This window comes from Hypomesus transpacificus, unplaced genomic scaffold, assembly GCF_021917145.1.
Source record: "Hypomesus transpacificus isolate Combined female unplaced genomic scaffold, fHypTra1 scaffold_52, whole genome shotgun sequence".
Taxonomy (NCBI): Eukaryota; Metazoa; Chordata; class Actinopteri; order Osmeriformes; family Osmeridae; genus Hypomesus; species Hypomesus transpacificus.
Window position 1 is genome coordinate 51571 of NW_025814031.1, and position 248209 is coordinate 299779.

The following is a 248209-nucleotide window of genomic DNA, read 5'->3' on the forward strand; positions in this document are numbered from 1 at the left end:
ATTTTATTTCCTCACAAACACCAAGGGGACTGCCAGATAAATAAAAGGTAGGGAAGGTTAATTTCCTGTCCTGATTACTTCTGACTATCATAATGTGGCTTTTCTTTGCATTATATTTTATATCATGATCTAAGCCATACTGAGAGCACACCCATAGCATCTGTTGCAACAGGCTGAGTGGAACCAGATCATTTGCGTACATCAGATGATTGACAATAGATTCACCAACAAGACAGCCTGTATTTGTCTTATTCAGCTGGCTTGACAAGTCGTCCATATCCATATTCAACAAAAAGGGAAATCCAATTCCTCCTTGTCGAACTCCGTTACCAACATGGAAAGGAGCTGATACAACATTGTCCCATTTAACATGAAAAGTTTGATTGGCATACCAGAACACCAAAATCCTCACAAGAGGTTTAGGGACACCTCTCGCTATTAGCTTCATAAACAGTTTTTCATGACAAATTCGATCGAAAGCTTTGTAAGCATCAATAAAGCATAAAAATACAGATGAATTAAGACTTGTGTACCTGAGACAATCTCCTTCAGAGCATAGATACAGAGATCAGTACCATGTTTTCTTTTAAAACCAAACTGATTGTCTGCAGTCAGAATATACATTTCCAATTTCAATCAAATAATTCTCTCAAACACTTTAGACAAGATACTGGCCAATGCAATGGGTCGATAGCTGTCTATGCTTTTCAGTTTACCAGCCTTATCTTTAACAACAGGCACTAACAGTACTGACATAATAGAGTTCGGTAGAACACCATGAACCATAATTCCAGTGAGACACATGGCTAGAAATGGACTGAGTCTATAACTGGCATTTTTTAGATGCTCTGCAGAAATGCAATCCATACCACAAGCTTTGTTGTTGTCTAGCATGTGGATGGCATCATAAATATCTACTGATCTAACTATCAAGTCTGCAGAGATACCTTTATATTCATTATCAATTCTCACTGTGTTACTTTTAACACAATTAAATAGTTTACTGTAGTGCTCATGCCATAGATCAGCAATCTTCTTTGGACAACTAACCCCTTTGATATCAGAAGGGAGGGGAGTTCTGTTATTATTTATGATCTTCTGGCCAGCGAGTCTGCTATCATTGTGTTTTCATTTCTCTTAATGAAACAAGTGCATATTTAAATCTAGCATTTGTGAGGTTTTTGTTATCAAGCAGCACTCCCTGTCTGGGTCTGCCTGCCTCTGACCAGACTCTAAAGGCTTCTTTAGCAGCGGCATGTTGCTCAGACACAAACTCATTCCAGACAGGCCGTGCGTTAGGGACCTTACTCTTGTGATTAATAAAAGGTTCACTGGAAGCATAAAGACATTTGACAATATCATCATACATGGCACAGAGCTTTTCAGCATGATGTTTATCCTTGCAGTTCATATCCGTGCACATTAGGGCATCCCTAGAAAATGCAACATCACTATGTAAGCTGTCAGTTAATAGAGAATATCTGTGCATAACCTCTTTGGTCAATTTTGACCAGTCCAGTTTTCTTGGGGGGCCAGCTACAAGGGTACACTCTCAACATTTAGCAGCCTAGCAACTGGTATGTGATCAGTGGTGGCCAGCCCATAACACATCTCTATACTTTCCAGTGAGTCATGAGCATCGGCTGTGGTTACAATATGGTCTAGCCAGGAAGTTGTGTGCCACGTTTTACTTATATAGGTAAAACTTGTATCAGGCAATAACGCTTGATATAATTAATTTAGTTTCATTACAGAACTGCTGCAGATGTTGTGCGAATAAACGCTTATCTGACATGTCAGCATTAAAATCACCCATGACATAGACACAACATGAACTATTGTCCTCTATGAAGGACTGAATAAAAGCTAACCTGTTCTGAAATTCATCCTCATGGTCATAGGATTCATATGGTGTGTACACATTTACAATAGTACATTTATTTTCATTGTGATTAAACTCCAACCCAATAGCCCAGTCAACGTTAAGCCACACCACCTTTACCGTTGGGTCATATTTTATGTTCCACAGTATAGCTACACCACCAGCTATCCTCCCACAAACCATTCTCATGCTGAGATCGGTAGTGGACTCTCCAGCACCATGAAAGTTCTTGTGTAGGGAGTTCAATTTGTCCAGATCTTGCTTGGTCATCCAGGTTTCTTGAAGGCAGACAATGTCACTCTCGTCCAGCAATGTGTCCACCACCAAACGTCTTGATCTATCAGCAGCAGTATGTCCTACTCGGAGGCCACGAGCGTTGTAGGATACAACCCGCATTAATGATCTACCACGGACCCATCAGGGCAGCTGGCCGGTGTGTCTGTCTCCCTGGTCTCTACATATAGGCCTACATTCATCCCAGCATCATGACTGAGCTGAAGCTCGGTACCCTGAGAGCGGGGGGTATTCTCTGGTCGAGCTTTTTTGAAAGTATAGACCAAGGGTAATTACCAAACCACAACTGTCCCACCATTACCCATATGTGGCGCTACATTCCACGCCCTAAAGCACAAAGGCTTTCTGGAATGGATAGGCTAACCAAGCCCCCTCCCTTCACTCCTTGGGTTGAAATAAAGGCCCTTGTGGATCTTGATGGTATTATATTTCAGATTTGGTATCCCATTGGTAATTCTGCAGCATAGATTTTTCTATACAATTCCAATTTGTCAAGAATATACATTTTTCAATGGTTCGCAATGTTTGGAGGAATCCGCCATTACTGCTTGCAGTTATATTTAGGATTCCTCCGTCAGGAGGAAACCTATTGTTATTGTTAGTTTTATTATTATTATTATTCTTGTTCCATGGAAGTCAATGGCAGCCCCTAGAACACTTCGACAACTTTTTGTGAAATTTGGCACACTCATTAAGGACAGTTGATTCTATACCTACACCAAGTTTCATGTCTCCCATTAGACCACTCCAGCGCCACCAATGGGTCAAAGTTGGACTTGTGTTTACACACGCAACTTTTGAACCGTATGACCCATTTTCAAAAATGAGGTACCATTGGATTCCCTGGTTCAAGCCGAGTTCAACGCACCCCATGGCGTCAATTTCCGGTTATATAGATTTTCCGCTACTTCCGGTTTTATCAAAAACCTTTGAAAGCCTACTCCTCCTACAATTTTTGTCATATCTTCTTCAAAGTTACCAGAGATGATCTTCAGACCAAGCGTCACAAAAGTTATCGAAAAGAATTTTGATCCTCACAACCGTTTGTCCGGTACAGCCAATCAAATTCATCAGAAAAGCCGCCAAACAGGATGTGAAGTCCTGTCTCAGCAAATCTTTGAGATATCAACACGAAACTTGGTATATCGATGGAAGACACTACAACATGTTACCGTGTGCAAAGGCAACTTCATATCTCCAAAAATGATTGATATAAAGCAAATTGAACTTATCGCTAACGCTAAAATAATGCTTTACACATCAGCCAGTCAAAAACTGATACTCTGATTCAATCACAAGTTCATATGAAGACTCTTGAGAATGTTTATAACACAAATCTGTGAAAAAGTTGACTGTAAGATCAAAGGTCGATTTTTGGTGAATATTTGAAACATGCTTGCTTGGCTAATTTCTAGCCAAATTTCCAATGAATGTCTCCCCTCCTCCTGCCCGCGCGTGCTCCACATCCTCACACACTCAGCCTTAACTTACACACGCGCGGGCTTGGCAAGACGCACACGCAACATTTCAGGAGAGTGTGGGCTGACCAAGCCCCCACTCATTCCTTGGTTTCTAGCCAAGGCCTTGTGGATCTTGTAATCTTGGATCTCTTAACAAAAGCTGATCTTTTTAGTATTGCATTTCCGATTTTGTATGCAATGGTAAAAAGTTATACAAATCCTGAAACATTGATATATATATGTATTTATATATATATAAATCTTTATTTCAGACGCCAAGTTCCACATAAAATAACAGACATAGAGCTATAAAAAAGAGAGTAAAACGAAAACATAAAACATAGATAATACAGTGCATAAAAAGTATGAAGACTTTTGTGCCAATGTAGTCTTAAGTTCCAAGTAATCGATAGCAGCTCTTTAGAGGGTTGACCAGGGCCTCTACTATTCAGTTCTCAGACTTGTCCAGTCGACACATGAAACCATACATCAGTTGTCTCAGGAGTGCCTTACAGGTTGGTACGTGCTTAGACAGAAACAACTGACCAGCACTATGCCACCTAGGCACATTAAGTAGCAATCTAAAAGCATCATTGAAACCATACATCAGTTGTCTCAGGATTGCCTTACAGGTTGGTACGTGCTTAGACACAAACAACTGACTAGCACTATGCCACCTTGGCACATTAAGTAGCAATCTAAAAGCATCATTGTAGGCTACTTTCAGTATCTGTATACTCCTTTACCTGTACATAGACCACAAATGAGCAGTGTACAATGGTGTTATGTAGGTTCTAAACAGGGAACATTTAACTGAATCTGAGCACATAGAAAACGTCCTTAATAACATACTGGCCTGAGAATATATTTGACAGCGCTGTTGATACATATCGTTGTCATCTGTCCAATCATCAGAAATGACATGGCAGATATTTTATTTCCTCACAAACACCAAGGGGACTGCCAGATAAATAAAAGGTAGGGAAGGTTAATTTCCTGTCCTGATTACTTCTGACTATCATTATGTGGCTTTTCTTTGCATTATATTTTATATCATGATCTAAGCCATACTGAGAGCACACCCATAGCATCTGTTGCAACAGGCTGAGTGGAACCAGATAATCTGCGTACATCAGATGATTGACAATAGATTCACCAACAAGACAGCCTGTATTTGTCTTATTCAGCTGGCTTGATAAGTCGTCCATATCCATATTAAACAAAAAGGGAAATCAAATTCCTCCTTGTCGAACTCCGTTACCAACATGGAAAGCAGCTGATACAACATTGTCCCATTTAACATGAAAAGTTTGATTTGCATACCAGAACACCAAAATCCTCACAAGAGGTTTAGGGAAACCTCTCGCTATTAGCTTCATAAACAGTTTTTCATGACAAATTCGATCGAAAGCTTTGTAAGCATCAATAAAGCATAAAAATACAGATGAATTAAGACTTGTGTACCTGAGACAATCTCCTTCAGAGCATAGATACAGAGATCAGTACCATGTTTTCTTTTAAAACCAAACTGATTTTCTGCAGTCAGAATATACATTTCCAATTTCAATCAAATAATTCTCTCAAACACTTTAGACAAGATACTGGCCAATGCAATGGGTCGATAGTTGTGTAGCCCGGGTGGTAAACATTTCTGTTGAAACAATCCTATTACATAAATATAAAAGTTTGAATACATAATACTTAAGTTCATAGTTTAATAAATAGACTTTAAGGTTTGAGAGTATGATTTTGATTTGATGAGAAATGCATATTGTTCATGTTTTACTGAATACAGCATTTGGAAATGTATATCTGTTGTTTAAAAAACGCATGTTAAAATGTACCGGTTACAAATATGAAGAGAGTAAGATGAATGTTTTGTGAATCTATGTTGTTGCTTTAATTTTGATTATGATGTTAAGCCAATCCGGTTTGAGGTCAAAGGGCAGGGTAACACGGGAAGTTGGGGTAGATGAGGTTGGAGTAGAAAAAGACAGAGCGAGCGGAGGAGTTGGAGGGAGAAGAAAATTGTAGCGTACGGTAAAATACCAAGAGTGAAGATTTTATATTATCATTAGTGGTGTTATGTTTATATTGTTGGGTGAATATCTCAACCAACAACAATAACCCAGAAAGAGGAGTTTGGCTGTTGGCGGTTTTGGATTAAGCACGGGCTTTGCCGCCAGACTAGCGACAGCGAGTGCCAGGTTGGAGCCGGTGGAGGTCGGGATTGTCGTCGTCCTCAGTCTTCTTCCTGAGTTGGTTCGTCTCGTAAATCCACGAGAGTATTTGGTCGGTCTCTCCTTCACCTGCTGCCGCCCTTCTGCCGCAGTGCGTGTGCTACCGCACTGCTGATCCGAGGTACCAGCTCCTTGTTATTTTGTGCCATCCTGGCGAAACAGCCATTTTGTTTACGGCTACAACGCACACGAGCTACACTCAGGCCTGCACCGTAGAACTGTACTGAATTAAGGTATTCGTGTAGTTAGCATTGCCGGCTAGTTTGTATTGTGTGTCCATGTGCATTACGATGTCATGTAAATGTTGAACCAATAACTGAAGAACTGATTTTTTGTCTGAAGTAAATCTTTCCTGTTTTTGTTTAACAGTTGGTTGTATTGTTTTTTTCATATGTTAAATTGGTTTAAGTTAGTAACAATTACTAACGAACTCAGGTTAGCCACCTCTCATTACAAATCCACCAAACTAGAGAGGCGCTACAGTTGTCTATGCTGTTCAGTTTACCAGCCTTATCTTTAACAACAGGCACTAACAGTACTGACATAATAGAGTTCGGTAGAACACCATGAACCATAATTCCAGTGAGACACATGGCTAGAAATGGACTGAGTCTATAACTGGCATTTTTTAGATGCTCTGCAGAAATGGAATCCATACCACAAGCTTTGTTGTTGTCTAGCATGTGGATGGCATCATAAATATCTACTGATCTAACTATCAAGTCTGCAGAGATACCTTTATATTGATTATCAATTCTCACTGTGTTACTTTGAACACAATTAAATAGTTTACTGTAGTGCTCATGCCATAGATCAGCAATCTTCTCTGGACAACTAACCCCTTTGATATCAGAAGGGAGGGGAGTTCTGTTATTATTTATGATCTTGACCTCCTTCCAGAAGTCAGTAAGATTGTTATTCTGCATCTTTCTGGCCAGCGAGTCTACTCTCATTGTGTTTTCATTTCTCTTAATGAAACGAGTGCATATTTAAATCTAGCATTTGTGAGGTTTTTGTTATCAAGCAGCACTCCCTGTCTGGGTCTGCCTGCCTCTGACCAGACTCTAAAGGCTTCTCTAGCAGCAGCATGTTGCTCAGACACAAACTCATTCCAGACAGGCCGTGCGTTAGGGACCTTACTCTTGTGATTAATAAAAGGTTCACTGGAAGCATAAAGACATTTGACAATATCATCATACATGGCACAGAGCTTTTCAGCATGATGTTTATCCTTGCAGTTCATATCCGTGCACATTAGGGCATCCCTAGAAAATGCAACATCACTATGTAAGCTGTCAGTTAATAGAGAATATCTGTGCCGAACCTCTTTGGTCAATTTTGACCAGTCCAGTTTTCTTGGGGGGCCAGCAACAAGGGTACAATCTCAACATTTAGCAGCATAGCAACTGGTATGTGATCAGTGGTGGCCAGCCCATAACACATCTCTATACTTTCCAGTGAGTCATGAGCATCGGCTGTGGTTACAATATGGTCTAGCCAGGAAGTTGTGTGCCACGTTTCACTTATATAGGTAAAACTTGTATCAGGCAATAACGCTTGATATAATTAATTTAGTTTCATTACAGAACTGCTGCAGATGTTGTGCGAATAAACGCTTATCTGACATTTCAGCATTAAAATCACCCATGACATAGACACAACATGAACTATTGTCCTCTATGAAGGACTGAATAAAAGCTAACCTGTTCTGAAATTCATCCTCATGGTCATAGGATTCATATGGTGTGTACACATTTACAATAGTAAATTTATTTTCATTGTGATTAAACTCCAACCCAATAGCCCAGTCAACGTTAAGCCACACCACCTTTACCGTTGGGTCATATTTTATGTTCCACAGTATAGCTACACCACCAGCTATCCTCCCACAAACCATTCTCATGCTGAGATTGGTAGTGGACTCTCCAGCACTATGAAACATCTTGTGTAGGGAGTTCAATTTGTCCAGATCTTGCTTGGCCATCCAGGTTTCTTGAAGGCAGACAATGTCACTCTCGTCCAGCAATGTGTCCACCACCAAACGTCTTGATCTATCAGCAGCAGTATGTCCTACTCGGAGGCCACGAGCGTTGTAGGATACAACCCGCATTAATGATCTACCACGGACCCATCAGGGCAGCTGGCCGGTGTGTCTGTCTCCCTGGTCTCTACATATAGGCCTACATTCATCCCAGCATCATGACTGAGCTGAAGCTCGGTACCCTGAGAGTGGGGGGTATGCTCTGGTCGAGCTTTTTTGAAAGTATAGACCAAGGGTAATTACCACACCACAACTGTCCCACCATTACCCATAGGTGGCGCTACATTCCACGCCCTAAAGCACAAAGGCTTTCTGGAATGGATAGGCTAACCAAGCCCCCTCCCTTCACTCCTTGGGTTGAAATAAAGGCCCTTGTGGATCTTGATGGTATTATATTTCAGATTTGGTATCCCATTGGTAATTCTGCAGCATAGATTTTTCTATACAGTTCCAATTTGTCAAGAATATACATTTTTCAATGGTTCGCAATGTTTGGAGGAATCCGCCATTACTGCTTGCAGTTATATTTAGGATTCCTCCGTCAGGAGGAAACCTATTGTTATTGTTAGTTTTATTATTATTATTATTCTTGTTCCATGGAAGTCAATGGCAGCCCCTAGAACACTTCGACAACTTTTTGTGAAATTTGGCACACTCATTAAGGACAGTTGATTCTATACCTACACCAAGTTTCATGTCTCCCATTAGACCACTCCAGCGCCACCAATGGGTCAAAGTTGGACTTGTGTTTACACACGCAACTTTTGAACCGTATGACCCATTTTCAAAAATGAGGTACCATTGGATTCCCTGGTTCAAGCCGAGTTCAACGCACCCCATGGCGTCAATTTCCGGTTATATAGATTTTCCGCTACTTCCGGTTTTATCAAAAACCTTTGAAAGCCTACTCCTCCTACAATTTTTGTCATATCTTCTTCAAAGTTACCAGAGATGATCTTCAGACCAAGCGTCACAAAAGTTATCGAAAAGAATTTTGATCCTCACAACCGTTTGTCCGGTACAGCCAATCAAATTCATCAGAAAAGCCGCCAAACAGGATGTGAAGTCCTGTCTCAGCAAATCTTTGAGATATCAACACGAAACTTGGTATATCGATGGAAGACACTACAACATGTTACCGTGTGCAAAGGCAACTTCATATCTCCAAAAATGATTGATATAAAGCAAATTGAACTTATCGCTAACGCTAAAATAATGCTTTACACATCAGCCAGTCAAAAACTGATACTCTGATTCAATCACAAGTTCATATGAAGACTCTTGAGAATGTTTATAACACAAATCTGTGAAAAAGTTGACTGTAAGATCAAAGGTCGATTTTTGGTGAATATTTGAAACATGCTTGCTTGGCTAATTTCTAGCCAAATTTCCAATGAATGTCTCCCCTCCTCCTGCCCGCGCGTGCTCCACATCCTCACACACTCAGCCTTAACTTACACACGCGCGGGCTTGGCAAGACGCACACGCAACATTTCAGGAGAGTGTGGGCTGACCAAGCCCCCACTCATTCCTTGGTTTCTAGCCAAGGCCTTGTGGATCTTGTAATCTTGGATCTCTTAACAAAAGCTGATCTTTTTAGTATTGCATTTCCGATTTTGTATGCAATGGTAAAAAGTTATACAAATCCTGAAACATTGATATATATATATGTATTTATATATATATAAATCTTTATTTCAGACGCCAAGTTCCACATAAAATAACAGACATAGAGCTATAAAAAAGAGAGTAAAACGAAAACATAAAACATAGATAATACAGTGCATAAAAAGTATGAAGACTTTTGTGCCAATGTAGTCTTAAGTTCCAAGTAATCGATAGCAGCTCTTTAGAGGGTTGACCAGGGCCTCTACTATTCAGTTCTCAGACTTGTCCAGTCGACACATGAAACCATACATCAGTTGTCTCAGGAGTGCCTTACAGGTTGGTACGTGCTTAGACAGAAACAACTGACCAGCACTATGCCACCTAGGCACATTAAGTAGCAATCTAAAAGCATCATTGAAACCATACATCAGTTGTCTCAGGATTGCCTTACAGGTTGGTACGTGCTTAGACACAAACAACTGACTAGCACTATGCCACCTTGGCACATTAAGTAGCAATCTAAAAGCATCATTGTAGGCTACTTTCAGTATCTGTATACTCCTTTACCTGTACATAGACCACAAATGAGCAGTGTACAATGGTGTTATGTAGGTTCTAAACAGGGAACATTTAACTGAATCTGAGCACATAGAAAACGTCCTTAATAACATACTGGCCTGAGAATATATTTGACAGCGCTGTTGATACATATCGTTGTCATCTGTCCAATCATCAGAAATGACATGGCAGATATTTTATTTCCTCACAAACACCAAGGGGACTGCCAGATAAATAAAAGGTAGGGAAGGTTAATTTCCTGTCCTGATTACTTCTGACTATCATTATGTGGCTTTTCTTTGCATTATATTTTATATCATGATCTAAGCCATACTGAGAGCACACCCATAGCATCTGTTGCAACAGGCTGAGTGGAACCAGATAATCTGCGTACATCAGATGATTGACAATAGATTCACCAACAAGACAGCCTGTATTTGTCTTATTCAGCTGGCTTGATAAGTCGTCCATATCCATATTAAACAAAAAGGGAAATCAAATTCCTCCTTGTCGAACTCCGTTACCAACATGGAAAGCAGCTGATACAACATTGTCCCATTTAACATGAAAAGTTTGATTGGCATACCAGAACACCAAAATCCTCACAAGAGGTTTAGGGACACCTCTCGCTATTAGCTTCATAAACAGTTTTTCATGACAAATTCGATCGAAAGCTTTGTAAGCATCAATAAAGCATAAAAATACAGATGAATTAAGACTTGTGTACCTGAGACAATCTCCTTCAGAGCATAGATACAGAGATCAGTACCATGTTTTCTTTTAAAACCAAACTGATTTTCTGCAGTCAGAATATACATTTCCAATTTCAATCAAATAATTCTCTCAAACACTTTAGACAAGATACTGGCCAATGCCATGGGTCGATAGTTGTCTATGCTGTTCAGTTTACCAGCCTTATCTTTAACAACAGGCACTAACAGTACTGACATAATAGAGTTCGGTAGAACACCATGAACCATAATTCCAGTGAGACACATGGCTAGAAATGGACTGAGTCTATAACTGGCATTTTTTAGATGCTCTGCAGAAATGGAATCCATACCACAAGCTTTGTTGTTGTCTAGCATGTGGATGGCATCATAAATATCTACTGATCTAACTATCAAGTCTGCAGAGATACCTTTATATTGATTATCAATTCTCACTGTGTTACTTTGAACACAATTAAATAGTTTACTGTAGTGCTCATGCCATAGATCAGCAATCTTCTCTGGACAACTAACCCCTTTGATATCAGAAGGGAGGGGAGTTCTGTTATTATTTATGATCTTGACCTCCTTCCAGAAGTCAGTAAGATTGTTATTCTGCATCTTTCTGGCCAGCGAGTCTGCTCTCATTGTGTTTTCATTTCTCTTAATGAAACGAGTGCATATTTAAATCTAGCATTTGTGAGGTTTTTGTTATCAAGCAGCACTCTCTGTCTGGGTCTGCCTGCCTCTGACCAGACTCTAAAGGCTTCTCTAGCAGCAGCATGTTGCTCAGACACAAACTCATTCCAGACAGGCCGTGCGTTAGGGACCTTACTCTTGTGATTAATAAAACCTTCACTGAAAGCATAAAGACATTTGACAATATCATCATACATGGCACAGAGCTTTTCAGCATGATGTTTATCCTTGCAGTTCATATCCGTGCACATTAGGGCATCCCTAGAAAATGCAACATCACTATGTAAGCTGTCAGTTAATAGAGAATATCTGTGCATAACCTCTTTGGTCAATTTTGACCAGTCCAGTTTTCTTGGGGGGCCAGCAACAAGGGTACACTCTCAACATTTAGCAGCATAGCAACTGGTATGTGATCAGTGGTGGCCAGCCCATAACACATCTCTATACTTTCCAGTGAGTCATGAGCATCGGCTGTGGTTACAATATGGTCTAGCCAGGAGGTTGTGTGCCACGTTTCACTTATATAGGTAAAACTTGTATCAGGCAATAACGCTTGATATAATTAATTTAGTTTCATTACAGAACTGCTGCAGATGTTGTGCGAATAAACACTTATCTGACATGTCAGCATTAAAATCACCCATGACATAGACACAACATGAACTATTGTCCTCTTTGAAGGACTGAATAAAAGCTAACTTGTTCTGAAATTCATCCTCATGGTCATAGGATTCATATGGTGTGTACACATTTACAATAGTACATTTATTTTCATTGTGATTAAACTCCAACCCAATAGCCCAGTCAACGTTAAGCCACACCACCTTTACCGTTGGGTCATATTTTATGTTCCACAGTATAGCTACACCACCAGCTATCCTCCCACAAACCATTCTCATGCTGAGATCGGTAGTGGACTCTCCAGCACCATGAAAGTTCTTGTGTAGGGAGTTCAATTTGTCCAGATCTTGCTTGGCCATCCAGGTTTCTTGAAGGCAGACAATGTCACTCTCGTCCAGCAATGTGTCCACCACCAAACGTCTTGATCTATCAGCAGCAGTATGTCCTACTCGGAGGCCACGAGCGTTGTAGGATACAACCCGCATTAATGATCTACCACGGACCCATCAGGGCAGCTGGCCGGTGTGTCTGTCTCCCTGGTCTCTACATATAGGCCTACATTCATCCCAGCATCATGACTGAGCTGAAGCTCGGTACCCTGAGAGGGGGGGGTATGCTCTGGTCGAGCTTTTTTGAAAGTATAGACCAAGGGTAATTACCACACCACAACTGTCCCACCATTACCCATAGGTGGCGCTACATTCCACGCCCTAAAGCACAAAGGCTTTCTGGAATGGATAGGCTAACCAAGCCCCCTCCCTTCACTCCTTGGGTTGAAATAAAGGCCCTTGTGGATCTTGATGGTATTATTTCAGATTTGGTATCCCATTGGTAATTCTGCAGCTTAGATTTTTCTATACAGTTCCAATTTGTCAAGAATATACATTTTTCAATGATTCGCAATGTTTGGAGGAATCCGCCATTACTGCTTGCAGTTATATTTATTATTATTCTTGTTCCATGGAAGTCAAAGGCAGCCCCTAGAACCCTTCGACAACTTTTTGTGAAATTTGGCACACTCATTAAGGACAGTTGATTCTATGCCTACACCAAGTTTCATGTCTCCCATTAGATCACTCCAGCGCCACCAACGGGTCAAAGTTGGACTTGTGTTTACACACGCAACTTTTGAACCGTATGACCCATTTTCAAAAATGAGGTACCATTGGATTCCCTGGATCAAGCCGAGTTCAACGCACCCCATGGCGTCAATTTCCGGTTATATAGATTTTCCGCTATTTCCGGTTTTATCAAAAACCTTTGAAAGCCTACTCCTCCTACAATTTTTGTCATATCTTCTTCAAAGTTACCAGAGATGATCTTCAGACCAAGCGTCACAAAAGTTATCGAAAAGAATTTTGATCCTCGCAACCGTTTGTCCGGTACAGCCAATCAAATTCATCAGAAAAGCCGCCAAACAGGATGTGAAGTCATGTCTCAGCAAATCTTTGAGATATCAACACGAAACTTGGTATATCGATGGAAGACACTACAACATGTTACCGTGTGCAAAGGCAACTTCATATCTCCAAAAATGATTGATATAAAGCAAATTGAACTTATCGCTAACGCTAAAATAATGCTTTACACATCAGCCAGTCAAAAACTGATACTCTGATTCAATCACAAGTTCATATGAAGACTCTTGAGAATGTTTATAACACAAATCTGTGAAAAATTTGACTGTAAGATCAAAGGTCGATTTTTGGTGAATATTTGAAACCTGCTTGCTTGGCTAATTTCTAGCCAAATTTCCAATGAATGTCTCCCCTCCTCCTGCCCGCGCGTGCTCCACATCCTCACAAACTCAGCCTTAACTTACACACGCGCGGGCTTGGCAAGACGCACACGCAACATTTCAGGAGAGTGTGGGCTGACCAAGCCCCCACTCATTCCTTGGTTTCTAGCAAAGGCCTTGTGGATCTTGTAATCTTGGATCTCTTAACAAAAGCTGATCTTTTTAGTATTGCATTTCCGATTTTGTATGCAATGGTAAAAAGTTATACAAATCCTGAAACATTGATATATATATATATGTATTTATATATATATAAATCTTTATTTCAGACGCCAAGTTCCACATAAAATAACAGACATAGAGCTATAAAAAAGAGAGTAAAACGAAAACATAAAACATAGATAATACAGTGCATAAAAAGTATGAAGACTTTTGTGCCAATGTAGTCTTAAGTTCCAAGTAATCGATAGTAGCTCTTTAGAGGGTTGACCAGAGCCTCTACTATTCAGTTCTCAGACTTGTCCAGTCGACACATGAAACCATACATCAGTTGTCTCAGGAGTGCCTTACAGGTTGGTACGTGCTTAGACAGAAACAACTGACTAGCACTATGCCACCTAGGCACATTAAGTAGCAATCTAAAAGCATCATTGAAACCATACATCAGTTGTCTCAGGATTGCCTTACAGGTTGGTACGTGCTTAGACACAAACAACTGACTAGCACTATGCCACCTTGGCACATTAAGTAGCAATCTAAAAGCATCATTGTAGGCTACTTTCAGTATCTGTATACTCCTTTACCTGTACATAGACCACAAATGAGCAGTGTACAATGGTGTTATGTAGGTTCTAAACAGGGAACATTTAACTGAATCTGAGCACATAGAAAACGTCCTTAATAACATACTGGCCTGAGAATATATTTGACAGCGCTGTTGATACATATCGTTGTCATCTGTGCAATCATCAGAAATGACATGGCAGATATTTTATTTCCTCACAAACACCAAGGGGACTGCCAGATAAATAAAAGGTAGGGAAGGTTAATTTCCTGTCCTGATTACTTCTGACTATCATTATGTGGCTTTTCTTTGCATTATATTTTATATCATGATCTAAGCCATACTGAGAGCACACCCATAGCATCTGTTGCAACAGGCTGAGTGGAACCAGATAATCTGCGTACATCAGATGATTGACAATAGATTCACCAACAAGACAGCCTGTATTTGTCTTATTCAGCTGGCTTGATAAGTCGTCCATATCCATATTAAACAAAAAGGGAAATCAAATTCCTCCTTGTCGAACTCCGTTACCAACATGGAAAGCAGCTGATACAACATTGTCCCATTTAACATGAAAAGTTTGATTGGCATACCAGAACACCAAAATCCTCACAAGAGGTTTAGGGACACCTCTCGCTATTAGCTTCATAAACAGTTTTTCATGACAAATTCGATCGAAAGCTTTGTAAGCATCAATAAAGCATAAAAATACAGATGAATTAAGACTTGTGTACCTGAGACAATCTCCTTCAGAGCATAGATACAGAGATCAGTACCATGTTTTCTTTTAAAACCAAACTGATTTTCTGCAGTCAGAATATACATTTCCAATTTCAATCAAATAATTCTCTCAAACACTTTAGACAAGATACTGGCCAATGCAATGGGTCGATAGTTGTGTAGCCCGGGTGGTAAACATTTCTGTTGAAACAATCCTATTACATAAATATAAAAGTTTGAATACATAATACTTAAGTTCATAGTTTAATAAATAGACTTTAAGGTTTGAGAGTATGATTTTGATTTGATGAGAAATGCATATTGTTCATGTTTTACTGAATACAGCATTTGGAAATGTATATCTGTTGTTTAAAAAACGCATGTTAAAATGTACCGGTTACAAATATGAAGAGAGTAAGATGAATGTTTTGTGAATCTATGTTGTTGCTTTAATTTTGATTATGATGTTAAGCCAATCCGGTTTGAGGTCAAAGGGCAGGGTAACACGGGAAGTTGGGGTAGATGAGGTTGGAGTAGAAAAAGACAGAGCGAGCGGAGGAGTTGGAGGGAGAAGAAAATTGTAGCGTACGGTAAAATACCAAGAGTGAAGATTTTATATTATCATTAGTGGTGTTATGTTTATATTGTTGGGTGAATATCTCAACCAACAACAATAACCCAGAAAGAGGAGTTTGGCTGTTGGCGGTTTTGGATTAAGCACGGGCTTTGCCGCCAGACTAGCGACAGCGAGTGCCAGGTTGGAGCCGGTGGAGGTCGGGATTGTCGTCGTCCTCAGTCTTCTTCCTGAGTTGGTTCGTCTCGTAAATCCACGAGAGTATTTGGTCGGTCTCTCCTTCACCTGCTGCCGCCCTTCTGCCGCAGTGCGTGTGCTACCGCACTGCTGATCCGAGGTACCAGCTCCTTGTTATTTTGTGCCATCCTGGCGAAACAGCCATTTTGTTTACGGCTACAACGCACACGAGCTACACTCAGGCCTGCACCGTAGAACTGTACTGAATTAAGGTATTCGTGTAGTTAGCATTGCCGGCTAGTTTGTATTGTGTGTCCATGTGCATTACGATGTCATGTAAATGTTGAACCAATAACTGAAGAACTGATTTTTTGTCTGAAGTAAATCTTTCCTGTTTTTGTTTAACAGTTGGTTGTATTGTTTTTTTCATATGTTAAATTGGTTTAAGTTAGTAACAATTACTAACGAACTCAGGTTAGCCACCTCTCATTACAAATCCACCAAACTAGAGAGGCGCTACAGTTGTCTATGCTGTTCAGTTTACCAGCCTTATCTTTAACAACAGGCACTAACAGTACTGACATAATAGAGTTCGGTAGAACACCATGAACCATAATTCCAGTGAGACACATGGCTAGAAATGGACTGAGTCTATAACTGGCATTTTTTAGATGCTCTGCAGAAATGGAATCCATACCACAAGCTTTGTTGTTGTCTAGCATGTGGATGGCATCATAAATATCTACTGATCTAACTATCAAGTCTGCAGAGATACCTTTATATTGATTATCAATTCTCACTGTGTTACTTTGAACACAATTAAATAGTTTACTGTAGTGCTCATGCCATAGATCAGCAATCTTCTCTGGACAACTAACCCCTTTGATATCAGAAGGGAGGGGAGTTCTGTTATTATTTATGATCTTGACCTCCTTCCAGAAGTCAGTAAGATTGTTATTCTGCATCTTTCTGGCCAGCGAGTCTGCTCTCATTGTGTTTTCATTTCTCTTAATGAAACGAGTGCATATTTAAATCTAGCATTTGTGAGGTTTTTGTTATCAAGCAGCACTCTCTGTCTGGGTCTGCCTGCCTCTGACCAGACTCTAAAGGCTTCTCTAGCAGCAGCATGTTGCTCAGACACAAACTCATTCCAGACAGGCCGTGCGTTAGGGACCTTACTCTTGTGATTAATAAAAGGTTCACTGGAAGCATAAAGACATTTGACAATATCATCATACATGGCACAGAGCTTTTCAGCATTATGTTTATCCTTGCAGTTCATATCCGAGAATTAGTTAATAGAGAATATCTGTGCCGAACCTCTTTAGTCAATTTTGACCAGTCCAGTTTTCTTGGGGGGCCAGCAACAAGGGTACACTCTCAACATTTAGCAGCATAGCAACTGGTATGTGATCAGTGGTGGCCAGCCCATAACACATCTCTATACTTTCCAGTGAGTCATGAGAATCGGCTGTGGTTACAATATGGTCTAGCCAGGAAGTTGTGTGCCACGTTTCACTTATATAGGTAAAACTTGTATCAGGCAATAACGCTTGATATAATTAATTTAGTTTCATTACAGAACTGCTGCAGATGTTGTGCGAATAAACACTTATCTGACATGTCAGCATTAAAATCACCCATGACATAGACACAACATGAACTATTGTCCTCTATGAAGGACTGAATAAAAGCTAACCTGTTCTGAAATTCATCCTCATGGTCATAGGATTCATATGGTGTGTACACATTTACAATAGTACATTTATTTTCATTGTGATTAAACTCCAACCCAATAGCCCAGTCAACGTTAAGCCACACCACCTTTACCGTTGGGTCATATTTTATGTTCCACAGTATAGCTACACCACCAGCTATCCTCCCACAAACCATTCTCATGCTGAGATCGGTAGTGGACTCTCCAGCACCATGAAAGTTCTTGTGTAGGGAGTTCAATTTGTCCAGATCTTGCTTGGTCATCCAGGTTTCTTGAAGGCAGACAATGTCACTCTCGTCCAGCAATGTGTCCACCACCAAACGTCTTGATCTATCAGCAGCAGTATGTCCTACTCGGAGGCCACGAGCGTTGTAGGATACAACCCGCATTAATGATCTACCACGGACCCATCAGGGCAGCTGGCCGGTGTGTCTGTCTCCCTGGTCTCTACATATAGGCCTACATTCATCCCAGCATCATGACTGAGCTGAAGCTCGGTACCCTGAGAGCGGGGGGTATGCTCTGGTCGAGCTTTTTTGAAAGTATAGACCAAGGGTAATTACCAAACCACAACTGTCCCACCATTACCCATATGTGGCGCTACATTCCACGCCCTAAAGCACAAAGGCTTTCTGGAATGGATAGGCTAACCAAGCCCCCTCCCTTCACTCCTTGAGTTGAAATAAAGGCCCTTGTGGATCCTGGTGGTATTATATTTCAGATTTGGTATCCCATTGGTAATTCTGCAGCATAGATTTTTCTATACAGTTCCAATTTGTCAAGAATATACATTTTTCAATGGTTCGCAATGTTTGGAGGAATCCGCCATTACTGCTTGCAGTTATATTTAGGATTCCTCCGTCAGGAGGAAACCTATTGTTATTGTTAGTTTTATTATTATTATTATTATTATTCTTGTTCCATGGAAGTCAATGGCAGCCCCTAGAACACTTCGACAACTTTTTGTGAAATTTGGCACACTCATTAAGGACAGTTGATTCTATACCTACACCAAGTTTCATGTCTCCCATTAGACCACTCCAGCGCCACCAATGGGTCAAAGTTGGACTTGTGTTTACACACGCAACTTTTGAACCGTATGACCCATTTTCAAAAATGAGGTACCATTGGATTCCCTGGTTCAAGCCGAGTTCAACGCACCCCATGGCGTCAATTTCCGGTTATATAGATTTTCCGCTACTTCCGGTTTTATCAAAAACCTTTGAAAGCCTACTCCTCCTACAATTTTTGTCATATCTTCTTCAAAGTTACCAGAGATGATCTTCAGACCAAGCGTCACAAAAGTTATCGAAAATAATTTTGATCCTCACAACCGTTTGTCCGGTACAGCCAATCAAATTCATCAGAAAAGCCGCCAAACAGGATGTGAAGTCCTGTCTCAGCAAATCTTTGAGATATCAACACGAAACTTGGTATATCGATGGAAGACACTACAACATGTTACCGTGTGCAAAGGCAACTTCATATCTCCAAAAATGATTGATATAAAGCAAATTGAACTTATCGCTAACGCTAAAATAATGCTTTACACATCAGCCAGTCAAAAACTGATACTCTGATTCAATCACAAGTTCATATGAAGACTCTTGAGAATGTTTATAACACAAATCTGTGAAAAAGTTGACTGTAAGATCAAAGGTCGATTTTTGGTGAATATTTGAAACATGCTTGCTTGGCTAATTTCTAGCCAAATTTCCAATGAATGTCTCCCCTCCTCCTGCCCGCGCGTGCTCCACATCCTCACACACTCAGCCTTAACTTACACACGCGCGGGCTTGGCAAGACGCACACGCAACATTTTAGGAGAGTGTGGGCTGACCAAGCCCCCACTCATTCCTTGGTTTCTAGCCAAGGCCTTGTGGATCTTGTAATCTTGGATCTCTTAACAAAAGCTGATCTTTTTAGTATTGCATTTCCGATTTTGTATGCAATGGTAAAAAGTTATACAAATCCTGAAACATTGATATATATATATATGTATTTATATATATATAAATCTTTATTTCAGACGCCAAGTTCCACATAAAATAACAGACATAGAGCTATAAAAAAGAGAGTAAAACGAAAACATAAAACATAGATAATACAGTGCATAAAAAGTATGAAGACTTTTGTGCCAATGTAGTCTTAAGTTCCAAGTAATCGATAGCAGCTCTTTAGAGGGTTGACCAGGGCCTCTACTATTCAGTTCTCAGACTTGTCCAGTCGACACATGAAACCATACATCAGTTGTCTCAGGAGTGCCTTACAGGTTGGTACGTGCTTAGACAGAAACAACTGACCAGCACTATGCCACCTAGGCACATTAAGTAGCAATCTAAAAGCATCATTGAAACCATACATCAGTTGTCTCAGGATTGCCTTACAGGTTGGTACGTGCTTAGACACAAACAACTGACTAGCACTATGCCACCTTGGCACATTAAGTAGCAATCTAAAAGCATCATTGTAGGCTACTTTCAGTATCTGTATACTCCTTTACCTGTACATAGACCACAAATGAGCAGTGTACAATGGTGTTATGTAGGTTCTAAACAGGGAACATTTAACTGAATCTGAGCACATAGAAAACGTCCTTAATAACATACTGGCCTGAGAATATATTTGACAGCGCTGTTGATACATATCGTTGTCATCTGTCCAATCATCAGAAATGACATGGCAGATATTTTATTTCCTCACAAACACCAAGGGGACTGCCAGATAAATAAAAGGTAGGGAAGGTTAATTTCCTGTCCTGATTACTTCTGACTATCATTATGTGGCTTTTCTTTGCATTATATTTTATATCATGATCTAAGCCATACTGAGAGCACACCCATAGCATCTGTTGCAACAGGCTGAGTGGAACCAGATAATCTGCGTACATCAGATGATTGACAATAGATTCACCAACAAGACAGCCTGTATTTGTCTTATTCAGCTGGCTTGATAAGTCGTCCATATCCATATTAAACAAAAAGGGAAATCAAATTCCTCCTTGTCGAACTCCGTTACCAACATGGAAAGCAGCTGATACAACATTGTCCCATTTAACATGAAAAGTTTGATTGGCATACCAGAACACCAAAATCCTCACAAGAGGTTTAGGGAAACCTCTCGCTATTAGCTTCATAAACAGTTTTTCATGACAAATTCGATCGAAAGCTTTGTAAGCATCAATAAAGCATAAAAATACAGATGAATTAAGACTTGTGTACCTGAGACAATCTCCTTCAGAGCATAGATACAGAGATCAGTACCATGTTTTCTTTTAAAACCAAACTGATTTTCTGCAGTCAGAATATACATTTCCAATTTCAATCAAATAATTCTCTCAAACACTTTAGACAAGATACTGGCCAATGCAATGGGTCGATAGTTGTGTAGCCCGGGTGGTAAACATTTCTGTTGAAACAATCCTATTACATAAATATAAAAGTTTGAATACATAATACTTAAGTTCATAGTTTAATAAATAGACTTTAAGGTTTGAGAGTATGATTTTGATTTGATGAGAAATGCATATTGTTCATGTTTTACTGAATACAGCATTTGGAAATGTATATCTGTTGTTTAAAAAACGCATGTTAAAATGTACCGGTTACAAATATGAAGAGAGTAAGATGAATGTTTTGTGAATCTATGTTGTTGCTTTAATTTTGATTATGATGTTAAGCCAATCCGGTTTGAGGTCAAAGGGCAGGGTAACACGGGAAGTTGGGGTAGATGAGGTTGGAGTAGAAAAAGACAGAGCGAGCGGAGGAGTTGGAGGGAGAAGAAAATTGTAGCGTACGGTAAAATACCAAGAGTGAAGATTTTATATTATCATTAGTGGTGTTATGTTTATATTGTTGGGTGAATATCTCAACCAACAACAATAACCCAGAAAGAGGAGTTTGGCTGTTGGCGGTTTTGGATTAAGCACGGGCTTTGCCGCCAGACTAGCGACAGCGAGTGCCAGGTTGGAGCCGGTGGAGGTCGGGATTGTCGTCGTCCTCAGTCTTCTTCCTGAGTTGGTTCGTCTCGTAAATCCACGAGAGTATTTGGTCGGTCTCTCCTTCACCTGCTGCCGCCCTTCTGCCGCAGTGCGTGTGCTACCGCACTGCTGATCCGAGGTACCAGCTCCTTGTTATTTTGTGCCATCCTGGCGAAACAGCCATTTTGTTTACGGCTACAACGCACACGAGCTACACTCAGGCCTGCACCGTAGAACTGTACTGAATTAAGGTATTCGTATAGTTAGCATTGCCGGCTAGTTTGTATTGTGTGTCCATGTGCATTACGATGTCATGTAAATGTTGAACCAATAACTGAAGAACTGATTTTTTGTCTGAAGTAAATCTTTCCTGTTTTTGTTTAACAGTTGGTTGTATTGTTTTTTTCATATGTTAAATTGGTTTAAGTTAGTAACAATTACTAACGAACTCAGGTTAGCCACCTCTCATTACAAATCCACCAAACTAGAGAGGCGCTACAGTTGTCTATGCTGTTCAGTTTACCAGCCTTATCTTTAACAACAGGCACTAACAGTACTGACATAATAGAGTTCGGTAGAACACCATGAACCATAATTCCAGTGAGACACATGGCTAGAAATGGACTGAGTCTATAACTGGCATTTTTTAGATGCTCTGCAGAAATGGAATCCATACCACAAGCTTTGTTGTTGTCTAGCATGTGGATGGCATCATAAATATCTACTGATCTAACTATCAAGTCTGCAGAGATACCTTTATATTGATTATCAATTCTCACTGTGTTACTTTGAACACAATTAAATAGTTGACTGTAGTGCTCATGCCATAGATCAGCAATCTTCTCTGGACAACTAACCCCTTTGATATCAGAAGGGAGGGGAGTTCTGTTATTATTTATGATCTTGACCTCCTTCCAGAAGTCAGTAAGATTGTTATTCTGCATCTTTCTGGCCAGCGAGTCTGCTCTCATTGTGTTTTCATTTCTCTTAATGAAACGAGTGCATATTTAAATCTAGCATTTGTGAGGTTTTTGTTATCAAGCAGCACTCTCTGTCTGGGTCTGCCTGCCTCTGACCAGACTCTAAAGGCTTCTCTAGCAGCAGCATGTTGCTCAGACACAAACTCATTCCAGACAGGCCGTGCGTTAGGGACCTTACTCTTGTGATTAATAAAAGGTTCACTGGAAGCATAAAGACATTTGACAATTTCATCATACATGGCACAGAGCTTTTCAGCATTATGTTTATCCTTGCAGTTCATATCCGAGAATTAGTTAATAGAGAATATCTGTGCCGAACCTCTTTGGTCAATTTTGACCAGTCCAGTTTTCTTGGGGGGCCAGCAACAAGGGTACACTCTCAACATTTAGCAGCATAGCAACTGGTATGTGATCAGTGGTGGCCAGCCCATAACACATCTCTATACTTTCCAGTGAGTCATGAGAATCGGCTGTGGTTACAATATGGTCTAGCCAGGAAGTTGTGTGCCACGTTTCACTTATATAGGTAAAACTTGTATCAGGCAATAACGCTTGATATAATTAATTTAGTTTCATTACAGAACTGCTGCAGATGTTGTGCGAATAAACACTTATCTGACATGTCAGCATTAAAATCACCCATGACATAGACACAACATGAACTATTGTCCTCTATGAAGGACTGAATAAAAGCTAACCTGTTCTGAAATTCATCCTCATGGTCATAGGATTCATATGGTGTGTACACATTTACAATAGTACATTTATTTTCATTGTGATTAAACTCCAACCCAATAGCCCAGTCAACGTTAAGCCACACCACCTTTACCGTTGGGTCATATTTTATGTTCCACAGTATAGCTACACCACCAGCTATCCTCCCACAAACCATTCTCATGCTGAGATCGGTAGTGGACTCTCCAGCACCATGAAAGTTCTTGTGTAGGGAGTTCAATTTGTCCAGATCTTGCTTGGTCATCCAGGTTTCTTGAAGGCAGACAATGTCACTCTCGTCCAGCAATGTGTCCACCACCAAACGTCTTGATCTATCAGCAGCAGTATGTCCTACTCGGAGGCCACGAGCGTTGTAGGATACAACCCGCATTAATGATCTACCACGGACCCATCAGGGCAGCTGGCCGGTGTGTCTGTCTCCCTGGTCTCTACATATAGGCCTACATTCATCCCAGCATCATGACTGAGCTGAAGCTCGGTACCCTGAGAGCGGGGGGTATTCTCTGGTCGAGCTTTTTTGAAAGTATAGACCAAGGGTAATTACCAAACCACAACTGTCCCACCATTACCCATATGTGGCGCTACATTCCACGCCCTAAAGCACAAAGGCTTTCTGGAATGGATAGGCTAACCAAGCCCCCTCCCTTCACTCCTTGAGTTGAAATAAAGGCCCTTGTGGATCCTGGTGGTATTATATTTCAGATTTGGTATCCCATTGGTAATTCTGCAGCATAGATTTTTCTATACAGTTCCAATTTGTCAAGAATATACATTTTTCAATGGTTCGCAATGTTTGGAGGAATCCGCCATTACTGCTTGCAGTTATATTTATTATTATTCTTGTTCCATGGAAGTCAATGGCAGCCCCTAGAACCCTTCGACAACTTTTTGTGAAATTTGGCACACTCATTAAGGACAGTTGAGTCTATACCTACACCAAGTTTCATGTCTCCCATTAGACCACTCCAGCGCCATCAACGGGTCAAAGTTGGACTTGTGTTTACACACGCAACTTTTGAACCGTATGACCCATTTTCAAAAATGAGGTACCATTGGATTCCCTGGATCAAGCCGAGTTCAACGCACCCCATGGCGTCAATTTCCGGTTATATAGATTTTCCGCTATTTCCGGTTTTATCAAAAACCTTTGAAAGCCTACTCCTCCTACAATTTTTGTCATATCTTCTTCAAAGTTACCAGAGATGATCTTCAGACCAAGCCTCACAAAAGTTATCGAAAATAATTTTGATCCTCGCAACCGTTTGTCCGGTACAGCCAATCAAATTCATCAGAAAAGCCGCCAAACAGGATGTGAAGTCATGTCTCAGCAAATCTTTGAGATATCAACACGAAACTTGGTATATCGATGGAAGACACTACAACATGTTACCGTGTGCAAAGGCAACTTCATATCTCCAAAAATGATTGATATAAAGCAAATTGAACTTATCGCTAACGCTAAAATAATGCTTTACACATCAGCCAGTCAAAAACTGATACTCTGATTCAATCACAAGTTCATATGAAGACTCTTGAGAATGTTTATAACACAAATCTGTGAAAAATTTGACTGTAAGATCAAAGGTCGATTTTTGGTGAATATTTGAAACCTGCTTGCTTGGCTAATTTCTAGCCAAATTTCCAATGAATGTCTCCCCTCCTCCTGCCCGCGCGTGCTCCACATCCTCACACACTCAGCCTTAACTTACACACTCGCGGGCTTGGCAAGACGCACACGCAACATTTCAGGAGAGTGTGGGCTGACCAAGCCCCCACTCATTCCTTGGTTTCTAGCAAAGGCCTTGTGGATCTTGTAATCTTGGATCTCTTAACAAAAGCTGATCTTTTTAGTATTGCATTTCCGATTTTGTATGCAATGGTAAAAAGTTATACAAATCCTGAAACATTGATATATATATATATGTATTTATATATATATAAATCTTTATTTCAGACGCCAAGTTCCACATAAAATAACAGACATAGAGCTATAAAAAAGAGAGTAAAACGAAAACATAAAACATAGATAATACAGTGCATAAAAAGTATGAAGACTTTTGTGCCAATGTAGTCTTAAGTTCCAAGTAATCGATAGCAGCTCTTTAGAGGGTTGACCAGAGCCTCTACTATTCAGTTCTCAGACTTGTCCAGTCGACACATGAAACCATACATCAGTTGTCTCAGGAGTGCCTTACAGGTTGGTACGTGCTTAGACAGAAACAACTGACCAGCACTATGCCACCTAGGCACATTAAGTAGCAATCTAAAAGCATCATTGAAACCATACATCAGTTGTCTCAGGATTGCCTTACAGGTTGGTACGTGCTTAGACACAAACAACTGACTAGCACTATGCCACCTTGGCACATTAAGTAGCAATCTAAAAGCACCATTGTAGGCTACTTTCAGTATCTGTATACTCCTTTACCTCTACATAGACCACAAATGAGCAGTGTACAATGGTGTTATGTAGGTTCTAAACAGGGAACATTAAACTGAATCTGAGCACATAGAAAACGTCCTTAATAACATACTGGCCTGAGAATATATTTTACAGCGCTGTTGATACATATCGTTGTCATCTGTCCAATCATCAGAAATGACATGGCAGATATTTTATTTCCTCACAAACACCAAGGGGACTGCCAGATAAATAAAAGGTAGGGAAGGTTAATTTCCTGTCCTGATTACTTCTGACTATCATTATGTGGCTTTTCTTTGCATTATATTTTATATCATGATCTAAGCCATACTGAGAGCACACCCATAGCATCTGTTGCAACAGGCTGAGTGGAACCAGATAATCTGCGTACATCAGATGATTGACAATAGATCCACCAACAAGACAGCCTGTATTTGTCTTATTCAGCTGGCTTGATAAGTCGTCCATATCCATATTAAACAAAAAGGGAAATCAAATTCCTCCTTGTCGAACTCCGTTACCAACATGGAAAGGAGCTGATACAACATTGTCCCATTTAACATGAAAAGTTTGATTGGCATACCAGAACACCAAAATCCTCACAAGAGGTTTAGGGACACCTCTCGCTATTAGCTTCATAAACAGTTTTTCATGACAAATTCGATCGAAAGCTTTGTAAGCATCAATAAAGCATAAAAATACAGATAAATTAAGACTTGTGTACCTGAGACAATCTCCTTCAGAGCATAGATACAGAGATCAGTACCATGTTTTCTTTTAAAACCAAACTGATTTTCTGCCGTCAGAATATACATTTCCAATTTCAAACAAATAATTCTCTCAAACACTTTAGACAAGATACTGGCCAATGCAATGGGTCGATAGTTGTCTTAGATGTTCAGTTTACCAGCCTTATCTTTAACAACAGGCACTAACAGTACTGACATAATAGAGTTCGGTAGAACACCATGAACCATAATTCCAGTGAGACACATGGCTAGAAATGGACTGAGTCTATAACTGGCATTTTTTAGATGCTCTGCAGAAATGCAATCCATACCACAAGCTTTGTTGTTGTCTAGCATGTGAATGGCATCATAAATATCCACTGATCTAACTATCAAGTCTGCAGAGATACCTTTATATTCATTATCAATTCTCACTGTGTTACTTTTAACACAATTAAATAGTTTACTGTAGTGCTCATGCCATAGATCAGCAATCTTCTCTGGACAACTAACCCCTTTGATATCAGAAGGGAGGGGAGTTCTGTTATTATTTATGATCTTGGACCTCCTTCCAGAAGTCAGTAAGATTGTTACTCTGCATCTTTCTGGCCAGCGAGTCTGCTCTCATTGTGTTTTCATTTCTCTTAATGAAACAAGTGCATATTTACATCTAGCATTTGTGAGGTTTTTGTTATCAAGCAGCACTCCCTGTCTGGGTCTGCCTGCCTCTGACCAGACTCTAAAGGCTTCTCTAGCAGCAGCATGTTGCTCAGACACAAACTCATTCCAGACAGGCCGTGCGTTAGGGACCTTACTCTTGTGATTAATAAAAGGTTCACTGGAAGCATAAAGACATTTGACAATATCATCATACATGGCACAGAGCTTTTCAGCATGATGTTTATCCTTGCAGTTCATATCCATGCACATTAGGGCATCCCTAGAAAATGCAACATCACTATGTAAGCTGTCAGTTAATAGAGAATATCTGTGCATAACCTCTTTGATCAATTTTGACCAGTCCAGTTTTCTTGGGGGGCCAGCAACAAGGGTACACTCTCAACATTTAGCAGCATAGCAACTGGTATGTGATCAGTGGTGGCCAGCCCATAACACATCTCTATACTTTCCAGTGAGTCATGAGCATCGGCTGTGGTTACAATATGGTCTAGCCAGGAAGTTGTGTGCCACGTTTCACTTACATAGGTAAAACTTGTATCAGGCAATAACGCTTGATATCATTAATTTAGTTTCATTACAGAACTGCTGCAGATGTTGTGCGAAAAAAAACGCTTATCTGACATGTCAGCATTAAAATCACCCATGACATAGACACAACATGAACTATTGTCCTCTATGAAGGACTGAATAAAAGCTAACCTGTTCTGAAATTCATCCTCATGGTCATAGGATTCATATGGTGTGTACACATTTACAATAGTACATTTATTTTCATTGTGATTAAACTCCAACCCAATAGCCCAGTCAACGTTAAGCCACACCACCTTTACCGTTGGGTCATATTTTATGTTCCACAGTATAGCTACACCACCAGCTATCCTCCCACAAACCATTCTCATGCTGAGATCGGTAGTGGACTCTCCAGCACCATGAAAGTTCTTGTGTAGGGAGTTCAATTTGTCCAGATCTTGCTTGGCCATCCAGGTTTCTTGAAGAGAGACAATGTCACTCTCGCCCAGCAATGTGTCCACCACCAAACGTCTTGATCTATCAGCAGCAGTATGTCCTACTCGGAGGCCACGAGCGTTGTAGGATACAACCCGCATTAATGATCTACCACGGACCCATCAGGGCAGCTGGCCGGTGTGTCTGTCTCCCTGGTCTCTACATATAGGCCTACATTCATCCCAGCATCATGACTGAGCTGAAGCTCGGTACCCTGAGAGCGGGGGGTATGCTCTGGTCGAGCTTTTTTGAAAGTATAGACCAAGGGTAATTACCACACCACAACTGTCCCACCATTACCCATAGGTGGCGCTACATTCCACGCCCTAAAGCACAAAGGCTTTCTGGAATGGATAGGCTAACCAAGCCCCCTCCCTTCACTCCTTGGGTTGAAATAAAGGCCCTTGTGGATCTTGATGGTATTATATTTCAGATTTGGTATCCCATTGGTAATTCTGCAGCATAGATTTTTCTATACAGTTCCAATTTGTCAAGAATATACATTTTTCAATGGTTCGCAATGTTTGGAGGAATCCGCCATTACTGCTTGCAGTTATATTTATTATTATTCTTGTTCCATGGAAGTCAATGGCAGCCCCTAGAACACTTCGACAACTTTTTGTGAAATTTGGCACACTCATTAAGGACAGTTGATTCTATACCTACACCAAGTTTCATGTCTCCCATTAGACCACTCCAGCGCCACCAACGGGTCAAAGTTGGACTTGTGTTTACACACGCAACTTTTGAACCGTATGACCCATTTTCCAAAATGAGGTACCATTGGATTCCCTGGTTCAAGCCGAGTTCAACGCACCCCATGGCGTCAATTTCCGGTTATATAGATTTTCCGCTACTTCCGGTTTTATCAAAAACCTTTGAAAGCCTACTCCTCCTACAATTTTTGTCATATCTTCTTCAAAGTTACCAGAGATGATCTTCAGACCAAGCGTCACAAAAGTTATCGAAAAGAATTTTGATCCTCACAACCGTTTGTCCGGTACAGCCAATCAAATTCATCAGGAAAGCCGCCAAACAGGATGTGAAGTCATGTCTCAGCAAATCTTTGAGATATCAACACGAAACTTGGTATATCGATGGAAGACACTACAACATGTTACCGTGTGCAAAGGCAACTTCATATCTCCAAAAATGATTGATATAAAGCAAATTGAACTTATCGCTAACGCTAAAATAATGCTTTACACATCAGCCAGTCAAAAACTGATACTCTGATTCAATCACAAGTTCATATGAAGACTCTTGAGAATGTTTATAACACAAATCTGTGAAAAAGTTGACTGTAAGATCAAAGGTCGATTTTTGGTGAATATTTGAAACATGCTTGCTTGGCTAATTTCTAGCCAAATTTCCAATGAATGTCTCCCCTCCTCCTTGGCTTGGCAAGACGCACACGCAAAATTTCAGGAGAGTGTGGGCTGACCAAGCCCCCACTCATTCCTTGGTTTCTAGCCAAGGCCTTGTGGATCTTGTAATCTTGGATCTCTTAACAAAAGCTGATCTTTTTAGTATTGCATTTCCGATTTTGTATGCAATGGTAAAAAGTTATACAAATCCTGAAACATTGATATATATATATGTATTTATATATATATAAATCTTTATTTCAGACGCCAAGTTCCACATAAAATAACAGACATAGAGCTATAAAAAAGAGAGTAAAACGAAAACATAAAACATAGATAATACAGTGCATAAAAAGTATGAAGACTTTTGTGCCAATGTAGTCTTAAGTTCCAAGTAATCGATAGCAGCTCTTTAGAGGGTTGACCAGGGCCTCTACTATTCAGTTCTCAGACTTGTCCAGTCGACACATGAAACCATACATCAGTTGTCTCAGGAGTGCCTTACAAGTTGGTACGTGCTTAGACAGAAACAACTGACCAGCACTATGCCACCTAGGCACATTAAGTAGCAATCTAAAAGCATCATTGAAACCATACATCAGTTGTCTCAGGATTGCCTTACAGGTTGGTACGTGCTTAGACACAAACAACTGACTAGCACTATGCCACCTTGGCATATTAAGTAGCAATCTAAAAGCATCATTGTAGGCTACTTTCAGTATCTGTATACTCCTTTACCTGTACATAGACCACAAATGAGCAGTGTACAATGGTGTTATGTAGGTTCTAAACAGGGAACATTTAACTGAATCTGAGCACATAGAAAACGTCCTTAATAACATACTGGCCTGAGAATATATTTGACAGCGCTGTTGATACATATCGTTGTCATCTGTCCAATCATCAGAAATGACATGGCAGATATTTTATTTCCTCACAAACACCAAGGGGACTGCCAGATAAATAAAAGGTAGGGAAGGTTAATTTCCTGTCCTGATTACTTCTGACTATCATTATGTGGCTTTTCTTTGCATTATATTTTATATCATGATCTAAGCCATACTGAGAGCACACCCATAGCATCTGTTGCAACAGGCTGAGTGGAACCAGATAATCTGCGTACATCAGATGATTGACAATAGATTCACCAACAAGACAGCCTGTATTTGTCTTATTCAGCTGGCTTGATAAGTCGTCCATATCCATATTAAACAAAAAGGGAAATCAAATTCCTCCTTGTCGAACTCCGTTACCAACATGGAAAGCAGCTGATACAACATTGTCCCATTTAACATGAAAAGTTTGATTGGCAATTTCAATCAAATAATTCTCTCAAACACTTTAGACAAGATACTGGCCAATGCAATGGGTCGATAGTTGTCTATGCTGTTCAGTTTACCAGCCTTATCTTTAACAACAGGCACTAACAGTACTGACATAATAGAGTTCGGTAGAACACCATGAACCATAATTCCAGTGAGACACATGGCTAGAAATGGACTGAGTCTATAACTGGCATTTTTTAGATGCTCTGCAGAAATGGAATCCATACCACAAGCTTTGTTGTTGTCTAGCATGTGGATGGCATCATAAATATCTACTGATCTAACTATCAAGTCTGCAGAGATACCTTTATATTGATTATCAATTCTCACTGTGTTACTTTGAACACAATTAAATAGTTTACTGTAGTGCTCATGCCATAGATCAGCAATCTTCTCTGGACAACTAACCCCTTTGATATCAGAAGGGAGGGGAGTTCTGTTATTATTTATGATCTTGACCTCCTTCCAGAAGTCAGTAAGATTGTTATTCTGCATCTTTCTGGCCAGCGAGTCTGCTCTCATTGTGTTTTCATTTCTCTTAATGAAACGAGTGCATATTTAAATCTAGCATTTGTGAGGTTTTTGTTATCAAGCAGCACTCTCTGTCTGGGTCTGCCTGCCTCTGACCAGACTCTAAAGGCTTCTCTAGCAGCAGCATGTTGCTCAGACACAAACTCATTCCAGACAGGCCGTGCGTTAGGGACCTTACTCTTGTGATTAATAAAACCTTCACTGAAAGCATAAAGACATTTGACAATATCATCATACATGGCACAGAGCTTTTCAGCATGATGTTTATCCTTGCAGTTCATATCCGTGCACATTAGGGCATCCCTAGAAAATGCAACATCATTATGTAAGCCATTCTCATGCTGAGATCGGTAGTGGACTCTCCAGCACCATGAAAGTTCTTGTGTAGGGAGTTCAATTTGTCCAGATCTTGCTTGGTCATCCAGGTTTCTTGAAGGCAGACAATGTCACTCTCGTCCAGCAATGTGTCCACCACCAAACGTCTTGATCTATCAGCAGCAGTATGTCCTACTCGGAGGCCACGAGCGTTGTAGGATACAACCCGCATTAATGATCTACCACGGACCCATCAGGGCAGCTGGCCGGTGTGTCTGTCTCCCTGGTCTCTACATATAGGCCTACATTCATCCCAGCATCATGACTGAGCTGAAGCTCGGTACCCTGAGAGCGGGGGGTATTCTCTGGTCGAGCTTTTTTGAAAGTATAGACCAAGGGTAATTACCAAACCACAACTGTCCCACCATTACCCATATGTGGCGCTACATTCCACGCCCTAAAGCACAAAGGCTTTCTGGAATGGATAGGCTAACCAAGCCCCCTCCCTTCACTCCTTGAGTTGAAATAAAGGCCCTTGTGGATCCTGGTGGTATTATATTTCAGATTTGGTATCCCATTGGTAATTCTGCAGCATAGATTTTTCTATACAGTTCCAATTTGTCAAGAATATACATTTTTCAATGGTTCGCAATGTTTGGAGGAATCCGCCATTACTGCTTGCAGTTATATTTATTATTATTATTACGTTTCTTCTGTCATTGGAGTCTATGGCAGCCCCTAGAACCGTATGGTAAAAAGTTGTGAAATTTGGCACACTCATTAAGCACAGTCCCTTCTTTATATTCACCAAGTTTCATGTCTCCCATTGGAGTACTCTAGCGCCACCAACTGGTCAAAGTTGGACTTGTGTTTACACACGTAACTTTTGAACCGTATGACCGATATTCAAAAATGAGGTACCGTTGGATTCCCTGGATCGAGACGAGTTCAACGCACACCATGGCGTCAATTTCCGGTTATACAGATTTTCTGCCATTTTGAATTTTGTGAAAAAAACGTTTTTTTGCTTCTCTTCCCTCAATTTTTGTCAAATCTTCCCCAAAATTGGCAAACATCATCATCAGACCAACCCTCACAGAAGTTATCAAAGGATATTTGATTTTCAAAACCGTTTGTCCGGTACAGCCAATCAAAATCGGCAACAAAGCAACCAAACAGGAAGTTGAATTATATCTCAGCTAATCTTTGAGAAATCAACACCAAACTTGGTATGATGACTCGGAACCCTCTTCTGATGCTGTCCAATGAATTTGTTGTCATTTCATTACTGGGCGTGGCCGCAGGAAGCAGAAATGTGTTTAGGCCAATAACTGTTGATTTGTTTGCCTTTATTAAGTGATTCCTTTGTCTCATGGTATCTTGGGACGTCCCGTGTGTGACCCATCATCATTTGTGATAATAGCCGAATTAATGCGGCCGCCATTTTGAATTAATTGAAAAACGTTTTTTCTTTACTCCTCCTACACATGTTGTCCAATCTTCACCAAATTTGGCAGATATTATTTTCAGACCAAGCCTCACAAAGGCCTTCACATGATTTTTAGATTTTCAGAACCGTTTGCCCGATACAGACAATCAAAATGTGCCATAAAGCCAGCAAACAGGAAGTTGGGTCGTATCTCAGCAAATCTTTGATGGATTCACACCAAACTTGCTGCATGCACTCGGAACCCTGTTCTGAGGATTTCTAAAGTGTTTTATGGGTCATTTGACTGCTTGGCCACCTCATTGCTGCTTGCAGCTATATTTATTATTATTATTCTTCTTCTTAGGACTGGGTGTCTATGGCAGCCCCCATAAACGCTTGGTCGAAAGTTGTGAAATTTGGCACACTCATTGGGGACAGTCCCCTGGTCCAATTCACAAAGTTTCATGTCCCATACTATGGCACTCTAGCGCCACCAATGGGTCAAAGTTGGAGTTGTGTTTACACACGCAACTTTTGAACCGTATGTCCTATTTTCAAAAATGAAGTACCATTGGATTCCCTGGATCAAGCCGAGTTCAATGCACACCATGGCGTCAATTTCCGGTTATATAGATTTTCCGCTATTTCCGGTTTTATCAAAAACCTCTGAAAGCCTACTCCTCCTACAATTTTTGTCAAATCTTCTTCAAAATTACCAGATATGCTCTTCAGACCAAGCCGCACAAAAGTTATGGTAGAGCATTTTGATCCCCACAACCGTTTGTCTGTGAGAGCCAATCAAAATCAGCAGAATAGACACCAAACAGGAAATGAAGTCTTATCAGCAGTTCTTTGAGGCAGTGACACCAAATTTGGTACGTCTACTCGGAACCTTGTTCTGAGTATGTCTGTCAAAAATGGTGTCATGTGAGTAAAAGGGGGCGTGGCCGGAAGCATAAACTTGTTTTGGCTAATAACTGTTGAAGTGTTTACCTTAATAAAGTAATTTCTTTGTCTGTTGATGTCTTGTGAGATATCAAGCTTGACCATCGATAATATTTCATATCAACCGAATTGACGCAGCCGCCATTTTGGATTTAATGGAAAAGTGTAAAAACCTTTTGCGCGCCCCAAATTTTGTCCAATGTTTACTAAATTTGGCACAGATGATCTTCAGACCAAGCTTCACAAAGGTGTCAGATGGATTTTCCATTTTCAAAACCGTTTGTTCGGTAGAGCCGATCAAAGGCGGCGCGAAGCCGCAAAAGACACATGAGAGCGTAACTCAGCAACCATTTGCACGATTGTCACCAAACTTGGGTTCCATCGTTCCCACGAGGAGCAGAGGAGGCCTGTGGTGTTATACCAGAAAAAAACACTTTGAACACTCAGTACTTTGAAACGCAAACAGATATTTCAACCAAACTTGGTGTGTTGCATGAGTGCAAAAGGTTATTGAGACTTAATTGTTGCGCAAGTGCGATGGAGGCCATGTCCTGCTCTGGACTGCTTGGCCCCTCCATTGCTGCTTGCAGCTATATTTATTATTATTACACTTCTTCTCCCATTGGAGTCTATGGAAGCCCCTAGAACCATCTGGTAAAAAGTTGTGAAATTTGGCACACTCATTAAGCACAGTCCCCTCTTTATATTCACTAAGTTTCATGTCTCTCATTGGAGCACTCTAGCGCCACCAACTGGTCAAAGTTGGACTTGTGTTTAAACACGTAACCTTTGAACCATATGACCGATTTTCAAAAATGAAGTACCGTTGGATTCCCTGGATCGAGTCGAGTTCAACGCACACCATGGCGTCAATTTCCGGTTATACAGATTTTCCGCTATTTCCGGTTTTATCAAAAACCTTTGAAAGCCTACTCCTCCTACAATGTTATTCCAATCTTCCCCAGATTTGGCACACATCATCGTCAGACCATGCCTCACAGAAGTTATCAAAAGATTTTTGATTTTCAAAACCGTTTGTCCGGTAGAGCCAATCGAAATTGGCAAAAAAAGCAACCAAACAGGAAGTTGGGTCATATCTCAGCAAATCTTTGACAAATCAATACCAAACTTGGTATGTTGACTCGAAACCATCGTATGAAGATGTCCAATTAATTTGGTGTCATGTGATCAATGGGCGTGGCCGCAGGAAGCAGAAATGTGTTTTGGCCAATAACTGTTGATTTTTTTGCTTTTATTAAGTGGTTCCTTTGTCTCATGATATGCTGGGACATCCCGTGTGTGATACATAATAACTTGTGATAATAGCCGAATTGATCCGGCCGCCATTTTTACTTCATTGGAAAAGATTTTTCTTTACTCCTCCTACACATGTTGTCCAATCTTCACCAAATTTGGCAGAAAGTATCTTCAGACAAAGCCTCACAAAGGCCTTCACATGATTTTTTGATTTTCAGAACCGTTTGCCCGGTACAGGCAGTCAAAATGTGCCATTAAGCCAGCAAACAGGAAGTTGGGTCTCAACAAATCTTTGATGGATTCACACCAAACTTGCTGCATGCACTCGGAACCCTGTTCTGAGGATTTCTAAAGTGTTTTGAGGGTCAATTGACTGCTTGGCCACCACATTGCTGCTTGCAGCTATATTTATTATTATTATTATTACGCTTCTTCTGTCATTGGAGTCTATGGCAGCCCCTAGAACCGTATGGTAAAAAGTTGTGAAATTTGGCACACTCATTAAGCACAGTCCCTTCTTTATATTCACCAAGTTTCATGTCTCCCATTGGAGTAATCTAGCGCCACCAACTGGTCAAAGTTGGACTTGTGTTTACACACGTAACTTTTGAACCGTATGACCGATTTTCAAAAATGAGGTACCGTTGGATTCCCTGGATTGAGACGAGTTCAACGCACACCATGGCGTCAATTTCCGGTTATATAGATTTTCTGCCATTTTGAATTTTGTGAAAAAACGTTTTTTTGCTTCTCCTCCCTCAATTTTTGTCAAATCTTCCCCAGAATTGGCATACATCATCATCAGACCAACCCTCACAGAAGTTATCAAAGGATATTTGATTTTCAAAACCGTTTGTCCGGTACAGCCAATCAAAATCGGCAACAAAGCAACCCAACAGGAAGTTGAATTATATCTCAGCTAATCTTTGAGAAATCAACACCAAACTTGGTATGATGACTCGGAACCCTCTTCTGATGCTGTCCAATGAATTTGGTGTCATTTCATTACTGGGCGTGGCCGCAGGAAGCAGAAATGTGTTTAGGCCAATAACTGTTGATTTGTTTGCCTTTATTAAGTGATTCCTTTGTCTCATGGTATCTTGGGACGTCCCGTGTGTGACCCATCATCATTTGTGATAATAGCCGAATTAATGGGGCCGCCATTTTGAATTAATTGAAAAACGTTTTTTCTTTACTCCTCCTACACATGTTGTCCAATCTTCACCAAATTTGGCAGATATTATCTTCAGACCAAGCCTCATAAAGGCCTTCACATGATTTTTAGATTTTCAGAACCGTTTGCCCGGTACAGACAATCAAAATGTGCCATAAAGCCAGCAAACAGGAAGTTGGGTCGTATCTCAGCAAATCTTTGATGGATTCACACCAAACTTGCTGCATGCACTCTGAACCCTGTTCTGAGGATTTCTAAAGTGTTTTATGGGTCATTTGACTGCTTGGCCACCTCATTGCTGCTTGCAGCTATATTTATTATTACGTTTCTTCTGTCATTGGAGTCTATGGCAGCCCCTAGAACCGTATGGTAAAAAGTTGTGAAATTTGGCACACTCATTAAGCACAGTCCCTTCTTTATATTCACCAAGTTTCATGTCTCCCATTGGAGTACTCTAGCGCCACCAACTGGTCAAAGCTGGACTTGTGTTTACACACGTAACCTTTGAACCGTATGACCGATTTTCAAAAATGAGGTACCGTTGGATTCCCTGGATCGAGACGAGTTCAACGCACACCATGGCGTCAATTTCCGGTTATACAGATTTTCTGCCATTTTGAATTTTGTGAAAAAACGTTTTTTTGCTTCTCTTCCCTCAATTTTTTGTCAAATCTTCCCCAAAATTGGCAAACATCATCATCAGACCAACCCTCACAGAAGTTATCAAAAGATATTTGATTTTCAAAACCATTTGTCCGGTACAGCCAATCAAAATCGGCAACAAAGCAACCAAACAGGAAGTTGAATTATATCTCAGCTAATCTTTGAGAAATCAACACCAAACTTGGTATGATGACTCGGAACCCTCTTCTGATGCTGTCCAATGAATTTGGTGTCATTTCATTACTGGGCGTGGCCGCAGGAAGCAGAAATGTGTTTAGGCCAATAACTGTTGATTTGTTTGCCTTTATTAAGTGATTCCTTTGTTTCATGATATCTTGGGAGGTCCCGTGTGTGACCCATCATCATTTGTGATAATAGCCGAATTGATGCGGCCGCCATTTTGAATTCATTGAAAAATGTTTTTTCTCTACTCCTCCTACACATGTTGTCCAATCTTAACCAAATTTCACAGAGATTATCTTCAGACCAAGCCTCACAAAGGCCATCACATGATTGTTTGATTTTCACAACCGTTTGCCCGGTACAGGCAATCAAAATGTGCAATTAAGCCATCAAACAGGAAGTTGGGTCGTATCTCAGCCAATCTTTGATGGATTCACACCAAACTTGCTGCATGCACTCGGAACCCTGTTCTGAGGATTTCTAAAGTGTTTTATGGGTCATTTGACTGCTTGGCCACCACATTGCTGCTTGCAGCTATATTTATTATTATTACACTTCATCTGTCATTGGAGTTAATGGCAGCCCCTAGAACCGTATGGTAAAAAGTTGTGAAATTTGGCACACTCATTAAGCACAATCCCTTCTTTATATTCACCAAGTTTCATGTCTCCCATTGGAGCACTCTAGCGCCACCAACTGGTCAAAGTTGGACTTGTGTTTACACACGTAACCTTTGAACCGTATGACCGATTTTCAAAAATGAGGTACCGTTGGATTCCCTGGATCGAGACGAGTTCAACGCACACCATGGCGTCAATTTCCGGTTATATCGATTTTCTGCCATTTTGAATTTTGTTAAAAATCGTTTTTTTGCTTCTCCTCCCTCAATTTTTGTCAAATCTTCCCCAGAATTGGCACACATCATCATCAGACCAACCCTCACAGAAGTTATCAAAGGATATTTGATTTTCAAAACCGTTTGTCCGGTACAGCCAATCAAAATTGGCAACAAAGCAACCAAACAGGAAGTTGGATCATATCTCAGCTAATCTTTAAGAAATCAACCCCAAACCTGGTGTGATGACTCGGATCCCTCTTCTGAGGCTGTCCAATGAATTTGGTGTCATGTCATTACTGGGCGTGGCCGCAGGAAGCAAAAATGTGTTTTGGCCAATAACTGTTGATTTGTTTGCCTTTATTAAGTGATTCCTTTGTTTCATGATATCTTGGGAGGTCCCGTGTGTGACCCATCATCATTTGTGATAATAGCCGAATTGATGCGGCCGCCATTTTGAATTCATTGAAAAATGTTTTTTCTCTACTCCTCCTACACATGTTGTCCAATCTTAACCAAATTTCGCAGAGATTATCTTCAGACCAAGCCTCACAAAGGCCACCACATTGCTGCTTGCAGCTATATTTATTATTATGTTTTACCCATGGGAGTCAATGGCAGCCCCTAGAGCACAACGGTAAAAAGTTGTGAAATTTGGCATGTTGAAACTGCAGACCATTAGTAACTACCATACCAAACATGGGCCCTGTGAGACAATAGGTGGCGCTACAGGCCACGCCCCAATATGTCAATTTTCAAAGTGATGCCATTTGCAGACCATGAGTCCCAAAACTCTGAAATTCATTACATTTGCCTTATTTCTGATGAGGAACAAAAAAGGCTCTAGAACCTATAACGGCCGCCATATTGGATTTTTCTGTACAATAAAGATTAAGGAAACACGTTTTTTCGCTACTCCTCCTACATTTTTGGTCAAATATTCTTCAAAGTTGCCTGGGAGGATGTCCAGACTGAGCCTCACAAAAGTTATTAATAGGATTTTTGATTTTCAAAACCGTTTGTCCGGTACAGCCAATCAAAATCATCAACAAGGAAAACCAAACAGGAAGTTGGATAAAATCTCAGCAAATTTTTGAAATATCAACACCAAACTTGGTATATTGGTGGAAGACACTACGACATGTTCCCATGTGAAAAATTGACTTAATATCTTAAAAAATGACTGATATAAAGCAAATCGAATTTGTCGCTAACGCTAAAATAATGCTTTATACATCCACCGGTCTAAAACGGATACTCTGATACTATCACTAGTTCATATGAAGACTCTTGAGAATGTTTAGTATTCAAATCTGAAAAAAAGTTGAATGTAAGATGAAAAGTAGATTTTTGGTGAATATTTTAAATATACATGCTTGGCTAATTTCAGAGGTTTTTGGCTAAGTCCTCTCTCCCCTCCTCCTGCCCGCGCGTGCTCCAAATCCTCACACACTCAGCCTTAACTTACACACGCGCGGGCTTGGCAAGACGCACACGCAACATTTCAGGAGAGTGTGGGCTGACCAAGCCCCCACTCATTCCTTAGTCTCTAGCAAAGGCCTTGTGGATCTTGATGGTATTGCATTTCCGATTTTGTATGCAATGGTAAAAAGTTCTCCAAATCCTGAAATATTGATAATATAGGCCATGAGTAACTACCACACCACAAATGACCCACCATTATCCTATGGCCACCCACCAATTGTCCATTTTCAAACGGATGCCATTTGCATCCCATTTGTCCCAAAATTCTGAAATTCATTACATATGCCCTATTTCTCATGAGGAACAAAAAAGCCTCTAGAACCTATAATGGCACCCCCACAAATCTGAAAAATAGTTCAATGTAAGATGAAAAGTAGATTAATTGTGAATATTAAAAATATGTATATTTGGCTAATTTCTAGAGCTTTTTCCCCAAATCCTGTCTGTAATTTGTTTAACAAACGTAGCCTTTTAAACCTCTAGGTTTAATTCTCTCTTTTATACATTTAAAGTTGGATTTGACATTTAACAGACATTTAATCATTTAGCAAGTTGTTTGACTCTAAAACCATAACAGTACATGGCCCCAACAGTACCAAGCTCCCACTTTCACTCCTTAGTCTAGTAGCCATTTTAGACTAGTAGGGCATTCTCTGATTAGTTTGGCCACAGCTAATTCTACTGTAAAAAGAAACAGAAGGTCTTCTTCTTCAGAACTATATAGTTGAATCAACCAAACACAGCTTGGTCATGTTATCATCTTCTTTGGCACATCTAAACTAAGGACTAGACTTTTAAGAAAGCATGACCAAAGCAATTTGGTGAGGGAGGGTTCCTCCATAAACAGTTGCCGACAAAGAATTTCAGTCAATAACTTAAACATAGTCTTGCATTAAGAGTAGAGTCAACACATTGAATAACTGTGCTAATGGTTGTTGAAACTCATTGCTCTGAATTGGTGCATGTCAATTTAGGCAGAAGTCCATGTCTGGTGATATTTGACAACCTCAAACAGCATGAGTCTGCCACTGGGCCTAATGAAAAGGCTCTTGTTTTGAGTTGCAATGCAACTATGGGAGGTTCTAGACCATTGGGGTGCCAAGCTGGGCCCAGTTGTACTGTTAGAAAGGCCAGTTACTTTAAACATTATTGTTGTCATATAGTTTTCTTCCCATTATTGCAGGCACTTACAAAAGCAGTGGTGCCCAGAAATGTTTCGTAGGAGTGGCGAAAAAGAGAAGCAGAACAGTGGAACACCATCCCACTACCATTATCTCTTATTCACTCTCATCTGTGTTGTATATCTGTAACTGGTATAGTATGGGACTACATGAAAGTTTCAAAGTCAAAGTGTAGTAGTGCAGAATAGAGGAACTGGGTGTACAAGCTTCTGCTTGCGGAATGAATGCTCTGTGACATGTTTTATAAAACTTGAGAAGTCTCCCTTTATTTGTGGTGTGTGTCCAGTATATAACGTCTCGCCCTGCTTTATCCTACCGCCCTGCTCCCCGGCCCCTTGTAGTAGCCTCATCTCCATGCCCATAACATAACGCCATCAACTAGATCCAGTTACATGACACTGGGAAATGGGTGCTGATGTGGAAAGTCCCCAAAAACAGTAGAAAACAAGGAAAATATTAATCCACCAGTCATTTTTACATTTTACATATGGAGGCATCTATTGGATAAATGTGGTAACTGTATTGTACACCCAACAAATATTGGGCTACTTTACAGGCATTTTGGGTTGGTTTGAAGTAGATTTATTGTGAATATTAGAAATATGCATGCTTGGCTAATTGCTAGGTATTCTTCCAAATGCGCCTGCATCAAATTCTCACACACACATTCGCGCAACCTTAGGGATACGCACACACATTCAAGAAGTGTTGCTTTAGCTCACTGTCATTGTTAATGCCATCATTGTGGTCTTCACTGATATAACGTTGCATAACCATAACAATATTGTGGTTATCAGACATGATTTATTTATCTTTGTTGACATGTTCTTCTGGAGCAAAGACAATCTATAATGACGCCTTAACATGCCATGATATCACTAAATATATTAGGCTATAATTACGTTTGTCATGCTATGAACATATTATTCACTACAAAATTTAAATCTGCTTTAAAAAAACGGAAATAAAGAACTATTTAAACAACCGTCATGTATGTGTGCAACCATTTGTAAAACTGTCTACAGCAAGGCAGGCGCACTGTAGATTATTAGACATTTTTAGGCAACTTTTCTTCGGATTGGTTTCAAATTTAGCAAAAATCAGATTTTTTTTTTGGGGGGGGGAACTAGGTATAGTAGTGTGAGTCAGGTTCTAGAATTGAACCAAATTTATTGCGGGAGATAGGATTGGATAGTTGACTGGAGTTAATAGAATAAAGTCGACATGTCGGGTACCAAATCGGAAATGCAATACCAACACACCGGTGCTGTTACCTCAAACCGTGGGGCCAGGGTCTGAGGTGAACACAAGATAAATACCACCTTCATTACCAAGAGAAGAACAATCTTTCATTTGACAGGTTTTTCGATTTTTGTTTACATTTGACTGCACAGTAAGTAAGGAAGGCAGAACTATAACAGCGACACACAAAATGTGTTATAGCGTTTTAATTCGTATGATAACTTGAACACGATTTTATAGCCTACTGTTTTTACGCTTCTTTTAGCTGAGCCAAGAATTCGTGTTTGCTAGTAGAAAGTAGGCTATGTATGTATTGCAGCGTAGCAAGCTATAACCCTTAACATATAGGCTAGTTTTTGCTTCTGTGGACGGCATTTTGAATTAATGTACAGTACGTATGGAGGATTATAGGGGCCAAAACTAAATAAATAAATACTTGGATAAATAAATAATTATATAACACAAAGCTTAAATAAATGACACGAAATATATGAATGTTACATGTATTTGTGTGTATATATATATATGTTTACGTTTTCATGTGTTTACATTTATTCATTTATACTTACATTTATTCATTTATACTTACATTTATACTTACATTTATGTATTTATACTTACATTTATCCACGGTGAAACTTCCTGCAGCAAAATAAATCTGTCATCCCCCCGTCACCAAGTCAGGGGGCGGGTCAAAGCCTCTGATTGGTGAATGAACAGTATTACACACCAGGCAGGCTCAACCAGTCGATCAAGCTCTCTTCAAGCTAGAGGGATCCTCTATCGCCTCACTCTACAGCTGCTAGGGGTGTGCGACACTGCACGATGTGGTATAGATCCGATACCAAGGAGTAAATACAGGGCCAGTATTGCCAATACCGATACTTTGGGCTTAGAAAAGCAGTGGAGGGGCAAAGTGAGTTTGAGCGAAGTTAGACGGTGTTTGCACAACCACTATAGTGGTTGTCATATATGATGTAAAGGGAGTTGTGTACTCAGTGTGGAATGAAACTTAAGTATCGATCTTATCACGCTATTAATCAGGCTATTGATACCAACGTTGGTATCGATAGTTGCCGGGTTTCCCAACCCGGACACTGTCGGTCTTAAGATCGATATGCCCACCCCTATGCTGTATCATCTCGCTGAGGATCGTGAACACATTTTCATAGATGTCTGTGTCAGTTAGGGCCAATATCATTCCTATTATTTCAGCGAAGCTCTCAATATGATGTAAAAAAAAAAGTGAACTGGCAGGTGCCTCCATCTCTTCAGCTTCCGCCAACATTTCGACCACTGTAGCATTCAATATTTCATTCATTGAATCCGCACAAGGTGCTGCCACTTTGGAATAGGCAAAAGCAGTCGATTCAAGTTGAACCACCAATCAGAGGCTTTGACCCGCCCCCTGACTTGGTGACGGGGGGACGGCAGATTTATTTTGCTGCAGGAAGTTTCACCGTGGATAAATGTAAGTATAAATACATACATTTAAGTATAAATAAATAAATGTAAGTATAAATAAATAAATGTAAGTATAAATGAATAAATGTAAGTATAAATTAATAAATGTAAACACATGAAAACGTAAACATATATATATATATATATACACACAAATACATTTATATATTTTGTGTAATTTATTTAAGCTTTGTGTTATATAATTATTTATTTATCCAAGTATTTATTTATTTAGTTTTGGCCCCTATAATCCTCCATAAGTACGTAGCTACGCTTGTGTTATTCTATTTTTAGCTACATGTTATTGTTGATGTAATTTTGTTTGTGCGTTCAAAGTTTTTTACCGTCTTCACATCGTGAGTTATTCTTTTCGAAACTGTAGCTCGGTAGCCTAGTTTGCTGCATATTTAGAGCAACCTGGCATTAAACAAGTAGCAATGATACCATGGTTGTTTTACTTGCTAGCTTTGTTTGGGTTCATGGTTTGATCGTTTAGGAATATCAGCATTTTGTACTATGCTGCACAATTTCCTATCTCTTGATAACATTTTATATTTGTATCTATTTTGTACACTAAATTGCCAAAGTATTCACTCGGTTGCCTTTACATGCTCATGAACGTGAGTGACATCCCATTCTTAAACCATAGGATTTAATATGATGTCGGCCCACCCTTTGCAGCTATAATAGCTTCAACTCGTCTAGGAAGGCTTTCCACAAGGTTTAAGAGTTTTATGGAAATGTTTACCATTATTCCAGAAGTGCATTTGTGAGTTTAAACACTGATGTCGAACAAGCGCCTGGCTCGCAGCCTGTAATTGTAATTACAGACTGCTGTAATTCATCCCAAAGGTGTTGTATTGGGTTGAGGTCAGGCCACTCAAGTTCATCCACACCAAACTCGCTCATCCATGTGTTTATGGACCCTGCTTTGTGCACTGGTGCACAGTCATGTTAGAACAGGAAGGGGCCATCTCCAAACTGTTCCCACAAAGTTAAGAGCATGAAATTGTTCAAAATGTTGGTGAATTATTATCGCTATATTGTATACAACATATATATATATAACTATACCTATAGGCCTTAAAGGAATGAACAATTCCAATCTGTTGTGAACAAGTGCCCAGCGGTTTGGAGGTTTGCACGTGTTGTTTTGAGAATGTCATTTCTGTTTCGTGAAATTAGCCAAACCAATTGAGAAAAACTGTAACACTGTAGGCTTGAATAATAACAGAAGGCGTGAAGCTAGAGAGGATGCAATGGAAGATTTCCTACATAAGCTAAATGTACAATTTCAAATTGAAAACGGAGAAGATATTTAGAGTAAAGACAAGTTACTTCACATCTGTGTTCCATATCGTCAATTAAAAGTAAAAGCTTTCCAGTTACGAAGCGTTTGTTCGTAGGATCAACGCCAGCTGCAGCAAACACTTAGCGTTACCCGGGCCCAGCCCTGGTTTGGCTGTTTGTGACGGTCAGCTAAGACAGTCCAGCCTCGATGTTTGCATATTTCTGTAAAACTTGCTAAAATAAAAACGATCTAGCTAGATTATATACACTTTAAGCTCAATGTATATACCTTGTTTGGCCAATTTGGTCGATTGTAGAAGAAAAGTCGAACCGTTATTAGTTATGGAGAGCCATCACGCTAGCTCAATTATGAGAAATGTAGCTAGAATCCACACCTCAAACAAGTCAACCTAGACGCAAAACTGTACGTCCAATCCAAAAAATAAGGATATTTTCCGAGACCCAAGACTCTGCCGAAACCATTGATATCCTTTATGTGTCTGTGCGGTCAGAAATACAACTCTTTTGGCAGTATCCAAAACGTCACCCAATTCTGCTTTCATGGTGCGTGTCTGTTTGGTTGCCACGGTGATGGCGCAGCTGTGCTCGCTAACGAGCTGGGCAGAGAGAAAAAACAAATTTAGCTGGAATCCACACCTCAAACAAGTTAACCTAGACGCAAAACTTTACGTCCAATCCAAAAAACGAGGATATTTTCCGAGACCCAAGACTCTGCCGAAACCAGAGATGTCCTTTATATGTCTCTGCGGTCAGAAATACGACTCTACCGGCAGTTTAAAAACACGTCTGTGACACGACGTGTGATGGGCCGTCAGAGTGCCCCTACGCTGTGGCTAGTATAGGCTAGCGGGTCGATGGGTACTGTTGCACCATCGCATGAAGGTACGTCTATCTGCATACATCATAGAGTTAATATAACTACAGTAAGCTACTTTTGTCTTCCAAGATGGCGTTCCCATTCATTTCTATGAAAAGTGCTCAGTGGCGCAGTGAGGCAAGCGAAATCGCGAGACTGGACGCGGCCATCTTTCCACTTCCGTGTCTTCCTGTCTAGCTTTAAACAGTGGCTCTTTTTTTCCCTAGCTCCGAGAGCTCATGTAAATCGGCTATCGGCCAATGTGAACTTTTGTGCTCGTGCCCGGTTAGTATCCGCCAGCACATTTGCAGGCAACTTTCATTGACTAAGCAAATAAATGGGTTACTAGTTTACCCATTTCGGATTGGTTTCAAACTTAGCAAAAATCGGGAAAAATTCTTCTATGAAAAAGCTAGTAGTATGAGCCAGGTTCGAGAATCAAAAAAAAATATTGGGGGAGATAGTTTTGTAAATGTTGAATGGAGTTAATAGAATAAAAACGACCGGAAGAGTCGGAAACCTAACCGCACATGCAATACCACCTACATCCACCGGGGCCGTTGCTTCAAGCCGAGGGGCGAGGGGTGGGGGCTTGGCATACATGCTTCGAAACTGTCAATACAGACATTCCACGTCTCCCGGGAGTTCCGGGTGGGAGAAGCCAATATTTAGATTCACCGTGTGTACAAATGCACTACTATATTGAATTGTATTTGATATAAAAAACTGATTGAGATTAACCCTACCTTTCTGAGGTAGTTTGGGAAGAACCCTTGGACCAAGTGTTGATTTAGTGTTACAAGGTTAGTAGTACATAGGTTATCAGTTACGAGAAACCAAACGATTGCAATGGTCCCTCTTGTCGTCTGTTCTGAGGGACTGGATTTAACTCTGGCATTCACATCTCAAGTAGACAGCTATTTCTCAGGCTGCCTGCAGGTCAACGACCGGTGGTCCGCGCATTTGCTGCATCCCTCCCAGTGGCACCTAATTGGCATCGGTGGGCGGCAGCTGTAGCCTACTCTCGGTGGTATCGGCCGCTGCAGCGGCCCGCACACATCGACACGCTGTCGGTGGCTCCATGTTGGATCTTGGTAATGAGCACCAGTCGGCATCGTGCACCTGCAGGACGATTTGTCAAGATGTTCCGTGATCTCCACCCGCGCTGCCTCTAGGTGTCTCGGCATTTCCTGATAGCGTTCATGCGGGCGTCGTTACCCTCGGAGCGTGTCCTCTGCGTCGTGGTGGCCGCTCGGGCACCGCTTCTATGCATGCATCGTGCCCCAGAGTTCGTGTCCCCTTTGTTGGACTTCTCAACCCGTGCTCGTTTTCGTGATGGTGTACATGACTGGTGCGGTCGGATATACGTTCTGGGTGGGCTGTGCGGCCTCTGGCGCGGCGTCAGTTCTTTATCACGATTCCGAGGAGTCGTCCTCCGCCTCGATTTTCGTATCGACGCGGCTGCCTCTTTAGGTTGGGGGTTATCGAGCTCTCCGGACAAGGCCTTGTGGCCACGGGGTTACTTCCTTATTTTTTCAGGCTATAGAGACGGTGTGGCGCACTATCTTGTTCATTTCAGGAGTTTCGATAGGCAAGCATGCCGCCATTTCTCGGACGGTGCTAGACCTTAGGCCCGGGTGCGTGCGCGGTGCACATGTAGGCACATGTTTGTCTGCCGGCGAATACATGAGGAAGTTTTTCAATCCACACTGGTGGATGAAGGATGCAACTTTGTGGTCTAAGCAGGGGCAATGAGCGCACAGCGCAGACGTGTTACACACTGGTATCGGGGTGTTCAATTAAGGTGTTTGGAGCCCTCAGCAAGCTGCTGAACGGGCCAAGAGAGCAGAATTCGGATCAAGATTACGTCTACTATCATCTACCCATCTTGCACATAGGCCACTGAGGGTTAGGTTGGTCGAGGGCCACTTATGTGAGGCCTCTGTGACATTGCTTGTCATAGGGCTATGCTCTTCAAATTACTGGTGTCCGACTGAACAAGGGTACTAGGGCCCTATACGGTGATAATACTCGAGTCAGTGTTTTCACAACCTTTTAATGTTTCACGGTTTGGGGAATTCACCACTATTGTGCAGTGAACGTTTAGTGTCCTGAACATTCCAACCTGATACTTTGCAAGGTGCCTCTATTGTGATTTACATTTACATTTAGTCATTTAGCAGACGCTCTTATCCAGAGCGACTTACAGTAAGTACAGGGACATTCTCCCCGAGGCAAGTAGGGTGAAGTGCCTTGCCCAAGGACACAACATCATTTGACCCGGCGGGAAATCGATCAGGTAACCTTCTGATTACTAGCCCGACTCCCTCACCGCTCAGCCATCTGACTCCCTGATCTCATCTGATTTCTCGATCTAACTGCGTTTTGTCCACTCTCCTATGTCACGCCGTGTCGCCCGGGGTGACGCCTTCCGAGTCCCGCCTTCCGAGTCCCTGTTGTCACCGATGCCGGCAAGGCCATGACGAAATCCTGGTTTGCTCAACGATTCGCTGTGGGCTGTCCCAGGATTGGTATACATCGCAAAGCTTCCGGATTGGGGCTGCCACCTGGGCATCTTCAAGTGCCTAGCCACGCTGGAATGATGGGGACTGGTCATCCTCGGCTTACGAGCGCCATGTACGCCCCAATGCCCTGGACATCGTAGGAGTCCAGAGATCTATGAGCTTGACGTGAACGAGCTTGCGGCCATGTGGTCAAAGGACTAATCGCAGTGTGTCAATACACGAGCCTGCATTACAGATGGTGACTGGGTCGGCTTGTTAACCCATAACAGTAGAATATCTCTTTAGATCTCGGTTTAGGCGTGGTGATCCGCAGACGTGCTCTGATCTGGTAGCTATCAATCAGAATCCATAGTGTCTGAATCGAGATATCTCTAGAGATGCCCTGGACTCCAGGGAACGACGGGTGCTCTGCCGACACATTTGTTTATCTCATTCTCACATAGGGACACTGATGGTACAACATGCGCCTCGCGTACATCTTTGGGGTTGCCGACGGGCGCTAGAGGAATGGGTCTCTAGAGACAGCTGTAACTCTGCCCTGTATGGATGAGAGGTTACCGGATCACAAGCATTGTAGAATGTCTCCGTAGATCTTGGCTCAGCACTGGTGATCCGCAGACGTGCTCTGATTCGGTAGCAATCGATCAGAATCCAGCGTCCGAGTTAAGATATCTGCGGAGACACCCTGGATACCGGCCAGGGAACAGCAGGTGCTCTGCTGACAATAGTCATTCTCATTAGATAAGCAGATCTTCGTGTTCCGGCGTACATGCTGCCTTTGTGTACATCCTGATGGGTTCGCTGACAGGCGCAAAGAGGGGCAGCTCTCTGGAGCTAGCTATCTGCCCGATGTCGGATGAGAAGGGTACCGGGGAGATGGTCGGTGTATTTGGCTTGTCGCTGGTTCACCTTCCGTCCAGCACCGGGTCTGGACGGGATGTGCGCGTGGGACGGCTCGGTAAACCGCACATCAGATGGTATGTAACACGATGGATATGCACACATAGTCTTAGTCATCGTTAATGTTAGCATGACCCCCGCATCCAGAAAACGCTTGTTTTTGCCACTAGTACGTACGTAGTGGGATGTCAGGGGGTCCTCCTGTGGCTCAGGAGCAGCGGTGCTCCGCTCTACACATAGTCTGCATGGCGGAGTGGTGACATGTGTTTGGGGGATTATATCTCTATTGCTCCCTGCCTCATGTCATGTATGTATGTGTTGCATCGAGGAGGCAGGGAGTGCTTCCCTTAGATCATCCACTCCGCCAAAGTAAATCTACATGTCCATGTCATGTAACAATAAATGCTCAAAGCTAATACGTGATTGTCTTGACTGAACTCAAGTTCAAGTTCAAGTCTTTTATTTGTCAAGTACACGGAACAACACAAGGTTAGACTGGGCACTGAAATTCTTAAGACAAGACAACGCAAGCACCTGGCATAACATAACATATAAGTACACGGAACATAATTTACATCTATGCTATGCTTAATTATGCTAAATATACAGATAGCAATAAATAATCGACTATACTAACCCTAATACTTAAACTTCCTAAATTACAGATAACAGTAAATAGTACACTATACTAACCCTAAATGCACATAAAACCTGTTCAACCCTATAACCTATTCTAACCTAAGTGGAGTACAGTACAATAGTGCAAATTTGCAGATCAGTGACTAAGTCAATGACCATACAGGAGCTTGGTGGCGAGGTACATTGAGGTACAGTAGTGCAATGTTACTGAGAGTGCAACCAGTAGCTGAAAGTGACAGAGTATAAGTGACTAGTGTGCAGTAAATCAATGTCCATATCAGTGTCCATTCAGAAGCCTGATGGCCCTTGGGTAGAAACTGTTGTCCAGTCTGCGTGTGCGCGACCGGATGCTGCGGTAACGCCTGCCAGAAGGAAACGGGGTAAAGAGACTGAAGGATGGGTGGGAACAGTCTCTTAGAATCCTGCCGGCTTTCCTTAGGCAACGTGTGTGGTAGGTGTCCTGTAGCCGGGAGCTTCCTGCCGATGATGAACTCAGCAGAACGGACCACACTTCGTAGGGCCTTTGCGGTCCCTGTCTGTGCAGCTCCCATACCACACTGTAATACAACCAGTCAGAATGCTCTCGATAGTGCATCTGTAAAAGTTAGGGAGGATGACTGAGTCCATACCAAACTTCTTCAGTCTCCTCAGGAAGAAGAGGCGCTTACGGGCCGCTTTGACCACCTTGTCCGTGTGAACAGACCAGGTGAGGTCATTGCTGATGTTCACCCCGGGGAACTTGAAGCAGCTGACCTTCTCCACTTCCGATCCATTGATGAGCAGGGGTGCATGCTCCTCTTCCTGCCGCCTCCTATAGTCCACAATCATCTCCTTGGTGTTGCTGATGTTAAGAGAGAGGTTATTGTCCTGACACCATGATGTCAGGGTGTCAACCTCCTCTCTGTAGGCTGACTCGTCACTGTCAGAGATGAGGCCCACGATGGTTGTGTCATCAGCAAACTTAACAAGGAGGTTGGAGCTGTGCGTTGCCACACAGTCGTGAGTGAACAAGGATAACAGGAGAGTGCTGAGCACACAGCCCTGTGGGGTCCCTGTGTTGGTGATCAGTACGGATGAGGTGCGGTCACCGATTCTCACCACCTGTGGCCTCCCCGTCAGGAAGTGGAAGATCCACTTGCAGAGGGAGGTGCTTCGTCCCAGGTCCACAAGCTTGGAGACCAGTCTGGAGGGGATGATGGTGTTGAATGCAGAGCTGTAGTCAATGAACAGCATCCTCACATATGTATTCCCCTTGTCCAGGTGGGAGAGAGCGGTGTGCATAGTCAGAGCGATGGCATCGTCTGTAGACCTGTTGGACCGGTATGCAAACTGCATAGGGTCCAGCGTGGGGGGCAGCGAGGAGCAGATAAATGATTTGACTAGCCCCTTGAAGCACTTCATGATGACAGAGGTCAGTGCTATCGGGCGATAGTCGTTCAGACATGTGACCTTGGTGTTCTTGGGTACAGGGATAATGGTGGTCCTCTTGAAGCAGGTGGGGAGTACAGACAGGTTAAGGGAGAGGTTGAAGATGTCACTGAAGACCCCTGCCAGCTGGTCAGCGCAGCCCCTGAGGGCCCTACCTGATATGCCGTCTGGGCCAGGTGCCTTGCGAGGGTTGATCTTCTTCTTGCGAAGGTTGATCTTCACCTCTATGAATCTTATCGTCCAAACTGTAGATAACTCTCTTCTAATGTCTATAACATCAGTATTTGAATTTAAAACTGTATATATTCAGTATATGGCTAAAGCTCAATATACAGTAACTTTTTGTAATTCTAAAAGTATATATCTAACTATACAGGTGTGTATCTGTCCACATCTCTCTCTCTCTATCTCTGTACACAATAACTTTCTGTATTGAACCATAGTGTGGGCTTCAACTGTCATATCTAACTCTACAGTTGTATATCTGTCTACTCCTTTCTCTATAACTAGCTCTGGCCCACGTGTTTCCTAGGTGAGGAGACAGGACGATGCTTCACCATAGAGTACATCATGCCTATGAATGTGCAACTGACCTCAGAATCCACTGTCAACGTACTTAGTAAGTCCCTGTGTAACCCAGGGTTACAGGGCACAAATTAATTAAATGTAAAATAAAATTATTTATAAAGAGTTACAAATAAATAACTATTATATTCACAAAAGTAATATACAAGAACTATTATTTATTTGTTGATTAAGAAAAGTGATGCCGGTGTGGTTTTGTCCCAGGTTGATGCTGTGGATCCATGTACATATTTGTTTCATGTTTTTATGTTGGGATAACTTGCTGTGAATGTGCATCTTTCGGGGTGCAGGCGGGAAAGTTTGGGGTCTCGCGCGTAGAGAACCTACCTGGAGAAAGCCCTGCTCGAGAGAACTCATCTGACCTTGAACCTGAGAGAGGGAACCTACCTGTAGACAACTCTGCTCTAGAGAACTCAACTGACCTTAAACCTGGAGGAGGGGACGGACCTGGAACAGCATCAGATCAGAGATCTGTAATTGAACTTCCAGAACTACCAGAAGACACTCCAAACAACCAGGAAACTAGGAATGATCGGCATAATGAGATGAATGGCATTTCCAGACGTTCCCTCAGGCAGAACCCTGTTCAGACAGATAGACTAAACTATCACAAGTTAGGGAACCCCCTCACTGTAGTTATCCAGACACTGTTACAAAGCCTTAGTGTAGCATTTACTGCCTCATTAAATGGGCCTGATCCTGCTAGCAATCAGCCCTTCGACCTTGGCCCACCTATCCCGCCCACAGTAACCAGTCAGCCACTTAGATGCAACGGGACGTGCATAACTTCAGGAGGGGAGGATGTAACCCAGGGTTACAGGGCACAAATTAATTAAATGTAAAATAAAATTATTTATAAAGAGTTACAAATAAATAACTATTATATTCACAAAAGTAATATACAAGAACTATTATTTATTTGTTGATTAAGAAAAGTGATGCCGGTGTGGTTTTGTCCCAGGTTGATGCTGTGGATCCATGTACATATTTGTTTCATGTTTTTATGTTGGGATAACTTGCTGTGAATGTGCATCTTTCGGGGTGCAGGCGGGAAAGTTTGGGGTCTCGCGCGCTCTCGCACGGAGAAAGGAAGGCTAACCGAACTAGAGGGAGACGAGAGACGAGGGACCAGAAAGAAAGAAAAACAAATAGCATTTTACTGAGAAGAAAGAAAGAGACGAAGATATTGATTTGGTTAGCTAGTAATATATGTTATTGTTTTGTGAATGAGTATCGATTGAGAGAATATTTGTTATTTTTCTTGTTTTCTTGTTTTCCTGAAGTGGTTTGTTTTTACGGTGGGCTAGCCGAAGAAGCTCTGCTACAGTACGGTTGGAGAACTGTTAGCTGCCTCAGCTGTGTCCTTTTTTTCTTTTCTTCTACATTTTTCTACATTCCTTGGGGAGAATCCAGCGAACTGACTTGGATTTCGCCTGCTACACCCGATCGGTTCTTTGAGTACCAGTGTTGGAGTGGTGTGAACTGGAGAGCCTTACCGAGTCATCTACGGGTTGCTAGCTACTGTGGCCAACTATCTGCTGGCTGCCTGAGAGATCAAGCAGAAAGAGCCTTGCTACGACTGGTAGGACAAGAGCCTGATTCTATTTGATTTGTTTTGTGACTACCCTGGAGCCAGACACTTGGACCCGGACTGATCATTTTTGTGTTGTTTGTTGTTTTGAAAGACTTGTACAAAATCTCTGTGAGTGCGCGTGAGTTCACGCCGCAGCACTGTGTTTTGTATATGCTGTGATTTAGAGATGAGGTTGGAGTGAGGGATTTTTATAGAATTAGTTGTTCTACTACTTGACTTGTGTATTCATATATTTGTTGTTTTTTATACTTGTACTTTCAATCAAAATCAATAATCCTCTCATTTAATTAGAGTAAAATAATATCCAAAAAGTCAAGCCCGTTTTCCAAAATAAGAGTCCCACAACCAAATCAATATAATATAGTGATAATCCCATAGATATTTTAAAAGCAAAAATAAGCCACACGCTAATAAGAATAAATAGATTAAACTTAAAGGGGCAATTGACTGCAAAACCGATTTTACCTTGTCATTGTTGAAAAACGACAGTTCGGAGGGTAAACTGAACATACCGTGAATATCAAAGTCCATTGACACCTCTTTCCTATTCAAATCTCAAAAAGAAAAAATTTGGCTGTAAAACACTAGCTTTTCAACAAAGCCACCGGTCCTACGTAGGACCGGTGATCGCCCTCTTATTGGCTCTGGTCTGTATCTTTGTCACGCCCCAGAATTTACATCCAGACCAGCCCGAGGTAGCGTCTATCTCTGATACTAGTTTAGCTGCGCGCTGCTCTGTGTAGGCTACTTATAAGGAATTACAAAGAAGAACGTTTTGAATTATAACAAGGATATTGAAAATGGACCACGGTCGTAAATGCTGTGTTCCAGGCTGTACAGGGAAGGCTAACACTCACAGTCTTCCCAAGGAGCCAAACATTCAACAGGCATGGCTGCTGTTGTCTATGAGAAGATCCCGGCGAAGTTCGACACTCAATCATTCATTTGCTCTGAACATTTCACCCAAGACAGTTTTGACAACCTTGGACAATTTCAAGCAGGATATGCTAGGAAGCTGAACCTGGAAAGAGGTGCTGTTCCAACCGTATGCTCATTGCAACCGCAAGCTATAAGGACAGTATGATGTTGTGCTAACAGTTATTAGCAATGCTAACGTTTCCTGTATATAGCATACCAGGTAGAATGCTAAATACGTTTCTACACACATCAAATGACTCTAGCTAGACTAGCTGTAGTCGGCATTAGAAGGGAAGCTTCCGAAAAATAGCCAGAAAACGAACTGCAGTCTGGCTTATTGCTAACGCCTGTCTAGATAATCTATTTGAAAGAACTGGAGAAAGGCAGGTTCTAGATACAGGATACGTTAGCATTGCTAGTAACTGTTACTAGTAACACCTAGACTGTAGGCATGATGTAAACAAGTTTAGCTTGCTAGTTAACGCAAGAGCATAGGTAGAATGTGTGATAATTTAGCCTAGTTTATTGGCAATGGGGCTAACGTTGATTCATGTTCCTGACTGTGTTTCATTCAAATAAATAACCTGTGTAATGAAAATCTACAATTCACGATGCATGTTTGTCCAGATCTTTGTCATGTTATTTTACAGCAAGATATCTAGAGCTAGCCTAGCTAGCTAACTGACGCCGAGTAGAATCACGATATGGTTTGGTTGCTAAGCTGTAGCCTAACGTTCTACCCACCTAAGTCAATCCAGTTTGATTCAACAACAGAAGTGGAAACAAGTAATGTTATCATTTCAAATGATATATAGTCAATCTGTTGAAAACAGTGTAGACACAATAGATTTATTTGCTCGTTTTTATTTCAAGTCTCCAACTCCGGTGTTTCAGCGAGTGCTGCTGTTGGCCGTGTTGCGTTTTTGCTCCCAGCTTCACTCGTTGATAACCAACCAATCAGCGCGCAGCTTATCTAAATATTAATGAGCATACCATAAAAGGAGAAAAGCTAGTGTTTTTTCCCGGGAACATTTCAGAGGATCTGTCAGAGGGCATAGAACAGCACCCGGGCCATTTTCAACCCAACCAATGTTACATACCCTATTCGGAGACCTTAAGGAACAGTGTGAAATACCCAAAAAACCCAGTCAATTGCCCCTTTAAGGGAATCAGGGAGAACAATTTATTGACACTTTCATATTGATTTGGGGAATTACAATTTTTTGTGTTATTGTCATTAAGTCAATTGCAATTGTTGTTTGGTTGGTAAATGTGTTTGTTTTTTTTCCATGAGAAGGGAAAAAATAAAACAGAGGTAATAGAGAAACAAAATATCAAAAACAATAACAAAAACAATTCTATTACCTCTGAAATATAGCCAACGTGTTCTGTGTGTTTCATTCTGTAGTGCAAACAGTACCATCTTTCCGAAGAACCAGATATTCTGATACATCTCCCATTGATCATCATTATTATTCTCTGTAGCGGTGTTAAAGTTAGACACTCGTTACAGAAAATTGGCGAGCCAGCCAGGAGAGAGATCGTGTTTGCACTAAGAGTGATCACACTATAAAACTGAGTTGATAAAAACCTATCGAAAAAAACTTACAATGGACATAGTGAAAACTGAAAATGTAGATGTCCCAAACTCTGTCATTGTTAATGGTCTTACACAAACTAACTTAGACAAAGAGCTTGAGGAAAGTTTAGAGACTCATGGCCCTATTAATCGCCACTTGCTTATTGATAATCCAAACTCTGAATTTCACCGTCATTTAATAGTTGAGTTTGCTGAAAGCTCAGCCATGCATACATTAAGGCCATTACTGCCCTTAGTTTACAAGACTTCCCATGATACAGAAGACACACTCAATGTGCAAGCTCTAGATAGCATCTACACACTAAAGGCCAGCAGTAGCGCCACCAAGGGGTATCTTGAGACATTGCAAACCATTGCAAGAGCAAGTGGGAAATCCTTTGAAGAGATGCTCCAAGAGGAGTTAATGAAGATGGTCACACTGAGAGGAACAAGCCCCCCTGGGCAAGAAACGCTAATGTCACAACTGGAGACAGTGTCTCAGAGGCAAGAACTTGTTGCAGGGATTACTACCACACCTTCACCGCATACTTCTCCCTTGTGGGACTCTGGGAATCTAGAAGCCCACACCCCAACGAAGAGAACTGAACCAACCGCTACACACCACAGCTTCGCAAGAGGAGATGGTGTTGATTCTCCTGTGATGATCCACCCAGGTCTCCCTATGAGTGCTGTTAACCCCCCTAGTGTACAAAGGGTGGTAGTTGAACACATTGTGAAGACTGATGCTGCCACATCACATCAGAAAATCTCGTTCCGCCTTCGAGTCTTCTCTGGGAAGAGTCCACGGCCCAACCATGAGCCAGACTATGATACCTGGCGTGCAAGTGTTGAGTTCCTGATGACTGATCCCTCCATTTCCGACTTGCATCGAACACAGAAAATCCTAGACAGTCTACTACCTCCAGCCACAGATGTTATCAAGCAGGTCAACCCTCGAGCATTACCTTCAGTGTATCTTGAGCTCCTTGATTCAGTCCATGGCTCAGTGGAAGATGGCGATGACTTGGCTGCTAAATTCATGAGCACCTTGCAGGATGCTGGTGAGAAGCCCTCAAGCTATTTACATAGACTGCAAGTCATCTTGAGTACAGCCATCAGAAGAGGTGGGATTGGGGAGGAGGAGCAAAGTCGTTTTCTTCTGAAGCAATTCTGTAGAGGCTGTTGGAACCATGAGTTGATCACAGACCTTCAGCTAGAGCGGAAAAAAATGCATCCACCTTCCTATTCTGATCTGGTGTTCCTTGTGGGCGCCTTTGATGGCTGCCTAGGTAGGCTCTCCTGCCAAATCAAATTCCGTGTCTGTGCAAACTTTCATGGCCAATAAACATCAATTCAATTCAGGACAGAAGAAGAAAGGCATGCTTCTAAAGAAGAACGCATGATGAAGCATCTTGGCCTAAACAAGCAAGTCTCTGCTTCTTCTAAGTTTCGAACAGCAGCACACCGCCAAACAGTAAATCCCTCTGATGTTGAAGCTGCTAAGACTGACTCATTGAAGAGACAAGTTGCAGAGCTTCAAGCCCAAGTAGCTGTCAGACAGACACCGCCTCCCCCAAAGCCCAAGACCAACCACTCTGAAGCTGCTGAGATTCATGCACTGAAAAAACAACTGGCTGACCTCCAAGCTCAGATGACTTCACTTCGAGTGCAGAATCACCAGATGGAGAGGAACACACACTCAAAGAAGACTGGAACCCAATCTGAACACCGACCAACCGATCAGAGAACAGCTGAGCAGCCAAGGTTTGGTGAACCGACATCTAACAGACCTCGTCCTTGGTACTGTTTCCGCTGTGGAGAAGATGGTCATATAGCGCCCAGTTGTGAAAGTGAACCAAACCCTCTCTTGGTCGAACAAAAGAGACGTCGGTGTAGAGAGCGGCAGCTCCAATGGGATCAGTTAAACTACTGACAGTCTCTGTTGAAGGGCAAACAGGGACTAGAAGGAGAGAAATGCGCCCTAGACTAATTGAACGAGCAATCAACCAGCGTGCCCAAACCCAAACGTCATCCATTGAACTACCAAAAGGCTTAGTGGGAATGAAGTGCACAGCTCAGATCATTATAGGAAGAAGAGTCAGTTGCCTTTTAGACACCGGATCTCAAGTCACCACAGTTCCCCTGTCGGTGTATAAGAGTCATTTATCAAGCCATCCCATTAAGTCACTGAATGACCTGCTGGAAGTTGAAGGAGCGAATGGGCAGACAGTGCCTTACCTTGGATATGTGGAGATGAGCCTAACATTTCCCAAAGAGTTTCTTGGAACTGAAGCTGAAGTACCCACATTAGCGCTAGTAGTCCCAGACATGACTAATGTGCCCCAAATCCTCATTGGCACAAATTGTTTAGATGTCCTCTATTCCAGCCACATTCAGAAGAATACAAACCGTCCTCAGTCAGCACTATATGGCTACCAAGCCATTCTTAAGACTCTTGAAGTTAGACAGAGACAAGCATGCACTGGTGCCCTGGGTTGGGTGAAAGTGAAGGGAAACACACCCAAGGTGGTGCCAGCAGGCTGCACAGTTGCTCTTGATGGGCTGATCCATGTGAACGGTGCCAGCGCAGAACGATGGGTCACCATAGAGCCACCATCAATGTCCTCCCTGCCTGGTGGGTTGCTGGTGGCTAGCTGCTTACACACTCTCCCTGCTAGACACCCCCGCCACATACCAGTCCTGCTCAAGAACGAGACCAAGAACGACATTGTGATCCCCCCTCATACTGTGTTAGCCGAGATGCATGCTATCCAGCGGGTGATGGAGAGGGAGGGTCTCACTAACTCAAGTGTCTCTCGTGACAGAACAACGGAACCTTACAAATCCCAGATTGAGTTTGATTTTGGCGATTCTCCGGTGCCATCTGAGTGGAAAGACAGAATAACAGAACAGCTAAACTCCATGCCTGAAGTGTTTGCTCTAAATGACCTTGACTATGGACATACCAACAAAGTGAAGCATCGCATCAACCTCAGTGATGAGACGCCTTTCAAGCATAGAGCCAGACCTATTCACCCTCAAGATGTGGATGCAGTGCGGAAGCACCTCCAAGAGCTGCTGACAGCTGGCATCATCCGTGAGTCAGAATCTCCCTTCGCATCGCCTATCGTGGTAGTTAAGAAAAAAGACAACTCTGTATGCCTCTGTATCGATTTCAGGAAACTCAACTCACAGACCATAAAAGATGCATATGCCTTGCCAAATCTGGAAGAAGTTTTCTCAGTCTTGACTGGCTCAAAGTGGTTCTCCGTCCTTGACCTGAAGTCGGGCTACTACCAGATTGAGATGGAAGAAGCTGATAAGAAAAAAACTGCATTTGTGTGCCCTCTCGGGTTCTGGGAGTTTAACAGGATGCCCCAAGGAATAACAAATGCACCCAGCTCGTTCCAGAGGCTAATGGAGAGGTGTATGGGAGATCTCAACAGGAAAGAAGTACTTGTCTTCATCGATGACCTTATAGTCTTCTCCAACACCCTTGAAGAACATGAATCCAGACTGCTGCAAGTCCTTCAACGGTTGAGGGAGTATGGACTGAAACTGTCTCCGCAAAAGTGCAAGTTTTTCCAAACATCTGCAAAATACTTGGGCCACATTGTGTCTCAGCATGGAGTTGAAACAGATCCAGCAAAAATTGAAGCCCTGAAAACCTGGCCACGACCCAAGAACCTCAAAGAATTAAGATCCTTTCTTGGATTCTCCGGATACTACCGAAGATTTGTTAAAGATTTCTCAAAGATCACTAAACCTCTAAATTATCTCACAACAGGATACCCCCCTCTCCGGAAAGGCAGCAGCAAAGGGAAAGAGAAGAGCGGACAGTACTTTGACCCCAGAGAGGCTTTTGGTGAGAGGTGGACACTGTCTTGCCAACAAGCATTCAAGTATCTTATTGAAAGGCTCACATCTGCTCCGGTCTTGGGATTTGCAGACCCCAAATGTCCGTACATACTGCACACAGATGCCAGCACCACTGGACTGGGCGCAGCGTTGTACCAGGAACAGGATGGGAAGAAGAGAGCCATAGCCTTTGCAAGCAGAGGACTGACGAAGAGTGAAGCCAAATATCCTGCCCACAAGCTTACATTTCTGGCCCTCAAATGGGCAGTCACTGCAAAATTCAGTGACTATCTTTATGGGACGGAGTTTACGGTCATAACTGACAGCAACCCCCTTACCTATATCCTGACATCAGCCAGGCTAGACGCCACCAGTTACAGATGGCTGTCAAGTCTGTCAACATACTCTTTCAAACTCCAGTACAGAGCAGGAAAGCAGAATCAGGATGCAGATGGACTCTCTCGACGCCCCCATGGTGAGCTCACGGATGACCCAGTGTCACAGAAGGAAAGAGAGAGGATCAAACAATTCACCCTTCACCATCTGTCAGACGCAGAACATACTGACATTCTTCCAAAGGCAGTGATCGCCATCTGTGATAGACATCATGCCCACCAATCCAGTGTATACTTTGGATCCTCACCCCTCACCTTAGTGGAATCCCTTGCTCTCCACTCTGACGTTCTACCCAGTGGTTTCCAACAGGAAGATGACCACGGCCTCCCTGTGGTTCCTCATCTGTCTGAGGAAGACTTGATGGGAAAACAAAGGGCAGATCCGGATCTTAGGGCTGTCATAGAACACCTGCAAGCTAAAGAAAAGCCTTCTCCTAGTCTAAGACAAGAACTCCCTGACATAGGCCTATGGATGCGAGAATGGAACCGGTTAGAGATGAGAAATGGTGTCCTGTACAGAAGAAGACAAGACCAAGGGGACCTAATTTATCAACTGGCACTCCCCTTAGATCTAAGAGCTGCAGTGTTGAGAAGTCTACATGATGACTTGGGCCACTTGGGTGTGGAAAGAACTCTCGACCTCGCAAGATCTAGATTCTACTGGCCCAAAATGTCCATGGATGTAGAAGAAAAGATAAAGACGTGTGAACGCTGTGTCCGCAGGAAAACTCCTCAGGAGAGAGCGGCTCCCCTTGTGAGCATCAAGACAAGCAGACCCTTGGAGTTGGTCTGCATGGATTTCCTCTCCTTGGAACCAGACCAGAGTAACACCAAAGACATACTGGTGATCACAGACCATTTCACCAAGTACGCTGTTGCGATCCCTACTCGAAATCAGAAAGCACAGACAGTAGCAAAGTGCTTATGGGACAACTTCCTGGTGCATTATGGGTTTCCTGAAAGGCTACATAGTGACCAAGGGCCAGATTTTGAATCCAAGACCATCAAAGAACTGTGCTGCATTGCTGGTATCCATAAGACGAGGACAACACCATACCATCCAAGGGGAAACCCAGTGGAACGTTTTAATAGAACACTCCTCCAGATGTTGGGAACTCTCGAAAACAAGAACAAGTCACACTGGAAGGATTTTGTCAAGCCGCTGGTACATGCGTACAACTGTACAAAAAACAAGGTGACTGGGTTTTCACCATACGAACTGATGTTTGGAAGACAACCTCGACTGCCCGTTGATCTAGCTTTTGGTCTACCTGCCAATAAGCCACCTAAGTCACATTCCCAGTATGTTCACGATCTAAGAAATCGGTTAGAAGAAAGCTACAGAGTTGCAAATCGGAATGCACTGAAGACAGCTGAACGCAATAAACGTAGATTTGACAAACGTGTTGCTGACTCAACCATTGAAGCTGGTGATCGTGTCCTTGTGAGAAATGTCCGGATAAGAGGGAAACACAAATTAGCCGACAAATGGGAGTCTGATGTACATGTGGTAGTCCAACGTGCTGGTGACCTCCCTGTGTACACGGTCCGGCCAGAGAGCAAAGATGGTCCCCTCCGAACCCTGCACCGTGACTTATTGTTACCCTGTGGATTTCTACCTGTAGCCGAACCTGATGAACCAGTTGTGCCAAAAGTTGTACACAGGCCTCGAACACGCAGAAACCCTGGCAGTAAGAACACTGAAGAACCGGATGACACAAGGGAACTCTTAGATTCGGAGGAAGATGATGTTTATCACGACGCACACAGAGAGACAGTGGAGGTTGACACTAGGATCCTATCAAGCATTGGACCGGTACAGTCAGTGAGGAATCAACCAACACATGAAACACAGCTCACTAGAGTTGTTCCAGACGAGCTGCACCCTGCTCTCATTGAACCTGGAAGAAAGAACCTATTTGAAATTGAACTTGGAAGAGAGAACCTACCTGAAGAAAACCCTGAAAGAGAGAACCTACCTGGAGAAAGCCCTGCTCGAGAGAACTCATCTGACCTTGAACCTGAGAGAGGGAACCTACCTGTAGACAACTCTGCTCTAGAGAACTCAACTGACCTTAAACCTGGAGGAGGGGACGGACCTGGAACAGCATCAGATCAGAGATCTGTAATTGAACTTCCAGAACTACCAGAAGACACTCCAAACAACCAGGAAACTAGGAATGATCGGCATGATGAGATGAATGGCATTTCCAGACGTTCCCTCAGGCAGAACCCTGTTCAGACAGATAGACTAAACTATCACAAGTTAGGGAACCCCCTCACTGTAGTTATCCAGACACTGTTACAAAGCCTTAGTGTAGCATTTACTGCCTCATTAAATGGGCCTGATCCTGCTAGCAATCAGCCCTTCGACCTTGGCCCACCTATCCCGCCCACAGTAACCAGTCAGCCACTTAGATGCAACGGGACGTGCATAACTTCAGGAGGGGAGGATGTAACCCAGGGTTACAGGGCACAAATTAATTAAATGTAAAATAAAATTATTTATAAAGAGTTACAAATAAATAACTATTATATTCACAAAAGTAATATACAAGAACTATTATTTATTTGTTGATTAAGAAAAGTGATGCCGGTGTGGTTTTGTCCCAGGTTGATGCTGTGGATCCATGTACATATTTGTTTCATGTTTTTATGTTGGGATAACTTGCTGTGAATGTGCATCTTTCGGGGTGCAGGCGGGAAAGTTTGGGGTCTTGCGCGCTCTCGCGCGGAGAAAGGAAGGCTAACCGAACTAGAGGGAGACGAGAGACGAGGGACCAGAAAGAAAGAAAAACAAATAGCATTTTACTGAGAAGAAAGAAAGAGACGAAGATATTGATTTGGTTAGCTAGTAATATATGTTATTGTTTTGTGAATGAGTATCGATTGAGAGAATATTTGTTATTTTTCTTGTTTTCTTGTTTTCCTGAAGTGGTTTGTTTTTACGGTGGGCTAGCCGAAGAAGCTCTGCTACAGTACGGTTGGAGAACTGTTAGCTGCCTCAGCTGTGTCCTTTTTTTCTTTTCTTCTACATTTTTCTACATTCCTTGGGGAGAATCCAGCGAACTGACTTGGATTTTGCCTGCTACACCCGATCGGTTCTTTGAGTACCAGTGTTGGAGTGGTGTGAACTGGAGAGCCTTACCGAGTCATCTACGGGTTGCTAGCTACTGTGGCCAACTATCTGCTGGCTGCCTGAGAGATCAAGCAGAAAGAGCCTTGCTACGACTGGTAGGACAAGAGCCTGATTCTATTTGATTTGTTTTGTGACTACCCTGGAGCCAGACACTTGGACCCGGACTGATCATTTTTGTGTTGTTTGTTGTTTTGAAAGACTTGTACAAAATCTTTGTGAGTGCGCGTGAGTTCACGACGCAGCACTGTGTTTTGTATATGCTGTGATTTAGAGATGAGGTTGGAGTGAGGGATTTTTTTAGAATTAGTTGTTCTACTACTTGACTTGTGTATTCATATATTTGTTGTTTTTTATACTTGTACTTTCAATCAAAATCAATAATCCTCTCATTTAATTAGAGTAAAATAATATCCAAAAAGTCAAGCCCGTTTTCCAAAATAAGAGTCCCACAACCAAATCAATATAATATAGTGATAATCCCATAGATATTTTAAAAGCAAAAATAAGCCACAAGCTAATAAGAATAAATAGATAAAACTTAAGGGAATCAGGGAGAACAATTTATTGACACTTTCATATTGATTTGGGGAATTACTATTTTTTGTGTTATTGTCATTAAGTCAATTGCAATTGTTGTTTGGTTGGTAAATGTGTTTGTTTTTTTTCCATGAGAAGGGAAAAAATAAAACAGAGGTAATAGAGAAACAAAATATCAAAAACAATAACAAAAACAATCCTATTACCTCTGAAATATAGCCAACGTGTTCTGTGTGTTTCATTCTGTAGTGCAAACAGTACCATCTTTCCGAAGAACCAGATATTCTGATACATCTCCCATTGATCATCATTATTATTCTCTGTAGCGGTGTTAAAGTTAGACACTCGTTACACCTGTCTCTCTCTCTTTCTTTCCCTTTCTTTTCCTTTCATATCTGTCTTACCAGCTCTCTCTCTCTCTCTCTCTCTCTCTTTGTCTGACTTTTTCTCACTCTCTTCCTCCTGTCCCTGTCTCTATCTTTTACGCACACTCTCAAACACGCACACACAATTAATTCCGTAACCATATTGCACCCCCTTGTGGTTTGTTAACTGCACAACATGTCTGTTGACAAGTTTGAAAGGAGAAAATGAAAAGGGATTCTGAAACACGTAATTCAGTAATAAAGAGATACATCAAGTAGCTCTCCAACTGCTCCATAAGAGTGACTTAATATGTCCTCCATTTTCATCTGTGGATTCGTCCCTGCATGTTCCGTGTCTAAGCCCAGCCACCTTAAAATGACTAATCTCTGTCAGTCAGCACAGAGTTTAACAGGAGCTTACTGCTTCAGTCAATAATGGGTTTCTCCCCTGCTGACACCCAGCCCAAAAACAAGCTGAAGATTGTCCATCTGTTTATTGTTCTCTGTCTCTCCCTTTCTCTCTCTTTTTCAAGAGATGATTCATACAGCCACTCCCTTCCCCCTGGTCAGTTTGTTCTTCATGTTCATTGGCTTTGTGCTCAACAACATCGGACATGTACGGCCACACCGGACCATACTGGCCTTCGTCTCCGGAATATTTTTCATCCTCTCAGGTATTCTTTTTCTTGCTCCCCTTCTTCCACCTCCTTTTCCGCCTCCCCTTCTTATACCTACTTTTTATAATCTATTGCTCCAGGTGCAGGAATCTTTCATGTCAGGTTTGTCTTAGTTTTACAGCCATGTTTTTCAACTCTTTGTTTCTCTTTCTCTGTCTTTTTTTTCTTACTCTTTCGTCCCTCTCCCTCAGGTCTGGCTCTTGTGGTTGGTTTTGTGCTGTACATCTCCAGTGTCAATGATGAGATGTTGAACAGAACCAAGAGCAGTGAGGCCTACTTCAGTTATAAGTATAGCTGGTCCTTTGCCTTTGCTGCCATCTCCTTCCTTCTCACTGAGGTCAACACCTTTCCACCCAGTTTCCAACAGGTCAAGTGTACGACTGCAAGTGATATAAGTTAGGTAACCGAAGTCTGTCTAGTGTGAACTTAGTGTGTCCCTTCCTTCTTCCTCTCCTCCTACCCACCCTCCTTCTCTCCCCCCTCCCCCCCTCCTCTCCTGAGCGCAGGTGTCATGTCCGTCTACTTGTTCATGAAACGCTACACGGCCGAGGAGCTCTACCAGCCTCGTCATCCCAGCTTCTACCGTCCGCGCCTCAGCAACTGCTCCGACCACTCGGGCCAATTCCTTCACCCGGAGACGTGGGCACGTGGTCGCAGCCCCTCCGACATCTCCTCAGAGGCCTCGCTCCAGATGAGTGCCAGCTACCCCGCCCTGCTCAAATGCCCTGACTATGACCAGGTGTCCTCCTCACCCTGCTAAGAAATCAACCTGGGGTCAGGGGTTTGTTTACGGGGGTCAGTCTTGGGTTAAATACACAGATATTGCTTGAAAGCTTTGCTGTAATATTTGACCCAACCCTGTAAAAGGGATCAGGAAATCACAATGAGGAAGATATTGATCTATCCTCAAATCTTTTAATCAGAGAGATAAAGACAAGATTGTGATGTCTAAAAGTAGTTAATTGTTATGGTTGGATTACATTTTGTACAGTATCTGAGACATTCCAAACTATCTGAAAGGGTTTTAGGCATTTGGATGAATGCAATGGGGGAGAGTTATTCCTTATTATACTGCTGACTTGAGAGCATGAGACTATGGGTTCCCTGATAAACTAGCTCAATACTGTAGATTGATCTCATTATCAATGGTGAGGAAGTGGAGAGGACCTCCTGCTTAAGTTCCTGGGGGTTATGCTCTCAGAGGTCCTGGAATGGAAGATGAATACAACCGCCACAGTCAAAAAAGCACAGCAGCGGCTCTACTTCTTGCGAATACTGAAGAGAAAGAACCTATTTCCCGAGCTGCTTAAGTCATTTTACCACTGTTGCATTGAAAGTGTCATCACATACTGTATCACTGCATGGTAAGTCAACTGCACAGACAAGGACAGGAAATCCCTCAGTTGGGTCATAAGGTCTGCTGGGAAAATAATCGGACTTCCACTGCCTCCCCTGGACGACATCTTTAGGACACGCTGCCTCCGTCGAGCAGGTGGCATTTTGAAGGATAAGGCTCACCCCGCAAACCATCTCTTCTCCCTGCTGCCCTCTTGCAGACGCTACCGGGCTACCACAGACCGCACCTCCAGACTGCAGAACAGTTTCGTCCCCAGGGCCATCACAGAACTAAATACTCACACAACCCTCCTACCCCCACCCAGCAAAACTATTTATGTTTTTAATATATTCATGTGTGAGTGCGTGCAAGCATTGTGGTTGAAGGGTGTATGTGGATCAAAGCATTATTTTGTGGTCGCACAAGCAAATTTCATTGAGTATCTAATGCACAATGACAAATAATAATAATAATTTTCTGTTCTACATTTGAAATGTGACTTGCTATACCACCCATCACCTGCAGGTGGCAGAAACGTATTGTAACTTTTCAGCGGGATTCAAGTTGTCTTTGCAGCCAAGACACAATTCATTTTTGAGCAACAAAGTAATTAGGTGGGGTAACGTCCGCTTGATTACAATTAAAGAGAAGACTGTCTTATTCTCATGATGTAGAAATATTTGAACAAGAGCAATGTCTGTACTGTATATTCTATATTTTAGCTCAAAGTGCTTCATGTTGGAGTTTCTCAGTAGTGTTTTTGTTAATTCATTTACAATGAATATAATGTACCAATGTTGTTTTGTTATAATGGAAAATTACAAAACTTGTGTTTATCGATCGTGGATTATGGAGTGTCGGAGAGTTAATGTTTATCTATTTGTATTGACTCAAAAACACAGACATTTTGTATGCAGCTTAGCTATATTGGCATTGCTACTTTTCTGTAAAAAACATATTGTATATTGTATCTCTGCAAAATTATTTATTGATTTGAAAAATAAATAACATGGCTTGAGAAGTGAAGTGCAGTAGTGTCCAATACCTTTATGTTTATAATGTCTGAAATTACTATACATTTTCAAATTGTGAACAAAGATGTAAACAGTTGTTTAGACCTAAAAGTAATGAAATAATGATAAGGTTTAATAGAATATACTTTATTTTATTTCAGGTAGAGGTTACTGGTGTCAAACTGATGCTGTGCTTTATCCAAATTCATACTTAGTTTTACTGTATAATTGTTGCACTCACCATATAACATTGTCAGTGTTACTGCAATGACAGAGAAGCTTGAAGTCAGTCAACTAGAGGTACCTAACATTAAACATGCTATATACATTTTTTTTTTATGAATGGTAAATTATTAATATTATGAATTCAGTCATTCATTCCTTTTAAATGTTAATACATAGAAATGTCTAGTTCAGAGGTTTCAGTTATAGGAGTTCCATACAAATGCAAAAATGTTGGTCAAGTACAATGAATAATTCATTAGACCAGTGTGGGCTTCATGTATACTTTATAGTAGTTACAAGTAATGTACAACATGACTGATAGCTCTTACAGATATATAAAAGCTAATGTAGCTATAGCCTTCCACAAGGTAGCAGTACAGTATGTCATATACTGCCTTTGTGTCAGGACAGGTATTTTACAATCACTTATGATCCCAATGTTCATCTTAGTTGTCGTCAAACACTGATTCACCAACCAGATCAGTGGTTCTTATCTGACTATAATTAAATATCATCATAATAATTATTAGTATCATTGTCATCATTACATCATAATTGATTTTCTGACATCTCACAGTTTTTGCTTATGATTATGTTTAAGGCTTTTGTATTGCCCACCCCAAACTTAACTGATGCAAGTACTGCCAGAAGTTTCACAGAGTGTGCATCCAACAACAACAAAAAGATAAAAACCTATACAGTATATATACATACATAACTTTAGTCTACAGTTTTCAAATGTTACGGATAGAATTAAACCATTTCACAAAGGAAATAAATACAAACAGGTAGTTGATTATAGTTTTTTTAAAGGGGAACATAAAAGCAAGCAAGGATCTTCAGATTACAAATCAAATTCCTACGGGAACACAACAAAACATCAAACCCTCACATCTCATAATCAACACAGTCCAGTAGCTTTGGACCTTGAGAGATTAAAAAAAGAAAAGCTTAAACTGACTGGTGTCCGTAGATGGTTTCTGCATGCCCATAAAAAGCTTAAAGGCAAGTTACTCTGTTAAAAAGGGCTTCTGATATCACAAGTTGGGTTCATCTGGGCATTGTACAACTGCAATTTTAATTCACAACCAAAATCATAAGTATGCACTTTTCATTATCATGTGGTCCACACATAATATGAAATCAGTCCAGCTGACTTATAACTTCAACACTGGGTCTACATTTGACCTAAATTGAACCTAGCTCTGGATAGGTTCTCATACTGAACTCTTGCAAATGGCACTATTGAGATGTATTCAGCACCAGTAATATGATGACCGTTAATGTTAGGGTACTGCAATATTAAGGTTCAACCCTTCCCACAAACTCAATAACCCCCTCCACTTCTGATCTCTCCCTCCCCCCCCCTCTCTCTCCTTCTCTTTACCGCTCACACATTGTCACACTAAGAGGAGCTGGTTTGATATCTCCCTTATGAATTATTCCCAACCAACTGTATAAAACACACAAATCTCTGTATGTTCGCTAGCAGAGACACCACTCTGTCATTTTGTTTACCTCTCAGTCCAAGGACCTTCCAGATGGCCTTAACTTGCCTCTGTTGGCACACTTTAGATACATACACTGTAGCTGCAAACATTATGCACACACATACAAACACACAGGCACACTGTACATAAAACACTGAACATACAAACACCATTTTCCAAAAGAGTACCGTGCAGACCTGCAAACTCACATGCATGCATGTGCATCGGGATAAAATGGCTGCTGTGCTTTCACAATCATCCACAGAAAAAGGATACCCAGACACACAGAAAAATCTGCAACACTTTTAGATCCAGGTGCTTGAAGGAGAGTTGTTTATTAGGCAATAAGGCGTTACTAAGTCAGTAAATCTTATTAACACATAGAAATGTTAACAAGCATCTTATACGGTCATTTTTACCTATTAACTACAGTTTATTACAAGTACCTGAATCAAAAGTGTTACAAAAAAATGTAAACCAGTAGTGCGGTGGGGGGGGGGGGGGGGGGGGGGGCAGCTTACAGAAAGACAGAGGGAGGCGGAGGGGTAGAAAACAGAAAGCCTGCATCACACTGCCAGCCTCTGGTGTTAAGGACCTGATGATCATAAACTAATGGTGTCCATCAGTGGATCCATGATACGTGACAGTGATAGTCTTCTCCTGTGTTGCCTGCCCCAGGGTTCTCCAGCTGTATGGCAGCCATGGAGATTGTTCAGGGGGGACGGACAAAGGGTTTGCCTTCAAAACCGGAGTCTGTCCTCAGATGGTGTGGGTCTTCCCAGGGTCTGCTGACCATCTTTAGTTTTGTGACGGAGTTTCAGAAGGTTCCAGGAGGAGTGTGTGTGGCTGTGAGAGTGAGTGAGACGGACAGAAAGAGAAAGAGGGGAGAATGAAGGTGTGGGGAATGTAGACTGGAGATTGTTCATAAGAGAAAGAAAAAGGAGGAACATTGGGGAGTCAGATGGCTGAGCGGTGTGGGAGTCGGGCTAGTAATCAGAAGGTCGCCGGATCGATTCCCCGCCGTGCCAAATGACGTTGTGTCCTTGGGCAAGGCACTTCACCCTACTTGCCTCGGGGGAATGTCCCTGTACTTACTGTCGCTCTGGATAAGAGCGTCTGCTAAATGACTAAATGTAAATGTAACATTAGTCAAGAGAGATGGAGAGATGGAGAGATGGAGGGATAGAGGGATCGAAGGAGTAGAGCAGAGGAGGGATGGAATTGTAACAGGTGTAGTTGCACTACTCGTCAGTGATGCTTCCTTCTGATCTTCCCCACACCAGGATTCGAACTCTTACAAGCTCCGCTTTAACCAGGTACGCAAACCGAAAAGCTAGCTCTTCGATAGCGTGGATGGGGTATTCATACTGAGGAGTGAGTTTAACCAGTTCAACTCTGTTACAGAAGGATAGAATGGAAGGAGGAGTGATGGAGGAGGGGAATGTTGGAGGAGTGCTGATAGTTCCCTCTTCATTTCTTGTTGGCTATCCTCCTCTTCCTTGTGGCCAGCATGTCGTAGAAAGGATCTCTGCTGATGCTTTCCCTGGAGAAACCAATCGGAGCAGAGCACCATGAAATAAATAAGACACAGGGGTAGACTGGAACATCTTTGATATGGAAATGCAGGCAGATTTACACAAACCCCAGATCAAACTAGATCAGAAAAAAGAGAGAAAAAAGTTTGTGCAATGACCTAGTTTGGTTTCCATGGTTTCTGAAGAGAACCCACCCCCTTGTCCTATCTCGTCTCTTTTTCCCCCGGTTCTCTAGCTCCATCTCTGTGAGTTTCCCTGGAACGTTCTCCATGATTCCTCCTGATCTAGAACCCTGCCACGCACACACACACCCTCCTGCAGTTTTAAAGATTTTTAGGCCTCCCTCCCTCCGTCCCACAGGGCTCCGTCCTTGGCCCCCTGCTCTTCTCTCTGTACAGCACCTCACTTGGACCAATCATCACTTCCCATGGCTTCTCCTACCACTGCTACGCTGACGACACGCAGCTGTACCTGTCGTTCCCCCCGACTGATCCGGGGATCTCAGCTAGGATCGAGGCCTGCCTCACAGACATCTCCGCCTGGATGACCGAGCACCACCTCCAGCTGAACCTCGCCAAAACAGAACTTCTCATCATCCCGGCTAAACCCTCCATCTCCCACGATCTGTCAATCACCCTGGGATCTGCGACGGTGACCCCTTCATCCTCTGCCAGGAACCTTGGGGTTACCATGGATGACGAGCTCTCCCTCACGGCCAACATTGCCGCAGTCTCCCGGTCTTGTAGATTCACCCTCTACAACATCCGGAAGATCAGGAGATACCTGTCTGAGCACTCCACCCAGCTGCTAGTCCAAGCACTGGTCCTCTCCAAGTTGGACTACTGCAACTCGCTGCTCGCTGGTTTCCCAGCATGTGCAACCCGCCCTCTTCAGAGGATTCAGAACGCAGTGGCCCGCCTGGTCTACAATCTACCCAGACGCTCCCATGTTACCCCGCTCCTCATCTCTCTCCACTGGCTACCCATCAAAGCCCGTATCAGATTCAAGACCCTGGTACTGACCTTCCGAGCAGTGAACAGGACTGCACCCGACTACATCAAGTCTCTCCTGCAACCTTACACCCCCGCCCGTCACCTACGGTCTTCTTCAGACAACCGCCTGGTGGTCCCACCACTCAAGACTGCCCGGTCCCAACACAAGCTCTTCTCCTGCCTGGCCCCCCAATGGTGGAACCAGCTCCCCACCTCCATCAGGGACACTGACTCTCCCCACCTTCAAGAAAGGCTCAAGACGCACTTGTTCCGGGAGTACAATGGCACTTAGGAATGCTTGGCTGGACCTGATGTTTCCTCCAGGATCACAATGACTCTTATTGAGTGACTTGTTGCTCTTGTAGGTTAGTTATAACGAAGTTAAGTCTTGTACTTGCTGTGAAATATTTTACTGTTGATTGTTCTTCTACAGGTACAGTCCTGCACTTTTTGTGGTTCATGTTGTTTTAATTTGTAACTTGTATAACTGCATGCTCTTCTGGGTCTTCCCTTTTGGCACTGTGTAAGAAGTTTTGGGCCTATATGTACAATGAATGTGTTTCAGGAAGAAGCTTGATACAATGTATGTTAATTCAACTCCATTTGGTAGAGATGCCACCTGTAGTTTTATAACACCTAACTAGGAGACATGAAGTCTAAGAGACATGAAGTCTGGGTGACCTGATAGGGTTCTTGTCACCTGGGGGGAAGAGACAGTTGGTCTGAAGAAAATGTGGATTCAACTGTATTGTTCTAAGGATTTAACCAATGACAGAAGAGAATTGGTATAGCTTCAGGTGTGTAGGATGGACCAATGGCTTTTGAGAACTGTTGTATCTATAAAATGGTCTGTTGAAGAATGTTCTGGGGGGTGTCTTATGTTTGTGTGCTGATGATGTTATGTTGGTAACGTTATTATGCTTAAACCTACGTCAAATAAACATTAACTCTATACTTCACCCAACTTCAGCTTGAACAATTGATTGTCTGCAAAAACTACCACGACAGTTTTGGAGGGGGCATCCGGATGTCCATTGAAGTGCGACTTGGACTCGTGAGTGGCAAGAACGGGATTCTTCCTCAGGGTCAGGTGGTTCAATGCGGCATTTTGAACAGGGGAAAAGTGGTGAGTTACTGAGATCGATTACTTTGAGTGAAGTTGTGGTGAGGTTGAAGTTGTTGTTGAATTTGATGGGGTTTTGTTTGAATGGTACAATTTTAGTCGGATAAATAGATGTGCAATTCCATCTTAATTCGGGTCCAAATTGTGATATTGCTACATTCCTACTGTAAATCCTCTGTGTTTAGTCTTTGAGTAGTTCAAAGATGCAGTTGTGGTCTGTGTTAAGTCTTTGATGTTGTTCAGAGCTCCAGACGTGGCCAGTTTATGTTGCTGCGCCAGTTGCCATATGCATTGTGCATATGGTTGTCCATCCATGGGTGTGTGGATGAGTGTTTGGGTAATGTGGAATGTTCTTGAAATTCACAGTGGATGATCTGTGAATGGATTGGTTGAAATTGTCATATCTAGTTACCAAATTTTTTTATTTTCTCACAAATACATGTTATTGCGATATTTTAGGGAATTGTATGAGCTATCTAGGTCTATTGAAGTCATGTAATTACTAAAGTATATTAATACATGTTCAAGGCCCGTTGCGTTGAAGTCGTACAAAGGATCTTGAGTCCCATTAGGGGTTACGAGTTCTGCATGAGTTTATTGCTACTGAGATGTGTGTGTTATGATTAATTCTTAGTTTGGTGGTGGACCAATGCGTGGCAAACATTGGTTAATAAATCCTAACCAAATTGACAAGTTGCAGATTGTCGACCAGAACTGAGATGGATGTGTAAACGGCTAATCTGATGTGGTGGTTTCCATGTTGAATTTGAATCCCGACTTCTCTTTTATGTGAGGAAGGAGAAGTTAAAGAAAAAGTGAGGAAATTGTCTAAGTTTGTCTTTTGTGTTAAATGTTTGTTTGAAACAACGAGGAGTATAAGAAAATAACTAATCCATAAAATACACATAATTTTTTCTTCCGAATGTGCTAGTCCGCCGTCTGTTGAACAATGTCTGCTAAAAATTGCCAGAAAGACAGCGCTTGGATCGGAAAGATCAAGGCTGTGGTTTCGTGAGTGTCCAGAGAGACAGGGAAAAATGGCAAAGGGATTTGTCACAGTTTACAGACAGAATCAACAGCGATGGTGGCAAAGGAAGGAATTGCAGTTTCAAAATTGATACTACGGAAGGGTAATTGCCTAACACATGCGCACACAAAACGAGAGATGACAACTACACAATGACATTTTGTATCCTGATTAGGAATTGTATTGAAGCTGGATTTTTGTTTTGTTTTTGAAAAACTGTTTACTGTTGGATGACATTAATTGTACAAAAAGAAAAACTGTGGAAATGTGAAAGAAGTTTTGGGCCTATTTGTACAATGAATGTGTTTCAGGAAGAAGCTTGATACAATGTATGTTAATTCAACTCCATTTGGTAGAGATGCCACCTGTAGTTTTATAACACCTAACTAGGAGACATGAAGTCTAAGAGACATGAAGTCTGGGTGACCTGATAGGGTTCTTGTCACCTGGGGGGAAGAGACAGTTGGTCTGAAGAAAATGTGGATTCAACTGTATTGTTCTAAGGATTTAACCAATGACAGAAGAGAATTGGTATAGCTTCAGGTCTGTAGGATGGACCAATGGCTTTTGAGAACTGTTGTATCTATAAAATGGTCTGTTGAAGAATGTTCTGGGGGGTTCAGGGCCATCAGCTGAGTAGTGCTGGTGGGCTGGATTCTCCCGGTTCCATTCTAGAATGCTAGATGGAGCTGTATGGAATTGTCTTTGTGTTATTGTCTTATGTTTGTGTGCTGATGATGTTATGTTGGTAACGTTATTATGCTTAAACCTACGTCAAATAAACATTAACTCTATACTTCACCCAACTTCAGCTTGAACAATTGATTGTCTGCAAAAACTACCACGACAGCACTTGTTATTTTTTTTTTCAAAATGTATGCTTCATGTTTTGGCTGCTTGCAATGTTTGGGACTAACTTGTTGTTATGATCAGTTACCTATGCTCTTTTGTAAAGCTCTCTCTTGGAAGTCGCTTTGGATAAAAGCGTCTGCTAAATGCATAAATGTAAATGCTTCCTGACATCATCAAATCCCTGTCCTAGTCTGACATCATGGGTGACAAATGAAGTACCTTCCTGTTAGGGGTCTCAGTAAGCAGTGAGAGTCTTACTTGATTGACTTGATCCAGTCTTCCTTCTCCTCGGGTGTGGGCGCCGATATCCTATACACTACGTGGTTGCCCTCGACAACACGTCCATCTGCCTCTGTCTTGCAGGCTTTGATCACCTGACCCTTGTGGTTAGGGTTGAAGAGCTCAAAACAGTTCTGGAAGAATTGATAGGTACTGTTATGCTAACTATAACATAGTTAGGAGCACCTTCAATATTTGTTGACTCCAGGACTATGAGCGTAGATTTAGGGTTATGACTATAGTCTGTTATTGTTGGTTGAAGGTTGGAATGTGTATATTGAGGTATGTAAAGGGACTATTGAGGTATATTGAGATAAATACTGTGTATGTTGAGATGTATTGAGGAATATAGTGTGTATTTTTAAGTATTGAGGTATATAATGAGGTGTATATTGAGATATACTGTATAATGCGTACGTTGAGGTGTATTGAGGTATATAATATATATCATTAGGTATATTGAGGTAGGGCTGGACAGTATGACGGTATATACCGTGCAACGGTAGAAATGTGTCTACCGGGAGAGATTTGGCTATACCGTTTCAACCGCGGTATACTTTATACTTTATTTTTGTATTACACGTGTCAATTAAATGTCTGGTTGTTGTATTGTATATAAGCTATCATATAAATCGCATTCTTGCGATATTCAGAATTGTAGTTTAACTTCTATTTGATTTGCTATTTTCGTTTGACCTGAAGCACATTTGCGTTGGTCTGACGGAAATTTCAATGTGGAGTGTATTTTGTCTAAGCGGACCACATTCATGCCGATGCTAATTACTTATATATTTGATGTCCCATTCTGCAGGTAACCAATTCGATTTGTTGTTCAAGTTTTATGTCTCGCGCTGTAAAATTATTGTTGTAAAATTACACTGGTTGCGTTGCTAGCATTCTTGATCTAGGACAGGGGTCGGCAACCCAAAATGTTGAAAGAGCCATATTGGACCAAAAAAAACAAAAACAATTCGGTCTGGAGCCGCAAACAGATTAAAAGTCTAATATAAGCCTTATAATGAAGGAAACACATGCTCTAAGTGTCTATATTAGCTATATTAGCCTATTATAAAAATTATAAGTAGGCTACAAATACCTAATAAGCATTCATTAAAAAAGCTAGCTAGCTTCCGTTACCTAACAACCTAGCATAACACTCGTAGCAATGCTACTTCCTGCTAGTGTTACTTGTTAGCCTCCTCATTATAAAATTTGAAGCCATATGATAAAGATTCCATAGTCGATAATATAGATAGGTACTTTATTAACCCCCGAACGCAAATTATTGTGTCCAGGTAGACAGATAGCTAGAAAGCTCACGCAGTCCAGAAAATCTTTAATCGATAAGTTGGATATTGTAGCTACAGTACAGTTTGAGTCTTTTGTTTTTAACTCAAGTGTTGTCTCATGTGAGGCAGTTGTTTTTGTTTGTAATAAATAATTGAGTGTGATGATGTACGGTATGGTTATTTTGTACCATTTCTTAATTGAATTTACAGAACAATTACTATACCGTGATATATACCCTAACCGTGATATAAAATTACTCATACCGTGATAGAAGATTTTGGCTATATCGCCCACCCCTATATTGAGGTATACAGGACTGTCTCAGAGAATTAGAATATTGTGATAAAGTTCTTTATTTTCTGTAATGCAATTAAAAAAACAAAAATGTCATGCATTTTGGATTCATTACAAATCAACTGAAATATTGCAAGCTTTTTATTCTTTGAATATTGCTGATTATGGCTTACAGCTTAAGAAAACTTAAATATACTATTTAACTCTAAATATTAGAATATTTCCTCAGACCAAGTAAAAAAAAAGATTTATAACAACAAAACAAAATCAAACATTTGAAAATGTCCATTAATGCACTCAGTACTTGGTTGGGAATCCTTTTGCACGGATTACTGCATCAATGCGGCGTGGCATGGAGGCAAACAGCCTGTGGCATTGCTGAGGTGTTATGGATGCCCAGGATGCTTCAATAGCGGCCTTTAGCTCATTTGCATTGTTGGGTCTGGTGTCTTTCAGCTTCCTCTTCACAATACCCCACAAATTCTCTATGGGGTTCAGGTCAGGGGAATTGGCAGGCCAATCGAGGACAGTAATGCCATGTTCAGTACACCAGTTACTGGTGGTTCTGGCACTGTGGGCAGGTGCCAGATCATGCTCAGTGATGGTTTGGGGAGCCATGTCAGCTGCTGGTGTTGATCCACTGTGTTTCATCAAGTCCAGAGTAAATGCAGCTGTGTACCAAAAGATTTTAGAGCATTACATGCTTCCGTCTGCTGAAAAGCTCTATGGAGATGAGGATTTCATTTTCCAGCATGATCTGGCACCTGCCCACAGTGCCAGAACTTGGATTCCCAACCAAGTACTGAGTGCATTAATGGACATTTTCAAATGTTTGATTTTGTTTTGCTGTTATAAATATTTTTTTTTACTTGGTCTGAGGAAATATTCTAATATTTAGAGATAGGATATTTGAGTTTTCTTAAGCTGTAAGCCATAATCAGCAATATTAAAATAATAAAAGGCTTGCAATATTTCAGTTGATTTGTAATGAATCCAGAATGCATGACATTTTTGTTTTTTTAATTGCATTACAGAAAATAAAGAACTTTATCACAATATTCTAATTTTCTGAGACAGTCCTGTATAATGTGTATATTGAGGTCAGGGTTAAGGCGTTGACCAATGAGGACAAACACTCACTGGTTTCCTGGGTTCCTCCACCTCTCTGATGCTGAGGTTTTCGAGAGGAATGATGCCTCGAGGCTCCTTATCCTGGTGAAGAGAGGAAGAGAGAGAGAGACGCAAGCACCAAGGCCAGGTCAGAGAAAGGGAGATGAAGAGAGAAGGAGAGGGAGAGGAGATATGAAGCAAGGCAGAGAGAGAGAATGAGAGAGAGGGAGAGAAGATGAGGGAGAGATAGACATAGAGAGGTGGATGAAGAGAGAATGAGAGGGAGAGAGGGAGGGAAGGAAGGAGATATGAAGAGAGGCAGAGAAGGGGAGAGGGGACAAAATGTGCTGTGACATGTTTTCCTAGTCTGGAAAACAACCTTCACTACCCTGTGGTCTGTTCTCTGTAATGTAGGAAATAATGCATGTGTCAAGCGTGCCAGTGTCTAGGGGACAGGACATCATGATAGCATCCACAAGGATAATACCAGGGCAGAGGAGACCAAAGTGCTGATGATGCTTTTATCTAGGACAGACAGACAGATGAAGTCTTAAGGCCGAAATATGCTTCTGCGTCTCCGTTTACGGATGGGCGGGCGCACGGATACGCACGGATACGGACGGATAGACTGCGTTTATGGTTCTCCGTAGGCTGTGGGTGCTGAAAACAATTCACCGCCAGAAGAGTAGGTGGCGCAACGGTTTTTTGTTTATACGTCGCTGAGTGTTTATTTACCTAGGTTACCGAAAAGTCGGAGCAAATTTACAAATTAGCCATTCCATCAATAAAATATGCACATTTTCAGCAACTACACTGCCCATTTCTCATCACATTTTAATTCAGATTCTGATTTACCGTTTAGCTGAAATATGAATTGTAAAAACTTTACAAGCAATGGCAGTCAAAGGATTCTGTTCGTCCTGCTATCACGGCAACCCCGCCCCTACCCCTGACGCAAGCGGTACTTAATACTGACCAATCACAGCCAAGGGGGTCTCCGTAGCTCTCCGTAGCTCTCCGTAGCTACGACGGATAGTTACAAAATTAAGGATGTGCACGTCAAGCTGTCCGAGGCTCTACGAGGGCTGACGGAGAGCTTTTAGAGGGCGTTCCACGGAGACGACGGCGTTCCCATGTGTCCGTTTTTCGAAAAACGCAGAAGCATATATCGGCCTTAACACACACAACAAACACAAACACACACGCACACACACACACACAGAGGAAGATACATGCAGCCATAAGCACACAGGTCATTTGTTTTCACACACAATGCAACCACACATAAACACTCATACACACACTAATGTGATTGTTGTGATTATGATAACTATGATTGGTTGTACTGTGCCATATATTATCTCCACCCTGGTAGACTTACTGTGGTGTACTCAAAGTAGTAGAGGCAGTTATCAGTTAGGATGAACCACCTTCTCTTCCAAGTCTTTACCCGCCCTCCTGACAGGAAGTAAAAGAGGAAACAGGAAATGACGCAATGGCATTAGTGACAGACTGGTAGCCTTCATAGGAAAACTTTATATATATATAAAAAAAAAAACACTACCAGATAGTGGTAACAGTATTAAACTAGAGAGGGTACAATTTCTGGGGAAATTGTAGGGTGTGCTTGCTTGCATCGGTTGCAGGTGGGTCCGTTTTCCCATCTAGTGATATTTTCAAGCATTTAGCCAACTCATATTGCATAATTCATTAAGAACACCCTTTGAAACAAAAAAAACTCTTGAAACAAACTACTGTAACAACGTTGTCACTGGCAGTATTTCAGATGGAATTGCGATTCAAATAGTACCGTCTGCTAACTGAAAATAAGCCCCCCAAAATGTAAATAAGTTTGATATTAATTTAGGGGGACATGGCTAATTCAAAAGCAGTTTGCTAGAGGCAAGCTAACTGCTGTTGCTATCCACACTTTACTGATTGTTTGAAAGCGCTGGAAATTAGAACGTTTATTTTGTAAGGGTTAATTACGGTGGCCGACATGTGCAAACACGCTACAAATAGACAAAGTACAAGCAAATTTACAATACACAAGCAAATTAAGAAAACATGTATTTGACCACACATGCACAGCATTCAGCAAACGCGCTGCAAATATAGAAACGCGCTGCAAATACACACAACACAACCAAATACATAAACACGCTGCAAATATAGAAACGCACTGCAAAAAGGAAAACACGCAAACCCCAAAAACAAATGCAAACAGAAATATAGCTGCAAGCAGCAATGTGGTGGCCAAGCAGGTCAGATGACCCAGAAGAAACTTTCGACATCTAGTGACTGCGGTTTACCTGGCTTTCTTTGCAGTGGCTTATAGTCTCGCTAAACAGAGAATCAGAGACATGACAAGCTTGTCAGCTTTGGCTGGATTTGAACCTCTGACGTTGCCAGGACACCAATTTATCCTAGTGAGCTATTCTCAGTGCTGGAAATCAGATTTCAGTGACTGCGTAAAAATATAAAGAATTTTTCCTGTGGCAAGCGGTTGTCAGATTTGTCCCAAGTTTAAACAGCTGTAATTCAGTCCTATTTTGATATGTCAATGTGATTGTGGTCTGAAGATAATCTGTGTAAAAGTTGGTGAATATTTGATACATTTTGAGTAGGACAAAAATGTTTTATTAATTAATGAAAATGGCGGCATCAATTTGGCTGGTATCACAAGTTAACATGTGTCAGACATGGGATCGCCCCCCTAGAGGTTAGAGGACACATATCTGTAAAGCACAATAAATCTGACTCTTCTTGAGTATAGATCCCCTGAGATTGAAACATTATCATTACCATTATGATTATACTGTTAGACAGCTACTGTGGCATACCTGGCTTCACTAAACAGATAAACAAGTATCATGACATGCGTGATGACTTTGGCTGGATTCGAACCTATGACCTTACACTTCAGAGGAACCCATCTTATCCCAGTGAGCTATTCTCAGTGCAAGGAATTACTGTGTTCAGTTACTATTTAAAAAAAAGTAAGCCGTTTTTCCTGTGGGAAGCGTTGTCAGATTTGAACCAAGTATAAAAAGTTGTAATTCAGTCATATTTTGACAAATCGAGGTGATTGTAGTCTGAAAATGATTTGATTACATGTCCATGAAAATAGGAGCAACGGCAAACGAGGAGTTCAAAAAAGTATGTTTTTATGAAAATTCCAAATGGCCGACGCCCAAAATGGTGGACACGGGACAATGTGATATATTTCGACTTGGTATGCCACGTAGAATCAGAAGAGACCAATCTTGTGATTTATGACAAATCTGTTCAGAAGTTATGATGCAAGAAATCCGATGCACTGGCTAGATGTAGATTCACTATATCTACAAAGCACAATAAATCGGATTCTTCATGAGTATAAATCCCCTGAGAATGAAACATTATCGTGGCCATTATGATTATACTGCTCGACAGCTACTGTCACATACCTGGCTTCACTAAACAGATAAACCAGTATCATGACATGCCTGAGACTTTGCCTGGATTCGAACCTATGACCTTGCACTTCAACGGAGCCAGTCTATCCCAGTGAGCCATTATCAGCACTGGGAATTGCTGTGTACAGTTACTGAATACAAAAAGGAAGCCGTTCCTCTTGTGGCACGCATGGTCAGATTTGGCCCGAGTTTAAACAGCTGTAATTCAGGCATATTTTTACATGGCAAGGTGATTGTGGTCTGAAGATAATCTGTGCCAAATCTGGTGAATATTGGATACATTGTGTAGGAGTAAGGAAAAAAGTTTTATTCATTCATTCAAAATGGCGGCATCATCAATTCGTCTGGTATCACGCGTTAACATGCATCAGACGCGGGATCTCCTAAGATATCACGAGACATAGGAATTGCTTAAATACGCCAAACAAATCAACAGTTATTGGTCAAAACACAATCCTACCTATTGTAATGCCCCCTAGAGGTCAAATGACACTACCTGTCTCAAACCTCTTAATAAGAGGGCCTTGAGTCCATACACCAAGTTTGGAGTCAATGCATCAAAGCTTGGCTAAGATATTACCTCACTTCCTTTTTCCGGATCAGTTGCTCAATTTGATTGGCTGTAACTAACAAACGGTTGCAGAAATCAAAACGCCATGTGATGTCTTTTGTGAGGCTTGGTCTGAAAATGTTTGCCTATTGCAGCGCCACCTAGAGGTGAAATGGCATGACCTATTTTGGACTTCTTTAGAACAGGGTCCCTCGTCCCTATACCAAATTTGTTGTCAATGCAGTAAAGAGGTGCTGAGATATGACCTCACTTCTTTTATGGTGGCTTGGTTGACGATTTTGATTGGCTGATGACTTTGATTGGCTGTTCCAGTCGAGTGTAGAAAGTCTAAAAAACATGTGATTTCTTTTGTGTGGCTTGGTCTGAAGATGATCTGTGCCAAATTTGGTGAAGATTGGACAAACCTTATAGGAGAGGTAGCGAAAAAACGTTATATTCAAAATGGCGGCCACATCAATTCAGCCACATCAATTTGATGTGGCTGTATATAACAAACGGTTGCGAAAATCAAAGCTCCAGGGGATAATTTTTGTGAGGCTTGGTCTGAAGATCATCTGTGGCAATTTTGAAGAAGATTCGACAAGAATTGTAGGAGGAGTAGCGAAAAAACGCTTTTCCTTTACATTCAAAATGGCGGAGAATCTATAGAACTGGGTATGATGTCATAGAGTGCGTTGAACTCGTCTTGATCCAGGGAATCCAACGATACCTCATTTTGGACAATGGGGCATATGGTTCAAAAGTAACATGTGTAAACACACCTTCAACTTTGACCCATTGGTGGCGCTAGATGGTTGGAATGGGAGACATGAAACTTGGTGAAATTGATGAGGGGACTGGTCCCAAATAGTGTGCCAAAATTCACAACTTCTGACCATACGGTTCTAGGGGCTGCCATAGACTCCAATGACAGAAGAAGATGTATAATAATAATAATAAATATAGCTGCAAGCAGCGATGTGGTGGCCAAGCAGTCAAATGACCCATAAAACACTTTAGAAGTCCTCAGAACAGGGTTCCGAGTGCATGCAGCAAGTTTGGTGTGAATCCATCAAAGATTTGCTGAGATACAACCCAACTTCCTGTTTGATGGCTTAATTGCACATTTTGATTGCCTGTACCGGGCAAAACGGTTGTGAAAATCAAACAATCATGTGATGGCCTTTGTGAGGCTTGGTCTGAAGATAATCACTGGGAAATTTGGTGAAGATTGGACAACATGTGTAGGAGGAGTAGAGAAAATTTTTTTTTCAATGAATTCAAAATGGCGGCCGCTTCAATTCGGCTATTATCACAAATGATGATGGGTCACACACGGGACGTCCCAAGATATCATGAAACAAAGGAATCCCTTAATAAAGGCAAACAAATCAACAGTTATTGGCCAAAACACATTTTTGCTTCCCGCGGCCACGCCCAGTAATGACATGACACCAAATTCATTGGACAGCCTCAGAAGAGGGTTCCGAGTCATCACACCAGGTTTGGGGTTGATTTCTTAAAGATTAGCCGAGATATGATCCAACTTCCTGTTTGGTTGCTTTGTTGCCAATTTTGATTGGCTGTACTGGACAAACGGTTTTGAAAATCAAATATCCTTTGATAACTTCTGTGAGGGTTGGTCTGATGATGATGTGTGCCAATTCTGGGGAAGATTTGACAAAAATTGAGGGAGGAGAAGCAAAAAAACGTTTTTTCACAAAATTCAAAATGGCAGAAAATCTATATAACCGGAAATTGACGCCATGGTGTGCGTTGAACTCGTCTCGATCCAGGGAATCCAACGGTACCTCATTTTTGAAAATCGGTCATACGGTTCAAAAGTTACGTGTGTAAACACAAGTCCAACTTTGACCAGTTGGTGGCGCTAGAGTGCTCCAATGGAAGACATGAAACTTGGTGAATATAAAGAAGGGATTGTGCTTAATGAGTGTGCCAAATTTCACAACTTTTTACCATACGGTTCTAGGGGCTGCCATAGACTCCAATGACAGAAGAAGTGTAATAATAATAATAATAAGAAAAGGTAGAATCACTTATGTGGCTTCGCCGCTTCGCGGCTTGGCCACCAATAATAAGAAAAGGTAGAATCACTTATGTGGCTTCGCCGCTTCGCGGCTTGGCCACCAAATATAGCTGCAAGCAGCAATGAGGTGGCCAAGCAGTCAAATGACCCATAAAACACTTTAGAAATCCTCAGAACAGGGTTCCGAGTGCATGCAGCAAGTTTGGTGTGAATCCATCAAAGATTTGCTGAGATACGACCCAACTTCCTGTTTGATGGCTTAATTGCATATTTTGATTGCCTGTACCGGGCAAACGGTTGTGAAAATCAAACAATCATGTGATGGCCTTTGTGAGGCTTGGTCTGAAGATAATCTCTGCCAAATTTGGTGAAGATTGGACAACATGTGTAGGAGGAGTAAAGAAAAAACGTTTTTCAATGAATTCAAAATGGCGGCCGGATCAATTCTGCTATTATCACAAGTTATCATGTATCACACACGGGATGTCCCAGCATATCATGAGACAAAGGAACCACTTAATAAAAGCAAAAAAATCAACAGTTATTGGCCAAAACACATTTTTGCTTCCTGCGGCCACGCCCAGTAATGACATGACACCAAATTCATTGGACAGCCTCAGAAGAGGGTTCCGAGTCATCACACAAGGTTTGGGGTTGATTTCTTAAAGATTAGCTGAGATATGATCCAACTTCCTGTTGGGTTGCTTTGTTGCCGATTTTGATTGGCTGTACCGGACAATCGGTTTTTAAAATCAAATATCTTTTGATAACTTCTGTGAGGGTTGGTCTGATGATGATGTGTGCCAATTCTGGGGAAGATTTGACAAAAATTGAGGGAGGAGAAGCAAAAAAACGTTTTTTCACAAAATTCAAAATGACAGAAAATCTATATAACCGGAAATTGACGCCATGGTGTGCGTTGAACTCGTCTCGATCCAGGGAATCCAACGGTACCTCATTTTTGAAAATCGGTCATACGGTTCAAAAGTTACGTATGTAAACACAAGTCCAACTTTGACCAGTTGGTGGCGCTAGAGTGCTCCAATGGAAGACATGAAACTTGGTGAATATAAAGAAGGGATTGTGCTTAATGAGTGTGCCAAATTTCACAACTTTTTACCATACGGTTCTAGGGGCTGCCATAGACTCCAATGACAGAAGAAGTGTAATAATAATAATAATAAGAAAAGGTAGAATCACTTATGTGGCTTCGCCGCTTCGCGGCTTGGCCACCAAATATAGCTGCAAGCAGCAATGGAGGGGCCAAGCAGTCCAGAGCAGGACAAGGCCTCCATAGCACTTGCGCAACAATTAAGTCACAACAACCTGTTGCACTCATGCAACACGCCAAGTTTGGTTGAAATATCTGTTTGCGTTCCAAAGTAGTGATTGTTTACAGTGTTTTTTTCTGGTATAACACCGCAGGCCTCCTCTGCTCCTCGTGGGAACAATGGAACCCAAGTTTGGTGACAATCGCACAAATGGTTGCTGAGTTACGCTCTCACGTGTCTTTTGCGGCTTCGCCGCCGCCTTTGATCGTCTCTACCGAACAAACGGTTTTGAAAATGTAAAATCCATCCCGACACCTTTGTGAAGCTTGGTCTGAAGATCATCTGTGCCAAATTTTGTAAACATTGGACAACATTTGGGGCGTGTAAAAGGTTTTTACACTTTTCCATGAAATCCAAAATGGCGGCCGCATCAATTCGGTTATTATGAAAAGTTATCAATGGCCAGGCTTGATATCTCACAAGACATCAACAGACAAAGAAATTACTTTATTAAGTTAAACACTTCAACGGTTATTAGCCAAAACACGTTTATGCTTCCGGCCACGCCCCCTTTTAGTCACATGACACCATTTTTGGAGGACATCCTTAGAATAAGGTTCCGAGTAGGCGTACCAATTTTGGTGTCACTGCTTCAAAGAACTGCTGAGATATGGCTTCACTTCCTGTTTGGCGGCTTTTCTGCAGAATTTGATTGGCTGTACCGGACAAACGGTTTTGAAAATCAAATATCCTTCGATAACTTTTGTGAGGCTTGGTCTGAAGATCATATCTGGTAATTGTGAAGAACATTTGACAAAATTTGTAGGAGGAGTAGGCTTTTAAAGGTTTTTGATAAAACCGGAAATAGCGAAAAATCTATATAACCGGAAATTGACGCCATGGTGTGCATTGCACTCGGCTTGATCCAGGGAGTCCAATGGTACCTCACTTTTGAAAATGGGACATACGGTTCAAAAGTTGCGTGTGTAAACACAACTCCAACTTTGACCCGTTGGTGGCGCTAGAGTGCCAAAGTATGGGACATAAAACTTTGTGACTTGAACCAGGGGACTGTCCCTAATGAGTGTACCAAGTTTCACAACTTTCGACCAAGCGCTTCTAGGGGCTGCCATAGACACCCAGTCTTAAGAATAATAATAATAATAATAATACCAATTACAATAGGTGCCTCGCAGCTTCGCTGCTTGGCCCCTAATAATAATAATAAGAAGAAAAGGTAGAATCACTTATGTGGCTTCGCCGCTTCGCGGCTTGGCCACCAATAAGAATACGTAGAAACACTTAAGGTGGCTTCGCCGCTTCGCGGCTTGGCCACCAAAAATGCTGCATCCAGATAACACAACGGAAGTGCTCCAGGCCAGTGGGAGCGCTAAGTAGAAGAGCGTGATTTTAGAACCAGAGAGGGCAGATGAGAAGTTTGTTTTGAATAGGACCAAAATCGAAGTAAAGAGGCGACATAAAAAGATTAGTATTCATTTTTACATGTGCCCCTCCTCTTTCCAGTACAGTTTTTCAAAAGACTTCGATGTTGGTCCAAACTTTTCATATGCTCTCTCTTTTTCTCTTGCTCCATGGGGCCGAAAATCAAGATGTTCCACTTGGCTCTCCCCCTAGAGGCCTGGAAAACCTCCGTTGTGATAACTGGATGCGTTTTCGGTTTGCGTGCTTTCGTTTTTGCAACGCGTATTTATGTATTTGGTTGTGTTGTGTGTATTTGCAGCGTGTTTGCTGAATGCTGCACGTGTGGTCAAATTAATGAAGATGTTTTCTTAATGTGCTTGTGTTTTGTCTATGCATGTGTTTTCTTAGTTTGCAGCGCGTTTGCACATGTCGGCCACCGTAGATAATTTATAGAACGCCGGTCATTATCGGGAAAATAAGCCCCGACAGGGCGAACAGCACCCCGACGCGAAGCGAGGGGTTTTGTTTCGCCCTGAAGGGGCTTATTTTCCCAATAATGACCAGCGTTCTATACATTATCCCGCTTATCACACGGCTACTTGCCAACAAAAATAACTTAACACAGTGTGTCTTTTTACAATGTATTTGTTACCATTCATATTGTTGATCAGCAGAGAAATAGTTCGCCAAAGACATTGAACTTCATAGACTTTGAACATTTTTTAGGCTTTAAATCAGCTGACGTCGCTAAGCAACAGAGTACGCTGGGGTTGAAAAGTTACCGGACTACTTGCGGTGTGCTACGAAAGACGTGAGTCCGAGGCAAAAAGGCCACTTCCCTTGACAGCGGTCAAATGTGCATAGCAACGGTCAAATATGAGAAAATTGTTCACCGCAGAACGTTGGGAGGCCCCATTCAACTGAATGGAGCATTCTACAGCATTAAAGAACAGCTGTGTAATAAGATATAATAAAGTTTAGCCATAGCTGTGGCATTGAAGACCGTACTGTAGCCATGGGCGTCAGCAGCATTTTGAGAGTGGGGGGGACACATTATGCGGGGGGTCTGGGGGTTTCTACCCTAGAATTTGTAGATGCAATTTCCCGCATTCTGGTGCATTTTTCACAACTATTTACCATAGTTGTTATACATATACTGAGGGGCTGGACATTAAAATATTTTGAAAACGAAACTTCCCAATAAGCAATGGGACATCTTCAACTACCTGTCACCTTTCAGCACTCACCTCAGCAACAGAGCTGTCTCCACTGCCCCTGCATGCTGCCTCTGACTCACTCTCAATCTCTACCACCTATATCAGGAGACATGGAGATGCATTGAGCATTCTTTCATATTGATAATAATGAGCTTAATGTAGATTTTGTTCAAACCTGTAGTCTTTTCCACAGATCACATCCTTAGGATGTAATCTTTCAGAAAATACATGGTTTAGGTGGTTGAATCAGTTTCCCTAAATGGCACAGCCCAAAAAAGTATCAGCCATATAGCCTACTCCATTTACCAATACCGAATTTATTATGCATGGGCAGCATACTAATATGGAGAGATGGACGTGTCTCTTGTCTCATTAGATAACATCCTGAGGGTATAAGCTTTCAGAGGATGTATGGTTTTAATGGTTGAATCCATTTTGCCTTCATGTTACAGACTAACATGTAGCAATACAATTCTGCGAATTGCCAAAATTACAAGTTGAGCAACCATATTTAAATTGGAAGACAATTCTGAAATAAAGGTTTTTTTCTTCTTTTTTTCAGTCGTTAGAAAAACTAGCATGTTAGCAAGGTTAACTCCAGATTAGCTCACGGTTGTTATGGCAATAAAAAAAACACCAGCCATTTCTTTTGTAGCTACTTGGAAAAAACATCCTCTTTCTGCCTGAAACAGACTTCTAGGTCTGAACACGGCCAAAAGCACAACATATTTCACACCCAGATTAAGAAATCAACAAATGCTGTTCCACTTGTAATGGGTAAATAAAGTATGGTATTGCCAAGTGCTAGATGCAGGTAAGAAGCTTGCTTATCTAGCTAGCAATAATCATAATGTTTGCAGAAGGATCTTTGCGACTTAACTAATGCTATTATAGTCAGAGAATGTCTTATAAGGGTGCTTTGGCCACTGAAGGGAAAACTGGGGAAATTTGACTTACTTTCCTCTTCCTCGAAAAAACCCTTCTTATGTCCATCTCATCTGTGGAACAGTCATGTCTGAAGTGCTACTTGCTACAAGCGCTATGCGTCGATCAAAGAGTATGGGAGTTGAATCTGCGTGCTTGATGCTGTTTTTCTACAAAACGTGGAGTGGAATTATATTGCTATGGGTATTCTCCCTACTTATAAAGTGGAACGGATTTGATTGTGAAGCAATGGAAAGATCGCTGGACTAGTAGACCAGTCATGCACTAATATTTTGATCGCAAATGTGGGTGGGTCCAAACGACTTTTTTGGGGGGACCCCCCCAAGTTACATTGCGGCGACGCCCATGACTGTAGCCTACTACTACACACTGCCAGTGGGCGAGCAGAGTCTGTGACTCTGAGGCTAACGTCAAAACAAGACGCGGTCTCACTCAAATTCCAAGTTTTACACAAATCACATAAATATGGCTGTCTTCACAATCGCCATATCTTTAAAACACTGCTCTCCATTTGGATGTAGAATTGACCCTGGTACGAAATTAAGAAAATACTCATTAGACGCAGATCGACAACACTGTTGTCGACAAGTGTCAACATTCATTGACAACACTGTTGTTGCTGACGTAATCGTCAATGGAGGCTGACGGGGCTTTCACGTAGCAAACAAATCAAAGTTTTTACAGCAACCTACATTAAAATCTCACCACGTGGATGTGTTCACAATAGTCATATTGTCATAAAATGTCCCTCTTTGTTTTTTAGTGTAAATTTGAACTATAAAATTAGCTATGAAAATACTACTATGACGCTTTCTAGCATGGCTGCCGCCTAAAAGACTAGGCGGTCTCACGGGCGACCCGCACTCGCTCATTTACAAAGACTTTCACGACCTAAATCAAACATCCGAGATTGCAGTTCCACTCGAAATCGCTTTCTCAACACAGCAAAATGGTTGGGATTTTTTGGGGGTGGTATTTATCACTGGTAATCCAAGCTCCAATTTGGTGCTAGAACGTCTCTATCACGTTGTATCCATGCGTCGTTGCTAACGTGTGTTGACGTGGTGACGTAGCTAGCACAGATTACCCTTCGTCGACTAAAGGCACTTTGACGCCATAAAAACGTTGTAACCTCCTAAACTGTACAACGGAACGTAAATCCCAATACAAGCAACTCAATCGCTAGCAAGACGAAACTTTTGACGCCTAGGTTGTCTATGTACTCCAAATATTGACTGAGTTTTAGGGGTGTGAAGAGAAACAATAATAATAACTAGAAAAGGCTGTTGCTGCGAAACAGCAGTGAGAATGCTGAAAACCTGAATGGGGATAGCTGACCATGCTAAAAAGCTCAAAATTGAAAGTTATAAGCTGAAGCTTCAAAGCGCCCGAAAGGTATTTTTGATAGGGGCTGGAGCTGGACGAAGGCATACAACTACAGAAAAGAGAAGAAGAAAAATGCTAAACAAAATGAAAACAATCAGAAAGAAGAGAAACAATGCATAAACATTTGCAAATTTTGCAGAACATTATTTGCTGGAGTTTTAAAAGGCATGACATGTATGTTAGAAAGGACCTGCAGCAAGATGAAGGCAGAAAAGCACAGAAAATAGAAAAAAAATGCAAAGGTACTGGCAGTTGGAAGATAGTGCTGTGAAAGGTATTTTTGAAAGGACCTGGAGCAAGATGAAGGCAGAAAACAGAAGAAAAGAAGAAGAAAAATGCAAAACAAAAAGGGGAACATTTCAGAAAGATGAGCTGCAAAAAATGAGAAAATTGAGCAGAAAACCAGTTGCTGAAGTCTGGGTTGAACGAATTTGAAGGTAAAAGGACAACACTGGAATGACTTGAACTTGCTGGATAAACGTAGCAACCGTTGGTCATTGGCAACAGACAGGCAACATTTCTAATCTACAATCTAGGTATCAGGTTCAAGACGGAGGACAAAAACTAATCATAAGCGCCTGCACACCCAGTCCTGTTCAGACACTTAATTTAAGATGACATCAAAATAATAATTCATAGTGCAGGGTTGCCGATGTTGTCGTTGTCCCTGGTGAGTTTTTTATACGTAATTAACAAGATCATGCTACGTCTAACCAGCGGATCATTTCTTGCAAATGTGTCAAAGTGGTATGTATTAACACCGTAGGCTTGAATAATAACCGAAGGCGTGAAGCTAGAGAGGATGAATGGAAGATTTTCTACATAAGCTAGATGACAACTTCAAATTGAAAAAGGAGAAGATATTTAGAGTAAAGACAAGTTACTTTACATCTGTGTTCAATATCGTCAATTAAAAGTAAAAGCTTTCCAGTTACGAAGCGTTTGTTCGTAGGATTAACGCCAGCTGCAGCAAACACTTAGCGTTACCCCAGCACTGGTTTGGCTGTTCGTGACAGTCAGCTAAGACAGTCCAGCCTCGATGTTTGCATATTTCTGTAAAACTTGCTAAAATAAAAAGATCTAGCTAGATTGTGTACACTTTAAGCTCAATGTACATACCTTGTTTGGCCAATTTGGTCGATTGTGGAAAAAAAGTTGAATCGTTATTAGTTATGGAGAGCCATCACGCTAGCTCGATTATGAGAAATGTACCTAGAATCCACACCTCAAACAAGTTAACCTAGACGCAAAACTGTACGTCCAATCCAAAAAATAAGGATATTTTCCGAGACCCAAGAATCTGCCGAAACCATTGATATCCTTTATGTGTCTGTGCGGTCAGAAATACAACTCTTTTGGCAGTTTCCAAAACGTCACCCAATTCTGCTTTCATGGTGCGTGTCTGTTTGGTTGCCACGGCAATGGAGCAGCTGTGCTTGCTAATGAGCTGGGCAGAGAGATAAACCAACATTTACCTAGCATCCACACCTCAAACAAGTTAACCTAGACGCAAAACTATACGTCCAATCAAACAAATTAGGATATTTTCCGAGACCCAAGACTCTCCCGAAACCAGACATGTCCTTTATATGTCTGTGCGGTCAGAAATACGACTCTACCGGCAGTTTCAAAACACGTCTACTTTCGAAATTCTCTGACGAATTTTACCCACCTCTCCATTGAAGTTAGTGAGAGAATTTCAAAGGCTGCTCTCGCTTCAAGGCTCAAAGCTGAAAATCTGTAAATGTGAGCTCTTTAGTAGTTAACTTGGCTGAAAGAGGACAAGTTTTCCTACATTTTAAGGTAAAATTTGTTTCTGTAAGTTAAACTATATGAACGTCAGAGGAATTTGTTTGACAATTTAGTTGAATATCAGAAAAGAGCCAGTGTGCCACTCTGCTGGCTGCTCAATCATAGAAATCAAGAAGGAGCTAAGTTTTTCATGTATTTCAAACTGTCACGATTCAAAATTGGCTCAATATTTGAAAAAGCTGAATCATTTGGGTATAGCTGAATGTCTTGTGAACATTTTAAAGGTTGAATGGTGTCTCTAGCTGAAAGTATGCTGAAGCAGTTAAGTTTGAAAGAGGAGGAAGCTTTTTAATGATTTGAAAGGATTTACCATTACTTTTAATGGGAGAATAATTTGCACAAAAACCTTAATTCTTTAAAAAGTATAAAAGTGAGAAATACCAGAAGTCATAGCCATCATCTCCTAAAGGAGCTGAACGTTTTGATACCAAAATTGTAGGAATCTGTGAAAGTATGCAGGACTAGTTAAAGGCCAAAAAACGGCGGAAGAACTAAGAAGTTGGAATAATAATAAAGAGAAACAGAAAAACATTAATAGAAACAATAATAATAATATATATGTGAGATTGCAAAGGTTGTGCTCTTGCCAAAGGCAAAGCACACCCAATAATATATATGTGAGATGGCAAAGGTTGCACTCTTTCCAAAGGCAAAGCACACCCAATAATCTGTCCATAGGCAGCAACAGTGACAATCATTATTAGTCTAGTTGAGAACTAACATACGTCCTTGTATTCCTTCAGCAGTGTTAGAAACATTCCTTCATTAAAAACACCAACTCTACAGTAGCTGGCTCCACACTTCCTGCCAAGTGTATATGGGAAGGATGATGACTCACCACATGTTGTTAAATAATTGCCAACTTTGCTTATTTATTTTTAAAGCCAACAGATGAAAGGCTCATGGAGCTCAGGTGGAAGAGACTAACGGCAGTGTAGATGAACCCAATGTGACACCTACTACACCCCTGATGCAATAATCCAGTCTGAACTCCAAAACACATACACACATGCACCAAATAGACACACACCAAATACCCTGCAGCAAAAACATCTCATCTCACGTGTTAGCATGAGTATTTTGCATTTGGGGATAAAAACGGCACAAAACTCGAACCCTTTGAATTTTGGTCCCTGCCAAACTGCTGCTGCAGTGGACCTGAAATACTCAATGCAAGTTAGAGGGCATCTCAGTGCATCTCTCTGTCTCTCTCTCAGACACACACAAACCCTTGCTTGTCACACCAAGTGTTGGACAACAATAAAGAGCACTGGGGTCACTCTACAAAAAAAAGAATACTTGACATACTCAAAGTGATCTTTGTCCTAAGTTGACAGACTAGTTCCTCCCACAATATTCCTACTTAGGTGTCTACAAATGCCCAAATACTGTTTTTTTCAACTGATTACACACACAATCCTTACTTGTCACACAATTTCTGAAACCTGACACTCAAACACCAGAACCACACATCAAATCTGCAAAATCATACGCACATCTTTGGCCTTTGACTCAGTTTTCAATTTCATGAAAACACTTTTTTCAAAACACAACACACAATTCTCCACGTAACACACAACATTTTAACAGGAAGCATCTTGATTTCCTTTATCAAACACAACCAATCAAAATGCCACACTAATTCATCATTGCCTCACACCAACTCCTCACATGTGCAAACACTCATTGCTTTACTCAACACCAACCAATCATGGCTTTAGAATAGGCCTATAAAGAGCCTAATTGGAGGATGATTGGTGGGTATAATTTGTGGGTATAATTTGAACCTTTACTGTAGAAATGATAACAGGTATGTAACAATCTACTATAATGTACAAGTTCCAATGTACACATAATAGCTGTTTCAGCACAACACACAGTATACTATACATATATTTCAGCACCCATGCATCCATTGACTGCAGTGCACTGCATGATTGGTCACAGTCTGGTGGATAACTGTATCATACTGTGGAACAGTTCAGTGACTAAGAAGTATGGGGCCATTATTGTAGCAAAACTATTCACAAATGCACAGCACGATCCACAAATGCACAGCACGATCTACAAATGCACAGCACGATCTACAAATGCACTTGCCTGGCTGCCAGCCCAACCTTGCCCCGCCCACAAAAACAATTGGTTGGGAAGAAGGCTAGTTTTGGGAAAAAGTATGTCCGAACAGGAGCTGTTCGGATCAATCAAATTGTCAAGGCGGGCTTTATACGATGATGGACAGATGATCAACAGTAAAGTAATCAACCACCTCACTAAAGCGTGCTTGGGTTGAATTTGTTTTCAACAAACAACATACTACGTTGCTCTGATTGGTTGTAGTTATAACCAATTGAGCGAAGAGGCATTTTTTTACGAGTTCGGTTGAAACACGCCCCATACTCACAGCCCAAAGGAGAGGTATCAGACTCATATTCTGACTAGAATTATGAGTATGACAACGTCAGGCTACAAATGCACAGCACGATCCACAAATGCACAGCCAGATTCACAAATGTGTATGATACACAAATGTGTACGATCCACAAATGCGTAACGCGATCCACAAATGCGCACTGAGATTTGTGTATGTGTAAAACATTGTCCAAATATGTACTCACATAGGCTGGCCTCTCACTTGGCTGTGTTTTTACACGTGACTTTTGCTACACTTCTGTCGTGGTACAAATTCACAACCTATGTGCGTGTGCGACAATATGGAGAAGGGTGAACCTGCAGAGCCGGAGACCCCGGAGAGCCGGAGAGCTGCAGTTTCAGGACCGCAGTTTCAGGACCGCAGTTCTAGGACCGCAGTTCTAGGACCCTAATTTTATCTGACAGCGCCACGTAACAAACTGGATTAACACGGACCGGAACAAGATAATATTTTCCTGCAGTAGTCAATAGTATGAACCTGCAAAGCCGGAGACCCCGGAGGCCCTGGAGAGCCGGAGAGCTGCAGTTTCAGGACCACAGTTCTAGGACCCTGACAGCGCCACCTAGCGAATAGAAAGGCAGTGTCACTAGATCGCAACAATATATTTGAATGGTTTGCGAGGCAAGAAACAAGGAAATCTCCGGCATATGTGATGATGTTTGATGACACAATTATATAGAAAGGTATAATATTTGAAAACATGTTCAAATAATCTATTGGATTATTAAAGAAATTAAAATAACATAAAATTTGAAACAAATGTACATATTTCATAGACGTCAAGATCCAGTGTAATTTGATCAAATTAAGGAAGCAAATTAAGGAAGCTAAAATAGCCTAAAGAAAAGGTGGAAAATATATCAATGTGAACAGATGTGTGATACCTGGAGTGGCCTTAAAAGTTTTCTGGGACTACAGAGAACCAATGTACACCCTGCAACATGAGCCTTAAAGGGGTGATTGATTGCAAAACCGATTTTACCCTGTCATAGTTGAATAAGTTCGGTGGGTAAAATGAACATACAGTGAATATCAAAGTCCATTGACACCTCTTTCCTATGCAAAACTCAAAATGAAAATATTTGTCTGTAAAACGCTAGCTTTTCAACAGGCCACCGGAGTGACGTAGGACGGGGGACCGCCCTTTTTGGCTGTGGTCTGTATCTTTGTCACGCCCCGAAATTTACAGTTCCTGCCCAGTCCGAGGTAGCGTAGATCTCCGATGCTAGTTTAGCAGCGCGCTGCTCTGTAGGATACTTCTAAGCAATAACAAGGATATTGAAAACGGACCACGGTCGTAAATACCGTTGTGTTCCAGGCTGTACAGGGAAGGCTAACACTTATAGTCTTCCCAAGGACCAAAACATTCGACAGGCATGGCTGCTGTTTGTCTATGAGAAGATCCCAGCGAAGTTCGACACGCAATTATACATTTGCTCTGAACATTTCACCCAAGACAGGTTTGTCAACCTTGGACAATTTCAAGCAGGATTTGCTAAGAAGCTGAACCTGAAAAGATGCGCTGTTCCGACTGTACGCTTATCTCAACTGCAAGCTGTAAGTAGGCTACAGTACGATTTTGTTGCTAACAGTTATTAGCAATGCTAACGTCTCCTGTATCTGGCATAGGTACAATGCTAAACACATCAACATACTTTACTTAGCAAATGACTCTAGCTAGACTAGCTGTAGTCGGCATTAGAAGGGAAGCTTTACCAAAAAATTGCCAGAAAACGAATAGTAGTCTGGAATAATTGCTAACGCCTGTCTAGATGATCTATTTGAAAGAACTGGAGAAAGGCAGGTGCTAGATGCAGGATACGTTAGCATAGCTAATAACTGTTACCGACAAAAATCACACTACAGCTTGCGGTTGTGAAAAACTTAAGGTCGTAATGCACCTCTTTTCAGCAACAGCTTCATAGCAAATCCTGCTTTACATTGTCCCAGGTTTTTAAAACTGTCCTTTGTGAAATGGTTCGCGCAAACTTGTCGAAGATCGAACTAAACACAGGGATCTTCTCTGCTACGGTATAGACCAATTATCCCCCTACGTCACACAACTGTCAGCAGTCTCAAGTGCGCATGTCAGTTGCAAAAGACGAACTTCTCCCCTGGTCTATTACACTTGGAGTGTCGATAAGTTGACCCCGATACCCTTAAATAGCCTGACCAAGTGATCGGACAAAACTAGCCTGGCTAACGGAGGTCGCTTTCTCAGGCAAATGATGAATTAAACAGGCTTGGTTAAAGAAATCCGAGAAGCTGGCTATCTTCATCAGGCTTGTATCTACATTAGGCAGACCTCCCTGACGTTTCTGGTGTAGAATGGAGTGAAATACAACATTGTGCACACTGCCAGAATCCCTGTTGACGGCTGGCTGGGACTAACGTATAGCAAAGATAACGTATAACTTCCGCTACTCACCGGAAGTTTCACCCATAATCCTTTCTACAGTAGACCCCCTGAGAATAAGGTGGATAGACAAACATCAGCCATGCGGCATGCCCGTCTAGTCAATGTTAAATGATTCTAGCTAATCTACTTTTTATTAACGCTGATTTGCAAAGAATGCAAGAACAGCTAGATAGCAAAAAATCTACTAGTAGGCAGGGCCGGATTAAGACATTTTGAGGCCTTGGGCTAATTACCAGGATGAGGCCCCTATATCGCCCCGACGCACATCATGACACGCACACAAACCCACGCCAGGTGCACTGACACATCAGTGCTTTAAAGTCCACAGAACCACTCTATAAATATGATCAGTTTAAATATGTGACTCACCATCATCACATCAGTGATATTAAAAGGTCCGTTTTCTGCTCTTTCTCAATGCAAACTCATCAATGAGCTCTTCAAAGTAAAGAAGAAGTTGAAAGAAAAGAAAGAAGTTAGCGCAGTATGTCATGCTCTATTGCAGGGGTCGGCAAGTAACTTGGGCCACGGGCCAGTATTTTTCCTCGCCACTAGACGGCGGGCCAGAGTCTGGGTTACTGCCTATTTAGACGCTGCGATAGGTGCCCTTGCGATACGTGCACTCGCAACAACTAGGCCTATATGGAGAATGGGTAGGTCTACTACAAATAGCTAACGATAATAAACCATGTGCATGAGCCCATTGGTGGTCTGTTAACGAACTGTATCAACATGGTCGTCACTGTCATCCCAACGTGGTGGGTCGTCATCGTTGGTGCACATAAATACTGTCATCAAGTGAGAATAGGATTACTAGGACCTAGTCAAGGTTTTAATGTGAGGTGAAATCGGAACTTCACATTAATGCGAGCAAAAATTTAATTTTTTACCTGGCTTTTTCAGTTCCTCCTGGGATCTTATCCCTTCCATTTTATTTTTTTCGCTTCAGCTTAATCTAGCTAACTCCCTCCACAACAATAAATTATGGTTTGTGTTTGAGAAACATGCGCGACAACTGAACTGCACTTTTTAATGCACGGTCTGATCATGCGCTTAATTAGATTAAAACATAATGTAGCCTATTAGCTTACTTTTCAGTCACACAGTAACTTAACAAACTTAAGGCATATCCTGTTATTCGGTGTGTGAAAAAAACAAAGAGAAAGCAGGCGATCTTCTGGCCCAATTTATAAGCGGGCAAAGCGGCCCACCGTGAATTCTCCCTATTCTCCCGATGGCCATTCCGGGCCTGAAACTATAAATTAATAAGCAATGTCGTGGGGGGTGCTATCGGGGTGCTTTGGTCTTTCTTGGGGGTGCTGAAGCACCTGCTAGCCCCTTCCTAGCGCTGCCATAGAGAGCGCTGCCCATGATTACTAACCATAACTGTGCTTTCACCTCAGGCGATCTGTCAGCCGTGAGGTGTAGCGATCATATGGTAGCGATGACATGGCGAAAAAATACTTCAGAAAAGTCAATAAGTGTATTCGACTTCATGCAGCGACGGCAGCGCCGACAGCCGGCTGCCTTGAAGCTGAGAATGCCATTGGTTACTTCAAGTCAACCGGGCTGCAGGCGACGCCGGCGCTGCATGAAGTCGACAACATCTAATGACACCATACCCAGTTTCCGGTTTCAAAATAAAAGTCGACGGGGAAAAAAACGTTATAAAAAATATATCATTGGAAATATTTTGACGGGCCAAATAAAATCGCTGGCGGGCCACAATTGGCCCGCGGGCCGCCTGTTGCCGACCCCTGCTCTATTGGCTATAGGGATGCACCGAATCCAGGATTCGGATTCGGTCAAATATTGGGCTTTTGGACAGGATTCGGTTTCGGCCGAATCTTAAATTTTTTCCCACCGAACCCGAACCCTACGCTTGCACTACGCCGGTTACGCTGATCGAAATAATGACGCCGCCGTTGAATACGGGAATGTGTTTACGTAGCTAGGTGGTCCGTTCAAGGTAGTATGCTGAGAGAAAGTGAAAATGGAACTCGTAAGCAGAAAAAGTGTTGTGTGCAGTGGCGATTTCTTTGAGACTGCAAGGGAAGCTCAGCTTCCCCTAAAATCTAAAAAAACTGAATTACATTTGGTGCTTACCCGTTACCCGAACCAAATAGCCTACCTAGTCAAGGTTTTGATGTGAGGTGAAATCGGAACTTCACATTAATGCGAGCGCGCATGGCGCGCGAGCGAAAATCTTTACATAAATTTCAGTGCAAAATAGTTTTTTTTTTAGCTTTATGTAGCCTAGCCTAATATGAACATTACGTTGGAGTCATATTCTTAACTATATTTTCCGGAAAATACAACCCAAATGTTTACCTGAAAGATGCAGGGCTTTTGAGAAAACATAGTGTTCCCACCCTTGCAGGAACCTAGATTTATGAAGTGACAGATCTTTCTTTTTTTACCTGGCTTTTTCAGTTCCTTCTGGCATCTTTTTCCCTTTCATTTTATTCTTCTCTGTACGCTCAGCGTCTCTGGGAGTGAATGGAGGAGTGGGCTGGCCTGAACGCTGGGCTTCTGCTTGATGATTGGAGGGTGTTTCGAAAGACTGCATCTCCTTTTGATTGACAACGATTTTGTACTATAAAAAGTTGCCGAAGCTATTCGAGTTTAGTCCCATCGCGGATTTTGGTCACACTCTCTGCTTTCCTTGACCGGACATTTTCGCACATTATTTTTGTTTTCACTCTGAATTTTTCTAATGTTATGCGCAGTGCCGTTGACTCATTCGACATCGGGCAACCTGAGGCCCCCCTGGTGGGGAGGCCCGGGGCTGCAGCCCCTAAAGCCCATTGTCTTAATCCGGCTCTGCTAGTAGGCATGTACACTAGTTTAGCTTGCTAACGTAAGAGCATAGGTACAATGTGTGATGATTTTGCCTAGTTTATTGGCAATGGGGCTAATGTTGTTTCATGTTCCTGACTGTGTTTCATTCAAATAAATAACCTGTTATGTAAATCTACAATTCACGATGCATGTTTGTCCAGATCTTTATCAGGTCATTTTTTTTGCAAGATATCTACTTAGTAGAGCTACAACAGCTAGCTAACTGAAGCTGAGTAGCTAGTAGTTTGGTTGTTAAACTGTAGCCTAACTTTCTACCCACCTAAATCAATCCAGTTTGCTTCGACAACAGAAGTAGAAACAATTAACGTTATCATTTCAAACTAGAACATGCATTTCCTGCTGAAAATGCGTTGGAATGCTGAAATCAGATTTTTTTTTTTCAAATGGCTGAAAATACAGAAATGAGAAAATACCCTCAAGCTGAAATTAATTTAACAAATGTATGACTTACACAAAAAAGGGAGTGTGGAAGCTGAACTGCATTATCTAACGAAGCTCAGTGCTTAAAAACTATGCGGGAGAATACGTTTGAACGTTGTGAAGCAATCGAAGAAATAGTTTAATTTCAAGAGGCAGTGTGGAAGCTGAACTGCATCAACAAAGCTAAGAGTTTAAATTGCCTACAATGCGGGAGAAGCTGAAAGTTGAACTGTTAAACAGAAGAAGTAGGCTATAGTTGTAACAAGAATATTATAGTTTTAACAGCTTAAATTATAGTTGGGATAGTAACATCAGTAGCAGATGTAGCCTATCATTGAGTGCGTTTACTCGTCTTTCTTTGTAGGATTCAATGTTTTGATTGAATGAAATATACAGCAGTAGTAGGGCTGATACAGGAAGACACGGCGACACTTTGTTGCAGAACGATGATGGTGCACGTTTTGTCCGTGGACCATACAAGGATTAATAAAAAGAATCATGTAGACGTGTTTGAGTAATCGCATTACTAATTACACATGTAAACGGAGTAATCGTATTATTGGCATAAACTGACAATTGCTCTCGGGTTTCTCATGGTCAAGTGAACGCACTCAGTGGCGTAGTAGAACAAAACAGTAGTAGTTGTAGTGTGGCTTAAGATATAGCAGTGGTAGTAGTTGTGTTGTGGTGCTCTTAGTCTTTTAATGAGACAAGTTGACTGAATCGCTTGTCTTGTGTCTCCACTAATCAGCTAATACCAATCACCTGTGTAAAAGACTGGCGCTTGTTTGTGTGGTTGCCACGGTAATGGTGCAGCTATGGCTGCTAATGCGCTGAGGGCAGAGAATAGCAGAAATTTAGCAAGAATCCACACCTCAAACAAGTTAACGTAGACGCAAAACTATACGTCCCATCTAAAAAATAAAGATATTTTCCGAGACCCAAGACTCTGCCGAAACCAGAAATGTCCTTTATATGTCTGTGCGGTCAGAAATACGACTCTACCGGCAGTTTCTAAATCTGGTTGTTTTTGCCTTTTCTGACGAATTTGTCACCAGATTTGCATTGGACTATGGGGCGAGAGTTGGACTTTGTCTGCAGAAAAGTGGGGCTCTGAATAAATGTTTAAGTCTGTTGGATTCCACAGACAACTGTCTACGATCAGCACAAAATTAGCTATCTATTGATCCAAAAACGAAGCATGAAGAGCAAAAATTGTGGCAATGGTGACAAACTAAAAATATGTTTTCAACCACATCCGAAGCTCCCCTCCGCTCTAAGCGATTCAGTCTGAACTCTGGGCTTTCTCGTAAACACCCATGTAAATTTTCAGAAACGGTTTGAAAAAGTCACGAAACATAATCAGTGATATAAAAAAAAAGTTGAATAGATATCAAAAAGCTGAATTATGTAAAAATAGTTTAGGGTTTTGTCAACGTTTTAAAGTTTAAATGGTGGCTCTAGCTGAAAGATTGAGGAAGAAGGAGGAAGTTGAAGAAGTTTTAAGAAGTTTGAAGGGATTTGAAAGAAAACTCAATTGGAAACCCATGTAAAAAATATTATGAATATTGATTTATATTAATTCAACCATAAGAGGTACAAAGCTGAAAAGTCATAGCGCCCATGGCCTGAAACTGCTGAATTTTTTGATAGCTGAATGGTTTTAATAGCTGAAGATTTGAAGGCGCTGAAAGGTTGCGCGGAAGAAATAGAAGAAGTTGAATAAAGATTCAAAGAACAATACTTGGAATGCTGAAGCAGCATTCCAACAATGATATGTAGTGTTCTCCTGCCTGGCCCCCCAGTGGTGGAATCACCTCCCCACCTCCATCAGAGACACAGGCTGGGTTGCACCAACAAGGATTAACTCTTAAACTAGGTTTAAACCAGGTTTGTCTTTTAATCCAGTTGCACCAAACTTTAAACCTAGTTTAACCTTAGTTCACAATTAATCCTGGGTAAATCTAACCCTTTGGCAATCTCTGTTTAATTTCCATTTAAATCTAGATTAAATTTAAATCTGTTGCACCAGTCATTTTAAACCTAGTTTAAACCTGGATTAGCAGTTATATTTAAACCACCCCTGGAGGAGGTTTATCTCAGTTTTATTGACAATATGGCTGCATATCTTTGCTGGATGGGGTTAGAGGAAAGAGTTCCTCGCAGGAAAATTAGAAATAGGCTAAACCCAATTGAATTCTATGACAACAGCGAGTTTTCACAGCGGTACAGATTTACAAGAGTCTGTCATATACCTAAATGGGAAGGTTGGACCAGCAAACAAGCATGGAAGTGAGAGGATTTTTTTTCAGGTGGTGTGAATGGGGAACTGCATCGAAAGGGCTACTGCTCAATTAATGTCCAAGTTGTGTGTGATGACCAGGCCCAGATCACACACATTGTTGCAAGATGGCCAGGATCCACACATGACAGCCGAATCTTTGACAACAGTCAACTTTGTGCACTGCTGGAGAGAGGGGAGATCCGTGGACACCTAGTGGGGGACAATGGCTAAGCATGTCGCCCATACCTGATGACTCCACTTTTGAACCCTGAGACCCAGGCAAAAAAGCTTCAAGAGAAGGCTCAAGACGCACTTGTTCCGGGAGTACAACGGTACTTAGGAATGGTACACTTGCACTTAGAGATTCATGTTGTGTAATTGTAATTTGCTTAACTACATGCTCTTATGGTTTCTTCCCTTTAGCACTTATTTTTGGTTGATCACAATGTGTACTTCTGTTTTTTTTTGGCTACCTGCAATGCTTTGGGGCTATCTTGTTGTTATTATTAGTGACCTATGCACTTTGTAAAGCTCTCTCTTGGAAGTCGCTTTTTAGCGTCTGCTAAATGAATAAATGTAAATGTAGTCAATCTGTTGAAAACAGTGTTGTGTAGACACAATAGATTTATTTGCAAATTTTTATTTCAAGTCTACAACTTTGGTGTTTCAGCGAGTGCTGCTGTTAGCCGTGTTGCGTTTTTGCTCCCCAGCTTCACTCGTTGAAAACCAATCAATCACCCTGCAGCTCATCTAAATATTAATGAGAATACCATAAAAGGAGAAAAGCTAGTGTTTTTTCCCGGGAACATTTCAGAGGATCTATCAGGTGGCATAGAACAGCACCCGGGCCATTTTCAACCCAACCAATTTTACATACCTTATTCGGAGACCTTAAGGAACAGTGTGAAAAAACCCAGTCAATCGCCCCTTTAAAGAATGTGGCACCTTTGCAGATACTCTGAACTCGTTCTAGAGTTGCTTTGATGGGCTTAACTTCACCAAAGAGCCAAAGTCAACAAAGCATTATGTCCTGATAATCAGTAATAACAAGCTCCTGGAGACCTGCTACAAACAACTGGCCCTGTCCTCTGTGAACTGTTCAACTGGTCCTTGGAGGAACACACAGTTCCAGCTCTTTAGAAGACCTCTGCCATCTGCCTTGATCCAAAGAAGAGCAGACCCAGACTTCCCAATGACTTCCAACATGTAGCTCTTACATCAGTGGTGATGAAGAGTTTTGAATGTCTGATACTTTTGTAACTACAAGAGACAATCCAGAACCTGGCAGAACAACTCCAGTTTGCCTACATGAAGTGTAGAAGTCTCGATGATGCTGCTCTTACATTCCTACATCGTGCACTCCCATCTGGAAAAACTAAAAGCACATGCTAGGTTTGTGTTTGTGGAATATCTCTAGTGCCTTTAACAGAATATAACCACATCTGATGGGAATACAATTACTAAACATGAGTAAATACTTGATTCATACTGCAGATAATTAAATTCCACACACACACAGGGTTCTGTCAAAATACTTGCAATGTACATGCAATGTACATATTCTGTGATTCGTTTCATTATTTTATTCTATGCTTTATTATGCATAAATATCAAAGTTATCTGAGGAAATACAAGTTTAACTCTAATCTGTTATACTTTAATTTATTTAATATCATCATCACCAAAAAAACATTTTCTTTGAGTGATGTGGGATGGTTGTGCTGCGGAGGATCCACCGCTTCCTTCTCTGCTGCTGGTGGTGAACCTCTATGGTGGATGGGCTGCATGAGGATGCTTCCTTTGGTGTTGATGGGCATGCTAGGATGAACTGTTTTGTATTGGACATCACTCAAAACATTGACCACATGTCAGTGGATCAGATCATCTTTCATATACCTTCATATACCTTTCATATACCCAGCTGCTAGTCCAAGCACTGGTCCTCTCCAGGTTGGACTACTGCAACTTGCTGCTCGCTGGTCTCCCAGCATGTGCAACCCGCCCTCTTCAGAGGATTCAGAACGCAGCGGCCCGCCTGGTCTACAATCTACCCAGACGCTCCCATGTTACCCCGCTCCCCATCTCTCTCCACTGGCTACCCATCAACGTCCGTATTAGATTCAAGACCCTGGTACTGACCTTCCGAGCAGTGAACGGGACTGCACCCGTCTACATCAAGTCTCTCCTGCAACCTTACACCCCCACCCGTCACCTACGGTCTTCTTCAGACAACCGCCTGGTGGTCCCACCGCTCAAGACTGCCCGGTCCCAACACAAGCTCTACTCCTGCCTGGCCCCCCAATGGTGGAACCAGCTCCCCACCACCATCAGGGACACTGACTGTCTCCCCACCTTCAAGAAAAGGCTCAAGACGCATTTGTTCCGGGAGTACAACGGCACTTAAGAATGCTTGCCTGGACTTGTTAGTTAGTTTCCTCCAGGATCACAATGACTCTTATTGAGTGACTTGTTGCTCGTTTTAGGTTAGATATAATTAAGTTAAGTCTTGTACTCGCTGTGAAATATTTTACTGTTGATTGTTCTTCTACAGGTACAGTCCTGCACTTTTGTGGTTCGTTCTGTTTAATTTGTAACTTGTATAACTGCATGCTCTTATGGGTCTTCCCTTTGGCACTTGTTTAGCTTTTCACAATGTATGCTTCATGTTTTGGCTACTTGCAATGTTTGGGACTATCCCGTTGTTATGATCAGTGACCTATGCTCTTTTGTAAGCTCTCTCTCTTGGAAGTCGCTTTGGATAAAAGCGTCTGCTAAATGAATAAATGTATATGTAAATACCTGTAAATACTGCACATGCCTGTGTGCATACTACATTTTGTATGTGTCTGACACCACAAAGTTCTGGAAAAGTGAAGTTATATTCTATTATATTTGCTATGGCTTTTGCAATCACTCAACCTCAACCACAAATGTGTAATGTTAGAGAGGCAGGACACAAAGACGGCTCTCAGGGCAGATTCAAGATATACATTGTTTATGTTTAACAATTAGTAAACAAACAATGACAATCACCCTTCCATATCACTCCATCAACCCATCTTGTTATGAAACAAGCTATATTCACTTCTTCTCGTTATAATTTAATGTCGAGCCGTAACCTACATTCACTGCTGCAGGAAAATATTGATTATCTTGTTCTGGTCCATGGTTATCCAATTCAATAGGTGGCAATCACAGAAATCTAGCTTGTACCAGATCCTGTTCTAAGCCTGGACGGTCTGTCTGGCCTCAGCATTTAGTAATGCATCACTTGTTGCTGGAAGCGTGGAGAAACACAAGGCAGCTGTAACCATCAAGGCCACCATGGATGACTATCCTCAACCTGAAATCACAACAAACATAACATTGGATTTTGTCAATATAAGCATCTATATTTCAAGGTGCTACTACTGTATCAATAACCGAAGTAGCAACAACATCATGAAACTATTCTTATCCACATATCCATGTCAGTTTTTGCTCTAGTTAATAAACAAGTGAGCTACCTGATAGCGTTTGAGATGTTACAACCTACAGTTTCAATAACCAAGTTAATGAGTGAGTGAGCAAGCATCTACCTTCAGTCTGTAATTTCCATCGATGTGTCATCAAGAATTCAGAGCAGCTACACTGTAACTTCTGTGCAGCCTCTGCGACATTGATGGGAAGGCAGCTGCCCTCAGGTTAATGCAAAGTGTCTGACAAGACACAAAGAGTGACAATGGCCAGATGAGGCAATTAGGGTTGCAACTAACGATAATTTTAATTATCGATTTATCTGTCAATTCTTTTTTAGATTTATCGATGAATCGGATAAAAAAATAAAAACGCATTAATTTCCAACCCTTTATTCAAAAACAGAACTGACACAGCAATTCACAGTGCACAAAATGTTTTCAGAATGTGCACCAACAGGCACACAATTTTGAAAAAGTTATTAATATTAGCGTGGATTTAATGCTATTTTCCAAGATGAGCAATTTATTTGAGTTATGTTCAAAACTTTATTGAAAATGTAAAGGTTGTGGAAGTAGGCCAGACTTTATTAGAATAATCTGGTGTATATGTAAGATATTATTTGACACAATTTTGAAAAAAGTAAAGATTTGCGAGGATTTAACCTATTTTCAAAGATTAGTGATTTTCTATCATTTTATTTGAAAAAGTAAAGGCTGTGGAAGTATACCATACATTGTTAAGATAGTTTGGTGTCTGTTTGAGGTTGAATATTCCCAAAAATATTATAAAAGTCATTTTTCAAAATGGTATGGGTTGTTTTCACCTGGTCCCTACGCGATGCTGCAAAGTAGCGTTTCCGAATGTGAGACAAATGTTGAATATGAAACTAACTTCACCTCGGTCAATTAACACACTGTTTCAATGTATTTAGTGTGAAATGCTCCCATACCTTGGAAGACTTGGGTCGTACTGATTTCTCTATGGAGTCAAATTAGTGACAATAATAATTTGCAAGAGCAGAAAACGATTATCAGGAGCAGAAAACGATTAGCAGGAGCAGAAAACGATTTGCAGGAGCAGAAATAGTTTTGCATCCGTAAAAAAAAAGCGTTGTATTATTTTTTCTACAAATGCAAGTAAAAGATCGAGTTATCTCGGGGTGTCGATTGGATCATAATCGGACCGCAATTATTAGAACAAAGGTGTTTACAAGAAACGGATAATTCTATTTCAGTCCAAATAAATGTATTAGTAAACGCACTGACTGTATCACTAGAGTAGGCTACTTGATTATTGACAATCCATTCATGCCAAAATTGTGGAAACCATGCATTTAAAAGCTTTGCATTTCATAGCATTCAACCCCAAGCACAACTGACCTTAGATGTGGTTTGAGTGAAGAATGGAACACGTGGAGAATATCTTCCATCCATCATCAGACCTTTCGGCTGCTCTCGGGTGGTGGCATAACGAGGAGCACCTCTAGCTCCACTCCAAGGAAATGGAGCCTGGTAACCGGAACTGGCTACAACAATAATACAATGATGTGCTTAGAACATTTAAGAGACTATAACTTGCACACACTCCAGGCATACACTGTTAAACACCACTGGAATTTAACACCAATGGCAGTGTTTCCGCTACGTTGATTTGGCCGTGGCAGTCCCGCAGAGTCCATTATCGTAAGAGTGCACTATCAGCAGAGTGCATGTCAAAGAATAGCACGGACACAGGCTTCACACCGCGAGCGGGCATGTGCGCCACTCGGCGTTAAAGGGAGAGAAAGAAATAGAGACTGCCGCTGTTCGGAGGATAACTAGCCAGTTGAGATCGCGTGTGGGCGTCCTTGGCTGTGTTCGAAATCTTAGATAGCTGTCTTAATCCTTGATCTCTTACTAGACAGGTGTCTAACTAGACAGGTCCTTTCGAGGGAAGGTATCTCCAGAGCCTGTTTAAGGAGAGCCTGCCCACTCCCTATTAAGCCCCATTGTACCGAATTCTGTTGCAGTTCCACCAGAGTTCCACCGGGAGTGATCACGGTCGAGTGCAAAATGAATGGGAGTCTATGGAGCTAAACGGCTAAATTTGTCTCTTTCGTCCGATTGTCGTTGATAAATCTCAGATTTGATTATAGTTTTTGCATGTTTTGCATATCATTTCTGCATTATGCATGTAGCAACGCTAGTGCTAAACAACTATTTAACTGGTCGGCTCCATGACGCCGAGTAAGTAGCTAGCTCTTGAGACTTCTCACCAAAAGAACGAATGGGAAACTTCGAGTACTGTAAGTCGCTCTGGATAAGAGCGTCTGCTAAATGACTAAATGTAAATGTGAGTAAGGTACCTAGCGAAAAGTAGCCTCAACTTTCCTCGACTTTTAGCTACGGCACTAATACTGAAGGCTCGCTGGTATAGCTGTCGGTCTTACTAGAACGGCATATGTATGCATTGTTGCTAACGTGTGCCAACGTTGTGACTGTGTGCATATGTGGGAAAGACGCATGAGTGACAGAGAGACGGAGGGAGAGCAGGGGAAAGGAAATGCAGCTGAACAAATACGCTGCGTGTTTTAACCTATATACCGATAAAAAAAAAAAGTTTTACGAAACGCAATGTGTGGCGGCCGGTGTTGATTCTGTGGCGTACCGCCACAAATTAGTCTATGTGTGGGAAACACTGACATGGATTACAGGTCAAAAGTTGAATGAACGAGTACTTATGTCTTTCGATTTCTTACGGGGTAAGTCGTTGTTGCCCATAACACACTAGCATTCTGCTAACAAATGTTGATTGGTTAGTGAAGGACTGACTACGACCAGAGATCCCGCTTGATGGCATCCGAAGCAGAACCAGAATGTCAGAGCATTAGCAACATTAACAACAACATTAGCAAGCCAAAACTCTTTCTAGCATTTGTATTGACAGGGAGAGCCTAACCTGTCAGCTGTTTTGTCGATGCCTCGAGAGTAAAGTGGAAGTAACCAGAGCTTGCCGTCAAGCGGTAGCTCTGGTCGTACGATGTGTATGACGTCAATGCCATTTTCAAAGGCTTTTTAGAACAGAAAGGCGACTTAAAAAAAAATCTAACACCCAGTGGTGTGTGTTTTTTTGGCCTCCCCTTTCGATTTCAGAATTCAAATTACTAGACAAAAAATGATATCCTGAGAAAAGTGGATTTTGAGGGGTATAGCTCCATAGACCTCCATTCATTCTGCACTCGACCGTTAGCGCCCTCATATGGAACTTGAGTGGAACTGCAACCAGTTCAGAACCCGGAAGTTTCCCGAGAGTGGGAGTTCTCTCTTTATTAGACATTCTCTGGTATCTCCAAAACCGTTGATTTCGAACAGTCTATTAAGACAGGATGTACGTCATCGCGCTGCGTGTACTTATGTGCTCGCACCATAGAGTTAATATAACTAGAGACAGCTACTTCTGTCTTCCAAGATGGCGTCCCCATTCATTTCTATGAAAAGTGCTCAGTGGCGCAGTGAGGCAAGCGAAGGCGCTAAACGGACTGCGCCATCTTTCCAGACCGACTCGTCCGGTCTTGCGCAGAAGCTTATTCCTAGTTCCGAAACTCGTGCATGCTTGCAACTAGCTGTATACGTCATACTTTGCGACAACCACTCGCGAGCTTGTGAGCTGTAGCTAAGGCATAGCAGAAAACTGTCAGAATGTGGTACAAGCCCGATCAAGAAGCAGATGCATGTAAACGTTACGAAGATCAATACCATTAGTACTGTAGTATTATACGTGCAGGGCCTATACGTTGTTCTTTTTGCTTCGTGTTTATAGTTTGACTGCTGTATTGTGTTGGATAAATAAACTTATATATCTGGCTCTGTCGTTGTTCTAGCTTTGCAAAGCAAGCTAAATTAAGCCTGTATAGACCAATTATCACCCTACGTCACACAACTGTCAAGCAGGCTCAACTGCGCATGTGGGTTGCAAAAGACGAACTTCTCCCCGTTCTATTACTCTTGGAGTGTCGTTTAGGTCATCATATATCTCTGGTCACTGGATTGCAGGGCTTGATATTAACTTTTTGAGGCTCTTGGCCTTTGGACAAATACATTTACATTCACTTGTCTATGCTCAAAAGTCACTTGACCCCGATACCCTTAAATAAATAGCCTGTCCAAGTGATCGGGCAAAACTAGCCTGGCTAACGGAGGTCGCTTTCTCAGGCAAATGACGAATTGAACAGACAGGTTAAAGAAATCCGAGATTCTGGCTATCTTCACCAGACTCGTATCTACATTAGGCAGTCCTCCCTGACGTTTCTGGTGTAGAATGGAGTGAAATACAACATTGTGCACACTGCCAGTGAGCGAGTCTGACTGAGGCTAACGTCAAAACAGTGTAACTGGGATGTAGTCTCACTCAGATTGCCAGTTTAAACAAATCAGAAAAATAATCGGACCAGCTGACTATAAGCAGAATTCCCATATCTCTTGAAAGCTGCCCTGCTCGACTTTTTAAATGTAGAATTGACTGTAAAAGTGTAAAATTATGAACTTTGTGACATGACGTGAAGACATGGTTGCCGCTCGACTATGCGGTCTGTACCGGGAGACATTCTCACTCAAATTTCAAGACTTTCGTGACCCAAATCAAAATTCTGATGCGACAGATCATTGGGTAATCGCTTTCTCTCCTATAGGCATGTCCTCCTCGACGCTTTTGGTCTTTTTAAATCTAACTATTTGTATTATCCGTGTGGTCCTTTTTCCATTTAAAATACTATCCTTTCCCAGTTTTCTGCAGCCACAGTGCGCGCGCATCCCGATTGTTTACAAACAAATAATTGGTCTATAGCCTACCTATGTTACTATTATAATGAAGATGAGTGTTGTTTACTATTACTAGCTTATTGTTAATGCCATCGTTGTAGTGTTGACAAAGTTAACAATGTAACAACCATATTGTGGCTATCAGACATATTATTCATGTTCGTCTTTGCTCCAGAATAACATGTCAACAATCAATAATGACGCCGTAACATGCCACGATATTACAACTAATTATATGATGCTATAATTACGTTTGTCATGCCGTGAGCATAATAATTTGTTCATTACGAAATGGTTAAATCTGCTTTAAAATAACGGACATAAACTCTACAAACAACCGTCATGTATGTGTGCAACCATTTGTAAAACGTGCTACAATAAAGGCAGGCAACTGTAGATTATCAAGCCCTTTCTCCTTGTTCTCATTCAGCTCAGGTAAATCAGCGATTTGCTGATGTTCCCTTTTGTGCGAGTGTAACAGGTCAAGGAATGATTAATATTTCCTGTATGTATATTTTATTTCACCAAAATTGTGGTTTCTTTTATGGTAGCTGTTGAGAGCATTGTTTGTGTGAGTGCCCCCTGTTGGATGGTGATACCTATATATGCTGCATTTTCGCGCGCCTTGCTCTATCTGTGTTCTTGGCTGAGCAAGGTACGTGTTCACACTGTAGTGAAATGCAAATTTTAAATGAATAGGTCCGAACTTAAGTTTTTTGGTGCACACTTGTATTTATGTATGTGTTCTGTATGAATGTACACAGAATTGGGCAAGTTGTTTGGGAACTTTACTGTTGTGGGAGCTTGGGGGATGTCCGACATAGCTAACTTCACGTACTGTTTTGCTGTATGCTAGCAATCGCCATTCTGTAGCCCACGTTTCAATTGTCCTTTTCTTTTTCTGCTCTGTCTGTGTTCTTGGCTGAGCAAGATCGGTGTTCTTGGCTGAGCAAGGTCTGTGTCATAGACTGAGCAAGAGACGAGAAATAAAGTGCCGAAAAGAAATTCAGCGTCCTGTAATATATGCACCGGAACACAACGCAGTAGTCGGCGAAGAGGCAGACCAAGCCGGCTACATTGGTGCCGTGACCCGGATAACATCGCTTCAGATCATCGCCAGGGTGATCGCCGGTGGTTTCTGTAACGAGAGAGAACCTTTTCGGGACATTGACAAGTAAACGGGCTAATGTTAATGTGTAATTTGTAACTCTTAATTGCCTCTATCTCAGTTAGTATCATTTTACATTGTGACTTTTTTTTTTTTTTCTCTTCATATTTGCATTGACTAGTAATTCACATATTATTGCTATAGCCTAATACATCACAACTTTTGCAAAAATGGCTGATGGTAAGGATGTGGAGACACCAATTAGTTGGGGGGATGTTGGTTTGGTAAGCCGAGGCAGGGGCCAGTTTATGAGGGATGGGTGCACGCCAGTTAGAGGTGCTGGAGCACTAGGCAAACCTGTGCTCTCGTCCACGCGTGTAAATACTGATGCACATTCCCCCACACTGCCCACGCATGGGTTAGGGTATGCCTCAGACATTGAGAGTGGTGTTAGTCCAGTGGGTCGCCCTGTATTCTCATACACCCACGCGCACACAGATGAGCATTCTCCCTGTCAGCCAGTGTCTAGTCAAGATGTGAGCTCCTCAGACCTAGGGAATCTCATGACACAATTAGCTCACGAAATCGGAGAGAACATTGCTAGCCAGCTAAAGAGATCTGTTAGTAGTGCAGATAGCCCAACCACTCCTACACCTAGTCTGAATTTAGGACATGGACAGTCTGACTTGAACATGACTGGAGTAAAGTTAGTTATGAAGACAGATGTCAAAGAGCCACCGTACTTCAGGGGTGATGGAACGGACAAACACACAGTGCACGAGTGGGAAGAAATTATGAGCGTCTACTTGAAGAAGAGGGGTGTGTCCTCACGAGAACAGTCCCAGGAGATAATGTCAAGACTAATGGGAAAGGCTAGAGACATTGTTAAAGTTACACTGCGCAGCATGCCATCGCTGCAGCCAGCTGAAGACTCCAAGCTTGTCTTTGATATCCTGAAACAACATTTCAGTGAGGTAACCTACTCCTCGATGCCTCTAGCAGATTTTTATAACACTCTTCCTCTGGCCGGAGAAAGTCCCATGGACTACTGGATACGCTTGAATAAGGCTGTGGATGTCGCAGATGAGTGTCTGAGGAGGCAGGGGCGAAACATCGACGACCTCTCTCACGAGGTCACAATGATGCTGGTGAAACACTGTCCTGACCCTGCTCTTGCAAGTGTCCTGAAGTGCAAAACGGCAGAGAAGTGGACAGCAAATGAGATTCAGTAACATCTCATTGAACATCAGAGAGAGGCTAGAACAATGTCTCAAGCCAAGTCTTACCGGTCAAAGAACATTGGTGCACATGCTCAGACATCAGCAATAGAGACAGTCCCTATGAATAACACCACAGACCTCACCTGCTACTCAAAAGCAATGGAGCCCCCATCCTCTACTCAGACCGAGAGCGTCTGTATCCAATCTCTCATTGGCTTGCTGAACCGTGTGCTTGAGCAGAAGGCCCAGACAGCAGTAGCCGCGCCGCCGAACAGAAGTCCAGTTGCCATTGTTCAGAGTAGATGTAGAGTCTGTCAGTCTGCTGAACACTCAACTACTGCACACTGTAGACAAGCAAACCTCTGTATGGGCTGTTACAAGCCTGGGCACTGGAAGAGAGAGTGCCAACAGCGCCGGCAAACAATGAACACCCAGCCACAGTTAGTGCGAGCACAGCCTGAACATGAGCAAGGTGGAGCAGGTTTAAACTAGATGGCTCACATACGGAGAGGGGATGTGTGAGTATCGAAGCATCAACCCTCGAAGAAGGTGAAGAATTACAGGAGATGTATGTCAATGTTTGTAAAGCAATGTCGGATAATTGTACAGTAATCGTTCAGAATTTTCACAAAGTTGAGACGTTCAGTGAGTTATTTCACGCACCAGTCACAGTTAATGGCTGTGCCCAGTTACAAGGGCTCCTTGATACAGGATCAATGGCTTGCACGATAAGTGAAGAGGCGGAGCAGCGATTGCTATCAGATAGCGTCCTGAACCAACAGCAAGAACTCCCGCAGCGCATCATCCTTGTCGGCTGTGGAGGAGTACAGGTGAGCCCCAAGTGCATGTACGACATGGAACTGAGTCTGTATGGGGTGAAGTGCGTGGTCCCAGTCCTCGTGGTCACTGGTCAGAAAGATGATGTTATAGTGGGACCAACATGCTGAAATACGTGTTACATCAGCTGAAAAATGACAACAATTATTGGACACTTATTTCACGCAACACACAGGGGTCTTCAGACGGCGAACAGTTTTTGGAGATGATGGCAAGCCTCACAAGATGGAGGGGTGGAGATGTGCCGGAAAAAGTCGGGACAGTGAAGCTAACTCGGGCCGTGACTCTCCTCCCCAAACAAGAGTACCTACTGTGGGGTAGACTGCCGAGTAACGTGCCCAAGTCCCCTGGGAGCACGGTTATTGTGGAGCCTACCACTTCCAGGTGTGTGCCTCGGGGCATCATGGGGGGGAGAGTGGTTACGCCGCTGTGGGGAGATGGCTGGACCCCTATGAAAATCACCAACATCTCCGACAAACCACTCACCCTTAAAAAGAACAGCAAGCTGGCAGATGTCTCTCCTTGTGTCGCAGCTGAAGACTTCACATTGTTCCAGGGTTCCTCTCAGAGTGATGATGGCTTTGTTAAAGTGACTCATGTGAAACAGGACAACAACACTAATCTAAAAGACAGACTGCAGAAGTCTGGTCTGGGAGACGTTGACATTGATCATTGTGAAGCGAGCCCCTCCACCAAGCTCCAACTCGTGACATTGTTGGAGAAGCATCAGGACATATTTTCAAAGCACCATCTAGACTGTGGAAAAGCCAGGGGCTTTGTGCTTTGAGTTCGCCTCACTGACGACCGTCCTTTCCGCCTTCCGTATCGTAGAGTGCCGCCAGCCCACTATCAAAAGCTACGTCAAACAATCACTGAGATGGAAGAGCAGGGAATCATACAGAAATCAATGAGCGAATATGCTTCCCCACTCGTGATGGTTTGGAAGAAAAATGGCGATCTTCGTAAATGCACAGACTTCCGATGGCTGAATGCGAGAACCATCAAGGATGCTCATCCTTTGCCCCATCAATCTGACTGTTTGGCTGCCCTTGGTGGTAACACTGTCTTCAGTACCATGGACCTCACATCTGGTTTTTATAACCTGCCCATGCATGAGGAGGACAAAAAATACACCGCCTTCACATCACCACTAGGCCTGCACGAGTATAACAGAATGCCGCAGGGGCTTTGCAACAGCCCGGCGTCCTTCATGAGGATGATGTTAAGCATCTTTGGCGATCTAAACTTCAGCAGTCTTCTGTGCTACCTAGATGATCTCTTGGTCTTTGCCCCCTCTGAACAGCAGGCCCTCAGCAGGTTGGAGGTGGTCTTTCAGAGCAGAGGTTATGCGGGAGCATAACCTGAAGTTGAGTCCGAAAACGTGCCATCTCTTGCGGAGGTCTGTGAAGTTCCTCGGACACATTGTGGACGGTGACGGTGTAGCTGTTGACCCGGAAAAAGTTGAGGTCATTGTCAAAATGTCGAAGAGGGACTTGATGGAAAACGATAGCTGCACTCCTTCTGTCCGAAGAGTGAAGTCGTTCCTGGGGATGGTATTTTATTACCAGCACTTCATACCAAATTGCTCTTCCATTGCAAAACCCGTTTGCTCTCACAGCTGGCCAGAAACGGAGAGGAAAGGCTGAAAAGTACAGCCAGAATCCAGGAGTTTACAGAAAGCTCAAACCTGCAGACTGGACCCTTGACTGCGACTCTGCCTTCGCCAGCCTCAAGGAGAAGCTCCTGAACTGTGCGGTCCTCACCCATCCAGACTTCTCTAAGCCACTGGTTCTGTCCATTGACGCTTCTCTTGACGGCCTTGGAGCAGTTCTGTCCCAGATACCAGAGGGGGAAATTAAGGCACGCCCGATCGCCTTTGCGAGCAAGACTCTCACTGGCTCACAAAAGAGGTATCCTGCCCACCGCTTAGAATTCTTGGCACTCAAATGGAGTGTTTGTGAAAAATTCAGCCACTGGTTGAAGGGCCACACGTTTACAGTTTGGACTGACAATAATCCTTTAACTTATATAATGACAAAACCAAAACTTGACGCTTACGAACAAAGGTGGGTAGCAAAGCTTTCTCCATACACATTCAGTATCAGACATATCCCTGGGATAAAGAACATCGTGGCGGATGCCCTAAGTAGAGATCCTTTTGCAAAGTCAGTGAGCCAACGGTTGATCAGCGAGCCGTATGAAGGTCTGTTGGCCGAAGCAGAGGGAACAAAGGAGGAGAAAGTCCAGGATCTCTTCCGCTGCAAAGTCCAGTGTCTCTGGACAGAAAATGCAGGCTGCTGCGCGACCATGGACTCCACTCGAGACATGCTGGCTGGTAGTCAAGAGTCCTCACATGTGAGATCTGTTTGTGAAGCTCACGTAGAGTGGGAAAAAGGAGCAGAGATAAGAGCAACTCAGTTTCTCAAGGCTCTTCCTCAGGCGGTACCCTCAGAACAAGACACAACTCCTGCCCTGTCCATTGGCGAGCTAAGGCACAGCCAGGAAACGGATCCAGTTATCAGGGAGGTCCTGCCACTCATTCTGAGGGGTGGGCCACCACCTAGGCGAGGGAGAAGTAAGTTAACAGCTACGGCTCAGACACTGTGCAAGCAGTGACATCACCTGAAAGTCCAGGACGGAGTCCTATACAGGGTAACCAAAGACCCATTAAGCAAAGAGAAGAGGTATCAGTTTGTGCTGCCTGTTAGCTTGAAGACCAAGGCTCTTGCTGGTGTGCATGATCTCGCTGGGCATCAAGGGCAAGCTAGAACAGCACACCTTGCTCGACAGCGTTTTTTCTGGCCGCAAATGGGGAGAGACATCAAGGAATATGTGAAGTGCTGCCAACGCTGTATCCTTGCAAAGACCCCTGAACCAGCTGCCCGAGCCCCCTTGGAGAGCATTCGCACTTCAGCACCCATGGAACTGGTGTGCATTGATTTTTGGAGTGCTGAGGACAGTAAGCAAAGATCTGTTGATGTGTTGGTCATAACAGACCACTTCACAAAATTGGCTCATGCGTTCCCCTGTATCAACCAAACTGCAAAGCAAATAGCGAAGAAGTTATGGGATAACGTGTTTTGCATTTATGGTTTCCCAGAGCGAATACATTCCGATCAGGGAGCCAATTTTGAAAGTAAACTCATTGCCGAACTCCTCAGCCTCACAGGAATTACAAAAACACACACAACAGCATACCATCCCATGGGGAATGGACAAACCGAACGGTTCAATAGGACGCTTGGCAGTATGTTGCGTGCTCTACCACTAGCAGCCAAACAACACTGGGCCCAACAGATACAGACTTTGACCTTTGCTTATAATGCCACCAAACATGAGACGACTGGATATCCTCCATTCTACTTGATGTACGGTCGAGTCCCCAGACTCCCGGTAGATATGATCTTTAAACAAGTCCTGAAGGATCCAGTCGTGGTGAACTACAAGACCTATGCTGAGAAGTTGATGGCGAACCTCCATGTGGCTGTCAGCATATCTCAGCAGCATACGAGAAAAGAACAGCAACATCAAGCTGATGGCTACAACAAGAGAGTCCGTGGAACCCACCTAAACGTTGGCGACCGAGTTTTGCTGGCCAATAAAGCGGAGAGGGGGAAAAGAAAGCTAGCGGACAAGTGGGAGCCCACGATGTATACCATCATAGACCGGAACCCCCGGACTCACGTTTACAAAGTCAGGGATGACAGTGGAAAAAACAAAGTCGTCCATCGGAACCTGATGTTGGACGTGAGCTTCTTACCTGTTCCAGAACAAAGCAGTGAGGAGCTGAATGAAGATGCCTCAGATGTGGCCAGTGAGTTTCAGCCTCCCTCCGTTGATGCCTTGAGTGGCCTGGCAGTAGACGCTTCTGAGGACCGTACTTACTCGTGGTTAAGCACGTCATCAGATGCTGTGTGTGAGTCTATGGGAGATGCTGATGAGTGCGAAGTGGAGGATGAGCTGCCCCGTTCTCTGTCCAGGGATTCTGTTCAACTGACACCCACGAGAAACCAGTCTGATGAGGTCAGAGGTCAAGGGGAAGACGAATCGTCACCTGTGAGAGACTTAACTGGTTCCAGTGTGCCTCCCGACTCAAACTTGACTGACTCTGACTCCCTACATGACGCTATTGATTTAGGCGAGACAGTGTCCCCCAATGTCAACTCACCTGTTACAATAACTGATAGTCAGATACCCACACAAGCACTGGGGCCTGTGGAACAGGTAGCTAGGACACGTACTGGCAGGGTTGTTAAGGCAGTCAATCGTCTGATAGAGAACATGGTGCACAAACCATTCGCCAAGGGTTTTGTTGAAGGGGTCAATAGAAGGTCACAGTCTTTACTTAACTTGTTTTAGAGAGTTAAATTATAGAGACTTAGGCGCTGTGGTGTATTTTGTTTTAATGCGTACAGTATGACTTGTGTCATGAGATGTGTTCCAGGGTTTTATATGGTGTAAAAGGCATCGTACACACTGGAAGAGGCAGTAGCCTGATCAACTGCTGTTTTATTTTAACTTACATTGTAAGTAGCTTTAAATGCTGTGTATGGGAATTGGAGTTCCCAGGGTTATCTTGGACAATGTGAACAGGAGCTTTGTTTTGTCTATATTTAGTTTTTTTTCTACATTCTATGTTTTAAGGATTTTGGCGAAATTAAAGAGGGGTGAATGTAACAGGTCAAGGAATGATTAATATTTCCTGTATGTATATTTTATTTCACCAAAATTGTGGTTTCTTTTATGGTATCTGTTTAGAGCATTGTTTGTGTGAGTGCCCCCTGTTGGATGGTGATACCTATATATGCTGCATTTTCGCGCGCCTTGCTCTGTCTGTGTTCTTGGCTGAGCAAGGTACGTGTTCACACTGTAGTGAAATGCAAATTTTAAATGAATAGGTCCGAACTTAAGTTTTTTGGTGCACACTTGTATTTATGTATGTGTTCTGTATGAATGTACACAGAATTGGGCAAGTTGTTTGGGAACTTTACTGTTGTGGGAGCTTGGGGGATGTCCGACATAGCTAACTTCACGTACTGTTTTGCTGTATGCTAGCAATCGCCATTCTGTAGCCCACGTTTCAATTGTCCTTTTCTTTTTCTGCTCTGTCTGTGTTCTTGGCTGGGCAAGATCGGTGTTCTTGGCTGAGCAAGGTCTGTGTCATAGACTGAGCAAGAGACGAGAAATAAAGTGCCAAAAAGAAATTCAGCGTCCTGTAATATATGCACCGGAACACAACGCAGTAGTCGGCGAAGAGGCAGACCAAGCCGGCTACACGAGTCCCCTGTTCCTATCCGCGAACACGTTTCCAAGCAACCTTTCTTGACGTAAGCAAATAAATGGGCTACTAGTTTACCCATTTCGGATTGGTTTCAAACTTAGCAAAAATCAGGAAAAATTATTCTATGAAAAAGCTAGTAGTATGAGCCAGGTTCGAGAATCGAACAAAAATTATTGGGGGAGATAGTTTTAGATATGTTGACTGGAGTTAATAGAATAAAAACGACCGGACGAGTCGGGTAGAAAATCGGAAATGCAATACCACCTACATCCACCGGGGCTGTTGCCTCAAGCCGAGAGGCGAGGGGTGGGGGCTTGGCTCGCACTAGCGCGGTCTGTCAGACGGCAGTCTATAGAGGGTTTTCACGGACGTCACATTCTGGGCAGTAACCCGGATGCGCGGCCATCTTGGAGGCACTCGATGTAAACAACTCAACGGAGTACAACGAAAATAACGTAAATTCTACACTCTTTGGTACAACTGTAGCCATGTCTAAACGACCGAAAAGGTCACCAAAACGTGTCCAAGATCCAAAGGCATACAGGGAAGGCCTTGGACCGCAAGAAAACCGTCGATATGTTGAGAAAATTGGATTTATTGGCGGTGCAGATCCCTACCAGTTAGCTCCATCTACTTGAATCCGTGACGACCCGGTGATTCTGCCTTCAGTTGGATATCTCGATATTGTCAACTACCTGGTTTTCTCGCCGAACCCATACACATGCAGTAGTTTGATATGAATTATATTATGTCAACGTCAGCTTTACAGTAAAATAAGCGCACAGTGAAAACAGTAAAAGCAGTAGGCCTAATTGTTTTTACTATTTACTATAAAAAATATTATCAGTACAATAGAAAATTAGTTTTGAGCCGCTGAAATAAACATTTCACAATACCTGACAAGAAATGTGCCGAACAAATCCGTTTGTTGTCCAGATTTTTCCCTCGTAGATCTTGGTTGAGCTTTGCCAACCACAAGCGCCTCCTTTCCTCTGACAATCTCTGGCATTCCTTTCCCTGGTTTTTAATAACTTTTGGATGTCGATAATATACCAAATGTTTTTCACGATCTGTCCTATTTGTACAACCTGAAACACGGCAATAATTCACTATTTTCCTTGACGACGTTCGGGATATACTTCAGTGCCAGTGCTTTGTTGTGATGCGGAGTGCCTCCAAGATGGCGACTTCCGGTCTGATGACGCGTCGGTGAAAACCCTCTATTGCATTGAGTTTATTGTCACGCAAGTTTATAGTCACACTAAGTCAAGTTAAACTGTATTTAAACTTGTGTTTAATATAGGCTCAATAGCTCATAACATTTGCGTTTGAGTTTCACTCATTTGATAGGATTATGATAAAACGCAGCAACTAGTTAGTGTCTGCACTGCGATGCTAGCTACGTTATCGAAAAGTTGGAGCAAATGTACAAATTAGGAGTTTCATCAATAAAATAAGTACATTTTCAGCAACTACACTGCCCACTTCTCGTTACATTTGAGTATGCTTTCAGATGCTGATTTACAAGTACAGTTTAGCTGAAATATGAATTGTAAAAACTTAGAGCAATGGCGGTCAAAGGATTCTGTTTAAATTGTTGCTCACGGTAACCCCGCGCACAGAGTTCTGGGTAATACCTGCTGCCATTGAGACAGCAAGGCAGCTCATATGCCAGAGAATGGCCGTTTATCAATCCACGTTTTTTTCCGTTCTTGTGTTCTTGCGAACTGGTTGGTTGTCATCTTTCGTTGCCCAAGTACGGTTCCATTCCAAAGAACACAAGTCACCAAGAACACCAAAAATACCCGGAAATGTTCCTGATCCGCCCCTTTTATCGCATAGAGTTAATATAACTAGAGTAAGCTACTTTTGTCTTCCAAGATGGCGTCCCCATTCATTTCTATGAAAAGTGCTCAGTGGCGCAGTGAGGCAAGCTAGATTGCGAGACTGGACGCGGCCATCTTTCCACTTCCGTGTCTTCCTGTCTAACTTTAAACAGTGGCTCTTTTTTTCCCTGGCTCCGAGAGCTCATGTAAATCGGCCATCGGCCAATGTGAACATTTGTGCTCGTGCACTGTTAGTATCCACCAGCACATTTGCAGGCAACTTTCATTGACTAAGCAAATAAATGGGTTGCTAGTTTACCCATTTCGGATTGGTTTCAAACTTAGCAAAAATCGGGAACAATTATTCTAGGAAAAGGTAGTAGTATGAGCCAGGTTCGAGAATCAAACAAAAATTATTGGGGGAGATAGTTTTGTAAATGTTGAATGGAGTTAATAGAATAAAAACGACCGGAAGAGTCGGAAACCTAACCATACATGCAATACCACCTACATCCACCGGGGCCGTTGCTTCAAGCCGAAGGGCGAGGGGTGGGGGCTTGTTTTATCGAGGATGCATCGGATGGTGACTTGGCCAGCGAGAACGCTTCTGATTTCCCAGAAATCCTTGCGGACTTGCAGGACCATTCTCGCAAGGACGCTTGCAAGAACGTTCTTCAAAATATTGTACTTGCATTCTCAGCGTTCTTCGGATTGATAAACAGCCAATGTGTAATATGGGGAGAACTCCCACTCTCTGGAAACTTCCGGGTTCTGAACTGGTTGCAGTTCCAGTGTAGTTCCATATGAAGGCGCTAACGGTCGAGTGCAGAATGAATGGAGGTCTATGGAGCTATACCCCTCAAAATCCACTTATCTCAGGATATAATTTTTTGTCTAGTAATTTAAATTCTGCTAGCTAAATTGCACTTGGCTGTTGATTCGATAGCAATTGCTGAACGCCCTTGCCCTCGCTCACATTTGTATTTTAGGTGCCTTATTATGCTGAAGTAGTTACACTACATTAAGTTAATGTAATTAATAGTGGGTTTATTGTTATTATTTGCTACAGAATGTTTACCCACTCAATATAGCAGACAGTTCCGTTTCATACGTAAAAAAAACCTTTGTGGGGGGAGGGGGGTGTTCGGACAGCCCTGCCCCCACTGCTAAAAAAAATCCTAGCGGAAACACTGAATGGACACAAAAATACTGAACAATGGCAACTGCAAGAGAACGATGTGTGAAAAGACTCGAAGGACTAGCTGAGCTGTGAGCACCCAACCCCACTGAAATGGTTCTCACCTTGTTGTGCATGCCGGCCATAGGTGCGAATCTCCTGAAAGAACTCGGATAGGCTACTTCAGATATCAGCCCGTCTGCTGGAGCAACATTTAAGAGCGTACCCCCCTGCCAACGCCAGGCTTCACTGCATTGTTTCCATCCTGAAAGAAGACAATGGTGTTGTTGTTGAATCTAAACCAATAATAATGTATTTTCCATATGTATCTGAAATAAGAACGTGAACAAATAGTCTACCGAATAAATCGCTTAACAACTGAAAATAACCTAAAGGGAGAAATACCAGTAATATTAGAAGCTAAAAGTTGTGGTAGCATATGGTAGCATAGCCTGTAGTGGCCCGGTAACAACACAGGCTTGAATTAAATAGGAAAAGTTTTGTTTTAAGATAAAAGAAAAAGCTAACACCAGCCAGGTTGAAGGTTGAGCTTGCTTGCCTTCAGCAGTGGTTTTGCCTCAATATACCAGCTATCTAGACTAATCGACTTTGGGTAACAATAAAAAACGAATCTCAGGAGTTTGCAGCACTGGAGCCTACTGTACTGAGGATAGCAGAAGGTTGGGGGTTGAGGCTAACTCGTTTAGCTAGGTACATATCTAGGGGACAGATAGATATGGATGGACTGTCCAGCCTTAACAGGGTTTTTCCTGCATAGAGAACATTTTGGCGCGCGCCAAAGCCATTTTCCCGAGCGCCAATGACAAATCCCAGGCGCCAAAGGCAAATAAAAGAGATGAAGAAATGAAAAAAGATGTGTTCATCACGCGTGCAATGCATGTCATGTCAGCGAATATGTTCTCAATAGTATGTTTCAAGTAGGCTACAGCCGAACCTTCGTTCCGTTTTGATCAATAGTAATCGAGTTTAGCGTGTCTTCTTGTCTGATCAATACGCAACTGTGAGGTGCGCAAAACTGTCGTTCCGCTGCGAGGGCCAGCCCAACGCGCACAAATAAAAATGAAATTTCCACTCAAAGGGCTGACAAAAGTTTGATTTACGATTTCCAACGCAGCCTCCATTGGTATTATTAACCTGGAATGATAATATATAGTTTAGTGTTAACTCTATGGCAGTGTTTCTCAAACTTTTTCAGACCAAGGACCACTTCGCCAATAAATAAAAACTTGCGGACCATCCAACTAAATAGTATATCCCCGGAACAACAAGGCCTCCTACCCAGACCTGGCGCCATACAATTGTTAGCGGCAAATGATTTTCTAAGGGATATTGTATTTTGCTAATTATGGTTTCCGCTAAGAAAAAAATTAAAGTTGTGAGAATGTTTAACGATCCGAATTTAATCAGGCCAGACGTTGTGAACATTCGAGCCCAAACCTAGGACGTATGGGTTTGATGTGATGCAAGATAGGGATTTCCACACTTGTTTTTAATTGTTAAAACCTTGTCTAGTGATGCCATCACTCCGGCCCTGCTCCCATCCATCCTCCCTGAAGCGTATCGTTACGGTAGGGCCGCCCGGCCCAGCTATCGGTAGCCTATCTGAGAAAAGGTTTTGGAAAAGATGGGTTATGGACCCAACCAACTCTATTTGGGAGGGGAGAACTCCCTCACACTGCACACTAGTCACTTATACACTGTCACTTTCAGCTACTGGTTGCTCTTTCAGTAACATTGCACTACTGTACCTCACTGTACCTCGCCACCAGGCTCCTGTTTGGTCATTGACATAGTCACTGATCTGCAAATTTGCACTATTGCACTGTACTCCACTTAGGTTAGAATAGGTTATAGGGTTGAAACAGGTTTTCTGTGCATTAGGATTAGTATAGCGTACCATTTATTGTTATCTGTAATTTAGTAAGTTTTAGTGTTAGGGTTAGTATAGTCGTTTATTTATTGCTATCTGCATATTTAGGAAGTTTCACTTATTTAAGCTCAGCATAGATGTAAATTTGTTCCGTGTACTTATATGTTATGTTATGCCAGGTGCTTGCGTTGTCTTGTCTTAAGAATTTCAGTGCCCAGTCTAACCTTGTGTTGTTCTGTGTACCTGACACATAAAAGACTTGAACTTGAACTTTGAACTGGTACAACCCGTGCAGAGGCTGCGGTGTCAGAATGCGGAACATGTTTAGCCTACTTTAATAGATTAGGCCACTACTGACTGTGTTCTCTTCGTTCTGAGTTGTGTGTTCGAAATGTCGCAATGACACAATTTACTTGTGGCCGTCGCTGTACAAAATGTTTGGCCGACTATCAGCAGTGATTGTAGCAGTGATTGTTAGCGTGCATGTCGGAGAATTGCACGGACACGCGCTTCACACCGCAGTTGAGACTGCGTGTGTGAGTCGTATAACTTAAATTGTCAGTTCATTTGAGCCTGTTATTGTATACGTCTAGAGTTCTTGCATATTTAAATCAAGTTATCTAGGGATTTTCGTTGTTTGTATTTTTCCCCTGCTAGCTAAATTGAACATGTCTGTTGATTCGATCGCGATTGCTGCCCTTGCTCAGGTTTGTATTTTAGGTGCATTATTATGCCGAAATAGTTTTAATTAATAAAAAGTGGGTTTATTGTTATTATTTGCTACAGAAGGCTTAGCCCATCAAGATCAAATGAAGCAGGCAGTGTGTGTGTGTGGGGGGGAATGCAAAACACCTGGGAATAAATACATTGATTATGTGCATTCTATGTGCATTTAAGGTTAGTGTAGTGTATTGTTTATTGTTATCTGTATATTTAGAACGTTTTAGTATTAGGGTTAGTATAGTGGATTATTTATTGCTATCTGTATATTTAGGAAGTTTCACTTATTTAAGCTCAGCATAGATGTTAATTATGTTCTATGTACATTATGCCAGGTGCTTGCGTTGTCTTGTCTTAAAACCCTTGTGTTATCTTTGGGTCATTGTGACCCATCAGCCATTGTGACCCACCATCATATTGTGACAACTTTACCGGATACTAAAACAAAGTGAAGCATTTTCTTTTAACCGCTGGGCTGTCTCAGAACCCCCATATTGCGAAGGTTAAAAGAAAAGTATTTTAATTTGTTTTTGTATTGGGTAAATTTGGGTAAACACAACAATGGTTCGTTATGAACCTTTGGGTCATGTGACCGGAAGGCAGCACAAGGGGAATTTCAGTAACCAGTCTGACCTTGTGTTTTTCTGTGTACCCGACAAATAAAAGACTTGAGACTTGAGATTAGAAAAAAAAGAATATATATGTATATACATATTTTTTTTTTGAGCACCGAAGACCCATTTTGACCCAGGAAAAACCGTGCTTAGCATGGCAGCTTTCACAGATAAAAACGAAACACAAATATCTAGTCTTTATCCAGGAGTCTAGACTAGTCAGTTACTGGCTAGCTAGCAAGGCAGAAGTAGGCTATACCCAGAGCCTGTTTAAGGAGAGCCTGCCTACTCCCTATTAAGCCCCATTGTACCAAATGTTGTTGCAGTTCCACCAGAGTTACACTGGGAGTGATCGCGGTCGAGTGCAAAATGAGTGGGAGTCTATGGAGCTAAACGGCTAAATTTGTCTCTTTCGCCTGATTGTCGTTGATAAATCTCAGATTTTATTATAGTTTTTGCATGTTCAACATGGATTACAGGTCAAAAGTTGAATGAACGTGTACTTATGTCCTTTCGATTTCTTACAGGGTAAGTCGTTGTTGCCCATAACACGCTAGCATCCTGCTAACGAATGTTGATTGGTTAGTGAAGGATTGACTACGACCAGAGATCCCGCTTGATGGCATCCGAAGCAGAACCAGAATGTCAGAGCAATCAGGATTCAGCAGTCAGGATTTTGAGGGGTATAGCTCCATAGACCTCCATTCATTCTGCACTCGACCATTAGTGCCCTCATATGGAACTTGAGTGGAACTGCAACCAGTTCAGAACCCGGAAGTTTCCAGAGAGTGGGAGTTCTCTCTTTATTAGACACTCTCTGCAATCACAGTAGCAATCCATTGCTAAAAACAAACATACAAAAGCTATCCGCACAGCCAGTGACCAAGTTAAACTCCTGTTAGCCTAGCTAGCCGTTGAAGATTACGATAATGGAATAATGGAAAAAAAACTTTACCTTGTCAACGTAGACTGAAAGTCGTCGTGTCCAGGGTTATTCGACAGCAAAAGCTGAGTGCAGTCATTTAGTCTGCTTACACTGTCTTAGGAAGTTCCTTCTTGCCATCTTCTCTTCTTTCTGACTGTGCTTGGTTAAACTTGTTTTGAATTGGCCGCTTGGCGTGAAATTTGTGCCAGGAGAGCGAGCTCTGTAAAAACGATTTGTAACATGCAAAAAAGATGTGTCTCTGTAGAAAATTATTTGTGTACTTGCCAAAAAAAGTTGTGTCTCCGTAGAAGAAAAAGATTTGTGTCCTTGTAAAAAAAAGTTATGTGTCTCCGTAGAAGAAAAAGATTTCTGTACTTGTAAAAAAAAGTTTTGTGTCTCCGTAGAATAAAAAGATTTGTGTAGGCCTACTTGTAAAAAAAAGTTTTGTGTCTCCGTAGAAGAAGGCGGGAACACTGCTCCCAAAACCATCTAAGCCAATCAAATATAGCCATTTCTGTGTCTAGTATCATTGGACATTTTCGTCTGTCTATCACACAAAGAAAGTCAGCGAATAAGAACAAAACTAGAATGCTGATGATTTCAATGGCCCTCCACTATATGTTAACCGATTTTAAGGGTGATCCGATTAAATGAGCGAAAACAAGGCACATCTGTCCATATTTTGTTAGTGAAGTAGGGAGAGGAATGCTTGTGGCAAGCTAACTAGCTGGGGCTTATTTTCCCAATAATGACTGGCGTTCTATACCAGACCCCCACCCCTCGCCCCTCGGCTTAAAGCAACGGCCCCGGTGGATGTAGGTGGTATTGCATTTACGGTTAGGTTCCCGACTCTTCCGGTCGTTTTTATTCTATTATCTCCAGTCAACATTTACAAAACTATCTCCCCCAATATTTTTTTTTCGATTCTCGAACCTGGCTCATACTAATAGCTATTTTGTAGAATAATCTTTCCCGATTTTTGCTAAATTTGAAACCAATCCGAAATGGGTAAACTAGCACCCCATTTATTTGCTTACGTCAATAAAAGTTGCCTGCAAATGTGCTCGCGGAAACTAACAGGGCACGAGCACAAAAGTTCACATTGGCCGATAGCCGATTTACATTGAGCTGAATGAGCCATAGACTTATTAAATGAGCACAGGGAGAAATTGCTTTAGTTGCCTGCCCTGTTGTAGCTAGTTTATCAAATGGTTGTCACACATACATGAAATGTTGTTAATATTGTTTACTCACGTTATTTTAAAACAGATTCGATTTTTCGTAAAAACATTCACGACATGATGATGGCAAATATATTAGGGTGATTTCAGGTAATGTGGCACACTTTTTGGTAGAGGCTCCAATAGACTTACAAAATAACTGTTAACTCGCCCCAGTGGTGTTTTTGTAAATCGTTTTAAGGCTTAGGAACATTTTCATGTTGGAATGAAATGGGAATACACAATATTATAGAAGCTACACAATATCAAACATAACATGACCCCCTCTCTCTCTCAGGGAGCATTTTCAGGTAATGTGGGACAGCTTGTCTGGTAAAGTGGGACAGTTGTGGTCTGTCAGCCTATAGTCTGCTAAATGCTAATATAATAATAATTTGTTTAACTATATACAACAATGCTAGGTGCAAGGGTGTGGCAAGATCATTTAGTTGTGGGGTTTGACTTATACAATAGGCATAAAGTGTAACTGATGTAAACCTTAGTGATCTGCAGTCTATGTGCTAGCTACCTAGTCCCGCTGCGTTAGCATTTTGTTGGACTAGTGTTAGCGGTCACGCTTACAAGTCTGAGAGCGCTGGTTCGATGACAGTGTAAGTTGTTATTTAGTTGGGAACTTAAGTGCAGTATGATGCATTGGTATTAAACATTTGATAAATGTCAAATTAAATTACTTTTATAGCATAAACACAGCATTACTAGATGTCCCACTTTACCTGAAAAATGCTGTCCCACATTACCTGACATGATCAGGTAATGTGGGACAGTCACATAAAACGTTTTTTTTCTTCTAACAAAGCATTATTTTACACATTTTTGAGTGTGTTTCCATCAGTGGTTAAAACCCTTCATTAAGCTACAATAGTACTCATTGTAACTTAATTTAAATTCCTTTGCCAGCCTTATCATTGAGAAATAGAATGTCATATGCCGCTGAACTTTCGATGCGTTTTTTCTGTACAGACCTCCTGTCAAGCCAGATCACGCACACTCAGATGATGTCAGACAAATAAAAACCACTGCATAATGACTAGAAGTGTTGTATTTATGAGTCAAGATCAGCTCTGGTGATTGGATGTCGGTTTTGCACATATTAAATCATCAAAATGCATAACTGTCCCACTTTACCTGATGTCCCACATTACCTGAACTCACCCTATGTTAAGCGTAAGTATAGATTGTTGACATGTCTATCTGGAGCAAAGACGAAGAATAATACTTTAACTGTTTAGAAGCTTTTGTTAAACACACCCTATTATTCTTTTTTTGATCATGTCATCAAGCCAGACTGCTTTTGTGGGACAATTAAGGTCCTCAGTGACTATGTTTCACCCCCACTTACATCTGATGGAAACGTCTTATAGCCTATATGGTTCTGTGAATATGCCCCTTTCAAAGGCAAGTTTTCAATAAAGTGTATTTTACACAGTTCTCAAGCTTTTATTTATTACATTATTACCAAGTGTTGTTAGATCACGTTATATCCATTAATAGGCGTTTTGTTTTGTAGGATGAACATATAAAACACAGACCACATATCTACACTGATGTTAAATTGAAGGCAGTGTGATTTTCGTGGCATTTCGTTTGAATAAAAAGTTGACAGTAAGCTATGGTAAGTCTGCATTGTGGAAGATTTCGGTTATCAAAATAACTATTAAGCTTTCTTAGCCTGGCGAGAACAACGACGGAGCTGTTCATGTTAACAGTTTATTTCATCCAATACAATGCGTTGAAAATCATACTCATATCACAAGGAAAAAAGCAACATATGTGATGAGTTCGATTTAGAATAGCCCTATATTTAGCCCTATAGCCTATTTAAAAAACCAAGTGAAAGGAATACTATTATACGACGGCGTATTAGGAACAGTAGAGAAAAAAAAAAAACACGGAGCCGGAGCAGGGGGGGGGGGGGGGGGGGGGGGGGGGTGGTGGATTAAAGTCGTACATTTGTGAGAAAACAACTCGGAGATTCTCCGAGTTTTTAAAATTGCAAATTTGCGAGATAAAAACTAGTACATTTACGATTAAAAAAACTCGGAGAATCTCCGACTTTATAAAGTTGCAAATTTGCGAGAAAAAAACTAGTAGCCTACATTTACGAGAAAACAACTCAGAGATTCTCCGAGTTTATAAAGTTGCAAATTTGCGAGATACAAACTTGATTTGCGAATAATTGCGGAGGAGGTTTTTTTGTCAAGTTACCTCACACAGACTGCACGGAATGTCACAGACATGAGCAAGGAGGTGCAACAGGCTATTGAATATGGTTGCATCCGGTAAGTGTACCTACAAAGTGAAATTAATGAAGTAGGTGGGTTATGAATGATTAATTTAATGAGTGATACGTGCCAAGGTAATCTGTTTGCGGGTCGTATTGTGCCTAGATAAGCTTTTTTTGCCTAGTCGCAAGCATGTATAAAGAGTCAAGCAGCTAGCGTTAATATTTGACAGTTGTTTTGTGATAATGCTAGCTCTAACGCTAGCTAATTAGCTAATTTCTCTCAGCTAAATGAATACACGGTTGCTGCTCTTGAACAGTGCAAAGAGTAGCCGTAGGCCTATATACAGCCGGTGCAGGTACCAGATGTGTGCTAGGTTCAAGGGTACTGTAAAGCTAATTGTTGTGGGAGGATCATAATGAAGAAGGGGGACCATCTGTTAGGGGAGGTGTGAGGTAGTGAAATCACTGTCCCCAATTGTTTTAGGCAGTGTGCGAATTATACAATCAGTGGCGACTGGTCATTAGGGGCAGGTGGGGCAGTGCCGTTCTGTTATCAACAGAAAGAACTGCAACAAAATTATGTTATTTTATTTTTTTCAAACATTTTTATTTTCGTTTACTTCGAATAATTTACTATCTATGAATATAGCGTTTTCCTAAATTGTTTCGTTTCTTTCGTTTGTGTTAAGATTTTATTTCATGTTCATTGGTCCCTGCCTTGTTGCTTCAGACTGCGTTCTGCCTGTTCGAGTTAGCATAGGCTAATCGTGAAAGTGGGGCTCTGGTGGGGCTAGCCCCTCTCTCACAATGCAATGTACATTGGACTTGGGAAAGTTTTAATACGCATGCTCAGAATGTAATGTAATGTAAAGTAGATCACACAAATTTGATGCCAAGTGGGGCTGAGAGCCAGTTGCCCCACCACAGCGTCATTTCGTATTTCAAACCTGATTTGCTATCTGTCTTTCTGGCGCCAACATTAGTCGGCAAAAAGGAGAGCGTGGTGGGGCTAGCCCCTCTCTCACAATGCAATGTACATTGGACGTGGGAAAGTATTAATACGCATGCTCAGAATGTAATGTAATGTGGATCACACACATTTTATGCCAAGTGGGGCAGAGAGCCGGTTGCCCCAATACAGTGTCATTTTGTATTTCAGCCCTGCTTGTCGCCAACATTATTCGGCAAGAAGAGCGAGGAGATATAGCTAGATTGTCTTAGCTAGCTTGTTAGCTAAACAAACGCCAGATAACTTGAGAAAATGAATAAAGTGGATTTCATACTTGAGCACCGGTTATATACCCTATAAACCCTTAATTTGGAGGAGCAAGTTGAAGTAAAGCAGCTTAAGTGGTGCCCATCAGCCACAATATTGTCATCGCTCAAACTGCTGGTAAAAATACAGTAACTGCAGGTTTAACGTGGAGTGTTTTTTGAAAAAAAAGTGGCTACCAGTTAGTCTAGTTAGCATACAAAAGAAGGCACCTTTCTCTTCAAGTGAGCTCTCAACCTTGGTGAGTGAAAGCATATTTTATCATCCTGCCTTTGTGGTGCTGGTCCGTGTATTGGTCATATTTTGGGGCTGGATTGATAGATAAAGATGGTGACGTGACATGCTTATCTGGTTGTTGTCATAGAATGGATCTGTATCCCTAAAAAGTTGTATAAAGTTGTATTTTCTGCTTTGTTGTGGCCTTCCGTTGTGTTGAGTTCATTGCTGTTTCCGCATGGCCCTGTAGGCACATTGGTTCTGAGCTTGGTTGTATTCCTAATTTAGGTTTGTAAATATGACAGTGGTAATTTTACATGTGTGTGAGAGAGACAAGGAGAGCAATTACACAAGAAGGTCTCTCCAGTTTGTGTACTACAACACCTGGTAGAAGCAAGCCGCTCTGTCGTTAAAAGTGTTGTGTGGAGCCACGCTGTTTGTTGACGTGTTAAATAAACACATCAGTAGCAAGAGGGACTTTTGTAGCTTACTGGTATCCTATATTTTGATTTTTTTTTAAAATAAAAACGCCACTGTATACAATGACAATCGGGGGGTCAAGTCAGGGCCCCCCCCCCGCGACGAAGTTCATCCCTGCCGTCCCCAACCAAGTAAACCGCACGACAATGGGTGTAAAGACACACAAACGCACTACTAAAACTATAAACAATACTTTTTCTCTGAAATAAAAATCTGTTGATCTGTACAAAATTACCAGAAGAACATATTTGACTGTTCATCAGCTCTTTCCAGATTCAAGAAATGAGACAGATTTAAAGAAGCTACAGTACAGAGCTAGCGATAGCTAACTTTTGGTTGGTGGTTAACCATGTTTCTGCAAACAGTCTCTGCGGTGACGGTCAATAGTTCCTTAAACAAATCCCCATCTGTAAAAGGTCTCTTGTGTTTAGCCAAAATGTGGCAAATACGAAATGACGCCTCAGTTGCAGCCTTACTTTGAGACGTAGGTTGTGAGAAAAGCGACTGTTGAGCCTTCAACTCCACTTTCAGCTCCTGAACTTTTTTGGCGCGGATTGCGCTCTTTGGTGGATAGCAGTCTTTGAATTTCGGATGGTTAGTGTTGTGGTGCCGCTCCAAATTCCCTCGCTTAGACAGTGCCTGTGGCTGGTGGCACAACATACACACACTCTTGTCTTTTACCAAGGTAAAGATGAATTCCTCCTCCCATTCATGATGGAAACTGTAGTTTTTCGCCCTCTTTCGTGGTGCCTCTGCCATGCTTGCTAACACTATGTGGACAACACGGCCGGGTAAATAAACAAACCAACGGCAACCACGCCCACAGGTATCCTGGGATAGCAGGTCTCTGTCGGTGAATTGCTTTGCAACACGCACAGGCCAATATGCAAATCCAGGTACAAGAGAACGCGCGTTCAGTTTAAGAATCCTCCGCGTTCATGAATTAGTCGGAGATCAGTATTTCTGAAATTATTTTGGAGATCGACAGGGAAAGTCTCCGAGATCGACACGTCGATCGCGATCGACAGGTTGGCGACCTCTGATTTAAAGGAAGACAAAACATGTATTAAACTTCTTGCACTCATTCAACAGATTCCTCTAATTATTCAATCCCTCTAATGGAAGACGGGGATCTGGCCAAATACATTTCCTCATATGGGGGTAGACTGGCATTGATGAACTTCTGCAAAAATCAAACACCCCTTCAGAAACAAAAGTTGGGCCTTTTCGAAAAACATAACCCAGTCTGTGAGGATGTAACGGTCGGTTTGATCTATGCTACTATCTGCATGGCAAGGTTACACTTCTATATTGCTACTAGTCCCAAGAAGGACTTACAAAACGATAGAGCCACAGATGATACAGAAGCAGAAGGTGTTGGTAACGTAGGAGAGATAAGTGATTATGATGAAGATAGTGATTTAGATCAACTGCATCTGGATGCTTCTGGTATAGTTCAAGAGAAGGAGAATGACGTTGGTCAAGTGAGTGCCAATTATTTTCAGGAACAGGATCCTTTCCTGCTGCACGAGCAAGATTATGAATCCTTAAACAATGGCATAGAAGGTGGCTCACTGGACAACCCTTTATTATCAGTCATTGGCTCCAATGATATCACAGGTGCTCAGTTCATCACTGATCACTACTGTATTGTAGCAGATATAGTGCTGCAAAATACACCAAACATTGACTTCACAACGGATGTATCTGACTATGAAGTTACATTTGGTCCAGGCGGCAGTACACATTCAAGTGACGAAAATGACACAGAGCCATATGATTTTGAGGGCATGCTCCAACAACAGTCACCCTCTACTTCACTTTTGTCCAGAGATGGGTCCCCCACAACAGCCACCCTCTACTTCACTTTTGTCCAGAGATGGGTCCCCACAACAGCCACCCTCTACTTCACTTTTGTCCAGAGATGGGTCCCCACAACAGCCACCCTCTACATCAAGACCGCCAAAGATTGTAACCATACACCATGGTAACTGCCTGAATGAAAGGATCAATGAATTCTTGGATCCTGCAGTGCTGACACAATCCTTGATTATAAAACGACTACTTCCTAATAATACAGAAGAAAATGGCACTGGCTCAGGAGTTGTGAGAGATGTTTATAGTTCTTTCTGGCAAGAATTCTATGATCGTTGTGCAGTTGGAACAGCAGTGAAAGTGCCTTTTATCAGACACAACTTTAGCAGTGACACTTGGAAGCAGGGATGGATTAACGAACGGGCCTACCGGGCCCAGGGGCCCATGAGCTCAGGGGGCCCCTAAGCCAGAGCCTCCGCGCGTGACGTCGCTGTTATTAACATTGTATTGATATGAATATGATGATATGACACAATGCGCCGTAGCCGGTATATGCTAGACTTAATTCATTCATGTCAGTAACAGGGCCCCAATAGTCCTACTGAGGGATGGATTACCGAACGAGCCTACCGGCACCAGGGGCCCATGAGCTCAGGGGGCCCCTAATCCAGATCCTTTGCGTGAAGTCTCTGTTATTAACTTTGTATTGATATGATACGATGCGCCGTAGCCGGTATATGCTATGCTTAATTAATTAATGTCAGTAACAGGGCCCCAATAGACCAATTATCACCCTACGTCACACAACTGTTAAGCAGGCTCAACTGCGCATGTGGGTTGCAAAAGACAAACTTCTCCCCGTTCTATTACTCTTGGAGTGTCGTTCAGGTCATCATATATCTCTGGCCACTGGATTGCAGGGCTTGATATTAACTTTTTGAGGCTCTTGGCCTTTGGACAAATACATTTACGTTCACTTGTCTACTCACAAAAGTCACTTGACCCCGATACCCTTAAATAGCCTGTCCAAGTGATCGGGCAAAACTAGCCTGGCTAACGGGCCAAAAATGACGCGTTCTATTGTCCTCCCTACTAACGGAGGTCGCTTTCTCAGGCAAATGACGAATGAAACAGACAGGTTAAAGAAATCCGAGATTCTGGCTATCTTCACCAGACTCGTATCTACATTAGGCAGTCCTCCCTGACGTTTCTGGTGTGGAATGGAGTGAAATACAACATTGTGCACACTGCCAGTGAGCGAGTCTGACTGAGGCTAACGTCAAAACAGTGTAACTGGGATGTAGTCTCACTCAGATTGCCAGTTTAAACAAATCAGAAAAATAGTCGAACCAGCTGACTAAAAGCAGAATTCCCATATCTCTTGAAAGCTGCCCTGCTCGACTTTTTAAATGTAGAATTGACTGTTAAAGTGTAAAATTATGAACTTTGTGTCATGACGTGAAGACATGGTTGCCGCTCGACTATGCGGTCTGTACCGGGCGACATTCTCACTCAAATTTCAAGACTTTCGTGACCCAAATCAAAATTCTGATGCGACAGATCATTGGGTAATCGCTTTCTCTCCTAGAGGCATGTCCTCCTCAACACTTTTGGTCTTTTTAAATCTAACTATTTGTATTATCCTTGTGGTCCTTTTGCCATTTAAAATGCTATCCTTTCCCGGTTTTCTGCAGCCACAGTGCGCGCGCATCCCGATTGTTTACAAACAATTGGTCTATAGTCCTACTCAGGGATGGATTACCGAATGAGCCTGCCGGCACCGGGGGCCCATGAGCTCAGGGGGCCCCTAAACCAGAGCCGCTGGCTTAGGGGCCCCTAAGCCGCTTTTATTAAGTCGCTTTTATTAAGTCACTTTTATTAACTTTGTATTATTATGATGATATGACACGATGTGCCATACTTATGACGAATCTGGAGCAGACGCCATGTTGTCAACATCTCCAAGGCAACCGCTTGTTAGGTCCGTAAATCGTTTGCGGACCTCTCCAGAGCTGGTTTTGCGGATTTCTTAGAATGTCTCTTGACCAATAAGAACAGCGTATTGGTCCAATTATAATACTAATATATAAGAAACCTTTTTTACTACCTGAAGCAAAATCACTCGTTTGAACATGCAGAAAGTGTGAGTTTGCACCAAGGTATTGATAGGTAGGCTATTGATAAAAAGCAGATAAAAAGCTTAAGTTACTTGACCCCAGGTACATGCTCCCTGGCCGCAAACATTTCTCTCACACCGCTCTGCCTAAACTTTATGACGAGTGTAGGGAAAAAGTTGAGGAGACTTATTTACAGATTTGTGGTCTATCGTTTAATTATCGTTATCAAATGTAAACATAAATATCTCTATCGATAATTTCTTACCCATATCGCCCAGCCCTAATGGAGACTAGCCTCACATTAGTACTAGAACTATGGCAAATGACTGCAACTCACCAGGACTCTTCACCAACTCCACTCGTTCTCCTCGGACCATCTAACTACATAAAACATTTACACAATTTCTACAGAATGAAACACTTTCTGTTATATACGCTATTGCAGCTTCGTCCCAAGATCTCTACAGATCATGCAGCTAATTTAATGCTCAACACTTGAACACAGGGGCTTATTTCTTGAAAGAGGAACTAGATATGGTACAATTTATGGAGGAAATTGTAGGGCGTGCGTCGGTTGCAGATGGGAACCCCCTTTGAAACTAGCTATTTTAACAATGTTGTCACCAGCAGTATTTTTCTGATGGAATTGCGATTCAAACAGTATCATCTGCTAACTGAAAATATGCAGCCAAACACGTAAATAAGCTTAATGTTTAGTTAGGGGAAATGGCTAATTCAAAAGAAGTTTGCTGGAAGCGATCATTGTCAGTAAAAAAGCCGACCCTTTGGTCTCAGTCTAGAGCCCTGCATGGAGAAGCTGCAAGAAGAAGCTACGAGCCAGCTAGCCTAGCTGATGTTGCTAGCCAAACTTCACTGAATGTGCCGGAAATTAAAAACGTTTCTTTTGACATAAAGTTAAGCCTGTGGCATTGAAGACAGCGACGCACCACGCTTGAGTTTAAATACATTATTTAATGTGACATTACTTACTGCACATGCAAGTCTTGAATTGCTTAAATGTATGATGCTGCCAGTACACCACGGCACGATAGATAGTACTTAAGCTACTAGTACTGTACAACAGTCTATCCCATATAGTGCTAGTTCTATCTAGCGTAGCACATATGCACATCGTATCTACTGCCACTGGCGTGTTCAGGGAGTGGCCTAGGGTGGCACGGGCCACCCCTGAAATCTGATTGGCCACCCCAAGTGCCACCCCAATATCTTAAAATATGATTGGCTATATGCCCAGTCAGAGGCGGGCCACGGCACTGAATGTAAACTGCACTGTTGTTTAGAGTTGCAGTTCCTTCTCAAACCTGAGAGGCAGAGATGTGCTAAAGTAGTATCCCAGATAGCACACATACATACTTCGAGCCGACGTCGGCTTAAGATCGAAACGTCGTGTTCTATTCATAACGTCTGATAAGCATCGGCAAATGGTTGGCAAATGGTCGGATTTCTTCTCATCTCTGTGCTCTATTTCAAACGTTGCAGATACGTCGGCTCATCGTCGGCTCATCACTGACTGTTTCAGGAAGAACGTTCCATTATGCTCATTCTTTGTTGTATTGCAAGCATATCTAGAGCCAGAGACTCGCGAGTCAGAGGCGTTCACTTTTTAAATCAAATCAAATCAAATGTATTTGTATATCCCTTTTTACACGCAAGCATGTCACAGAGGGCTTAAACCGTCATTTATCTTCACAAAGAAGGAGCAGTCGTTGTTAGGCAAGTAAATGAAAGTAGAAAAATATCAAAACGTTTTGGGATAAGTAGCCTACAGTAGCCTATGCTTACAACAATGTGTAAAGTTACTGTAATGAGCTACTGTAGCTAGGTTTGAGTGAACGTTATGCTACAGAGCAAAGGGACCCCAACCGGCTAGGCTAGTTCGAAGGTCAGAGATTTGACAAGAATGTAGCTACTAACTAGAGCAAAATAAACATACACTATACATGTTATGTCAAAGTGTTGTATTGTAATAAGTAACCGGAGTGCCACCCCTATAAATGTCTGGACACGCCCCTGTCTACTGCGTCGTCTCAGTTAAACTATCAGGGATTGGAAATACTGCGACTTGCTAAACACACAGCTGCAAGACCCAATGAAATGTTATATACAGCTAGCAAACTAACGTTAGCTAGCATCGCTAACGACATTGGCTAACTCAACTTCGGTAGGCTATCCTCAGTGCAAGCTGGCCAGTGCAAGTAACAGTTGACGCTGTGTGATGTAAGATTCTGACGCAAGTGCTAAGATTCCGTTGGCCAAGAGAAAAAGTGCTAAGATTCCAATTGACCCAGAGAAATGTCAATTATAAGAATTATCCAATAATGTTTCGCAATTCTAAGCCTGCATGGCATGCAGGCTTAGAATTACCCCCACCCCCCAAAAAAAAATCAGGTTCTACACGATTCACGTAAATGACCCAATTTACCAAGAAAACGGCGATTGTCGCCGAAAAGCGACAAGTTTGCAGGTCTGGTTACAGCCAAATATCAGTGTTAACCATGGCGAGCTTGTCGAGATGTATGGCAACCTCAAACCAACACCTAAGCAAGTACAGGGACTCCTTCAGTTCCCTGTGATGATGACGCCAATGCAAAGGGAGGTAAAGAACCACCTTAAAAGGTACCTCAAGGAATTGGATGAGAAAAAACTTGGCAAGTTTCTACGGTTCACCACAGGAAGTGATGTGATCACATGTAGCATAATTGAGATTCTTGTTATATACTGAGTTAGTGTTGCACCCCGGAACCTTTGGAATGACACCTGCGTACACCGCCGGGGAGGGTATTGTTTTTGGCGCGACCTGCAGGTCTCATGTACGTTTTGGTCACCATGCTGTGAGCATTGGTTTTCAGTAAAGACCCAAAACTAAGTACAAGTGTGCGTGCATTATTGCCCTCGGGTTACCACAATTCTGTTTTCAAACATGTCAGAATTCACAAGAAGGCCTATTGGGCACACATGTGGAAGGGTTCTAGAACTAGCTGACTGCTATAAGAACTTCCCAGACTTCCAATCCGAATTCAATGCAGTGTTGGACAGCAACATCTGCGTACACCGCCGGGGAGGGTATTGTTTTTGGCGCGACCTGCAGGTCTCATGTACGTTTTGGTCACCATGCTGTGAGCATTGGTTTTCAGTAAAGACCCAAAACTAAGTACAAGTGTGCGTGCATTATTGCCCTCGGGTTACCACAATTCTGTTTTCAAACATGTCAGAATTCACAAGAAGGCCTATTGGGCACACATGTGGAAGGGTTCTAGAACTAGCTGACTGCTATAAGAACTTCCCAGACTTCCAATCCGAATTCAATGCAGTGTTGGACAGCAACATCTGGATTATGGACATTGTGTAGCTCATGCTCAACTGTGTTTTGCACAGTTGCACAGTTTTTTTTGTCAAATATTTTGGTGCTCGGAGCGCCACAAAAGAAGGCCCATTGAACTACATTGTATTGGGCAGATGGCAGACATCCTATTGCTGATATCGCCAAACCACAACATTTTATCTTGTTCTGTTAACCTGTGCTGTTTTCAACAGCATGTTCTTCACCTGGTTGAAATATATGCATATGTGTTGCTGTATTTTTTGTACAAAATGAATGTGAACATGAACACTTAAGCCATGGCAGGTATCTTTAATACTTCTTTTTCTTCCAAATAAATTACATTGTACTACATATATATGTATTGTTCTGTTAACCTGTGCTGTTTTCAACAGCATGTTCTTCACCTGGTTGAAATATATGCATATATGTTGCTGTATTTTTTAGTACAAAACAAATGTGAACATGAACACTTAAGTAATAAGTAAAAATAAACTACATTGTACTACATATGTTTTTTCGTCATACTTAAACTTGTTTGAATAAGTTGTTCATACTAAAACTAGTTTGAATAAGTTGTTGAATAAAAGGAAGATTTTGTAAGCATCACTTTGTGAATACCATAACATTAAGACTTTAGTAAAAAGGAACTAGTGAGTAGGCTTTAACTGCATTGGCTTCTAGACATTGTTTAAGTCATGAGTAACACCATATAATAATATGAATGCAACACAGTAGCTTATATGGGGACAAGTAAAGCCCATCTTTAGATATTTTGCCATATCACTGTTCTAAGTGAGGTGTACAGGTCTGCAGCATCAAAAGGATCTGTAGGAGCATCCCATCCATTTTCCTGCATTAGTAGTACACAGAGCTCGAAAACAGTCTCATCACAAGGGAACTGACTCTTGGGTGTGCACTCGTCCTTGCACACAGACACCTCCTCATACGCCACTGTTTTGAGCTTGTCCTCAGCACAGTACACTTCTGGGACTGTGTACATGAGGACTGGACGACCTCCATGCACATCTTGGCCTGGCCTGGGTCTGATCTTATGGGTAAAAATAAATTTATTTCTGCAAGAGTTACAGGACAACCACTATTACACTTGATGTGCTGTAGCCAATTGGGTATTGCATAATCGCCAATCACAAATAGATAAGGCCATAGGGTATTTTAACATTGCACTTGAATTGAGTTTTGTATTGATCATGTGTTACCTGAACGAGGTCAAGGAAGCAGAACTGGATTAGGCTTTATCCAAAAAGTCTCCAGAGAAGTTGCCATTGTCTTGGAAGGCTTTGAACATGTTCATCCAAAACTGACCGCTTTGTTTTCTTAGTATTCCCCACCAGGATTCAATGCGTTGGTTGGCCGTAGTGCGTCCATAAATAAAACTATTGTCTTTAGCGAAAGCGTCGGTGTAGTTTCTCCTCAGAAACACTTGCATGTTTGCTACATGTCCATTTTCAGTGCCATTGTCCACACGCATTCTCTCTGGACACCCACCCTGGCGCGTAATGCATTGAATATAATAGTCAGCTATCACCTTGGGGTCGTTATTTGTTGTGTATGCTTCCATCCATACAACAAAACGACTGAAACCGTCGATACATCCATTTATTCCTATACCATACGGCTTCAATTTGTCGTAGGAGTCCATGTGCCAAAGAGCATTAGGACCTTTAGTGTTGTACTGCCGGCGCCTAAGACGCTGCGATCTTCTAAGCTCCACACCTTGAGGATCGAGAAACTTGACAATCTGACGTATTGTGTCCTGTTGAACTATGAATCCCAATTGAATTGCCCGTAAATGTAGCCAGCGATATCCTTGCATCTGTCCATTATGTTGAAGTTCCTGATGCACAAACGCTAACACCTCATCCAAATTACTATGCTGTTTTCTTCTGAATAGGCCTAAATCACGGCAATGTCTTTTCAAAATCTGAATGCATGTTACTATCTGGTGATTCTGGGCTAAAACCAGGAGTATTTCCTTATTGCTGAATCCTAATGAAAAATATAGTTTGATCAGGTCATCCATTATCCTACAGCAGACTATAGCGGTTGGCGTCTGTGCTGAGGTTGACCATGCAAACTGAAGAGATTGCTTTATAAAGTTAAAATAAAATAAAACATTTCCGTAAATTTACTAGTTTTTTCCTCGCAAATTTGCTAATTTATAAAAGTCGGAGAATCTACGAGTTTTTTTCTCGTAAATTTACTAGTTTTTATCTCGCAAATTTGCAACTTTATAAACTCGGAGAATCTCCGAGTTTTACCACTTTAAAATTACCACTTTAATCTCTGAATATTACCCCCCCCCCCCCCTTCTCTGGCTCCGTTTTTTTTTCTTCTCTACTGTCCCTAATACCCCGTCGTACTATACAGTGACAGCGTACATTTCCGTGAAGTTTGCATCATGTCTCTGATTCTAATCGGACTTGTACCCCATTCTGCCCATAGATTCTGCAACTGCAATGCCTTAGCTCACACGCTCGTAACCATATAAATCTATGCTCGCGACTGGCTGTCGCAAAGTATGAAGTGTACAGCTAGTTGCAAGCGTGCATGAGGTCTCGGAGCTAGGGAAAAAAAGAGCCACTGTTTAAAGCAAGACCGGAAGAGTCGGAAGTGGAAAGATGGCCGCGTCCATCTCGCGCTCTCGCTTGTCTCACTGCGCCACTGAGCACTTTTCCTAGAAATGAATGGGGACGCCATCTTGGAGGACAAAAGTAGCTTACTCTAGTTTTATTAACTCTATGATCGCAGCACGTCCAGTCTGAAATACCACTTGATGGCCAAGCACACAGCTGATGCGAATTCTTCGCCCCCTCGTCAAAGCCAGGCGATTGCAATGTTGTTTTCAATTTAAAAAAAAACATTTGCATTAAGCAATCCGTTCTACTTTTCCATGTTGATAAGAGCATTAAAATGAAAAAAATTATGTGAGAAAAAGAAATCAAGGGACATTTAGAATAGATAATTTTTTTTGATTAATTGCAATTAATTGCGAGTTAACTCTGAACATTAATGCGATTAATCGCGATTAAACATTTTTATTGTTTGACAGCACTACTTCAGAGACATGTGGTTCATTGTGCTGCTGCCTGTCTTGGCCAGGTCACCTTTGAAAAAGAGATTTTTAATCTCAATAGGTTTTTTCCTGGTTAAATAAAGGTTAAATAAAATAAAAATTACCAAGTACTTGTGGAATCTGCAGGTTTGAACCAGGTGTGTTTGTGCAGGTGTGTGCGCATTTATGTGCACACACTGTGTGTTTGAAGCCACCTGCAATGAGTGGCCTTCAACTTTTGACAGGCAGTAACAAGGCTGCTATGATGACACAGTTATGGCAGTTTACTGTAAGAGTGTTGTGCTAAGGCACACGAGGGACCAAGAGAGATAGTGAAGGAAGCTATAAAAGGGGGGAGGGTGGAGGGGTGAGAGGTTAGGGTTAATGGGCTCGACAGGAAGAAAATGAAAAACAGAGGTTAGGGTTAATGGGCTTGACAGGAAGAAAATTAAAAACACACCATTATTAAAGACACACACACTTACAATGTGACGTTAAGGGGAAGGGGGAGAAATGTAGGAACACATGTACACACAGACAACAAAATCATGTTAATGAAATTGAGAGAGCCACTGATACATTTTATCACCAGCTTCCCAGCCCCTTTTTGTGTTTGTGCAATGTATTATGGGAAGGTTGCTGATCACTGCAGTCTACGAGCTGCCATGGTAACATGGCATGGTAACACGTCAGCCAGCATGACAGCGCTGAGACACACTCTGATCTGTACGCAACAGCTAAAATCATACTGGAAGTTCACTGCCCTCTCAAATGTGACATTTTAATAGCCATTATTATGGGTAATCTCCATTGAATCCCGAATAAGCATTAATGTGGTAAACACGTTCTCTGATTTCCTCAGACATCCTTTCAAGGCTGTTGCTAAACATAACTCAACCAGGAGACACTTTTAGCAGGACCAGACACTGATTGCAGGTGACTTCCTGTTGCACAGCCACACTGGTAATATGGTATGCAAGACAACCTGATTAAGGTTAGTCCTGATCAAGAGATGACCTATATGAGAAGTCATATATTCCTATTGTATCCTTTCCTACTAACCTAATTTGAGCAGCCAGCCCTCTCTGTCTGGGTTGAAGAACGTGTGTGTTAGGTCGTTCCCATCATCCTCCGGGATTTTGAAAGGTTCGCTCTTGATGCTCTCGTACAGATTCTGGGGAGAGAGAATACAGAAAGGGAAACAAAGAAGGGTGAGAGAGAGAGGATTAGCCAGAGATAGATGAGATAGAGGAGGGTGGCATTAGTGTCTCATAACACTTGCAAATACACACACATATTCACTGTAACTCCTCAGCTTACCGGTGCATAAAACCTTAACAGCTAGATCATTCTTGGAAAGGAGAACAGTGACTTCTGCACCTTAAATCTGGGTTTAGTCTGTGTGCTAGTTTGGGCTAGTTTGTGTGCTAGTTTGGGCTAGTTGTGTGCTAGTTTGGGCAAAACATGAGACCGAAGAAGAGACTAGGAGAAAAACTCCTGTTGCATTTCCTGACAGCGTGCCCTTTTGAAACTTGAGGTGAGCCTAGGGGCACACTGGTGTTGGCCACAGGCTGTGGGTTTAACATTCCAAATGTGATATTATTAATACTGCTCATCTGCTTAAACACACACACACACTGACACACGCACACAATGACAAACACACACACCCCCACACTCACACACACTCGCACACACACACAAGCAGACACACAAACACAAGCAGACACACACACACCCTGAGCAGCTCCTCGGGCAGGTCGCCCCCCTCGTTGATGCCTCTGTTCATGGAGATGAAGCGCTCCACAGGGGGCTTGTCTCTCACGTTTGGGTTGTGCAGGCTGGTGTTCAGCATGATGATGGCAAAAGACAGCACGTAACACGTGTCTGAGGTAAAAACAAACAGAATTATACAGAATTACAGGGGAACCCAGCATCATTCCTTCAAACTTGAAATACTGTTTTGAAGAATTCAGCTGTGTTTGGGACTGTTTACTGTACACAAACTCAAACTGAGAGGACATTGTGATCTTTCTAATGATAAAAAAAATCTGGAACAACCTCCGGGATATCCGGTTACTGTCATTCTAGTTAGTAACTGTCATGTAAAGTTTATGTTATGTAAAAAGATCCCATTATAATATACCATCTAGTAGAGACTGAGACGCTGTACTGACAAGAAGGGGTTGTGTGTGGCTGTCATGATTATAGTGAATAAGATGAACAACGTGAGTTATCACCAGTGTTGGGAATAACGCGTTACAAAGTAGCTAGCTGCGCTGATCAAGCAGTCGGAGCCACTTCATCAAAACAGCTGAGGCTTGATTTTAAAGGGGCGATTGATTGCAAAACGATTTTACCTTGTCATAGTTGAATAACGACAGTTTGGTGGGTAAAATGAACATACAGTGAATATCAAAGTCCATTAACACCTCTGTAAAACGCTAGCCTGGCTCTGCCCTCCTACGTACTTCCGCTCAATTTGGATTTTGCTTCTGTACTAGGTCTGGGAGCTTGACTTTGAAGTCGGTTTTCAGAAACACATTTTTTGTAGGTCCAATCAGCGAACAGAGGGAGTGGCTGAGAACGATGACGTTAATGTCTTGCACTAGTTTGAGCAGTTCAGTAATGGCAGCAGAGAAAGATGCGAGCGAAGCTATTCTGCGGTTGTGGCAACGCTGCCGAATATCCATACGTTAAAGCCGGAGCAAGAATATTCCTTGCTTAGTTTTGTTGGTGGGCATGATGTTGTGGCCCTCCTCCCCACGGGGTTCGGGAAAAGTTTGATTTTCCAGCTACGGCAGCTAGCTCCGTTACAGTAGTGGTGAAGGAGTTGAAGGCGAACGCTTGCGATTGGTTATGGCAAATCAGAGTGGCTCTGGGCAGATCCAATAGTTTTAAACTTCAACAGAGGACCCGCCTTCAAGGAAGTTAATGTTTGTCAATGGAGCGATCCCAGACCCTCTGTACAAATGAAATGTACGAGGGTCTGGTTAGGACCAGGCTAGTAAAACGCTAGCTTTTCAACAAAGCCACCGGAGTGACGTAGGATGGGGGGCCGCCTTTTTTGGCTCTGGTCTGTATCTTTGTCACGGCCCAAAATTTACAGTTCCTGCCCAGTCCGAGGTAGCGTAGATCTCCGATGCTAGTTTTGCTGTGCACTGCTCTGTATGCTACTTTTAAGCAATAACAAGGATATTGATTATTTATTGATTGATTATTACTTTACTTAGCAAATGACTCTAACTAGACTAGCTGTAGTCGGCATTAAAAGGGAAGCTTCCCAAAAAATTGCCAGAAAACGAATAGTAGTCTGGCCTAATTGCTAACGCCTGTCTACAGTAGATGATCTATTTGAAAGAACTGGAGATGGTGCTAGATACAGGATACCTTAGTATTGCTAATAACTGTTACCGACAAAATCATACTACAGCTAGCAGTTGTGAAGAACGTAAGGTCGGAATGCACCTCTTTTCAGCAACAGCTTCATAGCAAATCCTGCTTTACATTGTCCCAGGTTTTTAAAACTGTCCTTTGTGAAATGGTTCTCGCAAACTTGTCAAGGGTTGAACTGCACAGGGATCTTCTCTGCTTCGGTATAGACAAACATCAGCCATGCCCGTCTAGTCAATGTTAGATTGCCTCTAGTTCATCCACTTTTTATTAACGCTGATTTGCAAGGAATTCAAGAACAGCTAGATAACGAAAACAGCTACTAGTAGGCATGGAAACTAGTTTAGCTTGCTAACGTAGGGAGGACAAACCAAGCCCCCACCCCTCGGCTTGAAGCAACGGCCCCGGTGGATGTAGATGGTATTGCATGTACGGTTAGGTTTCCGACTCCTCCGGTCGTTTTTATTCTATTAACTCCATTCAACATTTACAAAACTATCTCCCCCAATAATTTTTGTTTGATTCTCGAACCTGGCTCATACTACTAGCTTTTTCATATAAATTTTTTTCCCGATTTTTGCTAAGTTTGAAACCAATCCGAAATGGGTAAACCAGCAACCCATTTATTTGCTTAGTCAATGAAAGTTGGCTGCAAATATGCTCGCAGATACTAACAGGGCACGAGCACAAAAGTTCACATTGGCCGATAGCCGATGTTCCCTAGCTCTCGGAGCTAGGGAAAAAAAGAGCCACTGTTTAAAGCTAGACAGGAAGACACGGAAGTGGAAAGATGGCCGCGTCCAGTCTCGCGCTCTCGCTTGCCTCACTGCGCCACTGAGCACTTTTCATAGAAATGAATGGGGACGCCATCTTGGAAGACAAAAGTAGCTTACTCTAGTTATATTAACTCTATGGGACAAACCCGTTTGAGCGTTTTTCCTGAAATTTGTTTTATTAGTTATTCCTGGGGAAATTATGGAAGTAAATTACATATTAACAATACTAAAATACGTGTGGACAATAATATCAACAATATTTGCTAAATGTAGACGTTTTTAAAGGTTTTTAATTTTACCTCGAAGCTACTTCCGTTAATCGTTTGTGAAAAGAGGCTAGTTTTATGACAGCGACTTTGGATGTAGACTACTTTAACATGTTAGCTGATTAGCCAGTATGAGTGAGATATGTATACAGTTACATTAACAAACCTCTTGCTTGTAAAATATTTTGTCTTAAATAAGATGGGAACACATCACATTAACAATTCTAAAATGCTTGACACGCCAAATGTTGTCTTTTTTTGTTAAGCGTCCCTGAAGCTCATATTCCGAGTCGAGTTCCATGAAGCTATTTTGTTGCAGTGAATGGGTGCAGGCACTCATCGGACTTAAACTCAAATATCTCAAAAGTCCCAACTGGAAAATGTTAGCAGTTTCACAGTCCTGTAGAGGAAAGTTTCCTGAACAGATTGACATCAAGTTAAGGTTGTGGCATTAAAGTACAGGTTAGTAGCCAAGGGTGTAAAGACCACTCGGCTTATAATAACAGACGTCTTAAACTGTTAAAACGCCAGTGCCACATTTGGGACAGTGTTCACACAGGCATTGGCTCAATCCTAGTTTTCGAGCCTACTAGCTTGCATGTTATTAGATGTTTATCTGCTACAAACGAATGAGTTGTCTAAAAAATGAGTTGGAAGAAAATACCACTATTAAGTGTGCCCTTTGCGCCCCTCCCCCCACCTGTCACAGGGCCAGGCTGCTGCTGTAACTTGCTAGCCAACCTTTACTGAGGGGACTGTTTGAACACGCTGGAATAAAAAAATGTTTATCTTTATGTATATTTGAGACCACAGATTCGTAGATGTACGTTTCCACTATATGTTAACCGATTTTGAGGTCGATCGGATTAAATGAGCGAAAACAAGGCACATCTGTCCATATTGTTAGTGAAGCAGGGAGAGGAATGCTCGTGGCAAGCTAACTAGCTGGATAGAGCGATGGGGAGTTTGTTAGCACTCAAATTGTAGCTCTAAAACAGGGGCACTCCTAGGACATAAGCTCGATTATAAAAAATCCCCCAGCTGGGAAATGTTCGCGGTTTTCACAGTCCTGTAGAGGAGACCTTCATGAACACAATGACATCAAATTGAGGCTGTGGCATTGAAGATCAGGTTAGTAGGCAATGGCTCAAAGTACTCTCAGCCCATTACAGACCTCTTAAAATGGGAAAACTTCTGTGCCACATATGGCACAGAAGTTGGCATTCACACAGGGATTGGCTGTAATTTGAGTGACAGGTTGATTCACCAATTGAAAAACTCATCTGGGAAGTTTGATTTCTGTAAGGGGAGTGCTGAGATGTTACTGTCGCCGTTTGGCTTCCTAAACAGCAGTAGAATTTCAAGTTTTTCTAAACCGCGTCGCGTACAGCATTACAGTGAGCTACACTGGTTTAAAACTACAGGTATATAAGGACAATTGTACCCATGAATTGTTTACTAGTAATATAAGGTCATAATAAATCATAAAAGGTTCATCGATATGTGAGGCATGTTTATTATTTTAACGATTGAAAACGGATGTATCACAGACCGCTATCGTATATGTTCAACAGAGGCTAATTACGCTAACGACTCAGTCATCAAACAAAAATTGATTACTGTTTTCGAAAGTAAATGTACTAATAATATCAGCGTACATCGTATTGTACATTAAATCTAACAATTGTGTTTTTTATCACAATGTTAAAATATAACTGCAAGCAGTAATGGCGGATTCCTCCAAACATTGCGAACCCTTGAAAAATGTATATTCTTGACAAATTGTAACTGTATAGAAAAATCCATGCTGCAGACTTACCAATGGGATACCAAATCTGACCAAATCCAAATATAGCTGCAAGCAGCAATGAGGTGGCCAAGCAGTCAATGACCCAGAAAACATTTCAGACATCCTCAGAAGAGGGTAACGAGTACATGCAGCAAGTTTGGTGTGAATCCATCAAAAATTCACTGAAATACAACCCAACTTCCTGTTTGCTGGCTTAACAGCATTTTGATTGCCTGTACCGGGCAAACGGTTTCGAAAATCAAAACACCATGTGGTATCTTTTGTGAGGCTTTGTCTGAAGATAATCTCTGCCAAATTTGGTGAAGATTGGACAACATGTGTAGGAGAAGTAGAGAAGAAACGTTTTACAATTAATTCAAAATGGCGGCCGCAACAATTCGGCTATTATCACAAATTATTATGAGTCACACACGGGATGTCCCAAGATATCATGAGACAAAGGAATCACTTAATAAAAGCAAACAAATCAATAGTCATTTGCCAAAACACATTTTTGATCCAGCAGCCACGCCCAGTGATCACATGACATCAAATTGTGTGGACATGCTCAGAAGAGGGTTCCGAGTCATCATACCAAGTTTGGTGTTGACATCTCAAAGATTTGCCGAGATTTGAACCAATTTCCTGTTTGGTTGCTTTGTTGCCGAATTTGATTAGCTCTACCGGACAAACGGTTTTGAGAATCCAATATAAAAGTAATGCCTGAGTGAGGCTTGCTCTGACAATGATGTGTGCCAATTCTGGGGAAAATTGTAGGAGGAGTAGGCTTTCAAAGGTTTTTGATAAAACCGGAAATGGCAGAATATCTATATAACCGGAAATTGACGTCATAGGGTGCGTTGAACTCGTCTTGATCCAGGGAATCCATGGTACCTCATTTTTGAAAATCAGTAATACGGTTCAAAAGTTGTGTGTGTAAACACAAGTCCAACTTTGACCCATTGGTGGCGCTAGAGTGGTCTAATGGGAGACATGAAACTTGGTGTAAGTATAAAAGGGACTGTCCTTAATGAGTGTGCCAAATTTCACAAAAAGTTGTCGATGGGGTCTAGGGGCTGCCATAGACTCCCATGGTACAAGAATTACAAATAATAAAACCACCAATAACAATAGGTTTCCTCCTGACGGAGGAATCCTAATGAGCAATTACGTTAAATTGCGTCAATTTTGCATTTGTTGACGCTCGGAACCCTCCGTTGTGATTACATTGAGAGCAGAACGTTTGTCCTCCCTAGTAAGAGCATAGGTAGAATGTGTGATGATTTAGCGTAGTTTATTGGCAATGGGACTAACGTTGTTTCATGTTCCTGACTGTGTTTCATTCAAATAAATAACCCGTGCTATGTAAATCTACAATTCACGATGCATGTTTGTCCAGATCTTTGTCAGGTTATTTTTTTAGCAAGATATCTAGAGCTACAACAGCTAACTAACTGAAGCCGAGTGGTAGTTTGGTTGCTAAGCTGTAGCCTAACGTTATACCCACCTAAATCAATCCAGTTTGCTTCGACAACAGAATTAGAAACAACTAACGTTATCATTTCAAATGATATATAGTCAATCTGTTGAAAACAGTGTTGTGTAGACACAATAGATTTATTTGCACGTTTTTATTTCAAGTCTACAACTTCGGTGTTTCAGTGAGTGCTGCTGTTAGCCGTGTTGCGTTTTTGCTACCCAGCTTCACGCGTTGAAAACGAACCAATCAGCGTGCAGCTCATCTAAATAAAATAAGTATGTAAGTTGTTTAACAGTTACTGTTGTTTTTTTTACGGGTCACAGCTCTGGGAACTTAATTCCAAAGGTTTCGACTCAATATGTGTTCAGTGGAACAAAGCTGTTCGTAGAATGTTACATTTAAATTATCGGACTCACACTTGGCTTCTTGGCCCTCTGATAAATAAATTACATGTGAATGCTCAGTTATGTATAAAACACTACGTTTTATATGTCAATGTTAAATAGTCCTAATAATTTTGTATCTTATGTTAGCCTTTTGGCAATGAAGAGCTGCTTCTCCCGTCGGGAAAAATGTATCCTTTCTCAGGTATAAATATTCTGTGCGTTATTGTGATGAATTGTATGTAAATATTAATCGTATAAAAACATTTCAGGTGCTATCTCAAACCAGACAGGTCACAGTAGACCTAGTCAACAACATTATGTGTATAACAAATGTTTTTTTAACTTTGGAGGGTTTTGATCCCACGATGAATGTATGCTACAAAATGCTTGTTGTTACTAATTTATTGTTCTGTCTATAAAAAAATTGCTAAAGCTTTTGCTGATGTAGTTCTTGTTCTTTTGTTTCTTTTTTCTGTTTTTTGTTTTTTCCTTTCAAATGTATCATCACATACGAAATAAACGATTATTATTATATTAATGAGCATACCATAAAAGGAGAAAAGCTAGTGTTTTTTCCCGGGAACATTTCAGAGGATCTATCAGGTGGCATATAACAGCACCCGGGCCATTTTCAACCCAACCAATGTTACATACCTTATTCGGAGACCTTAAGGAACAGTGTGAAATACCCCAAAAACCCAGTCAATCGCCTCTTTAAACCGAGTATTTCCAGTCTCTAAGCCAGGCAGAACTAAACAGACTTATTGCGAGGTATGTTGTCAAAACATGCAACCTATGTCAACAGTTGAGTCCGTTGCCTTCAGACAACTAATTAGCAACATACAATTATATAACATTTTACAGTTGTCTTGTCCCACACTGTGCCACTGCAACACTAAAATATTATAACTATCTGTGTGTGTTAATTTGATAATAGAAGCAGGGGATTCAAAGTAACGCAAACGTTACTTTCTATGCAGTAACTAGTAAAGTAATGCAGTTACTTCTGAAATAAGTAACTAGTAACTGTAACTAATTACTAAATTTCGGTAACTTTCCCAACACCGGTTATCACCCAGCAGTACTGTCTGACAGAGTCATCACTGACTTTCAAAGTGACAAACTAATCAGTTACAGTAAGAGAAGTCAAGCATTGTCACCCATGCACACATTCATTAGCCCAAACCATGGATCTACCAGTTATCAACTCACTCCTCCCACACACAGACCCACATACCTCCTACATTTACATTACGTTTATTCATTTAGCAGACACGTTTATCCAAAGCGACTTCCAAGAGAGAGCTTTACAAAGTGCATAGGTCACTGATAATAACAACAAGATACATACAAAACAATGCGAGTAGCCAAAACATGAAGCACATATTGTGAACAACCAAAATAAGTGCCAAAGGGAAGAACCACAAGAGCACGTAGTTACACAAGTTACAATTAAACAACTATAAGTGCAGGTGTACCTGTGGAAAAACAAGCAACATTAACAACAATATATGGGGAGTCAGGTGGCTGAGCGGTTAGAGCTATGGGCTAGTAATCTGAAGGTTGGCTGTTCGATTCCCGGAAGGTGCACATGACTTGTGTTCTTGGGCAAGGCACTTCACCCTACTTGCCTCGGGGAGAATGTCCTTGTACTTACTGTCAGTCGCTCTGGATAAGAGCGTCTGCTAAATATGTAAATGTAAATATATCACAGCGAGTACAAAAATGTAACTCAGTTACCACTAACCACAGGAGCAACAAGTCTCTAAGCAAGAGTCATTGTGATCCTTGAGGAAACTAACAATCGGGTCAAGCAAACCATTCCTAAGTACCGTTGTACTCCCGGAACAAGTGCGTCTCTAACCTTTTCTTGAAGGTGGAGAAACTGTGTCTCATGGAGGTGGGGAGTTGATTTCACCACTGGGGGGCCAGACAGGAGAAGAGCTTGTGTTGAGACCGGGCGGTCTTGAGCGGTGGGACCACAAGGCGGTTGTCTGAAGAAGACCGTAGGTGGGGGTGTAAGGCTGCAGGAGAGACTTGATGTAGTCGGGTGCAGTCCCGTTCACTCGGAACGGGACTGCTCGGAAGGTCAGTAACAGGGTCTTGAATCTGATACGGGCCGTGATGGGTAGCCAGTGGAGAAAGATGAGGAGCGGGGTAACAAGGGAGCGTCTGGGTAGATTGTAGACCAGACGGGCCGCTGCGTTCTGAATCCTCTGAAGAGGGTGGGTTGCGCATTCTGGGAGACCAGCGAGCAGCGAGTTGCAGTAGTCCAACTTGGAGAGGACAAGTGCTTGGACTAGCAGCTGGGTGGAATGCTCAGACAGGTATCTCCTGATCTTCCTGATGTTGTAGAGGGTGAATCTACACAACCGGGAGACTGCAGCAATGTGGGCCGTGAGGGAGAGCCGAGGTTCCTTGCAGAGGATGAAGGGGTCACCGTTGCAGATCCCAGGGTGATTGAGAGATTGTGGGAGATGGAGGGTTTAGCCGGGATGATGAGCAGTTCTGTTTTGGCGAGGTTCAGCTGGAGGTGGTGCTCGGTCATCCATGCTGAGATGTGTACATGTGTACACAATGTGTACACAAACAATGTGTACACAAACATCTTATATAAAACAGAAGGTTCTACATCACAGGATCACAGGATTCAAACACACATACATACACACACAAATATACACATACAGTACATACTGTAAACACACACAAATACAAACACAAACACCAGAACTACGCATACAAACACACGTGCCCCACCCCAAATACCATATATCACGTTTATTCCCTATGGAAGAACCAACCAGTAGCAGCATCTCCTACTTAGTCTGGGTGTGTCACCACTGCGCTACATACATATTCATCACCTTCCCTGTCACCACCTCACTGGACCAATCGTCAACCTCGGTGACAGGCCGCGCGAGCGGGGACAACGTGTGGCATGTGCACGCAGCACTAACGACCCTCTCCTATTGACCAGGGATCAATATCGTTATTGTCATGGTGATTACACAGCAACTAGCACTCTGTCGGTCGACACTGAGCCATGAAAGATTACAGTAATTACACTAGTAATTATAGTTAATTTCAGATCGGTAGTGAACTTTCTAGAAAGGTTGTCATTTCCAGATATAATCCTTCTGCTTGTTTGCTAATTATTAGGATATCAGTCTTGACTGATCATTTTGGTATTTACGTGTATGTGTGTTTGTATGTGTGCATGTTTGTGTAGCATTGTACCTGTGGACTGGAAGACGCCTGGGTTGCATTGGCAATACCTGGAGGCAAAGGCCTCCATCATGCGGTCGATCTTCTGGGCCTCGCCTGGGAGTCTGAAGCTCCACAGAAATTGCCTACACCAGCAGAGAGAGAGACAGAAAAAAGAAAGTGAGGAGAGAGGGAGAGAGATAGAATTACAGAGGAGAGAAAGAGAGAGGGAGGAAGAGTGAGAACAGGCGAAGGAGAGATAGAGGGACCTGTTAAGGAGAGGCTCTCAACGATGTAAAAGGGACGTCATTATAATGTTCATGATGAACTACCATGCATACATCTATGAAAGTGTAAAACCAATTTCAACTGAACACAAAGACTGAATAACGGGACGGTCCACGCCTGCAGCTTTTTAATTTCTAGATGATGGAGCCTGCTCTCATCATATAGCAGGCATTGTTTCCGATGTTCAATAAATTATTTGTTAGTCTTCTCCTCAAATGTCTCCTCCACTGACACAAGAGGAACATGAGAAGACAGACACACATTCAAGCCCCCCCTCCCCACACACACACATACATAAACACAAACAGCTCACCTTAAAGCTTGTACAAGGTTAAGGTCTGAGAACTCATGAAGCTCCACAAAAGCCTGCAGGACTTTGATGTTGAAGTCATCACTGCAAAAGAAACGTGTCACATCAAACACTATACATGGCCAGGTTAATTCTGCCATGCTGTTACTGAATTATCCTCACGTCTCCTCAATAGATTAGAATCTCCTCAATAGATAAAACAAGATTGTTAAAGTAATTTTCACTCAAGTTTTTTGACCTTTAAAAATGTATTTTCAGGTAAGGTTGGAGGGCCTCAAACACTTCAGAGCTATTGTTGTCAGTACCAGGACCAAGATCCAACTACGGAAACATTGTTTTGACATTCTCACAGAATTGGTTAGAGATTAGAACCACATGTAGCCAGAGCTGTTCCTCTGTCTCCAACTCACCACAGAAACATCCAGACACTCCATTTCCTGAGGATTAATGCCCAGGTCTGAGCAGTCCAAGAGAAAATGATGGAAGAAAGGAAAGAAAAGGAAGAGGAAACATGGAGGAGTAAATGAAGCCAAAACTGACCGTTCTCCTAGGTAGTCTCCAATGACTGTTTTGTTGAGGCCCTCACCCTTGTAAAGGAACTGTGCTATGTCCTCGGGCGTGTGCTGTAGAAGGTCGTTCTCCAGGAGGAACTGTATCCCCTGGAAAACAAACACACAAACAAACACACACACAAACACATGCGCAGAGTGTGTCAGTTATCTGTTTCGATGCAGGTGTCAGGAGGCCTTGCAGGACATTACAAGAACTTACTCTGAGATAAGACCAGATAGAATCTAGGATGTGGTGCAATTTTAATATTGCCCTGAAGTTTCTTGAAGTACATCTTAGTTCTTTATGGACTCATTGAGATAGTTATTTAGGCTAGCATGAGAACAACTAATGTATTTTTAATCCCTAGGAGGACATCACAGTTATATATTTTAGAAGTTGTGGCTTGAGGATTATAATACAGTTTTTCTTCGATTAAACGTTTAATTAGTAAGAGAGATTTAGTGAATTGTAGCTACAGTGCGGCCATAGACAAACAAAGAATAGACAAGGAGGTCAAACACAAAGCCTAGTGTAAAATGTAAGCAGCGCGTGTCTACATTTTGTAGAAATCTGAAGCAGCATGCCGAAACGTTCTTACACTTTAGTTTTCAAACAGAAAGCTGTGCAGAAAGCACTCACCAGCAGCAACATATCCGTAGCACGCGAACTTGGGGTTGATGAAAGGCGAATTCACGAGTGGCGAAGTCAGCTACCTCGCTATATTGTACACTTGTGATTTACACAGTGTAATAAATACTGTGTTTTAATTTAACCAATTAAATAACAGTTTTTCTTTTGTTTGGGGTGCGGCATTTGATCGAGGGCGGCCATTATTACACAATGTTCATTTTTGGTGCAGCATTTATTCGAGGGCAGCGTTAATTTGCGGGCGGGGTTTATTCAAAGAAATACGGTAATAAGACTTTTTTATAAAGCACATTTTATACAAGAATTACAGCTCAAAGTGGTTTACAATAAATCAAATCAATACAAATAATATTATATGTAATAAAAGTTATAAAACCCTTCTGAACACAGGACGCAGTCTTTGCGGTAATCCAGAACAATCTAAGACCTTTTGCAGAAAAGTCCAGAACCTATGTTGCTCAAGCCTTTTGATTCAAATCGCAAAAATGCAATCTCAGACCTTTTGCAGGGCAATCCAGAAAGAGAAGTTGCCCAAGCCTATTGATTAAAGTCCAAAACACACAATCTCAGACCTTTTGCAGAGCAGTCCAGAACATGGTAATTATGACAAATAACCATGACTAACCTTTTTGGGGTCCATATTAAACTTCTTTCTCCCCATAGCAATATGTTTGTTTCTTTGAGTTGTTTTGCTGTAGTTGGACAAACAAGAGAGAAAGACAACCATGAGGTCTCCAGTAAAGGTGCGGTTTTATAAACACTTGATGTTATTTGTTCAGCAGGTCAACCGTTTGTCCAGGATACAACTCTGGACATTGTGATTTGTTTACAGTCTCAGTTTGAATAAGATTAAGTTGAAGGTGAGAGATTGAGTCAATAGTTTTGCAGACATTTAAGGCCATTATTCAAACTGCTGGATGATTCCAACTGTATATGCTTGAGCGTGTCAGTGTTGTGTGAGGGAGGTGTGTGTGTGTGTGTGTATGCTCTGTACCTCTGTGCTCAAAATAAATATGTTATTTTCAGGTATACCTGAGATACACAAGCTATAGCCCACTCTACCTTTACCTCATTACCAACAGGCTCAAACTGCCAATAAGGTGAGAGACCCTGAATAGGGACCCTGAATAGGGAACATTTAGCAAATGTTTTGCTGAGAGACTGCACTGCTTCGCTTTGCAAACAGAAGGGATTAACATACACACACCAGGCAGGTGTGTGATTAGGGGGTAGCTCAGGCATGGCTGAAAGGATAAGAAGAGGTAGTGGAGGGAAACAATGTAGTGTGTTGGTCTTTGCACTTAACCGGGGTGAAAAGAGGAAGGAAAAAAAGAACAATTTGAAATAAAAAGAGAATAGAGGTGTTGAACTCACCTCTCCCCCACACAGGTTAGCTGCTCAATTTCAGTCATCACCTCAGCAATCTCGAACTTCAACCTCTGCAAAACCATAAGAAATTAGTTGAGTATGGATCACCCTTTTTACAAATGTTTTTTTATTGAACTCAACCCATAAATACAAGATAAACAATACAATAAAGCTGAACTATGTAGTCAGGAAGAAATATTGTTCTGTATACGGAGGCAGTTTTTGTGGATGTCAATTTTATATAGACGTTACAGGAGACCAAATAAAAACATCAGTCATAGAAACTACACATCATATACAAATGTAGAGATGTAGGAAACAACTTTTTGTTTGCTCACCTCAATGTCGTCCAGTAACTCTTTTTTCCTCCTCCGTATGTTGGACAGCTCATCCCTTTCTTCCAAGGAGAGGTCCTCAGGTACTGGAGAAGGTAAGATGGAGAGAAAATGTGGTATTTTGAGAATGAGAGATATAGAGAGACACATTGATCATCAGACTAAACTAAACTAAATTGACTCACTGACCAGTATGACACATTAATTTAACAAGGAAGACCTCTGCATTCCTACTTAATGAATCCCAACCAACTGTCACATCCCATGTGCAAAAAAGTATACTTTAGAGTATTTCAAGCATATTCAAATTTTCAGTGGTACATTTTAAATATACAAAGAAAAAGTTTACTATTTGTGAATATATAAAAAGTATACTACCATCATGCTTTTACCAATTTTAACGTTAATAAAGGATATACTTTGAACATACAAAATTATACTACAGTACACTTTTATTAAATATGTTATCCAAAAATATACTTTAAGTAAAACGTATATGTAATTTGTAAAAAGTGTACAACTGGAACTTTGTTTTTAAACATATAATTTGTATATTTTAAAATGCAGGCTAAAAATAATCTTTGTAACAATGCACTTAAAGCTTACTTATAAAAATAAACATTTTAATATGCTGACATTTTAGGATATTTTAAGTTACTTTCGAAGTCCCTTCATTAATTCAGCCTTCAGTGTACTGGTATACATTTGCTGTACTGTAGTGCAGCGGTCCCCAACCTTTTTTGCGCCACGGACCGGTTACATGTAATACATATTTTCACGGACCGGCAGGGGCGGACTGGTATAGCCTGGCTGCCAGCCCAACTTCTCCCCGCCCCCAAAAAAATTTGGTCGGGAAGTTGGGTCTGGAGGGTCTCGTATTGGGGACCAACTACAGAAAACCAGAATCTGGGCGAACCAATTAAATTGCCAGGGCGGGCTTTATACGATGATGGACAGATGATCAACAGTAACGTAATCACCCACGTCACAAAAGAGCGCTTAAGTTGAATTCGTTTTGAACAAACATGGCTACCGCTGGAGATCTGGGATGTTATGATTCTGCCATCGAGTCTGTTTTAGAAGACATCGACAGCGCATTAATTTTGAAAGAGGAACAGAGAGACGCAATCAAGGCATTTGTCGATGGAAAATATGTTTTTGCCGTCCTTCCTACGGGATTCGGTAAAAGTTTAATTTGTCAGCTGGCCCCGATGGAGTTGTAATCCTAAACGGAGAACTTGTTCGTATATGCATTGCCCTTTATTGTTTCGCTCAAAAAGGTTGACCGTGTGAACAAGTACTCTCCCTACCCTTAAATTAATTTTACAACACCGGCAAAAATCGTTTGTATTCATTCTTCAAGCATACTTCAAGTCTGCTTGTAGTTTAGTTCTGTTGACAACAACTATGCGGTGCTTAACATACGTCACATACTCTGTTGCTCTGATTGGTTGTAGATCTATCCAATTGAGCGAAGAGGCATTTGTTTTCCAGGCTCGTTTGAAACACGCCCTGTAGTCAAAGCCCAACGGAGAGTTATCAGACTCATATTCTGACTAGAATTATGAGTATGACAACGTCAGGCTAGGACTGGTACCCCCTTTCCACCAAAGTGAACCGGGAGCTAGTTTGGAGCTGGTGCTAGAGCCAGTTCGGAGCTGGTTCAAGAACGGAGCTTACTAAGAATCGGTTTGCTTTTCCACGGGCGAGAGCCACCACAGAGCCACGTCATTACGTCACTGTATACGTCTCATATTTCCCAGCAACGCAAGCGCGGTAGCGCCAAACACGACATCAACAATGGCGGACGTTTCGTTGCAGCTCATGGTTTTGCGAACCCACATCGGCATCCAAACACGGCTTGCGACGTGTTTGTTCAACTCGCCATTTGTATAGACCAATTATCACCCTACGTCACACAACTGTCAAGCAGTCTCAACTGCGCATTTCGGTTGTAAAAGACGAACTTCTCCCCGGTCTATTACACTTGGAGTGTCGATCAGATCATCATATATCTCTGGCCACTGGATTGCAGGGCTCGATATTAACTTTGAGACTCTTGGCCTTTGGAAAAATACATTTACCTTTCACTTGTCTATGCACAAAATTCACTTGACCCCGATACCGTTAAATAGCCTGTCCAAGTGATCGGGCAAAACTAGCCTGGCTAACGGAGGTCGCTTTCTCAGGCAAATGACGAATTAAACAGGCTTGGTTAAAGAAATCCGAGATGCTGGCTATCTTCATCAGGCTCGTATCTACATTAGGCAGTCCTCCCTGACGTTTCTGGTCTAAAATTGAGTGAATCACAACATTGTGCACACTGCCAGTGAGCGAGTCTGACTGAGGCTAACGTCAAAACAGTGTAACGGGGACGCAGTCTCACTCATGGCCAGTTTGAACAAATCAGAAAAACAATCGGACCAGCTGGCTAAAAGCAGAATTCCCATATCTCTTGAAAGCTGTCCTTCGCGACTTTAAAATGTAAAATTGACTGTAAAACTGTAAAATTATGAACTGTTAAATTATGAACTTAGTGACATGAGGAAGACATGGTTGCCACTCGACTATGCGGTCTGTACCGGGCAACATTCTCACTCAAATTTCAAGACTTTCGTGACCCAAATTAGCAGTTTAATCGATAAAATAAGCACATTTTCAGCAACTACACTGCCCACTTCTCGATACATTTTCATTCAGATTCTGATTTACAAGTACCGTTTAACTGAAATATGAATTGTAAAAACTTTGCAATGGCGGCCAAAGCATTTTGTTGGTCACGGTAACCCCGCCCCAAGCGGTTCTTTGTTGGTTCGTAAACTAGACCAGCTCCGAAGTGGTGCTCTGTCGAAAGAGGAAGAACTGGTTCTCGATTAGGCACCGGCTCCGAACCGGCTCCCAAAATGCATTGGTGGAAAAGGGGTAGGAGGAAAGATAGGCCAGCCCACTCCTCCATTCACTCCCAGAGACGCTGAGCGTCCTGAGAAGAATAAAATGGAAGGGAAAAAGATGCCAGGAGGAACTGAAAAAGCCAGGTAAAAAAAGAAAGATCTGTCACTTCATAAATCTAGGTTCCTGCAAGGATGGGAACAATATGTTTTCTCAAAAGCCCTGAATCTTTGAGGTAAACATTTGGGTTGTAATTTCCGGAAAATATAGCTAAGAATATGACTCTAACGTAATGTTCATATTAGGCTAGGCTACATAAAGCTAAAAAAAACAATTTTGCACTGAAATTAATGTAATAATTTCCGCTCGCGCGCCATGCGCGCTCGCATTAATGTGAAGTTCCAATTTCGCCTCACAACAAAAGCTTGACTAGGTAGGCTATTAGGTTTGGGTTAAGCACCAAATGTAAATCAGTTTTTTGATATTTTAGGGGAAGCTGAGCTTCCATTGCAGTCTTAAAGAAATCGCCACTGCACAAAACACTTTTTCTGCTTTTGAGTTCCATTTTCACTTTCTCTCAGCCTACTACTACCTTGAACGGACCACCTAGCTACGTAAACACATTCCCGAATTCAACGGCGGCATCATTATTTCGATCAGCGTAACCGGCGTAGTGCAAGCGTAGGGTTTGGGTTCGGTGGGAAAAAATTTAAGGTTCGGCCGAAACCGAATCCCGTCCAAAAGCCCAATATTCGACGGAATCCGAATCCAGGATTCGGTGCATCCCTAGTCAATAGAGCATCACATACTGCGCTAACTTCTTTCTTTTCTTTCAACTTGTTCTCTACTTTGAAGAGCTCATTGATGAGTTTGCATTGAGAAAGAGCAGAAAACTGAGCTTTTAATATCACTGATGTGATGATGGTGAGTCACATGTTTAAACTGATCATATTTATAGAGTGGCTCTGTGGACTTTAAAGCACTGATGTGTCAGTGCACCTGGCGTGGGTTGGTGTGCGTGTCATGATGTGCGTTGGGGCGATATAGGGGCCTCATCCTGGTAATTAGCCCTAGGCCTCAAAATGTCTTAATCCGGCCCTGGGGACATGATCGACGTGCATAAATCTACAGCTTGTAGAGTTATTCGTAGGGTCTCGCTGGCACTGAGTCGCCGCCTACCGCAATATGTCAACTTGCCTAACAAGGCCGAGGCAATCGCTGTCAAGCAGCGTTTCCGCCAGGCGTCTGGCATCCCTGGTATCATCGGCTGCATTGATGGTTCCCATATTCGGATTCAAGCACCATCAGAATACGAACATCTATACGTCAACCGAAAGGGCTATCATTCAATCAATGTACAGCTCGTTTGGGATGCAAACTACAAGATAATCAATTTGGTGGCACGATGGCCTGGCTCAACTCATGACTCGAGGATTCTCCGGGAAAGTGAGTTATTTAATAAGTTCGAAGCCGGAGGGGTCAACGGGATCTTACTTGGTGATAGTGGCTACCCACTAAAACGCTGGCTACTCACACCATTATTGAACCCACGGACTCAGCAGGAACAACGCTACAATGCCGCCCATACCACTACCCGCTCGATCATAGAGCGATGTATTGGAGTGCTCAAGCGCAGGTAAGCACATAATCAGTACCATGGACAGAACTTTTTGACTATGGAATAGCTACTTACATAACCTAACCAACAACCCCCCTATATGAAATGTAGGTTCCACTGTCTTCACGGAGAGACAAGGATGCACCCAGAGAGAGAGCCTGCACAGTGATAGCAACTTGCACAGTGTTGCACAATATCGCAATGAAAAAGAGAATACCTCTACCTTAGGCATGACCCTTTGTTTTACCAAGATGAAGAAGTCCCTGCTATCCCTGCAGCACAAGAAGATGTTGCCGGGCGACTTGTTCGCGCTCACGTTGTGAACTTGCTGCGGGCTTAAGTGTGAATGTGTGCGTGTGTGAGTTTGTGAGAATAAAAAATAAACAGGCTAGGCCTAGACACAATGAACGTGTAAGCCTCTTTTATTATAGGCAATTGATAAAGCCATTATGGCTGGAAAACATAGAACATATTATTTCGACCAGTTGGCCTATAGCCTAGGTAGGTCTACAAAACGAAGAAGGCTCCTCAAAAGGCTCCTCAAAAGTTTCAGTGGAATGATTTAACTTTTGTTTCAGTAATTCTATTTCCAATAAATAAATAACAAATTCCAATTGAAGTTTTAGTTGTTCAGTAAGGAGTTTAACAGTCTCAGCCTCCACTCGAACGACCTCCTATTGGAGCAATATGGTTTGTAGACTGGCTGTGTCCTCCTGTCTCCTCCGTTTCGGCGGATTGCTGTTTCCAGCTGCAATTGCGTCCTCCGTCAAGTTTAGGTAAAATATGGGTGATCTTAGATTTAGTTTAGCTATCAAATAGGCATGATTACATTTCTCTCTTATTAAATCATTGACTGTATGCCTATTCTGATCTACATAGGCCTACCTCCAGGGCCCACACTGATGATCACGGGTTGGCTTTCTTGCATAGGCCTATCACTTGTAACACTGACGTTGAGCACTGCAGTTGGGTTTTCCTCTTCTTGGTAGGAAGTGTCCGTCTCAACGCTAGCACTAGAATCACTAGCATTTAGGAGACTTTGAGCAGCACTATCCACTCCCTCCAACCCAATAAATGCTGGGGAACAAAGCATTTTACACATGTTTGTGTGTGTTTCAATCAGTGGTTAAACCCCTTCAATATGCTGCAATAGTACTCATTGTAACTTCATTTAAATTCCTTTGCCAGCCATATCATTGAGAAATATAATGTCATATGCCACTGAACTTTCGATGCATTTTTTCTGTATAAACCTCTTGTCAAGCCCGATCACGCCTACTCTGATGATGTCAGACAAATAACAACCACTGCATAGACCCTAGAAGTGCTGTATTTACGAGGCAAGATCAGCTCTGGTGATTGGATGTCAGTTTTGCACATATTAAATCATCAAAATGCATAACTGTCCCACTTTACCTGATGTCCAACATTACCTGAACTCACCCTACTAAAATATAGCTATTTTATCTCTTATTACACTCTTTAGTGATACGAGCAGACAAAAGGAAACGTCAGTGTTATGTTATTCAGCGCCTTCAGCCAGGGAGGCAGATCCTCAACTTTGGTTGGAGGTCAGTGCAAAGTAAATGTTGGCCCACAACACTCTGACCTCTTCTTTCCATGGTCAAAACAATGATAATACAGGGTCTGATTCCGTTTTCTCCAGCTGTTATGGCAGCCACGAACTGCACAGTTCACGCTGGGCATCTCTATTAGCCTTAAATTAGTACCAAAGCCTGTTTAAGACATTCTCTTTTAGTACCTTTATAAAGCAGAAAGTATCTAAACCGGAAATGAGAATACGCGGATGGCCGCGCCCATCAAGACTTCTGGAATAAGGTCAATACGGAGTGGCAAGGCTCTCCTTAAACAGGCTCTGTTTCGCGTAATGGTTTCAGCATCAAGCCAACGGCAACTCCCGAGGGACAAAACACCCTTGTCCGTTGTCACATAGAAAGGTCTGCTACAACAGGCTATCCTCATGATTTGCAAGCTAGCTAAACTTGTACTAAAATAATTTTGTAGACATAACAATAGATTCTGCCACTAAATGAGTGACTTGGCTTTATTTCTGGAGATACCATCCACAACCGAAGTGTGTTACACAGTGGTGTTGTTAGACATAAAACTGTACTGGGGCACAGGCCCCCATTCATATCCATTTTTTTTCTTCCAAGCGTGCTGTGTACAATGCACTACTAGGGTATAGAAACTTCCCTTGCTTATCCCACTATACAACAGTTCAGGGAGGCAAGTTTGATATCAGCTTTGTCAGGGACATCTAAAGTTAATGCAAGATTACAATTTCTTTTAGCTTCATGTAATATTGTTTTTATGTTTTAGTAAAAATAAGATGATCGGTAGGCCTATCATTTAGAAACTTTCTTTAGTTTTGTAATGTTTTCTTACTGTTTTTTACGGGGATTATCAACCTAAATTAATGCACTGACTAATAAAGTAAATTGTTAAAACTCAAACTTTAGATTTTACTGGGGCACAGCAGATTTATACTGGGGAGCATGTCCCAGTAAAAAGCGTCTAGTGACGCCCCTGGTGTTACACAATGATGTTAGATCGCCTATACCCAGAATGCCCTGCCGCAAGCTAAAAAGCATAAGGGCATTCGCTTAGTTAAATAAGCATTGTTTGGAGTTCTATTGTTGTGTTCGTTTTGTTTTGATATGTGTAATGCTATGGTCTATAGTTTAGATAAATTGAGTGTTCACCCTGATTGGGAATGTTGTCTAGTTAGATAGCTATCCAAGCTGTCGACCGTTAAGTGTGTATCTGCAAGTAATCCATCATGATAACAGGCTCGCTCAACGTTGGTTGTGCAATGGTGACGTTTGCATTGAATGTGCGACTTGTATTCCAGTGCAGCTTGTACTCCAATTTAGACGAAGTGCCCACTTTGGGGTACTAGATCTTAGTATGTTGAGTATACTTGAAAACTGTTTAATCATCAGTATATTTCAAGTTATTGAATGATTGGTTTGAAGTGTGCTATTTTGGAACAGCTAATTTTGTACTAAATATATTCTTCAAGTATACTTAGTACACTTTAAGTATACGGCTATGTCCATATAAGTAAAGTGCACTTGAAGTTGTTCCACTTCAGCACATAAAAGTACACTTAATACACTAAATTGTGCTTTAGTACAATTTACTTACAACTAAAATATATTTAGTACAAATAAGTTGTTCCAAAATAGCACACTTCAAATTAACAAATCATTCAATAACTTGAAGTATACTGATGATTAAACATTCTTCAAGTATACTCAAGTATGCTAAGATTTAGTATACTTAGCAAATATTTTTTTTACCAGGGATGACTTAAGTGGTCAGTGTATGTTTCCTTAAGGCGCAAGATGTTTGGTCTGGAAGACATGTACCTGATCCTGAATTAGTATTCCATGACCTTGTACGTGCCACTAAACCACCTCACACTCCATATAACCTTCATATCATTTCACATTATTCTCCTGGAAAATACTAACAAGGAACATTAATCGGACTTCCTGATTAGTCAAATGAAAGCTGTTGCATAAATTACAACCGTTGTGGACTTTGAACGCACATCAGGTCTCTGAACATCAGGTGAACGTACATAGTTCCTCAGTTGAAGTAATTAGTACCAAGGAGATACATAGGTCATGCTAAGATGAACAGAGTATCATATAACATACATGATTAACCACGTGGACTATGTACACACACACTCTACACTCACATAAATGGTTTTCACATGCCTAATCTACAGGAGCACAAACACACAAAAGTGTGATGCCTACAGTTGACCCGCACACCTACACAAACACTGCACGTTTGCTCTGCACACATGTTATCCTCGCACTGTGTACACAACATGACTCAAACTGACACACTGCAGCGATTAACGTATTCAACAAGAGGTCCCTAGTTCTCCCTGCTTAGCCCTGTTTAACAGAGGCATGTCAGCCTCTCCTCCAGACTTTCAGAGGACTTCCTCTTCACACCAGTGCTCAGAGCGCCATCACAACCATGTCGGCAAGCTGCCTGGCAGGATGTAGGTAATTTTCACACCTAGCCATAACTGATTGTCCTTTCTATGCCATGCTTTCCAGATTCCAAGCATCCTCCTACCCAGAGCTGTGTGTGTGTATTTGGAGTGTCAATTCAAATCCCAGTTGAATCCCAAACAAGCTAAGCAGCTTTACATTTCAGCTCTTCCTCCTTTGTCAACAACCAGGGCAGAGCTTTAGAATGTTCTATTTTTTCCCTGTTCCTGGCTAAGACAAAGTGACAGAGATAACATACGGGACATTAAGTCAGAGTGGGGGAGGATTCACGCACACAACTGGTTCCTCATTACACACAAGCAGCCGAGCAACCAATCGCAGCCGGGGACACAGATGGGTAACAGAGAGACTCTCATAAATGTGTGACCAGGTGACCACCAGTCGCTGGGACTTCTGACTGGCTTCAACTAAATGAAACAAGGAGAGAATGAGTGGTGTGTGTAGTGCGTGGAACTGGGTGTGTGAACAAGTAGGATAAAGTATTGGAAAACACAAATTTTAAAAATGTTTAAAAAAAGAATCTGTTCAGCTCCTCTCCTCTCCCGTATGTTATATCTACTCAGAAGCTCCCATGTTACCCCGCCCCTCCCCTCCCCATAAACCTGTCTCAGCCTACATCTCTAATACACAAACCAGGCGCTGCAGTCCTCTCTCTCAGCTTCACAGACTCACCCTGAATAAAGGGGCAAATTGTCTGGGATGGACAGTTGCTACATTGGGTAGTGATGGGAAGTTCGGTTCATTTGACTGATTCGGTTCTTTGAATCTCGTTCAGTAAAATGAAGGAATCTTTTTTGGAGTCATTCGTTCATTTCAACGGGGGGAGGGGGGGGGTATACGTCCACTGCAAACACTAATGATATTCTCATGTAGGTTGGTGCATGACATGTGGACCAGCAGATACTATTTCAAAAGTGTTCCTATTCCACTGCTACGCCGACGACACCCAGCTGTACCTGTCAGTCCCCCCGACCGATCCGGGGATCTCAGCTAGGATTGAGGCCTGCCTCGCAGACATCTCCGCCTGGATGACCGAGCACCACCTCCAGCTGAACCTCGCCAAAACAGAACTTCTCATCATCCCGGCTAAACCCTCCATCTCCCACGATCTGTCAATCACCCTGGGATCTGCGACAGTGACCCCCTCATCCTCTGCCAGGAACCTTGGGGTTACCATGGATGACGAGCTCTCCCTCACGGCCCACATCGCCGCAGTCTCCCGGTCTTGTAGATTCACCCTCTACAACATCCGGAAGATCAGGAGATACCTGTCTGAGCACTCCACCCAGCTGCTAGTCCAAGCACTGGTCCTCTCCAAGTTGGACTACTGCAACTCGCTGCTCGCTGGTCTCCCAGCATGTGCAACCCGCCCTCTTCAGAGGATTCAGAACGCAGCGGCCCGCCTGGTCTACAATCTACCCAGACGCTCCCATGTTACCCCGCTCCTCATCTCTCTCCACTGGCTACCCATCAACGCCCGTATCAGATTCAAGACCCTGGTACTGACCTTCCGAGCAGTGAACGGGACTGCACCCGTCTACATCAAGTCTCTCCTGCAGCCTTACACCCCCACCCGTCACCTACGGTCTTCTTCAGACAACCGCCTGGTGGTCCCACCGCTCAAGACTGCCCGGTCCCAACACAAGCTCTTCTCCTGCCTGGCCCCCCAATGGTGGAACCAGCTCCCCACCTCCATCAGGGACACTGACTGTCTCCCCACCTTCAAGAAAAGGCTCAAGACGCACTTGTTCCGGGAGTACAACGGCACTTAAGAATGCTTGGCTGGACTTGTTAGTTAGTTTCCTCCAGGATCACAATGACTCTTACTGAGTGACTTGTTGCTCTTTTAGGTTAGATATAACGAAGTTAAGTCTTGTACTCACTGTGAAATATTTTACCGTTGATTGTTCTTCTACAGGTACAGTCCTGCACTTTTGTGGTTCATGTTGTTTAATTTGTAACTTGTATAACTGCATGCTCTTATGGGTCTTCCCTTTGGCACTTGTTTAGCTTTTCACAATGTATGCTTCATGTTTTGGCTACTTGCAATGTTTGGGACTATCTCGTTGTTATGATCAGTGACCTATGCTCTTTTTTAAGCTCTCTCTTGGAAGTCGCTTTGGATAAAAGCGTCTGCTAAATGAATAAATGTAAATGTAAAAGAAATTCCTACATTAAAATAATGTATCATGAGTTTGTATGATTTGGTAATGTATTATCACACTAGCATTTAATTATCACGTCAAACAATTACACTGCACTAAACTGTAAGTGTAAATGTAAAGTGAAAATAACAAAACCAGTTAGTATGATGACTTGAGCGAATATCATTCACGTCTTGCTAAAACAGCGGCCACGCGAAAGGGAATAAGGAAACTGTTTCCTCTACCAAAAAATACAATGCGGGTCACATGAAAAAAGGATTTAAAGACTCGTAGAAAGACCGAGTCGGGAAATGAACGAATCGTTTGTTTCCTCTAGCTACAGCGCCTATACAGGTCACGTGAAAAATTATCCAAAGACTCGGAGAAAGACAGAGTCGGGAAATGAACGAATCGTTTGTTTCCTCTAGCTACAGAGCCTATGCATGTCACGTGAAAAATGATCCAAAGACTCGTAGAAAGACCGAGTCTGGAAATGAACGAATCGTAACTGTAATGAGAAAGGTTCATTCGAAACACACTTCATCAAGAATTCATCAAGATTCTTCAAGAACGCCCCCCCCCCCCCCCCCCCCCACTCCTCTGTGTCACCTGCTAGAGCCATCAGCCTGCTCAAGTCATCTGACCAGAAAAACTGTTCTCCTGGCCAGAAAAACTCACTGTGATTAATAGATTATTTGGGGTATGATTTAGCAATTTGATTGTTTGTTGACCAGATTGGAAAAGTTTAGCCTATCATATTATATTGGAGAATATTGTCTAGATATTGTTATATGCTTAACTGCCTTTTAACCATAATTATAAAAACCTTCTCTTCGTATTTTCCACCACCAAAAAATGGTGCAAGTCCAAAGTAATCGCTTGCTGAAGATGCTAACTAGCTGCTGTTTTGATCATGGAATCCAAACAATCCTCTAGGGTTGCAACAACAAATCGATTAAAATTGATTATTAAAAGCGTTGGCAACAAATTTCATTTTCGATTCGTTGTGTCGCGCGATTATTACGCCACTCAATATGTTGCGGAGATGTTCGAGTATAAAAAAAAGCTTAGTTGAGCGCGGAGCAGAGCGTAGGTAGAGGAAAGGCCATTGTAGAGACGTTGTTGACTAACATTGTTCTGAAACATATGGCGGAGGCAGAGAAATCAGTACGAACCAAGTCATCCAAGGTGTGGGAGAATTTCAACTAAATACATCAAAACAGTGTGTTAATTGACAGGTGAAGTTACATTCGGAAGAAGCTACTTTGCAGCATCGCGTTAGGTACCGGGTGAAAACAACCCATACCATTTTGAAAAATGTAGACTTTTATAATATTTTGGGGAATATTAAACCTCAAACATACACCAGAGTATCTTAACAATATCTTGTATACTTCCACAGCCTTTACTTTTTAAATTAAGTTTCAAATAAAATGATAGAAAATCACAAATCTTTGAAAATAGCTTTATCCTCGCAAATCGTAACTTTTTTCAAAATTGTGTCCCAATTTTTTTTTTGCACTGTGAATTTGCACTGTCAGTTCTGTTTTTGAATAAAGGGTTGGAAATTAATGCTTTTTGTTTTAGACTTTTTATCCGATACATCGATTAATCGAAAAAATAATTGACAGATTAAAGCGATTATTAAAATAATTGTTAGTTGCAGCCCTACAATCCTCTGATAAGACGCTGATGAAAATGTTTTGATAATCATAAGCACTCTTTCTTGTAATACTATCACCGCTTCAAGACTCACACTGTAAAGTGTCACAATGACTTATTCATGGAAAAATGCACCGTTAGCCAAAATTTACTTTAAAGGAATGCTTCCGTTCTTTGAAGAAGAAGAAAGGAGCATAATTAGTCTATTTTTGGGGTCAAGCTTCTCCGACAAATCAGATCAGTCGTTTTGGCAGCAGGATTCCATGTTCTTTATCTCTGCTCAATTACAGACTTGTCTGCAACGAAGCCGTCACTGATTAGTCCTGTTGATCTTCCTTTTCACATGTCATGTCCTCTGCAGCGAAGCACAGAATTATATTGCTTGTTCCTTGTCAACACTCCTCAAAACACACACAGAACACTGTTTGACATTTATGTTCTTCAAGTGACCAAAGAGTACCGTGCACAAGCTGTTGGCCTAGCTAGGAACTGATCTTATTAAGCAGTCACCATCCTGGCCATACTTTGTCTCCTTTCTGGTATGCGATGGAGGGGTGACGAACACCATCTCTTGCCATCTCACTTCAAGGCCTAAGCACAATGTTCTTTTCGTTGGAATGGTCAAAATATTGTTTAGCATAAGTATACATATCAAATATCCTGGCAAGATTTTCACATCACCACCAAAAAAGAGGAACCCCAAAATACCCCCCCCCACCCCACACGCACACACACATACACACAGCCCTGTGTGAGTCACTTGCAGGAAATGACTGGAGTGTCTCTCAGGCCAGCAGTCTGAAACAAATGCCCTGAGCAGACAAGCAGAGCCTTTATGTGTGTGCATGTGTGTGTGTGTGTGTGACACTGAGGAGAAGGTACAATTGACTGATCTGTTTATACTGGGTTCAGGATGTCCAGGGAGACAGTGCATCTGGAAAATAGCAGGAAAGAGAGAGAGAGTGCAACTCTACTGTTTATTTTGTTGTCATGAGAGCCAAGGAGAAGGAAGAATCACAGCACAGCTGTAAAAAGTAAACCAGGATCTCTTTATCACATAACATGTTGGTGGCAGGTCAGGCCCACACATTTTCCTTTTTTAGTGAGTAGATGTAATTTACTGCAACGTTTCTACAGAAGAGTGGCTCAATGAATTCAACCAAAACTTGATCAGTGATCATTTCCTACTGATGCTATGATGACATCTAGAAACAAATTTTTTTCTTTGCTGTTTGTTACAGAGAATTTGATGGATGAGTTGTGAATTGATTAAAATCTGGATAATATGGAAAGTGACATTGATTGCTTTCTAAATGGAAAGGTCCTCAATAAAAAATTGCCCCATAAGATTAAAAAAAACAAGATAAGCAGTCATTGGCTGCATTTAAATCCAGCTAGCCTTCTGTTTTATACATGAAAATCAAGAAATGGGTTAAACATACTGGGGAGTAATGAAAAAGTTAATCTCACAAAATATGAGCCATTTCATATAGCAGTGTATGTGACCCTTTGAACTTGTCATCTCTGCTCCATCTGTGGCCCTGGCAGGAGAGGCAGATGTTGAGGAGACAGAAAGCAAATGGCCGCCTGTCTCTCTTAGGGAAAACAACAGTTACTTGTTTTTATTTTCTTTTAGTAAAGAAAAGACATCCTGAGAGCAGAATCTTATTTCATAAATAACTGTGTCTGCGCATGAGTATGTTTCCTGTAATAAAACACAACAGTGAAAGATGGAGGGCATTTTTGTGGCCGACGAGTGTGAAATAGGTGCAGACATTCAAGAGCCATGGAAATTAAATATAGTTATATTAGTTGAGGTTATCAAGCCATTTGTCAGATATATTAATTTGACACAGGACACACAGCAGTACTACAATACTGATCCCAAACAGTGGAACAACTCCAGCAAGCCGTGGGCTTTTAGTGTGTGTGCACTTCAGTAACTGCGAAATACAATGTGACAGAGGTGAAAGCAAAGATTAAATGTGTGTGTGACTGGACCCACGCCTAAAGGCCAATTTGTACTTCTGAGTTTTTACGGACACGCACACAGGGAACGCCCTCTCCGTCAAGAAACTCCCTCTCTGTGTCCTCTCCGAACCCCTCGGAGAGCTCTACGTGCACCTCCTGATTTTCCTGACTATCCGTCCGTCAGTCCGTCATTTTACGGATACCCTTTGGCTGTGATTGTTCCGTATTAAGAACTGCTTGAGTCAGGGGCGGGGCGGGGTTGCCGTGACCAACAAGAGAACAGAATCTTTTGACCGCCAATGTTGTACGTTTTTACTATTCATATTTAAGCTAAACAGTACATGTAAATCACACTCTGAATTAAAATGTAATGAGAAAGGGGCAGTGTAGTTGCTGAAAATGTGCTTATTTTATTGATGAAATGGCTAATTTGTAAATTTGCTCCAACTTTTCGATAACCTAGCTAGCATCGCAGTGCAGCGCCATCTACTGTTCTGGCGGTGAATTGCTTTCAGCACGCAGAGCCGTCGGAGTAGTATAAATTCAACCAATCCGTCCGACTCCGTGCGTGCATCTGTCCGTAACGGAGTCGGAGAAGTTTAAATCGGCCTTAAGAGCTACTATAAATCTTTATACTGTCTATTCCCTGAGGATCACTACTTAGTGTGTGTGTGTGCATGTGTGTATTTCCTTGGGAAAATGTGTCCAACCTTTTGACTGGTACTGTACATGCGTGATGGTGTACATTGCAGCAGTCCCAACACCCTTTGTCCTACACAGTTTTGTCAATCATACATGATCATCATCTCTGATGAGCTGTGTGTGCATGGGCCGTGTACATGGGCAGTGTGCAACGAGCGTGTAGCTGATGGACACACTGTGTGTGTTCCAATGCAACTGTGATTGGCAGTGATTGGTCCAGATACCACTGTCCTGCCTGAAAAGGTCTTGTTATGAATTAATTCATCTGTAGACCCTAAAGGCTGTCTGTTTCCAGCCTGTCACACTGACCTAGTCTGGAGAGCAGAAGGACATCTGTCTTCTAGGTCAGTCATATTCCATTTTCCATTCTTGCACTCTCCATTGCAAAAATGGAAAATGTATTTTCTCAAACCCATCCTCACTCTCTCGCCAAGCCAGACAATATCTGGGCTAGTACAAAGGCTGGCTGAATGAAAAGGCATGGAAAGCCAGGAGGGAATGGAGAGAAGGAGGCTTTATATTTAACAATACATCACCACCATAGACTCCTTTCAAACCTTAAACCTGAACGATGATTTGGATTTTGTCTCTTTTTTTCCTCGTTACCTGCCTTCTATTTGTTGTGTGCGTATCCTGTTTATCTGTGTGCCTTTCTTCCCAGGTCATTTCTCTTGGAAAGTGACAACCAGCAGCTCGAGCCCCTGACCTTTAATCCACTGTCACACATCCCTTCTTGTTGATCTCCCCCATTTGTCTAGGCATGGAGAGGGCTTCGAGCCTCAGTAATTCTCTCTCTCTCACACACACAGACTCACTCACAAAGACTCACTCACTCACACACACAAACACTAAAAGACGTGTATAGTCTCTCTTTTTCTCACGTATAGACCTGTTATATTCAAGTAACTACTTGTTACAGGAACTATTTTATGTGTAGTAATGCGGCACTATGTTTTACTATAGAGCCATTTATTGATACCGTTTTCAGTGATGCTTGTGAGTGATCCTGTCTATAACGAAAGTATCAGTAAAGAGTTCTTAAACTATATTCTCCTGCTTGATTTATTCATTTGTTGAGTGTAGAAACATAACAATTTTCGACGAGTCTGGACTGAATGCATATGCGCAGTGAAAGTAGCACGAAGAAAGAAATTGTCGTCATTTTACCGTCTGTTTTTGCATACCCTGTGGATACTAAGCTGTCAATGGACCAGCTATGCTAGCTATCGTCAACCGCAACCGGAGGAGGGAAACAGAATGCATAGAATGAACGGAACAGTGAGTCACAATGAAAACTACTAAAAATATAAATAAAAGATCGCTGGATGTGTAGGGCAAATGGATAGTTTTGATAGCACTGTGGAAGACTGGACTTCATAAACTGAACGACTTGAACAGTATTGTGTTGCAAACAAAATAGAGAATGACAGAAAAGTTGCCGTGCTGTTGAGCGTCATGGTTGCTAAAACAATGTTTTAGCGCAACTTGTTGGTGCCGGATAAGCCAGCTTCAAAGGGTTTCGAAGACATTGTGAAAACTTTGAGGGAGCACTTAAATCCAAAACCGCTGGTCATTGCAGAAAGGTTTAAATTTCACAATAGTAATCGAAAAAGAGCTGAGTCAATTCCTGAATATATGGCCTGAATTGCGCAGGCTATCAGAACCTTGCAAATTTGGAGATGGACTGTCCAATGCACTGAGGGATAGATTGGTGTGTGGACTGCTACACAGAAGCGGCTCCATACAGAAAGAGACCTCACACTTGCACGTGCATTGGAAATAGCCATTTCTATGGAAACATCTGCAAAAGGTGCACTGGAGTTACAAAAGAAAACGACTATATGCACAGTGAACTAAATTGAAACAAAACAACCAGAAAGAATGCCTGCATGTTACCGCTGTGAAAGACATCGCATGTAGCCTGACGTTGTCATACTCATAATTCTAGTCAGAATATGAGTCTGAGAACTCTCCGTTGGGCTTTGACTACAGGGCGTGTTTCAAACGAGCCTGGAAAACAAATGCCTCTTTGCTCAATTGGATAGATCTACAACCAATCAGAGCAACAGAGTATGTGACGTATGTTAAGCACCGCATAGTTGTTGTCAACAGAACTAAACTACAAGTAGACTTGAAGTATGCTTGAAGAATGAATACAAACGATTTTTGCCGGTGTTGTAAAATTAATTTAAGGGTAAGGGGAGTACTTGTTCACACGGTCAACCTTTTTGAGCGAAACAATAAAGGGCAATGCATATACAAACAAGTTCTCCGTTTAGGATTACAATTCCACAAAAGAAAAGGAGAAACCACAATGGCCACTAGGTTTTCATTGTGTCCCATCTTCTTCGCGACCATCAGGGCCAGCTGATAAATTACACTTTTACAGAATCCCGTAGGAAGGACGGCAAAAACATATTTTCCATCGACAAATGCCTTGATTGCGTCTCTCTGTTTCTCTTTCAAAATTAATGCGCTGTCGATGTCTTCTAAAACAGACTCGATAGCAGAATCATAACATCCCAGATCTCCAGCGGTAGCCATGTTTGTTCAAAACTAATTCGACTTAATGAAACAGATTCTGATGAAACAGATTCTGATGAATATGAGATAGGCTTGGCATGCTTAGACCTTCATACGGTAAAGGACAGTGAACACAAGTGAACAGTCCTGGACAGTGAACACAATCATTTCACGCAAAGACTATCGAGACAAGTTTGCCAAAGTAAAACTGAGACGCACATCAGTGACATTGAAGAAGTACACGGGAGAAAAGGTCGTTCCACTGGGAAAACTAAAGGTGAAAGTAAAATATGAGAACACAAAACGGGTGCTGGACTTGTATGTCGTGCAAAATGACAATGTTCCCTTGTTTGGGAGAGAATGGCTGCGAAACATCCAGATTAACTGGCAGTCAATCAAAATGATGGAAGCGACTGAGAAAAGCGCGCAGCCTACCCCAGAGACAGTGGCGGCTGGGAAGCCCCCGCAGCCCCCGCGAGGCGGGGGGGCCCCCACGTCCCAGGGGCCCCGCCCTGCATAGCAAAAAACAAACAAAGTAGGCCTGTATAAAAATATATATATTTATAAAAATTGAAAAAACTTTGAGGGCGCTCATTGAGAGCCCCAAGTTTCAACTTTCAGGTAAAGGAATACGGTAGTGGAGGCAACGTAACAGATTGTCATGGCAAAAACAGCTTCTGCGTATCTTACGTGCACTATTACGCCTCTTGTCTTGAACGCGCAAATTTCAAAAATGCTTATGATTACGTTTTGCTAGATATCTGTTGAGTTGAGACATCAAATAAGAAAAGAATGAGTAAAAGAAAACATGCAAGCGGTGCTCAAAAGCGCAGCAGTAAACTGTTGTCAGAAAAAGCTCGAGCTAAACACCCGAAAATCACACAATTATTTAGGCCAGCCAAAGAGGAAGCTATTGGAATCTCCACAGACGAAACACTTGAGCAGCAGCAGGTAGCTAGCAGCAGCACCAGCACGTCTTCACCAGTCTTTCCAACGCAACGTCATCACTGGCACTGCCTGAGAACAGCAGTCATAGCCTTTCTTCTAATCTTTCTTCTCCCGAGCACAGAGACGTACATAGTTCATTTAGCACCAGTTCTCTTCCACCCTGTCCAGCCCATACAGAAGATGACAACCAGAGCAGCCGAGATTACCCCCCTATTCCAAGTGATAGCTCCAGCGCCGAGTTCCCTACTGACAGGCTCTTTTCCCTGTAGACATTGATGATGACAGCATCAAGAGATATGTAATAAATAAAGGGTTGTGTCAGCCAAAAGGACCATATCCTAGAGACAGTAAGGGCAGGTGCTTTTCAGGCGAACACTACGTCAAAAAAACTAAACATGGAAACAAGATTCCGCGTAGATGGATATGTTATTCACCAAAGATAGACCGTGTTTACTGCGAGCCTTGTTGGCTTTTCGGCAACAGACAGTGCAGATCACACCAGGTGGCATGGGCTGTGGGAATTAACGACTGGCAGGGTCTCTCAAGGAAAATCAAAGACCATGAATACAGTCGTTCTCATTTGGCTGCATGTGTCGCTTATGATACATGGAAAACGGACCACACCATTGATAAAGAGTTACATTGCGTAACACTGGCATCTTGTAATTTGGCATTCAGGGGGCATCGGGAGAAAATAGGTGAAATAAATAATGGTAATTTCTTGTCTGTTATTGAGCTTCTTGCGCGATATGACCCTGTACTGAAAGATTTACTCGAGAGGAAAAGTACATTGAATTATCTGACCCACACAATTAAAAATGAACTGATTGCACTACTGTCCCAAAAAGTAAAGGAAGAAATTGTCACTGAAATTAAGCAGGCTGAATTCTATTCAGTTATCATGGACACGACTCAAGATATCACAAAGGTTGACCAACTAAGTGAAGTGTTTAGATATGTGACAGTGGAGACTGTTGAAAAGGAACAACCGACTGAGGTTAAAATAAACGAGAGTTTTCTGGGATTTCAAAGCGTGAAAGATCAAAGTGCCTCAGGTATTGAAAAACAAATAACTGGACTGATAGAAAGTCTTGGAATATCAGTGAACAAATGCCGTGGCCAGGGCTACGATGGCGCAAGTACAATGAGTGGCGCTTACTCCGGTGTCCAAAAGCGCATTTCAGACCGAGCGCCAAATGCCGTATATGTCCACTGCGCTGCTCATAACCTAAACTTGGTTTTAAACGATGCTTGTCAAAAGATACCAGAGATAAGGGCCTATTATGACACGGTACAGAGGATCTATGTGTTTTTTAGTGAAAGCATCAACCGGTGGAAGCTATTGGAGAACCATCTTTCCAAACCTACTCTTAAAAGACTGTGCCCTACGCGTTGGGCATCCAGATACGATGCCATTAAATCATTACGCTTCCGATACAAAGAGGTAATGCAGGCGCTGAGTAAAATTATAATGCTGTCTAAGAAACCAGAAGAACGCACTGAGGCATCGGGCATACAAAAGGCAATGGAGACATTTGAATTTGTGCTTATGACAGTAGTACAATTGAAATTACTGGAGACCGTTAATGCTGCTTCGCAAGCTCTCCAGAAGCAAGACATGGACCTGCTTCATGCAGCAAGCCTGTTAAGAAACGCAATGGACACACTGACCTAGCTCAGGGGGGAGTATGAAGACATCAAGGCAACAGCACAAACCCTAGCAGTATCATGGGGCACTAGCACTTCTTTTAATAAAAAGCGTGCACGGCGTACATAAAGGCACTTCGATGAACTCAGTGAAGACCAACGGCTTCAGAATGCAGAGGAATACTTCAAGGTGTCTCTGTTCTATGCAACTGTTGACATAGCAACCACACAACTTGGACGCCGGTTTAGAGGAATGGAAGAAATTGCAAACCGCTTTCAATTTCTGAGCCCTAAAGAACTGTTGTTAGTGAAAGATGATGATCTATACTCATCGGCCAATTTATTGGCAGTGCAATATTCAGATGACCTGTCCTCAGACTTTCCTTTACAGTTACCCTCTTTCCGTAACGTGCTGAGGCCAGCAATTGAGGAGAGTAGCTCAATTAAAGATATCGCTCAGTTGCTTTATGTGAAACATCACTGTCTTCTTTCTAGTTTCCCCGAAGTTGCTACAGCACTTAAGATCTTTTTGACCGTACCTGTGACGGTGGCTTCTGCCGAGAGGTCATTTTCTAAGCTGAAAATAATAAAGAACTATCTAAGAAGCAATATGTCTCAAAAAAAGACTGTCAGGGTTGGCAGTACTCACCATCGAAAACCGACGGGCCCGCATCCTCGATCTAAAAGGTGTGGTTAAACAGTTTGCACAAGAAAATGCACGGCGATCGCTTAACATTTTAAAATAACACTCCCGGAATAATGCTACAGTAGTTTTATTTTTTGTTAGTCTAATTTCAAATATGACCAAACAAATGTAATTACTGGGGCTTTGTTAAGCAAGATGACCCAATTTTGTTATTTATTATTTATTTAATATCATTATTATAATTTGGCACGTTTCGCCCTTAAGCAGACACGTTAAACCTTTACAACGTTCACTGAGTGAAGGACCAATAAGTTGCTAGAATTATTCTTTTTGTCTACAATAAATATACTTGCTTACTTATTGTCAAGAATACATGTTTTCCTTTCCCACCATTGATTGTGTGTTAGGCCTACTTCATGGTGCTAATATCATTGGTGCTGAACTATCAGATGGCAAATATGCAGTTGTGCTGACGCAATTATGCTTTTGTATTTTTTTTATCTCTCACATTGCTGAATATAGGCTATAGTTAAAAGTAGACAGTAATCAGTATATTGCCAGTGGCAGTGGTATAAGATAATAGATGGAGATACATTTTGAGTGGATTTAGGGGAGGGGCCTCGAGCTCCGACTTTGCGGGAGGCCTCTGCAAAGTCCCAGCCACCACTGCCCAGAGAGACTAAAAAACTTGTTTGATTGTTTGCCATCAGTTTTTCAAGATGGTGTTGGAACTCTGGCTCAAATAAAGGCCAAAACAGCCATAGAAGAAAATGCACCGCCAAAATTCCACAAAGCACGCACCTTGCCCTATGCCTTACGCCCAAAGGTCGAGCTAGAGCTCAAGCGCCTCGAAGACCAAGGTATCCTGTCAAAGGTGGAATGGTCAGACTGGGCCACAGCCATAGTCCCTGTGGTGAAGAATAATGGCGCGGTGCGCATTTGTGGTGACTTCAAGGTCAGTGGTCCAGTACTCCACACAGACCAATATCCGCTACCCCGTATAGATGACATTTTCGCCTCACTTTCAGAAGGCCAGCATTTTTCCAAGATTGACCTAGCGCAAGCCTACTTACAAACGGAGCTGGAAGAATCTTCAAAGAAATACCTGACCATTAACACTCATAAAGGACTTTTCTAATACAACAGGCTTGTTTTTGGAGTTGCCTCTGCTCCTGCTATATGGCAAAGAGCCATTGACCAAGTTTTGCAGGGCATTCCTGGCACTCAATGCTATTTAGATGACATCATTTTGACAGGCCGTGATGAAAGTGAGCATTTAGCCAACCTTGAAGCAGTCTTAAAGAGACTTTCAGAGTTTGGACTGAGAGTAAACAAAGACAAATGTGAGTTCTTCAAAGACTCAATAGAATACTGCGGTCACAAGATCGACAAGGAGGGTCTTCATAAGGCACAAAACAAGATGGATGCTGTCCTGAAGGCACCCCGACCTGAAAATGTGAGTTAGTTGCGCTCCTTTTTGGGCCTTGTTAACTACTATGCCAAGCTTTTGCCGAATGTAGCTACAGTGCTACACCCCTTAAACAGCTTGCTGCAGGTGAAAACTTCCTGGAAATGGACAAAAGACTGTGAGCTAGCATTTAAGAATGCAAAAGTCCTCATAACTTCAGACAAGGTACTGACACATTACAACCCAGACCTGCCCTTGCGTTTGGCCAGTGACGCGTCACCATATGGAATTGGGGCTGTTTTATCCCATAGAATGACTGATGGCTCTGAACGGCCTATTGCCTTTGCTTCGAGTTCGTTAAACAAGGCTGAACGGAATTATGCCCAAATTGACATAGAAGGCTTGAGTCTGGTCTGGGGTGTTAAAACATTTAATCAGTACCTCTACGGTAAGAATTTCACACTGATCACTGATCATCAGCCTTTAGTGGCTATCTTCAACCCAAGCAAGTCAGTTCCTGCCATGATGACGGCACGTCTGCAGAGATGGGCATTGTTCTTGGGTGCCCACGACTACACCAGTGAGTTTAAAGGCTACATGGGAACGCAGATGGGCTTTCCCGTCTCCCGCGTGAGCCAGAAGACACTACTGCGTCCACAGACCCAGCTGAACTTTTCCATGTGACACAAATGGAAAATCTCCCTGTGACCTGCAGTGAAGTCAGGAGGGAGACGGGCAGAGATCCTACACTGGTGAGAGTCTATGATTTAACAGTGAAGGGGTGGCCACATAAGGGTGATGCACACTTACCTGAATATGCTAATTGCAAAGACCAGCTGTCCGTGTGTCAAGGCTGTGTAATGTGGGGCAAGAGGGTCATCATACCTCCTAAGCTTCGTTCCAGAGTGCTTGAATCCCTCCATGAAGGACATTTAGGCATAGTTAAAACGAAGAGCTTGTCCAGAAGCTATGTGTGGACGTGTGGTGGCCTGGCATTGATCGTGAAATAGAAGATATTGCCAAGTCATGTTCAGGATGTCAACAAACCCAGCGCCAGGTACCAGGTAGCTCCCCTGCACACCTGGGAGTGGCAGCGTATTCACATAGACTACGCAGGTCCTTTCCTTGATAAGATGTTTCTTGTGGTAGTTGATGCCCACTCAAAATGTCCCGAAGTGTTCCCATAAAGAATGCAACATCGGCAGAGACAATAGATGTTCTTCGTACTCTATTTGCTCGTACAGGACTGCCACAAAAATTGGTAAGCAATGATGGAAGTCAGTTTACCTCTGAAGAATTTCAGTTGTTCACCAAAAAGAATGGAATCAAACACATTACCAGTGTGCCGTTCCACCCTGCAACAAATGGACTCGCAGAGAGATTTGTACAAACTTTAAAACAATCAATGAAAGCTATGGGAAACACCAAAATGTCCATATCAGAAAAACTGGCCAATTTCCTGCTCTCTCACCGAAACACTGACCATTCCACTACAGGTCAAGCACCAGCTGTTCTGTTTATGGGGAGATCTCTCAGGTCACGCCTGGATTTCTTAAAGCCAGATGAGTGGCCAAATGAAAAAGCAGTCAACACTGAGAACGTTTGAAGTGCAACAATCAGTGCTTGCCAGAGACTACCGCCAAGGTAACCGTAAATGGCAACCTGGCGAGATTGTGCAACAAATGCCTGCAACAAATGGACTCGCAGAGAGATTTGTACAAACTTTAAAACAATCAATGAAAGCTATGGGAAACACCAAAATGTCCATATCAGAAAAACTGGCCAATTTCCTGCTCTCTCACCGAAACACTGACCATTCCACTACAGGTCAAGCACCAGCTGTTCTGTTTATGGGGAGATCTCTCAGGTCACGCCTGGATTTCTTAAAGCCAGATGAGTGGCCAAATGAAAAAGCAGTCAACACTGAGAACGTTTGAAGTGCAACAATCAGTGCTTGCCAGAGACTACCGCCAAGGTAACCGTAAATGGCAACCTGGCGAGATTGTTTCTAAAACTGGCCCCCTCACCTACACTGTGAAAGTGTCATCTGGACTGATCTGGCGCAGACATGTGGATCAGTTGCTGGACAGTACAACCCGACACTCCAACCAGGTCAACACAGAGAGTGGTGTGAGTAGCACCGACAACCCTGAGGAGTTCCCATCCTTTACATCAGCCACACCACCTGCTGTGATTGATACACCTGCCTTAGTAAGTAAGACTTTATTTATATAGCACATTTCATACAAGAATTGTAGAAAGAAGTGCTTTACATAAAATCTATAAAAACAATAATTTAAGTGATAAAAGTAATAATTAAAATAGCAACAATAATATAACTAATAAAAGTAGTAAAACCCATCTTAGATAAAATTACTAAAATGCTTTGGTAAAAAGGTAGGTTTTAAGCTGTCTTTTAAAAATGTCTAGCGTGTCTGCTTCCCTAATATTTATGGGTAATTTGTTCCATAGTTTTGGGGCATAATTAGCAAAGGCCGAATCACCAATCTTCTTATGACTGCTTCTGGTGACCTCTAATAGGCCTGCATTTGATGATCGCAGTGTTCTAGCTGGTGTGTAGTTTATAAGGGAGTTAGCAATGTAGCTAGGTCCTTGTCCGTGTAGAGCTTTGTATGTGAGGAAAAGGACCTTAAAGTCAATTCTGAAGGTAACAGGGAGCCAGTGTAAAGTAGCTAGGACAGGATTAATGTGTTCTCTCCTTTTAGTTTTGGTTAATAATCTAGCTGCAGAATTTTGAATGAGCTGTAGTCTTTCAGTGGTTTTCTTGGGAAAACCAGTGAAAAGTGTGTTACAGTAGTCCAGCCGGCTGGATATAAAAGCATGAATTAACTTCTCTGCATCATTTCGGTTCATGAATGGTCGTACCTTTGCTATATTCCTCAGGTGAAAGAAAGCTGTTTTGGTCACTTTATTTATGTGAGAGTTGAAATTCAAATCTTGCGTCCAGGATTACACGAGACTCGTCACCTCTGGTTTAAGACAGGGGGTTAAGCCTCCTAGATTCTTAGTAAGCATCTCTCTTTTGGATTTGGGGCCACATAGTAGGACTTCGGTTTTGTCTTCATTTAATTTAAGAAAGTTATCATTAATCCATTTGTTCATTGCCAATTGGTAATGGAATTGATGGCCGTTGCATCGTTGGGTTCAGTGGATATATATAGTTGTGTGTCATCCGCATAGCTATGGAAATCTATGTTATGTTCTCTGATTATGTCGCCTAGTGGTTACATATAAAGAGAAAAAAGTAATGGACCTAAGCAACTTCCTTGAGTAACCACATAGCAGTTCTTATGTTTCTTGGACCTATGGTCTCCTAAACTAACATAAAACTTCCTTCCTGTGATATATATGATTTTATCCAGTTCAATACACTATCCGTGAACCCAATAAGCTTTTCCAGTCTATTGATTAGGATGTCGTGATCAATGGTATCAAATGCTGCACTGAGATCTAGCAGGATAAGGATTGAGACTTTATTTGCATCAGAGTTTAGTCTGAGGTCGCTAATTATTTTGGTGAGAGCAGTTTCAGTACTGCGATATTTCCTGAAACCTGACTGTGAGACTCCCAGGATGTTATTTTCTTCAAGAACATAATTTAATTGGACTAAAAATATATTTTCCAGTACTTTACTAATAAATGGAAGGTTTGATATTGGTCTGTAATTTGCAAGTAGACTGTTATCCAATTTGGGTTTCTTTAATAGGGCTTTACAACAGCTGTTTTGAAGGCATCTGGGATGATGCCAGTTCTGAGGGATGTGTTTATAATCTCTAGCACCGGACCTGAGACACTATCAAACCCTCGCTTAAAGAATGTTGTGGGTATAGGATCAATATCTGAGGTTGTGGAGTTAGATTAGCTGACAATTTTGGAAAGTTCACTAAGTGTGATACAGGTAAATGTGCTCATGGTTATGTTGCAGTATCTACTGATGTCAGTTTCGACCCCACTATTAATAATACTAGCTCTGATCAAAGCTATTTTGTTCTTGAAGAACAAAGCAAGCTCTTCACATTTAACTGCTGAGGATGGGGGTGGGACAGGGACAGTGTTTAACAGCTGGTCAATGGTGGAGAAAAGAACTCTGGAATTTCTGGCATTTTCTATAATAATGTTGGAGAAATATTCTCTCCTTGCTAGACGGATGGTTTTGTTATAGGTAGTTAGTGTATCTTTGTAGATATTGTAATCAACTATTAGGATTTTTTTTCTTGAATAGTGCCGTGGCCGTAGCGGCCGTTTGTTTGACCGGCCGTTCGGGAAATCTCCCGAGTCTCCCGATGGCCAGTCCGACCCTGGGCTTAAGAACTGACAATATAAGTTATACGATTTACAGTTCTCAAGGACGCACACGCGCAATCTCAACTGCGGTGTGAACTGCGTCCGTGCTATTCTCCGGCATGCACTCTAACAATCACTGCTGATATAGGACTAAACCTTTGTACAGCCTGATTTCTAATACCGTGGCGGCAGAAATGTAGCCATAGAGGAAACACTGCACTATATGTTATCATTCCAGGTTAAGAATACCTATGGACGCTGAGTTTGAAATCGTAAATCAAACATTTGTCAGCATTTTGAGTGGAAATGTAATTTGCATTTGTAGGCTACAGGTGTACTATTCGTGCACGTCGGGCTGGCCCTCGCAGCGGAACGACAGTTTAGTGGCCGCTCTGTCCATTCACGCACCTGACAGTTGCATATTGATCAGACAAGAACACGCTTATCAACTTGATTATTATTGATCAAAACAGAACGAGGGTTCGGCTGTAGCCTACTTGAAATATACTATTGAGAACATATTCACTGACATGCATTGCACGCGTGATGAACACAGGTTTTTTTCTTTTGTTCTTCTTCGCTGACTTTTTTTGCCTTAGGCGCTCGGGATTTGTCATTGGCGCTCGGGAAAACGGCTTTGACGTGCGCCAACATTTTCTCTATGTAGGAAAAACCCTGCTAGTGTGTTTCCGTGCTGGTGTGTTGGGTCTGTTATGTGTTGAGTTAGATCGAAAATGTCGAAGAGATTTAAGAGCTCAATAGTTCTTGGGTCTGCTTTTTTATTTACTTGGATATTTAAGTCTCCGTTTAAAACTACTTTGTCATATCTAGTGACACATAGTGATAATAGTTCAGAGAATTCTTGTATGAATATTGGCAAGTGCTTGGGTGGCCGATCTATTATAACAAAAAGTATTGATTTGGTTTTGAGCTCTATAGCAAGATATTCATATGATGTGAATTCACCTAGCTCAGTAATTTTGAACAACAGTTTACAGGAGAAAATAGCTGCGACTCCTCTACCTTTTTTTGATTTCCTAGAAACTTGGTGAAAGCTGTAATCGGGCGGACACGCTTCTATCAGTGTTGCTGTTGCCACATGCATTGTTTAGCCATGTTTCTGTTAGACAGATGCAGTCTAAGTTGTTTTCTTTGATCAGATAATTAACTGATCAAAGAAAACAGACCTTAGAGACTGTTGACCCAGCAACATCTCCCAGTGCTGTTCTTCACTCCCAAGAGCAACGTTATCCAGACCGGGTCCGACACCCGCCGGAAAGATTAGATGTGTAGTAAAAATAAAAAAATAAAATAAAGTGTTTCAGGTTAAACAATGTTATGTGAGAAACCTGTTTGATATGATTTGAGAAATATTGCATTTAAGATTATTTGAGAAAATGCTTCTGTATTCTGTACAAGGAATGTTTGTTATGATTTACTTACATGCTACAAGGGGAGGAGTTGTTGAATTCAAGTAACTACTTATTACAGGAACTATTTTATGTGTAGTAATGCTGCACTATGTTTCACTATAGAGCCGTGTATTGATACCGTTTTCAGTGATGCTTGTGAGTGATCCTCTCTATAACCAAAGTATCAGTAAAGAGTTCTTAAACTATATTCTCCTGCATGATTTATTCATTTGTTAAGTGTAGAAACATAACAAGACCCACACACAAACACATTGTGTGTCTGCAGGCTGTGAGAAAATGTGAGGCACACACAGCTGGGATGAACACTCCGCAACTAACCCAGTGTTTCCCACACATAGACTAATTTGTGGCGGTGCGCCACAGAATCAACACCGGCCGCCACACATTGGGTTTCGTGAAACATTTTTTTATCGCTATTTAGGTTAAAACACGCAGCGTATTCGTTCAGCTGCATTTCCTTTCCCCTGCTCTCCCTCCGTCTCTCTGTCACTCATGCGTCTTTCTCACATACAGTGCCCTCCAAAAGTATTGGAACAGTGAGGCGAATTCCTTTATTTTTGCTGTAGACTGAAAACATTTGGGCTTGACATCAAATAATGAACGTGAGACCAGAGATCAACGTTTCAGCTTTTATTTCCAGGTATTTACATCAGGATCTGATGCACAAGTAAGAAAATATCACATTTTGTTTGAATCCACCCATTTGTCATGTGAGCAAAAGTATTGGAACAGATATACTTAAAACATATTTAAGTGAATAAGACTTAATATTTAGTTGCAAATCCTTTGCTTTCAATAACTGCAGCAAGTCTGTGACCCATTGACGTCACCAAACTTTTGCATTCTTCCTTTTTGATGCTTTCCCAGGCTTTCACTGCAGCCTCTTTCAGTTGTTGTTTGTTTTGTGGGGTTCCTCCCTTCAGTCTCCTCTTAAGCAGGTAAAATGCATGCTCTATAGGGTTTAAGTCTGGAGATTGACTTGGCCAGTCTAATACCTTCCATTTCTTGCCCCTGATGAACTCCTTTGTTGTTTTGGCAGTGTGTTTTGGGTCGTTATCTTGCTGCATGATGAAGGCTCTGCCAATCAGTTTGGTTGCATCTTTCCTTAAATTGGCAGACAAAATGTTTCTGTAGACTTTCAAGGTCATTTTGCTGCTGCCATCATGTGTTACATCCTCAATGAAGATTAATGAGCCCGTCCTAGAAGAAGCCATGCAAGCCCAAGCCATGACATTACCTCCACCGTGTTTCACAGATGAGCTTGTGTGTTTGGGATCATGAGCAGTTCCTTTCTTTCTCCAAACTTTAGCCTTTCCATCACTTTGGTAAAAGTTAATCTTTGTCTCATCAGTCCATAAAACTTTGTCCCAGAATTTTTGAGGTTCATCTCTGTACTTTTTGGCAAATTCCAGCCTGGCCTTCCTATTCTTCTTGCTAATGAGTGGTTTGCATCTTCTGGTGTAGCCCTTGTACTTTTGTTCATGAAGTCTTCTGCGAACAGTAGATAGTGATACCTTCACTCCTGCCATCTGGAGGTTGTTGCTGATCTCACTAACAGTTGTTTTAGGGTCTTTCTTTACAGCTCTCACAATGTTTCTGTCATCAACTGCTGATGTTTTCCTTGGTCTACCTGTTCGACGTCTGTTACTTAGTACACCAGTAGTTTTCTTCTTCTTCAGGACATTCCAAATGGTTGTACTGGCTATGGCCAATGTTTCTGCAATGGCTCTGATTGATTTTCCATCTTCTCTAAGACTCACAATTGCTTGTTTTTCACCCAAAGACAGCGCTCCGGTTTTCATGTTGTTTTCACCTCTGAATACAGTCTGCATAGACAAAACCTATCTTACCCAATCTGAACCTGAGTGTAGACATTCAGTGGTATTTATTGATTGAATAATGTATGAAATAGGACACACCTGGGCAACAAAACACACCTGTCAGTCATATGTTCCAATACTTTTGCTCACGTGACAAATGGGTGGGTTCGAACAAAAAGGTGATATTTTCTAATTTGTGCATCAGATCCTGATGTAAATACCTGGAAATAAAAGCTGAAACGTTGATCTCTGGTTTCACATTCATCGTTTGATGTCAAGCCCAAATGTTTTCAGTCTACAGCAAAAATAAAGGAATTGGCCTCACTGTTCCAATACTTTTGGAGGGCACTGTATGCACACAGTCACAACGTCAGCACACGTTAGCAACAAAGCATACATATGCCGTTCTAGTAAGACCGACAGCTATATCAGCGAGCCTTCAGCATTAGTGCCGTAGCTAAAAGTCGAGGAAAGTTGAGGCTACTTTTCGCTAGGTACCTTACTCACATTTACATTTAGTCATTTAGCAGACACTCTTATCCAGAGCGACTTACAGTACTCGAAGTTTCCCCTTCGTTCTTTTGGTGAGAAGTCTCAAGAGCTAGCTACTACCCGGCGTCATGGAGCCGACCAGCTAAATAGTTGTTTAGCACTAGCGTTGCTACATGCATAATGCAGAAATGATATGTTAGTTGTTGTTAATTTTGTGAAGGTGTGAATCATTTTGGATTAATATTTAATGTAACAAATTATTAGCAAATGAACTGTGTAACGAATTATTAACGAAGGAATTATTACGCCCCCCCCCCCCCTTGGTCTGACGACCCCCACCCCTCCCCGCCACAATTAGATTTCTAATCTGTGGGAAACACTGCAGTAATATATACTATTTATTACAATATTGTCAGAATGTCTTCTTACAGTCACTGTACTGGTATGATACAGTAATCCACCAGACTGTGACCAATCATGCAGTGCACTGCAGTCAATGGATGCATGGGTGCTAAAATATATGTTTGTGTGTAGTATACCGTGTGTTGTGCTGAAACAGCTATTATGTGTACATTAGAACATGTGTATATTACGGTAGATTGTTACATACCTGTTCTCTTTTCCACAGTAAAGGTTCAAATTATACCCACCACTGTAAATCAACTCAAATTAGGCTATTTATAGGCCTATTCTAAAGCCATGATTGGTTGGTGTTGAGTAAAGCAATGAGTGTTTGCACATGTGATGAGTTAGTGTAAGGCACTGATGAAATAGTGTCTCATTTTGATTGGTTCTGTTTTAAAAAGGAAATCAAAAAGTGTTTTATTAAATTGAAAACTGAGTCAAAGGCCCAAAATGTTCGTATGGTTTTGCAGATTTGAGGTGTGGTTCTGTTGTTTGAGCGTCAGGTTTCAGAAATTGTGTAAAAAGTAAGGAATTTGTGTGTAAGAATTTGAAAAAAACTGTAAGTACAGTAGTACAGTATTGGTGTGGACTGTTCTGGTAGACTGTAAACATAAAGTTTGTTTCAAGTATTTGGGTAATGTATTCCTACTTTTTATTCCTACACAGTATTTACAGTATTTTACTCTTTTTTTTGGCAGAACTGAAATATTACCAACACAAGGTGGTCGGGAACGTCTTCTGTCTCCTGAATAGGAAACTGAAATCATGAACATGGTCCTACAAAATAGCGGCATAACATTACGGCAAATACAAAGGACAATTATAGAAAACAATGAGATTTTTCAAAATATTGATAGGGTAAGCTTATCAACACTGGACCATGTCTTGCGCAGAAATAATCTGAGGATGAAGCAGGTCTACAGGGTGCCATTTGAACGCAATTCAGAAAGGGGTCAAAGAATTTCAATATAACTATGTGCAAGTGAGTCCTGTACAATCCCCCAATTGATGCATACTTTCAACACTGTATAAATTATACATATTTATTATACATATTTAGCCGAATGTAATTGTTGGTATTATTATTAGGGTTCCTACGGGGGCCCGTTCGTCACAAGGTTTGAAGCTAAATTAATCAATTGTCCCTTTAGCCCGTTAACATTAGCGAGCTAATTGAGAACCGCAAATATCGGTTAGTCGACGGCTGATCCGCATCCAAATCATGTGGTTAATTTCAATCAGGCTAAACTCATCAGTGCAACTGCACGTGCACATCCTACTTCAAAAGGCAAGAAAGGTCGAACACTAGTGATGGGAAGTTCGGATCATTTTACTGATTCGGTTCTTTGAATCTCGTTCAGTAAAATGAACAAATCTTTTTTCGAGTCATTCGTTCATTTCAACGGGGGGGGGGCATTAAAATAATGTATCATGACAGTTTGTATGATTTGGTCTTTTATTATCACACTAGCATTTAATTATCACGGCAAACAATTACACTGCACTAAACTGTAAGTGTGAATGTAAAGTGAAAATAACACAACCAGTCAGTATGATGACTTGAACGAAGATCATTCACGTCTTACTAAAACAGCGGCCACGTGAAAGAGAATGAGGAAACAGTTTCCTCTACTAAAAAATACAATCCAGGTCACGTGAAAAATGATCTCGTAGGAAGACCGAGTCGGGAAATTAACGAATCGTTTGTTTCCTCTAGCTACCAGTAAAGAGCCTATGCAGGTCACGTGAAAAATGATCCAAAGACTCGTAGAAAGACCGAGTCGGGAAATGAACAAATAATTTCTGTTTACTTGGACGAGCCTATGCAACAGTCCTGATGCGCGGCCACGAGAAAATGAACGATTCACTCTTTGAGTTACTCCCGAGTCCTTGTAAGGAATCGTTCAAAATGAACGAATCGTTCACGAATGACACATCATTATCGATCACCAAAACCGTGTTTTTCTAACGGTATGATGGCGGAAAAGACAAAAGAGAGAGCGGTGATATTCTCGCCATCCGTGCAAACTATTATAATGAGTCTCTACGAAGACAATAAGCATATTATCATGGCTAAGTCAAACACCGCCACCACTGCCAGATCAAGACAGGCAGCTTGGCAAAAAATTGCCGATAAGGTAAATGCGTATTTTGGTAAAATGTATAGGCTCATCTTAAGCGCCTTATTACCCCAATCAATCAGATCACATTTCTTTAAATGTGCCTGCTGAAAGTAAGCTTAATGGAAATTAATCATTGAATGTGATCTTGCTAGCGAAAATAATGCTATCAACTCTTTCAGAATAAGTATAAAAACAAGGCCAAAGAGTATCTAATTCAGGGGTGTCCAAAGTACGGCCTGTTGGATAGTGTCCAACTGCGGCCTGTGGTCCAGTTTTTATTGGCCCGCGGCAAATTCAGAAAATATAATTGAATATGGCCCGCGCAAGAAGCTTGAGCTCAACTTTGTTGCACTTCTCAGTTTCAACACTAGATGGAGCCAGCCACGGAAACGAAATTAAGCGAAGAAAAACTTTTCCAGCGAGTCACCAGAAATGGCAGCACCGAAGAAACGCAAAAGAACAAGTGAGTGTAGAACATTTCAAACACGGTGGGAAAATGAGTATTTCATTAAAGAAATCAACGGAAAGTGTGTCTGTTTGATTTGCAATGAAGATGTGAAGTTGTGATGAAACAGTATAATTTCAGTCGGCACTATGAGACCAAACATCAGAGCTACACATTGTACACCGGTGTCGAACGAACACAGAAAGTCAAGCAAATGGCAGCTAGCTTGCAAGCTCAACAGCAGTTTTTTTTTTTTCGTGCTAACAAAATACAGGAAAACGCCACAATAGCAAGTTATGAAGTCGCTAAACTTATTGCCCAGCATGGCAAACCGTTTTCAGGTGGTGATTTCATAAAGTGCCTCATCAAAGTCACAGAAATAATGTGCCCAGACAAAGGGCCGGATTTCAACAATGTGAGCTTATCCAGAGATACAGTGGTGCGGAGAATCTAGGACTTGTCAGCTAACTTGAAACTTATACTGAGAATCAACGCTTGTGCTTTTGATTGTTACTCGATAGCATGCAATGAGAGCACAGATGCCACAGACACCGCGCAACTGTTAATTTTTTTGCGGGGAGTAAATGATGATTGTTGCTGTACGGAGGAGCTGCTTGATATGATGAGCCTAAAAGGCACAACGACGGGAAAATATATTTTTGAAGCTGTGTCTGAGGCAGTTGAAAAGACGGGGCTTAAATGGGACAAGCTCTGTGGAGTAACAACGGATGGAGCTCCGGCCATGACTAGCGAGCGCAAAGGAATGGCATCGTTGGTGTGTGCCAAAGTAAAAGAGAGCAGAGGTGAGGCTGTTAGGATGCACTGTATAATACACCAAGAAGCACTGTGTGCCAAGACAGTCCAGCTGGGTGATGTGATGAACACTGTTGTACTGTCAACACAATTTGAGCTAGAGGACTGTACCACAAAGAATTTTAAGCTTTTCTATCTGATGTGGATGCTGAATACGGGGATGTACTGTACCATTCTGATAAGCGCTGGCTCAGCCGAGGCTCTGTGCTGCAGAGGTTTTATTAGCTGAGATCAGAAATCGACCGTTTTTTAAAAGAGAGGCCGACCTCTTCATGAAATAGGTGCCTTATCGACCTATCTATCTACATAATAGCAGAGCGATGTAGCGGTGGTGGCAGTGATGTGGCATTAGGAAATAAAAGTCCCATGAAATAAATAAATGTTGTCCTTACAAAAACGTCATTTTGAAATAAATAAATGTATTTATTTATTGATGTCTGTAAATGGATTCAGCAATGTAATTATATAATGCTATATTTATATATTTATTACCATCTTTTTTAAATTTCATAATTTATTCCATAGTCATATTTATTTATGTATGTATTTATATATTTATTTACCTATTTATTTAATTAATTTTGACTAACTCGGCGTTCCATAAGTACACAGCTGATGCGAATTCTCCGCCTCCTCGTCAAAGCCAGGCAATTGCAATGTTTTCGATTAAAAAAAACATTTGCAGTAAGCAATCCGATCCACTTTTCCATGTTGATAAGAGCATAAAAATTCGAAAAAAATAATGGGACAAAAATAAATCAAGGGACATTTAGAATAGATAAAAATGTGCGATTACTTGCGATTAATCGCTAGTTTACTATGACATTAATGTGTGTAGGGGCCAAAATTGTTTATGTTGAAAAGTTACAAACACTTCTGTTTTGATTGACACACGTGGGTGTGGTGTATATACCGGGGCACTTGTGGAGGGAGGGGGTTAGGATACAAAGGGGGTTGGTGGCACACCTGTTTTATTTTCTGTTTACCGTCAACTTATCGTCAACAACGCCAAATAACCATCCATTACAGCAGTTTATATTTTATTTGTTTATTTTCAACACTATCTACATGTTCTCATTCATCCGTTGTACTTCTGGCTTTCATTCATTAAACTCTTAAACTATAGCCATCACCGGAGTTGAAGATTGTTTGGACGCGTAACTGCCTGGAGCCCATTAAGCCTCTTAGCGGCCTTTATTGGAGATCAGTCGCAACAATTAGTATACAGAAATCTAATTCAATCCAAACACACCACGGCATGGACGGGATTCAACGTTGCTCTTACCGCTTGGATCTCGATGTTTTGGACTGAACGAACTATGCAACATTGGACTCTTTTCCACGGACGCCTTGGATCAGAGACACACAATTGACAGCAGCAGCGGTGTTACTCGCGAGTGACAGCAGTGCATCACAGCCATCAGAAACGGTATGTTTGTTGATCCTTCTGTGTATTTGTTTGAAGGTGAACACAGTTTGGAAAGGCGGCCGTTTTGTCCATTGGGGACTGTATGTTTTGGCTGGTGTTGCGCTTGCTTGGTTGTCGCGATCGGCAATTGTTTGGGCTGATTTGACCGCGTGGTGAGCTGAGGCCGCCGCTGTGCTGTGCTGTTGTGTGGAAATCGCATGTTGGCTGAATCAATGTCATTGCGGATTGCATTGGGTCTGTTGCTCTGTGCTTTGATGAATTGTGAAAATTGAAAGTTCGCATAATGAGTGACGCAAATTAAATGGAAAATATGGAGAAGAGAACGGTCAAGATTACAGCCAAAGCGCTGGCTTGCAAAATGGAAACTCTTCAAAAGCAACGTCAATCTAATGTGACAAAAATGAAAGAGCTCTCACAGGAAATCAAAGGGCTCATGATAAGTGATGAAAATGCAAAGAAAGTGCAATTCAAACTGGATGAACTCAAACAACTGCATGAAAATGCAACTGCAACACATGAGTCAGTGATTGTTTTACTTCCCAAAGAGGAAAAGGTAACACAAAATGAATGGTTTGGACGCATAATAAAACACAACACAGACTTCAATGATGATGTTCAAACATGGCTCTCTGAGATTGAAAGACCCTGTCAGCAAGCAAGAAATGTGACTACAGATGTGTTAACTGCACAGTCAGTCATCTTTCCCATTCCAACTGAAGAGGAAGCACCTGCTGAATTAAAGGGAAATATACCACACTCGGATGTGCAACCTGCCATTCCTTCCCAACAGAATAAAGCGATATCTGACATGCAGGATGAAATAAATCCAAGTGACAGTGTGTCAAATATTACAAACCGGAGTCACAAATCACATTCTTCATGCTCAAGATTGTCCACCACCTCATCTGCATGCATCAAGGCTGAGGTTGAAATGGCTGCTCTTATTGTGCAACAACAAATGCTTAAAGATAAACATGCCATAGAAGCACAGGAAGAGCAGCTAAAGAGGAAGGAAGAGCAGCTAAGGAGGAAAAAAGAGCAACTGGAACTGGATGGAAACCTTGCTGCTACAATGGCAAAAATGAAAATTCTCAGAGCCTCAAGTAGATCTGGTGTGCGTAGCCACAGATCAAGAGCGTCAGATGGTATGAATTCATATATGGTGAAGAAACAACATGAAAATAGAACACAAATGATTGCCACTGCGGACGGAGACATTACTCAAACCCAATCTCTCCACACAGTGCCAGTGACAGTACAGTCAAATACATTGACTATGGATGCACATGTTACAGCACCTACAACATTGTCTGCTCCAAGGAATGGTGAGCAGAGCAATACGATTCATATCATGGAAAAGCAAAATGACATCACTGCATTAATGGTCCAACAACAGTCTCTCTCTTTAATGCCCAAGAAAGAGATTTGTCGTTTTGATGGTGACCCACTTCAATTCCAAACATTCATAAAATCCTTTGAACACAACATTGAAAGCAAGAACCCAAACCCCACAGATTGTCTTTATTACCTCGAACAGTATACAGAATCACAACCTAGAGAAATGGTGAGGAGCTGCCTTCATATGACAGCAGAAAGAGGATTCAGGAAGGCAAAGTCCTTACTGCAGGAGCACTTTGGCAACGAGCATAGAATCGCTACAGCCTACATGGAGAAGGCTCTTTCATGGTCGTCAATAAAACCAGATGACACAAAAACATTACAAGCATACACTCTGTTTCTAAGAGGATGTTGCAATGCCATGGAAGACGTCAACTACATGCAGGAGCTCAACATGTCTGCTAATCTGCTAATTATCATAAAGAAGCTGCCATATCGACTGAGGGATAAATGGAGATCTGTGGCATGTGATTTTCAGGAGAGGTACAAGCAAAGAGCTACCTTCAGGGATCTGGTTAATTACCTGGAAAAACAAGCGAGGATTGCAACTGATCCGGTGTTTGGAGACATCAGAGACACTCCAACACCAGGCAAGGATGGAAGAAGTTTTATGTCAAAACCACAGCATCCAAGAATCAAAGGGAGTACGTTTGCAACCACTGTGACAGTTGCACATGAGAAACATGGACATGGAGCCAGGAAAATGGACAGTTGGCCGGCTGTGAAAAGATGTTCGTTCTGTGGAGGTGGACATGCTTTGGAGGTGTGTTTCTTATTGGAAAAGAAAGCACATCATGAGAAAATCACTTTCTTAAAAGAAAATGGAGCCTGCTTTGGTTGTCTGCAGAAGGGACACATGAGTAAGGACTGCAGGAAGCGACTCAGCTGCAACATATGCGATTTGAAGCATCCTGGGATGCTGCATATCCACCAAAGAAGGAACGAAATGGACAAACATCAATCTCCAACAAAAGAAGAAGCCGACATCGGAGCCATAGCCTCGGTACAGACAAGTGGTCTTACTGGGGCCGGTGAAGACAACTGCAAACTCTCAATAGTGCCCGTGAAGGTAAAGGCAAAGAAGGGGAACACAACAGTGCATACATATGCATTTCTTGACCCGGGAAGCACTGTGTCATTTTGCACATTGGGGCTAATGACTAAACTCAATCTCCAGGGAAGAAAATCAACTATTCTTTTGAGAACAATGGGTCAAAGGAAGGTCGTTGAAACCAGCATTGTTTCAGGCCTAGAGGTTACAGGACTGTGTGGCACAGAGTTCTGTGATCTCCCATGTGTGTACACACAGAAGACAATGCCTGTGCACAAAGGAAACATCCCACATCAAAATGACATCAAACAGTGGTCTCATTTGAAGAATATTCACTTACCTGAACTGGACTGTGAGATTGAGTTGCTGATTGGCTCTGATGTACCAAAGGCTCTTGAACCACTTCAAGTCATCGGAAGTGTGGGAGATGGACCGTATGCCGTTAAAACATGGCTCGGCTGGACAGTTAACGGACCTCTGGGAGGAAAAGATTATTATGCTCAGGAGCAGTCGGACATCAGTGTTAACAGGATATCAGTTGTTACACTTGATGAGCAGTGGGAGCAGCAGTACAAGATTGACTTTCCTGAGTGTGTCAAAGATGACCAAGAACCTTCAAAAGAAGATCAGCAGTTCTTGGAGTTGGTTTCAACATCTGCAAAGCTGGTGAATGGACATTACTGCTTTGGCTTACCATTGAAGGACAGGAAAATCTGCTTGCCTGACAATAAGAACTGCGCTGAACAGAGGACACTAAACTTAAAAGGGTGTTTCCAGAGAGATCCATGCTATCACTTGGAGTACACCAACTTCATGTCTGACATGATATCCAAGGGTTATGCAGAGAAAGTACCAGAAGGGATCTTGGAACGTAGTGATGGCAGAAAATGGTATCTACCACACCATGGAGTTTTGCATCCACAAAAGAAAAAACTTCGTGTAGTCTTCGACTGTGGAGCTACATATCGGGGAGTTTCACTGAACTCTCAGCTCTTACAGGGGCCAGACCTCATCAGCACCTTGATTGGAGTCATAGCTAGATTCCGTAAAGAACCTGTTGTCATTGCTGTGCATATCGAAGCGATGTTCCTCCAAGTGCAAGTACCAAAGGAAGATCGGGACCTGCTACGGTTCGTCTGGTGGCCTGATGGAGATTACAGTCAGAACATGGTGGAATACAGAATGACGGTGCATTTATTTGGAGCAGCATCATCTCCAAGTTGTGCAAATTTTGCCCTGAGGAAATGTGCTGAAGACAACACTGGCCAGTTCAGCCCACAAACTATCAACACCATCTTGAACAACTTTTATGTGGATGACTGCCTCGCTTCAGCAGCTTCAGAAGAGGACGCAATAGCTCTTTTTTACGAGTTGAGAGCCATTTGCTCCAAGGGAGGCTTTGTACTCACCAAGTGGATAAGCAATAGTCGTCATGTATTGGCTGCCATACCTGAACCGGAAAGAGCAAAAGAAATGAAGGATCTGGATTTGGACCATGACAAATTGCCTGTGGAGAGGATGTTAGGTGTACAATGGTGTGTTCAGTCTGACGTCTTCAAGTTCAAAATCATCCTCAAAAACAGACCACTGACAAGACGAGGGATTTTGTCGATTGTCAGCTCTGTATATGATCCCCTTGGAATGTTGGCACCAGTAGTCCTGACTGCAAAAAGGATCCTGCAGAAATTGTGTCGGGAAAAGACTGGTTGGGATGATGTGATACCAGACTCTTTTGTGCAGGAATGGATGAGCTGGATTCAGGAACTCCATAACTTGGAAGACTTTAAAGTCAATAGATGCTTCAAACCTACAAACTTCGGAACGGTAACATCTGCCCAGCTACACCATTTTGCTGATGCATGTCAGGATGGTTATGGAACGGTGAGTTATTTGTTACTGCATGACAACCATGGCCAAACATATTGTGCATTTGTGATGGGAAAGGCCAGAGTGGCTCCTTTGAAGCCAGTCACTATCCCTCGCATGGAGTTGACTGCTGCTACCATGGCAGGCAGAATGGACACAATATTGAGGAAAGAGCTGCAGATGGAACTGGCAGACTCTACATTTTGGACTGATGGCACCTCTGTGCTCAAGTACATAAAGAACAGGACCACCCGATTTCGAACATTCGTGGCTAACAGAGTGACTGAAATTGCCAAAGCCTCAGATGAACATCAGTGGAGCTATGTCAACACAAATGACAATCCCGCAGACATGGCTTCCAGAGGTGTGAAAGTCAAAGCTTTCCTAAAGAAGGAAATGTGGGTGTACGGACCTCCGTTTCTTCTTGGTCCTCAGGAAGAGTGGCCTCAGAACCCTGATGGATTGGATGCAATTTCACCAAAGGACTCTGAAGTCAAGAGCATAACCGTAAACGCTGCTCAAATAACACTTGAAGTAGTGGATCCAACAACCAATTTCATCCATTACTTCTCATCCTGGAATCAGTTGAAAAGGGCAGTAGCATGGATGCTCAGAATTAAAGGACTGCTTCTGCAAGGAATCAGGAAGAGGAACACGGCAAGTGGTGTTCTCTCTTTGCAAGGAAATCTTGACACTCAGGAAATCCGTCTCACGATCAGTGAACTGGAGAATGCAGAGATTGAGATAATCCGCTTCTGCCAAAAGAAGAGATTTGGAGATGAAATCTCAACTCTCAAGAAAGGAATGAATGTTAAAAAGACAAGCCACATTCATAAACTCAACCCCATTCTGGACAAAGATGTGTTAAGAGTTGGTGGTCGCCTAAGCAGAGCAGCAATGCCAGAAGAAATTAAACATCCTGTAATTCTGGCCAAAGACTTTCACATTGCTGACCTCATTCTGCGACATATTCATGGAGAGGTGGGACATGGTGGTCGCAACCATATGCTATCCAGACTCCGTCAGAAATATTGGATTTCTGGTGCCACAGTATTGATCAGAAAAATCCTGTCTAAATGTGTTGTCTGTCGGCGTATAAATGCTACTCCTGGACAACAGCAGATGGCTGATCTACCCCTGGATAGAGTCTCTCCAGATGACCCACCATTCACAAACGTTGGAGTCGATTACTTTGGACCCTTTGGAGTGAAGCGTGGCAGAAGTGTTGTGAAGCGATACGGTGTTATTTTCACCTGTTTGGCTACAAGAGCAATTCACCTTGAAATGGCCTCATCGCTGGACACAGACTCTTTCATCCATGCCCTTCGGCGCTTCATAGCCAGACGAGGCCAAGTAAAAGAACTACGATCAGATAATGGGACCAATTTTGTGGGAGCACAGCGCGAGTTGAAGGAAGCTATTGAAGGATGGAATCAAGGTCAGATCCATAACACACTGCTTCAAAAGGGAATAAACTGGATATTCAATCCCCCTGCTGGCTCACACCATGGAGGTGTGTGGGAAAGACTAGTCAGATCAGTGCGGAAGGTTCTCAACTCAACACTGAATGTGCAAAGTCTGGATGATCATACAGTCTTATGTGAAGCCGAAGCTATCCTCAACAGTCGTCCAATCACGAAGGCTTCTACAGATCCCAACGACCTTGAAGCACTCACACCAAATCACCTTCTGCTTCTCAAAACTGTGCCATCACTGTCCCCAGGACAGTTTCAGAAGGAAGACCTATATGCTCGCCGCAGGTGGAGGCAAGTTCAATATATGGCTGACTTATTTTGGAAAAGGTGGATTAAGGAATATCTTCCCCAACTACAAGAACGACAGAAATGGTCCAACATAAGACGCAACTTCACCCCAGGAGACATCGTCGTCATTGTGGATGATTCAGCACCTCGCAACTCCTGGTTGACTGGAAGGATTGTGGAGACCATGATGGACAAAAAGGGACTTGTACGTCAGCTTCGGATCAAGTCAAAGACCGGATTTCTGACCAGGCCCATCAACAAAGTCTGCCTACTACTGGAGGCAGAGGAGCATTGACTGACCCAAAACTAACTTTTGACCTCTTGACTTTGTTTCTGAAGACTTGACTTTGACTACTCACTCTTTCTTTGGATTATAAATAATGAAGAAAGAAGATCAAGAAAATATATTTACTGTGTTGATTGTCATGTCAAGTGTGTAATTATTATTTGAACTTGAAACATAATAATTAGGGGCCGGAATTGTAGGGGCCAAAATTGTTTATGTTGAAAAGTTACAAACACTTCTGTTTTGATTGACACACGTGGGTGTGGTGTATATACCGGGGCACTTGTGGAGGGAGGGGGTTAGGATACAAAGGGGGTTGGTGGCGCACCTGTTTTATTTTCTGTTTACCGTCAACTTATCGTCAACAACGCCAAATAACCATCCATTACAGCAGTTTATATTTTATTTGTTTTTTTTTTAACACTATCTACATGTTCTCATTCATCCGTTGTACTTCTGGCTTTCATTCATTAAACTCTTAAACTATAGCCATCACCGGAGTTGGAGATTGTTTGGACGCGTAACTGCCTGGAGCCCATTAAGCCTCTTAGCGGCCTTTATTGGAGATCAGTCGCTACAATGTGATTAATCGCGATTAAATATTTTAATCGTTTGACAGCACAAGTAAATACATATTTTGAAATTGTAGTTTTGTTATAGATTTTTTTCTTTTAAAAACAAGACAAGTAAAAAGCACATTGAAGCTAGTGATTTTTTTTAATTTTAAACTACTAAAAAAGTGTTCGGTATTGGTGTGTTTCATTATGTTTCATTTTGGTTTGATTCGGTTTCAATCAAGACTTTTCTTTTTGGTGCCTCTCTAAAACTAATACATCCATACAGAGGAACAGGTAGAGGTGTGGCAGGTCTGTCCTGTGTACAACAGTACATGTAGTGAGAGATTTAGATCTAGAATGTAATAGAGCACCACGACTACTGTACTGGACAGTGAGAGACTGTACTTCACAGGATGAGAAAGGGTCTGGACAGTGGGAGAATGTATTGTATTTAGGGGTGGAACGGTACATGTATTCGTATCGAACCGTACGTCACGGTTCAGCTCGTGAAATTACACGGAGAATACACGGTATAAAAATTTATAAAACTCGCGTGCAAATTAGTTAATGTAATGCGGAACTACTGTAAGATATTTGTGTTCTTTAGGGACACTGGGATCTGTAGCCCCGCCTTAGCTTTGAAACTGATTGGCGCCGCCACCTATGTAGCCGCTAAGCTGTGCCTGAGTGAGTCAGAGATAGCTTGCAGCAGCAGCAGCACTAAAGACGTAGCCTATGCAACGCTAGTGCTAAATATGAATGTTCGTAGTGTAAGTATAGCGAAAAATAGCCTAAACTTTCCTAGACTTTTAGCTGCGTTACTAATGCTGAGGGCTCGCTGATATTGCTGTCTTACTAGAACGTGCATTTAGTCTAGCAGACGTAGTATCTATGAGTTGTTGCTAACGTGTGCTGACGTTGTACACACCCAATAAATTCAAAATTTCCAAGCCTCTCTAGTTTCTACTCTGCCACGATCTTCTGTAGCTTCTCAGCTAGGTGAGTGCTTGTGTGCTGCTCATACAGGGGCCGTGTCTGTAGAACTGACGCTTTCATTTCCCACTCAGTCAATAAAATAAGCAGTCACCGTGAGGTAGCTTTCGATAGCACGAGAAGTCCAACCATCAGTCGTTAGTGTAACGGAGGGTGCAGCTGACAACTCGCGCTCCATCAACGTCCGTGTTTGTTGTATATGTAAGGGACCAGGGCCGGCGTTGCTGCTACTGTATCCCTGCCTGTGTTTGCGCTGTTGCTCAGCTAGTAGCCTATCGTGTCGTGGTGTAGGAGGACTGATCAACAATCGCATAATACATTTAGCTAAGACTTGCATGTACAGTAGTTAGTCTGGAGCCCTGCTTCTGCATTTTTGTTTTGCTTTTCCCCCCATTGTACCGAACTCGTACCGAACCGTGATGTCTGAACCGCGGTACGAACCGAACCGTGACTTCAGTGTACCGTTCCACCCCTATTGTATTGAAGGAAAGAGGATCTGGGAGTGCGTACGCACGCAGCAGTGTCCTGTTTGAGTGAGAAGGTAGGAAGTTAGAGTGCGATTCTGCCTGTCGCAACTAGTGGAGCCATTTGCAAATCAAAATGCAGCGCTTGACTGTGACGTACAAATGCCACTGTTCTGAGGCCCTGAACACAGGGAAAAAGTCACCAGCAATTCTGGATAGAAAGTCCAAGCTACTATTTCAATCAGAATCAGAAAGGGGTTTATTCGCCATGAAAGTTTGCACAGACAAGGAATTTGCTTTGGCAGGAAGGTGCATACAATAAACATATAGGAATCTTAAATTTAAATATGTGGTGTAATTATACTAAGGGTACATAAACTAGCAGTACTAAGTAGAATATAATTAAAATTAAATATACAACAGTGTTTCCCCTAGGATTTTTTTTAGCAGTGGGGGCAGGTCAGGTCTAACCCCCCCCCCCCCCCCGCCAAAACAAAGTGCTAACCCTATATTTCGGAGCATCTTAATCTAATAGTCTAATAGCTAATGTAATATTGCACATATTATTTTCGTCCTATTTCCCCTAAATAAATAAAATTAGCATACTTAAAGACACCTTACAGTATGTTCTAAATGGCATAAATGCTGCCAATTAATAATTTACGTAACAATTTATTGTAAATGCAGTGGCCTAGCCTTCAGATTAAGGTAGGCCACTCGGAAGCATGTACACTGTCTGCTTCATTTGATCTTGATAGGCTAAGCATTCTGTAGCAAATAATAACAATATACCCACTATTTATTCATTAAAACTAGGCTACTTAAGCATAATAATGCACCTAAAATACAAACATGAGCAAGGGCAGCAATCGCTATCGAATCAACAGACGTGCAATTTCGCTAGCAGGGGAAGAATACAAACAACGAAAATCACCAGTTAATTTAATTTAAATTTGCAAGAACTATAGACTAATACATTAACAGGCTTAAATGAACTGACAACATAAATTATACGACTTTCAGTTCTCAAGGATGCACACGCGCAATCTCAATCTCGTCTGTGCTATTCTCCGACATGCGCTCTAACAATCACGGCTGATAGACGGCCTAAAATTTTGTACAGCTCTAATTCTGATACCGTGGCGGCACAAATTTAACCAAGGCGAGCCGCCACGGCTCAAATCAACATAGGGAAACACTGTACAATAAAGTATTGTAAAGCTCTCTCTTGGAAGTCGCTTTGGATAAAAGCGTCTGCTAAATGAATAAATGTAAATACAATAAAATAAAATATAAGTTGCAGATAAAATATAAGTTGCAGGTAAAATATAAGTTGCAGATAAATATAAGTTGCAGTTGCAATGGAAAATTACCAGCAGATAGATGAGGCCTTGGCTAGTTTTATGGGAGGCCACTGAAAGGTAGAGGACACTAGGGGCTGGAGGAGTCGGTGTTCAAAAGCAGAGTGACTTGGTGGACCAGTGATTAACAAGTGGATAAACCCTTTTCCTGCATCTTCAACAACCTACAATCCCTTACAGAATAGCTGTAACTCTGCCCTTTCCTGCACACTCTCTCTCTAGGAAACCTGCTCTGTCCGCTGTAAAAAGCACTCACACAAGGACACACAACCACCAACATACAGACACACACAGGCACACTTAAACACATACAAAAAACATTCTTGAAGTCACAAAAGCACATGCATGCACATGAAAAACTTGAGGGGCAACGATGAGGCATAAACTTTGGGCTCCTTGGTACAAATTCTTTACAGCATATTATCCAACACTCCCGGGAGCTCTAGCACTCTCACTTTTCCATCCAGAGAGGGGAAAATAAGCTCTTCGCAATGAACCTGCCCTTCCAACAGCCCCCCCTCCTTTCCAAAAAACAGTATTGTTGACCCAAGTCTGTTTTTAATCGACCAGATTTTCAGCCGTAACCATCTATTAGGCTGTTAGTACTCCCTCCTCCAGCTGAAAAGATAACTAAACCTAAGAGGTATAAAGTCCTTTATTGAAATGTGTTCCTTCTCTCGAAAACTGTAAATCTTCAGCTGAGACACACAAGCATTCTCAGCGTCTCAGTTAATTTAGAAAGGTTGCGCTGAGCCGTTTTAAGACTTGAGAAAACAGTGATGGGGTCCAAATGAAAGCCATGTGTGATCCTCCTCACGCACCAGAACACAGCTCTTATTTATGAAGCAAGATCAAATCCCCGACCCTCTCTGATTCAGCAACGGTCACACTGATTTAACTCCTATGTGGGTTAGCTGTCTGGTAAGCAAACAGCTCTAACTTCAGGCACGGATAGGATATGACATGACCAGATATTTAGTATTTTCTGTTGTTTTTGGACTACTACTTAACTTGTAGCATTTGAACTTTTTGATCTGGCTTTTAAGTGTCCCAAAGGAAACATCCTGCTGGGTTTGCCGTGGATGAGGGCTTCTCACTACTGAAAGTGTTCCGCTCTCGAAGGACTGAATAATGACTCCTTTTTGGACTTGACACCTACACATCTTTTTTACCCATACAAATGCCAGCACACACACACAAACACACACACAAGCACGCCCACACACACACACGCCAGGGGCGTAGCCACGGGTAGGCACAGGCCTACCTAATTTGTTCTAAGGCCTACCCAAAAACGAAAATATCTCAGAAAAATTATGCACCGGGTGCATATCGCAAAGTAAATAAGAAAAACCCCTGAAAACATGCCTATCCATATTTTTCTAGGCCTACCCAAAAATATTATTCTGGCTACGCCCCTGACACACGCAAACAAATACACACACCAACATACAGGGAGATGGGGTGGCACATGTACAATAACTAGGTCTATGATCACACATTAAAGGGGCAATTGACTGGGTTTTTTGGGTATTTTACACTGTTCCTTAAGGTCTCCGAATAGGGTATGTAACATTGGTTGGGTTGAAATTGGCCTGGGTGCTGTTCTATGCCCTGTTACAGATCCTCTGAAATGTTCCCGGGAAAAAACACTAGCTTTTCTCCTTTTATGGTATGCTCATTAATATTTAGATAAGCTGCGCGCTGATTGGTTGGTTATCAACGAGTGAAGCTGGGAGCAAAAACGCAACACGGCCAACAGCAGCACTCGCTGAAACACCAAAGTTGGAGACTTGAAATAAAAACGTGCAAATAAATCTATTGTGTCTACACAACACGGTTTTCAACAGATTGACTATATATCATTTAAAATTATAACATTACTTGTTTCCACTGTTGTTGAAGCAAACTGGATTGACTTAGGTGGGTAGAACGTTAGGCTACAGCTTAGCAACCAAACCATATCGTGATTCTACTCGGCTTCAGTTAGCTAGCTAGGCTAGCTGTAGATATCTTGCTGTAAAATAACATGACAAAGATCTGGACAAACATGCCTCGTGAATTGTAGATTTTCATTACACAGGTTATTTATTTGAATGAAACACAGTCAGGAACATGAATCAACGTTAGCCCCATTGCCAATAATCTAGGCTAAATTATCACACATTCTACCTATGCTCTTGCGTTAGCAAGCTAAACTTGTTTACATGCCAACAGTCTAGGTGTTACTAGTAACAGTTAATAGCAATGCTAATGTATCCTGTATCTAAAACCTGCCTTTCTCCAGTTCTTTCAAATAGATTATCTAAACAGGCGTTAGCAATAAGCCAGACTGCTGTTCGTTTTCTGGCTATTTTTCGGAAGCTTCCCTTCTAATGCCGACTACAGCTAGTCTAGCTAGAGTAATTTGATGTGTGTAGTAACGTATTTAGCATTCTACCTGGTATGCTATATACAGGAAACGTTAGCATTGCTAATAACTGTTAGCACAACATCATACTGTCCTTATAGCTTGCGGTTGCAATGAGCATACGATCGGAACAGCACCTCTTTCCAGGTTCAGCTTCCTTGCAAATCCTGCTTGAAATTGTCCAAGGTTGTCAAAACTGTCTTGGGTGAAATGTTCAGAGCAAATGAATGACTGAGTGTCGAACTTCGCCGTGATCTTCTCATAGACAACAGCAGCCATGCCTGTTGAATGTTTGGCTCCTTGGGAAGACTGTGAGTGTTAGCCTTCCCTGTACAGCCTGGAACACAGCATTTACGACCGTGGTCCATTTTCAATATCCTTGTTATAATTCAAAACGTTCTTCATTGTAATTCCTTAGAGTAGCCTACACAGAGCAGCGCGCAGCTAAACTAGTATCGGAGATAGACGCTACCTCGGGCTGGTCTGGATGTAAATTCTGGGGCGTGACAAAGATACAGACCAGAGCCAATAAGAGGGCGATCACCGGTCCTACGTAGGACCGGTAGCTTTGTTGAAAAGCTAGCGTTTTACAGCCAATTTTTTTCTTTTTGAGATTTGAATAGGAAAGAGGTGTCAATGGACTTTGATATTCACGGTATGTTCAGTTTACCCACCGAACTGTCGTTATTCAACTATGACAAGGTAAAATCGGTTTTGCAGTCAATTGCCCCTTTAAGCCATACAAAGCAGGCCCTGGCATGTGCAGCCACCAGTTCCTGGGGGTGTTGACTGAGCACACAGCATACACAGACCACAGCTAGCCGTGACAGTGACTTACAATGGTTGGGAATTGGGGGTAGTATATTGACCAGTCTGGTTGGGTGGTGGTGAGCCTCAGGCTAAGATTAAGAAGACTACTGATTGCTACTGGAGCATATGCTATCTATGCACTCACTAGCAGACATGCACCCCCCAGCCTCCAGTGACCTTTAGATAGAGACACTGATATCCAACCAGTGATATTGGATTAAAAAAGGAAGGCCATCGCAAGCGTCTAATCAAATTGGGCCTAAAAACTTCGGTGGGAGGATATAAGTGTAGGAGTACTATATTGAACACCACTCTTCAACCATACTTTATAGAAGTATATAAATGTGATATAGGAGGGATATACTTACATGCAGAATTAACACAAAGTGAGTTCTATATGTTGAGACCCAGCTAGGGGAGGGGGAGGGGGGGGTGTTAGCAGCTGAGTGGAGGAGAAAATTGAGGAGTACTTGTCTTTCAAGCGTCCCTCTCTCTACTCAGAGCTGGACTTCTGTGTACCACGTCACAGAGTCAGAGTGGTTGGTCAATGGAAGAGCAAGGCGATGCGTGCCGCCGTTTGAATCTAGCCTAGAAACTATGAATGTCAACAAAACTCCTCAATAGGTGCATGAACGGGATAAACGGTTTGAAGCATTCCACTACAGAGTTTGTGTGTATATTCTTTTCGCTCAGCCTGGGTTGATGAATGGGACAACCACATTGACCAACGCTCATATACATTTTACTTTATCTCACTCTCTTGCCCTCACACAAATACACACACACTGCCGTAAAATGGCTTGTTTTCACACTGCATAATCAGGGCGGTCTGTGGCCCAACACCAAGGCCCTCAGGAGCGTGCTGTGAATGAGCTATAAAGATAAATGTTCTGATTGATCCCATCTGGATTTCTAGCAGGCTCCCTGTGGACACGCTGCAGAAACAGGACCATGCTGGGCTGGGACACACTTCAGGAGTAGGGATGAGTATTGATAAGATTTTAACAATTCCGATTCCTTATCAATTCCTGCTTATCGATTCGATTCCTTATCAATTCTCTTATCGATTCTCCCCTCTACAGCCAACTAAATATGTGCGTTGTGCACCCCCCCCCCCCCCACACACACACACACACACACACTCTCGTTCTAGACAAATTTCTCAAAGTGGCTTTGACTGGCTTTGAAATGAGCTAATACCTTCCACCTCTAGGCCTCTTCAGGCCTGTTTTCAAAACAAAATCTAGTCAGAGATAGAAACTTTCAGTTTCCTTGTGTTCAAGCTTCGATTACTCAACACCAGTAGGACTTACAGGGGTCCTAACAACAGGGGAAATAACTTCAGAGTGTCACCTTTAAAAAGAGACCATTTACATGCATGTACTCCAAATGGTTCAACAACAGCTTTCAATGTACTTCCGGTATGTTGATTAGGCCTTTTCAGGTACATTTAACAGGACTATTAAAAGGTTAAACAATTGAAATGCTAAATTTAATAATGGATTAAAAATCGATATTCTCAATTTGCGAACGTTTGCTGATAACACACGCTCCCGATAACATGAAGTGATCAATAATGGGAGACGAATGCCGGATCTAAAAAGTATGCTTCAAACGACGGGACAGAAGATAACTTGATCGACTATACACAATAAAGGCAAATTGCTTCACACAGTGACAAGTGGTTGTGTTCACTTTTGAGGAGTTTAGCTCTACCTTGGATAGAGATGAAGCGTAAACGTTAGCTGCGCTGATGCATGCATCGAACACATGACATTCCATTCCAACTAATTCCATTCTGTGTTCAAATGCTTCTTCATATTTGTTGTATTTCGTCCCTTCGACGAAGTAGACTTTTTACACACGTTATAAGTAGCATTGTTGTCATTTTGTTGTGTGAAATATAACCAAACTTTAGAACGCTTCTTCCTAGTTGCCATGTTTGCTGCAGTCTGAATAAACTATAAAAGTTTGCGCATGCATTTACATTTATGCATTTAGCAGACGCTTTTATCCAAAGCGACTTCCAAGAGAGAGCTTTACAAAAGAGCATAGGTCACTGATCATAACAACGAGGTAGTCCCAAACATTGCAAGCAGCCAAAACATGAAGCTTACATTGTGAAAAAACTAAGCAAGTGCCAAAAGGGAAGACCCATAAGAGCATGCAGTTATACAAGTTACAAATTAAAACAACATGAACCACAAAAAAAAAATGCAGGACTGTACCTGTAGAAGAACAATCAACGGTAAAATATTTCACAGCGAGTACAAGACTTAACTTTGTTATAACTAACCTACAAGAGCAACAAGTCACTCAATAAGAGTCATTGTGATCCTGGAGGAAACTAACAACAGGTCCAGCCAAGCATTCCTAAGTGCCGTTGTACTCCCGGAACAAGTGCGTCTTGAGCCTTTTCTTGAAGGTGGGGAGACAGTTAGTGTCCCTGATGGAGGTGGGGAGCTGGTTCCACCATTGGGGGGCCAGGCAGGAGAAGAGCTTGTGTTGGGACCGGGCAGTCTTGAGCGGTGGGACCACCAGGCGGTTGTCTGAAGAAGACCATAGGTGACGGGTGGGGGTGTAAGGTTGCAGGAGAGACTTGATGTAGTCGGGTGCAGTCCCGTTCACTGCTCGGAAGGTCAGCACCAGGGTCTTGAATCTGATATGGGCGTTGATGGGTAGCCAGTGGAGAGAGATGAGAAGCGGGGTAACATGGGAGCGTCTGGGTAGATTGTAGACCAGGCGGGCCACTGCGTTCTGAATCCTCTGAAGAGGGCGGGTTGCACATGCTGGGAGACCAGCGAGCAGCGAGTTGCAGTAGTCCAACTTGGAGAGGACCAGTGCTTGGACTAGCAGCTGGGTGGAGTGCTCAGACAAGTATCTCCTGATCTTCCGGATGTTGTAGAGGGTGAATCTACAAGACCGGGACACTGTGGCAATGTGGGCCGTGAGGGAGAGCTCGTCATCCATGGTAACCCCAAGGTTCCTGGCAGAGGATGAAGGGGTCACCGTCGCAGATCCCAGGGTGATTGACAGATCGTGGGAGATGGAGGGTTTAGCCGGGATGATGAGAAGTTCTGTTTTGGCGAGGTTCAGCTGGAGGTGGCGCTCGGTCATCCAGGTGGAGATGTCTGTGAGGCAGGCCTCGATCCTAGCTGAGATCCCCGGAACAGTCGGGGGGAACGACAGGTACCGCTGCGTGTCGTCAGCGTAGCAGTGGTAGGAGAAGCCATGGGAGGTGATGATTGGTCCAAGTGAGGTGGTGTACAGAGAGAAGAGGAGGGGGCCAAGGACGGAGCCCTGTGGGACACCAGTGGAGAGCTGGCGAGGGCCTGACAGTTTGCCTCACCAGGAGACCTGGTAGGATCTTCCCGACAGGTAGGATGAGATCCACTGGAGTGCAGGCGCATACGCAACGGCACAGAGAATCTTTAACAGAATCGTTAAGGAATTTTGCTAACGATTCCAAGGAATCGATTCACTGGGAACCGGTTCTTCTTCTTATTGTTACCCATCCCTATTCAGGAGTGTAGAAAACGCAAAGAAACATAACCCAAATGTCAAAATGAATAATTGCGACCAATATAAGTATGAAAAATGCCCAAAATGTGATTTGTATTTTTAGAACAAATGTACGTTTCTCTTTCCTTAAAGTTATGTTTAAACAGTCCATTTTTTTCTTTACAGAGCAGCCAGAGTTAAACTGTGTCTACTACTGCGCACTTGTGCACTTCGAGCACTGACTTTCAGTGCTTAGGGCGCTTCACTCACAAAACCATTAGAATTCAGTGCACTGAAAGTACCCGGATGGCGCACTGCAAACGGTCCAAAAAACAGTGTACAACGATGGACACTACTCGCCCTAAACAGGCGCCATCTTGGCTACGTAGCGGAAGAGGACGAGCCAGCTTTTTCCACTTGGGGTGGAGAAGCGCGTTCATTTTGGCAGGTTTCGCGGGTGTCCCGAGCAGATTTTTGCGTCCGTCACTTCCGCCAAGTGTTTAACGTAAGTGTTCCATTTCAGACAGCCCTTATCAGCGACGGAGTGCACGGAATATGTAAGTGCACTGTTTTGCAGTGCACTGTATTGCAGTGTACTGCGTAAAGTGCGCGGTAGTAGACACAGCCTTAGTAACGGTTTTGGTATTTCACAAAAATAATGTATCTCTCTCCTCAGTTCTTTAGTCATAAAAAATGTCATGGTGACAAACAGCTGCTTCTGGTGGAAAAATCACAACTGTCTGTTGTGAATGCTCTACCTGCCCCATTATCCAATGAGCAACCTTGGTTGCCCTATAAGAGGAAATTGCATGTCATATAGATTTTGCTCCCACGCTTTTACAGCATTACAGAGCTTTAACTGCACTGTAAGCGCTCAGGGGGACTGTTGTTTCTTAGAACAGACCTGAAACAGATGCCATGAAAAAAGCTATGACAAACTAAATAGGGCCAATTAAAAGCCGGAAAATATTTGTAAAGATGGACAGCTTGGCAACATTTGGTTCTGTGAGTTTCTCTAGACAGGGCCGAGGGCAGACTTTGAGTGAAAGTAACTCTGCTAATAGACTGAAGAATTGATTAAAGAGGAGAATGTGGTCCAACTCTCCCTCTCTCACTGGCATTACTCCATATTTCCCTGGACATTCTCCAATTCTCTTTGTCTCTCCAACTCCTTGCCACCTTTCTCGCTCCCTTTCATTCTCTTAGACACATACAGTACATGTCTTGCTCTATCAACATTTTGCACCACTGTGGTTCTTCTTTCTCTCTCATCCACTCTTACTCAACGTCCTTCTCTCTCTTTTTTTTCTTACCTCCCTTTCTGTCATTGGCTCTGTCTGTCTCTCTAGCACTTTCACTTTCAGTCTAATTTCCTTTCACACTGTATTTTACTCCATGTCTCTCCCCTCCCCACCCACCCACCCACCCTCCCTCCCTCCCCTCTCTCCGACTATCTCCATATCTTCTCCCTCTCTCCTCTTCTCCCAGTCTAATCTCCATCATCTCGTGCCTGGCAGCAAAAGGGAGTTAGATTAACTAACTAAAGTTCGGGAGGAAGATAGCGCACCAAGACTCCTCCTCCACTCCAATCAAGCAACTCGCAAAAGCACGGAAAAACTCCCCGTATCAATTACAAGGTTTGTATAAAGTGTCTTCCGTTGCTCTGATCCTTGTGCTAGCATGTTTTTGATGCCCTCCCACCCTCCCCTTTTCTCTGCATCTCCCTGTCATCTATCCAGGTTCCCCGGGGGGATCGATCGAGCCGCCGCTCAGCCGTGACCCTTAAGGGCTCTCCGCCACACCCCAAGTCCATACCCAGTAACTATACACGCACCATCCACATCACCTCCATGACCATTTCCTGCATCCCCTAATCATACGCTCATCCTCCCAGGAACCCAGGCCTGGCTCTGCTACCGGCCTCCACCAGCACCAGGCTCGGCTCTGCTACCGGCCTCCACCAGCACCAGGCTCGGCTCTGCTACCAGCCTACACCAACCGCCCCAGGCTCGGCTCTGCTTCCAGCCTACACCAACCGCCCCAGGCTCGGCTCTGCTACCAGCCTGCACCAACCGCCCCAGGCTCGGCTCTGCTACCAGCCTGCGACACACTGCATTAGGCTTGGCTCTGCTACCAGCCTCAGGCTTGGCTCTGCTACCAGCCTGTACCACAATACATTAGGCTTGGCTTTGCTACCAGCCCTGCTTCAATAAAAGCTATCTATTCAATCTATGGTGCGATTACTGAACTTGTGAATGTGTATGTGTGTGCACGTGTGTGCATGTGTGTGTCTCCAAGCGTGGGACCGTGTGTTGGACAGAGCACAGGCGGCAGTGACCATTGGGCACAGCAGGGATGGTGTCGACCGCCACAGACCCGCCGTGTCTCAGACAGGATCCCCCAGCGAAGACCCAGCCTGCTTGGCCGCTTCCTCTCCACAGACTGTTTCTCACCCACGCATCCCTACGATTCTGCCCAGCCACGGCACTTCCGTGCTGGGCAAACCTGAATAAGAGTCTGGTTCTGATGGAGCTTTGGTATGTTGGGGATGATGATAAGACAATAACTGAAAAAGTCCATGTACAATCACACATCTACACATGTCGTAAATAATTATTCCAGTTCCCGTGTATAGTGAAAATAAATCAGAGTGTCTAAGTGAGGAAAATCCTAAGTCCGTATACAACTTAGAGTATAATATAAGGAATAATTGAGACATTCACTTTTCAATTAGATAGTTCCATAAATGTAACCCATCTCCATCATTTTCAGCAGGGTGACGTAATTTTCTTCATCACACACATGTACAGTACGGTGCAGCTCGTGAGCTACTTCTGACATTTGAAAGAATGCATCCACTGCCAGTCCAGGACACATGTTATTCCAGATGAGCAGAAACTCTGTGATATGAAACACACACATACGTACACACACACACACACACACAGAACTTTTGTTTCCAGATCATGATCCATCAGCCCATCCGCTTAGGCTGCCCAATCAGACAGTGCTGCAAGGAAAGTGTGTCTGTGTGTGTGTCTGTCTGTCTGCGTGTGGTGCTCTGGCAGCCGTAATAGCTGTTGTCAGTTATCTCTGGATGGCATCAGTGAGGGGGATGCTTTCCAGCTCCCTAACAAAATGTAGGTTTTGATTGGTGGTGAACCCTTACAACATCATACAACTATATGTCTGTGTGTGTGTGTGTGTGCCTGTGTGTGTCTGTGTGAGTTGCTGTTGATGTTGGAGGAGAGGTCTGTTTTATGTGGCACAATGAGCACTCTGTGCCCACACTCTCCCCACCACAGTCAAACATACACATCCTGTGGTGGTGCCAGCAGTCATTTTGTGTTTTGAACAAGTCTGTTTCTAGAAAGTTTCCTTATTTACATTTGTTATTTATATATCATTAACTTTTAAATCCGTGGACTGTAAGATTTGTTAACTAATTCCTAATATCAAGAACTGTGTGTTACAAATATGTATTCTTTGGAACATTGGATATGTAACTTATCTAGATCATACACAATTTGCCACTGAACTTGACCTGAGACTCAGTACATTTGTTTAATGAGATACCTGGCAGTATTTGACGACCTGTTGAGATAGCTTTACAAGTGCCTAAACAGAACCTGCTAAAATATAAATTAAGCCATTTATAAACCATTATAAGCCACGTTATAGCCTAGTTCAGCTTTCTGCGACTTGGGGTGACAACCTTTTCTATACTGACCGAATATAGGTCAATCCATACATTCTGCATTAACAGAAACACCTTCAGAGACGCATACACTCACTGAATGGGGTCTCAGAAGACTTTTCATGAAATCATGCGTATAATGGGGTCACCAGCACAGCTCCTAAATGCTAAACCTAACCCGCGATCTTTAGCATGGTATTTATTTGTGTGTGCGTGTGTGTGTGCGTGCGTGCGCGTGTACCATAGTAGGCTACGTCTGGTTACATGTGCAATATGCTAGTGTGATGTGGGCTAACAGTTGACCAAAATGATGGAGCCGGAGCTATGTGAAAAGGTTGGCTAAATCTGTTCTCAATAATCAGCTGCAAAGTGTACGCTATGCTACAGTGTTATATGTCTGTCTGATCATAATAAAATTAATCCTAAAGGATGAGTAGCCTTTATAGAATGATCTTGTGTTCAAATTGATGGGCATAACCTGCAAAATAACGGTCGCCTTATGTGATGACATGGAAGGAAGAAAATAGCCTACCCTGATTGTCCTCGTCCATGATAGCAGATTAAAATCCAACGTCCGAAATAGGATTATGGTCGCAGAACTTCAGTTGTAGCCTATGTATGTGATCATTAATGTCAATGCGCGATCAAATTTTTTATATATACATTTGCCGACAGGTTGTCACATAGGTAGCGTCTTGTAATTGTGGATATTGTGCTACTAATGCTTAAAACACGACGCTGTGATCCTGGTTATCAGTCATCTAGCAGATGTTAGAGTTAACGACGTCCTTCTGCCAGAACGGGTTATCCTGCAAATACGCCTCCACTAAGGAGAGTCTCTCAGTTTGTAGTGCACGTCATCATTCTCCGTCCCACCCTGCTAACGACAACGACTGAAAAGCTGCCCTCGAGTGTGACGCCACGACAACAACAAAAACTGTTTAAAACCCTGTAGTTATTTCTAATGTGTGTGCGCGTGTATGTGTGCATGGGTGCAAAGTTTCAGTTCCTAACAGTTAATGTAATATGCAAACGTAGCCTACAAATATGAGCATTTTTTAATTCATTTCCTAATGTTTTTTTTTACATATTTGAGAATGTATTTCGCATTTTAACACAATGAAAAACAAAGGAGTGCTTTCACACAGTGGAGGAGCCAGACTTTAATATATGGGGTGGCCAAGGCTACTTCAGGGGGTCCACAGACCAAGACTGAAAATGTGTGTGTAACCTTAGCCTGGCATCTAAGCAGTGTAAATTATTCATATGATTGCTGATGAGAAATATAAATAAAAATTCACTTAAGCCTGAGTTCTTCAGTGTGGCCTAGTATGGTCCACTAGGGTTACTTTAATCAAATTATAAATTTACTATGAATAGACTGTCTCTACATCTGAATTGCAACTCATTTCTGTCTTACACACACTAGTGTAGCTTACTCACATTGAATAATCTGGGTCTAACCAGGTTAGATCCTTCTTTTACATTAAAATGTAGCGACCCTCGTGCCTCGTTTTCGGGCAAACTCAAATTAACTAAATACTAGGGCGCTCAGTTCTTTAACACTAATATTAGCAAAGGAATGAATGAATTTATAAGCCATTATTTTATAAGGTCCCAATCTAAATACAAAATATAGCTGCAAGCAGCGATGCGGGTTCCTCCGCAAAATGGCAAAATATTATAAAAATGTACATTGTAGAAGGTCAAGAGTTGGACAACAAGAGAGCAAAACTACTTCATGTAGGGCCAACTACAATAGACTGAATGGGGGTTTGAACTCATGAGCATAAGGTTACAAGGCAGCCTCTCCATCCTCTCTGCTAAGCACCAACTGTTGAAAATGTATGAGTAACAAGCGCATAGTATTAGCTTTGGGACAAAGGTTAAGAAACGGTTGACTTTTCAAAGTGGAATTGCACATGGTATTTCACAATGACGTCATCCTGTTTAACTAAACAGATATTCAAATTTAAGACAGGCTAAAAGACTGCGGCTGGATTCAAACCTACAACCTTATACTTTGCCGGTCTCTGTCCCAGTCCATTGAGCTATTCTCAGTGTTGAATATTGTCATGTTCAGTTACTGTATAAAAAAGTAAGTTGTTTCTTCTGTGGTAAGAGTTGTTAGATTCAGCCAAAGTTTAAACTACTCAAATTCAATCATATTTTGACATACCAAGGTGAAATTGTTGATGGTACTTCAGAGTGATGTCATCTTGAACCCAATAAGGTTTGAAAACCATCAGTCAAAATGATATTTGATTTATTGACACAAAGATATTGAGGCAATGTGGACATTTACATAAATACACCCCTTTCAGACATTTTGTATTACATTTCTCATTCCATTTCACCCTATATAAAAACACACCTGCCCGCACACTATCCCAATCCATGTCGTTTTACTCAATTTTTGTACATGCCACACTGCATGCTGGGTACCCAAGAGCGCTGACGCTGATGATCTAACTGTGCTCCGACTGCGTGGTATGACGAGATGCTACTGACACGCTAAGGTCTCGGCGTCTCCTGAAATGTAATGCGTCTTTCTGCCTTGAAGCTGCGTGCGCATCATCATCAAGACCCCATGTATGTCAAGATAACATCCAAGCTAACAATTTCGCTAAATCTGACTGCAGCTTTGTATACCATATGTAGCCTACTGTGTTTGGGTTGTTTGAATTAAACAACTTGCTTAATGAATTCAATGGCTATTAAATGTCAATCCAACTATACATTTATAAAAGAGAAAGTTCCAATCAAATCTGAATTATTTTTAAACCTAGAGGTTTAAAGACAACCTTTGCCTAAACTGACATGCACCAACTCAGAGAACTGAGTTTCAACATCCATTTACAAATTTAGTCTCTATTTTTTACTCTACTCTTAAGGCATAACTATGTTTAACTTAATGTCTGCGCCTCTCTGTCACCAACTGTTTCTGGAGTGGGGGGTGGGGGCTTCACAGGGTTTCTACAAGTGTAAACAAGTTCAATTTAAGACCTTTTAATACCCCTTCCAATTAAAGACCAAATTTACGATGTTAATACAGATCAAAAGTGGAAATATACAGTAATCTTCCCAAACACTGATGTCTGTTCAATATGAACAGTATGGTAAAATGACAACAATCGGTTGAGTTTAAGTACATTGACTAAATGTGTGTAATGCGAAAGGATAACACCAAAAAAATGGAATTGCTGTCCTAAATTATATTTTTTATTACACAAAGGTGGAGCAGAAACTAGCAATTCCATGAATCCCATGGAAACAAAGGCAAATGTGTGAGATAGAGCACAAATCATCCAAGAAGCAGTACTTCTCTTGAGTGGTTTTTATTCAGATGACTAATCATTGGATTCAGGTCAAAAGTCTATAACTTGAACTGGTTTCATTACTTAAGACACTAAAAGTCAGCAGCTTGGCATGCTGGGACATGGAAAGGATTAAAAATTTAGACTTTCATCAAAGTAAAAAATGCTGGTTTGTCCTTTTTCATCAATATCCTCAAAAAAGCAGTCTGCAGAGCTACTGTGTCTGTGGGGTGACTGTCTGTCTCTGGAGGGGCAAGCAGGGCCTGCAGGCAGGGGCAAGCAGGGCCTGCAGGCAGGGGCAAGCAGGGCCTGCAGGCAGGGGCAAGCAGTCATGGCAGGCCAGCTGGATGAAGCTGTCCTGGGGTCAGGGCTGAAGAGAAGCTGTCCTGATTCAGATTCTGTCCAGCTAGAGGGGGGTAGTCCAGCAAGGGATCAGTTTTTCTCTCAGCATCCTCTGTTGAACTCTGTTGAGCTGGCCTCTGCATGCTGGCTCGATTCCAGGCTCTGGCAAGAGTATTTAGCTCTAAACTGGTCAGTATACACATCTGACCAAAGACCAGCTCGACCTTTGCCTGTAAACAGTGATTCTGACTGTCAGAGACCTTTGTTATGTCCCAACTGGTTCCCAATTTAATGATATGATCTTAATAATTCAAGAGTAGTGTACTTTCACGAACCCAATCATTGATTCTAGCTTAAAATGTGTAACGAGCCTACGATATTGTTTACACACTGCCAGTGAGTGAGCGAGCCGAGTCTGTCACTGAGGCTTTGTCAAAACAATGTACCCCGGGACGCAGTCTCACTCCACTTGCAAGTTTTCCACAAATCACAAAAATAATCGGAGCATCTGGCTAAAAGCACAATTCCTACATCTCCTAAAGGCTTCCCTCCTCGAGGTTTGGTAACAAACACATTTTTGGTGTCGACCTAACTGTGATCGCAAGGGGCAGGATGAGTCTGTGAGAATTTGGAGCGCGCGCACTGTGGAACAATTCAATTGAATTCAATCATATATTGACATACCAAGGTGAAATTGTTTATGGTACTAAAGATAAATGTCGTCTTGAACCCTATTAGGTTTGAAAAACAAATCAGTCAATTATATTTGATTTATTAACAAAACAAATATTGCGGCAATTTGGACATTTACATAAATACACTTCTTTCAGCCATTTTGTATTGCATTTCTTATTCCATGTCACCCTATGTAAAGACATGTATTCTACACATCTGGAATTAATTTCAAGTTGATTGGGTCTATGGTTTATGAGTAGAAGGGTTTTGAAGGCTGTACCAAATTTGGACTGTACAGCAAAATTTATCATGGCGGACCTTATGGGTTCTTTAGGCTTTTCCCCATGAGAAATAAGGCATGTATACCAATTTTCAGGCATTTTGGAGTAATGGGGCGCTGGGGAAATCACGTAGACTTTGGGCATGTTTTATAGCGCCACCTATGGGCGCACATGGGCCACTAGCCGTCTGGGAGTAATGAGTGACCTGTTGTATCATTGGGCCAAATTGGAAGAATTTTTTTTTGTGCATTAGGGTTAGTATAGCGTACTATTTATTGTTATCTGTAATTTTAGAAGTTTTAGTGTTAGGGTTAGTATAGTCGTTTATTTATTGCTATCTGTATATTCAGGAAGTTCACTTATCTAAGCTCAGCATAGATGTAAATTTGTTCCGTGTACTTATATGTTATGTTATGTCAGGTGCTTGCGTTGTCTTGTCTTAAGAATTTCAGTGCCCAGTCTAACCTTGTGTTGTTCTGTGCATCTGACAAATAAAAGACTTGAACTTGAACTTGAGCTCACGATGGTGGCTGCTGTCTGTGGGCAACACGCGGCACAACCAGGTACCTCAAGGCGTGACGATGGTTGGAAAGTTGAGTAGGTCGACGGTGTTCCGGAGAATTTTACCAGAGTTCGTTGAGGTCTTTGAATGTCCGTAAGAATGGAAAGTTCCTTGAATTTGGCTATCCGCCAAATTCTGTCCTTCTCCAATCCAACGCTGTCCCTTTATGAATTGTAACTAACCTGCAATGGAGTTGCCTATCCGACAGCTCACCAGTTACATGCAAGATATGGGTCCCAAGTAGGGATGTCACGAGAACCGATACTTACGGTACCTTCCGATGCTAAAATAACAAAACACCGACGATGCCCATTTTTTTGAAGCACCATAACGTTGCGTTCACACTGCAGCGGGGCGGGCAGAGCGGGGCGTCGGCTTCCAATTCATTTTCAATGTAACCAGGCGTTGACGCCCGCGTAGGGCATTGTGGGAAGGCGAGCGGGGCGTCGACGCTCGCGTAGGGTATTGTGGGAAGGCGAGCGGGGCGGCGAAAGTTGGATTTTCTGAACTTTATGTAAATGACGAGCGTGAAAACGCCAGCGATGGCCAATCGGGTTGGTTTCTTGTTTCTTGTAACGTAGCAACTGTTGGTCATGGTAAACATTTCTAGGTTTGACAATTTCAAGATGGAAGATCAACTCATCGTATGTGTGTCTTCATACCCAGTATTGTATGATACGTCTATGTTCGATTACAGAGACATAAACAAAAAAAATGATGCCTGGCGCAGGGTTGCTGAGGTTGTCGGCGTCCCTGGTGTGTTGTATTTTGTACTTTAATTCAGTTTCTTCACATTACGTAACTTTCTTCTGTGCTGGCTGCATAGTCTAGCTAGCTCACCCGGCATACGATTGACATTCAACGATGAAATGCTGGCTGGCAGCCACTCGCTATCCATACAGTGAATGTGTAGTGGCAAGTCATAATCTAGCGATTGATTTGCAGACATTTCGAGTAATATAATAAAAGGTTACGCATGTCAACGTTTATGTCTGATGCATCTTTTTTCCAGCCGGAACAAGATCCGTTCCATAAAGTGCAGGTGGGATTTAATCTTTCACTCGGCCTTAAAAAAGTGTGGAAAAAGATAACCTATTGTGTGCTGTAGATAAGATCATGTCAGATCTAGAATGCGTGTCGGATTTTTGCTTAATGTGTGTAAAAGTTGTATTTTGTCCGCACATTTGCCATGACATTATACGAACTACAACAGTGATTTTAGAGAACTACAGCTCTGAATGAATCTGTCTGACACGCCCCCGAGCATGGTGCACTTTGGGAAGGCCGGCGGTGCTGAGCGGTAAAAAAGTCTGCAGTGTGAACGCAGCGCCGATGCCAGATGTTAGCATCGGTGCTGCGCCTTCAGGAGTAGGGATGTCACGAGAACCGATACTTACGGAACCTTCCGATGCTAAAATAACAAAACACCGACGATGCCCATTTTTTTGAAGCACCGTAAGTACCGTGAGCGCCGATGCCAGATGTTAGCATCGGTGCTGCGCCTTCAGGAGTGTTCCAGTCGACGTTTACATTAAGAAAAACAAGATAACAACTGCTGCTTTAGCGATCGCCCCGCTTCGACTTGACAAGAAAGGCAAAAAAAGTAGTTTGCGTTTGAGGCAGATGACCGTGGCGTTATAATTAATCCGCAGAAGCCATTATGCAAAAAATGCTACCGCAGTCTTCAGACCAAGGGGGAATACTTCCAATTTAACTAAGCACCTGAAATATCGTCATCTGGATTTGTTTAAAGAATTCAAGGCAAGTTCTGATTCAGTTCCAGAAGAGGCGCAGCACCGATGCTAACATCTGGCATCATACAAAATAAATCAATGTTCGTTGAAGTCGCAGCGAAATTCTGAATACATCCAAAGAATGCTCTTTTTCTGTTTGTTTAATCTGTCATACTAAAATACACGTTACATGATGTTTGAGATGGTGGGCACGTGTGTTACAATGGCTTATGTACATAGTTTAGGTTAGCTGTAGTTTTAACGTTAGCCCATAGCTTAGAAGGTAAACTCATGTCATGTTCATCTTGTTAGCTGAATGGCTTAATTGCACTTTATTATGTTGTGCTATGCTCTATTGCACATGTTTTGTATGTCTTTGTAGGACATTTTGCTATTTTTCAAATACTTTAAAGAAGTTCATGGTTCAAGTAGCCTACATGGAATCTTAGACAATCCTCTTTTTTTACCATGGTATCGAAATTGGAATCGAGAATCGTGTTATTTTAATGGTATTGGCACCGACTACTGAATTTTTGGTATCGACACCCCTAGTCCCAAATTGGCACCACATGCATCCTTGCTATGACTGTTACGCTCCGATCAACACTCAAAACACCCAAACTCCGATATGATCTTACCCCGCTCTGTTCCCCTCCTCCCAATATATATCACGACCTCAGGTCAAGGTTCAAATTAATTAACCAATAAGCTGAACTGAAATGAAATCCAAATATTAACAGCGGAAATATTACATAAAATATATTAAACTTAACAGTATTTGTTTATCTGAACCGAAAAACAATAAACAAATGTAATATAAAATAAAATACTAGCAAGGGGCTACAAAAACATAACTTTTAGTGTATACTCACACAAAAAAACAGAATCAAAATGCCACAGCCATCAAAACAAGAACACTCATGAATCAACAACCAACATTTTAAAGTGAGGCTTAATCTGGGGAAAAACTTTTGTGTAGGCCTACAAACACAGACTAAACTAGTCTGACTGACTAGTATGCTCCTCTGAGGTCTTGGGGTGGTGCAAGGACTGGGGTCTATTTCCACCTGATCCTGTTTGCTCAGCTTTTTGAAGAAGTCTGCTATCTCACCCTTTTTTTTATGTTTGAAGTGAACACTAAGCAAAAATAACATGTAGGCTTACTAGGGCTGTCCCCACTTAGTCGACTAGTCGATTTTCTGGGCGATATGCTCTTGGTCGACCAAGATTTTCTTAGTCGAGCTGCCATATGGCAGTGTGAGATCTGATTCCCGCTTGTGTTCATTGCTGAATAAACGAAATGTTCAACAGAAATTGTAGATTAAATTGTAGATTAAAGACAAATAAACTAACTAAATATATGTAATTTAAAAGAAAAGGTGTTACTGTTGTCCCTTTCGTTAATGTGCGCTTTGTTTTGTTTTGGTATTTTGCACACGGCACAAGCACACGGCTGCAGAACTACAAACTCTGCCATAGCCTACTTTGTCGGTGTTATTAGTCAAAATGGCAAATAAATCTGTGGTATGGCAGTATTTCATTAAAGTACATTTACCTTTACAAAGTACCGGGTGTATAGAACGGATGTCCACTCAATAGTTAATTAAGTGCAAAGTTCTCTATTGAACCACGTCGAGGTAACACAGGCATGTCATTAGCATTAGCCCAAGACTCACTTATATCAAGTGATCTCATTTCCAGTGACGTCACTCATAAGGTCACATATACATGTACACATTATATGACATCTCCCCTTTTCAGCTTGCTTCTTTTTCTCAGAACAAAACAAGACAATTACGTTTCCTGACTGAACATTCAGAAGATACTGCTTTCATTAAATCAGCAAGACACTGATATTACTTCAGCTTCTCAAACCTTAACTTATCAAAATCAAATCTGAGCATTTTATCAATTAGATCATTAGAACATTAGCTCATTTCACAGCTTTGGTAAACTTTTCAATTACAGAATCAACAACCTTATGTTTTTCTCTTTCTTTTCTTTCCCCTCCCCACAGTCCATAGCTCAATTACTGAACGACATAGCCACATACAGCACAGTGAACTGTGATTTTGTTAGTTTTTTGTTGTTGTTTGTTTACAGATTCAGTCTTTCCCTCGGTCTGCCAGACCGAGTACGAAACAGTCCAGTCTGTAGGTCTGGTGGTTGGACACCGACTGTTGGTGAGGTAGGGTCAGTCGTAACTGGAGGGTCGGGCTGCTGTCCAGCTTCTCCCTGCTGTAGTCCGTCTGGAGCTAAAGGGTGTGCAGCTCCAACTGTTTCAGGAACATGTTGCAAGTGACGGCGGTTGCGTTGCAGTGTTGCACCCAGGGGTGTTTCAATGACAAAGGTGTGATGCCTTCTCCAGTGACCATGGCGGGTGTTTTCCAGGACTTCTGATGGTCCAATTTCATGAGGACCGGATCACCTGGTTTTAGTGATGGTAGGGGTCTGGCTCCATGGCGCTGATTAAAGTAGAATGCTTGTTTCTGTTTTTCCATTGCATCCTTATTCTTGACTAATTCCAGATCAGGCCATCGAGGCTGAAGATAGGCCTCCAGAGTCGGAAGAGTTTTTTTTATCTTCCGGCCCATAAGCAGTTCTGCTGGGCTCAAGCCTGTGGTGGTGCAAGGCGTTGACCGATAGCACATAAGGGCAAGCAGAGGATCTTTCTGCTGTAGGATTCTCTTAGCGGTTTGTACTCCTCTCTCTGCATGTCCGTTCCCTTGGGGGTTGTGTGGACTTGAGGTGATGTGCATAAAGTCGAACTGTCTTGCAAACTCTTGAAACTCTTGGCATGAGAACTGAGGCCCATTGTCTGAAACAACCTCATCTGGACAACCAAATCTTCCAAAAACTGCTTTCATCTGTAAAATCACATGTGAATCAGTGGTTGTTGGCAGGTGAAGTATCCCAAGGAACCGGGAGAAGTAGTCTGAGACAACAAGGTAGATGTGTTTGTTATAGTCACACAGGTCAATGGCAAGTCTCTGCCTGGGTCTATCGGGTAAAGGGGTTGAGATTAGGGGCTCTTTTCGCTGTGTGGGTTTCATCTCACGGCATACCTGACAAGACTGGGTTTTGTTTTTAATTTCAGATGAGACGCCGGGCCACCACACAGGGGGCCCGCTCTCGGCACTTTGTCAGACCTTGATGTCCGTCATGTATTCGATCCAGGATGTCTGCTCTCATGACATCAGGAATCACCATGCGGTTTCCTCTAATGACGATCCCATTGTGTTCAGACAGTTCATTTCTGATGGGAAGGTAGTGTTTGATCACTGCTGGAACATTGCCTATATACTCAGGCCAACCTGACCTGACGTACTGCAACACTAGCTGCAGATTGTAGTCAGCGGCTGTAGCGGCTTTATGGCCATCAGTTTCTGCGGAGAAGCTGGCATATCATCAACAATGGCTGCTATGTAACACGCTACATCAGAGTGAGTGTCAGTTTCGCCTTCTAGGCACTGTAGCGGACTTCGCGAGAGTGTATCTGCCACTGTCAATGTCTTTCCAGGCGCGTATTCAGCTATTGGATTTAACCTCATCAGTCTCATGAGTAACCTTTGGCATCATATGGGCACATTGCCAAGGCAATTCATTAGTGGCACCAAAGGTTTGTGGTCTGTGACCAACTTGAAGTTTTCAAGGCCACAGAGGTACTTCTCCAATCTTTCACACGCCCACACACTAGCCAAACATTCCTTCTCTATTTGGGCATATCTGGTCTCAGCCTCCGACAGAAGACGCAAGCAGAATGCCACTGGTTTCCAGTCCTTGTCGTGCAGCTGCAGCAGTACCCCGCTGAAGTGGAATAATATCACACTGTTGTAATTATGAAGATGAAGAATGAGTATGGATTATATGATGAAGAATGCCATTTAATCACTTTTATACTTCATACTTTTATACTGTTATACTTTATACTGTTATATGTTACACTATTGAAAAAGCCTGATGCAAAGTTGTTGACTGTTTAGTATTCCCCCGAAGATAAGAAGGAAAATTTACATTTACATTTATGCATTTAGCAGACGCTTTTATCCAAAGCGACTTCCAAGAGAGAGCAAAATTTAGCCCAAAGTGTTAATCTGGATGATTGTGGAGCAAGTTCCTGTCATAAGAAAAATTACATGACCCAGCATTAATGAGGCCGGAGCCCAGTGTAACTAGCCTCCAAGGTCAGAGTAGGTCTACAAAAAATAGATGAATTCTCTATGCACCTGCAATCTGAATCTCTCAGAAATAGAGAGATCCAATAAGAAGTAAAATGAATTGTGACAAAACAAATATTGTACCAATAGTAAATTTACAGAACTGATAAGATTTTGATATAAAAGAGAGTGTTCGGAAAGGATTTCTTCAGTCTGGTTCTGCAAAATCACACTCACGTTATTTTGGAATCACCCTGCTTTCTTGGATTCTAATAAAACACTTTGCATCAAACTCTGTCGGATTTCCTGTGCTGTTTCAAACTTAAAGAATTTTTTATCCAAGACTTAGACTTAGTACGTTGAAATTAACTTCATCAATTGGCACCCCAGATGGGACAAAAGGGATAGGACCAATCCTGTCTGGAGGGACGAGCACCTCAAATAAACGCAGTGGCCACTAAAAAATATATATTCATAAGGCAAGCAGAGTTTTTTCTTTTTAGTATCTGCTTAAATTCTGAGAGTTTATGGGGTGTGAATCCGCCCAGGCCAGGTAATTGGTCTCCTTTTTGTCAAAGACCCTATTTCTTTAAATTGGACTAATAAAGTTTTAGCGCATGGAAACCGGAGTTTGATGCAAAAACTAGTATGTTTATATGTATTTCGTATGTCTTGTTAAAAGCCATGGCGCGGAAAGAATGAATGATTAATATGTCACGCTCAGCTATAATTTGCTGGTTTCTCGCTTGTTTAATATTCGCACTTTGTTTAATCTGGTTTGCCATAGCTGCAAACGCCGAGAGTAGACTACAATCATACTGTGTGATTAATCTGTGCTGAGCGCTTGACTTGGAGCTATCTGCCGCTGAGCGCTGGAGTGCATATTTGTGATTTGTGAGCTCTCTCTTGAGGCTCAGGGACCTTGGGTCGTCCGTGTGTAGAAAATACGTTTAGTAGGCTATATTTTGTCTCCGGACAAGAGTCTATTAAGAAAAAAACAAGCAATTTTAGTGTTTGAAATGCAATTTTGTAAAGGTGTTGTACAGCTGATTTTAGTGTTTGAAATAATATGTTGTAAAGGTGTTGTACAGCTGATTTTAGTGTTTGAAATAATATGTTGTAAAGGTGTTGTACCTACAGCTGATTTTAGTGTTTGAAACAATATGTTGTAAAGGTGTTGTACAGTTGATTCCCATCAAGGACAGTAGTTCTTCAGAGCTGGGCACTAGCTCTGTTATGAGCCGGCATATTCTCTTAAGGGAAAAGAGAATCAAAGTAGCCTACTTTGTTAGATAGGAAACCGCGTGTATCGCTGGAATAGCGATAGATAACACCGTTGGCCAGAATTTAATGCTTGTAAATTTGCTGAGTAGATAATTAGACAAAAGTAACAAAGTGTTGTATAGTAGGTTGTTGAAATAGAGAGAAAAATACAAAGTGAGGCTGCGCTTTGCACAGCATTATAAATATACAGCCAGGAAAGGGAAAGCGGTTGAAGGTAATTGGCTGTGAGATAACTGAGTGGAGCAGGCGAGAGAGACTCGGAGCAGCGGTGGCTCCCCGAGAGAGAGCTGGAGTTTTCCAGGTCCTTGGTCAACAAAGCACTTCAAATTTACATGGGGATTTTTCACGGGAAAAACAGTGGGAATGCTTTTGATAGCCAGGTGACGCTCCAGTGGAGGTAATACAAATAAAAATAAAAACAGCCACCCAGACGACAAAAAGTCAATTCAACAGTTGATAAAGAAATGCAATTCAGTTTGGCCGAAAGGAGGATCCTTTGATTACATTTACATTTAGTCATTTAGCAGACTCTTATACGGTGGCCCTGAAGTGCAAATGACACCCCCTAATATGAGTACATCCCCCAAATGAAAATACTCCCCCCCCAATATGAGTCAACTCCCCCCAAATCGGATGACTTGTTCACCTCCCCCCAAAAATGAAAATACTCCCCCCCAATACGAGTCAACTCCCCCCAAATCGGATGACTTGTTCACCTCCCCCCAATACAAAAACGCGCTCCCCCCCCAATACGAGTCAACTCCCCCCAAATTGGATGACTTGTTCACCTCCTCCCAATACAAAAACGTGCTCCCCCAAATGGAAAACGACATTACATTAACTCAAAAACACATTACATTAACTCTGAACGGAAAGGGTAGGTACTACACTTTAGCGCTGATTGGATGCAGTAGGCTAACTGACAAGAAATAAGAAATTGATTGACAGAAGTACAAAATGCAATAGCCTGACAGAGTTACGTGCACCAGGACATTTATTTGGGTATCGAAGCATAGCGGCAGAGGGGCCATGCACTTAAGTCATACAACAGCAGTACTGGGTGAGAGATGGAGGAAGACTGGGGAGCAAAGCAGGTGGAGAAATGAGACTGGGAGTGTCTGGAACGCAAACAACACCACACAGAGACTGTTTATGCTGATGAAGGCAATCCTTCAAGATGTACAGAAGTGTCTAGACGATGTGGTAGGCCTGAAGAGAATGGACTGGCCATTGCTCTCAGGACACATAGTCCATCACGTCTATAACTTCAGAGAAGAAAAACAGGAAGCTGAGGCCCAGGTTCCTGAGAACGCGACACCCCAGGCCCCTGTGATGTTCCAGCCACCACCCCAACCTCCGGCTCCACCAGGACCAGTGCAGGCAGCACCAGTAAACCTCCCAGATACCACCTGCCACCAATCCAAGTGCATGGTGGCCCCTCACATGACAACTATCAATCCTGGAAGGGAAGAGGTGGACCTATGCAACGTGGAGGGAGACCCCGTGGGGGAGGAGGGGGAGGCCCACCCCCACAGCAGGACAGACGAGCACAGTCCAACCACAATCCGACTGGCACTCAGCAAACATGGGTGAGCTGGGGATGTAAACAACAAGGACACTTCAAAAGAGACCATCTAACCCATTCTTTGGGCCAGCTGCAGGCTGGCAGTAGAGGTGCCCAGAGGAGCCTGAGGGGGAAAAGATGTCACCGATAATCTCACTACCAAACAAAAGAAGAGGAAAAATCTCCCCCTCTCAAGTTCATCCATCCGAACTGTAGGCTTTACTAAGCACAATGCAAATTGAAGGAAAACCCATTGTAGAGCCCCTACTCAGCACACACTCCCATCAATCTATTAGGAAGAGACATTCCCTGCATATTAAAAGACAATATTGTGTGTACACAAAAATGTGAGTGGAGTCCCATGAAAATCCCTCAGCAAACCAGATAATGACAGAGACGGGTTGAAAAACATGTCGTAAGTCCACTAATGATTATAACAGACCCCCACAGCCAGGTATAAACACCAGCATACTGGTTACAATTGGCACCTCAAGAATCTTCACTGACCCAATCATGGGAAGAGTGGGAGCCGTGGGTCCAAGCATTACTAGGGAAACCAAGAACACTACTCCAGATACTGCTCCACTGCACTCTTCTATATGACGAACATCAAAAATCACACAGAATATTTTATTTGTATTTATTTCGCAGGGACATAGCACAATCAATCAACAGTAAAACTGAACGTTAGCCGGAGTTAGCCTGAGAGGCTAATTTTAATTTGCTGTCCCCTGCCAGATGTTTGAAGGCAGCCTAAAATTATGCAGACTGTTGGATAGAGTTGATAAAAAAATATAGTACTCTATCATCAACCAGGCCCAGAAAGAGCTGCCACAGCTATAACACTCCCACCAGAATTACAAGAATGGTACCAAGTACAGGATTCTGCCCCCATGTTGCATTAAAATGGCAACTGAATGACATGGATCTTGTGAATTAGGACCAATAATAAGAGTAGCTTTACAGGTATTACGGTAGAGGCCCACAAACAATACACATAACCCCTGACACACGTTATTATAGAATTATAGGAAAGTTACGACATAGGAACAGCTAAGAACAGTGGTAGTGAATATAAAAACACCATCAGAACTATGTAAATGTGAAAATATAATGTAATGTCAACTTTCATTGTCAATATTTGTTAGGACAGGTATCCCCAACGTTATGGTACCCTACCAGAGACCTTACCCACTTCGACACCACGCTATAGACGGGATTAGACCAATTTAGGGTCTAGTGACTGCAGAAGCACCAATAGAAACAAAAAGCTCCTGTAATACACCCATCTTTCCAATAAAGAAGCCACACTAATGATTATCAATTGGTACATGATCTACAGGTTATTAACGCCATTGGAGACTTTCCAGAGGCGATTGTTTTTGATCCACAAATATTACTTTCCAACATTCTGCCAGGCACAAAATGATAAACAGTTGTTGACCTGTGCACTGCATTCTTATGTTTCAGTACATCCAGACTCACGATGCCTGTTGGCTTTCACTTTTGAAGGAAAACACAGTACTTAAACCCTGTTACCCCAGGGATTCCTGGACAGCCAAGCTGAGTTTGATCAATGTTGGCGCAGGACCTGCAGAATCTGCAGGTTACCAGTACCGTTGTCCAGTAGACCACATAAAGTAAGTAGAGCCAAGTTACAGTTTTGTCAGACGACAGTCGATTATCTGGGGAGGCTGCTCAGTGGGGATAGGAGACAGATAGCCTTGTTACAGATAGAAGCCATAGCCAAGGCTCCGAAACCTCAAAGGGTAGGGTAAATGCTTACCTTGGTGGGAATGGCGGGATACAGCAGACCATGGATTTGTGATTATGCCCTCAAATCAGCACCTTTGCGAGCCCTTACTAGGGCTGCAGGGCAGGCAAGTAATGCTGCTACATTGCAGTGGACCAAAGAGGCGGAGGGAGCTTTTTAGCTCTCAAAAGAGACATGCAATCCGCCTCCGCCCTTGGCAATCCTGATTACTCAAAACCATTTCATCTATATGTCATCATCATCTAACAATCTGGATATGCTACTGCTGTATTGTTACAGGACACGCCCATGGGGGAACAACCTTAGCCTATTACAGTACACAACTAGATAAAGGCAGGACTGCCACCATGCTAATAGGGACTGGCAGCCGCTGCTTTTGTTTTCAAACAAGCATCATCACTAACAATGGGAGACCCAGTAACTTTTTACACATCCCCTCAACTATAACGCCTTACTCACAAACTCACATTTTGTCTTAACACAGGCTGGAAGACCTGATTTTGAGGTCATACTGTCAGCCCCAGAACTCACCATACAAACGTGCAACACAGTCAACACAACAACTAAGATGGTGTTACCAGTAGATGGGACACCACACGACTGTTCATGAAACCGACATCTTTATGCGTGCATGACAAGACCTGTTCAATTAACCTTTCACAGCAGACCTCACTCTATTCGTGGATGGATCTTGCTATAGAGATGCTGTGGGTAACCACGCTGGCTACAGTGTTGTACAGCTCAAAGATGTTACCACATTTGAGATCATCCAATCTGTAAAGGTTGACCAACTGTGTTCTGCCCAATTGGCTGAAATAAAGGTACTTACAGCAGTATGTCAGTTGGCAAAGGGCAAGAGTCTTAATGTTTACACTGACTCTTCATGTACATACCTTCCCTCTTGGCTCTCGACGAAGGCGGTCGCATTTTTCTATCCTCCCCTCCCTGACCTTCCCTGCTTCGCTCTGTCTTGTCTGTCTTGTCTGTCTCAAGATACTCTCTCACCATCACTCTCCGAAACTGGAAGCATGGAATTAATTAGCTGGTCTCTCAATGCAATTGACACCATCTTCTCGAAGAGAAGCTCGGGTTCGGGGGAACCCAAATGTCCGGACGGGACGTTTGCAGCTGGCTACACGATGGACGCGTGGGACAATTGGCGTGTCGTGTGTCTAGCGGCGCTTTCCGTTGAGGATGTTGAAGACATCTTTATTTTCGGAACCATGATTACAGGCTTTCTGCTGTGTGGATTAGGCGGTTGGCTTGTGTATCGGAAAGTAAGGAAACGGCTGCAGCCATCAAAAGCCCCCTTAGGCTGCCCGACCTGATTGAGACGGTGGGCAGAGCCGTTGGAGCACTGACTGTGAACTTACAGCAGAATAGGGAGTACAACAGGGATAAGTTCGCGGCTCAGCAAAGAAGGTTTGAGGATCTGGAGGCCTTCCTGAAGGGTGGACGTGAAAATTGAGTCGCATCTACTCGTCTAAACATCTACACCAATCTCATCTACTTTCGGCCCCGTAACCAGCTCAGGCCTTGGCCAAGGCCGTTGCTGGAAAACAACTCCCCTGGAGAGCGCTGAAGCGAGACTATCTTGCTCTTCCCTTTCCACTCCCCCACCATCAACATCTGTGGCTTGGTCTCTACCCGGGTCATGACCAAGGACGTCTCCTTGCCAACACTATCTGCATAGAGAGACTCGGACTGATTGTGGCCTAGGTCGAGGGCGCCAACCCAGACCTACTCACACACTAACTTTCACCTACTACAGATACCACCACCCCCCCACCCCCATCCAACGCCTTCGATTGCTTTTCCCTGGGTGGCTGGCGGGTCTGTGTCCAGCGCCTATTACGGTCGCAGGTCCAGATGCTGCTGGTCTACCCCACCGCCCTTTCCCATTGCAAGTGTTTGTAATGTTGTGTTGTTAATGTTTGTGGGCTTATGTGCTGAGGTTTTTGCCTGTTCCCATACTGTACTCCTCTAGGAGCATTGTATGGGGGTTGCCTTTTTCTCTCCTCCTCTCTCCTCATGTTATGCTTTGCTGTAATCTTTCTGGTGGGCGCCTTTGATGGCTGCCTAGGTAGGCTCTCCTGCCAAATCAAATTCCGTGTCTGTGCAAACTTTCATGGCCAATAAACATCAATTCAATTCATACGGCGTCTGTCATGTGTATGGCAGCATATGGAAGCAAAGAGGCTTTCGCAGAGCTGATGGCACTGTGATCAACCATGGACAGTCCATTTCGCAGCTGTTAGATGCCATGCACGTTCCAACAGCCCTGGCCATTATTAAATTCCCAGCCCACCAACAAACTGACACTCTCATCGCCAGAGGTACCAACATGGCAGATAAGGCAGCGAGGCAAGCGGCAGCGGGGACTGGGGCAGTGATGGGAGCTATACAGGTAGCAGATGATCCAGCCCCACTCACCACTTTATCTTCCCTTGTGCTAGCGCAAGACCGAGTTAGTCCTCAAGACAAACATATGTGGTTGAAACGTGGGCAATACAACACACCCAAGATGGACCCAACAAAGGTCTATGGAGGAGTAGTCATGGCCATTTTGTTTTACCAAGTACGTTGCTGTGCTTTGCTATTAGGAATGCGCATGGCACCATTGCGCCAGGGGATAATTATATGTCACCTTTAGATCATATGGGGGACACCATATTTAGAAGCCACAGTTGATAGTGTACTTTGCACATTATAATGTTTCTCAGTTCAGTTTCTGCTCCCATTTCACACAGTCCAACACCAGACAGACCATTTAGGAATCTTATAAACCAATGCTTCTCAATCTTTTTCAATAATTAACCCCCAATAAAAAAAATTCTCAGCCAAGTATCCCTTGACTGGCCCCAAACATGTTTGATAAAAACTAGATAAATAATATATATACATAGGTATATCATGGTCAGGGTGAATACTCAATTCTGATTGGCTGCAGGGATGGTGGACACTGTGGCATCACGAGAGGACGTGTTGTAGAGGGGCGATACGTTTCCCTCTGCAAATGGCTACCATGCCACAAGATGGCTGACGCGAGAACTACACCTCCCAGAATGCACCACGCCGACAGCTGCAAATGCCTCAGTCCTCTGATTGATTTAGGAGCACAGGCGGGGGAGGGTGAGAGGACAAAAAGCTCGATACAGAGACCAAGAGAGGGAGAGCGTACCTCGCATAAGCAGAGGTCGGTGCCAGACTTCTGAGTTTTCATACTTGGTAGGATCCAAGGCAAGGAGCCACGTTTTTGTGTTTGACTGAACTTTTTGTTTTGCTTCCTGACCTGTTTTGGTAAATTTACATTTACATTTACATTTAGTCATTTTAGCAGACGCTCTTATCCAGAGCGACTTACAGTAAGTACAGGGACATTCTCCCCGAGGCAAGTAGGGTGAAGTGCCTTGCCCAAGGACACAAGTCATGTGCACCTAAATAAACCTAAATATTTTTTTTTTTAAAAACCTAAAAAAAACAGTTTCTTTGGTTTGAACCCAGTTTTGCCTGCTTTGTCCGGTTTTATGCACTGCCCTACACCCCGCATCGTGGTCTAGCCTCTCATGATACCACAACACCTACTAAGTAGCTCCAGAGAAACTGTTCACCGTTCCAAATTATTGTGCTGGCTACATAGTAAAAACCTGTTAAATATCTGAAATAAGTAACCATAACAACAGGGCCGCAAAGCCTCCATTTACAATTTTGAAAGACTTTAACAAGCTAACATGTAATTACAACAATGAGTGACTTCAACATTTCTTTAAACTTTTTCTGAATTTACGGTGTCAGTGTCACATAAACGCTTATCTCACATCCCATTCACCATTCACTGCGCTAGTCAATCTACTTCAGACAGGCTGCTGCACAACATGCAGGGGCGGTTTTAGCTAATTGGAGGCCCTGGGCAAAGAACAATTTTAAGGCCCCCCATAAGCCGCAAACCCCCGGAAAGAACCCTGTATGTATGTGAAGTGGAGTATAAACTGCACTTTGAAGCTATGAACATTACGTTGCGCCTGCCCAAACGCACCAACGTGGTGGACAGCTTGGATACCGATCTAACTAGACAACATTTGCAATCTAGGTGAACACTCAAATTATTTAACCTATAGACCATAGCATTACACATATCAAAACAGAACAAACACAACAATAGAACTTCAAACAACTCTTATTTAACTAAACTAATGCCCTTAACTTAGTAGCTTTTCAGCTTGCATTAGGGCATTCTGGGTACCAACAGCAATGGATGAGTAGGCTATAGGCAATCTTACAGCATTGTGTAACACACTTCGGTTGTGGATGGTATGTCCAGAAATAAAGCCAAGTCACTAATTTAGTGGCAGAATCCATTGTTATGTCTACAAAATTATTTTAGATACAGTCTAAATTTAGCTAGCTTACAAATCCTGAGGATAGCCTACTGTAGCAGACCTTTCTATGTGACAACGGACAAGGGTGTTTTGTCCCTCCGGAGTTGCCGTAGGCTCGATGCTGAGATTATTACGTGAATTCAGTGAGGGCTGTTCGAATGGTGATGTCAAGAAAAGCAGTGGTAAAATACAAGTTATGAAAAGAGAACGCGTCCGTGTCTTATTGTCCAAACGATCATATGTATCTAAAACAAACTTATAAAGAGCATGGTTACACTACCAATGTTGAATTAGTAATGTTGTTAGCGATGCTAGCGTTATTTTGCTAGCTAGCCTATGACATTTCACTGGGTCTTGCAGCTGTTTGATTAACTGAAATTATTATGAAATGTTATCTTCTACTAGCCATTTGCCTACTTTAGCAAGTCACTGTATTTCCAAGCCCTGATAATTTAAGACGACACAGTAAATAATTACTCTTTCAAGTAATAAGCCCCCGTTCAATCATAGACACTCACACATGCTCCTGATAGAAACTTCATGACCTGAATTAGGGAGGACAATAGAACGCGTCATTTTTGGCCTAGGCTAACCAACTGTCAAATACTGTGGAACGCCGGTAGCAAACGCATTAAATCGAATGCTAAGTTAGCCTGAATGTAGCTAAGAACGCCACTGAGAATTCTGGCACCGGAATTTTAAGGTCCACGTCCTTTTCTTAGCTCTATAACTAGCGACTACTATCGAGATATTAAAAACAAACATGCCAGTTAACATGTAGACACTTACCCCTTAATGCTATCAAATGTTGGTTGCAATACATATTGAGGAAGTGTGTGAAAATAATGTTTATACTTTTTGCTGCTTTGGCTACCTTTCATAGAAGGTCGGCACCACCGGGAGACATATCTTAAATGAAAGAGTAGGTTGTTTTCTTCAAAATAAGGTATATTTAGTCAATTTTAAAACATATACATTTTGAGAAAAATCAAGTTGAAGACATGTTGCTGAAAATCCCATAGGAATGCATTGAAATCTGAACGTTCTATCGAGAAAAAGGTTGGTTTTTCCCTTGTAACTTTTTCCCACATGTCGGCACCACCCTGATACTTCCTTGAAAGCAAGGTTACGTAGAAAGACGTCATCAGTCAAATTTTAAAGAAAATCGAAAGACATACATTTTGTGTTTTGGCTCCCTGAATGAGTCTTTCAGAAACCTGTGACGTCAGACGTTTTGAGCCTCTAGAACTCCCGCGCTTGACTCATGCTAGGCTGCTTCCAATGCTCACATCAATTGATTGACAGTATTAGTGTACTACTAGCCTTATTATATATACCCGTATGTGGATGTAAGTATCGGTCATGGTTACTGGTTTGAAAGATAAATATTTTTGACACTTTACATGCATCTTTTCAGTGTGCAGAACAAAAAACAAACATTGATGATATAAAAACCACTCTCTTGGTGATTTAAAAAAAAAGAAGTTTCTATCGAAATGATTCATGGTCGTGATATGCAAATGTTGTTGTCACGTAGCACCAATCGGAACCAATCATTACCCTTTTGTCTGTCAGGAAATGCAAATCTATTTTAAAAAAAAGCGCGAATATTCTTTTTTTCCAGCAATCAATTTTGCAAGACAGGAAATTCTATGGCAGATAAAAAGACAAGAACTACTGAAATTGCATTCACAGGTGAGGGGGAGCAACACATGGCCACTTGCAAAAGTTTAGGTATCATTTTAGATCCAAATAGTCTTAGGGTTTGTGGTAAATTACCATTAGAAACATTAACAAATGGGATCATGATCGACATTATCACGCTTTGTCACACATTAGTATTTCAAATGCCAGCGCACCTTGTAACGTTTAATATAATTAAAAATGACTTTAAACTCCACAAGCATTGAAAAGATGTAACTTTACCGGACAAAATGACCAATTTAAATGACCAAATACTGTAGGCCTACTGGCAGGGCTGCCCATAGAAATGGCTGGACCCCTGAAAAGGTCCAGTGAATGAGCCCCCCCTAATAGGTCTTTAGGCTACTTATATTAACGCATGTACGTGTGTGCTCTCTCTCTCTACATTAAACATATGTAAACAGAGAGATACTTACTCAGCGATGGGTGCTACATTATAGAAAAACAAATACATCTTTATACATAAAACTTAAACATAAAGTTTAATAAATATAACTGAGAGGCCTTAACAACTTGTGTGGTGCCGGGCCAGACACACACACATAAAAATAAGAATTTGACATACTGAGATCTGCTACACTCACACCACATTTTCTAGTATAAAATGCAATTTACCTGCCTTCATCTTTGCCTATTATACAGCTATCTTCCTTTTCTTTCTGGATGCAAAGTCTTTTATAATGTGTTTAAAGTCAATTTGTTTAGCCATTTCACACTCAATGGCAAGTATTGTGATTGAGCCTCTCCTGGCTCATTGTGGAGCGCAAGACTTTGAGTTTACTTAAGGACCTTTCTCCTCCTGCCACAGTGAATTGGTTAAGGTAAAGTGCAGAATATCCTCAGAGCAATGAGCAATGCAGAACATGCGCTTTCTCAGTGTCAGCTTTGCTCAAACTAGCTTCCTCTTGGCTAGCAACGTGACTACTGCTGCTCGTCTCTGCCATAGATATATCGATGGTCTCTGCAGCCTGGCTGGGAGCATCTTTTGAAGTTGACTGGAGAGCAAGCAACAACAACCATTATCTAGCGGCTAACTTGGTCTAGCGTTATGTTGTGTAGTCTGTCCTGTACCCTGACTCTGTTTAATAATCAACACTTGGTCCAACCCTGCGTTCGCACCACTCGTTGACTTCACCGGTTAAGTCAACAATACAATGTTTATGTTTGCTTTTTTTAAGTAGACCCTAATCGTGAGTATTTCTGTTCAAAATAAAATTGGTTATAATTTCTTAAAATATTTTGGGACGAACATGATTATTGCTGGCATCGCGGTGTGGCCCCACCACGGCAGGGCCCCAGAAAGTTTTCCCATATATGGGCAGCCCTGCCTACTGAACATGTATTAGCGATGAATGATAGGTGTAGAACGCTTGTTATAAGCTTAGCGACTGGCAGGCAGACAGCAGGCAGTTTATGAAGGGTCACTCTGTTTGAGGATGTAGACATCCACAGAGGACCCATCTTAGATAAGTTGTTGGAGTCAACGTCAGAGGAGTTTGATGCTATGACTCAACAAGTTCTAGAACTTGTATTTGCTAGTTTAGTGAAAGTTTGCTGTAGGTTGGTAGCGGACCACTTGGAACAAGGACGGTATGATGATGTGTCTGAAGATCAGTATCATGTCCTCAGATCAGTGCCCAAAACAAATGTTTCATGCGAGAGGGATTTTGTGATATTTGATTATTTGATTAGATCAAAGTTCAGGGCAAGTAAAATAGCATTAGAGGGTATGGTCATGTTTAAGAAGAATAGGTCCTGGGAATGGTTGTCAGGGTTAGATCCAGATAGAAGAGCTGAAGTTCTCGCCTCAGCTCGGACATCTGTGAAAGGATTTATAAATAGGTTTGTAGTCTTGCAATGGGTATGTAATATTCAGACTGTATTGGGTAAGTAGTCATTTGTTTGGTTTTAGCATTGTGTTGTCTGGTCAAGTGGGCCTGTGCGGCACTGACAGACTTAGCTTTGCAGTGTGTCATTTAGCTATTGGTATGTAATATTCAGGCTTTGTGGTAGCTTGAGGATATTCATGATGGACCATTTTGTGATATGAGACAGGGGGCCCCAGTAGGGGGTGACTCCCTGTTAAGCCAAATGGTCTGCCATAATATCTGATAGCTGCATTGGGTAAGTACTAGTAGTATTTGTTTGGTTTTAGCATTTGGTTGTCTGATCAAGTGGGCCTGTGCGGCAAGGACAGACTTAGCTTTGCAATATTAATTAATGGGGTGATTCCCTGTTAAGCCAAACTGTCTAGCTAGTATAGAAGTAATAGATACAAGTTGCTCCCCTGAACCTTCACCATGGATGCAGAGGTGCCCAAGAGAGCTGCCTGAGAGCTATCAACCTGTAGGTTTTTTTCACAGGCAATGACTACATTTTGGACCATAAGTTTCATATCCCTATAAATAAAGTATGTTATTTATAATACAATTAGTGTATACTTTTTTTCCATCATAAACAAACAGACGTGTTCAAATCAAGGTATTTGAAAATAATGGGCAATGTCTCAACAAGCACACACAAAAACCCTGTTCAATGTTAAATACACCCCCAAGTGGCCCAATTTACATTACAGCAGTAATGCTAAACGTGACAAACATTTGCATATTCGTGGTCTCGATTTAACATAATTATTTATAGCGAAGTACTGGACACCCCATTAGCTCGCAATGTACAAAGAATGTAAGTCTGGATAAGAGCAGATAATCTGATAATAGCATCTGCTAAATGACAAATGCAAGTCATATTTCCCGCGCTGGCTAGAAGCAGAGCTCTGTGACGTAGAACAATGGCGTTCTTAAAGGGAAGCTTACAGCTTCTCGGTGCCACAAAACTCAAGGCTTAAAGCGGTGGAACGTTTCAAAAAATTACCTAAAATCACGCCTAAAAACTGGATTTGTGAGAAAACTAATAGAGGTAACTGAAATCTGACTTCGGATAAGTTTAAGTTACGTTAGGTTACATACGGAATTGAAAGAAAAACGGAGCAAAACTGATAGGAAATTTTTGGTCTGTCCTCCCTACCTGAATCATATGTTCCATGCAGGATTTAAGATTAAGTTTAGCTATAAATAATATAATTAAAGAATTGCGTTTTCATGATTGATTTGAATCGTCATTCGTTTGCAATGACTAGTGATTTATTTTAATTAATGAAAAATAAAAAATACTATATGCCGAGGCCCCCCTGGTGGCCGAGGTCCCGGGCAACTGCCCGACTTGCCCAATGGGACGCACCGCCCCTGACAACATGCCAGTTATTTTGTTCGTAAAAATCTTGATTTGGGGACAATGACGTGGCTAGCTAGCTAGTCTTCTTGTCAAACATTGTAATATAATTTTAGTCATCATGGAAGATTTTGTATCTATTTTTAAATTAACTTGGTTATATAAATCTCACGTACCCCTTACAGTACCCCCATTTGAGAATCACTGCTATAGACTGTGTAGACAATATGCAACAAGCCTATAGGGAGACTGAGATACATCTTGGTACTAAGTGATCTGTCGCTTCAGTAGATGGGTAGAGAGGCAGTGCCAACTACCTCCTTCCTTTTGTTAAACAAAAAAAACCAAACATATGGCAGCCGAACCACAAGGTCTGCCATGAGAGGCGACTGTATAGTTCCCATAAGGAAAAGCATTTTTGGTAAATCCGCTTTTTCTGTGAGAGCTTCAAATGTCTGGAATACACTGCCATCAGACACACATAACTGCACCACCTATCACACTTTTACCAAAAACATGAAGACATGGCTAAAGGGCAACCAGAATTGTAAACATAATCCCTAGCTGTGTATTGTCGCTTTCCATGTTGTTTGTGGCTTGTAAGGTGTGGAAACACTTTGTTGCTTTTATGGATTTTGTCTTGTTGCTAATTGGTCTATGTTGCTCTATCTGTATGCTATGTCTTGCTTGTCCTATGTTGCCCTGCGTGTGTTCATTGTTCAATGATTGTCTGTATTGTAACTGTTTTTAATAACTTGCCCAGGGTATGCGGATTTAAAATTAGCCGGCTGGCTAAAACCAGCACTTTTACTTAATTTGTACTTAATTGTGATTAATGTGCACTGTCCAATAAACTGCAGATCTAGATTCCCGATCAGTAGCAACATTTTCTGTGTAGAGGTTCTTCCAAGATTTGAGATCGCAATGGACCGCATTATGTGGGCAAAACATTTAAATTGGCATTCAAACTGTTAACAATCAGACAAAGGTCTGGCTGTGTTTATCATCCACAGTCACAAGGGACAGTCGAGGGAGCCAACGGTACCTTGACAATCAAGGTAACAAAGATCATGGCTGAGGGTAAGGTAAACTGGGTAAGCCTACAAACCTTGCCGCCGGCACTAATGGTAATGCGCCCGAGTACTAACCACCTGAGTACTAACCACCTGAGGAACTAACCACCTGAGCACTAACCACCTGACATGAGATGCTACTGGAAAACTTTTTCTAGTTACTTATTTAAGAGGACCCCTTGAAGGTCCTCCCCTCATTGGAATTGGTGAGGGAGGTAGTGTTTCAACAGGCAAAAGGTGCCACAAAGGAAAAGGCACCAGAAATTCCAGAGAACCTGCAGACGGTTGCACCTGGAGATTGGGTCTATGGCTGAATGACTGACAACCCAGACCGCCGGCAGAGACCCATCTCCACCAGCCCTACAGGTCCAAGCCCGGTGTGGCCATCATCATTCAGTTCACCAGGACCATCTCAACAAATCCAGCGGCTCGATGACCCAGGAACCGCCAACAATGACCAACCACCACCTCCAGGAGGCCAGACCATGGAAGTTGAACCAGAGGATCCAATGGGAGGAGAATCCCAGATGTAGAAACGGACGAAGATGAACCTGAACCGCTGAGACCACACGGCGGATTGGAGACATCTCACTGGTTAAGTTAAAGAGCCTCTAGAGACGGGTGTCCAAAAAAGATGTCACAACGTTTCAATACTGCATTGAAAGGATGCCATGTCTATGGTGGGGTGAATATCAACCCGTGCACCCCACGGTTCCACCAGCACAAGCTTATTATGAGTACGAGTGATTGGATTCTTAAAGAGAAGCCTGGGCTGTGGAGGATGTCATTCGACCACTTGGTCTCTCCCACCCTGGACAATTCTGTTCCCCAATGCAGATACTGCCCACTATTGGACGCCCCTCCTTGGAGAACCAGCCCCTTCCCCAAAACCTCATGACACATCCCCTTCCCCAGAATCTCATCACACATCCCCTTCCTCAGAATCTCATCACACATCCCCGTTTTCCTTGGACATCATCGGACACCTACTCACAACCCAGGACATTATCAGACATTTATCTTAACCATTTAGTGATAAGTCATACAGTGTCACGATTAAGCACCAATATTATGTATTGCATGGAGCACTACTTCACAGTTTATCTGGAAATATATCATCACCCTGTATGTGCACCCTTTCTTTTCTTTTATTGTCACTTCACTGTTTTGTTTTCAATGACATTCTAGTATGTTGTATTGTTGTCATTGCTTGTTTCATTTTGTCTCGTATAACCAACGTATAGTCACATATAGAACATATGCATGAATCCATTATTTCTTATTTTATGTTTATGAAACGGACCGATTTTTTATAAGTAATAGGACCTCAGTGCGAAGCTTCTCAGTGTGGATGGTGAATGAGCAGGGAGGTACAGTATGACGACTAGTGATGACTCAGTCTGTCACATATACCTAGGTAGAGGCTGGAACGGATATTCATGTTGCATTATGAGCATTGTTACCCAGATGGCTCGCGCTATGCGTGTCATTGGCTACGGGGAGTTTCTAGTTTGGAGTACGCTATACCCTTATCATTTTACTCCCCTGCTATGTGTTGCAATTAAGCTGAAAGCTTAAGCGAGTATTGGAAAGAAGAACAGTCCACCAGGCCACCTAGGATGAGCTTCGCACATGATGACATTTCTGAGTAAGGTCGAAATTAACAATGATTTATTTTGTATTTTTTATGATTTTACTGTCACACTAAATTAGTGCCTTATGTGCTTTTGACTACTGATATTCGATCAGCACTTAAATTACTCCGATATTGTTTCTGTTGTATAATTACAGTACTGTTCACAGTATGAGTTGTGGTGAGATTTTATAAGTCTCACAGGGGGGACTGATGTGGAATAATATCACACTGTTGTAATTATGAAGATGAAGAATAAGTATGGATTATATGATGAAGAATGCCATTTAATCACTTTTATACTTTATACTTTTATACTTTTATACTGTTATACTTTATACTGTTATATGTTACACTATTGAAAAAGCCTGATCAGAATCAGAAGGATTTTATTCGCCATGAATGTTTGCACAAACAAGGAATTTACTATGGGCAGGGAGGTGCATACATTAAACATATAGGAATATTGAAACTTAAATGATGCAAAGTTGTTGACTGTTTAGTATTCCCCCTAAGATATAGAAAGGAATATTAAGCCCAAAGTGTTAATCTGGATGATTGTGGATGGGTGTGAGAAATCTATGTGAGCAAGTTCCTATCATAAGAAAAACTACAAGACCCAGCATTAATGATGCCGGAGCCCAGTGTAACTGGCCTCCAAGGTCAGAGTAGGTCTACAAAAAATAGATGAATTCTCTATGCTCCTGCAATCTGAATCTCTCAGAGAGAGAGATCCAATAAGAAGTAAAATGAATTGTGACAAAACAAATATTGTACCTATATGATGGCAGCCTTAAGGCCTGTAGGGGGGCAGTTGTTGTACCTTACGAGCCACCGTAGTTAGCACTCGTTCTGGGTAGGTCGCCGCGCTTATTTAGAACTGTTTGTGCTCCGTTAAGGTAGGCAAGTCAATCGCGGGCGGGTATCAATGTGAATATGTTGATAATTACCCGCTCACATCATTTATTCATATGTTGGTTATTTAAGTGGATAGATACCGTGAGTAGGGTCAAGTACTACAACAACAACAAAATGATGTACTGGTGTACAAAATTGTTTTCTACAAAACTATTGTGGCTAGCCGGTGGGCTAGCATTAGCTATTTTGGTAGAGTGCTATATTTCAGTTAGCTTCGTAGAACTATTTATTTTACACTGTATTCTTTTTACATTAAGATCGTTTGTTTTGTGGATTTACTGTTAACTGAAGAAAGTAAGAAAATAACTGTTTGTGCTCCGTTAAGGATCGGACCAGCCTTCTCTGTGAAAATAAACCCTGATGGTCTCAGCCACAATCTTCGACCCCGCGTCCCGTGTCTCTTTCTCTCCGCACTGCACCCCTAACATCTAACACAACGCAGAGTATACCAGCATCGCCGAGGGGCTCGACACAGAGGGAGTGGGTTACATACCAATAGTAAACTTACAGAACTGATAAGATTTTAATATAAAAGAGAGTGTTCAGAGAGAATTTCTTCAGTCTGGTTCTGCAGAATCACACTCACGTTTTTTTGGACACTTTGCATCGGATGCTCTGTCGGATTTCCTGTGCTGTTTCAAACTTAGAATTTTTGATCCAAGACTTAGACTTAGTACGTTGAATTAAACTTCATCACCGCCAATGCCATAGCTGCTAGCATCAGCTGATACAGCAGTCGGTCGGCCCACATCATAGAATTTCAGGACTGGAGAGGTGGACAGGATGTCTTTCAGGCGCTGTAATGCCTCCTGTTGAGAATGGACCCACGTCCAAACTGACTTGGATCTCAACAGTTCGTATAGTGGTTGGCCCACTGTTGCCAGGTTTGGGATATATTTCCGTAAGTAGTTAAACATACCCAGGACACGCCTTAGGTCATTCACATTCTGTGGTGGAGGGAGCTCACGGATTGCTTTGACTTTATCAGGGTCCGGCCTCACACCTGATTTGTCAATTACCTGGCCCAGGAAGTGAAGCTGGCTTTGTCTGAATTTACATTTTTCTTTGTTTAGCTTCAGTCCGGCTGACTCTATCCTCTCCAACACCTTGCTGAGACGCTGGTCGTGCTGCTCAGGAGTGTCCCCATGCACCAGCACATCATCCATAAAGATTTCCACGCCTTCCAGGCCGTTGAGGGTCTCCGTCATCTTGCGCTGAAAAATGTCAGGTGCGCTTGTGATACCAAATGGGAGTCGTTTGAAGGCATATCTCCCAAAAGGGCGTTATCAAGGTGGTTAATTTGGTGCTTTCTGGGTGGAGAGGAATTTGCCAAAAGCCAGAGGCGGCATCCGAAAATGTGAACATGGTTGCACCACTAAGCTTTGCAGTGATTTCCTCTGCAGTAGGAAGGACATATCGCTCCCTACATACACCTTTATTTAACCTCTTCAAATCCACACAGATACGCACCTTTCAATTTTTCCGTGGGACTGGCACCATTGGTGCACACCAGTCTGTAGGTTCAGTCACGGCTTCTATCACATAATTCTCCTCCATTCGCTGCAATTCTTCTTTTACTTGCTGCAACATGGGCAAAGGGACACGACGGGCCGTGTGCACTTTTTATGGCTGTGCGTTCTCTTAACAGGATTTTAACAGGTTCTGTTTTCAAAGTTCCAAGTTCACCGAATGCTTCATGAACATCTTCAATGCGCTCCACAAGCCCCATCGATGTTGCTGTGTCTCTGCTCAGCAAGTTATTTGCATTTTTGCCACTGATGACGTACACAGGAAAAGTGTATGGCTTCCCTTTGTATTGTGTGCTAGCTGGAAATTTCCCCAAACAGTCCAATTGACCACCTGGGCTACACAGCGTGATATCTAATTTCTTCAGTCAGTTCAGCCATCAGTTGCAATTTGCGTGACAGAAAAAATGCACTGCCAGATGTCAAAAGAAACGCTTCTTTTAACAAGATAAATTAAATGTCAATCAGCATCCAATTGCCAGGGATAGCGAATAACATTTGGGGTGGCACCTGGGGTGGCCAGTCCGATATCAGGGGGGTCCAGTGCCACCCCGGCCACCCCTTTGGCTCCGCGACTGGTTTCACATTCAAATAAAAAAGGCCAGAGAGAGCTTGACAGTCACTTTAAGCAGTGACACAAAAAGAAGACCTCCTCCTGAGCGCTCTCTCTCCCCCACCCTCCCTCCCTTGCTCCCTCCATCCCTCTCTCACTCTCACTGGCTCTCTTATTGGCTCTCACTGTCCCTCTCCCTCATGAGTTTGTGTGTCTACAAACGTCAACACACATGGTTTCAATTATAGCATTCCTGGCTCCACAGGAACTGAGGGGGTCTCACTTCCTGTGCACATTACTGCGGTGGTCAAGAATGAACAGATGTTTTAAAATGTATTCATTCATTTCTTTATTCACTGACAACTCTTGAACAAATGTTTCTATGTCAGTGTTATTTTCATAATTCAAAATCAAGCCAAATCATTTGGCAAGAAAAGTCTACAGTATTAACCTTAATTTGCAGGTTGCCTACCGTCATCTGTCTGTCTATCCACACACACACAGTAAATAAGTATGAACAATTACAACGTATAGCGTACTGCTGAAGTGAACATCGAGACCGCCGCATTGACTGCGAGTGATCAAGGCTGTAGTATAATATTGAGTTGAGCTAAAACTTAGTGTCTTGGGTAGAGCTGAAGGGTCAGCAGTTAGATAACCAGTTTAAACTGGTCAAAGAGTAGCTAGCCTCAGGGGGGTGGGTACTCAGGGTATTCTTTTGATTGAAAGTAATTGGGGTTGTATCTGTGCATTAGCATATTTAAGGCGGCTAGCACTCTAGAGGCAGCCTCGCCTGGCAGCCTCAGTGCACTAAGACTCAGTCGAACAAAGACAGGGATTCTACCTGCGGGAGTCCAACGAGGAAGGCTGACGGGGCCGGATCACCTCTCCTGATAAGTATAAACCTATTGATATTTAGATTATATTCTACCTAGAACTTACTCATAGCTAGCATGTGTTTCCTTAGCATTCCTGTTCAATACACTACCCATAGACGTAGATATGTCACAAAGTATATACGGTCAACTTCTAACCTTCACTACCTATCCAGATCTTCTCCACCTTCCCTCTCTCTTTCTTTAGGGCTCTGGAACTGCCAGTCTGCTGTGAACAAGGCAGACTTCATCCCGGCGTTTGCATCCCATGCTTCTCTTCATGCCCTTGCGCTGACAGAGACGTGGATCCGCCCAGAAAACACTGCAACTCCAGCTGCTCTCTCCGTCAACCACTCCTTCACTCACTCACCCCGCTCAACTGGGCGGGGTGGTGGGACAGGTTTTCTTCTTTCCCCACATATTAAATACACATCCACACCACTCTCTGTTACTGCCAAATCATTTGAACACCATTTTGTGATGCTAACTGATCCTATCAAAGCATGCTTAATTGTTCTTTATCGCCCACCAGGACCGCTAGCCGACTTTGTGGAGGAACTGGACATGCTCCTCAGCGTCCTCCCGGATGATGGGAACCCCACTGATAGTCCTTGGGGACTTCAACATCCACCTCCAAGGAACGCAGGCTGTCGGCTTCTTGTCTCTCCTGACCTCCTTCGACCTGACGCTGCTGAGCACACCGGCGACCCACAAGGCAGGCAAACATGTAGACCTCATCCTGACACGTAACCGTATCACTGGCTTAACCTCTGTAGCCTCACTGCATATTTCTGATCACTACTTTGTCCAATTCTTTGTCTCTCTCCCTCCAACTCCTCCTACCTCCCCTCCCCTCGTAACTTACCGGCGCAACCTCCGCTCCCTATCCCCCTCCCATTTCTCCTCTATTGTAACATCCTCCCTCCCTCCCATTGACGAGTTCTCGTCCCACCCCACTAACACTGCCACCGACACCCTGTTAACCACTTTAACTGCATCACTTGACTATCTCTGTCGGATGTTATTCGTGAAGAACGGTCCACCCTTCGGGCAGCTGAGAGGAGATGGCGCAAGTCCAAAGACGGTCTGGACCTTGATAAGTATCACTCCCTCCTTAAATCCTTCTCTTCTCACATAACTGGTGCTAAAACCCTCTACTTCAAAATTAACTCAGCTTCAAACCCCCAGAAACTTTTCTCTACCTTCTCCACCCTTCTTAACCCACCACCCTGACAGCAGACGACTTCTCCTCCTTTGAGGAAAAGGTCTCCGACATTAGCAGTCGGTTCCCTAAATCCACCTTTCCTACCCTCTCACCCTCCATGACTAACCCAACTAAATGTCTAAACTCTTTTTCTCCCCTGTCAGAGTCAGCGCTCTCTGACCTCATTCTCTCTCATCGCCCCACCTCCTGCCCCCTTGATCCTGTCCCCTCTCTTTCAAACCATCTCCCCCTCCATCATAACTTTTCTGCTCCATATCCTAAACTCCTCTCTTACCTCTGGCACCTTCCCCTCTGCCTTCAAACAGGCCAGAGTTACCCTTCTACTCAAAAACCCTCCCTTAACCCTGCCGTCCTCCAGAACGGTATCACTGTTACCCTTCTTTTCTAAAACAATTGAACGGGCTGTATCTAACCAACTGTCTAACTTTCTCCCTCAGAACAACCTGCTTGACCCCAACCAATCTGGCTTCAAGATCGGCCATTCCACATAGACTGCCCTCCTTTCCGTCACCACTGCCCTCCAGTCTGCCAGAGCGGCTTTGAGGTCATCCGTCATCATTCTGCTGGACCTTTCTGCAGCGTTTGAGCACCACCTCCAGCTGAACCTAACCAAAACAGAACTTCTCATCATCCCGGCCAAACCCTCCATCTCCCACGACCTCTCAATCCCCTGGGATCTGCGACGGTGACCCCTTCATCATCTGCCAGGAACCTTGGGGTTACCATGGATGATGAGCTCTCCCTCACGGCCCACATTGCTGTGGTCTCCCGGTCGTGTAGATTCACCCTCTACAACATCCGGAAGATCAGGAAATACTTGTCTGAGCACTCCACCCCCAGCTGCTTGTCCAAGCACTTGTCGTCTCCAAGTTGGACTACTGCAACTCGCTGCTCGCCGGTCTCCCAGCATGCGCAACCCGCCCTCTTCAGAGGATTGAGAACGCAGCGGCATGACTGGTCTACAATCTACCCAGACGCTCCCCTGTTACTCCGCTCCTCATTTCCCTCCACTGGCTACCCATCACGGCCCGCATCAGATTCAAGACCCTGGTACTGACCTTCCGAGCAGTGAACGGGCCTCCGGTAGGAGGAAACCTATTGTTTTTGTTAGTATTCTTATTATAGGGTTCCTCCGGTAGGAGGGAACCTATTGTTTTTGTTAGTATTCCTATTATTTTTATATTTCTCCGCTAAATGGCCCAACAGCTCAAAAAGTCCTGGACCCAATTTTTTCCAATTTGGCCCAATGATACAACAGGTCACTCATTACTCCCAGACGGCTAGTGACCCATGTGCGCCCATAGGTGGCGCTATAAAACACGCCCAAAGTCTACGTGATTTCCCCAGCGCCCCGTTACTCCAAAATGAAAATTGGTATACATGCCTTATTCCTCATGGGGAACAAAAAAGCCTCAAGGACCCATGAGGTCCGCCATGATAGATTTAGCTGTACTGTCCAAATTTGGTACAACCTTCAAAACCCTTCTACTCATAAACCATAGAACCAATCGACTTGAAATTAGTTCCAGATGTGTAGAATACATGTCTTTACATAGGGTGACATGGAATAAGAAATGCTATACAAAATGGCTGAAAGAAGTGTATTTATGTAAATGTCCACATTGCCTCAATATCTTTGTGTTAATAAATCAAATATAATTTTGACTGATTGTTTTTCAAACCTAATAGGGTTCAAGACGACATCACTCTGAAGTACCATAAACAATTTCACCTTGGTATGTCAATATATGATTGAATTCAAGTGAATTGCTCCACAGCGCGCGCGCTCCAAATTCTCACAGACTCATCCTGCCCCTTGAAAAAAAATGATATTCGTAACGGCGAGCTGTGATTGGAAGCGAAATGAAACAGGAGCTAAAGACCAAGGGTGGGGGCTTGGTCAGCACACCATTTCCAGAAAGGATGTTTGTGCGTCTCGCCAAGCTCGCGCGTGTGTCAAGTAGGGTGACCACCTGTCCCGCTTTGCGTTGTGTCGCACAGCATTTTCACCCCTTGTTCCGCACGTTGCATATTGTAAATGCTGTGCTATACAGCGCAAAGAGGAACAGGTGGTGAACTTACTGACACGCGCGAGCTTGGCGAGACGCACACACATCCTTTCTGGAAATGATGTGCCGACCAAGCCCCACCCTCACCCTCATTTCGCTTCCAATGAGAAGGGTCCAAATGCAGTGCTCCCTCCTCAGGCCCCTCTAAACCGGAACTCTCTCCTCAGGCCCCTGAAGCCGGAACTCTCTTCTCAGGCCCCTTTTTTCATGTGTATCCGAGGTATTAGCGCCACCGCTGGTTGGAGGACACTGTAGGCTATTTATATTAATAGGCTAACTTACATTGAACTTCGGTTTTAGCATAAGTCAATGCATAAATCAGATTTTTATTTCAGATTAAGAGAGTAGTGTTGTTTGTATTATCTATGTTAAAAAATGAATTATTTCAGAGCCGGCTCTTGTTGCCCTGGAAACAATAAACAATAACACTAGCCAGCTGTAGCTGCTGCAAATGACCACAATAGGGTCCAACTGCAGTGCTCCCAGAGCCTGTTTAAGGAGAGCCTGCCCACTCCCTATTAAGCCCCATTGTACCTAATTTTGTTGCAGTTCCACCAGAGTTCCATTCGATTCCTTTCGATTTCTTACGGGGTAAGTCGTTGTTGCCCATAACACACTAGCATTCTGCTAAAGAATGTTGATTGGTTAGTGAAGGACTGACTACGACCAGAGATCCCGCTTGATGGCATCCGAAGCAGAACCAGAATGTCAGAGCATTAGCAACATTAGCAACAACATTAGCAAGCCAAAACTCTTTCTAGCATTTGTATTGACAGGGAGAGCCTAACCTGTCAGCTGTGTTGTCGATGCCTCGAGAGTAAAGTGGAAGTAACCAGAGCTTGCCGTCAAGCAGTAGCTCTGGTCGTACGATGTGTATGACGTCAATGCCATTTTCAAAGGCTTTTTAGAACAGAAAGGCGACTTTAAAAAAAATCTAACACCCAGTGGTGTGTGTTTTTTTTGCCTCCCCTTTCGATTTCAGAATTCAAATGACTAGACAAAAAATTATATCCTGAGAAAAGTGGATTTTGAGGGGTATAGCTCCATAGACCACCATTCATTCTGCACTTGACCGTTAGCGCCCTCATATGGAACTTGAGTGGAACTGCAACCA

The 248209-nt window shown here is 42.3% G+C and overlaps 2 protein-coding genes and 1 long non-coding RNA gene across 10 annotated transcripts; 2 read left to right on the forward strand and 1 right to left on the reverse strand.

Moving 5' to 3' along the window:
* The first annotated feature begins 64517 nt into the window (after positions 1–64517).
* Positions 64518–67419, forward strand: cacng5b (calcium channel, voltage-dependent, gamma subunit 5b). 2 transcript variants are annotated; one of them, XM_047017365.1, is made up of 2 exons: positions 64518–65055; positions 65565–67419. In XM_047017365.1, the coding sequence occupies exons 1-2, from the start codon at positions 64917–64919 to the stop codon at positions 65816–65818; spliced, it is 393 nt and encodes a 130-aa protein (XP_046873321.1). In that variant the 5' UTR covers positions 64518–64916; the 3' UTR covers positions 65819–67419. The 2 variants fall into 2 exon arrangements, with proteins under 2 accessions (XP_046873321.1, XP_046873322.1); XM_047017366.1 differs by lacking the exon at positions 65565–67419 and adding an exon at positions 65250–65529.
* A 3086-nt stretch (positions 67420–70505) lies between these two features.
* On the reverse strand, positions 70506–213055 carry LOC124465503 (cytohesin-3). Of its 4 annotated transcripts, XM_047017322.1 has the most exons (13): positions 212756–213055; positions 156586–156668; positions 156254–156318; positions 155505–155571; positions 154220–154338; positions 153683–153763; positions 153115–153227; positions 143523–143671; positions 142847–142958; positions 79006–79082; positions 77655–77726; positions 74910–75064; positions 70506–70665 (listed from the first exon to the last, which is right to left on the reverse strand). In XM_047017322.1, exons 1-13 carry the CDS (start codon positions 212772–212774, stop codon positions 70593–70595), a joined length of 1185 nt encoding a protein of 394 aa, XP_046873278.1. In that variant the 5' UTR covers positions 212775–213055; the 3' UTR covers positions 70506–70592. The 4 variants fall into 4 exon arrangements, 2 of the variants coding, with proteins under 2 accessions (XP_046873278.1, XP_046873279.1); XR_006955829.1 differs by lacking the exons at positions 70506–70665; positions 74910–75064 and adding an exon at positions 106987–107132 and having other exon boundaries at positions 77709–77726; XM_047017323.1 differs by lacking the exons at positions 70506–70665; positions 74910–75064; positions 77655–77726; positions 79006–79082 and adding exons at positions 104997–105491; positions 105727–105846; positions 106987–107132.
* Positions 172629–210467, forward strand: LOC124465504. Of its 4 annotated transcripts, none has more exons than XR_006955832.1 (5): positions 172629–172907; positions 205942–206002; positions 210015–210163; positions 210266–210344; positions 210421–210467. It is a non-coding gene; the product is annotated as an uncharacterized LOC124465504 (long non-coding RNA). The 4 variants fall into 4 exon arrangements; XR_006955833.1 differs by having other exon boundaries at positions 205945–206002; XR_006955831.1 differs by lacking the exon at positions 172629–172907 and having other exon boundaries at positions 204892–206002.
* Positions 213056–248209: the final 35154 nt, after the last annotated feature.

Coding starts and splice junctions, on each gene's coding strand:
- cacng5b (XM_047017365.1), top strand. CDS start 64,917: ATGATTCATACAGCCACTCCCTTCCCCCTGGTCAGTTTGTTCTTCATG. Junction 65,056..65,564: donor AATATTTTTCATCCTCTCAG/GTATTCTTTTTC, acceptor TCCTGAGCGCAG/GTGTCATGTCCGTCTACTTG.
- LOC124465503 (XM_047017322.1), bottom strand. Junction 153,764..154,219: donor GGAGACTACCTAGGAGAACG/GTCAGTTTTGGC, acceptor TTTCTTTTGCAG/TGATGACTTCAACATCAAAG. Junction 79,083..142,846: donor GGGCTGGCTGCTCAAATTAG/GTTAGTAGGAAA, acceptor ACTTCCTGTCAG/GAGGGCGGGTAAAGACTTGG.